A 288,358-nucleotide genomic window follows, 5' to 3' on the forward strand; every position below is an offset into this window, starting at 1 on the left:
TGTTTCTCTGTCGGCGCATGGAATTCTGTGCAAATTCCACTGAAACTCAAACCTGTAGGCTACTCCATGAAATTGATTGATTGATTGAAGAATTTATTAGAAGTTTGCAATAGAAAAAAGTACAGTTTCATGACAGTACAAATCACTGGTACAAGGTCAACTAAAAGGAGATCCTAGAAAGCCGAGGCTTATTTCCACAGGAACCACACTTTAAGTATCTCATATAACATTGAAAGACAGACGGATAGAACATAGTACTTTATCTAGGATAATATCAGTTTCAAAAGCATAACATCAAATACAAAAGGCAGGATACAAAGAAAAAGGGGGGGGGGAGCATGGGGGCTTAGTCTATTTACAAGTCACGGGTAGCTGCTGTCTGAAGGTGACTTTTCATACCAATTTTGAAGGAGGCTAGGGATTTGCTCTCCTTTAGGGCTTGTGGAAGGGCGTTCCACATGTTGATGGTATAGCAGGAGAACGAGTTAGCGCCTTGTTTAGTGTTAAATCTACGCTGATGATGATTAGTGGAGCTGCCTCTGGTGTTATGATCGTGAACATCCTTGACCTTTAAGAAGTAGTTTGTCAGGTACATGGGAATCTTGGAGGTGTAGTGTATCTTGTACACCAGGCCCATTGCAAGATGCTGTACTCTGTCAGCTACTTTGAGCCACCCCACGCTTTCGTGGTGATGCTCGGTAAGGTGGGTCAGAGGAGGGAGACCAAGCACAACCCTAATTAGTTTGTTTTGGGCTGTTTGGAGCTTTAGCTTTAAGGCAGCTGGGGCGTCGCGATACCAGACAAGGACTCCGTAATCAATGAGGGGCCCAATAAGAGCACCTCCTAGTGTCTTTCGGGATTTAATATTGATCAGTGGGGCAACTCTTTGCAAGAAGCGAATTCGTTGATTGACTTTATTGATTACCTTGGTGGTCATTTTTTCACTGGATAGGTTAGCCTCCAGGATGCAACCCAGGTAGCAGATGTGGTTTTTTCTTTCTATCACAGTGTCACCTACTTTAATTGTGAAGTTCTCAACTAGGCTAAGTTTCTGACTAGATCCAAAGAGGATACATTCAGTTTTGCCTAGGTGAATTGAGAGTCTGTTATCATTGAGCCAGGTGCAGATCTTGTTAAGTTCACAGTTAAGGGCCTTTTCAACCTGCAAAATGTCTCTGCCTGAGACTAGGAGAGCCGAGTCATCCGCGAACAGAAACAGATTGCAGTCACAAGCAGATGACATGTCGTTTACGTATATTAAGAACAACAGTGGTCCTAGTATACTCCCTTGAGGTACTCCACAGTTTACTGGGAGGGGGGGGGACAGGGTTCCGTTGACTTCCACCATCTGTTCCCTCCCCACCAAGTAAGAGTGCATCCATCTCACTGCTGTGCTATCAAGACCAATAGCTTTGAGTTTTTCGATCAGAATAGAATGATCGACGGTGTCAAATGCCTTCTGGAGGTCCAGCATGACCATGCCACAATATTTGCCATCGTGAATTTCACGTTTGATGTAATCATTCAAATATATGAGGCATGTATCTGTGGAATGGGACTCTCTGAAGCCAGACTGGAACTCGTAGATCAGTTTATTCTCTTCAAGATATTTAGCCACCTGTTCATAGACAATTTTTTCCATTACCTTAGAGATGGAACTAAGGATTGAGATTGGCCTGTAGTTGCCAGGGTCAAGTTTACTGCCTTTTTTGTGCAGGGGGGTTACCTTGGCTAATTTGAAGTCCTGGGGGACATAACCCTGCTTGATAGATAGATTAATAATATGGGTAATGATTGGGGCAATGGTGGCAGCTGAGTCTATGAGAAATTTGGGGGCAATTTTATCATGGCCAGCGGCCTTGAATTGAGGTAGGGTGCGCAGTTTTTTAAACACTTCATCAGTTGACACCGTGGCAAGTTTAAAGTTGTCTTTGCATACCCCAAGGTTCCTGTAGAATTTCAAGATGTGCCTAACACCAAACAGCCCAGATGGAGCGGGCAGTTTATTGACCAGATTTTTGGCCATGGAGGTGAAGTAGATGTTGAGATTTTCTGATACATCAAGACTATCCGTGAGGAGGGTTATGGGAGTTTGGATGGATATGTTGCTGGCTATGGATCTGAGTTTAGCACCACAGCCTAGCTGGGTTTTAAATAGCTTCCATAGGTCTCGTGGTTTGTGGATGTTTTCCTCAACTTTCTCATCCAAGTAGTTTTTTTTGGCAGAAAGGATTAAGGAGGTTGTCCGATTTCTCAGTTTATTAGCCTCTAAACTGACTATTTCTAATTTGACTTTAAGGTGTTTATTGGGGCCTTTTTTGAGTTTGTGATTATATTTGCGTTTCTCAGAGTATTTTTTGTCTCTGAGTTTCATTGATTCACAGATTTCCGAATTCCACCATGGCTGTGAGCGGGCTTTAACCCTGACCCTACGCAAAGGAGCCACTTCGTCTAGGGTAGTGTTGAAAATGGATTTAAAGCCTAGCCAGGCTTTAACATCCCAGGAAAGGAATGAATACCATAAACCTTTGGATAATGTTATTCTTGTCACCATCTAGGACGTCATGCTGTCTTCTTGACTCCTTCTGGCTGGACCAGCAGGCCAGCCCTGTAGAACAGTGGGCCGCGACCCATTTGTGGGTAACAGACCAATTTTTATGGGTCACGACTCAAGTAACAAATACCATTTTACTTTCTTACAAAAATTATGTAGCCTATATATACAGTCCAAGAGATATATTGCTAACCTAGAACTCTGACCTTCCATCAGAGCAGAGAGTGAAAAGGGGAGAAAACGTATTTGCTTCTGTTTTGGTGATATAGAACTTCCAGGAAAAAGGCTCACCTTGATCTTTGAACCACCCTGTCATTTTCTTAAATGGATTTACAGAGAAGAACTATTAGGCTACTAAATCATCTCCTCTACCATTGACTATATCTCCCAGAGTTCGATATCCTGCACTGGGCCACTGCCATATTTACATTTAAGAACATTAGGCTTAGTGTTGAGTCATCCACCTCATCTTATAACAGCCACAATTCTATTTTTTTAAGGTTTTGAAATTGTACCCAAAATAGTGAGAGTTAATGTAGGCTAGTTAAAAGGTGCTGTGTTGAAAAACATCTAGACTCATTTGAGACCCTACACACGTTTTGGGCTGCTGGGGTCTTTGTCAGGTGACCGCAAAAAATTATCATCAGTGGATTTGTATTTGATTTTTGTATTTAAACTTTATTTAACCAGTCCAGGCAAGGCTAGATTAAGAACACATTCTTATTTAAATCTGCAAAGAGAACAACAATCATGTTAAAACAATTCAAAGAACATAACATAATAATTAAAAAGGCAACCAAAAAAACGAATGTATTACTGCAGAGCCTAAAAACCAACATTGGCGTTGGTTGAAATTAACCACTTGGGCCGAAAATAGCTGCGACTCGTTGTGAGCTTGTAGATCAGCTATTTTTGGCGAAGAGATTTGGGTGTAGAAGTTTGGGTGTAAGTAGTTCATTACTATGCCCCCCCAAACATCGTTGTGTTCTCCCCCTTGCCTTCCCTGTGAGAGCAGCTGCCATTCCAAAGAGCAAAGCTGTGACCACAACCGACCTTCACGCCTGCCACTATTAATTTGGGGGTCTTTGATTTGAAAATGCTTGAGAACCACTTGTTTAAACAACATTAAAAACATGCCCAAAAAAAGCAACCCGCAACTACCAATGTTTACAAATAACTTTACAGAAAAACAAGCCCAACTAGAAGCAGTGCTCTTCCTTGCACAGGCCTCTGCCAGGTCAGGTAGGTTATTGTGGCCTCCTGGTGGCACTTTTCGGCCTTTCACAGCAATTGGGCACTGCATTGATGATTTGAAGCATTTTGTTCCAAAAATGTGTTTAGCAAAAGTCAACCTGCTGGTGGCGCTATAACAGGTCAAAGGGGTGTTCCTCGACCGAGTGGGAATGTGTGTGCAACATTTCACGGAAATCGCACGCTGCGTTCATGATTTGAGGCATTTTGTTCATTGTTCAGAACCGATCAATGCTGCAAAGTTTGGAAGAAATGTGTATTGAACAGATCACATACATGACTACAGTATTTTCTGGACTATAAGGCGCACCTGACTATAAGGCGCACTGTCAATGAATGGTCTATTTTCAAACTGTTTTCATATATAAGGCGCACCTGACTATAAGGCGCACATAATAGACGCTACTGTTGCATTATGCATCCAACAGATGGAGCTGTGCTAAAGGGAATGTCAATGTTAATGAATGATCCATATATAAGGTGCACTGGACTATAAGGCGCACTGTAGTTTTTTGAGAAAGGCTTTTAAGTGCGCCTTATAGTCCGGAAAATACGGTAATCTCTATCTGTACCAATAGCTGGGGGTACTGTAAAAAAATGTTTTGTAAAAATCGGCCTCAATGTGGCGCTAGAACAGGCCTATGTGGAAAATGGACGCATGCCATGGACGGACGGATGGACATAGCTTTCTGTCGGTCATACCTTTCGGCCTGGCAGAGTCAATAATAAGCAGACTTGGCAACTATCTTTCTACTGAAGGGCAGAGTACTCACTGCCATTGGAACAACATCCAATTATCAAACAAGCAGGTACTGCAAACATCATAGACATAAAAAGGTAGACGCTTCCTCCAGCTCTGGGGCGTTGGTAAAAGAGGACTGGCAAGCTTCTGGAATTCTGAAGGACGCTTCCTTGTGCGTCACAGAATGGGATGCTTGGTAGGCCAATCAGATGCGGGACTCCCTCTTTCCCACAGGCGAACCCGGGGTCCATGGATTGGAATCATAGAGACGCATCCACTAAGGCAAGCCACGGAGGCAGGTGCTGGGAACGGCATTCAGTCTGTATTAGTAGGGGAGGAAAAGCCTCACGTAGGGGAGGGACCTCGCAAGGCTGCCATTCAAATGACGCCTGGCCAATTACAGCGCGTCATTTCTGGGACTTGCCCGCTTGCCGTTACATTTAGATATCAGGCCAGGGAGCAGAGTGCCTTCCACAGTTCCGCACTTCCGCCAGTCCTGTTTTACCAGTCACGCCAATGAACTGCAGTGGCAGATGAGGTATCGAGCTTTTTATATCTGTGGCAAACATACACAAACAAGAACGAAGCAATTCTTGCTTTAGATCCCAGTTTCAGAGAAATTACTGCAAGATGAGACAGGTTTTCATAATTTACCATATCAATGCTTTGAGGATTATAGTCATATGATAGCCATTTTGTTCTTATATAATACTCTGGGGTGGTGGAGTGTGATGTAAGGGTAAAATGGCTGCCATGTGACTATGGACTGATATTTTCACTGAATATATCAGTTGACCAGGCCAATTATGTTTCTTTACAATTTCCCAGCATGAACTCTGCTAGATACATCCTCTGCTTTCTGTTTAAAACACACTTTTGTGTGTTCACAGCAGTTTTTATTGATCAGCTTGCTGTGTGCTGAGAGCCTTAGACACAGATGGAGAACCCTTGGACACGGTGATAACACAGAGCTCTATGATGAACCATGATGGCGCTCATTGATCCCTCTAACTGATTGATGAGTCACTTCCATCACTCTAGACAGCAAGGAGCTTGGTGGCCTGGCCAAGCTTGCACGTAATGTAGTTAACTAGAAAGGTGCGCTCCTCTGAGTGTAGATCTCTGACAGGTTGGGTTGACTACCTACTGTAGGGCTGTGTCAGTCATGGGGTGCAGCTGTCAGGACATGTTAAAACTGCAGGGGAAATAGGAGTTTAATTTACAGCCAGTGCAGGTTTTCGCGTTTGTGACGCTCCCTGTGAACAGAATAGAAGTGAAAGCGCGTTTGGCATTTTTGTTAGAAATAGGCCCTGCCTACAATTTTGTGAAGGCAATTGCAGGCAATTACCGTACAGAGTATGGAATATGACAAATCTGAACGATACATGTTCATCACATGACTCCAGAGATAATGTGTTCTGATTTGTGTGAATTCTGGACATGCAATGTGGTGAAAAATATAGTTAATAGGCGGAAATGGGCGTAGCCTATGGTGAGTTGCATCATGACCCAAGGAATCCATTGACATTTTTCTTCCAGTGTAATAATTCAAGAGTTATGGGCCAAAACAGGAAGCGGCCTGTTATAGTGCCGCTAAATTCAAGGGGGTGGAGTTTGTTTTCTTTAATGCCTACTGGGAGTGTGCATACGAAGCTTAATGCTGATCTGTCCAGTAGTGTCCGAGATCAGGTTAACCGTCCACAGACAGACAAACGCACAGATACGGACAGGGTGAAAACATGATCTCATTTAGAAACAAAATGACATTATTTGCCTGAAGGTGTCCTTCAAATAGTCAGACGAGCTTGTCAGGTCTGTCTTACAGTTACAGCAGCCTACCAAGAGACCAGAGAGCATACTGAAGGAGAATGGGATTGAGCACCCATCCCACCTGGCATAATGACCTTGGAGAAAGTCATCCATTGCTCCAACAGCCACTGAGAACCAAATTACATCTGCATCTGCTCTTTGCAGGGAGGTATCCATGGCCTCGTCATCTTCTCAGGATAGTTTTCAATTAGAAATATACATAATGTTTTTTAAAGATAATATTACTGACACTAGCCAGTCATGGATTAACATTCAATCACTATGCATGCAGGCATTTGGTGAGAAAGAAATAGTTTGAACAAATGTATACTGTTTATAAAAGTCACCTCTATCACATATACAAAGTCCTAAGAGATCCAAGTAGTGGAAAGTATTTTTCCCAAGGTGTACTTAACCTGTAGCCTGGTACCACGTGTTTGCATCTAAAAATAATATTTTAAAATGTAAAGTATACTTCTATACAAGGCAACATAAATTGGCACTAAACAACACAAATGTTGACACTAATGAACATCAACTTAAATGTTTTATGTAAAACATGAACATTGCTGATCACATGGACGGATTAACCCCCGCGAGGGCCCCTGGCCGATAATCTTTTAGGGCCCCCCCATCCCCCCCAATAACCCCTCCTCCCTCCCGATGCGCACTATCCAGCTAGGATTTTAAGCCATGATGATCATCTGTAGACCAAGAAAGCTCCTGTAGTCAACAGAGGAGTGGCCCACAAATTTGATTTTTGATTAAAATATACATTTAATTTTTGTAAATTGTCAATGACCACGCGGGCCAGTTCCCCCAAGGGCCCCTGAGAGCCAAGGGCCCCTGGCAATGGCCCCACCAGCCCAATGGTTAATACAGCCCTGGCTGATCATCTGTTGAAGATAGTTGTGAAATTAGGGGGATTAGGCAGACAGAGACACAGTCTGCATTTGATATTCACCATTGTTCCACCTCCTCATCACTGGTTCCCTCCCAGATGTCATTACAAGACGTTTTGGTCCATTGACTGAGGCATCCTGCATCAGGCATACTGATTAATAAAATATTGACAGTTTATTTTTCAAGTTCCCCCTTATCCCAATTATATCTCTGTAGTCTGTATCAAGGACAAGCTGCAGCTATACACAAGCAAGCTTGGTGAAATCAGTGTTGACCCATTTCTTCAATCACCTCATAATTACGTAATTATTTCAACAATTGTGTCTGTTGACATTTCAACAGACCCTCTTTAGAAATCAAATAAACAGAAACATCACCTGAGTTGACTTGAATGTAACTAAAACTATAGGGGACATGCAAAGGTGTTTATTGCTTTCTTGATTTTATTCCAATTAATTAGTAGAGGAATATTTATAGCAATTTTGGAAATTGTGGCATTTTCAGTACTTTTCGATACCTTCCACCACTTGGACACTTCTGATTTGTTACGGCATATTTATAAGACTAGAAGAGTCAGAAGAGTTTCTGCTATTTGTGTGGGGAGTGGGGGAATATTGCATAATCGTTGTGCATATAATTGAAAGCCATGCAGTCTTTGAGGGGAGGTACAACCATGGCCTCATCTAACTTGTTCATTTTAACATGTTAATTTACAATTATAGGCTAAATGTAAAACGATTTATTATTGCTGCATGCATAACTGCCTCAAGAAGAATCAGTAGTCTATTCATACATTTCAAAGTTGTGTTAATTGTAGGATCAACATAAATATTTGTTTGAATTGGTTCACTTTCATGTGATGTGATTGATGGATTGCTTGATTGAATAGGCTACTTTATTAGAAGTTTGCCTAGGAAAAGCTACAGGACAGTGACCGTAGGCCTACAGTTCACTGATACAAGGTCAACTAAAGGATAAAGATCACAAGAAAGCCGTTGGGCTTGTTTGTGAACTTGTTGTGAACTTTCAATATGTCAGAAGTAGGCTAACATAAAAAAAAAGTAATACTTTCAGAACATTTAACTTGAATCATGAGACATTTTACAGTTCAGATTTAAGCTTTAGAGCCGAGAGAGACTTTGAAGAACAGAGAACCGAGTCCATTGTCTACTCTAGCCATGTATGGATGGACATACTGTCAATCACAGTATCACACTAGTGTATAGTGGGGTCAGCAAAGGTCCCAGCTGTCGTGTATGCACAGCTCACGCAACAAGCTGGCGAGCACGAGGAGCATGATGGCACTTGTAGTCCCAGCGCCAGCCCGGTGAAATGATTCTTGTTATTTAACGTTTCTGTATCATTTAATGCAGTGTGGTTCCCAAACCTTTTTTGCTCATGAGTCATGACAGTCATGAACCAAAAGGGAAATTAGACATTTGCACAACTTGTCACTTCTTCTCGCCGTACGAGCTTGTAGAACTTTTCACTACTTAAACATTTGTTTTCAAAATGATGGAATTTCTTAGATTTATTTTATTTCTTCATGAAATTACTGAAAAAGTCATTGAATTTGTATTTTAATTGAGGAAAAAATAAAGCTTTTTTGGGGGTAATGTTTTTTTTTTTTTTTTTCTTTTTTACATAATAATAATTAAAAACAAGATGTACGAAACACTGACACAAAATAAAGGGACCCATAAAACTGTATGCACAAGTCGTGACCCAGGCCACAATGTTTGGGAACCAGCCAGTGGTTAATGTGTCTCATTCGTTTGCAAGCATTATTATTTCCAATCCACACCACACGTTGTTAGAACGCGAGTCTCAGACTCGGGAGCATTCGGGGAAGGTCGGAAGGACTACAAATCCCAGTAATTCGCGTGAAAAAAGGCTTCGCCCCCCCACCACCAACCATCAACCCGCATCCCACCAGCTCATTCACTGAGTGGCCGCTCCACAGACAACAACAGGCTACCTCCCTCCGTCCTGCGTGAGTATTACAGCCTTCAGAAAAACATAGCGTTCCTCCCGGAGGTTTTGTCTCGCCGCTGCGCTAGAAGTTATGTGAAATAACGGCGGAGATTTCAACAGAGCCCGGGCAAGCGTGTTTTTTGTCAGAAATGTCCCGTCTTTCTTTATACGTGTTTCAATTATTTTACAAAGTCACGCCTGAAACGTTTGTGGAGAGAGAGAGAGCGTGGTCTTTTCATTGTTCTCTATCGTTTCTCGTTTGACAAAGAGGGGCTGTATCGTTATTATTTTTGCTCTAATGTTCAGTTTGACAGTGATGCGGTTGTTTTGTTTGTGTAGACGGTGCTTTGTATTGTGTGTCAGATATCTCGCTGCTCGTTAGTTCATGTAGAGATGTCATTATGTGTGTGTTATTCTAAATGGGGGGGGGTTTGTTCTGCCCCGGAGTGTCAACGGGTGTGAGATGGGTTTAGCCTATATTTTGCATATAAACTATCCGTTGATAATAATTGACACATTGTGTGTCATTTTCTTGTTTCTGTTATAGGTTGCTTGCTGCATAGCCATTGGGACAAAAAGGAACAGAAATGCTATGAAGACCTCTAACAAAGAGCCATAAAATCATGACAACAGTCACAACACTGAACATGAACAAGAGGGACAGTACAAATTAGGCATTGTTTATCATTGACAACTAGCTCTAGGCTTGTAATTAGTCCCCCCCACCCCTTTCAGTCTATTTCTTACAGATCATATCCGAGATATCATTTTTAGATGCCCAATGGACGTGAGTAATGTTTTTGTCTGTTAAGTCAAGATAGACTATCAGAATTTGTTAGCTCGCCAGAAATCTTTAGCCCAGATGTTGTGCTTGGCGAGAGGCATTCTGTGCTAAAGCAACCCTGCTGCGAATGGCAGTATGGAAAAAACATGCCCATAGCAAGAGGGGATCAGTCCTCAACATTTCTACTGTCAGGGCAGAAGCTTTGCTCCAAGCGCCAAGCCTTGCAGTGACTCCAGCAGTGTCCTCATGTGGTAGCAGCTACTGAGTGACTTTACTTGTCAACATATAGCCTGGAGCTCAGCAAACACACTGTGCCATGGCGTCGTCGGACAACGACGAGACGGGGAGTGACCTGTCCGAGTCCCTGGACGTCCACGACCTCCAGGGCCACCGGTACGTCGACCCGGGCAACTGCTACAAGTCCAAGAGCTTGCCCATCCTGAATGGGCCCTGCCGGCACGAGTGCGAGGACCTCGACACTCGGCTGGTCAAGACCGCCCACGCCTCTGTGGCCGTGGACGAGAGCAGCGAGCTGCAGCCCAAGACGCCGGACTCCAGCCAGGCGGAGTCGCCGTGCTCCAGGACTGACTTCTCTCCCTCCGCCTCCAGCATGGTGGGGCTGAGCAGCTCCACGCGCGTGGAGGGCCACCGGTCGGCGGGCAACCGGGGCAAGAAGCTCGGCTTCTCTCTCACCCGCTTCATCCGCATCCCGGTCAGGAAGTACGTGCGCGCGATCCTGAGGGACTCCCGCTGCTTCCTGTTCTGCATGTGCTACCTGACCTTCATCCAGTCGCTGATGGTGTCGGGCTACCTGAGCAGCGTCATCACCACCATCGAGAAGCGCTACAGCCTGCGGAGCTCCGAGTCGGGCCTGCTGGTGAGCTGCTTCGACATCGGCAGCCTGCTGGTGGTGGTCTTCATCTCCTACTTTGGGGGCAGGGGTCAGAGGCCGCGCTGGCTAGCCGTCGGCGGAGTCTTCATCGCCTTGGGGGCGGGGCTGTTCTCCCTGCCCCACTTCATCTCCCCGCCCTATCAGATCCAGGAGTTGAACTCGTCGGCGGGCCGCGAAGGCCTCTGCCTCAGCAGCAACGCCAGCGGACGCGAGCTGCTGGACGTGGCATCGTGCCCCCGCGACCAGGAGGGCAACGAACACAACCTGTACGTGACGCTGTTCATCTGTGCCCAGATTCTAGTGGGCATGGGGTCGACGCCGATCTACACCCTGGGGCCCACCTACCTCGATGACAATGTGAAGAAGGAGAACGCTTCACTCTACCTGGGTAAGCCCTCTCTCTGCAGCTCCAGTTACCAGACACTGTCTGTACGATACATTAAGGGCAATTGTAGGTCATCTCAGCGAGAGATTTTCAGTTACGGTAAAACATTGTTTATACTGGCCTGGAAGACAAAATTTTAACATTGCATGATTATTACTCACTATACAAAAGTACTAGTAATAGTTTGGTCATGTTGGGACTTGGGTCTTGACTCTTTCTTGTTCCTTACCGATACTTACAGACTAATGAAATTATGCAGGTTTGATGTGTGACTGGGAGGAGACAGACCTCTGGGGGTATGGAATTAGTGGTTGCCAACATAATTAGTGTCAATTATTGGCCAAGCTGATGGAGTTAGAGAACGGATGCCGGCTTGAGGGTGTCCTGCAGCTGCGTTCCAGGAGAGCATGCGTATTATGTACAGTGCACAGACCAGAGATGATCTTGTCCCTCATCTCCCCAGTCCCTTTGATTTAATCTCCCTAGGTAGGTATGCAACCCTTGTTGGGTAAATACAGACAGAGCCTACAAAGTCAACCTTGGCTCTGAAGCACATGTAAGAGGAGTTGACGGGGAGACGGGGAGCTGAGTTGCTTGTGATTAATGATTCCAGATTCCAGCTGTGTGTGTGTGCGTGTGCGTGCATGTGTGCGTGCGTGTGCTTGTGCTTGTGCGGTACTAGGGCAGTGTGAGTAAGTGAATACGAGCGTCTATATGGACATGTTTTCTCTTTAGTGTGTATGACTGTTATCATTAAAGCATCAGTCCTGTGCAGGAAAGCTCAGAGTCCACACATTATTATCAGAGCTCTATTCCTCCTTAAAAATGTTTTGTTTAAGCTCTCGTTACATTTTCTTACTTTTAACAGATTAGAGTGTATTAGAAACTGAGGGCAGAGAGGGAAGACATGCGAGACACCCAGGGAGACGTATTCGAACTTGGGACCTAGCAACTCACAACGGGCACGTGCACACATAGACATCAAAGGGGGCTTGAGCCCCTGCCCTTATATATGTCTGTAGAAAGTGCCCTCTCCAGACCATGAATGCAGTTTTTACTATGGTGAAAGAAATGCAAATGCCCTCTTTCCATGCCATACCTGAAGGCAGCATTCAAGATCCTCGTCCAAACTCTCCTGAACTTGAATGCAGCATCTTATGTTGTAAGAATTGCCCTCGGTGTAGAAATCCATGCCGTACGCCACATCTCCAGAATTCACTTGATTATACTTAGTTTAATGTGGTTTCAAGTATCGAAAATAGCAGACCTCCAAGCTCACAACATGTCACGCTACGACGCGTTGTGAGCTTGGAGGTATGCTATTTTCGATATTTCCACCTAAAGGCCCTTTTAGAAATTTCAACCCCTGCCTCTCTAACATTCTCTGCACGTCCCTGACTCACATTGAGCATGTGGCACTCTCTTACTGTAAGTGGTTGAGCCACTAGGCATCCGCCAGGATGTTTTCACAGTGGCAGCCCGTCATTTTCCTGGTATGCAAGGCCTATCAGGATAATCTTTCTAATGGTTTTTGCTCAGAGCAGTTGGCAGTTCATAGCAGATACAGTGAATACCTCATGGATATGGTCATAATGTAAAGGGCAATCGGCCTGCCCATCTGTATCTCTTGGTTGGTTAATGCAGGACTAGTTGCACCTCTCAATCTGATCTCATAACGGTTCAATGTATGTGCTCACACACTGTGTGTTGATTTGTGTTTGTGTGTTGCTTGGCTGCATGTCTGGATTTGTAGCCTAGGACTTAATGGCAGTGGCAGTCTGCTGCTTGAAGAAATGCTGTTAACATGTTGTAGACAGTACGTTCTGGTCATCATGCTTCATACAGAATTTGCACTTTGTATATAGATTTTGTTTTAAATCTAACCATGCAAAAGCTTTTGGAGAAGTATCATGTTGGTTGGTTGTCAGAACTTGTCACGTCCTACATTCCGGGAAACGTAGAATTCAATAGATTCCAAAATGGAACAACGCTAGCTGATTGGCGGCTTCCTGCATATAGAAAAACGACCCATTATCACGCTCAGTGGGGCTGCACAGGATTTGTGCTGGTGATTGTGTACATGGTGAGCCCTCTCCACCATATGTGTTCTTTTGAGAATGGCTGCCCAGTATGAGGGAGGCAGGGTGGTGACACTGGTCGTTCATCACATTACACAGCCCTATGGAGGAGGCCATATATTGGCCATTGAGCCCACTTACACTGCCTGCTCCGCTGCCCTCAAGAACAAGTATTGATCACAAGCAGCCTGCGTCGCAAGGAGCCAATGCAGCATAGCCATCGAGCCAGACTGGAAAAGCAAGGAGGGGAAAGAAATCTCTACCTCCAATATCAGCTTGCACTTTGCCCTCGTCCATGTAACAAATTCAATAAGGAACGCATCACCCCTGTAAAAGGTCATTGCGTTGTGACAGACAAAGCATCGGTTCCTCTAGGTGTCTGTCAAAGCATTAATGAGCATTCTCTTGCCACTTGCTCCTATGACCTTGTAGGTTATTTTCAGTTGGCTCACGGAGGGAAGTTGGTGTGTAGAAACTGCGACTTTCTCCCACGGATGTTGTGATTTATGTGGTGTGTCAAACAGCTTTGGCCTAAAGGTGGCCTAAATTATAGCTGTCTTATATGTTCATACTGTCCAAGAAAACCCTGAGTAAGGTTTACTTGATGATTCCTAGTCATGTCTGTTCATATAGTTATAATAATGATTTGTTATAAATAATAACTTGTTTACATGTTGCTGAAATGTCGACTGTGTTTCTCACTGAAACTTTCCATCCTCCACGACTGTATAGGGCTGTAAAAAGTTACTTTGTGTCCAGTTTGTGAACTGCCGCACAAATTGCAATGCAGTGTCCAGTGACATCATCCCCACAGTGACAAACTGACTGCTTGCGGCCGCATGTCAACTAGTTTTGTGATGCTCTACGTCACTGTTTCCCTAGCCTCGGAAACCCAGGCTTCATCCCCAATCTGGCTAGAGAAAGGGGAAAAACAGCGCCCCCTCTGTTTTGTTTCTTCAGCATTAGAGAAGTCTGTTCTTGAGAGATTACTGTTTCCCAAAAACCTTTGTGGGTCGGGGACACATTTCTATGGGTCCCTTAATTCTTTTGTTTCCTTAATTTTGTTTTTTAATTATTATTTAAAAAAATTAAACCTCGGTTCGAAGTGGAGCTGTGTGTGTGTGTGTGTGTGTGTGTGTGTGTGTGTGTGTGTGTGTGTGTGTGTGTGTGTGTGTGTGTGTGTGTGTGTGTGTGTGTGTGTGTGTGTGTGTGTGTGTGTGTGTGTGTGTGTGTGTGTGTGTGTGTGTGTGTGTGTGTGTGTGTGTGTGTGTGTGTGTGTCGTGCGTGCGGTCGCGCATGCGCAGATCCTGTTCAAACTCAACGGGTCAGTTCTCACTTGACGGTGAGTTCTCACTTGACGGTGAGGACACACATTGCTGCCTATGGGGAGCTCTGTTCCACACAGCTCCAAAAAAAGTTTGGGAACCACTGCTCCATGTGTCCGTAGCCAAATGGAATTACCACAATTTACCAGTCTTTAATAAATACAATAGTACTTCACAAGAACAATGAGAGATTCATGGAAGAAAAATTAGAACCCCTTTAAAATGCATACCGGTAGATTATCAATATGATTTACATTTTAAACTCTTCACGAGGTTTCACCTTAACTTAACCGGGCATATCCTGGTTGTGTCGAGTGTTCGTGCCACATGTATTTATTGCTGGAGGCAGTTTCTATTTTGTGACATCATGCACATAATAATGGCATGAGCTGTGATTGGTTTACTTTTAAGGGGACACACACGCATACAGCCATACAGATAAATCCTGCTCTAGACTGCTTGGCCTCCAGCCACGCTATTAAAAAGAAAAAGAGGTCAGGAAGATTTGGACCCAGCCTGTGCTTGGCAGAAGAGGACAACATGGGTTGCCAATTCTCTAAAGGGACAAAACGATGTGTCCATATAGACTACTAGAAGATAGCCTTTGATTCCCTATGAATTGCTGCAGTATAATTTCCTGTTAAGGTAGCAGTTTCTGTTGACACAAACAACAACCTTCTCTTTATTTACAACTTGTACTTATGTTGGTAGCTGTCGTAATGGTCAAGCAACTTGCTTGACTATCTATCATGTAGTAGCAACCACTGCACAAACATAGCCAAAAACCTCGGTCACTGCTATAATGTCTGCAGAGCCGTCATAGTGAACGACTCAAGAAAATGAACGATTTTGCCAAAATTACGAAATTTGGTCTGAGTTGCTGCAGTATTTTACAGTGTGTGGTCTCCACAAGTGAGATCCGTCGGTATGCTTGTGTGGCGGCTTTACAGCCAGCTATTGTACTGGCTAATCACTTTCGCATTAGTTAATATTTTATTACGTTGCTGTCGGGCAGAAACCTACGTATCTCCATATTTTGACTTTTTGTGTAAATTTTTCGAATGAACTAATGCCGGACTTGATCATATCACACTCACAGCATCGCACAAAACTATAAAAATCAGATCTGCAAGCTCGGAACACGGTAGAGTTCTCAAATTCTGCCCGAACCCGACCATACCCGAACCCGACCCGACATTTAGGGTAGGGTAGGGCCTAAAATGTATGCTAATTAGTCGGGCCGGGTAGGGCCTCGGGCTCAATGAAAAAAGAAAATATATATTTTTATTATTTTATTACTTTTACTCTGTGATAGAGTTCTCAAATTCTTCCCAAACCCGACCATATCCGAACCCGACCCGACATTTAGGGTAGGGTAGGGCGTCAAATGTATGCTTACTAGTAGGGCCGGGCTGGAAATGTTATTTGTCACATGCAACAATACAGCAGCCGGCAGGTAGCAACATTGCAGGTAGTGAAATTCTTGTACTCCATGCTTGCCCAAACTATGTGGAAAAGTAATAGATGTGGGAAAATAACACTATTATTCTACCAAGTTAATTTTGCGGAGCAGTAGGCCAGCCACGTCTAGAGGTGCTTAATAGTTACCCATTGCATTAGCGTGTAAACCCCCATCTCAATTTGCACTGACACAGAATGGAGGTGTCATTGTTTTTGCAGGACAGTGAGGTTGACTCTGAGGTATAGCCATGGTGCCCCTAATGTGTGAGTGTAGTTAACTACTTGTCTGTGTGTATGCATGCGTACACGGCAGGGGCAAATCCCTCTTCTGTACACCCCCTGTTTCTAGGGAAGGCCTCCCATCATTCTGGTAATGATGGGGGGTATGGATGGAGTGTGAGTTTAAACCTCCTTTACTTTGCAAATTCAGGAATTGATTAAATACTGTCCGTATTGTTCCTTGTGGGCATGTCTCCATCTTTCTCCCTTTCTTTAATTAATCATGTTCTAACTTCTGCTCTCTCTCTCTCTCTCTCTCTCTCTCTCTCTCTCTCTCTCTCTTTTTCTTCAGTATTTTCAGAGTTGTGTGGTTTAGCAGTATTAGCCCTCCGGGGAGCTGAAAGGCATTTTTTACCAGCAGCTGGAAGCGCTAGTCTCGAGAACTGCCAGTATATGCAAATCTGCACCTCTCCCTCGCTCCTTGGACAGATTTACTACATACCATTCCTGGCGTTACTATGGTGGGCGTTTGTCTGTGTCCGTCTCTTAGAAGCCACTCTACCTTGTGTGAGGCCGCCTAGTCTTATTAGATGATTAGTTTGTCTGTCGAGCAACGGTCCTTATCCAAAGACAAACTGGACTTGTTAAAACCTTACATTGAATGACTTTAATCTCTCCACATGTCTTATCTCTCGTGGCAAATTTTGACTTCTCAAGGGAAGGGAGTTCATGAAAGGGCAGTGATGTCTCCAACAGTGTTTCTCCTTATACGCCGCACAATCAAAAGGTGCAGACATATGCCTAGATCTAGAGTCTAGACGATCAATAATCCTGTTTCTTGACATTAGAATGAAGCTTTAGAGAGCGGCAGCCATCAACAGTGAGGTCATGGTAGGGCGCAAGGTTGTCCACTGGTGCCCTCTGTGATTTGCAAGCTAATGATGCCGAGAAGCTCTTATTAACTGGGGGGGGTGGATGTGTGTCCAGGCGTCCTGATTAGATTGCTGTGTGCATGACCACCATGAGGACCACCACTCACTCACAGGATCATCCTGCGTGACGTATTCTTGCAGGCCTACAGAGCCTCCTTTCACTTGACCCTAGCATTGACAATTTGATAATCAAATAGACCTTTTATTATGCTTTTGCATAGATAATGTTTCCATACTAGTGCAGAGTAAATGGTGCATTTATATAGCGCTTTTATCCAAAGCTCTTTACATAGATTAGATTGTGCATTACATTCACCCATTCACACAGCCATTCATACACCGACGATGGCGGAGGAAGCCATGCAATTAGGGGTTCAGAGTCTTGCTCAAGGACACTTCAACACTAAAGGCCCATTTCCACTGGGCCAGATAAAGAGATACAAAATATCTGTCTCCATTCAAAAAATATATCTGTGACAGATATTTTTTTTATCTTTTTATGTGGCCCAGTGGGAATGGGCCTTAACTCTGGGGGAACCCAGGAACGAACTGGGAACCTTGCGGTTCCCCTCCGGCGGCTCTACCGGCCACTCTCGCCCCTGCCATAGCCGACATTTATGTGGTGACAGGCCAGGCGTTAAACCAATCCCAAGACATAAAATGCAGAATAAGGTTGGCTCTGTAATCCCTGCTGTTTTCACTAGTCTTTAGTTTCTCTTACTGGTGGAGGTGGTTCTGGAGGCTAGTGGGACACCACTGTGTGCTATTGGTGCTTCTGCATTATTAATGTTTTAATAGAGGCTCTTAGAACACGACCACGGGCGCCTGACTGAGCCTCGGCTTTACACAGTGGGGCCGTAGGAGACTGTTTATTTACTGGAGAGGAGGGAGACAGGGAATGCTCAGCTGAGGGGAAAAAAAGAGGCCGTTCAACCACACCCCCAGAGACTGCTTGAACACCGGCCGGCTTGTTTGCACATACACACACACACACACACACACACACACGCACTCACACACACACACACACACACACACACACACACACACACACACACACACACACATGCACGACACTTGCACCATGTGTGCTCTGCTCTGATAAATTTAGAAAGGGAACAGCTGCTCTCCTGCTTCCAGAAGTACTGTCTAATTCATATGCGTTACCTAGTATCTACCCTGTAGATTGCTCGTTCAGATAAAGATGTGTTTTGCGAAGTTACGTGGTTGTACCTTCCAATTATGCGTTCGTGACCTTGTGCATTGCTGGCTCTGCTCACGCAAGCAATTCTGTTACATTGTGTTCTGTGCCCGGTGTTCAGCCTAGCAACAGTCAAAGCGATTGTGAACTGTCCTGCACACGTGTGCGTGCGTGCGCGCGCACAACGCGCACACACACAGACACACACGTCCCTTGCGATCCTGCCTTCCTCCCACTGCACTCTGGCCCTCTAGGTTGACAGATCACGTTTCAGGAGGAGACAGGGTGCGTGTTTGCCCTTCTCAGAGGCTGGCACAGATAGAGCCTGCTTCGTCACTGCCATCACTTTCTATTGACTAGTCATGCCATGGAGACTTGAGAGTTCAATAATTCTTTTTTATTTGTCGCATTCCTAAGACAAAAAATGGATTATAGTACATTTACCCCCATTGATTCTGGATGGGGCCCAAATGCATGTGGGTCCCCATCTGGAATCAATGGGGGTACATTTTTTGAAAGCAAATTATTGTTTTAGGAATGCGACAAAAAAACTAAAAATATTTTTGAACTCAAGTCTCAATGGCCTGAGTAATCAATAGAAAAAAAGTCATTTTGGGGGTGAAGTACTCCTTTAAATCAGGGGTGGGCAACTTTGATGATGGAGAGGGCCACTACATGTTCACACTCACTCCAGAGGGCCACAATTTGAGCTTGTAGATCTGCTATTTTTGCCATTTCTGAATTGGAATCCTGAAAAGTAACTTTTATTTTATTTTTTAATTTCAAATGCATTTATATGTTCTTATGTTAACTTTATGAACTTACAATACAAATACATTGGACATAAAAAATACAATAACATTTTAATACTAGTCATTAAGCTACTAATTAAAGCGGGTAATTTTTCCATGTTTGGAATTGTAACAGCTGAAATCAATAACATATCAGTACTCCCAATATCAACCAGCGGGCCGCATTAAGTGAAGGTGGGGGCCGCCAGTTGCCCATGTTGTATGCGTTAAATATATCCCTGCCCTCTCCATCCTGGCGTAGGCCTGCTGGCTACAGTGCCTCGTAGGGTTACTCAGCAGTAGCCGACCTTTCTGAGCAGCAGACTGCGTGGCTGCCAGCTATGTAATCCACAGCTGATGCTTCAGCTGATGTCCAGACGTGCCATCCGCCCCCCAACTAACGATGCTTCTCCTATACGTGGGCGTTTACAGTATAGTGTGCTTTCTGTACGGCTGCTGTGCTGATGATTCAGAGACAAAAAAATTGGATTGCATTGTCCAGCCAGTGGTGAGAACATGTGGTGCCCCTAGGGCTGTCACGATTATGACATTTTACATGACGATTAATTTTCTCTCAAATAATTGCGATTAACGATTTAATTGTGTTTTTGTCGTTGTTACAATTACGTTTCTGTTTGGCTTTTAGGCTTTGAAGTTACACATGGTAGATATGACACATAAGCTAAATATACAAAGAAATTACTGACATATTTGACAACTTTATACTTAAAAAAGAACATTGATAGTGGAAATAGCCGATCTACAAGCTCACAACGCGTCGCATCGCGACACGTTGTGAGCTTGTAGATCGGCTATTTCCACTATTTTTTACTTAAAAAATATATATATGAACATTTTTTAACATGTAAACAATTATGAAAAATAATCACGATTATGTCAAATAATCACGATTAGACGATTATGTAATAATTGTGACAGACCTAGGTGCCCCCCCCCCCCCCCCCCCCCACTACAACAGGTCTTAGCAGAGCAAATACTTTGTGGCATGAACCTCACTGACCAATGACCGCCAAGCGTCCTTAGTACCATTAGCTAACCTCAAGGCCACTGGTTCCAAAGCACTGGGTCATTTGAGGGTCACTGACCGATTTCTTTATGGGTCGCTTAGTTTTTTGTTTCATACATAGTTTTTTAATTATTATTATTATTATTTTTTTCTTCTCATGAATTCAAAACTAAATTCACTGATTCTTTCTCAGTAATTCCATGAGGAAATCAAAGAAATTCCATAAATTACAAAACAAGTGTCTTAGAACTAGAAGTAGTGAAAATACTAGCTGATATACAAGCTCACAACGCGGCGCGATGTCCCGGGCAAACGTCTCATTTCTCTTTTGGGTCTCGAGCTAAAACATTTGGGAACCACTGCTCCAGGCCTTGATCCTCAAGACAGTGTCGTGTTGATGATGGGGGGGGGGGGCACTCTGAAGGAAATGCCAAGAGACCTTTGCATGTGTGAAAGTCGGTCCGGCAGAGAAACCTTTTGTTTTCAGCACTGGGGGAAAAAAGAGGTCACATTCTTTCTTTGTTCTCGCTGCCTCTGTTCGTCATCGCCTCTCAAAGCCTCTTTGATGCTTTGGCTCCTGTTGCTCACATTAAAATTAAATATGTGACACTGGTACAGTAGCTTAACCCTGGTATGTTAGTTGAACTTGTCACTGTATCAGTAAATTCACACACTGTCTGGCACATTCTGAGAATGCGCCGAGTTTCAATGCATGGTCTGTTGAGACGAGCGCCCGACACTTTTCCCACAGTGTCTGGTCGCTGGACAGCTAAAAGCACCCTTTGACGCTTTTGGACTGAACAACAAACCCATCAGAGCACACTGTGCTCTGAAGTAGGCGTGCAGTAGTCATATACACTCAACACTAGAGAAAAAGACTTGCAAATATTGATCGCAAAACAGTCAAATAGAAGGTGTAGAATTGCAGGTGTGGAATTAATCAAGAATGAGCAACTACATGGCATATTTAATGCCTAAAATGTATAAATCCTTTTACAAGCAAGCTGCCAGAGATGAGCATCAAGCATTTCTAATTCTCTTCTGTCTGTGAGGTCCCCAATGCCCATCTGGGTGCATCCCATAAAAATGAATGGACTATGTTACGCCCCTATTCTCTACAGGCGGTAAATGAAGCATATTTGCCAAGCGTGTATAAAAACACTCTGGTCCCAGTTAAGACCCGCCCGCGGAAGCTTGTGATTGGCTGAACCGGAGGTAGAGAGCACTCCGTTGTGTTCACCTGGACCGGGCGGAGGTGCAGAAAGTCGGGGGGACGAAGATTTACAATTCTGTCCATAACGGCACATAACTCGGTAACGGCGCTGAGTCGGCTCATGCGACCTTCACAACGCTCGACGCGGCGACTCGCTCGCTGACGCTCACGTGGCTCATGGTCGCCTGAGACGGCACGCCTCTGTCATCTCCACTGAAAACAAGCGCTCCGCCCTTGGAACCGTAACGCTGTTTTGATTCACGCATTTGCCAAGCGTGTGCATGCCTCCATCTTTCTACATCCTCTCCTGAAATGAAAATGACATGAGAATTCTATTGGTTGAGATAGAGCGGGGGTGGGTCAATAAATGCTATTGGTTGAGATCTTGTCAATCAAGCTAGCCGCACCCCTCCTATGGCATGCACAATTTTATCATCAATTTTAAAATACCATAATTTAACAAAGCACATATCATGGAAAGAGAAGACTTTAAACTTGCGAAGCATAAACTATTTATGACAATGTTTATTAAGGTAATAAAATCAAGTGTAAAGTTTGGCAAAAACCCATCCCTGTGAATGGAGCATTATTCTTTCTGACACCAGCACTGGGGAAACAGCAAAACTAGCGGCCATTCATATGCTGGTGAATGCTAACCAGGTGAAATGCTAACCTGCCGATGCTGGTGAATGCTAACCTGGTGAATGTTAAACTGGTCGGACCAACGGTGCTTAACCCAGTTGCTTTTTTGATACACTCGGACTGAAAGACCTGCAAAAATGACTCTCCCCTCGGCTCACACTCTGAACCTCTTGAGATGGACAGAAACGGACTGCTGTATGGAAGTAGTGCATGTCAAAGTTTTAAACTAGCGGTTGTAGATGGATAGACAAACTAAACAACATACATAAACAATCTATCCTCAGTATTGGAAGTAGAGAGCAGGGATAGCTCTGGTGCTGCTGGTGTTCTGAGAAGCTCATGTCAGCTGCTCTGCCCAGCCAGCTGTCAGCGCGGAGGAGAAGTAGAGACAATCGTTGCTTGTCTCCTGCACCTTGTTTGTAAACAGCTTATTGATTTTAGGCAATGAATGTGTCATGTAGTTGCTCAATCTTGATTCATTTCAGATCTACAGCTGCTAGTTTAAAACTTAATCAAAATGTGCTACTTCCACTTTCATCACCGTGGTAGCAGGCACACACCTCGGAACATGGGTCGATGCTGCTGTTGTGAATTCAGCGTATAGGAATCACTTTAGAGCAGTGCAGCCGGTCCTTAACCAAAACCCTATCTACTCCGTTCCCTGGAGTGACCCGGAGTGACTCTCTCCTTCCACCCCCTGTACACCAAATAATCATTGTCAAAAATGGCCAATCTTCAAGCCCATGCTTTTTGATCTTGTAGATCGGCTAACGTTTGCACCCAGAATAGGGATGCTAGGGTTCATGTGGTTTTAATTGGCGATGGCTTACATCAAATTCGAGATGTTAGAAATCATCTGTGAGGTTGAACAAACTATGTTTGTGAGGTTGAACAAATTACACAGGTTAATAATTCAGAAATTACAGAGCCATTGAAGTGCCATTTAGCACTGATGGCTTTATGCTTTCTCTGTGTTATCTTTGCAGTCTCTGGTGCTATGTTAGTACTAATTAGGGTCCGGAGACTCCGGACAGCTATGCTGCTGATCCCTCTTGTATTTGCCATTCTTCTTCCAAGGAGGAAATCTGTCGTAATGCATTAATTGAAAATATTGCTCACAGGAACAGTCCAGCCCTCATGGTGGCACTACAGAAATTTTCATTTCATAACAAATCACTCATACATGCATGTAACTTCAGCCAAAATGTAATGCCAAAGTGTCAAATGAGACATGGCTTATGATTATGCTGGATGTGTGTGGGCAGGTAATTGCTATTTTCCAGGGCTATCTTGTAACAACAATCACAATGGAGTGTCCTGTGATGCCATCAGCGTCAGTGTGTCTGCCATTGAAGCCACCGAATGCTGCGTTTAAAAGAAAGGTAATGAATCTCTTGATTGAAACAGTCGTCTGAGTCACCTGCTCTTGCCAGCAGTGTCAGCACTTAAGTTTTCTTTTTCTTATCACAAAGCACCGGAGAAGTAAAGCCTTTTTTCTCACCGTGTTGGCTTAGGGACAGTTGTGTAGGTGAAGTAGAAGACATGTAGAATAGATTAGAATGACCCACACACCGTCTGCACTTGCACAATAAAGACAACTTGCGTATTATAAGGGCAAGTAGGCAATGTTTTAGCCATGGACCTTCTTCAAGCATCCTGTAGTGTAGAAAGTCCATGACAGAAACATTGCCTTTATAATACAAGTTGTCTTTATAGTGCAACTGCAGACAGTATCACAAAGCACAACAGCACATAACGCAGGACAGAGATGGCCTCTGCACAGTATCACTCTTCTCCTCAGTGCCAACACTGATCGGTTCAACTCGGCTCACCAAGTCGATTAATACCCCGGGTGTATTTTGCGGGTGTAACCTTAAGCCTATAAAAGCAGAAAATAACAGACTTTCATCAAGCAACACAAAGTATAATATCCAAGAAATTCAAGAATATATATCATCACTGAAATCTCCAAGTTTCAAATTTGTACGTTTTTTCGTAAAGTAAAGCCCTGCTTCATCATACAAGACTGTCGCACAAAACTAGTGAAAAGAGCAGATCTACAAGCGTAGCTTAATATTCAGCTTGATTAGTGCGTTGGAGAGAGTCTGACTCTTTGTTTTTCAGTAAAAGCACATGCAAACAGCGAACATACCGGTATGCAGAGAGGCATCTTTAATTACAGCCGAATAATAAAAACAAGTACTACTAATCTCTCATTGTGATTACCTGCCGGTCATTGAAGATAGTCCTTGTTTTACTGTAAAAGGGATGCTCAAAAATTATGCCATAAGAGATAAAATATTTGTCTCTACAAAATGTCGCGTCCAGACAGTGATTATAGTATTTTTGTGTCGTTTTAAGATTTTTTTTTATTATCACAAAAATATTGTTAACACATCTGGTGCCAACCCCGAGTTTCCTGAGTTTGTATTGGTACCACCCCTGTGCCAACCCCGAGTTTCCCGAGTTTGGGCCGTTTTTTTTTTTTTTTTTTTTTTCAAAAAAAAAATGTTGGACCTCCAGAAATGTATTGGGCATGATCGCGAAATTGCATGTTTAACCCCCATATCAACCCATTCTTTCAAACATGGCAGCCATGTTTGTTTACATCTGAAGAAAACATAATGGCTGCAAAATCATGAATGCCTGAATGGATTTCCAAGCAGATTTTTTTGTTTGAAAGCTGTGAACAGTGTGCACACACGTGGTGCATCATCTAGGCATGGGCGTGCACGATCCGCGCACTATAAATTACATGGAAGTCTATGGAGACCATGGCATCGCGGACCATTGAAGAGAAAAAATTATTGCAACATAAGTGTTAATTGCAGTTATTTGGGCCAAAACTATCCTGACATGAAAATGTTCATATCCACCATCCAGGGATGGGACAATAAGCGATATTATTATTTATCGTGATAAAGAACACTCACGATAATCGTATCGTGGAGTTTTAATTTATCGTGATATCGTCCTCCGTCATGCACTGGGATCTATTCACCTTTTATTTGCAAGGCTGCATATCCGGTGCCATTTAAACCCTCTATTGGTAAAACGTACTTAGAATATACGTACGTACTTTGATACAGTCTTTTTTTCACTCTCTACCAGGGCAGGAATTTCATGGAGGCCATGAAGGCCTTGGCCGCCGATGCCCCTCAGTTTGGCCTTGTGCCCCTCAAACCAATGGCATGACCTGAGGCCACAGTGGCCTTAATGCCCAAGCTGACTGTACCACTTTCTCCTCTGTTTCTTTCTGGTCAATATGTAAACAGTAGACACCAGTGTCTCTTTCTGGTCATGTAGACACCAGTGTTTCAGAATCTTGTTGAGATTCTGAAATCTTAACTCCCCTGAGTCCCCATCTTTAAACCAATCCAGTGACTTTGATTGTTGCTGGGCTGAGCATGGATCAGATTGTAAATACCATCATTTATCTATTTCACTGCAGAATAGGTTATCATCCCTAACCCTTAGATTCAACAAATTAATTAAAACTTTCATTTATTTGATGGCCTTCCTGCCCTGACATTATGAAATTCCAGGCCTGCTCTCTACCAAATCTCTTTCCTAAAAAATAGCCCATCTACAAGCTCAAACGCGAACGCCGATCTACAAGCTTATAGATCGGCAAATGTTCCACCCCAGGATAATGGAAGTTGGGGATGTTTTGATTATCGTGATATCGTAAATCGTGATTTCTTGGGCACAATAATCGTGATATGAAATTTTCATATCATACCATCCCTATCCAGTACCAGTAGTGACCTTCAGTAGTTGTTCTGCTGTGCTGGCTGTACGCGGCGCGGCAGTGAGTGCTCTGACTAGCCTCGTGTGGGCAGAGCTCCCTGGAGGGACAGCAGTCCACTCTGAAAGAGATGGATGACTCCAGAGATGCTCTCTCACCTCAGCCCGTGGGTTAGTCACCATGCACAGCACACAGGGGCGTCACAAGGGGGGGGGAGTGGGACTGAGTTACTAGGGCCCAAGGTGGAGGGCCCTTAATTATTTTATACGTTAGCTATTGAAAAATAGCAGATATACAAGGTCACAGTGCAGCACCGAGTGTCGCGCTGCGAGCTTGTAGATCTGCTATATTTTTTAAATGTGTGCAAATCTTTGAATATATGTATGTTTTAACTAAAATGTACTGAGTTTTACTAGGGCCCAAGGTAGAGGGCTCTTAATTATTTTATACGTTAGCTATTGAAAAATAGCAGATATACAAGGTCACAGCGCGGCACCGAGTGTCGCGCTGCGAGCTTGTAGATCTGCTATTTTTTTTAAATGTGTGCAAATCTTTGAATATATGTATTTTTTAACTAAAAATTTGCTTCTGGGGGTCCCTGGAACGAAATATTTTGAGATGGGGGTCCGTGGCCAAATACATATCCTTTTGGGGGTCCTTCACACGAAAAGGTTTGAGCACCACTGACATAGAAATTAAAATGTGATTAATTGCGATTAATTAATCAGAGCCTGTAATTAATTAGATTAAAATTTGTAATCGCATCCCAGCCCTAATATATATACTGTGTGTGTGTGTGTGTGTGTGTGTGTGTGTGTGTGTGTGTGTGTGTGTGTGTGTGTGTGTGTGTGTGTGTGTGTGTGTGTGTGTGTGTGTGTGTGTGTGTGTGTGTATTTTTTTCTTTTCTTTTTTTAAACCTTAGAAAGATTTGAAATATTAAAGACTTGCACAAATGTTCACGATTTTTCAAAAATAGCAGATCTACAAGCTCCAGATCTACGAGCTTGTATATCTGCTATTTTTCAATATTTTAAGCACAAAATAATGCGTAATAATGTGTTCCCACTTCCCAGTTTAAATGTGTTAAACCCCCTCCCACTATGAAGAACATACATGGGGGGCCCGCAGGGAATCCTTGTACCCAGGGCCCAGAATTTGGTGTTCACACCCCTGACAGCACACACACAGACATAAGTGCAAGTGTGCACATGCACACACACACACACACACACACACACACACACACACACACACCCCACAGGAAATTATGCAGCGAGACCAGAGATAAAGCCCCAGAAGGCGTGCAGAGTAGACCGGGGGCCGACTCTGCTGTGCAAACCTATCTGTTTGTGTCATAGTGTCCCTGCCATGGTCGGTTATGCCTGAAAATGTACAGTAAAGCCTGATTTATGCTTGGTAACTCGCACTCGGTGTGGTGCACTGAAATGAGCAAATCTGTATGCTCAGCGGTGAAACGTTGTGAGCTTGTAGATTAGCTATTTTTGGTGTGCAACACTGCGCGCAACCAAGTGTAAATGGGGGGGGGGGGGGTAAAGCTTGTGGCATGTTATGTAAACATAGGCTAATAGGCGAACATACAACCAGGATTTTGACGAGCGCCGTCAGCAGATGTTGGCTAACCCGAGAGTTTGCTCAGCACAGGGAAATGAAGAAATCGCAAACCTCTGCTCCTTCTTGAAATTGGTCAGCTAAAGTACATAGTTGATGAGTAGTTGAAACAACAGAAATACCTGCAATAAGCTTTTTTTTATGATTTTAATTAGTTTTCGGTCCAAACCTTCGTCCTTGTTTTTTCTCTATTCATCCTCTGCTCTCGCTGTGTCTTGGGGGCCGTATTGCTGGTGGATGGTTTATAAGGCCCCCAAGTGCAGAAAGCACAGCTGTAGCGGAATACTGACGGTGTGCTTGCACTTTCAGAGGGTGTGTGTGTGTGTGTGTTTGTGTACACTGTACAGTATGTGTGTGCACGCCCTGCGCCTGGGGCTGTGCATGTGTGAGAGAACCTTTGGGAGAGAGCTCTACTGTTTGTGTGTGAAAGATTGCAAGAGCAGAGATTCTGTGTTGCAGACCATAGCCTTGGTTTGCCTGCGAGCCAACACTGGTATTTGAGCATCAGTGCCTGTGTAGAGACTGCAGAGAAGCCTAGCTATGGACATGGACTTTGAGGACACACACACTGTTCCATAGATATTGGTTCATAGTTAATGTCACATAAGGATAGCATAGGTGGTCTTGTACAGTATGTGTCTGGAATCCGGATACCCTCGCCATCATTCATTCATATGAATAATACGCATAAAAAACACACATTTGCATATCCCAAGTAACTCTTACTGTACATGTTAATGCACACTTTCAAGAGAATTCCTTCACGCTTCCAAACGGCTCTGCAGACCTTTTCAGGCTGACTTACTTTTTTGTTTGCTGGTTTTCAAGTCCTGCAGTGGAGGTGCCCAGGGGTTGGGTAGTGGAGGATGTGCTTTTGAATGGAACTAATGCTTGGCACTGGGTGAAAGAGGCGTGGGGTGGGGGGGTGGGGGGGTGGGGGGGGGAGGGACAGATTGCTGTGCCATGTCTGTCAATGGCACAGCCTGAAAGCTGCAGGTGCAAGCTTGTGACTGAGAAAGTTAAGTACGAAACCACATACTCTGCTCTACCCGTTCCTCTGTGTCTGTCTCTCTCTCCCTCCGTCTCACGCACGCACGCACGCACGCACGCACGCACGCACGCACGCACGCACGCACACACACACACACACACACACACACACACACACACACACACTCACTCTCCAGCATAATGTGGGTTTGCCCATGATCCAGAAGCCCCCCAACCCCTGTGAGAGCAGCCAACACCATGGCCCCCTTGTCCAGCCACCAGATTATCTAACACCCTCTGAAATACTGGGCTATTATTCCCCTCCACACACACACAGACCCACTGGTTTTAGACTCCTTTTTGGTGTACATTTGGGTGCATATTTACAAGGATATGTCTAGGCATGTGTTAAGATCCAATGAACTCTCTACACAGGCACATTAGAAGGCAGCTTTGATCAGGACTGGTAATCATCGAAATGCAATGATAATGATTAATACAAATAATAATAATAAAAGCTTCTGAGATTCCGAGATTAGCTATACTAGTAAGACGCCTTAGGGCGACATGTGCCAATTCTTGGCCATCTGGCCAGGGATGTATATTGGACCAGTTACCCATGGAGACCCCTGCATGATGGTCAACAATGTTATGTCAAAACATGCCCATATATGGGCATTACCAAATATGGGCATTCCCAGATATGTCCTTAATATTGATGACATTGGGACAGGGATCTCCATATATGGGCATTAAATGTATGTTAACACTTTGATTGTTATAATTGGCCAAAAGATCCCTTAAGACGTCTGGACCTGTCTTATCTTTTTTTATTTGATTACAGGTGAAATAATAATAAATAAGCTTATGAGCTAAAACACTACATTACCCATAGGCATTAGCGGCCAAACCGACCTCACGCGTTTCCTGGTTTGCGTAACGTGCGCACGCATCCAAACACAGGCTCCATAGGGAATCAATGTAAAATGGCGGACGATGAAGTCAACACAGGCCGATTGCTGATGTTTTGCAATGGATTATACAGCGTGACGTTAACGTTATAATGCGGGACCATCACCAGAGCCGATGTATGCACGCACGTTGCGCACGCATGCGCCCTGATGAGTTCCATTAACCCTATGATGGCGTTCAAAATTAGTAAAGCCAAGCGGGACCTTAGGGCCTGTGTTTGATGCCTGGGGATCCCCATATATGAGCATAACAGGGCATCATGGACTTAATATTAACGTTTTCGGGGAAGGTAGGGTGTAAATCAGAGTAAAGCAGGCTCTTGAGCCAGTTAGGGCCTGGGATTGATGACATCACAAAATCTCCATATATGGACATCACAGGGATTTTGTTTCTAGGAGTGACCATATATTTTTATTTTATTTTTAATAATACTATATCCATATACATACAATATATGTTATGCCCATACATGGAGATCCCTATCTGTACCAGCCACACAGATATGGGCCATGACTTTGCCATCTGGCCAGTGATATACATCAGTGACATCAGGGATCTTCATATATGGGCATAAAAGGGCTACCCATATATGGACTTTTACATAGGTTATATGTCATCAACTGTGATGTCACAGTGACAGTATGTATATCCAGGGTTTGATCTTTGATGAGGTGATGTCACATGACATCACTTCCTTTACGGAAGGACGGAAGGAAGGACAAGCTATGACATTTCTCATGGTATACTGCGACCTTTGGTCGACAACAAAGACACGCACACACACGCACACGTTTCCATCTGTGTGTTGGTTATAATTATTGCTTCCCCAGCCAAGCTGAAAAGTCGATGTAATAATGCCCACTTGAAATACTGTGGATGAGTCATTTGGGACTAATTGCGACCATAGGTCGCAAGTTTACTATGACAACTGGCACATCTTGTCCACGTATCCGTGTATCTCTGAAGGTCATGCCTGACACTGTGGTTCCCCTGACACATCACTGTGACATCATCACAAAAGTCCATATATGGGTATTCCCCAGAATCCCTTTTATGCCCATATATGAAGATCCCTGATGTCATCAATATACATCACTGGCCAGATGGCCAAGACATGGCCCCTATCTGTGTGGCCGGTTCAGATGGGGGATCTCCATGTATGGGCATAAAAGGGATTGTATGTTATGATGTCATGGGAACCAGTCTAACAGAATCCCTTGTATGCCCATATATGGAGATCCCTAATGTCATCAACATTAAGCCCATATCTAACAGGACATATATGGGTACCAGGGGTCTCTCCATATATGGGTAACTGGTCCGATATACATCACTGGCTAGATTGCCAAGAATTGGCATGTTGCCCTGAGGCGTCTTAAGCCCCGTTTTCACTGAGTCAAACTTCTGGAAGTTTTTTCCAAAATGACGGCAATTTTGAAATTCACGCCATGTGAAAACGGCCACTTATTTTGTCTTCCGTGAGTTTTGGTGTCCCAAACGTGACGGGAAAATACCTAGTAATTTTTGCCTAAAGTCCCGGCAGAATAGAAATATCCCCACAGTGAAAACGGCATACCGTGATTTTTACTTTTTTCGGACAAGCAGGTGCACGCAAGGAGCCAATATTAACAGTTAAAGCATTGTAATTGGGATTGAAAGCTTCAGAATCCATATTGCATTCGAATGTTATGTAAGCCAGCCAAACACAGAAGACAGACTCGAGAAATGCAAGCTTAATGCTAGATCAATGCATGGTTCAAAATTATTCTATAGCCTATTTGTAATTAAGCTGTGTGGGTTTTTATACAAGTCCGCTCTGGAGACAGGAGCGCGATGCGCTCGTAATGTGATAAAAGCTGGAATCTTTACCAACTTTTTTTACGGTGCTATAGCCTATTTTTTGTCTGAGTGAGACACAATGCGCTCATTTGGCCTATGCTGTGATGAAAGTTGGAAGCTACCAACTCAAAGAGCGTAACTTGTTAAATCCATTGGTGAGAGAGAAAAGGAGAGACGAACAGACGTGACTCGCTGCTGCTTTAGCAAGCGATCAAGCGTCCAGACGCAGACGGTGTGGTAAGCACTGGTTGCCATGTTTGCTAATTATAAGCGACTATGGTCTTGATTTCCGTAAAGTTGCTTGTATGTATTGATCGTTTCTGGCTGCTTTTTATTTGTTGTGATCTTTTAGATCGGTAATTGTCAAGTAGCTGATGTGGCGATGCTTATAGTTTTAAATTGCTTTTGTGGCCTAGATAATATCACTTTTTGGGGCTTATTTTCGTACACCTGGTTGCTTATTTCTCTCGCAAAGTCTGGCAACACGGATTTTCATTCCGTGACGGTTTAGTAGTGAAAACGATGTATTTTATGGCGATGCCAGCATTTTTGCTCATGTGAAAACACCCAAAAAACAAAACTCCCGGCAAGTTGAAAATGATTATGCTAATTATTTTGCAGGAAAAATTCCGGAACTGTAGTGAAAACATGCCTTTACTTGTAAATACTACTCAAAGAGACTGTTTTTTTTTTTCTTTTTTTTGTAGATCAGATGTTTATTTCTTTACATTTACATAGTTGCAAACCAAACTTAGAAAAAGTGTTTTAAATCTATTCTAAAACATCAAATGTGGGGGGCGAATGGGGGCCATAAACTGGAGGGGAAAAACAATAAGGGTCTAGACATGGAGAAAGTCAAGAAGTGGTCCACTTTTTTTTTCTTCTTTTTTTTTAATTTGTTTTAGATATTTGCTTTAATGCCTTTATTGATAGGACAGTAGACTGACAGGAAATGGGGGGAGAGACAGGGAGTGACATGCGGCAAAGGTCGCTTGGATCGGGAATCGAAACCGGCGAAGCCGCCAGGCATCTATGCCTATGTGGCAATGCCTAAGTGCTATGCGCCCGGACCAGTATGCCAGCGGGCGGCCCGTCCACAGATTTTTGAGTTAGTGTCCATACTTCACAAACTCCCATTCCCTGTTGTCTAGAGGGCACACCTGTCTGGTCATCAACCAGCGAGAAATACAGTGGAAGTGGAAAGCGTGATTGCAGACACCCCAGGCAGCAGTGCACTCCTCAGTTGTGGCAGAGCCTTGGTTGGCCTGGCACTCTATACAAAGGTCCATGATGTGATTGCGGCAGATGGCACAGTTGTCCACAACAATATCCCAGGCCCACTTGGCCACAGCATTCCACTTCTTGACTTCAAAAGGTTTCTTTCTAGCTCCGCTTTTAGTGTCGTTTGGCCTATCCACATCCATAGCTGCTTAGGGACTGGTTTTCTTGGATTAGGATCCGCCGCAGTGGTGTCCGGTAAGAACTTCACCAAGATGTCTTGAATTGTACGGAAGGCTGTGAGGTCGCGCTAGGTGAACTAGCTGAAGGTCTTGAGATAGTTTGATGTGATGGTAAGCTATAAGCTTGAATGGAGCTAGAGTAAGAGTCGAGAGTCACTTCTGTCCGTTCGGTGGGTCTTTTATATAGGGCTTGTTTAGTATGACATCAGAACCCGTCATCAGCTGTGTACTGTGTGATGTCATCCTGATGTCATCAGCTAGATGTCTCCTTATATGGGCCGAACCCGTCATCAGCTGCATACTGTGTGATGTCTCCATATATGGGCCGTCTCCCTATATGGAGTAGGTAGGTCGTCCGTGCCCAAATATGGAGCTTGTAAGGTCAGGCTTAGTGAGATATCTCCATGTATGGGGTTTCCAGATTCAATGCAACCTGTCAACTGCCTGTATGACGTGAGAGCCTTCATTACAGGGACCTTGTGGCAGAAAAACATGATTTTTTTCCCCTTTTCTTTTCGTTCATAGATTTTCACATGTCTTTTCAATTTGACCAGAAAGTGGGTGGGGGTGGGGGGCGGGGGTGAGCAAGGCAAACAGAGAGGCTCTATGGAGGTTTGAGCAGCATGTTCTGTACAACGGCAAGAACACGCTGACCAGGGTTTCACTCTCCCTGTGAACCTCGCTGTCTGAAAGGCATCCTTCACAGCTACCAAGTACTGCAATTAGATCACTGCTTCCCAAACACTGGGTCAGGAGTCAGGACCCATTTGTGTGGGTCCCTTCATTTTTTGTTTCCTACTATTATTATTTCAAAACATTTTCAAAAAACATTCCCCAAAAAGCTAAGATTTTCATGAAAAAACGCAATGAATGCAATTCGGTCTTGGCTTCAATTAATAGTCAGGATTCATAATGGTGCTATTAGAACTGTATTGCACAGAAGACTGTTAAGGCAGAGGAGACATTTAATTTATTTTACACCAACATTAAAGATAGTCCAACAGATAAGGGACAACTTCTAATATTTACTGTACTAGTCTGTTAAACAGTTTGTTTTTAAATATAGTTATATGGAAATGACTCAAGGAGAAGTTTAGAAAAGGTGACTGACTGTACAGGTAGCAGGATGGAATTTCTCAGCGATGACGTCATGAATGGAGAACATTTCTAGTTGTACATACATACTATATTGACTGTACATGGTGTAATATTGGCCTATATGTACAATATGAATGTTTAGCTTTCAAAAGCAGAAGTTGGAAGCCTTTCTACTGTTAACAATGACAATCGTTTTTTAAAGTCACAATTTCGGAATCAGTCTAGGCTATTTTGAGAATAAAGTTGAAATATTTAAAGAATAAAGGGGTATGTTTTGGGGGTTAATTCCACCAGGATAGATGGATTATAGTGTTATGGTCTATGAAGAGGCTGAAAGTCTTTCTGTCTTGGCCCTCATGACAAGACTGAAGGAGCCAATAGAGAGACGGAGTATGAGAGGGAGAGTGGTACAGAGGGATTAACACAATTCTCTTTGGCTGTGCCTTTTTTTTAATGGCATTCCATCACTAAGCCAGTTAAGAAGCGCTGTGTCACTTTGATCAGCTTGTCATGTGGAAAGATGGGAGAGAGAACAGAGGGAGATGGAGCCAGAAGAAAATGAGAGAAAGTAGAGAACACAACATAAGAGCCCAACTGATGGCCAGATTTCTGGGTCTGATCCCAATTTGGTAGAGTCCTAAACCACAGGTTACCAATCTTTTTACCGATATTTTGTGGAAAAGTCAAGTGCTACATATCAATTAGAAAGACGTAGATTTGTTTAAAGTTTCTATTTTGGAACATGAAAATTTAACTTCTAAGCAATTTTTTTTTTCTAATATCTTTTATGTAAACAAATAAATTAAACAGTGCGTCACAGGTTCGAGTCCTGATCCCGACAAGCTTTTGCTGCGTGTCACTCCCCATTTCCTACTATACTACTAGTAAGACTCCTCAGGGCGACTTACCAATTCTTTGCCATCTGGCCAGTGATGTATATCGGACCAGTTACCCATATACGGACACCCCTGGTACCCATATATGGAGATCCATGTACTGTATATGGAGATATGCTGTGAGATCCCAAACATGCTTACTCAGTCAGTTATCGTTATGTGAAAGTCCTATGATGTCTATGATACACATGGACATCCCTGTCTGTAGAACCAGCAACACAGATATGGGCTGCCTCGGCCATCTGTCTTGGCCATAAATGGATTATTTTAGTGTGGTATGTGGCCGATGTGGCCTCCATATATGGGCATTCCCATACGAAATCCTGTTTATGGGCAACCAAGGGATTATGTTAGTGTGCCTTCACAGTGAAGCCAGAGCATGATGTCAGAGCGGCAAACCCATTCTGTTAAGAGTGGGACATCACAGCAAACTCATAGACCTGTGATGTCATAGTGATGTGTCAGGGGAACCACAGTGTCAGGCGTGACCTACAGAGATACGCGGATACGTAAACAAGATGTGCCGGTTTTCATAGTTAACTGCGACCTATGGTCGCAATCAATAATGGTGTTAAAAGTCCAAAAAGAAAATTACAAAAGAAAAGAAAAAGGAAGACACATTTGCTGCATAATTGCTGATACCGATGTCGTCAACAAAATGGCAGATATATTGGTCAGACTGATATTGGGCTCTACACAAATGTTTTTAGAGAACAACTCACCCCTCATCACTTACTTGGTCTCAAGATGCACCCAGATGTAGGCATGATGAATATCACCACTTCTGAATGTGTTACCCCTGATGGATGGCTTCACCTGGATGTCAGTCAGTGTCCAGTGATGGACTGACTGACATCATTGTTTGTCAGTTCAACAGCATTCAGCATTTCTAGTGGAATTTCTGTGTGTGCGCGCGTGTGTGTGCGTGTGTGTGTGTTTCTCTCAATTCAGCTATATTTCTGTGTTTGCATCCTCAGTGGATCCTATTTAGACATCAGCAGTAGCACTTTTGAGTTCCTTTAGCTATTTGCATTGGAATCAGCAGAAAAAAAACCCTTTATGGGACCTCTTTGACCCCACTGACGCACACAAAGGCATTACTGCGCAGGATTTGGGAAGATCGAATCCCATGGGACTGCTTTCGACCAATAACTCCATTTGTATGCAAGACAACAAAATGGATTCAGCTCATAAAATGATGCTGCTAAACAAAATAGCTTTGCCAGGCATTTTTTTCTTTCTTTTTGAGGTCTACCTGTACTGTATGTATTGTATGACTGCCTATGAATGCCATGGGGGAAGGCCTCGGCGCACTCCCTTTAAATTGTCTTGTTGCTGTCACGCTTTGTTTCAGTGAATGCAGTGTTCTGTGAGAGCAGACTTGTTTCTCCCCAAACCGAATAAAACTTGTTCGCGGGCTGGCAGAGACAGTGTCAGACTACTGTACCGGGGGCCTCAACTCCAGACATCTGTGGATCTGCTAAATATAGAGAAACTCCCTCCATTCTCCTTTCTGTGGGTTTTTCTAAATATTTGATTTAGAGAATTCAGCTTGGGGACCCCCTGCATGGAATGGAACGCTGCTGGCAATGAAACATTCATTGCAATACACAGTTTGTTTTTTTCCCTTGGGCTTGGCTGAAATTAAATGGGCAGTAGGGATTTGGGCTTTCCGTTGTCATGCATTCGTATAGTTCAAAATAACAACTTGTAGTATTTATATATTATATAATATTTAAAAAATATGCGCCATTTTATTGTTATGACAATTTGTATTAAAGTGGTGTTTATGTACAATGACATAACAGGATAAATGGCTTACCGTTTTTGATCTTTGCTTTGAGATGGAATGTAATGGTCTTTTCTCCCTCTCTTTTTTCTCTTCAAAGATCAACAGTATTTACGATCACTCTTGGTGGAGCATGTACAATTTTATTCCCATATTTATTTCTCATGTTCTCTGAATTGGATCTGGGTCTCTCTTGCCTGTTTGAAGGCGCCATCAATCATCCACTTGATCACCATCACATGACTTGTATCTGGGGTATAGAAGGAGTGGCTCGCTGGGTCACGGGGTGGTGGATGGCTGAGGAGGAGGAGTGGGGGTCTGAGGAGGAGTGGGTGTGTGAGAGGGGTGAGTGGTAGACTTCACATGAGGATCAGTTCTCTGGGTGCCTTGTGGTGCGACTTTACTTAAGGGGCTTTAGAAGGTAAAGGGGTATAAGGCTGATGGAGCCAGACTGTGTTGACTTCCAAGACACAAAGCGCTTTGTTGTTGTCTGTGCTTCTAAGGACATGGTTCAGACTTGTTCAGGCAGGTTCGTGGCTATTAAAGACAGTACTTATCCCACACAGTAAAATCCTCAGTGTTTGATTAACCACATGAACCCTATTCTGGGGGCAAGCATTTGGCAGAAATAGCGGATCTACAAGCTCACAGTGTGCTGCGAAGTGGGGTGAGCTTGTACTTGCAGACCAAGTATAGAGCCCTGGGGGACCCCGTCAACTATAGGGTTTTAGCGGTGGTTAACTTTATGTATGCCATATGCAGTATTTAGTGTTTAGTGTTTCACCACATGCCTTTCTGCATAGTACAATCTATATAATTTTATTCAGTGGAGTCATTGCTGTCACATGGGTATAGCAGGCCTGTTTCTCACAGAATGTCTCACAGAATATCTGTCTGTCTGTGACATGTATCAGAGGTGAAGGTGAGCTGGTGACATGTCCCCAAATAATGACTCGCACACACACACACACACACACACACACACACACACACACACACACACACACACACACACACACACACACACACACACACACACACACACACACACACACTCGCACACACACACACACACACACACACACACACACACACACACACACACACACACACACACACACACACACACACACACACACACAGATCTGATGCCTGGGATCAGTCATTGGCAGTGCTGCATTTGGAAATGCCTGTGCCAAACAAGGTGATGCTAAATGAGCTTTCTGGGGCCACTGTTTACGTTTTATGAGGTCTACAAAACAAGTTTTGTGAGTGTATTACCTTTTGGGCATACAGTAGTATCTGTGAGTCATGTGTGTTCTTAGTTTGTACGTCTGTGAATTAGTTTGTGCAATCTGCATGTCGTCACTGTTGGGCAGAAACCTTGTATCTCCAAGTTTCAAATGTATATGTTTTTTCCTAAAGTAAAGCCCTGCTTCATCATACAAGACTGTTGCACAAAACTAGTGAAAATAGCAATCACGAAACACAGCGCAATGCACTGTGTGCTTGTAGATGATAAATGAAAAATACAAAACGAACGGTTGTGCTCCGCTGCCTGTTAAGGGGGTCAATGAGCAGCCTGTTCCAAATGCAAGACCCTGATCCACACCGCCAATCCTCTGCCTCCCCACAACATGGTCATAATAATCGTTGTGGGTGTGGGTTGATTGGGCAAAAGCGCTGCCTGTCTCCAGACTGGGTCGCGCCCACTGTAGAGAAAAGAATCACCAGTTCAGCAAACGTTAGAGACGGAGTCAGAAGCGTAAGCTATCATGACTCTCTCGAGAGAATGCTGACACTGTGGTTCCCTTGACACATCACTGTGACATCACAGGTGACATCACAGTGATGTCAGATACTCAGAGCAAGGATCTCCATATGGACATAAACAGGTGACATCACAGTGGTGTGGCTGGTTCAGACAGGGATCTCCATGTATGGGCATAAAAAGGATTGTATGTTGTGATGTCATGGGAACCACTCTAACAGAATATATGCCCATATATGGAGATGTCATCAATATTAAGTCCATATCTAACTCTATGGGAATGCCCATATATGGAGGAAGACAGCCCATATCTGTGTGGCTGGTTCAGACAGGGATCTCCATGTATGGGCATAAAAGGGATTGTATGTATGATGTCAGATGTGATAGACGCCATAGGATTTTCACGTAACGAATAACTGAGTAAGCATGTTTGGTGTCTCACAGCATATCTCCATATACAGTACATGGATCTCCATATATGGGTAACAGGAGTCTCCATGTATGGGTAACCAAGACATGGTCGCTTGTCGCCCTGAGGTGTCTTACTAGTAACTAAAGTGTTCAAATAAATATAGTGGAGTAAAAGTACAATATTTGAATCCCGGATGTACAGTAGTGGAGTAGAAGTAAAAGTATTGGAAATTGGAAATACTCAAATAAAGTAAATACCTCAAAATTGTGACACCACTGTTGGATGCTGTGTAAAGTCTGGTCATTTTGGTTAAGGGTATCTGAGTTCAGCTTCATCATGTTCCAGAACCTGGAAGCGTTCACTAATAATTATGCAAGGAATAATTGCCGGGTCGCTCCCAAAATAACAACAACACATATTTCAACAAGTATTTCCTTAGCACAACACCCCTGTTGAAATGTTGATCAAATAAAATAAAAATGTGGTTACGGCATCGTCTATTTCTCGCCTCAAATGTTTTCAAAAACATTCTTGAGTGCAACGTTTAGTTTTAAATGACATTGTGTTTGTTTACATGGCTGTCATGTTGGATACTGCATGAAATTCAAACCGTGAAGCCAGGTGCTCTGAGCCTTTGATTAGAGAGCGGTCTGTTATTGAGCTGAGCGGCCATTATCCAGAAATAACACACAGCTGAATTTGGCGATCAGAATCAAGCATTCAACTGTTGTTGTGTACGTTGTCCACCACAGTACGCACTACCATACCCCTCCCACCTAGTTTGACAGCCTCTTACTGACCCCAGTCTCTTAATATTCCCTTCTGATCAATATCCACCAGATACATTATGTGAAGAAAAAAACAAAAAACATGTCCCCTCCCCATATCCAATACTCACAAGCCACCAGAACTAAGTAAGAAGTCACACTTATATAATGACAATGACACACTTCAACACTGTTCCTAAAGCGAACCTGTGTGTCGAGCACTGAGCAGCAAGACCCAACATGAAAGACCCTCTGATCAGCTGTGCACGGTGGTGCAGGTACTTGTCTCGACAACTCGTCATAACATAAGACGACACAACGCCTTCCTGACGCACCCGTTTTTGTCTCTCTCTTTGCCATAACGATGTTTGATTTTCCGTGCTAAGTGTGGGTGGGCTTACATATGCGGTGTAATGTCAGTCGACATTCCCCGTGCGTGCCCTCTGGGTAAAAAAACTGTAAGCTTAGGACTTGTAAGAAGACACTGCTGTATCAGCACGTTGCCATGACAATGCCGTCATTCCCCCCCTATTTCATTGTCTTTTGCCTTCTCTTGTCCCGGGTGGGGGGGAGGTCACATGGTCGAATTGATTCCCAGTGCACAGGGGGATGTATAGAGCTCTCTCTCTCTCTCTCTCTCTCTCTCTCTCTCTCTCTCTCTCTCTCTCTCTCTCTCTCTCTCTCTCTCTCTTTTTCTCTCTCTCTCTCTTTCTCTTTGTGAAAGTGGCAGCCGCATAGATCATCTATCATACAGCCGTCACCTGCGGCAGTCGTTTCCAAATAGCTCTAGGCGTTGCAATGGACGTTACAGTAATACCAGCGTGGGTTCTCAAAGTCGGGTCCGGGGATCCGAGGGGGGGGGGGGGGGGGGGGGCAGTGGGTCCCCAGTTAAATTAGTTTAATATAGCATCACAATCTTTTTTGAAGCGGTGAAAGCCGCTTCCAATGAGTGGCTTTGTGTGTCCCATGTCCATATATGGTCATTTCAGTCCAGAATAAACAGGTTTTTTCAAAAACAAAATGTGTGTTTCATGTCCATATATGGTCATTTCAGTCCAGAATAAACAGGTTTTTTCAAAAACAAAATGTGTGTTTCATGTCCATATATGGTCATTTCAGTCCAGAATTAACAGGTTTTATCTGTCCCGTACGTCCAGAATATCAGTCCAGAATGAATAGGTTTTTTCAAAAACAAAATGTGTGTCCCATGTCCATATATGGTCATTTCAGTCCAGAATGAACAGGTTTTATCTGTCCCGTACGTCCAGAATATGTGTGTAGTGTCCGTCCCGGTCTGATGATTGGATACTTTGAGGATTGGTCAAGCTTCACATGACAATTCGGCCCTCCAGATAAAATCATTCATTCATTCAGAATATAAAGAATGTACAGATCACAGAGTTCATAACTCTAGAACACATAGAATAAAAGTTCACCGCTTCACTTCGAACCGAGGTTTGATTTTTTAAAACACTTTATCCATTCATATCATTGTTGTCGGGTGGAAACCTTGAATGTCCAAAACCTTTTTTTGTTGGCATTATTTTAAAAACGATAACTAGATCTGCTATTTTCACTTTTGTATGATGAAGCACGGCTTTCATTTTGAAACCACATACATTTGAAACTTGGAGATATTTTTTGCATGATTTACATTTTCTTTTTTAACATACATCTTTTCTCCTGGGGGTCCCTGACACAAAACCTTTTCAGATGGGGGGGGGGGGGGATCCCTGGATGTTTGAGAACCACTGCAGTACAGTTAACCGTACAATACAGACCGATGCAGCAGCAGTGGCTGAAAAAAAATGCAGCACTGTATGAATGTAGGTTTTCAATGCTGCAGTGCAACGGTTGCGGCTGGCTGAGGCTGACAGGTCTAATTACATTGGAGCGGCCCAGTGTTTTCATAGCCTCAAAACCAGATACAGTAGCTCACTCTGTGCCCGTTCTGTGGGTGCCGCTGCCGCTCTTGTAGGAATTGGAACAATTATGCCCAGTCAGAGTGAAGAGGCATTAATACACGTCCTCCTGTGTTGATGTTTTGCGTGTGACGCTACGCGAATCAGTTTGACTCGGCGTACAAGCAATACAGGAAGACGACAAAGTCTGTGGCGAGGAGAGCTCGTAACGCTCCCATGATATTTAACATGTTACCTTAACGTAATACACCAGGGGTCTTCAACAGGGGGCCCGGGACCCCTAGGCGGTCCTCAGAGTTACTACAGGGGGGCCTCCAAATCTGTGTGATAGAACCTTTTTATCTCCTTTTCTATATTAACCACTTGAACCCTAGTGTCTATATTCTGAGAACTTTAGCAAATCTACAAGCTCACAGCTGCGAGGCGTTGTGAACTTGTAGATCGGCTATTTTCGGCAAAGACGTTTGGTGTAGAGGGGAAAAAGAGCAGACTAAGTACAGCGTGATTGGTCAAGTTTATTAAAGGTGATACACAATGAAATTTCACTTTTCCTATTTTAAAACCTTTTTTTGGGGTCCCACTAGCACCTTCTATCCTCACAAAGTCCCATTTCTGACCGTTGTGTCTTTCTCTGGTTTTGAGAAGGCGAAGGTTAAAAGTATCCCACGGGTTCTCAAAACAGGCTATCCAGATTTGCTGCCGATTGTGACGTCATCTGCCGATTGTGACGTCATCATAAAAAATAAATAAAAAAAAAAGTTCAGGCCAAAGGTGGTACTGCAGCTGAAATGCTCTGAGAGCCATTCAAAAATGAGAGCGGCTCTCTATTCAGGAGTGGTAATTTAGCCTCAAACCTTTTGAAAAACGTTTTTGGGACATAAACAATATGACATAAATACTTTTTAAATGCATGGTGTATCACCTTTAAGTATTGACAGTTCAAGTGGTTACATATCTGGAAACACAAATTTACATGAAACCAAAATACACTGATGATTGTGCTGTAAAATATGACACTATATGATATCTATCTATGGGTTTTGGGGTCCCTGCTTCAGCTCTCAACTAAGGGTTACGATGCTATACGTGGCGAGTTGTTGAAATGGGGGCTTAAGTGGTTAATGAGACTTGCTAAACACAGATGCTGCGTATATGTGTGCAATCACATACACACGTGCCGCGTTTCATCTTGGGTTCAGTAGCAGATGGGATGTAATCGTGGCCTTAGACTGCTAATTCTAATAAACGTGAGTTTTTAGACTAACTAATCCCGTGGTGGGCTGACAAGGCGTGAAAGTCCCATCTTTTGCTTTGCATGCATAATTAAATCAATCAATTAATCTGTAGTAATTATTTCGGCCACTGGAGGGTAACTTCATTAGGTCCAAGGTTGTCCCAAGGCTCTGGGCTTGTTCCTCACCTCTCATTCAGTCCCAAGGCTCTGGGCTTGTTCCTCACCTCTCATTCGCGCTCTCAGCTGGACTCAAAGGTTCCCATGGGTTGCTCGCTGGGGGGGGTTGAGGAAAGAGCGTTGAGCAAGGCAAAAATCTTTTTCTCATTATGTCCAAAGCTACGTTCACACTCAAGGTCACTTTGTAAGAAGGTGCTGTTTGTCCTTGGTTGGCATGTATCGAGCTGTCGAGCAATGATATTGCGTTTTTGTGCTGAAGGCGTTCTTTTGACTCATAAAAATGTGACAGCCACATGAAATGGCAGGCGATGTGAGGATCAGATGGCCTGTCAGACGAATCCACCGAGCGGCAATCATAACTGCGGTGTCAGGGCACTGGCTCCGCTTCGCTCCGCAACTACACGGAAATGATCTGTGGATTCGTCTATAGCTTAGAACTATTATGCATTTTGCAGCTACTGCGATTTATTTTGTGATTAAAAAAATGACTACCTCTACGTAAACCCTGTTCAGTGCTCGCAAACAGCACTGTTGTTTACACACATCCTCTCCTCTCAGCATTGGGCTGGTTGTTTGGCTTGTGGCCTGAATCAGTGGTTTGTGACAGAGACAACAGAAGGAGCAGGCTGGAGGAGTCGGAGGCTCCGTTGAGGAGGAGATGGTCCTGAAAGGTGGCATAATGAGCGGGATGTTGCTGAGCCAGCCGTATCCCTACTCCATTACACAGCACACTGCAGCTCTCTGATGTTTCCGCCACTGCTATTCTTCCCCTCTTAATATCAATTCTGTCTGCATTTATTTCCCCCTACTTTCTTTTAGTCAACGTATAATCTTTCTCATCCTCCGCCCCACTGCTTCTACTTTGTTTTATGTCCTCTTCCCTCCAAACCCCCCATCCCTGCGTTGCCATCTTCATCCAGTAAATCTCCTCTTCCTCTGTGCCCTTGTATGGCTGAGGCGTGCCGCCTGACACCCGCGTGTCCATCCATCATCAACATGGCGATTGAGGAGTTAAGCGGGGGTCAACGACACACGTTAAATTTTCTCCAACCTTCTCTGATCCTCCTCCACTCGCAACTGGCGCCCTTGACCTAGTCCCCCCCCCCCCCCCCACACACACACACACACACAGTGGCGTCACAAAAAGTGGGACTGAGTTACTAGGGCCCACGGTAATTATTTTATACTTTAGCTATTGAAAATTAGCAGATATACAAACTCACAGCACGGCTCCGAGTGCCACGCTACAAGCTTATAGATTTGCTATTTTTGAAAAGTCGTCGTGAATCTTTGAATATATGTATATTTTTTTAAGTTTGTAACTAAAATTTTGCTTTTGGGGGGTCCCTGGAACGAAATATTTTGACATGGGGGGGGCCAAATACATATAATTTTGGAGGTCCTTCACATGAAAAAGTTTGAGTACCACTGACATAGAAACATAGGTTTTTCACGATTTTTTTAAATAGCAAGCTCGCAGCGTGGCCCTCGGTGCCACGCTGCGAGCTTGTTTATCTGCTATTTTTCAATATTTAAAGCACAAAACTACGCGTAATAATGCGTTCCCAGTCTAAATGGGTAAAACCCCGTCCCCCTATGAAGAACATTCATGGGGGCCCCGCAGTGAATCCTTGTACCCAGGGCCCAGAATTTGGTGCAACACCCCTGCGCGCACACACACATAACTGCACATAACGCTCAGCATGGCGGTGGTCTTGACTTTGAGGACACTGAATGTAAAAAGGCTGTTTGATCCAGGTAGATGCAGTTTTTTTGTGTGTCTGAGCGTGGTACAGGAGCTCTCACGAATAAACGTGTTTTCTGCCTTGAACCTCATTAATCTCTCGCCGCCGACATTCATTTTTGTTTGTAATATTGTTAACTTCCACGCTCCCTGACTTCACCCTCGATTCGTTTCCTTTCATGCGTGTCGTTGTGGCGTTCCAGGAAAGAGTCAGCACAAGGCTATAGCACAACATCAACATAAAATCCTGAATGTTTATTTAACTCTTGAGTGTAAAAATCCACCCTTGGGGTCCATCTTTACAGTTAACGGAGTTAAATGAACGCTCAGGATTTCACTGTGTACTTGCTGACTCTGTATAATAGAAGAGGGGGGGGGGAAGCCAATAACTGCAATGGAGGGCTCCTAATCCATTACCTACTCACGTGTGAGTGTGTGTGTGTGTGTGTGTGTGTGTGTGTGGGGGGGGGGCTATATGAAAGCTATAATGTATCGTCCTTCACGTGCCGCCGGTGAAGGTCTATTGCGTAATTGAGTAAAGTGAGCCTGCGGTGCAGACTTCCTCATTGGCATGCACCCTCTGGTCTCCATTGATGTCTGCCCTACCAGTGCATGTGTGTGTATGTGATGGAGAGCTGTTGCCGAGCCAGCATATTCCTCAACTGGATGACCATGCCCTTCAGTGTAGGGACAACCCTCATATTCCCTTCCATCCCACCCCGGGGCACTTTGGCTTGGTGCCGAACAGGGCGTGGGGTGCGCAGTTTACAACCCTTCTTCACCCTCCGATCAGGCAGAACACCGTTAATGTGATTGATGGTATGGCATCATGACGGGTGCTTACACAACAGCGGCGGAGCGTGAGATATGGCTGTCGCCTTGCCTTCGGGGACTGAGAGAGAGGGACCTCGGCTAGCTGGGGTCCAGCTCACCTGGCTGAAGCCATATGGAGCGGGTGAATTGATGGTGCGAGCACAGCCAGAGTCATCGGTCCACAAGAGGACGTGATGATAGCGATTCTTTTCATGTTGTACGGGCGGGGGCTATGACTCGGATTCCAATCTTCTGCCAGATCATGTTGGTTGACTCCATTCATTCCTTGACTACTAACTACTAACACTACATGCGTAAATATAACCCGTACATACACATACCCCTAACCCCTCAGCCCTGAACTTAAATTATCTTCTTGATCTTTTCGGATGGCAAGCTCGCTCCATGGAGGATGAACTATATCGATTTTAGTTGCCTTTCCTTAGGCCACTTTGTAGCTTTATTTACCTTTTTATTTAATTTCTTTGTTACTTCAATATAAAGTTTAGATGTTGTTCACACAATACCTGTTTGTGCTGTTACCTTTTTTAGTGAGAGCATGGGATTCTTAGGATGGCTACATTGATCGGTTGAAATCACCACCGCTTCTGGGGGCGGCCGTAGCTGAGTGGTTGGGGAGCCAGAGCTCCTGGTTGTTGCAGGTACAATTCCCGGTCAGGCAGCTATGGGTCGATGTTTCCTTGAGCAAGACCCTTAACCCCTAATTGCTCCCCGAACGCCACATATGGCTGCTCACTGCTCCTAGTCGTTATAGGATGGGTAAAATGCAGTGGTCAAATTTCACGTATGTGCAAATGTACTGTGACAAACAACTCCCCAAGGCGTGGAGCCTAGGGATGAGGCCGAATATTCGGCACCGAAAATTTTCGGCCGAAAATGGCTAAAAATGCATTTTCGGTTTTCGGCTGGATAGCTTTTAAAACCGAATAGTTGAGCACCGAATAGTGTGAAGGACAGGGGTCTAGTACAGGGGTCCTCAATAGGCGACATGGACCGCGGAGCACCTCCGTCCGGACCGCAGCACATTTCTGAGAAATCTCCTCACAGTTGTATCTGACGATCGGACTGACTGTGTGTGTGATGTGTGCTTGTGTGTGTGTGCGTGGGTGTGTATGTGCTCATTCGCTCAAACACATACACAGGCTCACAAGACACACCCCGCCCTACGCCAATTTGCAAGCCCACAAAGCGTCGCGGGTGCAACGTGCTGTGGGCTTGTAGATCAAAGGTTTTCCTTCCCTACGACGCAATCTGCTCTCCATGCTGCTCCATGCTGCTCTCCCCCTCCCCTCCTCTTCACACACTCATGCCGCTCGCTGCCTTAAAAAAAGTTGCTAAAACCTCTTGGAAACCATTGCTCCCACTGGATTAATAACTTAGAGATCTTCTACCTTTGGCTGTTCAATGGAGAGGACAACAGCAACACATTAATATCCACGATGTAAGGCTCCAACTGCTTGCATTAGACGAGAAATGGTCGCGAAACTCGCGATGCGTGATCATGCGTCTTTAACAATGTGATGTGTCGTCGCATATTATTGCCAGCTATCCTAGGCTGTGTTAGGTTAATAACTATGACTCGTTGACCCTGATTTGACTGGTCATTTGACATAGTCAATCAGCACAGTCTGTCTTGTGCAGTACGTGACTACGTGTGTCAACTAACTGAATGTCAAGTAATCCTCTCCCCGACTCCCCCTCACGCTAAGTTCCACTTTATTTTCCATTCTGAACGACAAGCCTAATATTGCATTTATGCTCTTTAGTTTCCAATAATTAAACTATAAGCCAGTGTTTTATTGCTACACAATAAATGTAAATAATGTAGCCTACTCTACATGCATAAATAATTATCCATTCATCCATCCATCCATCTTCAACCGCTTATCCAGCATCGGGTAGCAGGGGTAACAGTTCCAACTGAGATTTCCAAAGTTCCAAATAATAATAATAATAATTAAAATAAACAATTCTAATGATTATAATAAACATACATACATACAGTACATACTGTATAAATGTATCCTCCTTATTTCGCCTTCGCCTTTTTTTCGGACCCGGACCTGTTTCAAAAAAATATTTCTGGACCTTCAAGATTTGTATTTGAGGACCCCTGGGCCCTAGATCATTTTGCAACATACAGTATGTGCATTTGTTGTTGAAGGCCTGGCTGTTACAGCCCTTGTGTTTACAATATTATTTTGTTGTAGGCCTAGATCATTCTGCAGTTTTAAGCATCTTGTTCTGATGCACTTTTATCTCTGTAGGATACTACAGAAATAGTTGCACTATTTTGACTTTGTTTTATGCTAACATTGCAAAGAGAAAATATTTTATTTTGTTATGTGTGCATTCAAAAGTGAGAAATAAATGTGTTATGGAACCATATGGTGATTATTATTTAAGTTCAGGTATAATCAGGTAGCTTTACAACAAAGGTACAGGTATAATATTATTTAAGTTCAGGTATAATCAGGTAGCTTTACAACAAAGGTACAGCAATGGTACAAACATTTATTATACAAAATAAATTATATACATGTATTATTCGGCTATTCGGTATTCGGTATTCGGCGGAATGTTTCCAGTATTCGGTATTCGGTTTCGGCCAAGAATTTTGTATTCGGCACATCCCTAGTGGAGCCTATATTATTATTATTATTCTGTGAAGCTAGCAAAGCTTTCTCAATCTGTCCTTCTCTCTCAGCACCACGCACGCACATAACCTTTTCAGTGAGCTAATCACAGCCTGGCTGGTTGCAAGTATCTCATAATCCCACTAACATTAACAGGCAGCTTTTATTGGTCACATTTCCTCACCCAGCAAAATTAATTTGCAGCGCTGCCTCAGGAACATGATCCGCTAGCTCGCCTTTCAGAGATGGAGCCTTTTAATCAGGATCCAGTTCATAAAATTAGTCCTCACTGTCCTTGCCATGTCTGATTGATTGTCTCATGTCTATTCATTGTCTCTGGGTGGTAACGTCCTGTAATGTCAATAATGCTGTAGGCTACCAGGCAGTTTAACGATTACGAATACTATGAATTGACCTTTTTAAGCTGCAATGTAGAATGGTGCAGAGGAAGACGTTTACACAGGGAGACCATCAGTCTATGTCACATTCAGAGTCTCTCATGTAAATGTGTAGTCATAACTGTCTAACACCCTCAGGCTCAAACAAAGAACATGTGTGTGCAGGCCTTCTTAAAGGTATGTGGTTACTTTGTGCAGTGTGCACATCGCTTTCCATTCCTCCAGACCTCCACACAGGGAGTCATTGGGATTGGACCTTTGACGTAAAATACAGAATGGATTTCTTAAATAGCTGTTGGTGTCTATTATTAATTATTATTACTGTACAATATATCTCATTGTGACCATGGATATGCTCTAGGAGTGTGAAAAAGGTGTGTTGTAGAACAAACAACGAAAACTAAAAAGACGCAATTCTGGGAAATTGCGTGGTGTGGTGGTTGCCGTGACGTGAGTCACGCTTAAATAAATTCCGGCATCTAACCATTTGAATTTTCCCCATTCAAGTCAATAGGGAAAACTTATTCACTAATAAATTAATGGCCATATACTGTATGGAGATCTCTGTTTCAGTCCTTGTCCCTTTTATGCCCATATATGGAGATCCCTGATGTCATCAATATTAAGCCCATATCTTGGAATGCCCATATACTGTGTCAGTCTCATGTGGTCTATGACATCAGACATCTATGATTCAAATTGATTTTGCGGATTAAACGCTACCAGACTACTATTTAGAAAAATACAGTAGGATAAAATGTAATAACATTTGAGGAATATTTGCACAAATTAGACATGCCAGGGTTACTGGAGGTGAGGGGACAAAAAAAAAAACGCTTGGATAAATATCTATCACAGGGTATCTATTGCACACACATAATGTGTAAGTTTGCATCTGCGTGCACTGGCAAATGAATTATCTGTTTGAACACGTGCACAGCTGTGTGTGTCTGTGTGCACGCTCCATGAGTGCTGGTGCGCCTGCCAGAGGCTGATAAGAGGATTTGTGGAAAGGGCCCTTTTTTTGTTTAAAGAATGATTTCCTCTCTTCCTCATCCTCCCCTGTGGTCCTGTTGAAGAAGGCTTTGATGTAATTAGTCTGAGATAAGGATTTGGGCGGCAGGCCGCAGCTGAACCTCCCTCCTGGATCACACACAGGCGTGTTCCTAATGTATTGACTTGGGAAGAGGGCTGTCCTTTTTCTTAATTTATGTTGCCCTTTTTCTCCCTAATTTTGCCATTATCCCAATTGATTCCTCGCCACACACATTGGTGTGTTGTCACTGCTGTTGTATCCTACTGGCTCACCTGCCAGTGAGGAGCCCCCACCGGGAGGACGCCTTCATCCTACTTCTCCCTGGTGCCACCCCTAGACTGTAGGAATATTTTGCAGTGACAAATATCATCCTCCCACGAACCCGGGGCAATTGTGTTCGTGTAGACACCCGGCAGATTCAAACCCCCAGGCTCAGCCGTGGCGGGCAGGTACTTCACCGCTGTTCCACCTGAGCTCCAAGAGGGCTTTCGTATAAAGTGACGGCCTCATCACCACGCTCGTCAAGTCACAGTACAGTTGAGGGTGAAACAGTGACTAACGGACTAGCGGATTTACAAGGCATTCTTTTAGGAATGCCTTGTAATCCCGTCCCCAGAGGAGTAGACTGACATGTTCACCATGTTACCGTTGACATGAAAAGATTTGGAGCTTTTACTTTCTGACCAAAACCACATTTTGTTAAGAGAGATCAAGGATTAGAGAGCATTGGTCTGGGCACATAACACACCTGCTACACAATCACAAAGAGACACGCATGCAAACAAACAGACACATTTTGACTAGTCTGGAAAAAATGGCATTTGACTTGAAATTAGGATTTAGGGATGTTGTAACTTGTGTGTTTCGTGTGTGTGTGTGAGAGTGAGTGTAATGGAAATTCAGCTTTTTTTATAAGTGAGAATTCTGCCATTCTCACAGATGTGTAAATATATACACACACACAACCTGTGAAAGAGATAAACACGCGCACGCAACACCAGACACACACACACACACACACACACACACACACACACACACACACACACACACACACACACACACACACACACACACACACACACACACACACACACACACGCGCGCGCGCACAGCATGTTCCTGTTCCTGGTGTAATTAAAGTATGTGTGCCCTCTGACTTCGACTGGTAAAATGCATTTGACTTGACTTTCCTCTCCGCTGGATGCCTGAGGGAGGTTATCTAACTTTAATTCGTTTTTCCCCTCCCGTGGCAAAGTGACTGTGCATATTTGCCTCACCATCTGCAGTGGTTCATGTGCCCCCCCCCCCCTCCCACCCCACCCCTGTAAATGGTTAGCGCCAACTTGGACTTAAAGTGAGTTGTCATTGCCGTGCTGCAGGCATGCCCTGAAGCATACCGGAATGCCAAACCCCTGCAGCGCTAGGGGTCGGTCCTTTTAGACACCTCATAAGCCATAACCCTCTCACCCCGGGGCTGGCCAGGGGCCCCCGCTGGTCTGAGTGCACTTGTTATGAATGTAGAGGCACACACTTCAGGGCTAATGAACCGTTCCCGCTGGTCCCTGGAGAAATACGGTGTGTGTGTGCGTGTGCGTGTGCGTGTGCGTGTGTGTGTGTGTGTGTGTGTGTGTGTGTGTGTGTGTGTGTGTGTGAAATAAAGAACAGCTTTCCACTTTTTTCAAAGACTGTTAAAGATCGGGTCATTTGGGGGCGCCCGCTGGTCTACTGGTCCAGGCGCATACCATATACGCATTGATGCCTGACGGCGTCGCCGGTTCGGTTCCCGATCCGGACGACCTTTGCCGCATGTCACTCCCTGTCTCTCCACCCATTTACTGTCAGTTTACTGTCCTATCCAATGAAGCCATAAAATCCCAAAAAAACAAATCTAAAAAAAATTAAGATCAGGTCATTTGGATTGAGCAACCTTTACCAATGTTTTGTAATGAAACGATGCATTTGTGTCTGCATGCATTTACACACAGCTACATGTACAGTACATACAGTAAACGCTACATGTGTAGTATATGTAATTATTAGTCCAACTTAAGTGCCACACTATCTCCTGATTTATACTTAGTTGCGCGCATGTGTCTCACAACAAAAATAGATGATCTGGTTCCAAAATACAGATGTACTGTATCATTCATACCTAGTTGTGACTGGTTATTCCTGTCTCTCTTCCAGCTGTCATGTATGTAATGGGAGCGCTGGGACCAGCAGCTGGCTACCTCCTGGGAGGAGTTCTCATCGGCTTCTACGTCGACCCCAAAACGGTAGTCAACATAGACCAGAGCGATCCCCGCTTTGTTGGCAACTGGTAAGTGTGTGTGCGTGTCCTGTGCATGTATCAACATCAACACTTAAGGCTGGGCAATATATTCAATCCTCCAATATGATATGTTATATATTTCAAGGAATGTAAAAAAATATTGTTCCTATAGATATTTATTGTGAGGGTAGTTCAATCGATAGAACACTTGCCTTTGGACCGCAAGCCAAGGTTCTGGGTTAGATCCCAGGCAACACTAACTTAGTGTATGCTGTATGAGTAGCACGGCTTGGGTGTAACTAAGTCATGTAAGTACTGGGAGCTGACAGTAGGTGTGGCACTCCACCTCAGCAACCCATCTCCCAGGGGTCTAGTGCATAGAAAATGGGACACCATCGTTGGGCTTATACCGATAATAAGCCACTCTGATCTACTTACTTACTTATTTGTGTTCATGGCATCTTGTAAGTGAATGGGAAATAATTCACCAAACTTCTTCTCTCCGTTTCCAATAGGGGTTTACAGTGCATAAACATTTATAAAAAATTACTGACTGATCATAATGTTTATCTCCCCCGGCTGTGAAATATTGTTGTGGTAAATGTCCAGCAGACTGTTGTATATAATAAAATCAAAAGTATAACAAAAAATAATGGTACAAGTTGGTACATTAATATGGCAATTTAAAAAAAATGGACGGTTGATTGTTTAATTTGAAGTAAAATGTATTAAATTGTTATAGTCAATTGATTGTTAACATACGTACATTGAATACATACTTGGAACTTGCCCCGCATCGGTACTTCAAGTTCCAAGGGATGGGATGAACACATTGACCTTAGCCTCGTAAACCAGTCTCTTCCTGCCTTCGAACAGAAGATGGGAGGAGTCAGTTTACTAGGCTACATTGACCTGGCTCTGATAAACAGTATAATATAAACTAATAATTCGTTTTCGTTGAAGTTTGTTTGTTTGTTTGAATTGCATTCAGTTTTTAGCAGTGCACCTTTATGGGGCTCAAAGATCCAAAACTACTTTGGCAACCTTTTTGCATTCAAATTATTAATATTAGTTCATGCCTCATTCATTCAACTGGTTCAAAGTGTGCGTGATTCTCTGCCTGCTGTGCCACATTTGTCCCTGTACGTGCCGCGCTCTGAGCTTGTAGATCTGCTATTTTTCTTATCATGAAAATGTGTCCAAATCTTTATATATATATATATATTTTCTTTTTTTAAAGCAAACAGTTGCAACTCAAATTCTTTCTTTCTCGGGGTCCCTGGAACGAACATTCAAATGCATATAATCCTGTGGGGTCCTTGACATGAAAAGGTTTGGGCATCACTGATATTGAAACATACATTTTTTCAGAAAACGGAATCTGGTCCTCAAGTCTTAATGCTGTTTGCACTGCACAATGCTGCCTTTTTTTTGCGTTTTGGAAAAAAGGTTTTTTCAGGCCAAGGAGAGAGAGAGCAGGGATCCAGTTTGGACAGCTGAAAAAAAAATCAACGCTGGGCTGAAAATAAATACGAAGCGGCAGTGTGCAAACGGGATTGACATAATGTGAGAGGTCGACTTTTGTTTATTTACATGCTCCGAAATTCGCCCCGATATTCGGCCCGAAAAAAAAAAAACGCAGCAGTGTGCAAAGACATTAAAGGGTAGATCCTTAACTAAACCGCTGTGTTTTTTTTCCTCTCATAGGTGGAGTGGCTTCCTCCTGTGTGCCATTGCCATGCTCCTCGTCATCTTCCCCATGTTCGCCTTCCCCAAGAAGCTTCCGCCGCGCCACAAGAAGAAGAGGAAAAAGATCAGCTCGTCCAGCGACGTGTCTAGCGACGACGAGGTCATGAAGGAGAAGTCCAACAGCAAGGGCCAGAACGTCTCATCTTCCATGGGCTTTGGAAAGGACATCAAAGGTGAGGATGACAATGATAATGTAAAACCCGCAATTTGGACTGTGGTTATAGGTCCAGGTTTCATTCTTTAGTCCAGGCGTCTTCAACGTTTTCAGGCCAAGGACCCCTTAGTTGAGAGAGAGATGAAGCAGGGACCCCCACAACCTTTTCAGAGATTCCATATAGTTTCCTTGTTTGACAGCACAATCATCAGTGTATTTTGGATTCATGTCAATTTGTGTTTTCAGATATTTAACCACTTGAACCGTCAATACTTAATAAACTTGACCTTCCACTCTGTACTCTTTTTCTCCTCTACACCAAACCTCTTTGCCGAAAATAGCCGATCTACAAGCTCACAACGCCTCGCAGCTGTGAGCTTGTAGATCTGCTATTTTTGGCTAAAGTTCTCAGAATATGGACGCTAGGGTTCAAGTGGTTAATATCACACAAAGATTTGGAGGACCCCCTGTAGTAACTCTGAGGACCCCCTGTTGAAGACCCTTGCTTTAGTAGTAACTCTGAGGACCCCCTGTTGAAGACCCTTGCTTTAGTCATTATTCTTTATTAGGGATCCCCATTGGCTTCCACAAAGTGGTCGCTAGTCATGCATGAACAACAATATTTTAATTGATCCTCTACGGTTAACCACGATAATTGTTTGTGTCTCACTTACATTGGCACAGAAAAAACAATGATCTAATCTGGCTGCTCTATTCTGAGTGATTAGCAGCACTTGACCAAATAACAGGGCAATACAGGGCAATATTCGAGGGACGTTAGTCAAGCACCTGTCGTTGATTTCTCTGATATCTTTATTCGTGAGTTCCCAGAATTGCATCTTTCCCTTTTCACCCAACAGTAAATTGATTTCGATGGACAGTATTGTTCTGTTCCACGTTGATTGAGGTGAGGTATACAGATCCATCTAAATAAATTAGAATATTGTTTGAAAGTAATTCTTCTTGAAACTTTCATATATTTTTTGAAACTTTCATATATTCTAGATACATTCCACATTCAGTGAATTATTCCAAACCTTTTTTTTTTTGATGGATCTGTAGAACCTTATAGGAACATAAGCATTTCCTTGAAATTGCAATGCCCCTTCTCATTATTGAAACAATGTGATCAATCTGATCAGACCAAGACAATAAATCCCAATACAAATAAAAATAAAATCTCTTGGCCTAAAACTTTCCCTTGTTAACTCAACCTCTGCCAAAAAAATACCCCTTTGTACCCCTTCCCTGCCATGCCCGAGGAACCCGAAGATTTAATAAGCTTTAATTAAAAAATATATTTTTATCGAGGCGGAACTAAAATAGGCCGGAACTAATGCTCCGTGATCGGTTTCTACACGGACACATTATTGAGCGGACCAGTTAACATTGAGACCGTGAACCGGAAGCTGATGGTCCGTCCTCTATTTTGGCCCGTTGGCTTTCTGTGTAAACACGGCAGCTTACAGACGGAGAACTTATGGATCAATTGAAAAAAAATAAAAGGATTTGAGAAGCTGATGGAATACGCGAACACACCATGCATAGCAGTGTTCGATCACGCACGATGGGAACTGGATTAGCGGCCGCTTTAACAGGTAGGAGAAGCCAGCAGTGAAAGACATAGAAAAAACTTCGGGCTCCTTGGCCGTTAACTACGAATGAGTTAAATGTGAGTTAAATGGAAATGCGGCTCTACAATACTAATTTCTCCCCATATGAGTGTGAATCAATAGACTTGATGCGTTCATTTACTAGTCTCTTCCTTCAACTTCTGGAATCCTATACATTGTAAAGGCCGTTCATGCGGGAACCATGTGGTATTGATGTGTAAATGGGCCATAATTCAATCAATGTTCCAGGATTAGTCTTCTTATCTTTTTAGTGGACGGTCTATTGAGACCTCATGTAAGGACTCTATTGATTTGTGAATGGAGGACGTTGTCCGAGTTGCTTAATGATGCAAGCACTTTATTCTAAATGACCGACTAGGACGTTGAGTTAAACAATAATTGTATTAATTTATGTGACAATAAACGTGGTGAAGGTAATTGGTAGCAACCCATATAACCATAGTTTTATTGATAATTTTTCTCCAGACGTCCACACCTTAAAGTCCTGTAGAACTGGATCTATGGAATGCTTTAAGCTACTGTAGAAGATCATTGTTCATGTGCTGCTCTAGATAAATCATACATGTCCTTATTTTCCTTGGAAGAGAGAGTTCCCTGGCTCCGTGCTGCAGTGGTTTCCCCATCTCTCTTCTGCCTTTTATTAAGTATTTTCTTTCTGTCAGTCAGCTCCCTTCTCCTTAAATGAGCTGTCAGGGGAATGCAGTCACGTTTCCACAGTAGCTGACAACCCTAGCAGCGTGCACACACTCTCTCTCTCACACACACACACACACACACATCCATACACACACACACACACACACACACACACACACACACACACACACACACACACTCTTTAATGAACATAATCGTGGTAATATGAATGCGAACAGATTGCATGGGCACATGAACACACATGCATGGACCCAGGCCCATTATTCATCCACCACACCCATTGCAAACCAGATGCTTTAAGCAGAGCCAACACATTGTGTGCATAGGATTCCGTAGCTTTTGATGCAAATTTGGTTTGGGCCATTGTTGGACTGTATATAATCTATTTTAGAAGTGGAAGCGATTAAACAAAACAAATAATCAGACAGAATTAGATTAGGAAAGGCAATTGAAACTGATTCTGTTCTCTACTGATTGGATGAAATTGGTGATGAACACCTTATATTTGACCTTGGATCACATCCTGGCTACCAGTGTTGATTTTGTTGACTAAAACTATGACAAAAAATGTTTGTCGACTGCGTTTTTTCACAAACGAAAACTAAATAAAAACTAAGCTGTGATGACTAAAACTAAGACTAAATATATTGACAATTTCGTCAACAAAATAAAAACTAGACTAAAACGTTAAAGGTATATTCAGTGATTGTATTTCATTCAAATAAAAATATAATTGGTACATTTTCCAATCATTCTCCTCACTAGAATGTGTGTTAACCATATAAGGACTTCCACCATGGCCCGTGTTACGAGCATAGATAGATTCGGGTTTCAGAGGTGGCCAGCCAGTCCTCGACCAATCAGGGTAGAGTATGGCTGTAGTTATGTTATGATGTTTAGTTATGATGGTCAAAATAAAAGTTTTGAGAACCACAGTCGCTCTGAATTAAGAACGTCTTCTAAATGCCTAGATTGTAAACTACTGAACTCATAAAATGCCATACAGTCTCGTAGTAAATCAGTATCATACATATCCTGAAGCTGGAGATGTAGGCCTACCGATATTCAGTGATTGGGCTAATGATCAAAACGAGAACATTATAATGGTGTAAAAAATCTATAAAAAACTACACATTTCCACGCTGTAAGGCCAGTAAGGGACAATTTGACCCCCGGCCACTTTCATTATCACTGAATACACCTTTAAGGGAGGGACTAGTGGAGAAGAGAGTCATTTTATGTTTGGTTGCTCTCAGGTGTTGCATGCTGAAAATAGCAGATCTACAAGCTCACAACGCGTCGCAGCACGCCACGTTGTGAGCTTGTAGATCTGCTATTTTCAGCACACAACCAAATGTAAAATCAGTCATTACGATTCCATCAAGGCCTGCCAAAATACATTTCAGTTGACTAAATCAACTGTAGATTTAGTCACCTAAAATTAGACTAAAACTACACTGGTGGCTACCACCACAAGAGTTTACATTTTCATCATAGATGGGTTTTACCCAATAGCACCAGAAACATTTGACAGCCACAAGAAAGGCAGAAAGCACATCTAGTACATCATTCTTTTATGATAGCAGCAGGCAGTTACCGTTTAGATTCAACCACAGTGCTCCAAGACTCCTTGCTGGTGGGCTCCTTTTTAGCTATTTGTTATCTGTTGACTTGTTTTGGTTGGAAGTTAGAAGAACATTTGCAACATGAATCCATCAACAGGATTAGATGTGACATGCAGAATTAGCAGTCAGTATTTGTGATATATCATGCATCATATTAATTGTGATTATAAATTAGCTATTGGTTATTTATAAACATTGCGAATATGAAACTACTGGATACACAGTATACACAGCTATACAACTATTGCAGCCATTGACTTATCCTTTCCCTGGAAAAGGCTTGGTAGAGAAAATGTTTTGATTTGAAATTTTGAAAAAGTTTTGATTGAATCGTCAAACAATTTCTGCAGACAGGCCAAGGTGCAAAAAGCGTAAGGTGAACAACTATTGATTTAAAAAGTTTTGATTTGACTCATCAAAATAATTTGTACATTAGGCAAGTCCGACAACTACTGCAGCAGTGCACCACTCCGTTCTGTTACATAGTTGTGTGAACAGATTGCAGTGGTGCGGGAATCAGAAGTGGGATCTCCCCTCGAAAAACTTGAGTCACGTCAATAGGGATGGGCCGATATGCGATATTATCATTTATCGTGATAAAAAAACACTCACAATAATCGTATTGTGGAGATTTAATTTATCGTGATATCGTCCTCCGTCATGCACTGGGATCAATTCACCTTTTATTTGCCGAGCTGCATATCCGGTACAAACACTCTATAATTGGTGAAAGGTACTTATGATATACGTAGTTGATGCAGTCTTTTTTTCACTCTCTATCATATGTCTTTGCTAAAAAACAGCCAATCTACAGAGAAATTGCTGTGGATTTGGAAATGTATTGCTCTCTCCTCTGATGTCTGGCAGTAGTAAATATTCAGACATGCATGTATGTGTTAACTCTCAGAGTGCTTTCCCGCCGCACTCCAATAATTGAATACCTACATTTAGCCCTCCTATGAGATTGATTTGGCTGCGCTGAGCGCGGTTACGCAACAACCACGCTGACTGCCAACTGGGCACAGTTTAAAGCATTCCACGCCAAACGGTGCCAAACTGTGTGCAAATGTAAATGCAATAGGAACGGTTGTTAGCTGTTAACTCAGAACCGTTCTATGGTGCAGTGGAAAAAGGCTTTAGACATCAACAGGCCTCACCATCTGTCCCCCTCCATACCAGATTACTGTACGGTCAAGCCCCACCATGACTGAAATAATTAGCATCACCGTGCTATTCCTACCTCTGATCCCAGCTAACACTGACGGATGCTAGCACTTTCTCCGCCCAGAACAAGATTAGCTGAATTAGCACTGAGGAGCTATCCCCAGAACAAACCGCTATGCCACCCAGCGAGGAAACGGTTATCCGCATAACCAACACTTTGAACAGTGCTTTTAAATATGGAACTACCAACCTAATTCCGGCCCTTTGTTAGTTGCTTCTTTTTCTGTGAGACATCTGAGTGAGGAGGACATGAGTTAGAAGAAAAATCATCAGTCATGTATAATTGACAAAAGTACTATACACTCAAATGACGCGTGTGCGCGCGCGCGCACACACACACACACACACACACACACACACACACACACACACACACACACACACACGCGAACACAAAGGCACACACACAAAGGCGAACACAAAGGCACACACTAAACTACAGTGAGAAAGTCGGGTGTTTCAGAGTAAAATTTAAATGATTGGCTGATTATATTTGTCAAATATGTTAATCATATACTTATGGTGCTCATACAAAATATGGTTCTCTCTCATTCTCTATTTCTTGCTTTGTAGATCATAAAGATCAGACAGACTTATTACTGGAGAGTGATAAAAAGCACACAAACCAATCTTTCAATTTCAATTCTCTCTCTCCTGCACATTTTGGTCAAAGGACTTTCAGAGAATTTTGAGGTATCCTTGAAAGTACCACACAATAAAATTGTCTGGTCGTCCAGAACCGCCGATCTGACTGCTATGCATATATGGGCATATCGGCCGGATCTGCGGTTCTGGCCAACTGGATCTCCATATATGCCTATATATGGGCATATGGGTTGGTTTGTTGTTGTTGTCATACAGAGGATGTTGACTCTAAACTTTAGAGCCTAAAGCCTTATTCATAGTACGCATGACAGCTTATGTGTGTTTGTGAGCGAGACAGAGATGCAGCAGCTCAGTGGTGGAAAAAAGTACTAAACATTTTTACTTAAGTAAGTACGAGTAAAAGTACAAAATGAATGGCATCAAAATAAAAAAAAGTACCAAAAATAAAAGTGCTTGTTTTGCAGAATATCCTGTTTCAGAAGGTGTCATATGTTTTAAAATGTATTAAAATAGCAGATCTACACTTTCACAATGCGTCTCGTTGTGAGGTTGTAGATTGGATAGTTTCAAGAGCTTAATGTATGTAATAATAATTAGAATCTACAAGGTGACTAGTGACTCAGGTTTTCAAATATTTGTAGTGGAGTAAAAAGTACAATAATATTTGCCTCTGAGATGTAGGGAGTAGAAGTAAAAGTATTGAAAACTGGAAATCATCCGGTAAAGTAAAATTACCTCAAAATTGTACTTGAGTACAGTACTTGAGTAAATGTACCAATTTACTTAACACCCATTTGGGCCTAGAATTATTGTATGCTTAACTATTGAAAAATAGCAGATATACAAGCGGCACCTATTTTTGAAAAATCTTGTTTTTGTTTTTTTTGTGCTAGTCTTTGGATATACAGTATCTTTTTTAAAAGCGAACATTTGTAACTAAAATATTTGCTTCTGGGTGGTCCCTAGAATATTTTGAGATGGGGGTCCGCAGCTGAATACATTTAATTTTGGGGGACCTTGACATGAAAAAGTTTGAGAACCACTGAAAAATAGCAGATCTACAAGCTCGCAGCCGCGCTGTGAGCTTGTATATCTGATGTTTTTTAATATTTAAAGCATAAAATAATGGTCGAAGTGGTTCAAATCTAAAGTGACACAGATTTGCGTAGAGGCCTACAACGGATTGAGTTTCCACCACTGCAGCAGCCCAGTAACGGTGCCCCTCCCTCTGCTCTTTGTCCATAGACCTGCCCAAGGCCGCAGTGAGGATCCTGAGTAACATGACCTTCCTCTTCGTCAGCCTGTCCTACACGGCGGAGTGCGCCATCGTCACCGCCTTCATCACCTTCATCCCAAAGTTCATCGAGTCCCAGTTCGGCATCCCCGCCTCCAATGCCAGCATATACACAGGTAAGGATACGGCTCGCACCGGTACCTCGCCCCCCTTTGCATGCCTGCCAACCAGGGCAGGAATTTCACGGCGGCCACGACGGCCATGGCCGCCGTTGCCCCTCTCTTTGGCCGTGTGCCCCTCGAAAAATGACATGCCCAAACGGCCACAGTGGCCGTGGTGCCCCGGCGCCCACAGCAGTCCGTTAACTGCTTTTTACCGTTTTTTCCTCTGCGCGATTTTCCAGTCATTACGGTAACAGCAGTGCATGGTTGGTTGAGCTGCTCACATGACCAGTAGTAGATTCCATTTACGCTCGTAGTAGCAGCATAGCAGCCACCGCATAGTGGAGCCGCCGACACAGTGATTATACAACACAAAAACATCACGGGCTAAACGGGAGTTACATCTAATGCAGCCTGTTGAATAAATCCGAATGTGCGAATGAATGCCTTCAAACGGAGCTCTGCTGAGCTCAGGACAACAACCGAAATGCAGCGCTAAGGGAACCAAAAGCTATTCTTTCCCCAAGAGGCTGAGCTGTCAGAAAGTACATTATTGTTGAGAAAGGATCACTTCACTCCGCGAACGGGAGGGAGGAGTTTGTGTGCGTGTGTGCGTGCGTGCACAACACATGGCCAGTGGTGGAAAAAGTACTCAAATGTTTTACTCAAGTAAAAGTATCAATAGCCTACTGCAATGTAGAAATACTCCGGTTGCAAGTAAAAGTCCTCAAATTCAAAATATACTTGAGTAAAAGTACAAAAGTATTGGTATCAAAAATGTACTTAAAGTACCAAAAGTAAAAGTACAAAATGTTAATTGAAAATAGCAGATCTACAAGCTCACAAGTCACAACACATAGTTATGCGACATCTTGAGCTTGTAGATCTGCTATTTTTTCTACAAGCTTGGTTATTTTCAAATAGCCTAAATAGGGCTAAAGTGGTTCATGTATGTTTAATAATATTATAATTTATATATGCAAAGTAACTGTTAACTAAAGGTTTCAAATAATTGTAGTGGAGTAAAAGTACAATATTTGGATCCGAGATGTAGTGGAGTAGAAGTAAGTGTTAGAAATACTCAAAATTACAATAAACAATTAAGTACAATACTTAAGTAAATGTACTTAGTTACTTTACACCACTGCACATGGCAAAACAGAAATAAACATTTTCTTGATATTTATTTAATTGAAAGGTATTACATTAAACCTTAACGTTTAAGCTAAATTAATTATGACTGTGGCGTGGACTTAAAATCATTGTTTTAATGATGGCCTTCCTGCCCTGGCACTTGGCCTTTGTGCCCTCAAAAATTTTACAACACCAAAGGCCAATTGGCCTTGCCCCTAAACTGATTCCAGGCCTGCTGCCAACACTCCTGAATTTAGCAGGAGACTCCAGAATGTCTGCCCTTTTCTTCTCCTGGTGTACTTCTGAATTAACACACTACAGCAGGGTTCCCCAATTAGTTTTCCCCAAGGGCCGAATTATGTCTAGGGTACCAAGCCGAGGGCTACAACATTGCGGGGGGCAACGGCGGCGTTCCCGCTACTCCAGCGACAGTTCAGATCTACTACTAATGTTGTTGCTGCTCTTATACCACCATTATTATAATTATTATGAGAAATGCACTCCTTACAGTTGAAACAAAATGAGTTAAGAACCAACCGGTCTGCTTCAAAAGTATGCATCTGTATAACAGCAGCCAGTTGATAGTGCAGACTGCAGAGACATGATTGCCTTCCTTCGATCCATTAACGAGGGGCGGTCAACTACTTACTACTCTGAGCTAACGCGGACAGTTTCTGTTGGCAGATGGGCAGACCCGGCAAATCTCTCCGGGAGTCTCCGGCCAATAGCATGTGTTCTCCTCCCCCCACCCCCCTCTGCTCCTCTGCTCAGCGCAGAGAACGCTGCTGAATCATGACGTCAAATAATTCGGTGCGACGCCCCTCTACACTCTGATTGGTTAGGGAAATTCTACACTTCCTCCAACAGTGATTTTAATGCGATCGCCCAGGCTTATTTTTCTTCCGATCGCCAAAATAAGCCTGGGTGGTTAACTACTTACTGGCTGGACGCAGACACACACACACACACACACACACACCTTCACTCTGCTCTAAAAGTGGCTGGAGTCTTTCTCATTTCTCTCCAAAAGCACTTGAATATGATTGAAAATGATTAAGGATTACTGTGATTATGGTAAGCTTACGATTCATATCGCACTTACCATACACCTAACTTTCACTTGTCCCCCAAAATACTTTTTTTGCACTATAGTATGTCCAACTTTGTGACCAAGTGACCAAAAGTTTGGCGCGCTACTCCCCCCACAGTTTTCAACTCAACCCAGTCTCTATGTGTGTTACGTATATACTGTACATCCCACTGATATACAGCCAGGGTCATAATATTAATACTAAGTGTATACTTACTAAGTATTAACTGTATGTGTATAATTGAATACTAAGTCAGTGAATAACAAGGGAATAATACGTTGGTGAATACTAAGTGAATGTATGGCATTTTCATTCACTCACTCCCCCACCTCCCTCCGTCTCTGCTTCGCCTCTTGTTCTTCACCACATGCACAGACACGCGTAAGCACAGACGCCCGCAGACAGAGCACACACGTAAGCACAGACGCCCGCAGACAGAGAGCAACTCTCTGACTCATTGTGACCCTCTGGCTTTCATTCAGAGAGCTACTGCAACGCTACAGTACTAGTCTGTGTTGACGGTAGGGCTGTCACCATCGTGAAATTGCACTTGACGATTAATTGTCATACCAAAAAAAAGAAGCAATTTAATTTCTGGCTTTGACAATTTGTATACATTAATAATTTTAATACTTAAATAGTGGAAATGGACGATCTACGTTTGAAAAATATTCAACGATTAATGACGATTATGCAAAACCTCTCAAATAATTGCGATCAGGCGATTATGTAATAATAATTGTGACAGTTGTCAGTAAGCATCCGCCAACACACACATAAGGACACATTCCTGGCAGTTTCATGTTGTAATACGTGTTCAGTCCATCCAGTACATTGCACAAGGGACGGCTCTATTTCATCAATCAGTCTAGTGATGATAATCTGTACGGATAATGTGCGGCTAATCTGGCATCAGGGTTATGGAAGCGAGTTGAGGATTGATTTGAAAGCTCAATTGACTTGAATGGCTGTGAAATAGCTGTGCGTGGACACACACGCACACACTGGCATTGCCTCAATCTCATCTGCCTGTTGCCAGGATACAAGGGGGAAAGACAAGCGGGTGTTACAGTTGCCATGGCTACCCAAACGATGCCAGGCTGAGTGTAAGTAATTAAAGGGAGGAGAGAGGGCAACTCCTGTGGATGTCACCTCGGTGGATCTCTGGGACAACTGTTACTTTCTCCCTGACCAGCACCAAGACAGAGATTCACTGTACAGCTCATGCTTTTTAAAATGGTCGGGCAGTTTGTGTGTGTGTGTGTGTGTGTGTGTGTGTGTGTGTGTGTGTGTGTGTGTGTGTGTGTGTGTGTGTGTGTGTGTGTGTGTGTGTGTGTGTGTGTGTGTGTGTGTGTGTGTGTGTGTGTGTGTGTGTGTGTGTGTGTGTGTGTGTGCCAGCATAACCATTCAGGTGTATTTAAGTGTGTTTAAGCATACAGTATGTGTACAACAGTTTGTGTTTGCTTGCTTGCATGCGTGCCTGCCTGCGCTTGTGTTAAGTTTAGACTTTATCTAGCAAGAGATGTCACCGCACCATGCTCATTAGTGGCTGCTACAGAAATAGACCTAACACACACACACACACACACACACACACACACACACACACACACACACACACACACCTTAGCTGCCTGAGAGTTCCCTGTGTCTCTTGTTTTGTCTTTCTCTTCCAGGGCAATGCATCCTCTTCTTTTACCAACCCTTTTTTTTGTACCTAGTTCACACCTCTGCTCCCCACAGTCATGTTTTGCTTTTACTCTAACATATATATCGTCACTGTCGGGCAGAAACCTTTTATCTACAAGTTTCAAATTTGTATGTTTTTTTTTGGAAAGTAATGCCCTGCTTCATCATACAAGGCCTTCTCACAAAAGTAGTGAAAACAGCAGATCTACAACAGCGTTGTGTGCTTCTAGATTGGCTGTTTTTACTAGTTTAAATCATTTTTTACGGTTTTGGACATACAAGGTTTGCACCCGACAACGACAAGCTACACTTCAGAAAGGTCACACTAGTCATGACTTTTCTGCTGTAGAAAAAGTCATGAAACACACATACATCATACGCATAGTATACAGTAGTGCAGTGGTTCCCAAACCTTTCAGGTCGAGACCCAAAAGAGAGATTAGACGTTTGCCCAAACTAGTGAAAATAGAAGATCACAAGCGCACAACACTTCGCTTTTCACTACTTTTCACTTACTTAATTAATAGTATATTTTATTTATGGAATTTCTTAGAATTGTTTGTTTTAAAATGTATAAAAGTACAATATTAACTCATACAGTGCCGCCGGCCACAAGGGGCGCTAGAGTGCCAGAAATTTCTCCATAGACCTTCGCTCTAGCTTCCGTCGACACTGTCCCAAGTGCCTTGGGATTTCACTCCAGCCAATGCTATGGGTGACGAGAGGAGGAAGCTAGCTGACACGTAGCCAAAATGCTAACCCATTTAGAAGCCCGATCTAAAGCTATTTCAGTCACAAAAAACTTTTTCTTTGGGTCTGGGAACACAATCCGGAGAAAATCCTGTCTAAAGATGTGATTTATTATTGGAGTGGGCGGCGCGATGCGGCCGTTAGCGCGACTACGGCCCGTGGATGGCCGAGTAAGTCCCGGCCATGGATGGAAATTTAGACCGGGGCTTCGTTGAGGCCTCCGATTAAATAATTCATTTTATTAAATGGAAATACCTGGAATACGTCGCGCCGCCGACAGTATATATTGAGGTTTTTTTGGGGGGCTCTAAACTTTATTTTAAACCATTTTCAATGGAATAAATCGTCGGACCATCTAGCATCTCTCGTTGGCTAGCGCTGGACGAGCAAGGACCACCCACGTTGCTCCAAGCAGCTCGGGGTAAGTAAAATAGCAAATAAAATATTGTATTGGATTGAAATAAAGCCGAACTTGTTCGGGATAGGCACTGTAAGAGTTAAAAAAATATATATTTTGAAATATATATATATTATTTTAAATATTGGAAAAGTAAGCAATCTTACAAATATTAGACCACACTGCCACTTGCAAGTTTGAGAGAATCATTTATTAAATAAAGGGCAACGTTTCAGTAGTGAGACCTTCCTCAGGCCTGAGGAAGTTCTCACGACCGAAACGTTCCTCAATTGTTGAATTGTGAAACGTAACAGTTTTGGGTGTACAAGGTTTCCACCCGACAGCACAGGATTTTTGCTGTTTGGTTGAGCTCTGGAACTCTTTGGAAGCGTCAGCGTTTTGTACATCGTGTGAGATGGTTAATGTACGACTGCATGTTGCAGCTATCAAGCGTTCGGCAACCTCGGCGAGGTAGTCTGCATGAATCACTGTGATATGAATGTGCATATAGGCTATGCGTGCATGCACACTGACGTCTGTTTTAATCCTGGGCGAAAGCATGAGCTTGTACCACACAAACACATGTACTTATAGGATAATCACAAGCTACAGCTGTGTGATAGCTGGCCCCCACTGAGAGTGCTCCAGGAGATGAAGTGAATGGAGTGTGAGTGTGTGCGTAGGCGTATGTATGTTTTATGTGCAAGTGTGTGTGTGTGTGTGTGTGTGTGTGTGCACAAGTGGATGGACACTTAGTTATTACAGTATACCCTGCATCATATCTCGGGGACATCTCCATGCCGGCTGCCTGGATCTGGTTGTGTCGTTATCCAGCCGTGAGAGGCTGTGACTGGGATGTACAGGGACAGGCAGCCTGACGGAGGCTTTTGCCCCCTCCTCTGGTGGATGTGCACACTGACCATGTCCACACTGTCCGGCCGTCAGCTCAGCTTTGACTTTGATGCCGTTGTCAATAGAGGGTATGCGCGTGACATCACTGTTGCTGGAAGTTATGTAGGAACACGCCTACTGAGTGGCAACAAACTAATTTCTGCCATTGACAGCCCATACATCCAAACAGAAAAGTCCTATCTGATTGTATTAAACAAAGTTAACTCACCAACATTGCGGCTGTACTGATAGCTTGAATTGGCCTCTTTCTATCTGCAAAGTTTTTGTTTCATAAAAATCCACCATAGGCATGTTATGAGCTACTTTCTGTCAAGACATTCTGTGCAGGTTTTTATTTTTCCAAGTGTCAGAGTTTGGAAGCACTCGTTTTCAACAACACAACATCCTGCTGCCTCCTGCATTATGTGCAAATTAGAAACAGGTGGTATGCAGGGCCGTTGAGTGATTTGCAACTAGCACTTCCAAACTCCAATGCTCCATGCTGCTCAATGTTTTGCCACTCAGTCTAGATTAGGGGGGCGGGTCCCAGTGGACGTGCATACCCTCTATTCAGCTAGCTCTAGCACAGCTCACTGCTAGAAAAAAGTACTCAACTTACAGACAACATAAGTGTCCATTTGCCCCCCAGCATTTGAGAACCAGCGTTCTGAATCAGTGATTCTCCAACCTCTTGATTTCAAGGACCCCCAATTTGAATATGCATGGGCCAAGTATCACTACTGCGATCTACCTGTAGAAACACTCCGTTACAAGTAAAAGTCCAACATTCAAAATGTATTTGAGTAAAAGTCAGGCCAGGATTACCACCTCTGAGGGCCCCTGGGCACTGAAGCTCCAAGGGCCCCCCTCTGCGTACGTGCTACAAGGCTCCAGACTAACCGCATTCAATATTTTAAAAAGTAACTTAACGATATCAGCAGCCAGTGAACACACTTAAGACAATAACAGTCTGAGGTAAGAAACAGTGGCAGTGTGGCCAGACTGGCCACTGACAATCAAAATAAATAACAATGTACTATTATTGCGACCGTAAGGTCGCAGTTTAGTATCAAAACCTCCACCGGCCGGCCGTCCGTCGGTCGGTCGGTCGGTCGGTCGGTCGGTCGGTCACACGTCACACGTCACACCTTTGCCCTGCTCATATCTCCGCATCAGTATGACATCACACCACATGTGTACACACACCTTTGTGTACGTTGCTGTGGCAACAGTCTGTTGTTGCTGGTCTGTTAGTGTACGTTAGCAACCACCTTAGCAACCATGGTTTTACCCTAGCAACCAACTGTTTACCATAGCAACCAACTGTTTACCATAGCAACCATGTTTTTTTACCCTAGTCTCAATATATTGAATCCACTTTCACGATGTAAAGTCCAGTTCAACATTTCAAACACCAAAAATGGTAAAATACCAAACAATACAGGTTCTCAGGGTTCTTGAAGATCAAGAGTCTTGGTCAAATACTTCTGTTGGTTTCTGCACTGATCATTTATACAATTCAGCTGTGTTTGCTCGTGTCATCATGATGAGGTCATAAATCAGCCATGCCCAAATATAGATTTTACGGGTTTACATGCTTACTCAGTTATTCGTTATGTGAAAGTCCTATGACGTCTATGATATCTGACATCATCATACATACATTCCCTTTTATGCCCATAAATGGAGATCCCCTCTGTAGAACCAGCCACTGACATCACTGTAATGTCAGGGGAACCAAATCCCTTTTATGCCCATATATGGAGATCCCTGTGATGCCAGGGGAACCAAATCCCTTTTATGCCCATATATGGAGATATGGAGATCCCCGTGTTGCCAGGGTAACCAAATCCATTTTATGCCCATATATGGAGATCCCTGTGATGCCAGGGGAACCAAATCCCTTTTACGCCCATATATGGAGATCCCTTATGTCATCAATATTAGGCCCATATCTGTGAATATCTATGGGTACCAGATGCCTCCATATATGGTTAAATGGTCCGATATACATCACTGGCCAGAAGACCAAGAAATGGTGCAACCTCGCCCTTTGCTTTTCTCCCTTAGGCATCTTACTGGTAGGTAGTTTAATGAGGAATGCAGTATGGTGGTAGGTAGGTAGTTATGGCCTTTGATGTAAGATTTTCACTTTCTAGGATAACTATATTTGCTATTCCCAGATGATGCCCTTTTAGGGTACCCCTCATGCCCATATATGGAGATCCCCAGGCTTTACTAATTAACAGAAGTTAATGGAGATCATTGTCCCAATGTCATCAGATATATGGGCATAAATGGACACAGGCAAACTAGATGGGCTGTATGGATATCCAGATGTGTGATGTAAGTGTTTTATTCCAAATGTGGCACCCCACAGACATATTTCCAGAAACAAAATCCCTTTCATGCCCATATATGGAGATTTCTGATGTCATCAATCCCAGGCCCTGTAAAAAAACATGGTTGCTATGGTAAACAGTTGGTTGCTAGGGTAAACAGTTGGTTGCTAGGGTAAGAAAACATGGTTGCTATGGTAAACAATTGGTTGCTAGGGTAAACAGTTGGTTGCTAGGGTAAAAAAAACATGGTTGCTGTGGTAAACAGTTGGTTGCTAGGGTAAACAGTTGGTTGCTAAGGTAAAAAACATGGTTGCTATGGTAAACAGTTGGTTAGTAGGGTAAACCTTCAATGATTTTGACATCTTGTTACTAATCTGTCGGTTGATAATGCCGGTCTTATATAAGGGTCATTTGTGTACGGTGTGATGTCATACTGATGTCAGCAGTGTGACCCGATCAGGGAGTCTTACTGGTAGTACTACTATATGGTCAAAACAAGACATATCCTTCCCCCAAAAAATTACAAAATACCATTTGTGACCACCAAATTGGGGGTCTTGGGGGCATAATTTAATTAATTTCATTTGGATTAGATAACAACTAAATGGCTGGGGGTTTTCTTTCTTTCTTTCTTTCTTTTTTTTCCTAAACCATTTTCTTTCTTTTTTTCTTTTTTTTTGAGGGCCCCCTGGTGCCAAGGGCCCCTGGGCACGTGCCCAAAGTGCCCATATTGTAGATCCGGCCCTGGTAAAAGTACAAAAGTATTGGTATCAAAATGTACTTAAAGTAAAAGTACAAAATGTTTGAAAATAGCAGATCTACAAGCTCACAACGCGTTGCGATGCGACGCGTTGTGAGCTCGTAGATCAGCTATTTTCAAATAGTCTGGGTATGAAATAAGGCTAAAGTGGTTCATGTAGGTTTTATAGTATTAAAATGTATATCTGCCAAGTAACTAGTAACTAAAGGTTTCAAATGATTGTAGTGGAGTAAAGGTACAATATTTGGATCCGAAATGTAGTGGAGTAGAAGTAAAAGTATTGGAAATTGGAAAAGTACAGTACTTAAGTAAATTTACTTGGTTACTTTACACCACTGCTGCTAGGCCATGTCCCATACAACGCAACATGTCATGGTGAAGTTTGTTTAACTGGGTTAGTCACATTGAGATTGATCGATGTCACGTTGTGAGCTTGTAGATTTGCTATTTTAAATTTAAATATTTAAATATTGTTTTAAATTTTGTGGAAAAATATTAGGACTGTACAGTATTAATGAAATATTGACAAGCAATATTATCGTTTATCGTGATGAAAAACACTTGCGATAATCGTATTCGGAGATTTAATTTAACGTGATACCGTCCTCCATCATGCACTGGGATCAATTCACCTTTTATTTGCCAAGCTGCATATCCGGTACCACTTAAACCCTCTATAATTGGTAAAAGGAACTTATAATATACGTACTTGATACAGTCTTTTTTCCACTCTCTATCAAATGTCTTTGCCAAAGAATAGCCGATCTACAAGCTCTGCTATTTTTTTGGCAAATGTTCCGCCCCAGGATAATGGATGTTGATTATCGCGATAATATCGTAAATCGCAATTTCTTTGGTCACAATAATCGTAATATGAAATGTTCTTATCGTCCCATCCCTGATAATAACCCGAGTCCACCTGGGTCCTTTCCCCCTCCTCCAGGTGTGATCATCGTGCCCAGTGCGGGCGTGGGCATCGTGCTGGGTGGGTACATCATCAAGAAGCTGAAGCTGGGTGCCAGGGAGTCTGCCAAGCTGGCCATGATCTGCAGCGGCGTGTCGCTGCTCTGCTTCTCAACGCTCTTCATCGTGGGCTGTGAGAGCATCAACCTGGGAGGCATCAACATACCCTACACTACCGGGTGAGGACCCTTCCTTTAACCGTGTTAACCCGAGCACCAGGGGGGTCCCCAAATTATTTTAGGGGGGTCCCCAGATGATTAACTTAATGTGCAACGTTGTTTTCTCACTCAGCAGTAAACAAACAAATAAAGTTTATAGAGGGTATCTGAACATTTCTAAAGTGACAATTTAAGTACTTTTTAATACATCCAAAATTACAAATTAAACATTGGTCAAATAGTCAAATATTAGAGGCTGCCAGCACACAAGGAAATCCTTTTCACATGATTTATTTACCTCACTGGACAGAACAACGTACGCTTTTCGACCTGGTTCGGGAAACTCGGCCCAAAACTCGGGAAACTCGGGCGTGGCGGCATCAGAGTACGGGAATAGACCCTATTCACAGCCTGCCCACGCATGCGCACTCAGCGAATTTCTCAGCAACTTCCTGGTGCTGACGTCAGCTTTGGAGGGTAAAATAACATAGAAATAGCTGGACTTAAAGCCAACAAATCATTATTTCGAACGGTAAAGTAAATTATACCGCTTTGTGCCTTTTACTATCTTGTGTTCTTGATCATGCTAGCCGTATTTTATACATTACTATTCGGAAATTGCATTAATTTTGCAATTTCTGTGTTAACTCTATGGGATATTGTAGTTTTTCCCCTTCTACCGTGACGTCAGCGCCAGGAAGTTGCGTAACGTGAATTCGGTCAATAACTCGGGAAACTCGGGAGAGGTCAGCAAATGAGTTAAGAGCAGTGTCTCAAAGTGCTTATCAGACAAAATCGCAAAACATGACATACAACAATAAGGCATGACGAGGATGGGAGAACTTTCGCCGTAGATGGCACATCTACAAGCTCACAATATATCATGAGCTTGTAGATTGGCTATTTTCAAAGATTCGTTGTACAGGGGAGAAAAGGAGATGTGGAAGTATAGTCTTCAGTATCCCCTGGGGGACCCCGCCCCGGTCAATATAGGGTTGAAGAGGTTTAATGGACTTTAACTTAACACAGATAATAAGAGCAGGAGTTGAGGCGAGTCTCACAGACAGATGTTGTGGGATGTAATACAGGCCTGTGTTGTGCTTGATGATTGTTGATGAGTTGGAAGTCCTTGAATCAGAATCAGAATCACAGACTAGAATCACATCACATCACAGGTTTACAGGTGTAAAACAGTGGGTGATTTAATTTTTTTGTGCAAACTCCGTCGTTTTGGATTGTTTCCAAAACATTTAAGTACATCAGTGGTTCTCAACCTGTGGGTCGGGACCCCCAGGGTCGTCCCCAAATTATTTTGGGAGGTCCCCAGATGATTAGTATGCAACATTGTTTTCTCTCTCAACATAAAGTTTACCGTAAGTTTAAAGAGGGTATCTGCACACTTCTAAAGTGACAATTTAAGGACTTTTTAATATCTCTAAAATGACAAATTAAACATTGGCCAAATTGTCAAATATTCGAGGGCGGAAATTGTGAAAATTGCCGATCTGTATTCTGTATGCTCACAATGCCTCGCAACACGAGGCGTTGTGAGCATGTAGATCGTCTATTTTCACAATAGGACCGTGTTATACAAAATGTAATGCCTCAACTCTTAACGCTGGTCGGGGGGGGGGGGGGGGGGGGTCCGTCCATATGATCATTCTGGGGGCCACGGCCTGAAAAGGTTGAGAACCACTGAAGTACATGAGATTTTGAAATAACTTGGCTGCTTTGACATAGCAGCTGGTATGTGTTCCTAGACGTTAGTGCATGCATAGTAACTGTAGATTACCAATCGCACTGCAACGTATAGTATGTTGTATTTTTGCACGTGTTCTGAGTTACATGTGAAACACACAGTATCTGAAGCTAAATGAAAACTAAATGTAAACTCACTGTGGTGGAAGGCTTGAGTCCAGGGATTCTGTCACCGTTCACATCAACATCATCCAGTGTGGCGTCTCTGTGTGGAGTGTGAGTCATTCATTAGCATCTGTTCTAGTGGATGCAATGAATCACGCTGCCACCGCTATTTCTGAAGCCCGTCATCAACACCACAAATCATATGCGGAGGAGGCGTGTGCCACGTGCACATAGACACCAGCCATCATCCAGTGTATCACCGCCGTGCACTGAGACATGTCATGTTTGTGAATTTACAGACACATGAGGAGCAATGCTATGTGTGATGCTTGATGACACCTGAGGTGTGACAAGTGGTTGAAGAAGCTGTGCCAATGACTATTTATGTTCTGTAGTTGCACACATTACATTCCATGGTGTTTTTATACCCCCAATTTATCAGTAAAACATTTAATTGGCTCATCTTAAAGGCATATTCACAAGTAATTAAGCTGCGCTAGGTATTTTACTCCCTTTAGATGTGGTGAACCAATTAATTTCTTTTACAGGGTAGATGAACTGACAGCTCAATCGTCCCCCGGGAATAGGATTTTACTAGCCTACTAACCCACGAAGATGCTGTTTAGCCCAGACAAATGTGTCTATGTGCAGAAATTTGAATTGGTATATCAATTTAAATCCTGCAGAGACATCTCTAGTTCGCTAGTGATTTAGGGTGGCTTTTAGCTTGATCTATACGATGGCTTTGGTTCGGTTCCCTCTGGAAGTGGATATAAAAACAACACGTTTTATGGTTGCACATCTATTCTACAAGACTTTAGGCTACAGCTTGTTTCTCTAGGCGACTGATGGAGTTCTCCCAGGCTGCAGCTTGTGCCCGTGCTGCCTGTAGAAGAGTTTAAGGTCTGTCTCTCAAATTGTGCCACCGTGACTTATTAATGACCACAGTGTTTGTCGAGAATTCAGCAGCATCCTGTGAAGTGGAAGCCGTCCTTATGGCCGGGTCCTGCCACTGCTATCGCCCACATGAGGAATTTGTGTATCGTCTTCTCTTTGTTCTACTTATCTGTACTCAGGACGCACAGTGAGCAGTGCTTCTCTGAACACTTTCATGTCAGGAACCTCCAAATTGATATGTATATTTGGTCGCGGACCCCATCTGAAAAGATCTAATGCCGGTACCCCCAGAAGAGAAGATTTGTGTTTTAAAATTGTCCAATTTAAGGATTTGTCTAAAATAGCAGCTCTGCAAGCTCAGTGTATTACAATGCGAGTCATGCGACGCATTGTTAGCTTGTTGACTCTCTATTTTTGAATATAAAGTACTCTATAAAATCGTTTAAAGCCCCTAGCGGCCCCTCACCTCCTGGAGAACCACTAGTCTAGACTGCTGCTGTATATTCATCTTTCATCTCCACATCACGTCATGCAGAAAATGTTGATTTCGGCATCATATTTTGGTGCTATTCATTTATTTATAATATATTTCTTTGCTTAATGATTTGGTTTGTCGGTTTGTAAACAGCCAAGCCACACATTGGCAAAAAACATTCACCAAGGCCTAGATATTGGTCAAATATAGCCGGGGGTGCCTGGTGGCTCAGCCAGACCATATGCTCCTTGTGAGCACCGCGACCCGTGTTCCAATCTGACGCGTGTCTTTCTCGTGTCTCTCTCGTCTCTGCCCTTGATTTCCTGTCTCTACACTGAATCATCTAAAATAATGCAAAAGAAAAAAGATAACACATCAGTCTATGATCCCAAAAGCCATGAACCTGTATGCGCCGGGGCAATTCGATATCTCAAGAAAATAACAATGTACATTCTGTGAGTTTACTGCACCCGTGCCTCAGACAAAGCCTGATCCTTTCATCAAGTGCAGAACAGCATGCACTGTCCTGCAGCGTTAAAGCAGATTAAGCTCTTTCTTTTGTCTCTTGGTCCCAGCTTTTGGGATTTTGAAGCGATGCAGTCTTCATCAGGACACACCACAGCATCTGGATGGCTCTGTGAGGGGTGGGGCTTTGATTGGGGAGGGGGTAAAAAGAAGGTCACGTGCACTGCAGTCAGTGCAGCACGTCTGGGTCTGTGTTGAAATAGATTCCATTTCACATGCACGTGTGCACCTGCACGCACGCACACAGACACATTGTCCCGGAATGTGGCTATGTTGTGTCAGCAGGAGTCCAGCTATTGTTTGCAGAGTAATGCTGCTCTTAACCTGAACTGACCCGATGACTGAACTCGTTCCTCCTGTGACCGCTGTGATGACATTTAGGACCGGTACCACCATTAGGGATGGGACGATAAGCGATATTATCGTTTATCGTGATAAAAAAACACTCACAATAATCATATCGTGGAGATTTTATTTTATTGTGATATCGTCCTCCGTCATGCACTGGGATCAATTCACCTTTTATTTGCCGAGCTGCATATACAGTACGGTACCAGTTAAACCCTCTATAATTGGTAAAAGGTACTTAGGGTACTATACTATATATTTTTCACTCTCTATCAAATTTCTTTGCCCAAAAATTGCCGATCTACAAGCTCACAACGGGTCGCGACACGTTGTGAGCTTGTAGATCTGCAATTTTTTTGGCAAACGTTCTGCCCCAGGATAATGGATTTTGATTATCGCGATGATATCATAAATCGCGATTTCTTTTGTCACAATAATCGTGATATGTCATTTTCATATCGTCAAATCCCTAATCACCATACAGGCTTTTAGTACACGACGGCCCACCGACTGAAGTTTGTAGTCAAATAAAATATATTGGTGTAATCTCTTCAGAGCATCTCGATTACAAACCTTCCTCACCTTGTGTTTTGTATGTGTGTATGCACTGTATGTGTGAGTACAGTATGTGTGTTTACCGAGTAAACTATATCCTTGGGAGCAGCTATTTGGTGTGCGGACTATTTTATCTCTTATATGTATAGTGTTTTTTATTCCAGCACCTAGCCTATACGGCCTCGGATGTGCGTGCCCTTTTGGCTATGTTTCAGCCTCTTATTTCTACTGAGTGTGTATATGTGTCAGAATGTGTGTTTAAGTGCCTGCAATAGAAGTGTGTCCAGTGGTGTAAAGTAGATTTACTTAAGTATTCTAGTTAAGTACTGTACTTAAGTATGATTTTGAGGTATTTTATACCTAGGCTATTTGAAAATAGCCGATTTACGGTAGATCTGTTATTTTCAAACATTTTGTACTGTTACTTTTGGTACTTTTAAGAATATTTTGATGCCCATACTTTCATACTTTTTCTCAAGTACATTTTGAATTCCAGGCTTTTACTTGTAACTGAGTATTCCTATGTTGCAGTATTGATACTTTTACTTAAATAAAATATTTGAGCACTTTTTGTTGTGCTGTTTTAGCGTCTATCTTCGCTTCACCAGGGTACAGATAAGACCCGCTGCGGAAGCTTCTGATTGGCTGAACCGGAGGTAGGGAGCACTCCGTTGTGTTCACCTGGACCACGCGGAGGTTCCGAATGTCGGGGGGATGAAGATTTACTATTCTGTCTATATCGGCAGTTTCGGCACATAACTCGGTAACGGCGCTGAGTTGGCTCATGAGACCTTCGCAACGCTCGACATGGCTCAAGGTTGCCTGAGACGGTGCGGTGCGGTGGTACAAGAACCTAACTGATACCTGGTCCATCCAGGAATCAGATGCTGTTTTAGTGTGCCGCTGGTGGTACTGCTGGGCCTTATTGCAGGGCCTCACAGAGACAAGTTGTTGGCCAGTGAGGCACGGCCTTCTCATTGGCCAACTGGCCCCCATGTAGACAGAACAGCAGAGCTGTTGGCTTTAGAGAGCTGGTTCCCACACCGCCTGTTGACCCAGAGCACCTCTCACTTTCACTCCCTTCCTCGTCTCTCTCTCTCTCTCTCTCTCTCTCTCTCTCTCTCTCTCTCTCTCTCCTCTTCTGTCTCTCTCTCTCTATCTCTCTCTCTCTCTTCTGTCTCTCTCTTTCCCTCTTCTGTCTCTCTCTATCTCTCTCTCTCTCTTCTGTCTCTCTCTCTCTCTCTCTTTTTGTACTCTATTCCAGTGGTGGAAAAAGTAATCAAATGTTTTACTTAAGTAAAAGTATCAATACTGCAATGTAGAAATACTCTGTTTACAAGTAAAAGTCTGGAATTCAAAATGAACTTGAGTAAAAGTATGAAAGTGTTGGCATCAAAATGTACTTAACTCATTGAATGCCCTTTTCAAGATGGCCGCCAAGTACCAGGATGCCACGTTCCTAGATTTCTAGTGCACGGATCAATTTTTAGTGCACGGATCGTGCACGCCCATGCACCATATATGCATCATATGTGTAGTACTTTTTAACAGCCTTCAAACCGTTCAGGCATTCATGAGATAGAAGCCTTCAAAGTCAGACAAAACAAACACTGCCACCTTCCTAAATTTCTAGTGCACGGATCAATTCTTTGTGCACGGATCGTGCACGCCCATGCACCATATATGCACCATATGTGTAGTACTTTTTAACAGCTTTCAAACAAAGAAATCCGCTTGGAAATCCGTTCAGGCATTCATGAGATAGAAGCCTTCAAAGTCAGACAAAACAGCCATTTTTGCCATTTTGAAAGATGTGTTTGTTATGGGGCTAACCATGCAATTTCGCGATTGCGATCATGCCTAATACATTTTAGGCATTTTTAGAATTTTTTTTATAAATTTCTTTTTTGAAAAAAAAAAAAAAAAAAATGTTTTTTTTTTTTTTTTTTTTTCAAAATGGCTTCCAACTCGGGAAACTCGGGCTGTGGCAGCCTGGGACTACTGTAATAACTCGGGAAACTCGGGCCTTGGCAGTCAATGAGTTAAAAAGCTCCCCTTTAAGTGTAACCAAGCTCAGTCACTCAGTTCCCATGATGCATCATACCGCCAGTTCCGGAGCCGCTACCATATTACACTGTGTTGTGCATCCTGGGGGCCTACAGTAGTAGCCTACATTATACCATTTCATAACGCATTTTGTTCTAGCCTGTAATGTCAAAGTGATATGAATATCCTCTGTCTCTGTCTTTCTCTCTCTCTGCAGCCCGACTCTGACAATGACTCACAGGAACCTGACAGGCAGTTGCAACGTCAACTGTGGCTGTAAGATCCATGAGTACGCGCCGGTGTGTGGCTCTGACGGCATCACCTATTTCAACCCTTGCCTGGCAGGCTGCAGCACCGTGGGCAATGACAGCACGGGGGTGAGTGTGCGCACGCGTGCATGGCATGCACACACACACACACACACACACACACACACACACTTGAATTCTGCCGGGTATGTAAAAACAAAAAAAAACACATACTCTCGCACAGGGGTGTTGCACCAAATTCTGGGCCCTGGGTACAAGGATTCACTTCGGCCCGCCATGAGTGTTCTTCATAGGGGGAGGGGGTTTAACCCATTTAGACTGGGAACGCATTATTTTAGCAGATGTACAAGCTCACAGCGCGCTGCGAGCTTGTAGATGTGCTATTTTAAAAAAATCGTGAAAGAGTCTTTGAATAATTCAAATCCTTATAAGGTTTTTGGAGCTGTGTGAAGCACAGGCTCCCTATACGTGGCTGTGTGGGTCTGTCTGTCTGTCTGTCTGTGTGTGTGTCTGTGTGTATGTAGCCTGAACTTCCTAAACTTCGGCACGCCACTAGTCCCACAGTTTTGCCACCACACACTCGCGCCATATGTCAAATCGACCGGCTTACTCGGGAATCGTGGGCTATTACTTTTCTAAGAGAAAGGTTCTATAGTTTAATTGATATTAATTTATTAGTGAATTAATTTTCCCCATTGACTTATAATGGGAATTGCAAAAACTCACATTCAATTATTTGTCTCTCGCAAACCATAGGGGCTAGAGTTTCAAGACTTGGAGAGGAGGTTCATAATGATTTCAAGGATTAAATAAAAAATAATTGTGTCATTTGGCCACATGGTGGCGCCATAACACCCCACTTTACGTTTTGGCCTGTAACTCTTGAACCGTAGGTCGGAAAATTAAAAATATTTTTTCCCTGGATTCCTTGGGTCATGACGCATCTCCCCATATAGGCCACGCCCATTTGCGCCATGATAGATTTTCCGCCATCTTGAATTTTCTCCAAAACACACTTTTTGCTCCTTCTCCTACATATTTTCTTCAAATGTCACAAAAATTGGTACACATGATCCACACACACACACACACACACACACACACACACACACACACACACACACACACACACACACACACACACACAGCTCCACTTCACACGGGTGTGATTTTTTTAAATACCTATGTTTCTAAATCAGTGGTTCTCAAACTTTTTCTTATGAAGGACCCCCAAAATGATATGTATTTGGCCATGGACCCCCATCTCAAAATATTTAGTTCCTGGGTCCCCCCCAGAAGGTGCAGTGCTGTGAGCTTGTATATCTGCTATTTTTCAAAAGCTAAAAGTATAAAATAAGTAAGGCCCCTACACCTTCGGCCTTAGTAACTCAGTCCCACTTTTTCCCCCCTTGTGACGCCCCTGCTCTCAGGACCATGTATAATTCAGATGTGTGACGCAGGCTTCACTGGGTTTCTTTAAAATGCATTTACATGTTATTTTTCTGTGAACCCTCTGAGAGCAAAGCTCAGTGCTTCGGGGCTTACATTAAAGAACTGAGCTAATATTGTGGCGTACAGTATATGGTCTGCCCTGAAGCCAGAGTGTCTCCAACTATTATGGGATGTGAACTCACTGTCTGGCCTCCAGGCGACAGTCTTTACAATAATATACCGTATACGTGCCCCGCCCATATCCCTGCAAGGGCCTTTTTGCACAGGAAATGTTTAGATCCGAAACAATGTTGGACGGGAAATCAAAACAAAATGACCCAAGTAAATGTTTAGACTCTTTGGTTAGATCACTTGACTGATTGAACTACACTCGTGGTACCGCCCTCTGTGTGTGTGTGTGTGTGTGTGTGTGTGTGTGTGTGTGTGTGTGTGTGTGTGTGTGTGTGTGTGTGTGTGTGTGTGTGTGTGTGTGTGTGTGTGTGTGGTTTTGGGTGTTTCTGTGTAATTAAAAAGCAATGTCGGGCGCCCACTGGCCTTAGTGGTCAAGGCGCATACCACGTAGCCTGACCGCGTTTCACGGGTTCGAGTCCCGATCCCGACGACCTTTGCTGCGTGTCACTCCCCCATCTCTCTCTCCCTGTTTCCTGTCACTCTACGCCAGTGTTTCTCAATCTTTTTTGGCCTACCCCCTTTCCATGATTTCTGGTATATGATGCATGATAATAACCCAATATATTCAAGAATATAAAATCATAATAATAATAATAATAAATGTCATTTATAAATCAGAATCATCTTTATTGTCACAAGTTTACAGTGGGTGAAACTATTTTTATTTGTATTTAATTTGTGTGTGTGTGTGTGTGTGTGTGTGTGTGTGTGTGTGTGTGTGTGTGTGTGTGTGTGTGTGTGTGTGTTATGTACATACGTTATCCATCCATAACGTATGTACATAAGGTTTAGACACATGAGCATAGCAGCTGGTGTACTGATCACGATAGAGACAGGAACAGGGTGAACCTGGGTGATGTACTGAAATATGAGGCTTCGTAATAAAATTCAATACTGTACACATGTACAGTATTGAATTACTTCCGCCATCGGTGTATGAATGTGTGTGTGAATGGGCGAATGTAATGCACAATCTATGTAAAGCACCTTGGATTAAAAAGTGCTGTATAAATGCACCATTTAAATGACCATTTACCATTGGATTACCTGCCCACAGATCAGGAACTACACAGACTGCGGCTGCGTGCAGAGCAGGCAGGTCATCACTCCCAACTCGGGCGGCCAGGTCAACCAGCTGCAGCTGGTCATCGTCAAGACCTACCTGAACGAGAACGGCTTTGCCGTGTCTGGGAAGTGCGACCGCACCTGTAACACCCTCATCCCCTTCCTCATCTTCCTCTTCATCGTCACCCTCATCACCGCCTGCGCCCAGCCCTCTGCCATCATCGTCACGCTCAGGTAAGGCCCAGACACACCAGAGTTTATCCCTCCTTTATAGCGGTGCAACCAGGGGTGTCGCACCAAATTCTGGGCCCTGAGTACAAGGATTCACTGCGGGGCCCCCCATGAATGTTCTTATAGGGGGAGGGGGTTTAACCCATTTAGACTGGACGCATTATTACGCATTATTTTGTGATTTAACTATTGAAAATAGCAGATATACAAGCTCACAGTGCGGCGAGCTTGTAGATCTGCATTTTTTTGTCTTTGAATATTTCAAATATTTCTATGTCAGTGGTGCTCAAACCTTTTCATGTGAAGGACTCCCGAAATGATATGTTTGGCCACGGACCCCCATCTCAAAATATTTCGTTCCAGGGACCCCCCAGAAGCATGAAGTTTGAGTTGCAAAGATATAATGAGCTTGTATATCTGCTATTTTTCAATAGCTAAAGTATAAAATAATTAAGGCCCTCCACCTTGGGCCCTGGTAACTCAGTCCCACTTTTGTGAGCCCCCTGGGTGCAACTGTTAAAGCTGACATACTGTACTGTATGTACTTTTCTGCTTTTATCATCAGGTTTTTGGTGAAAATGTATTTTATTATATTCGGACGGCTAACAATGCTCCCTAAAATGAATCTAGTCTCTGTAACACTTCTAGGGGCTGCGGTCTGCCTCCAAAACTATTGTTATCTGTAAGAAGCACTGAGTTGCAGCTCATTGGTGCATGAACTGGCCGACCCGGGGCTAAAATGATTGACTGACAGGTATAACCAATCCGAACAAGAGGCGACCCTGATTGATTAGTAATTTCAGGCCTGAATTCTCTGGACAAATGACAGAGCTTCTCACAAGAAGAAGATAAAAGAATAGTTTTGGAGCTTGGAGGCAGACTGCAGCCCCTAGAAGTGTCACAGAGACTATATTTCTATAGGGAGCATTTTGTTAGCCGTCTGAATATAATAAAATTATATTTAAAAATAAAAATAAGCAATTGCCAAAAAATCTGCTTATGTCAGCAGAAGGTTTTAGGCATAGGGATGCTTGGGTTCAATTGGTTAATCTAAAAAACTTTCCTATCACACAAAGATTTGGCAGATTTGGTAGTAACTCTGAGAACCCCCTTGGGGTCCCGGACACACTGTTGGAAGTCCCATCATGCCCTAGGCTAGACTAGAGCTGTCTGCCATCTCGTCAGCCTTATCTCTCTGTGCTGCCTAACTGGCACTTCCCCTCTGTCAGCGTGTCTTGTTCTAAATAGCCCCAGCCAGTGTAAATGTATCATTTGATTGCAGCGCAGGGTGGGCGGCAGGAGCTGCAGCGCTGTCTCCTAACCTGGGGGGGTCCCCAAATGACAATTTAAGGACTTTTTAATACCTCTAAAATGACAGATTAAACGCAAATAGAACCGTGTTATATAACATGCCTCAACTCTTAGTGCTCGACAGTTCAAATATGATTATTTTGGGGGTCGCGGCAAGAAAAGGTTGAGAACCACTGTCCTGTTTCCTAACACAATTCAATTCAATTCAAAAGAGCTTTATTGGCATGAGAAAACATACTTTTGCATTGCCAAAGCAAGTGTCACAAATAAAAATATAAACAGTTAAAAATGGGGAACATATATACAGTTGGAGGGGGTACAGTATTGTGTAAACAGAGCTATGTCGCATTGTGACATTTTATATATATATGTCGATCCATGGTTTGTAGTCCTTAGGGTGGTTGTGTTCTAGTCTCTAGCCCTCTTTTGTCACAACAGTTCACAAATCTTGCTGCTGTGTTCGCACATTGTTGTATTTCTCCAAGAACCACTGTCCTAACACACTGTGTTCTTCCTTCCGCAGGTCTGTGGATGAACAGGAGAGGCCTTTTGCTCTGGGGATGCAGTTTGTCCTGCTACGAACATTAGGTATGTTCCAAATGAGCGACGCCATCGCTTACCAGACCCATAGGCAGTGGTGTAAAGTAACTTAAGTACATTTATTTTTAAGTGCTGTACTTAAGTAAAATGTGTTGGTGTTTGTGCTTGAGTATTTCCAATTTCCAGTACTTTTACTTCTACTCCACTACATTTCAGATCCTAATATTGTACTTTTACTCCACTACATTTATTTGACATCTTTAGTTACTAGTTACTAGTAAATTATAATATTATAAAACATACATCACCCACTTAAGTCCAATTTTATACCTAGGCTTTTTGAACTTTTGGTACTTAAAGTAAAAGTACAAAATGTTTGAAAACAAGCTTCAAATAAATGTAGTGGAGTAAACATACAATATTTGGATCCGAAATGTATTAGTGGAGTAGAAGTAAAAGTATTGGAAATTGGAAATACTCAAGTAAAGTACAAATACCTCAAAACTGTACTTAACCCTCTAAGGCCCGCATTAAGAAATACTTGAAATAAAAAATTGAAAAAAATCAGATGGTGTTGTAGGAGTCCTATTAAGAGGAAAATGTAATGTTTTTTTTCAAAAAAATGTTTTTGTAAGATTTTATAGCCATAAATCATAAATCATGCTCTAATTTACATATGGGGGATATTTTTCAAAATAATAACATATGTACATGTTCTAGACATTCTAATGATCACCAAAAAGAATAGTACAGGCATTTTACTTATGTTTTTTTGAGGTATAGCTTCCATGAAAAAGTGAGATGTTGTTCGTCAAAACTCTGGAATTTCAGCGGGTGTGGCGGGTGTGAATGTCAGCCCCTGTGGGGGGTATTTATATGCAAATATTGTGGCCAATGGCATTGTAATACTAAACAATAGAATCCAATGGTGGTGTTTAGGTGGTAGGGGGAGCTAAAATAAAATGATTTAAACCTTTTTTTGGATAAAATACAAACGTTGTAATATTACAACCGTGGGCCTTAGAGGGTTAAGTACAGTACTTTAGTAAAAGTACTTAGTTACTTTACACCACTGCACTTAGTGTAGCTGCAGATGGATGCGGGAGAGCTTCAAGCCTTGAATCTTGTGATGTGGAAAAGAGTCTGTGATATTAGGGTGGAGGAGTTCCTAAAAATGTCAAGGACATCTCAAGTGTAGCTGTCAAAGTGTAGAAAAGTGTTGCTTATTCATTTGCCTCCCTTTTTATTTTGCCATGATGCCATCTGCTTTGGGGACGTGACTCCTGTCGAAGGCCCACTTCTGTTAACGTTTAACTTTTAAGGCTGTTGTAATCCCCTGTCTTCTCAGCCCTCTCAGTTCTCTATCCTCTCTTCAACCACTTTCAGTCCAGAAATGGAATTATAGCAGAGAAGTGGATTTCTACTGGATTTATGTGAGATGGGTGTAGAGCAGGCGTAAAGGTTACATGCAGCTTTGCCCCAACAGGCCTATGACCTTCTTGGTTGGTTCATGTGAGCAGAGAGTACACACAGTCTGAGTCTAACCATCATATCGTCACTGTCGGTTGGAAACCTTGTATGTCCAAAACCCTTACTTTTAAGCAAATGGAAAAAATCACCTAACAAGTAAGGAGATTTCTGCACGCTTCAGCCAACAGTCGGTAGAAGGACTCGTCGGTGCTCAACAAGGACAAACTATATCAAAAAGCATACTATCTGGGCACTTCATAAATGACTACCCAAAATAAAATAATGGAGCACTCGACTGGTCTGCACGTTCAAGTGCTCCATTATTTTATTTTGGGTAGTCATTTATGAAGTGCCCAGAAAGTATGCTTTTTGGAATAAATAACCTGTTTTCCATTGGATCCAGTGTAGTTTTTGTTTAGTCACGAACTCTTCATTATTAGTACTTTTCAATGGTTCAATATTTTATGAAACCCACAGACACCCTTAACCACTTCCACATAGAAAATCCGTCAAAAATAGCAGAAATGTCGATCTACAAGCACACAACGCGTCTCTATGAAACACGTTGTGAGCTTGCAGATCTTTATTTTCTCTACTTTAGCTTGACACTCTTATACAGCAAAGTAGGGCATTAATGAAAAAATTAAATGATACAAGGTTTCTGCCCGACAGCGACGATATCACCTTTCCCATCAAACCTCAGGATCTGCATGCCTCTGCTCGTGGTTGTGCTTGCTTAGCAGTGCATGTTGAATTGAGGTCGTTCTAAATCATTCATTGCGAACATGTGTAACCAGGTGTTAAAGTCAGCTGTACAGCTGCATAAATGTCAAGCTTTGTTTCCTGCCTCCATGGCAGTGCTGGCTCCTTTCCAGTTCTGGATGTGTGGCGCCACCCAGTGGTGGTGCACTCATGGTTCAGATGTGTTCTGCTAGGAAATGTTCCTGATGATAAAAGTCAGAAAATCAAAGACCAATAAAAGACCAGTAAAATCATTTTATGTGCTGTGATTCATATGTTTGCTCTCAGAGTCCTTGAAATTAAAGTTGGAAAACCACTGGCCTAATAATCGGGGGATATCTTTAGAAATAGTGTCAAATCAGACGGGGGCATGGGGCTTCCTGACTTCCGTCATTACTATTGGGCTGCCATCATCCGCTGTGTAGCCTTCTGGAACCACTACTGCTTTTGCCGTGACCGTCCAGAGTGGACTTCCTTAGAGCTAGAATCGAGTGGAGATTTATCACTCCCAGCCCTCCTGGGTGCACCGTTGGGCGGGCCTTTGCCCGAACGTATAGTCAATCCGGTTGTACGTCACACACTGAGAGTGTGGACTCAGTTTAGGAGAACCTATAACTATGGAGATATCTCCTTGCTGACACCTGTAGCCTCTAACCACTTTTTCGCTCCGTCATTAGTCGACATAACCTTTCGTAACTGGCGCGGAAAAGGCATAAAAAGTTTTAAGAACCTGTTTATAGATGGTGGATTTGCCTCTTTCGAACAATTGGCGAGGAAGTACGGCCTGCCTAGAACGGACCTTTTTAGGTTCTTCCAAGTTAGACACTATGTAGAATCTGTTATACCTGACTTCCCAAACAAACCTAATAACAATCCCATAAATACATTTTTATCTTTCGACCCAATGACGAAAGGCGCTATATCAATCCTGTATGACACCATCAAGGGCTGACTGGGAAAGGGATCTGGGGCTCACTTTATCGGAAGAAAAGTGGGAATCAATCTTTTCCTCTATACATAAATCTTCCCTCTGTGCCCGTCACTGTTTAATACAATCCATACTATAATTAGAGAGGTCAGTCAGTCAGTCAGTCAGTAGGTCAGTCAGTCAGTAGGTCAGTCACAATGCATTTCCACCTTTATCTCTCCAGCAACTGATCCCAAATTTCACATGGCATTGGCCATTAGCATTATACAGACGGTGATGGAGCCCGATTTCCATTTTTCACAAATTCAAGCTATTTATTAGCGTTTCTTTACCACTTCTGTTCAACACTTCACCCTGTTGTCAGGGTTACGGTCTGTTCCTCCAGGCTATGGGATCTGTAGCCCCACACACACACCCACCAATCTCACAGTTAGGAATGTTGCAGTGTCTCTCTCTCTCTCTCTCTCTCTCTCTCTCTCTCTCTCTCTCTCTCTCTCTCTCTCTCTCTCATGTGGTTTGCCTGCATGCACGGGTCACTCATGCACCGGGTGCATTTGATGTGTGTCTTATCTTCCGACGGGTATGGCAAAATTATGTAGAGCAAGCGCATACATCCCCATACTTCTATTCACCTAATTTAGCTGTTAAATTATTTGTATCCATCAAAAAATATACACTCCTCCATGGGTTGCTCCTTACATTATGATGCTCCCACATATTCTCACGCACGCACCAGTTACAGTTACTTTTTCCATAACCCACACTCTGCACATATATTGGAGCACATATCTTCAAACGGGTAAGTTCTAGTTCAAAATAGTTCATAGGGCCCACATCTCTAAAGCTAAACTTGCAAGTATATACCCCGACGTTAGCTCCAGCTGTGATAAATGTAATGGTGAGGCCACGCTTATACACCAATACTGGACGTGTCCACGGCTACAGCGGTTCTGGAGTGGCGTATTTGACACCCTATCTACCCTCTACCCTCTACTGGCTCTGTTTGGTACAGTTGGAGGCGAGGGCCTTCCTTTAACAAATACAGAGGGTCGTATGGTTGACTTTGCTTTATTGATCGCTAGACGCGCCATTCTGCTCAAGTGGAAGGATGCTGCCCCGCCTGTGCTCAAACAATGGCTCCACACTGTAATGTCCTGTCTGGAACTCGAGATGCTGAGGTTCTCAATTGCTGGCTCTGAAAAGAAATTCTACAAGACTTGGGGCCCTTTTATGATGTTCTACCATAACACTCAAACGGCGTAGTGTGGCGCTTACCTGCCCTGACTAACCCAATACGCAACAAACTTTAATCTTTCTACTCTGCTTCCTTCTTACTTCCTTCCTCCCTTTCTGTAATAATCTTTATTTAAATTTTTGTTTCATTGGAATCTGATGTGGAACCGTCCTGGGGATTGTGGGTGGGGGGAGGGGGAATGGGGGGATAGGGGTTGGGGCTTTTCACTCTCTTAATAATGTACATTGATATCTACTGATGATGTATTCACTGTTTGAGATTGTCTACCCGCCTCTGGGTTATTGCTATTTGAAAAATGTAATAAAAAGATTTGAAAAGAAATAGTGTCAAATCCTGGAATAAATTCCTTACCAAAACAAATCTTCACTAATGTGTTTGTAAAGGTGTCTAGTAACACATCTCACAAAGACTGAAATTCAGTTTCCCTAGGAAAATCTTTGACAGCTAGGGTAATTCTGGGTCTCATTCACTCACTATACAGTATACACTATACTATAGGGGATAAAATCACTCCCAAATAATATGCTTTAAGTGGGATGTGAGGTGTCTAACTAGGTGTTTTAAATTATTCCGAATCCATTGCAAGCATTTGTTTTGCACCAAAAACATTCCTTGGGCTAGAAATGGACCCCCATACCACTGTGAAAAGTGATGACTTGTCACTAAACCATCATTTTATGGGCTGTTTTTAACACTTATGTTGCAATGATTTTTACTCTTCAATGTCTCGCGTTGCCATGGTTACCATAGACTTCCATGTAATTGTGCAAGTGTGTAAAAAGTGCACGCCCATGCCTAGATGATGCACCACGTGTGTAGATGCTGTTCACAGCTTTCAAACAAAAAAAATCCGCTTGGAAATCCGTTCAGGCATTCATGATTTATCAGCCATTATGTTTTCTTCAGATGTAAACAAACATGGCTGCCATGTTTGAAAGAATGGGTTGGTATGGGGGTTAAACATGCAATTTCGCGATCGCGATCATGCCTAATACATTTCTGGAGGTCCAAAAAAATGTTTTGAAAAACATTTTTTTTAACGGCCCAAACTCGGGAAACTCGGGGTTGGCACAGCACTAGTACCAATACAAACTCGGGAAACTCGGGGTTGGCACCATATGTGTTAACCCAATGAATGTTTTTTTGTGCAAAACAAATGCTTGCAATGGATTCAGAATAATTAAAAACACCTAGTTAGACCCCTCACATCCCACTTAAAGCATATTTTTTGGGAGTGATTTTTTCCCTTATAGTATAGTGTATAGTGAGTGAATGAGACCCAGAATTACCCTAGCTGTCAAAGATGTTCCTAGGGAAACTGAATTTCAGTCTTTGTTAGATATGTTACTAGACACCTTTACAAACACATTGGTGAAGAAATGTTTTGGTAAGGAATTTATTCCAGGACTTTTTAAGATATCCCCCGATTATAATGCAGTGGTTCCCCAATCTGGCTAGCCATTGTCAAAGAAAAGGGAACGCCCACTCGGTCTGTCCCTCTTCCTTCCTGCTCCAGCTACTAGAGAATGGTGGTTCCCAAACACCAAATATCCCCCTTTTTTCTTTTTCGTTCCCTACTTTTTGTTTTTAGTTAACACATTTTTTATTGAGATTTTTCAGAGAATTTCTGAAAATCTAAAGAACATTTGAAAATAGCCGATCTACAAGCTCACAATGCGTCACAATGCGACACAGATCTGCTTTTTTCAAAAGATGTTTTATACATTTCATACAAGTGAGAACTTGTGAAACTTGGACATTCTGCATAACGTGTGCTTTCTACTTTTGTTACTTTAAGTACATTTTGATACCAATACTTTTGTACTTTTACTCAAGTAAATTTCCAGACTTTTACTTGTAACAGAGTATTTCTACATTGCAGTATTGACATTTTACACCACTTTTCAACCTATCTTCATATAATTGTTCATGATAAAATAGCATAATTTTCTCTGTCTGTATCTCAGAGGAGGGCTGTGGGCAGGTCAGAAACCCATGGTCTTGTGACATCATCGATGGAGAATGCAGGCTTTCTATTCCTGAAAAGTTGCAGTGTTAAAGTGGAAGCCATTGTTCTCGTGATAATAAAAATCAAAATATTTTTTCCAAAAATCTGTCAAACAATGATGTCACAAGATTATGGATTTCTGAACTTCCCACGGCTCTCCTAAGAAACTAGATTTTTTTTTCTTGCTATTTTATTATGAACATTAGTGAGGACCTATTATATGAAGATAGGTTGAAAAGTGACAAAGTCGTCCTTTAACTCTTTTTGTGCCTATCCCGAACTAGTTCGGCTTTATTTCGGCCTTTTGATCGGCCGGTGTGCCGATCCCGAACTAGTCCGGCTTTTTATAAAAAAAAAAAAAAACATCCAGAGGCCTTACCGAAGCACCGGGCTAAATTTTCGAGTCGACCCCCGGCCGCGGTCTGTTTACATCGGCCCGCGAGAGCGTCGCGCCGCCGATATTTGCCGTCCACTCCAATGCAATCCATGATCTTTAGAGCTCATTTTCTCTGTTCCATGCATATCCATGAGGTGCACAAGGTTTAATCACGGCTAAATCGCCGAAAATAGGGCTTCTAAAATGCTTGGTAGCCAATAGCTAACTTCAAGCTAACTTCATCCTGTTCCTGTTCATGACACAAAGGAAAGTGTTCAGGCGCGTCATGGCTGCGCACGGCTTGTGCATATACAGCGTATGTCTATGGTGGATTCTCTGGCCATTGGGCGCCCTCATGTGGTGATTCTGGACACTGTATGAGTTAAGTGCAAAATGTGAGTACTTTTCCCACCACTGGTAATAACGGCGTCTCTCCCTCCTCTCCTCCCCAGCCTACATCCCCACGCCCATCTACTTTGGCGCCGTCATCGACACCACGTGCATGCTGTGGCAGCAGGACTGCGGCGTGCACGGCTCCTGCTGGGAGTACGACGTCACCTCCTTCCGCTTCGTCTACTTCGGCCTGGCCGCCAGCCTCAAGTTCGTGGGCTTCATCTTCATTTTCCTCACCTGGTACTCCATCAAGCACAAGGAGGACCGCGCCGAGATCTGGCGCCAGCGGCTGCCGCCACCGCTGGGCACCGTCAGCGAGCTCATATGCCACGTGGGCGGCATCAAGACGCACGCCCGCACGCGCTCCTGCCCCGTGTTCATCCCGCCGCGTGCCGAGCCCCCGCCCCCCGCCGCCCTGCTGCTGAACCGCGGGCACAGCAGCCTCAGTTGCCCCGGCAACGGCCTCAAAGCAATAACCCCGCCCCTCCTCTTGCCACACCAACACAGAGGCTCCGCCCACGTCTAAGCGAAAGCCCCCCCCCCCCCAGTGACAACGTGCCTTCCTGCACCCTGTTTCAGCACCACGCCGCCACACAGTGTGTGCTTTTATCACACGAAGAAAAAAAACAACCAGACGCGCTTTCAGAGCAGCAGTCTGAAGCTCTTGACCTGAGGGGCTGCGAGGCCGACACACTCACAAGCACGTCCGCCATACTTTTAAAAAAAAGGGCTGGCCGTCATGGTCAATGAGGAGGGGGAACTATCAGATGCTCCGGCAGACTTGTTTTTAAGTTTGGTTTTGATCTGCATATCATGATGCGCCGCAGCCACAGAAGGTCAGCTCTGCGTTTCAAAGTGTGTGAACGTTACATGGTGCTACTGTAAAAGAGATGGGGCATTATAATCTCTACAACTGACCAGTGGGAAAAAGACAAAATGACTTCCATCAACACTGCGTCTAAAGCACAATTGACCAACCTGTACTATGCAAGATCCAGTGTACAGCTCCTCTGTCCTCCTCAGTACAGTACAGCTCACTGTATGTATTCCGTATGTACCCTTACTGTACCCATGTTCATTCACGATAAGCCCGACCACGATCACGGTCGGGCACACCAACCTCATTGAATGTTAATAGCTACAAATATTACTTTACCATGCGGTTGGAGAGGTGTGAACATGGCTGCCCTAAGTTGTACTTTATGAGCCGTTCCACCCGTTCTTTGTGACGTACCTGTCGGTGTAGGTCTCTGGCTAAGATCTTGTGTTGTTTGTATATATTCAAAATGGACAAAAGTGCATTTGTTTTGGTCCTGCGAACCTCCTCTTAATCCTTTTTTCTTAACAGTGCCTCTCAGGCCATCTTGGCCAGTCCAGTATATAGCTAGCTACCCAATAGCCAATCGCTGTCCGCTCATTTGAGGGACAAACTTCTTCTTAGTTGCCCTGCTCTTCTCTTTTTGGGAACAGCTTACACCAATCTTGAAGCCTCCTATTGGTGATAGGGTATTGTACAAAAAAGAAATCGGTTTAGTCAAGAAATCTGTTTCTCAGTATGCTGTGCACCAGAATTAGCCAAGCAGTGAGGCGTCTTGTCCGAGTCTGCACTCAAACTACTATTACTGTTTGAAGTATACACTTATGAAGTATATACTGTACAGTCCTAAAAAGTTGTCGGCACACACCTGAAACGGGAACGACCAAGGAGACGCAAGAAAAGTCCATCTTAACTCTTGGACACAAGAAGTACTGTAATGTTTGAACACTGCTGTATTCTAACAAATGTGGCAACATTTGTTGTTTCTTTAGATTTCTTGAAAGTAAAGTGATTTGATCTGACCCATTACATTAATCAACCGGTCAAAGCACGCATCATTTTGGCTTTGTGTTGTAATGGCTTCTACATTCTATTGGTCATCAGATGTACATATTACTTATAATGATAGGCATTTAGGCTTTTAAGAATTAGTGCGGCGAGCATGTAAATGATGAAACCCATTTTATCAAGAGAGTAATACATTTTGATTATTCGTTTTATGGGTGTTTGAGGGCCTCTAGTGGACACAAGCTGTAATTGTGAGAAGGCCAGTGAATGTTGTGGTAAGCAGACCTACAGTACTATGGAGCTGTTGGTTAAAGGTTAATTATTAAACTTAATCACTGCTATGAATTCAAGTCTACTGCTAGATGTAATCATATTTACAAAATCATCAAAACAAAGCACAAGTTATCATTACATTGTAGACCAATAGGTAAAAAGAAAAAAACTTTGCCATTGTGATAGTCTGGAATTTCTACTCTGCCCATATAGAAGTGTGTTATTACTGTTGGCGTGACCATCACATGATAGAGAGCAAGGTTTGTAAAATAGTGGAGGAAATTCGGCAGAATTAAAGCTTGTTTAAATGATGTTCAAGCCTTGAGGTCTGACTTCATTCAAGTTTTGTTTACCAATTTTGGGTACACGAAAAAATGGAGCTGAAATGTCTCTGAGGTGCCAGGGGCTTTCTGTGTTGTGTACCACATAATGGCAAGAGTCTTATACCACAGTTATTGATGTCTTCTGCTGGCCTATAGATACATTAACTTTGACTACTTTATTTTGCGGAATGGTATTTATCTGTGATGAAGTGAGACAGGATCATGGAATGATTCCCAGACTTGGACTTGGAATATTGAAAGAACTGGGCTGGGCTATCAAAATGATGCACATGACATTCCGACGGCCATTGTTTTAAGAAATGTACATTTGCATGCAGTGATTAAGTTTCGATGATATACCTCTTTGTCAATAGCTTTCACAGTATCATGCCAGATAAAGATTACCATATGGCGTTTGGGTGAATAATGCCAAATCATGGGATTCAATCTTAGTATTATCTCGAGTACCTCGAATTACATATTCCTAAATGATCGTGTAAATAATGACAAAGAAACTGAAGCATATTATAGAGCTCACACTTAGTTAGAAGCCTATTTATGAATTAACCAGTAACATTGTAATCAACAAGAGAATAAATAGAAATCAAGATTTAAAACAAAAAAAATCAAGGAAACTGTATATTTCTTTTCTCTGTGCCTGAACAGTATTTGCATTGGAGGGGTTGTGCTCAACTCATGAAATGGGGGAGTTGTTTTTACTGATTTTTTTCTTCTTTTTTTTTGAAGAGGACTACATTTGAGTTGATCAATCTAGTAATGCTACACAGAATGCCCTTATCTCAATTTGTCATGATTCTCTACCCTTGCTCCATATTTAAACAAGTTAGCACTGATCAGGGACTGCTTAAATCCTGACTGGAAAGCCTAATGCCTAATTTATGCTTCAGCGACAGTGTCAGGTATTTTCAACTGCAGGAGGCTAGTTGACTCGACACTTTGTTTTTGTCGACAAAGCATAAATCAGGCAAAGTACTCAAAGAAGCATTCACTGCACCTCATGGAAACTTGTGTACTACAGCAAGGGAATGGACTTCTGCAGCACCACAGAGCAGCTAAACAGTGATTTAAAATGAACTGGACAAAAAAAAGTGCACATTTGGTAGCGAAGGGGTAGAGAACCATAAACATTTAACAGCACATGGATTATGTGACCGTGAAGGGCTTGATGTACTTTGTAGCGCCTGGTGTCGCACACAGAAAATGTCGTATCTAAATATTCTCGTTGCGCGATACCGGCGGATAACCAAGTTTAATTCCGGCTTGAGGGTGATTGACTTTGAGTGTGTGCCCGGGAACGGATACACGAGGGGCAGGGGTTGATGTGTTCCTAGGGTTAAGGGTTCCTATTCCCTTGTACTGTATTCACACCGGGACTTAAATGCCCCACTATCCAAATGCCTGGACTACTATTGCTCTGATGCAGACGACTGCAGGTAGACCGTAGATTTGCTTTAACGTCATCTTCTTGTAACTTTGAACTGAAAGTGTATTCATTTCATGGACTGAAGCTGTATTCTGAAGGTCGAGCTCTACTTTGCTTTGTGTTCCTCAGGAGCGGAAGTCTCAACAATGTTTGTGAACACTTGGTTTACAAACGCCTTGAATACTTGATATTTGTCATTAAAAATGGAAAAAACTATTCTGTCTGACTTGTTTTTTTTCCCCCTGAAGAATTTACAGACATTACTGGCAGAGTCCACTGAGTTGGACCTGGTGCTCTATCCTTTTATGCAACATACTCTGTAGTCTGTACTGTATGACACACTATTGACAGAGATGATGCTGTCGAGTCGACAGGTTCCTATGAGGGATGAAAGTCAATGTGATTTTTATTGAGACCAGTATAATTCACACTTGATAACCCTTGTGCACGTTCATCCATCTATCTATCTAACTATTAATTTACATAATGTCTGTCCGTCTGATGTCCGTCTACTCTGAAGTCATAGTACTTCACAGACTGGCCTGGACATACATGGAACACCATATATGGACATAAAAGAGAGCCAGACAGACAGGGCCATATATGGAGATTACTGATGTCTGACATCATAGATGTCTGAAGTCATAGACCACATCAGACTGACACAATATGTCCATGTATGGGCATGTGACATCATTGATGTCTGACGTCATAGACCACATGATGCTTAATGTTGATGACATCAGGGATCTCCATATATGGGAATAAAAGGGATTGTATTTGTGTCGCTGCCCTACCAGGGCATCATCTGGGAATGCCCTATATGGACATATTGTGTCAGTCTCATGTGGTCTATGGGAATGCCCATATATGGACATATTTACTGACCAACATATTGAGGACTAGTAACCATTAATTTGCGGAATGTCTGTCTACAGTACTCTTGACGTCATAGTACTGATGTCACATACTGGCCTGGACACGGAACACCATATATGGGCATAGCACACGGAACACCAGTATATATACACTATGGGCATAAACGGGTGAAACGGGTGAAACCCTAACCCTAACCCTAACCCTAACCCTAACCCAAATTTCTGACATCACTGATATTGCCGCCTGTACTGCGCATGTGTCCCCGCCATGGTAACATCCGCATGCAGAAACAATGCCCAAATTTGGAGATGTCTGACATCACTGGGTGATGGGTGAGTCTGGATTCTCCAACATTACTTCTGAGACTCCTACATTCAATCCCTCATACTGTGCACACCCCCGGGCAAGGTCCTAGTTCTATCTTACAATAAATGGGATGATCAGTATCACCTAAGCCAGATGAAATTCCAACTATGATTGCCCTGTCGCACCACCCCTACAAGCAAAAAACAGGCCTATAGGCCTACATACTGTATGTAATATTGTTAGCATGTAGAATTGCTAGGTTTGTTTTTGTATACATTTTCAGTTGGATGCAGAGTTCCTTACACAATTGGCATATTGAGAGGTAGGACAATCAAAAAAGAGGCATCTTGCAAAATGACTAATTCTTTGTGGAAAAAGGACTTTTTTTTTAACTTAAAGATCCTATGACACGGCTCGAAGTTATCATGTATGATACAATAAGTCACGTGGTCTCTCTGAAAACAGTTTGAAATGGCGCACATGTATGACCAGTAAGACTCCCTAATCGGGAGATAAGCGACCGTAGGTGGCTTATCTCCACAAATAGGGCAAAAATGTGTTTTTCCAAAATCTTCCTGATCCATGTTGATGACATGAGTGTAGACATGCTGTGTAGTGATATTCGTGATTTTAGGGCAAAAACTGTAGGAGCAGTGTCCAAAAATGTGTTTTAAAAATCGTCCTGAAGGTGGCGCTACAATAGGGCCATGTGAGAAATGAGGGGTGGGGTCTCCGCGTTGCCTTGGCAGACGAATAGGTACCGGCCCCGGCTCTCCCGGACGCTCCTAGCCCGAGTTACGGCATTTTATGTGCGCTGCAGTGGCAGGGGGTCCTCCACTGGGGGCGCCACCACTTTTGCATCCGTTCTGGAGCACCAGGAGTCGGTGGTCCCCGGGAATTCCCCGTGAGCAGCCCCGGGTGGTCATTTGGTCATTTTTGCACATTTGGTCATTTTTTACATCTGGGGGTCCCCCTGGGGCTCCGGGGGTCCTTGGAGGTTGTAGTTTGGCAGGCAAGGAGTGTGTGTGTGTAAAATCTGGCATGGATCGGGTCAACGGGTGCGGAGATATAAGCAGGGAAAAAGTGTGACGTGTGACGTGTGAGCACATTTGGTCATTTTTTACATCTGGGGTCCCTGGGGCTCCGGGGGTCCTTGGAGGTTGTAGTTTGGCAGTCAAGGAGTGTGTGTGCAAAATTTGGCATGGATGGGGGCAACGGTTGTGGAGATATGAGCAGGGCAAAAGTGTGACGGACGGACTGACTGACTGACTGACCCACGGACAGCCGGTGGAGGTTTCTACAGTAAGTAGCTCCCTACAGTCGCAACTATGGTCTTCCTGTCTTCCTGACCGGGAAAAATGCATGTTGTGAGCTTGTAGCTCAGCTATTTTCTGTCACCAACACACACACGCACGCACACACACACACACACGCACACGCACGCACACACACACACACACACACACACACACACACACGCACACACTGTGTTTGTATGAGTGGGGGGAGACGTCATACATACATACAGACAGTCAACATTAGAAGAACTCAAAACCACAGCACCTGCAGAAATCTAGAGTGCCAGAGTGGTATACAGGGCTGCCAACATTTGACTGTCAGAATCCAGGAGATTAAAATTTTAACTGACGGCTAAGATAAAACGACACATTTGCAAAGTATTCTAGTGATGGTGTGGTGGTCTAAGACATACGGGCAGTTGACAGTTTGCCATGGTTACTCATTGAAGTTGAATCTCCATATATGGAGATAACCTACGCATCACACTAAGTCTGACCTCACCAGCCCATATTTGGGCATGAGCAACTTATGTCTCCATATATGGAGATATGATGACATCACACAGTCCTCAGCCGATGATGTGGCGTGATGTCATACAATACACAAACGAGCCCTACAGTATAAAGGGGCAATTCTTGCCAGGAAAGAAGCATTTCTTCGACTCAGACCTTATCGCCAGGGTTGGCTTATAGCAGCTGTCGGTAGGACCATATATGGATTCTGTTAGTGTGGATCTCCTAACAGGGCATCATCTGGGATACAATCCCTTTTATGCCCATATATGGAGATCCCTAACATAATCCCTTTCATGCCCATATATGGAGATCCCTAACAGAATCCCTTTTATGCCCATATATGGAGATCCCTAACAGCATCCCTTTATGCCCATATGGAGATCACTAACAGCTAACAGAATCCCTTTTATGCCCATATATGGAGATCCCTAACAGAATCCCTTTTATGCCCATATATGGAGATCCCTAACAGAATCCCTTTTATGCCCATATATGGAGATCCCTAACAGAATCCCTTTTATGCCCAGTTGGTTGCTAGGGTAAAAAAGCATGGTTGCTATGGTAAACAGTTGGTTGCTAGGGTAAACAGTTGGTTGCTAGGGTAAAACCATGGTTGCTAAGGTGGTTGCTAACGTACACTAACAGACCAGCAACAACAGACTGTTGCCACAGCAACGTACACAAAGGTTTGTGTACACATGTGGTGTGATGTCATACTGAAGATATTAGGGCTGTCCTCGACGCAGGATTTATCAAGTCGATTCGAGTCGCGGGGGTTAATCCGACGCGTCGACGAATCGTTTATGTAAAAAAAAAGAAAAAAAAAAGTGGTGCTTTAAGCTTTTAAACCACGTCAACGTAATACAATAAAACAGCAATATGTTTTAAGCCTTTAAAGTGAATTAGATCCATGAACTACCGTGCATATTGAGACATGATAGCGGTGGACACTGGACATTAATGACGATAAGATTGCGTCCAGCCGTGCGTAATTTGCCGTGCGTAATTGTGAATTGTGGAGCAGAGTAGAACAACGGAGGAGAGAATAATGCATCTCTTTGACAGTATGTCGTGTATTATTTCCACAAGTTGTATTTTCTCAGAGCACCGCTGCTGTATCAAAAGAGCTATGTTGCCGATCTGGTGCGAGATAATAAAAAGAAAACAGTTCGCCCGTCGCTATTCCTCAGCCTGAGTCCAACCACCACACACCCACGGCAGTGAAAGTGAAAGCGCATCGCGCTGGCTCTGCTGCTTCTTTGGCCAGCTCTCAAGTAGAATAACAACTCGTCGACGCATTTCCTTTCCAAGCGGTTAACTTCAAAATAAGAGCTCCCTGTTATATGATCAAGGCAACTTTCAAGTCACGTGAACTGATTTTATTTTTAAGTCTAGTAGTAGGAAGTATGGACTCAATAAGAATTACATGACAGTCACAGTCCAGCGCTCTCATACCGCACCACAGTATACTGGTGTGATAAAAACAATTATATATTTTTGACGGCTCGACTCAAACAATTGGCGTCGATTCCGGGGGCTTAAAACGACGCGTCGATTCGTCGATTTTTAGAGGACAGGCCTAGAAGATATATGACATCACACCGTACACAAACAAAGGTGTGACGTGTGACGTGTGACCGACGGCCGGACGGCCGGTGGAGGTTTTGGTAGTAAACTGCTCCCTAACGGTCGCAATCATCAGACTCTATGCCCAGAGATTCCATGTTCAAATCCAGTCTTCCTAGAGTTCACTGCTGGAGTCTTTCAACTTAAGTTTAATAATTGAAGTGTAAGATACAAAAGAACTCTTCAACAACACTAAAGCCCAAACCACACCAATGCTTTGTCATGCAACTCCTTGCAACAAAACTATTTTGAGGTCAACAGCACTTGATCTATTATCAGACTCTCAGAGATGTTCAAATCCCTGTTCTCCTATAGTTCAATGTTTTCAAGTCTAAAAAAACAACAACTATAGAACGCTTCAACAGTACAGTACAGATTCACAGCAAGGGGAAAGCAGGCTGTTCTTCCTAAGAAGACTGAGATCGTTTGGTGTGTGCAATAGGATGCTACAGATGTTCTACCAGTCTGTCATGGCAAGTGTCATCTTTTTTGGAATAACCTGCTGGGGTGGCAACAACAGAGCAGGTGACACCTTTAACCCTAACAGACTGGTGAGGAAAGCGGGCTCTGTCGTTGGGTCTTCTCTGCAGGGGGTGGAGGAAGTAGCCAGGGTGCGAACAGCTAGGAAGCTGGACTCCATCTTGAAGAACTCCTAGTCCCACCCCCTCCATCTGGAGATCTTCAGTTATTGGAGTAAGAGAGGAAACAACCGTTTTGTCTACCCAGGACGGAGATGCGAGAGACTTGGAAAGTCTTTTGTACCGGCTGCTCTTAAACTGTACAATGAAACTCACAATGGTCGACTGAGGAGGACTACCTTCCTAAACTATAATGACGGAACTATAGTTGTACTGACTCTGACCTCTAAGGACCTTCCAGGGAGGGTGCTCATGTGCGTCGGGCTGTGACACCATTTCTAGTTTCTTTTCCTTTCGAGTTTTTTTTTTCGCACTGACTTTTTTGACACTGCACTATTAGGTTGTGTTGGTAGTTTTGGGGTATTTTTGCTTGTGTTTGACATGACAGTGAGATACTTGTTGCACTAACTAGCATTGACTGCTATGGTCACTTTTGATTTGGACACTGTACTATTTTGATAGTTGTGCTTAAGGACACTTTATGTATATATATACCAGTAAGACAGACTCCCGGGGGACTGACTCACTCACCCATGGACAGCCTGTGGAGGTTTTGGTAGTAAATGCGACCTACGGTCGCAATTATTTGTTCCCTCTCTTGATGTACCTTGCTCTTTACTGTACTCTGTTCTTGTTTTTCTTTTATCTTTTTTCTTATACTTCTCTGTAACTTTGTAAATAACCTTATACTGCTGTGCTGCCTCTGGGCAACTGATTTCCCCCCTTGGGATAATAAAGGTATCTATCTATCTATCTATCTATCTATCTATCTATCTATCTATCTATCTATCTATCTATCTACTAAGACAGATATGAACCAACAGTAACTGAGGCATAGTATGGTGGCCTAATCATTGGACTCTCAGCCTTGAGGCATGAGTTCAAGTCCCAGTTGATCTGTGGGTCAATGCTGGGGTGTTTAACTTTACCAGAGCTAACATACCAAAGAGCACTTCAACATTTCTAAGAGATTTGTGACTGAATGGTGTAGTAGTCTAATTGTCACACTCACAGCAAATATATTCCATTTTTAAATCAGCAGTTTAATTTAATTTTAATAATTGAAGACCAACATACAAATGAATAGCACCAAAACTAATCGGAAGAATGTCTCTGAGTGGTGGTGTAATGGTCTAAGAATCTGATCTGATTTATGTGCAACCAGTCCTTGTTCAAATCTCACGCCTCTGTTATTCAATGCTGGAGTTTCAACTTAACTGTACTTTCTGAAGGCAATTATATAAAATAACTCTTGAATAGTAAGAGACGACTGCATTGAACAAACTGAGTTATAGGCCTAGTGTAGATGTCTAATTCTCAGAGATTCCATGATCAAATCCCAGGCATCATGGTAATTAATTGCTATTTTTGGCATAATATAGAGAAGACAATATCACTGGTTTTCATGAGTTACTTAGGCTACAGCCATCTAAACACTTCAATTTCAATTCAAAAGCCATAATTCAATGTTGCACAAAGACGTTGTTATGATGTATTTTCTTTTATTTAGCATTCCTCTCTGTCAAATCGATGTATGTACACGAATGTACGGCGTATGTATTCTGTCCTCTGCCCACCAGGGGGCGACCGTCGCCGTCCAATCCTCATGCAAATGAAGTTGAAAGAGCTATTTTCCGTGGTATTTTCTTCAACTTTCAACTTCATTTGCATGAGGATTGGACGCGACGGTCGCCACCTGGTGGGCAGAGGACAGAATACATACATACTTCTGTCCTCTGCCCACCAGGTGGCGACCAACGCCGTACATTCGTGTCATGTATACCAACGTGTACATACATCGATTTGATGACTGAACTAAAAAAAAACAGCCGCTACCATGCCAACGGATGGACACCGTTGGCGAAACACCTGGAAAAAGTCTCAAAATGAAATACCCAAGCAACCAGCACACTCCTTCACAATATTTCAAGAATATCATGTCATTTATCCATGGTCCCAATTTACCAGGATTTGTTCCGCTTTCTGTTCTTCTTTTAAGTTATTCTTCTGGTAGGCCTATTTATTCTGCAAAGGAAAGATTCCCCATTAAAGCATAAGGTGGTGTTTGGCTACCAACCTCTGGGTCTCACTCTCATGCACAGTACAGCATCTCAACGTATTGAGCTATCTGCTAGTTGCTGTCTGCTGTGTCATAGTTGAATCACCGTCCGCCCTGAAAAGAAAACCCCAAAGCACCACTGGATGTAGGTCTATTATCTACAGTAGTAGCCTCGGAAACCCAGGCTTTTATTTAGCATTCCTCTGTGTCCACTGGGGGTCGCACACAATCAGCGTATGGTCAGCCGCCCATTCCCACCCACCTCTGTCAGTTTTGAACGCAGCATCCTCGACTCCTCGTTCAAACTGGCCAAGTTGAAAAAATCCACCAATTTTGCCTCCTCAGAGGAAATGGCACAGGCTTTCCACCGAGGAGGAATGGAGGAATCGAGGAAAGAAGCGGCAAATCAGCGTCGATGTTGTCCGCAGACACGTAAATGTTTTGGGTATTTGATTTTGGGACTTTTTTCCAGGTGTTTCGCCTTGATTCTGACGTGACATAAATTTTGACCGGTGCATGCTAGAGCTGTTGTGTTCTATACGTCTGTCTTTCAATGTTATATGGCGGCCCGCACACAGCCATCACTGACGTAACAACAATCTATCCGCTCCACCACTACCATAGCCATGCTAATGTAGATTTTAATTCTTCTTATGGATGTTGGTCTTTTAAGTAAAGCTTCAGCATAAATAGCAGAGTGGGATTCAAACACACAACCTCTGGATCACAGGAATAGTGTGTTAACATAGTGAGCTACCACCCTCTGTGTTTGGATGTTTCCCTGCTGTTTTATCTCACCAACATTCATGCTAACACTAAAAAGCACTTACAGTGAGTTATTGTAAATACACTTCTGCTCTGATGGAACAGAAAACACAGTTAAGACGCTGATCTGTTCTGTACATGATCCCAAGGCCCCTTTTGAAGAGTGACAACCGGAAGAACAAATTACAACAGAAGAGAAACTTCAGAGAGCTTCATGGTGGCACCCTGTCCCTGAGTTAAAATGCCAAATGTAAGCCAGAGTTCCTTGGTTCAAATCCGGGCAAGGTCATCCTGCTCTTCAGGTTAAGACACTGTGTATGTGAGCAAGAGGTTGTGGGTTCAAACAGAGAGCATGGTGACTCCCTGGGTTAAGACACTGCATGTGTATGTGAGCAAGAGGTTGTGGGTTCAAACAGAGAGCGTGGTGACTCCCTGGGTTAAGACACTGCATGTGTATGTGAGCAAGAGGTTGTGGGTTCAAACAGAGAGCATGGTGACTCCCTGGGTTAAGACACTGCATGTGTATGTGAGCAAGAGGTTGTGGGTTCAAACAGAGAGCGTGGTGACTCCCTGGGTTAAGACACTGTGTATGTGAGCAAGAGGTTGTGGGTTCAAATCCTCCTAAGGACATTCTCTCTGAACTTGAGGCATGTTTAGAGGGTTGAAATATAATCCTTCAAAAACTGACTCTGTTAATAAACTGTCATCTCCAAACTGTGATTTAACATCAAGAGACACTAGTTCTCCCTGGTCCAGAGATCCTGGGTTCTTTTGAAGACTAACGCGGACATAAGTCTTCACAATGCAGGATTTGAACCTAGGACCTTGGGAACATGACGTCTTTACACTGTGAGCCACCATGTCCGCTATCTATCTTCCACCATGATTGCATCGACTGCCCACACCCCCTAAGTGGTGGTCCCCCTGAAAAATGTAAACATATCATTTCCTGTTTTCTGGTGAATTTGACATTGAGTTTAAAACTGAACTGTACTGTCCTGTACTTTTCCAATGCGAACTTCTAATAAAGTATCCAATCAATCAAACCTGAATAGTCAAGACAATAAATAGGCTACTCCTTTTAAAGTTCAGAAATGTATAATGGAGGTCAATGGCAAAACATTAAAATAAAAACACTTGAACTTGAACAGCTTGAGCGTTTTTAGTTTGAAATGCTTTGTCGCTTTTGAGATATTTAACTTTTACCCCTTCCAGTGCCAGCCCCTAGAGGGTGCCAAAGAATGCCAGGGTATCTCCCATAGGCGAGTGCATTAGCATCCGGGGACTCACGTTGCAGTGACGCGCGTGCTCACGTTCGTGCACGTCATGAAAAGGTCCCGGATGAAAATGGCTACAAAATAGCTATTAGCTTTTTCTCATTTAAAAGATCATTTTTCGGCGATTTCGCCGTAAATAAACCTCGCGCCGCCTCCCTAAAAACACAATCCAGAGAAAATGACCTTCAAAGATGTGGGTTTGCATTGGATTCGGCGGCGATTCGCGGCGGCGTTACTCGTTTACGGCCGGCCGGGGGGCGGCCGGATCTCGGTCACTGGATGAAAAATTTAGGCCGGGGCTTCAGTAGGCCTCGGATCATTTTATTCATTTCATTAAAAAAGCCGCATTAATTCGGGATCGGCACACTGGACGTCGTACCGCCGGCGGCGCCGAACATTCGGTGAACATTGGGGGGCTCAAAAATGTATTTTAAACCATTTTTAATGGAATATATCGCCGGACCATGTAAAATGGCTCGCTGGAAAGCGTAGGACGAGCCAGGACCACCCACGGCAAATAATAAAAAAAAAATTGTATTGGATTGAAATAAAGCCGAACTTGTTCGGGATCGGCACAATAAGAGTTAAAACGTACATCTGAAAACTTTGGCACTTAGGTGTTCCTTCATACTTTAACCTACTGTCGAAACATTCCTTTCTAACATCTACAGGGGTTAAAAACAAGTGTGCGTGCGTGCGTGTGTGCGCGCGCGCTGTTTACATGATCCAGAAGCTTTCCTTTGCAGACTGACTTTCAGAAGAACAACTTAAAAGCACCCCATTTTGCCACTGACCCCTAAAGGTATTAAAAAACTTAGCCGACTAATAGATGTTCTAATGTCCGGCCATTTGGCTGGCAGCTGGTGGAACATCTTGGACGAAGTGGGACGTTATATTTGATCAGTGATCATAGTGTGGCAAAAGAACAATCAGTGAATGAGTGATCCGAAATGTAAAAATAACTTTGAAATGCTCACTGTAAATGTTGGACAAATTTATTCTTGACAGCTTTGTGGCTTTCCTGACCTTCTACTTCAGCCAGGAAACGGGCTGACTCGCACAAACACAACCATGTGGACAAAGGGAGTTGTAGCACTTCTACACACAAATGATCTACTACCAGGACTGAAGGCAGATAGTAGATGAATGTTGTCAATGATGACTTTGAACAATGGCCTTTATTTTGTTTCATGCAATACCCACTGTGTCTATACTGTAGTTGCTATATTGTAATAGACAAAGCTGTACATGTTTATGCAACTATACTGTACCTTTACATTCAAAGTGAATTGGCCATGTGCAACAACAACATACCTTTGATTATAAAAACAACATACAGCAAAAGACTGATAATTTAAAAAAGTTACACAATATATCTTGGTGGTTGTGTAGGCAGTTGCATAGGTCTGCTAATCTGCTAATTTGTTCAAATGAAATATAACTGATGGAAACCTACAGAACAAGAGAAGGTGCATTCACACACCTTTTTTTGTGCTTGAAGAATTTGGACAGGGGGGCTGCCAATCAAATTGTACATTAAGATGACGCATACTTCTATGAGTGTCTGAAATTATTCAAAGCAGATTAGAAGAAAAGCTAAGAATGACTATTTGCAGATACTAGTTCAGCCAGGAAACAGGCTGACCGCACAAACAAAACCAAGGTGGCCAAAGGAAAATGTGTATTGCAGGGGTCTAGCTGAGAGAGAAATACAGCAGGGACCCCTACTCCATACGTTGTATGAAATTGTGTTGCAGATTTCCATCTTTTTCATAGATAGATCCATAGACTTGTTTGACAGCACGGTCATCAGTCCATGTTGGATTCATGTTAATGTGTTTTTTCAGACATTTAACTACTTAAGTCTGCTCTTTTTTACCTCTACCTAAGCTCTCAACGCCTCGCAGCGTGAGGCGTTGAGAGCTTGTAGATCAGCTATTTTTGGCTAAAGTTCTCCTCAGAATAGGGATGCGAGGGTTCAAGTTGTTAATTTAAAACAATTATCCTATCCCCTGTAGTAACTCTGAGGACCCCCTAGGGGTCCCGGACCCCCTGTTGAAGACCTCTGGTGTATTGTATTAATTAATCATAAATGCTCCACATTTCTGTGCATTTTGTAACTTTTTTTCAAACTGTCCAGTTTTCCTCTTAGTGTTAAAAGTAATTATAATAATCCCAACAAATCTGTGTACACCTTTATTAATTTAATAAGCCACAGTGGAAGGGGCAGTGTTACCGTGGAAAGCCAAAATGTTCAAAAGTGCATTTGGGGGCCAACTGCTGGCATCTGAATGGTGAGTGGTTACATTTATATAATTTATGAATAGTCTGTTCCAAGGCTACATGTACCTGACATAGGCTAATGCTATCCATTCAGATGCTGAAATGGTTTCACCATTCTAATATACAGTGTGTGTGTGTGTGTGTGTGTGTGTGTGTGTGTGTGTGTGTGTGTGTGTGTGTACTATATATATATATATATATATATATATATATATATATATATATATATATATATATATATATATATATATATATATCCCAAACACACACACTGTATATTTTTATATACAGTATATACACATATACATTGTATATATCATGGCATACATATATAACAGACATACTGTACACAGTATATTATACAGTAACTGCCGTTATCCATCTGGAATTAAAATCACTTCCAATATTTAATCTTACTGTAGCTGCGTTAAGGCTTTTGTCTTTTCTAAATATATATATATATATATATTTGGAAGAAAAAACATAACACTGTTCTTTTTACTAATGAATGAAAGCACCTGTAAAAAAATAAACAATAATAACTTTAATACTCATTATACAGCTCTGACTTTTTTTGACCGAGCGACATCACTCGCCGTCACTTTTGGCGAGCTCGTCTCCCAATCCCTGTCTCTCTCTGTGTCTCTGTGACGAGCAGCCGTACAATGGCTGCCGTGCGTCTACCTCACAGGGTCTGATTGGAGGGCTGAGGCAGGGAGCCACTGCCCTCATAGTCCAGGGTGGAGGGCAGCGCAGCCCCTGCGCTCTGTGGGGTTCTAGTCTGTGTGTGGGCGTTGGCGCTGGCGTGCACCTCGGGCCTGAGTGTCTGTGGGGAGAGAGGGAGGTAGCCTTGGGACTGGAATATGTCTTCTTCATCCTCAGCCTCCAGGCTATGATGGGAGCCGGGCTCCGCTAGCAGCAGCTGCTCGCGCAGGCCGCTGTGAGCGGCGCGCAGCACGCCGCCGTGCCGCGTCTCCAGCTCCGTCATCCCGTTCCCACTGAAATCTCCTTCCTCTCCGTCCATCTCCTCCAGCTGCTGGGGCCACGTGTCGCCGCGAGCGACGACGGCCCCTGCCCTCCTGGGTGCCGACGATGCCGCGGACGCTCCGAGTCTGACTATCGGCTTCTCGGGGAGGTCGTTCACGGCGGATTCCAGTCTCCTCTCTGACGTGGGTGTGGGCCTCGGTGTGGCTGGCCGTGGCGTGCTGGGAGCGGGGGTGGTGCGGCCAGCTTCGGCGCTCGCCTGGTTTGGTCTGACCGGCCCTGGCCATGCGTCCTTCACCGTGGTCCACTCCTCTCCTCCGCTGCCGTCCTCCAGGCCCCCACCCCCGGCCCCGGAGCCCAGTTCTGCCAGGGAGGGGTCGTTGACAAGCGTATGGGTTCGGTTGAGTTTGTTTAAAATGTGTCGCAGTGCAAACATATGATCTATATCCTTCTGGAAGTTGACCCAGTCATCCGGGCTGGGGCCGTAGTCGGGCCTGTACTCGTATAGGCTCTCGTTGATGCTATACAGATCCTCCAGTCCCTGCCAATCCACCTCCTCCTCTGTCAAGTTAGGCAGCTTAACCCTGTCGTCCGTCCCAAATTGGCTGGGTGCTGGGGAGAGAGGGAGACAGCAGAGAACCAGTTAGGGTTAGGGAGAGTACACCAGTAGACAACAGGGAACTGCTTTTAAAGTCTGCTCAGATGGCATGCAGTCATGTTCAGCTCCTGGCGTTTACTATGGTAGCCAGCTTCCAATGCATGCATGCGCACGCACGCGCGCGCACATACACACACACACACACACACACACACACACACACACACACACACACACACACACACACACACACACACACACACACACACACACACACACACACACACACACACACACACGTTAACACAATACTTGCACATTTTGAAGCAGCGTTGCTAGTTAAACACAGCACCCACACTATGGCAAAGCCGAGAGTAGTGCAACAAACGCATGCTGCCTTAGAAACATCAAGCCTGACAGATGTTTCCATTTCCCATCAAGTTATTTTGTGTTGCTGCATGATTTAAAAATAATCATATTGAAATCATATTCAGAACAGAGCAAGTAATGGCATGAGTAACAATTATCGGCCTGAGTTGGAATGAAATAAACATCTAGGCAACCTGAAATTAAAGAATCAAAAAAGCAGTAAAGGGGGGAAACATGATGAACTTCTGCAAAAAAAAGGAGAATTTTCAGGAGAAATAAGAGAATGTCGGCTGCTGAGTGGTTCATCCCAAGAACAAAAGACAAAACACTAAATTATATTGAGGGAGGCAAATTATAACAAAATTAAAGCAAAAGGCTAAATTAGAGTCACATTGGATGTCAATAGATTAGCAGCCAAAATTAAATAAAACTGATCACAGAGAGAAAGAATCAATACTGATGTTGACTCTTGGCTGATCAATGTTCTTGTAACTAGTGCAACTACTGTAGTGTCTAATGCAGTGGTTCTCAAAGTGGGGTCCGGGGACCCCCAGGTTACGTTGAGGGGGTTCTAGAGTGCACAAATATGTACACACTCTCAGAGTTATGCATATCCTTGAAATGAAAACGTTTGAGGACCACTGGTCTGGTGCAGTGGTTCTCAAAGTGGATTCCAGGGACTCTCTAGGTTCCTTTAGGGCGGTCTAAATTGACCCTTACAAGTCTGTAACTCTGACAGTATACATATGGAACCAAATGGACCCTAACAGGTTCATTTGGTTCCATTTGTACACTGTCAGAGTTAAAGGAAGACTTTGAAATATAAAAGTTTGAGAACCACTGATCTAGTGTAAAACGAAGAGGAGTGAAGAGGGTTTGACATAGACTCAGAGACTCACAGATAGGAGAAGCTCGGTCTCCTCTTTGACCATTTTCGATGCTGCTGTTGCCTGGTAAGCAGGTGCCAGAAACAAAGGTCAAAAGGGCAAAGGTCAGCGGTGGGACTACAGAGAGGTCACAGCAACTCAAGTGTCCATACTACCACTAGCTGATGCCATGAGTAAAAAAAAAATGAAGGGTCATTCTGATGGTGATGGCCATGTATGTTCTGTGGATATGTCTGGCGTTAAGGGTGATGTTAAAGACTAATATGTGAATTGTGGAATGATGCGGAGATGGTGACGGAGATGATGCCATGATTCCATGCATTTGCATTCGCGTGCATTTTAGGTTTAGGGTGGTGCTCAGGTGAAAGCCCATTTTCAGAGCAACTTTATCTGGATATTATATACAGTACATATTATTTTTTCAGTCATGCCATACAGAAATTAGCCAAAACAATATTAAACAGGCCCAACTGAGTCCACACTAGGCTCGCTTGAGCCGCGATGCAATTAATAAATAAACAAAAAGCAGTAGTGAATGAGTTTACTGTACAAATGAACCAGCTGATATGAGCATACTGCCTGTTGCAGTGGCCACAAGACAGCAGACATAAGATGCCTGTAGAAATGGCAACAACGGAAGCTGCTTCAATCAGAAGAGGAAAAACAGAATCAAAACAGGTCAGGTTTATGATTTGTTAGCGGTGCGTCCCCAGCATGCAGCCACAGAAAGCACTGGCAACTCCAACGGATGGATATTAGTGGGAATATGAGGCAGGCTTGGCCCATGCATGTGTTAAAGAAAGCCACTGAAGAGAGATATAAAAGGTTTGGATACCTGTGTGGCTCATAGCTTCCTCCATCTTTACCTCCTGATCAGGAAAATAAAAGCAATTGAATGTTAATGCTTTGAATCGAGAGAGATAGTGGGGCGGTCAGGTGGGGGAGGGGGGGGGGGGCGGGCAGGTATAGGATACGACATTCACATGGATTCCTTCATGCACAGCTGCGACTCCCTACGGAGAAATGCCATTATTGGATGAAGAGAGTGCATGAGACGGGAATAAGGATGCGGGGGGGGTGGGGAGGAAACGATGAGGTCTCATTTGATTGGGTGGGACAGAAAGATGAGGTCGTATCCTACGGGAGTGATTGGAGCAGTGGGGGGTTCAACGGGGTGGTGGGGTGTGGGGGTGGGTGGGTAGGGGGGGGGGGGGTTCCCTTGGGGGCAGAATGCTCAGGGTTATTCAATCAGGTGACGGTGATGTCCAGTTGCGCGAAGGCCGTGAGTCACGCGCCACAAATAGATGGAAGTTATTGCTGGATCCAGTTCACCAGACCGTTTCACTTTCTGACAATCTCCCCTTCCAATGAAAACACCGCTCTGCGTAACCACAATAACAATTTCATGGGTTCGAGGGGGAGAGTTGGCAGGTCACCCAGGCAAAGACGCAGCCAGTGTGCTGGTAACAGATTTCAGGGCTGCCGCGTGCGAGTCGCTGCTGGCAGCGTTTTGGAAAACTACGTGCCAGCGTTTCAAACACACGCCGTCTCTCTGAGAGACATGCTTGGCCACTACGATTGTCCACTCATCCAACTCGTAATTACTGACATGGAGGGGTTTTACGGACATAAACAAGACCACCAGCTCTTGCAATATATATACACACACACACACACACACACAACACGCACACAGCAGCCATACAGGCTGAGATCACCAAGGCAACGTTACGTATTAACAGGTCTGCCGGCTGTTGGCGTGTGATGATTTTTTCCCCCACGGCGGTTAGCGAAACAAATAGTAACAGGGCCGATCGACGCGCCGATGTTCATGTGAAATGACAGCCTCCATAGCCGTGTGGACAGCGACCTCCAAATGACATCACATAACACTTGTGAGTCATAGCGTGAGGGGAAGGGGTTGGGGGGGATGGGCTACCAGGACACACAATGGTATAATAAGAGCTAAGTATGCGCTTGTTTTTATAACTGTGTACCAGTACACTTGAAGTTGTCTCAGGTGATTCTGTGTGTGTGTGTGTGTGTGTGTGTGTGTGTGTGTGTGTGTGTGTGTGTGTGTGCGTGTGTGTGTGTGTGTGTGTGTGTGTGTGTGTGTGTGTGTGTGTGGTGCAGCCAGGCAACAGGTCACAGGAGCTAGGAAGAGAGCTGAGAAAGTAAAATCATGAGTTTGTGTGTGTTGAGTGTGTTTCTATTGTGTGTGTGTGTGTGTGTGTGTGTGTGTGTGTGTGTGTGTGTGTGTGTGTGTGTGTGTGTGTGTGTGTGTGTTGGGTCAAACACATGGACACGCCGCGGAAACACACGGTCTCAATGATGACCCCTTGACCTTCACCTGAAACGTCAGCGTACATCATCTGAGTGGACACACCCCCATTCACATGCAGCATGCAAACACATACTGCTCAGACTGAACCAGATTGGAAACATACCACCAAACCACACTGAAGTTACACAAGTCAATATCACATGCCCAATGTGTAAACCAATACACATTATATGTATGACGTTCATATTACTGCAGAGCATGTATCCTTTTTTCTTTTTTTACCAGAATTCCTTTGTAATTACATAGCACTTGAATTAGTTGTTTCTTAAACCCGTTTCAGTCTTTGCTCCCTTTACAACAACCACAGTAATCAGGCCACTAAGTCCAGCCATCTGGGTGTATATTTGAGGGCAGGTACAGGTATAGCAGAGAAGTCAAGAGGTGTTCATGTTGTACCTGTGTCCAGGCCTTTAGGACGAGGGTTGCACTGCTTGTGGCCTTGGCAACTTCTCATCTCCATCAGCTGAGAATGAAGGCTGTTGAGGACGTCCCGATCGACTGCGTACACAGCGTTGGTCAGCTGCACATGTACAACGCACACACAAAAACATGCACAGAACACACACACACACACACACACACACACACACACACACACACACACACACACACACACACACACACACACACACACACACACACACACACACACACACACACACACACACACACACACGACACATAATAGATGTTTGATTAGGCTCACACATTTCACACCTGTACAGCATTGTCCACCAATACCCAAACGGGATGGAGGTGGCCCACCGCTGCCATCTCTTGCCAACAAACTTCACATAAATGTTCCTCACTAGTACTCGTTATAAGATGGTACGGTTTCTGTCTGTTCAGTCTTTGTCTTCAGAAACTGTCTGAAACTAAACATCTTTAGGCTGGTTTGGTCATTTCAAACAAGATTTCAAAAATACCTTTTTTCTTGAAAAATATTCAAAAATAGCAAATTGCGGGGCGGCGCGACGCAACGTGCTGTGAGCTTGAATATCTGCTATTTTTGAATAGCCAATGCAAAAATAAAGAAATAAAGATGCTTTCGAGGTTTTAATGGGGGAGACAGAGACAGAGATACAGACAGACAGAATCAGCGGGTTGCCTCACCTGGTAGGGGTCATTGTTGAGGTCAAAGTACTCCAGGAAGCCGGTGGCGAACTCGCAGAAGAGTGTGTTGTGAGTCTCGTTGATGGTTCTCAAGCACCAGTAGGTGTTGTTGTTAGAGCTGGTGCACGCACAGAACCCTCCCACTGCAGGACAAACAAAGGTCAGCCACTGCTCTCAAATCCTACTGCTCATTGCATTTTAATTATTATTTATATAGTAAATCATTTTTTGGTCGAGACACAAAAGAGAAATTAGACGTTTGCCCGGGACCCTAACTAATGACAACAGCAGATCCACAAGCTCACAATGTGTCACTTTGCACCGTGTTGTGAGCTTGTAGATCGGCTTTTTTCAGTACGTCTTGTTTTCTAAATATTGGTGTTTCTTAGATTTTTCTTTTATTTATTAATGAAATGACTTAAAGGGACCCATAAAAATGTGTCCGCGACCCACAAATGGGTCCCGACGGACTGTTTGGGAAACAGTGATATAGTATACTACTAATACATTCAAAACAGCATCAGACAGTGTGCAGTGCAGTTACGTACAGTTCCAGAAGGGTGCAGTCTGCCAGTGGTCATTGTTGTGGGTGAAGCAAGTGAGGCCGGGCAGACTGCAGTCGTCGCCCTTCCTCTGCCTCTTCCTCTCCTTCCTCTCTTTCTTCCTCCTGCGGATCTCGTTGTACAGCTGGGCCTTCCCGTCTACTTCCTGCGCCGCCTCCCTGCTGGACAGAAAGGAGGACCGATCAGCAAACATGTCAACATCATTTCCTCGTGCCCCGCGCCGCCAGCAACCACAGCCACAGACAGACCTTGCGGAGGGAACTTCCAGAAGGCAGAAGTGTGTGCCAGTACATGACAGCCGTGTTTACTTCATGTTTAAGCTCTTACTAATGTCCAATGTTCTCTGGGTTGACATTCGAGCCACTGTCCCCTCTTCCCCGCTGCCTGAACACACCAGAGACAGCATTTGAACAGCTGCTTTGTATTGGCATAATCCGTTCCCAATGTTTCACAGTGCAAGCTGATCACTATGTTTGAGGGCTTGACTGACTTCCCCTCCGCTGAATCACTCTGTCTTTTCCATGCGGCTCGGCCCGATCATTTCCAGACATGCACACGTCATGTTGTGCACAACACACAAATACAAAGGTTAGGTAAACAAGGACGTTATGTGGTTGCTTTGGCATTTATGTCCCACTGGAGGACACAGGCGCTCATGGTAAACTTGTGGGCGACGTGTGCGTTTCGGAAATTAGTTTTATTACCCAAGAGCACATTACCTCATACATCAACACACACACACCCACACACACACACACACACACACACACACACACACACACACACACACACACACACACACACACACACACACACACACACACACACACACACACACACGCTACACCAGTCAGGTAAAATGGGATATGCTAAGTCATCCAAACCAAAGTGAGGTTTAGTTACAACATTTACAAGATGACAGGAGAATAAATCAGCATACGCTGACCATGCAAATGTATGACTAGCATCAAAAGTTACCTCGTTAACATAATGTTACAACAAGTCAAACGCAGTTAGAATATTAGACGGGTGTGTGACATGTGTTTACTATGCGTGGTTAAAATGGAAAGGGAACAACCATGAACGGGGGCAAACCAACACTTGTAGGGGAAAAGGAACTCACTTAAAGGGATGGAGTTGGTGATTCTTGCTCTTCAATCTCTCTCCCTTGTTTCTCTCTCCTTTGCTATAGTAGCTGGTTTTAATAAACAGAGAAAGACACTAAGGTCCCGAGAGAAAAACCTTCATCTGTCATGTACTCTAAAAAAGGGTCTGGCGTAAGGCCTGAATACGCTATAGATGGAAATACGTTGGAAAATCACATAGGAAGAAAAGGGGGATGTACTGTATGTCTGAGGTCAAATGTAGATGACTGACCTTTTCTTGTCACAGTTACAATCGTCTGGTCTTCTTCTCTTTAAGTGGCCTCTTACTTCACGGAGGTTTTTGATTTTGTCCTGAAGTGCTTCAATCTGGAATTGAGTATGAAACAAACAGGATAATTATACATGTAGGAGTCAGAAGGAGGACAGATTTTTCTACTTATTTCTCTCCCTGTCCTCTTTGATTCGATTTATTCTGTTTGAAGTTCTTGTAAAAGTACCCTTGTTTGAATTATATTGTTCCGTTCGTTCAATGTAATCAGATCTTTTGTAATCATAATGACAGCTTGACATTTTAAGCATTTAGCGGATGCTCTTTGAAGAGAAAGTGGAGGGAATGTAAGGCCAAATCCATCCGAAAATCCTAACGTAAATTAGGAAAGTACAAGCAACCAATGGTAAGGCGTGCGTGGGCTAAAACCACCGGTGCCCAGCCAGAGGCGGTGTATCTTTCCGTGATGTTACAGCAGAAAGTGGGTTTGCTTCACTCACCTCTTGGTCTACGTAGCTCTTATGGTCTTTCCAGGCTTTGGAGGACTGGTAGATCTCTCTTTCACAATGAACCGTGTCATTCATCAGTATGTAGCACCTGCGATGGAGACATGCATACCTGTTAATACAGTGGTTCTCAACCTTTTCAGACCGCAACCCCCAAAGTAATCGTATTTTAACTGGGGACCCCCAAATCTGACGAGCACTAAGAGTTGAGGCATAACATTTCGTATAACACGGTTCTATTGTGAAAATAGCAGATCTACATGCTCACGCGTTCTGCCTCTAATATTTGACAATTTGGCCAATGTTTAATTTGTCATTTTAGAGGTATTAAAAAGTCCTTAAATTGTCACTTTAGAAATGTGCAGATACCTTGTATACACTTAAACTTTATGTTGGTTTGTTTACTGTTGAGTGAGAAAACAATGTTTCACATTAAGTTAATCATTTGGGGACCCCCCAAAATAATTTGGGGACCCCCCTGGGGGTTCCGACCCACAGGTTGAGAACCACTATGTTAATACATGGCTCTTTGGACAGAATCAAGCTATATTTAATCACTACTGAATGCAGTTGAGGTAAAAGGAATATATATCTATATATATATCTCGAGGAGTTAAACAAAGACGGAGATCTTACTTGTGGGTGACCTTGACGGAGTTGGTGTATCCCACAGCATTGGTGTCATCTGCCAGCATCTCCTCTGAGCCGTCATCTGTCCCCAGGCCAAATTCGGGGTCCTCTGGCTCATAGTGGCGCTTTGTGATGACACGGCGCCGGACGGCCGTCTGGTCATCCGCCTGCAGGTCGATATCATATATCTGACCTTCAAACTCCACGGACAAGGACCGGGCGGGCCTGGTATGGACAAAACGTGGCCGATAACCTGTAAGAGAAGGTTAACAAATGTATACAGATTAAGCATTCATTGTTTGGTGCAAGATGGGACATACTTTAGGCAATTTACAACAAGAGCCATGAGCCATGTTGAAACAAGTTGTTTGATTACAAATGTGGTGCACTTCTCGTTTGCACTTAATCCCTATGTTGATCAGAGTCCCCAAAATAGCCAATCCACAAGCTCACAATGCCTTGTGTTGTGACGTGTTGCGAGCTTGCAGATCTGCTATTTTTTCAGAATGTTCACTCCCAGAATGGGGACCCTAGGGATCATGTGATTAATTACTTTTCTGACACCATTTCTAATGTCCTGATGGACTAAACCCTTGTTCCTGTCCTTATCCAACTGAAGTTCCATAGAGAAAAATCTTTCTCAGTTCAAATTCAGTCAGATACTTCAGTTGCAACACTTAAAAGCTACACTAGATGGCGTCAAAGCATCGATCACACCAAAATGCACACAGCTTGAAGACACACAAACATACACAAAAGAGAAGAATGCATTTATTTCCCCCCTGCAGCTGTTGTCAATGCAATACAATGCTATGCCCATAAATAATGGGCATAGCTAATGCACATAAATAAAGAATGAATATGTCAATCACGTTTGCACACTGCCGCCCGTTTCGTATTTATTTTCGGACCACTGGGTCCCTTGCGCTCTCTATCTCTCTCTCTCTCTCTCCTTGCCCTGAACAATTTCGCAACGAAAAACACAGCAGTGTGCAACCAGCTTTACTATAATATGGCATTAAAGGCAACATCTTCAAACAAGTATCATACTACCGTAATGTTGTCAAAAAGCACTATAATAAACTCTCAGTCATCAATAAGTAAAAAGAAAAAAATATATATATTATGTCATCAAAAATGTCTATTTGTCGTCTGAAAATGGTAAAAAAGTAAAATGTTCCATATAAAAATTGCATACTATACTGGGTTGTCACAAAATATAATAATAAAAGCACACAAAATAGTAAAAACAAGAAAAGTCACACATTGGGTAAACACATTCAGTCTTCTGCATGTCGGCTTTATTTAAACGTATTTTAAGTTCAGCCAAGGAGTCTGGACTGGTTTAGGCACCGAGTGTAATAAAAACTATTCCGATTCTTTTCATCACCGATCATCTTAAAAATATTTGATAAGGGATTTGAAAGCATTTGGATTCGAATGGTTGATTTAAGCGTTTGAGACGGGATTGAGTGCTTCCTAAGCCCCTTGGCCTGTGCAGTACCTTTGAACCAAAAACCACAGGCTTTATTCTTCATTCCACACCTGTGTTCCCGCAGCCCTTGCATTGACGTCAGGGGACTTTATTTGCTAAAGGCAGCCAACAAAAGATCAAGATTTCAGCAAGCACAGAGACCAATCATCCCCACACATTTCTGTCTGCAGCGCGAGAGCTTTCTGTGTTGCACTTACGCTGGCCGCCGGAAGAAGGCGCGAACTGGCGGTGGCCGCGGCGACCGGCCCTGGCAGGCTTGTAGAGGGCGTCCCCGCAGTCGCAGTCCCCGTCCCCGTCCCGGCTGTTGTAGCTGCTGCGGGGCCTCAGGCTGCGGACACGTTTCCTGGAGCTCTCCTTCAGGCCACTGCCCTTACACTTCTGGATCCTCCACTTCCCTGTGATCTCCTCTATGCAGTGCCACTTCTGTCAAAACACAAACGAGAAAGCATTGATGCACAGTGAATGGGAACACGGGCGTGTGTGGTGTGTGTGTGTGTGTGTGTGTGTGTGTGTGTGTGTGTGTGTGTGTGTGTGTGTGTGTGTGTGTGTGTGTGTGTGTGTGTGTGTGTTGGAAAAACATTTGGAATTGAAATTGAGTCATTACCAACGTGAACCATAGTTCACGCATCACGTTTATTAGGTTGCCTATTTTTGGTTAAGAGATTTGGTGTAGAAGGGAAAAAGAGAGAGGGCCGAGTACAGGGTGTACAGATCAACGAAAGGGTTTAAGTCATTAAATCGGTGGTCCTTCTGAGAAATGTATTCTCCTAGTTTGGTCATGAAAAATATTTTGACGAGTCAGTAAAGCACTATGAATGTGACTCATATAGAGGAAAAACAATCTAAGGTTTCCAAATCACATGCCCTCTGTTTTGCACGGAATCTGATTTGACTCCACAAAGACAAAAGGGCTTTTGACAGACACATCAGGCTAGTCCCAGACGGGGCTGTGGGAAAGAATGGCCTCCAAGAGTGGTGAGAAAGATAAACCAAAACCACCGCATGAGATGAATTGGATCTGTCTGGTGTCTGTAAACAACGTGGAACCCCCGTACACACGCACACCCCCCCTCTCACTCTCACTGATCTGCTGGATGCGTCCATGCCAAGTGCGTCACCAGCGTTAACTCTGCACATGCACATCCGTGCACTGTTGTAACATTCTTCCTCTGCCCCTCTCTCACTGTGCATTCCCATCCAACACGAAAAAAGAAAAACTCACTGGAGCTTAATTACTGTGAGCAGCGCTGCTAGTTTTAAACGGACCAGATGCATCTGCAGAGCATAGCGCAGATGATCACTGAGTTGAGTGTGGGAACAGGGCTCCAAACAAAAGGCCGTGAGGCAGATCGGGTTTCCTGTGTAACTCTCTCTCTCTCTCACACACACACACACACACACACACACACACACACAGACAAACGACTTGTGGATCCAACAGAGCTGTTATATCAACACGGGTCAGGGTTGCATGGAGGGAGGTAAGACATGGAGAGAGATAGGGAGAGAAATGAGCAAAACAGGCAAAGAGATGTACTGGCAAAGATTCGAGCACACGTGCGCATGCACACATGCAAACACACACACATGCAAACACACACACACACACACACACACACACACACACACACACACACACACACACACACACACACACACACACACACACACACACACACACACACACACACTGCTAGTGGTGCAGGCCAGAAAAGAGGGATGGGGATGTCAGAGAGGTGTGACCCCCATTTAATGGTATTTCTATCTCTGGGACCCCAATTTATATTGTAAAATAAATGTTAATTTAACTCTGAGAGTATACAAATGGAGCCAAATGGCTCCATTTGGTTCCATGTGTAGACTCTGAGTTATACATACCCATAAGGGTCCATCTGGTTCCTAACTATCATTTAGCTGGGGACCCCCTGGAACTCCCTCAATGACCCCCTGGTGGTCCCCGGGCCCCACTTTGAGAACCAATGTTGTAAGGAAGGAACACTTGACTGCAGTTCAGGCCTGCTCACTAGGAGGTTCTGTTAAATCATGCCAGAAAGACCTTTTATGACCAAATCCCCACCCCCATGTTAATGCAGCCACACGTTAATGTGTGTACTGTACACAAATACACTGCCGTATTTATAGTACACACACACACACACACACACACACACACACACACACACACACACACACACACACACACACACACACACACACACACACAGAGAGAGAGAGAGCTTGAAATGCCGCTTTAGTAGCATTTAATAAGTGATTGAGTGTTATGTACACACACGCACGTGGCAATAAAAGGGATCTGGTTCGCATTAGTTAGACCCTCAAACACCCTCTGTGTGCCGTTTAATGCTACCTGAAAATTGTAACAATTTGTATTGTTCAGGTCTGCCTGCCGCCGGGCCACATACCACTTAATGCTGGTTCAACATTAATGGGCAAAGATGAAAGGAAGCCCCAACAAATTAGTCTACAACACAACAGTCCCAACAAAATGCCCCAATTATGGACCAATTGATGTAAGTGGCTATTTGACTTGTGGTTCTGTGTGGACCGCTGGTCCGCCATGGCTGCTAACATGCCAACATTTGGGGATGATTGATTTGCAGCGCCTCTGCCATCGCGGAAAAGAAAGCAAGGAAATTTGACTTGGTGGATATGAAGGCAACTCCCTTCTCTTCACAAAAGGGTACCAAAGGTTTTAGGAAATAGGTGTGTGTGTGTGTGTGTGTGTGTGTGTGTGTGTGTGCGTGCGTGTGCGTGTGCGTGTGTGTGTGTGTGTGTGTGTGTGTGTGTGTGTGTGTATGTGTGTGTGTGTGTGTTTGTGAGAGAGAGAGAGAGAGAGAGAGAGAGAGAGAGAGAAACAGAGAGTTTGTCTGTTTGTTTTACCTGTCCTGGCTGCTCACAGGGCGTCTGGAATTCAGCCTGTTGGCAGGTTTCTTTGACCTTCTTGTATTTGGGAAGACTGTTGGTGTGCTGGGTGTTCATCGAGTCATCCTTCTTCCTCAAGATCTTTCTGCACAACACAACAGTGAAAAATAGAAAATCAGCGATGACACTATGGACTTATTCAGGGGCTTGTATGTTACATATTACACAACATGGAGCAGTGTACTCTAAGGCAGTGGTTCCCAAACGTTTTAGGTTGAGACCCAAAATTTGACGTTTGGCCGGGACCCAAACTAGTGAAAACAGCAGACCTGCAAGCTCACAACGTGTCGCGTTATGAGCTTGTAGATCTGCTATTTTCAATACTTCTTAAACATGTTTTTTCTAATTTATGGAATTTCTTAGATTTTATTTATTCATGAAATTACTTACAGAATACCATGAAAAATTAATAATAAATGAACAAAATGTAGGAAACTAAAAATAAAGAGGTATTCATTCACCAGCGACCCATAAAAATTGGTCCGCGACGCGCAAATGTTTTGTGACGGTAGGGTGTGTGTGTGTGTGTGTGTGTGTGTGTGTGTGTGTGTGTGTGTGTGCGCGCGTCTCATGATAATAGCCTGTGAGTGGCTACGCAGTGCCTGTGTGTGCCAGCTCCTAGGCCGGGAGCCCAGCTCAGCCTCTCACCGGTGCTAAGTCCAAGGCCAAGCTGTTTGACCTCGCCTTGGCACCACATTGGCCCCCTTCACCACCGGGTCCAGCCAAGTCCATGGCAAATCCCATGCCAACTCCCCACCACACACACACACACACACACACACACACACACACACACACACACACACACACACACACACACACACACACACACACACACACACACACACACACACACACACACACACGACACACACACACACACAGAGACTTGCCAGCTCTCTGCCAAAGTGTCCTGGCTGTTCGAGACCCACAGACAGAGCGACGACCACGACAAGAACAAGCTGTCCCCTTCAAGAGTAGAGCCGCTGTCCTGTCCTATCCTGTCTGGCACGCTGGGCCAAAGGGAAACCAGCCAGTGTTCACACACTGGCTGGTTGTTTTCTCTAGCTTCCAGCCAAGGGTGATTAAACAGCTAACAGTTGTTTTCTGTGTAACTCCCCGACGGCTGCATTAAGACGGCTGCGCGACTGCATTAACTCGCCACTTCTCTCCCCCCCCCCTTCTCGCTTTCTTTCTGCGCGCAAATATGATTGGTTTCTCAAATAGCAGTGCAAGGCAAGGCCCCAGCTGTCAGTCAGTGCCTGATTGAGACTGCGAGGTGCTGGAAGGTAACCGGAGGCCATTAAAAACAGATTCCGTCAAGCACGTGGCCGATGACAGAGTGATAAAATAATACTTTAGCTACCGCATGTGACGCAGGGCGCCGCACGCTGCTGTTAACCTATGCGTCTGTAAGTAACAGAGTGGAAGGTCCGCGGAGGCTAATCTCAGCGCTTGGAGGATGGAGCGGTGGCGGACAGCCTTCATAAACACGGTGGATTAATGGAGGGTTGGATTAAAGCGAGCTAAAGCCCCGGCAGGTCACGGGTCGTGGGCTTTTCATTTCGTACGCAGCAGTCCACGGGGCCGGATATTTCCTCTGTCACACAAACATTAAGCCCGCCAGGGAGACTGATCACCCAATAGCAGCAGCAGCAGAGCTAACCGCTTCTCCACTTGACCTCCCGGACACGTGTCTGGAGATGTTGACGCTCAGTGGTGTAAAGTAACTAAGTACATCTACTAAAGTACTGTACTTAGGTAGAATTTGGAGGTATTTGTACTTTACTTGAGTATTTCCAATTTCCAATACTTTTACTTCTACTCCACTACATCTCGGAACCAAATATTGTAGTTTTACCCCGCTACATTTATTTGAAAACTTTATAGTTACTTGCTACTTTGAAGATTTTGATTATTATTACAAAACATTCAACCCTATACATGTTGGCCATTTGAAAATAGCAGATCTACAAGCTCACAATGCGTCGCCTCGCGACGCATTGTGAGCTTGTAGTTCGGCTATTTAAAAAAAATATATTATACATTTGAAAACTTGAAATGGGACATTCTGCATTATAAGTACTTTTGGGTCCCTGGGGGACCCCCAGATGTAAAAAATGACCACATGTGCTCACACGTCACACGTCACACTTTTTCCCTGCTTATATCTCCGCACCCGTTGACCCGATCCATGCCAGATTTTGCACACACACTCCTTGACTGCCAAACTACAACCTCCAAGGACCCCCGGAGCCCCAGGGACCCCCAGGTCCCTGGGGCACCCCCAGATGTAAAAAATGACCAAATGTGCAAAAATGACCAAATGACCACCGCAACGGGGCTGCTCGCTGTGAATTCCCGGGGACCACCGACTCCTGGTGCTCCAGAACGGATGCAAAAGTGGTGGCGCCCCCAGTGGAGGACCCCCTGCCACTGCAGCGCACATAAAATGCTGTAACTCGGGCTAGGAGCGTCCGGGAGAGCCGGGGCCGGTACCTATTCGGCCGTCAAGGCAACGCGGACACCCCACCCCTCATTTCTCACATGGCCCTATTCTAGCGCCACCTTCAGGCCGAATTTTAAAACACATTTTTGGACACTGCTCCTACAGTTTTTGCCCTAAAATCACGAATATCAATACACAGCATGTCTACACTCATGTCATCAACATGGATCAGGAAGATTTTGGAAAAACAAATGTTTGCCCTATTTGTGGAGATAATCCACCTACGGTCGCTTATCTCCCGATTAGGGAGTCTTACTGGTTATTATTTTTACTTGTAACAGAGTATTTCTATATTGCAGTATTGATACTTTTACTTAAGCAAAAGGTTTGGAGTACTTTTTCCACCACTGGTTGACGCATTCACCAGTACATGAGCAAAAGAAGAAAAGAGAAAAAAAAAACAGTGGGAAGGGAGAAGGGAATTATGGCTGAGCATCAAGCAAGCAAAGTGGCTTAGCGAGGAAAGGAGGGTATGGGAAAACAGGAGCTATCTGGGTGTTTCTCTTTAAGACGTAATATACGGTATCATTACGCCCATTGCCAGTACATCCTGGGACTTAACCGATGATAGGAGACATGCCCTCCTATGCCCTCTCTTTCCATCGCAATGACCCAGATGAGGAAGTTAACTTCTTTGTGCAGCCAGGTTTTTTACACATTTCACTCCTAGAGTTAGCGCAGCTTACCGTGTTGAGTGAACAAAAAGAGGCGGCTGAAATGTGATACCTGATGTGCTATAGAGAGAGAGAGAGAGAGAGAGCCATGATCTATGTGAGGAGACAGGCAGGTGTCGCTGATAGCTGGGCTGATGCATTCCTCACCGGGGGTGGGGGGTTGGGGGGAGGGGAGCAGGGACGGTGACACGTCCTGTGAGCGGATCGAGTGTGAGCCTTCCTGCCATTCCTCAGGTAACATCATCCTGAGCCTGGCCAGCCCTTGTTTATTTTCTGCGTGTCTAGCTCCACAGTGTTGCTGTAATGTATCCTCTGGCTGTCTGCGGCAGAGCAAGGACAGCAGGCTATGTCAAGTTTTAGCGTCTCGGTGGCGTGCTGAATATGCAGCGAAGGGGGCCCCCGCGGAGGACAAAGGCACGGCTTGTTTTCCCCCCCACAAACCGGCAGAATGCCCTGTTACACATTGTGTCAGCGCCTCTTGCGTGAACTGTCACAGTGTGCCAGCTGCTTATAGCTCCACTGAAAAGAGCGAAAAACCGGGGATATTTCTAACCGCCCCTATATGCCGTCGCTGCCTTCCAAGCCGACTGTGGTCAGGAAATGGTCTGTCAGATAACAAATAGCTGGGGGAAGACAGGCTGGGATTCTGGGTGAGGGAGCACCCACGGGGGCCTTGCACGTCTCGGGTTCGGTCTAATGTTCTGTCGGGCCTGTGTGACAGACACAGCCGCCTTTCTGAAGTGACATAGATGTGTGCCTTGAGGGGAGGAAAGGGAATAAAGAATGGTAGTTTACCCTCGCTCCACAAGGAATGTGTCCCTCCAGACTTTGGGTTTCCGGTTGGGTTTGAATCTGGGAAAACAAAAAACGCACAAGGTTTATAGAATTCATATGGCCTGTTGCACTCACCGACAGAAACACGAGTCAGCATCATGCAAGTTGATCACAGTGAGCTTTGCAGGGTCAAGTATGGCTATGGACCAGAGGGGAACAAAATGTGTTGAAAACTCTTGCTTATGGAGCTTGAAAAGTCAATATCTCTGTCCTTTCTGTTGCTCTCAGTCTCTTCCAATACGATCTAACATTTTGCTATTTGTGTTATGATGGTACCGATCTAATGCTTATGGTCAGGAACATTGGAGAGTATCTGTCTAAGGGAATGTCCCAAAACAGTTACATTGTTTTAAGTTATTCTGGTGTGATGTATTATATCACGGAATGCATTATACTTTAATCCATAGTGGATCACTAATGGCACATGAATAATGGTCTGACATTCTAATAACACCTTCCATTGCGTTGCTCTGGGGAAATGATTCAACATAGTTCATCTAACCACAGGAAACTTCATTGGAGCCTATAAGTTATAAGTATCTCGGTCAAAGTCTCAAAGCTGAAAGCAATCCGTTCAAGTTTGCATTTTGAAACATTCCCCACAAAGCTGGACCTGAAGCAGTCACCTGGCTGAAATACTTTGCATTCACTAAACAACAAGGGCTTATAAAAGGTATTGTTACATAATGGTACACAATGAGCTCTTATTGTATATGTTTTGGATTATAAAATGGTATTCTGGGCCCATAGACAAACCTGTTGCCAGTCTTCTCCTGTTCCAGCAGCTTAAGGATGGACTTTCCATCCATGTCTGGGGGTGTGTCCAGTCCAGCAATGTGGAGAATAGTGGGAGCAAGGTCAATGTTCAGCACCAGATGAGGGTTCCTAAAGACACACACACACACACACACACACACACACACACACACACACACACACACACACACACACACACACACACACACACACACACACACACACACACACACACACACACACCAAATTAAACTAAACATCTCTGAATAGCACATGATGTAGTGTGGCAAAAAGCTATTTAAAACAAGTATACTGACAGCACACCATGTGGGATTAATCAGAATCATTGACTGAGCCGCTCTAATGAGTGCTGTAGGAATATTGACAGTGTCCTGGAATAAACCTTGTAACTCCCAACAAAGCTCCAGGTTTTCATAAACGGACACATCTGCTCTATGGAAACAAAGTCACCTGCTGTGACTACACGAACATAATATGACTGGATGGTCTTACACTGCTCCTGGTTCCACGTTGGGGCCTCTCAGGAAGAATGGCACTCGGATGTCAAAGTCGTACGGCATGGACTTGCCCTTCACAAGCCCAAACTGACCGATGTGGTAGCCGTGGTCCGCAGTGTACACGATGTAAGTGTTGTCCAGCTCTCCGGTTTCCACCAGCATGTCATAGACCTGGGGAATAACAAAGAAGCATGCCTGAGAAAGCCTGAGGTACCAGTGGTGGAAAGTAACTAAGTACAGTAGGTATTTTTGAGGTATTCTTCGTTAACTTGAGTGACTACTTTTGCTTTCGCTAATTTGAATATATTTGATGCCAAAACTTTTGTACTTTCACTCAAGTAGATTTTGGATACAGGACTTTTACTTGTGTTATTCAGAGGAAGGACATGCTTTAACTAGACGGCACTGTCGAGGTGACAACTTGGGCCTTGGGCACTCATGACCATATATGGCCTACTTGTACGCCAGCAGAGTGCACAAGTACCGCAATTAGTGCTGTTCGGTGCTCTCTGTATGTATGTGGGTGGGCAAGTTGGCACTCTGCCGAGGTGCCAATTTGCACCTTGTATATCAGGTCGCACTTGTTGGTGGTGACGTCACCAAGAACGCTGCTCCCTCATTGGCTAAAGGCCCTGCCTTTGTACTGTCGGCCAGAAAACAGACAGCACCGAAAATACAGTACTTGCGCGCTCTGCTACAGTACTTAGGCACCGCTGATAGCTCATGACCTCTCATCCAAAATCACTGATGGAGTGTTGTGTGAGGCTGCTATCGACAGACACACGGATAGCCCTGCCAAGGTGAAGCCAAAGGCACATAGTGTGGGCAAGATTCTAATCTATTCTATTCCACTGAAAACTATTTACCTTCTGCACTGAGTCATCCACGGACATGAGCGTCTGCAGCCGTTTCCTGTGGAGGAAGTTGGTAAACTCCATGTGTATGGGTCTCATCGGCCCCGTGTACTGCATGATCCAGTGTTTGTCCATGTTGGGGGCGTAGTTGTAGCTAGGGGTGCTAGGGAGAAACGACACAGACGGGAGAGATATTAGAATGTACAAATTGGCTTCATTCCAACTTTCACCCAGGGAAAACATGCTAGCTAGAGGCATGTTTGCATGGGTAGAATGTGTGCCGTCATGGCGCCAGTGTAGGAACTGACGGAGCACGTACCATGTGCCCGACAATCACATGCAGGCAAGAAAAAAAAACTATCTCACTGGAACGCTCTCAAAAACATGGGTGCCATCGTGCCACGTAAGTGACGTAACAGACATAAAGAACCCATTTAAACATGTCAACAGGCACCTGTCTGCCATTTTTCAGTAACAGGTGCCTGTGGGCTCTTCTAACCTGCTGTCTGGTGTGTTTGACAAGCATCAATAACCGGGCCTGTTTGCTGAGGGAAATGTCCTAATGCTCGGACAGGCGGCCGGCACGCTAGCTGTTTTTCCGTGCGCCTCCCTCCGGTCATCTCTCAGCTCACACAGAGACGAGAGTCTCCCCGCTCCGCTGCGCTGCGCTCTTGGCATGGACGAGTCGTTTGAGGGTTGGCACATGCTTAAGAAAATAATAGGCCCCCAAAGTCAAGTTTGCAACAACCCCTGGACCGAAAACTCAATAAGTCATGGTCATTTGAAGTGAGGGAATAAAAAAGGCTGGGTAAACAGCGAGTGGGAGGGAGAGAGGGTGTTGTTTGTGGAGTTGTGGCTGAGAGACGCTGTTCACCTGTCTGCTGTGGTACTGGATGTCAGGACCAGAAGGGCCACATAGACCAGAAAAAGATGGCATGAGTATAATTTGCCTTTTGTGCCTGTAAGTGCTCTGCAGTTCCCGGGTCATGAAATACAATGATGAATAGTGCATGTTGCAAAGTCCAAATCTAGATTAGACCCACAGAGCTTTCTTAAGTGTTCCTAGAATGCTACAATTATTCACATCAGGTTTTATTATTAATATTATTATTATTTAGAAACACAGCCACAATGCATGAATTAAAAGAAAGGAGTGGGCTCTTTAGATTCCACCCCTGTAGTGGCAGACCTCTAGACAGCATACCCAGGCTTAGGTACTTAATGAAGACTTGCTATGGGAGCTGCTCTGATCTGATTGAGTGAGCTGCCTCCTACCCTCCGCTGCTCAGGCCTTCATTGTGCAAAGGGGTGAACTCTTCACCCAGCCAACCGGGCGGTCTAATAAGCCCCACAAAGGGACCCGTCTCTGGGCACTGGGCCACCAAGGTATGGAGTCCTGGGCACCAGGGAACCAGGAATGCAGGGGTCACTGGAACGAAGCCAGTCCGTATAGGGGAGGTCACACCTGCCACCTGTCGCATATAGGTTGGTGTTTTGTGGAATTAGGCATGGATTTCTACCCTCGAGGGCCCTGTGTTCACTTCACAATGTCCCCTGACTACTTTGAGCGATAGGCAGAGCTGTGGTTACGTTCTCCGCTCAACATGGCTCACTGCCTTTCCCAAAAGCTACACATTCAGCGGTATCCAGAATAATTTAGATTCAGTGTCTTTGCACTGAAAGCCTGACCAAGCAAAACTGTGGCGCAGCTAACCGTCGTGTCTGAGAGGCCTGGTAGAAAACCTTTGGGGCGAGGAATGTTAATGACATTAACATCAAACCCTCCCCTGCTATTGCTCCCGTCAAAAGTACAGACGCCTTTTTGATTTACAAGCTGGCTCCCGTTTTACAGCCACACAGCCTCCTCCCAAATACATGCATTACAGATTAGTTGTATTATAGCTTCTACAGCCAAGAGGAAAAGTGACAGAGCACACACAAAGCTTCCATCGTAATTTTCCATTACCTGGGGGTTAGGTCGCGGATGACCTTATCTGGCACACGGTTGGCTTCTGTAGGGTGTTACCAAGCCTCCCTGGACCAGCGTTAACTCAAAATGGAACAGTGCCCCGAAATAGAATGGTGCTTAAAACAGAAACTGTGCTCCAATTACATCTCTCCGCGAAAAGAGTTTTGCACCATATTTGGTTATAAACTGCACGGTCAGCAACTATGCCCGTACACCCGCGAGCAGCAATGCCATGCCATCTGACCTTGCCACTCTGGTATGGCACCACATTTTACAGACCCCTCACTGCACCTACAAAGCAATACGTGGGGGCAGCCCTCCATTTACCCCAAGGCCCCCGGCTTCACCCCCGGAGGCTTGCGCTAAAAATAAATTAATAATGTCACAAAGGGTGTTCCAGAGCACACAATGCATTCCTCACATCCCGGGAGCCGCAGGGAGAGACCACTGATTGATATGTACAGGGTCAGGAAGTCCTCTGGGAATTACACAGGAGGACGAGGGGAGGGGGGGGGGGGGGGTTGTGGGGGGAGAACGGGAGGAGGAAGGGGGAAGAGGAGATGGAGGGAAAAGGATGGAGGAGAAGAAGGGGTGAATAGATACGGAAGGAGAGGATAGAGAGGAAGAGGAAGACACTCCGAAAGATAAGCAAAGCGGAGAGAGACACGTGGAGAGGAGCGGTGAGAGCATACCCACCCCCCAGGGGTGTCGCACCAAATTCTGGGCCCTGGGTACAAGGATTCACTGTGGGGCCCCAAATAGCAGATATACAAGCTCACAGCGCGGCACCAAGTGCTGCACTGCGAGCTTGTAGATCTCCTATTCTTTTTTTTTTTTATCGTGAAAATCTTTGAATATTTCAAATCCTTCTAAGGTTTTTTTTTTTGTTGAAAAGCCTATGTTTCTATGTCAGTGGTGCTGGTGCTCAAACCTTTTCATGTGAAAAATGATATGTATTTGGCCCGGGGGCCCCCATCTCAAAATATTTAGTTCCAGGGACCCCCCAGAAGCAAAATTTGAGTTACAAATGTTTGCTTAAAAATACATATATCCAAAGATTTGCACACATTTTCACGACTTTTAAAAAATAGCAGATCTACAAGCTCGCAGCCGCGGTGAGCACCTCCACCTTGGGCCCTAGTAACTCAGTCCCACTTTCCCACCCACCCACCCATCCCCTAGCTGGTGGCCTCAGGGATCCCAGGGGGATGGGGACGGGGGGAGAGGTGCCGACGTAGGGATGGGCTTAAAGGAGTAGTTCAAAGTCATTTTGGGGGTGAACTACTCCTTTAAGGTGCGCTGCCATGGAGCGGCCCACAGTATGGGAACGCCGCCACAGCTTGGCGTTGAGAGATGTGGGAGGCCACTTGTGGGCTTGGCATGGGAGCATCACTCCATAAAAAATAAAACACACACACACAAAAAAAAAACATCCGTGATGGTCTCCCTGGTGTGCTTGCCCTCGCTATTCTTAGAAGATAAATCGTTTTGATTTCACGCTCGCCGAGTCGTCTTCCCCAGCGGCGCCTCTTGCAAACGTGTCATCTCCGAGGCTGGGGGGGCTTTCACGCAGTAACGGTCCTTTTAAAAAAATATGGAGAAATGATGGTGCAGCGCAACCGAAATCATAAAAGTAGGCAAATTGGCATTTAAGTGAGAAAAATTCCCCAACAGCGACAGACATAACCGTTGCCAGACAGATTCTGCATAATGTCTGGTCGAACGGGTATTTCTGTGTGTATAATTTGCAGGCCCACGTTTCCGCATTGTGTCATGGGGTTAAATGTAGTTCTGCACTGTAACACACATGAAGGAATGAGAGGAACATGGCCTACGCACTGCAACCGAAAATGACTCTACAAGAAATCAAAAAATATGTTGTATGAGTACAGCTGTCAACATTAAAACCCATGTATACAGTATCATGATGAAACCACATGTTTTGTGCAATTGATAACTTTTTCAAGACCATACAGTATAATCTATTAACCCAGGGGTCTTCAATGTTTTCAGGCCAAGGACCCCCTAGTTGAGAGCAAGCTGAAGCAGGGACCCCCACAACCTTTTCATAGATGCCAAGTTGTTTCATTGTTTGACAGCACGATCATCAGTGTATATTTGGACTCATGTAAATTTGTGTTTTCAGATATTTAACCACTTGAACCGTCAATACTTAAAAAGCTTGACCTTTCACTCTGTACTTGCCGGAAATAGCCGATCTACAAGCTTTTGAGCTTGTAGATCTGCTATCTTTGGCTAAAGTTCTCAAAATATGGACACTAGGGTTCAAGTGGTTAATATAAAAAAATCAAACCTCGGTTCGAAGTGGAGCGGTGAATTTGAGCAGCTGTACCCTATGTGAGTGAGTGAGTGAGTGTAAACTGTGCCTGTGAGTGAGTGGTGAGTGTGCCTGGCCTGCACAAAACAGCGCCCCTCCTTTAACTAGTGTTTTGTGTGTGGCCACTCAAGGTATTGCCAGGCTACGGACATGGCCAGCCAGCCACCGAGCCACCCAGCCAGCCAGCCAGCCAGCCAGCCACCCACCCACATACCCACGGACATACCTGTTCATTGGGAGCGCTTTCACCGCTCCAAAAAGGAGACCCCCTGTTGAAGACCTCTGGTATAATCTATTAACCCTGATGTGTGCATTTAAGTGTTTGTGCGTAACTTACATGTGTTGTGAAGCATTTGGGAAGAATTCGGAGTACTGTGGCGCCGAGTCCTCCGGGCCATGTGGGGCAGCGTGGCTGATGACCATCATCACAGGACGGTGCGGGTACATCCTCTTGGACATGCGGAAGTAGTTGATGCTGTCGTTGGTGATCAGATCTGTGAAATAGTCCTGGAAGGACAAAAAGAGCTACATCAACAGCTACATAGAACAGCTTAGCTTAAAAGATTAGTAAGGACGAGGGGGCTAGTAAGAATATGAGGGACCACTGAGTACACAACAGCACCGACCTACCGTGTATGTGTGCGAGTGAGTGCAGGGGCGTCACAGGGGGGGGGGGGGGGGGCTAGTGGGACTGAGTTACTAGGGCGGTGGAGGGGCCTGGAATTAATTTATACTTTAGCTATTTTTTAAAAGTTGTGAAAATGTGTGCAAATCTTTGAATATATGTATTTTTTAAGCAAACATTTTTAAATCAAATTTTGCTTCTGGGGGTACCTTGAACTAAATATTTTGAGATGGGGGTCCGTGGACAAATACATCATTTTGGGGGTCCTTCACATGAAAAGTTTGAGCACCACTGACATAGAAACATAGGTTTTTCATAGACCCTTTCAAAGACTTTTTCACGATTTTTCAAAAATAGCAGATCTACAAGCTCGCAATAATGCGTATTAATGCGTTCGTTCCCAGTCTAAATTGGTTAAACCTGTGAAGAACATAGATGGGGGGCCCCCAGTGAATCCTTGTAACCAGGGCCCAGAATTTGGTGCGACACCCCTGAGTGTGTGCATGCGCTGTGCTTACTTGTGTGCGTGCGTGCATGTGTATGTGCATGAGCAAACTGCTGCCTCATCAGTGACTGTGCAGGATTGGATGTGACACCATTCGATGGTGAGGGGGAGTCTGGTGCTCTTTCAACTGGTATGCTGTTATGACAACAATCTCTCCCTCCACTTCTCTCCATCTATGCTGTCCATTCCCCTCATCTCCCTTCTCTCTCTCTCTCTCTCTCTCTCTCTCTCTCTCTCTCTCTCTCTCTCTCTCTCTCTATTTCTCATATGCACCAGCATGGGAGATTAAGGAATGTATTAATTAGAATAGCCTCAGTGTTTACCAGTGGGTATAGAGAGTAGGAGAGCAGATGATGGGAAAGGCATGCAGTCCCAGTGACCCTGCAGTTGGACTTCTATTGACCACATTCCCATGGCTGCCACTTTGCTCTTACGTGGCACTCGGTAGTGCGGGTGAGAACCACCCGACCCCACCGTATGATGTAAATACCAGGGGTAAAATGACCATGCCCACACTACGGCCATTTTGAAGAAACAAAGAAGACCACATTTGGGGATTACATTACATTTGTTTGTGTATGATCTGGATATTATGGCCAACTCTGGAGAGCTTAGACTCAGGAAGTTTGGCATTGTCTTATGACTGCCTTCCTATCAAAGCCTGATGCCAGGAGCACTGGAGTGTTTTACTTGCACGGGGGGGGGGGGGGGGGGGGTGGGGGGGGGGGGGGTTTACACCCTCGGCTAAAATCACCGCAGCGTTTGCCAAGATTCCACCAGCTGATTAGGCGTTCTACCTGCACGTTGGCACACAGCTGAGACCGACAATGGGGAGGGAGGGTGATTTCCCTGAAATGTCAGGAGTGGGTTTGGATGATTTAGCCTGTGTCTATTAATAATCTTTTTTTATGACCATCTTTAATGGCCTGACTGTACACATGCACACACGCACACATGCACACACACACACACACACACACAGGCTGGTGTATCGCATGCACATGGCAAAGAAGAATTGCCATACTGGTTTCCTGTGGAGTGCCAAAGCTCCATGATCTGACTCATTGCCGCTAAGGGCTCTGGCAGGGCAAATGGAAGTGAGAGTGAGGAGAAACAATGGCTGGCCAAGAAAAACATGCGTCATTTGTAGATGATTGGTAGTGCTGTAAGTGATACTTATGGCGAGCACGTAGCAACTCATCACTTCCAGTTTAACCTTCTGAGTCTGATTTATGCTGCAAACATTTATCTAAATGTTTGACCATCTGCATTCATCATTCAGATTGTGCTTTTACATTCTATTATTTATTGTCTTGTCTTCTTATACCAAGCATATGACATGGATTTAAAATCGATTAGAATAAATTGCTATCGCTGCCATTGATAATGCCAGCATACTAGATTTTCGTTTCAGCTCCCTGCTGTCATGGAATGAGAGGAATGCTTCAGAAGCGGAGAGAGGCTGCTAAACCATTACAGATCACAGTCTGAAACACAGTGCGTTATGGCGAGGACCCCAACCTATATCTCAGCCTCCTCACAGGTGGAACACTAGATGGAGCTGGATGAAATCATCTCATCGGGTGAGCAGCCGCATCAAATCACAATGACCTGGTGAGCCAACTGCACTCACCGTGACACACTGAACTCCTCACCCTGTGGAGAAGGGGAGCCATCTTTCTAGTGGTAGGTTAATGGGGTCTGGCAGGTGAGTGCCCATAGTAGGTCCATTTGGTCTCAAACCACACGTATTGGGCCCACGTCTCGTAAACACCTTGCCCTCAGCTTGTGGGTAACTTTACACCTCGGTCTAACTCAACAAGCAAGTCATTTGGCACGGGAGTACCAGTCCAAACATTTGTTTGCCCGTCCTTCAGGCAGACCATTTAAAAACTCGACTTGACATGTGCCCAAAACCATGAAACCCCACCTCGCGCATTCCTCATGCCCCCAGGACTACGCTACCTGGGAGGACATTGGCACGGGGCTGGGAAAATAACCTGACAGCTCCTCCAAAAACATTGCGGGAAGATGGATGCCCGATGCCATGCGAAGCCCCGCAGTGCAAACACGTAGCCATCCCATCGCTCATACCCGGACTCTGACACTGGAATGGCAAAATGAACTTTTCCTCCGACATCTTCCTGCCATGGCAGCACAAAATCGCTCTGCCACTCTCACAGTGCAGAGGAGAGTCAGAGAGACAGTGGAAAGAGAGAGAGAGAGAGACACGGTGCAAGGTGGTAATTTCCACATGCAGCTCGGGTCCCCTATAAACATACAGTAAAGGTGTCTAAATGTTGCGGTAAGCCACACCGTAATAAAGAGACACTTTAATGCACTGCAGAACAAGTAGACGCCACTTCATATCAACACCTCCCCTTTCATCCTCCCCTGAGAATTCCAGTCTGGATCATAACACTCTCATGAGCCAAGCGGCTGTGATTTCTATTTTTATAAGTGTAGGGGAGTGGGGGGGGGGGGCCCTGCAATTAGTCAGGAGAAGACCTGACACTGGGTCATAAAGGTAAGAAACAAAACAAGGTGATTGAGTTAATGGCTCCTTTTGTAAGGGTTGTACTGGGAACACACCGGCGGGCACATACCTTGGCATAATCGGCACCGTGCTTCTCCTTGAAGCCGTTTCGACAGACAGTGTAATTATAGAAGCGAGAATTTTTGATCAGTCCGACCCACTCGCGCCACCCGGGCGGGATGTAGCTGCCATTGTATTCGTTGAGATACTTGCCGAAGAACGCTGCAGAAGGAGAAGAGGAAAGTTTTTAACACAGAGCTTCGAGATGGGTCAACAACATTGATGTGCACTGGGTTTTTGCCCGCATTGAGCCGTCCATCCATACAATCACTTTTTATTTTATGGTGCTTGTGTGCATGAGTATAATGTGTGCTCCCGCCTGGTCTTTACTAGGGGTGCAGGAAAAAAATGATTTGAACTCGAATCGCGTTTCTAACATGGTACGTTGCAGAATCGATTCTCATTTTCCAAAAATCGATCGAAATTTTATTTTAAGATTTCTATTTTATGATTTATTTCTTTATTATTATTTTATTAGATATTATGTTGTGTTTGTACAAGTTAAAAGAATGTGTGCAAGCATGGATAAATCAGACATGTTGTCTTGGATTTACCTTTTACATTATTGCAATAAGTTGATAAAACCTTTACAATTATAAAATCTACATAAATGTACTGTGCTTTCATGCCAGCAGACTGGAGTAGATCCTGATATCCTATGAATTGAATAGAGAATCGTTTTGAATCGAGAATCGTTTTGAATCGAGAATTGTTTTGAATAGAGAATCGTTTTTAAATCGGAACATAATCGTTTCTGAATCGAATCGTTTGGATTTGAAAGAATCGGAAAAGAAAATTGAATCGTGACCCCAAGAATCGATTCTGAATCGAATCGTGGGATACCCAAAGATTCGCAGCCCTAGTCTTTACTACACAACCCTTCCCAGTACACTGGGCTCCAAGCCAGCCAGTCCAGGAGAAGGCTAATTGTAGACTAACACATCAGCTCGAAAACCGCAGGCCACGCTACAACCCACAGCACCCCACTGAGCTGCCCAGTCCAGCGCTTGCCCATCACTCATGCAGACACTGGCTGATGAGCCACGACAGGGACCTGGCACCCTGGTCGTGTTTGCATTTCTCACAGCAGACAGGCGGGCATGGGGCTGAACAGGGCAGGGCAGGCAGGACAGACTCTGTCTAGCTTCCCGTAAAAATCAGCATTGACTAATAGTCCTGTTGGTCTAAGCCTCTCCGACCTACTTACTTATGTATATAAGTGGGACAAGCAGGCCGTTTGAGCTACTGTAGCGTTGACTGATTAGCTGGCAGGAAAAGTGAACGTGGGGCTCAACCTGGGATGACCTGTTTTAACCTGAAAATTCATCTTTTCAAGGGTCTCCCTCCCTACTCTCGCTTCCTTCTCAGTCACATATTGTATCTTCTCTACTGGCACTTGCATTTGTCTATCCTTACATTAGGATTATTGTCCTGTCAAAATATGGGGCTTTTGTCTTCCCACTGTGTGTGTCTACCTACCCGTCCTGTAGCCGGTGTTGTTGAGGTACACGGCGAACGAGCGTGGCTCGTGTTGGGCCTGCCAGGATGGGGACGAGCAGTTCTCGTTGTTGGTGTAGGTGTTGTGGTTGTGGACGTACTTCCCCGTCAGCATGGAAGAGCGCGACGGGCAGCACATGGGCGTTGTGACGAAAGCGTTGGTGAAACTGGTGCCCCCGTCCTCCATGATCTTGCGAGTTTTGTTCATCACCTGAAGAGAACCTGCGTTTTGGCGAGAGAGAGAGAGAGAAAGAGAGTGGAGACTGAGAGTGAGAGAAACGCTGGAAACGCTTTGAATGTTCTGCAGAATTCTGTTTTGAGTTTCGCCACACAGCTGTGAATAATACCGCAAGATTTAACCAGATAATATGCCAACACGTAGCACCCAGTGCCAAATATTGGCTAGTGGGAGTCCACTAGGAAAGAATTCTTCTAAAAATGAACAAACATTTATTTTATTCTCCTGGAAAAACACTGACTAGGTGGGCGTTTTCTCAAAGCATCTTTAAATAGACAGCTGTAAACATAATCACAATCCATTATGAATGAAGTAAACACGGATGCTAAGGCTATGCTAAGGCCCAGATGGTCCTCCTGCTCTGGCTTATGGTTTCCATTTAATATTTCATGTGCAGAGGGAGGCTACAACACGTTCATAAATCTTGGAGTGAATCCCACATAGATAATGAGAGAGAGAGAGAGAGAGAGAGAGAGAGAGAAAGAGAGGAGAGAGAGAGGAAAAAAAAGAGAGAGAGAGAGAGAGAGAGAGAGAGAGAGAGAGAGAGAGAGAGAGAGAGAGAGAGAGAAACATGAGTGAGAAAATTAAGGCGAGGCAAGAATGTAAAGATGTAAGATTTATAAACCAGTTCCAGGCAGATGGGCAGAGAGGTGACCCTTACCCAGCTCAACATCTTGGTCGTCAGTCATGATGAGAATGATGTTGGGCCGTATGTTCCGCCGGTCCCTCTGAATGCGCCCCCTCAGGCCCTGGGCTCTGGTGGTGGTGAAGGCCGAACTGCCTGGGGCCCAGTCCAGGGACAGGAGGACCAGCCAGGCCAGACACTGCACCAGCATGGTGGCCTAAGACCGAGGGCGGGACACAGGCAGATGGTAAGATGGAGCGGAGAGGAGGACTGGACAGAGGGTTGCTTCGCTCACGCCGGTGGAGCTCTCACGGCCACGTCTGAGGAGACAGAAGAAAGGAATCGGGGGTGGAGGGGGTGAGTACGGGTCAGAACCAGAGATCCAGAACAGAGCTCTGCAGCTGAGAGGTTTGCGTGAGATGGAGGCACATACAAAGAGGAAATAAAGAGCAAGAAAGGAAACATCAAACTATAAGTGGGAGTAAAAAGAAAAAGGCTGAGTGTCAATGGAGTTCCCAGATTCCCTCCAAGAGAATGTCAGCGTATTTACTTCAATGACAATAACAACGTCTTCTCACAAATCACCCTCAAACTCAACTATATCAATCAGCAGAGAAACCAAAGGGAGGGTTTCCCCCTCGAGTTATGAGACCCTTAAAAAGTCCACCAAGAAATATGTCTCTTAACATATCCAACATGTGTACATGTTGACTGAATTACACTCAAAGAACTATCTCTCTTCTTCAACTCTCCTGTCCTGGTCTGAACTAACAAGTAGACCACAGCAGACCACGAAAACCCACTTCCACACAATAAAGCAGAGCGCAATGAAGGTCTAGAAAGAAATAGAACTCACCCTGGAGGATTCCACGGGTCTCATGTTGCAACTTTTCCTGTGTTATTATTCCTCTATGAGCATGCATTCACCCCAGACAGGCAAGAGTCTGACTCTCTCGTCCCGTGCGAGATAACAGAGACACACACAAACACACACATACACACACACACACACAACCAACAGCAGCGCACGTCAACTCCAACTAACCATCACATCAACCGGAGAGCTCTTGTTCGGGGGCTTACTTGTGCTGAGACCACGCCATTGGCTGGCCACGCTCAAAACACCCGCGAGAGAGCCAATCGTGGTCCGCCCACCACCTGTCACTCAAACATCACCCCCTGGTGAGTCAAGCGTGACAGAGGGCCTGTGGGGAGGATGGGACCACAGTTGGGGGACAAGGGAGATGGGCGTCCCAGGGGAGGGAGGGTTCCGCTACATTAACCCTGTGCCACTGTCGCCAATCACAGGTTTACACTGAGTCATCCTAGCCCTTCGCGGCCCCTCTCCTCACTTAGTCTTGCGCACGCACGCACGCACGCACGCACGCACGCACGCACGCACGCACGCACGCACGCACGCACGCACGCACGCACGCACGCACGCACGCACACACACACACACACACACACACACACACACACACACACACACACACACACACACACACACACACACACACACACACACACACACACACACACACACACACACACACGCGCGCACACGCACACGCACACGCACACGCACACACAGCCAGCCCAGGACAGTGGACAGCATCTCAATGTCATGGCTTGTCATAAAAAAAAAGTCTAAATAACCCAAGGCTCAACACACAGCTTACTATAGAAAGAGGAGTCTCTTTTTAGAGTGATCCCAAGACAGAGTCCTCCAAGCCATATTTTTTTTTCTTTTTCGTATTTAACCTAATTTAGCCAATTTACAATTTGCGAGATGGAATTAAACAGCCTGACCTCTGGAAAACCAGCAACAGGGTAAGTGGCCATGTAAATAGAATGCCAAAAAAACAACGAGTGCTACAAAGCAACTATGATAGCAGGCAGACATCAAATCTAGCATGTACTTAGCATCTACTGTATGAACGAGTAAACAACATACATCTGGATATGAAAACTAGCATCTATCTAAATAGGCAACAAGAGCTGAGGAAATAAGGAGTGGGGATGCTTGGGTGATGCTAGGGGGTAACCCTAGTCTCACATAGCCAGACAACTATTCATCAACACCTCCTGAACGACGAGTAATGGAAGTTGGCATTTCTGTTCATGAAAATATATTTTACAAATGCCATTTCTGCTAAGCAGCAAGCTAAATATGCTAGATGATTTTTATTTATTTTAGGATAACAGTCTGGCCAGGCGAGACTAGGGTAACCCCCATATTGCTCGATACACGTATCAAATGTTTTCTGACGATCTATTGGCCGGGGTGAAATATGACAAGTAATTACATGCAATATTAAAAGTTGACGACATTATTGAGTATCTCAGAGCGTGGCTTGTGGGTGGATGATGAACCATGGCACTTGTTTTAATGACTACTGTGCCTTATGGGCCGTGGTCTCCCTCAGTGGCACCATGCCGCTCTCCATTGTGAGTTAATGGCATGGAAAACGACCACCTGAGCCTGGCCTCCGCCCTTCCTTTCCGTCCAAGTTGAGCTCACGAGGGATATGGCACCCGACTGATTTGTTGGCAAATGCAAAATGAGAATACACCCATCAGGTTGCATTTTAAACAAATAAAAGATATCGTCACTGTCGGGCAAAAACCACGTATCTCCAAGTTTCAAATGGCCCATGGGTATGTTTTTTTTCGTAAAGTAAAGCCCTGCTTCATCATACAAGAATGTCGCACAAAAGTAGTGAAAACAGCCGATCTGCAAGCACACAACGCCTCGCAATGCGAGGCGTTGTGTGCTTGCAGATCGGCTGTTTTCACTATCTTAAATCGTTTTGAAATCATGAATACAAAACAAACGGTTTTGGAAACGACAATATGCTCTTACATAACACCATACTGGTGTCTATGCAAACTCTGTGACAAATGTCCAAGACATTCTGGAAAAGAGCATCAGCTGAGGTAAAAAAAACATCACACCCAGGGTGAAGTGAGCGGTGCGCTTTATTGAGTTAATTTCATTAAGCGCCCTGTGTAGCTTGGCCAATGCCAAGCTCTGTGGGACGGTCAAACGGTCATACGGACGGACATACACACAAAGCCAGATGTAGGAGAGGGTTGGTTAGTATTAAAACAAGTATAACATTCATATCATTGTCATGTCATTTGTCAATCACTCTATAATTTAAATATAGTATAATCGATATCTGACCCGGTTGATTGTCTTGAAAGGAGGTCGTTTCAAACAAGCTGCTGAGGAAGACACGTAAAGATGGATGAGGTCGCGGGTAATTTGCTACGGCCAATGAAACTGTTAGGTATAGGACGGTGCAGAAGGCAAAGGGCAGTGAGATCATGACCAGGGGGCTGGTCCTGGCGTATCGACATGTCCACCGTCTGTCCCGACACACACGCACGCACGCACGCACGCACGCACGCACGCACGCACGCACGCACACACACACACACACACACAAAACAGACGCAGCCCACATCGGCAAACCCTGGCAACACCTGCTCTCAATGATGTGTCTAACAGATGGACCTGTCAAGAGATGACAGGTGAGAACACCCAAACTTATGGCACCCTTCCAGAACAAATATAAAATGAGAATTAGGTGAGAAAATCATGTTTAAGATATAAGACTTTTACAATTTAAAAATCCCCAATTCTTATCATTACCCTTTCCACTAGTTTGATGGTTCCTATGATAAGCTTTAGCTTCAAATGGAAGCTTTAAGAGCTTTTTTGGAGAGAGTTTTTCAGACAGGCAGTGTCCGGGCCAGCCTGCCCAGTCATCCTGACAGCCCAGTGCAAACACTGGCGCTGTTTGGACAACCCCCCCCCCCCCCCCCTCCTCCCCCCCCCACCCCCCTGACCCCCTCCCTTCCAGCACAGGGTGGCAGAGTGCACAGGACCTTCACACCGGATAACACACACCCTACATACACCCATCCTACACAACCTACTGTACAAACACACCCGAGACAGACACACACACACACACACACACACACACACACACACACACACACACACACACACACACACACACACACACACACACACACACACACACACACACACACACACACACACACACACACACACACACACATTCACACACACACAGGCTGTACCTCCACCCTCTCCCAAAAAAACACGCACTCCCGCTGTGAGCCAGCGAGCCGTTGCCGGCTCCTCCTACATAACTCGGAACAATTCCCACTCGCTGAAACCAAAAGTTCATAATCTGACTCGCTCTGTCTCGCTCTGAAGCAGGGACCCCCACAATCTGTTCATATTCCATATAGTTTCATCGTTTGACAGCACGATTATCAGTGTATTTTGGATTCATGTCAATTTGTGTTTTCAGATATTTAACCACTTGAACTGTCGTCTGTCAATACTTAATAAACTTGACATTTCACTCTGTACAGCTCTTTTTCACCTCTACACCAAAGCTCTTTGACGAAAATAGCCGATTTACAAGCTCACAAAGCCTCGCAGTGCGAGGTGTTGTGAGTTTGTAGAGCTGCTATTTCTGGCTATGGACACTAGGGTTCAAGTGGTTAATATAAAAAAGGAGAAAATAGTTTCTATCGCACAATGATTTGGAGGCCCCCCTGCAGTAACTCTGAGGACCCCCTAGGGGTCCCGGATCCCCTGTTGAAGACCCCCCACCTTAAAACCAATGGAAAGCCGGTCGGGCCAGGCGGCCTGTGTAACATTAGCACCCAGCACACATTCAATTTGACATGCCAATGATTCCCAGCAATGGCCTTTTCATGTGACTTGTTGGAATCGAGAAAACAGACAAGGCGTCTCATTGTGCCATTTGATACAAACCTTGTGGTGCTAATGGGGTTAGCCTCAGTGATATCAATAGTGACCACTGTCTTAAATGACTTGGATAGCTGGGTTAATAAAATACCATAAGGAGTGACCCCATGTGATATGGGCCCAGAAGTGACCAAGGCAAAGTGATACAGCTGTGGCTTCCCTGTCCTCTAGGTCGTCTCCCAGTTCTAATTCAATTTGACCTGATCCTCTTCCACTTTCCCCTCTGGGTCGCCTAAAGTTCGTTGTTGACCCAAACTCTCTCTGACAAGAATAGAACCTGAAAAGGTACACCTACATTGTTAACAGCTATCAAGTATGCTATTATACACAACAAGACGGTGGCACTACTTATTCACCGTTAACATCTTTAGCTTACTTTTACAACATGGGTAATGGCTGATTTACAATGCACACAATGTGTCGCAACACATGGTGAGCTTGTAGATCTGCTATTCCAGTGGTTTCCAAACATTTTAGCCTGTGACCCAAAAGAGTAAAGACATTTGCTCGAGACACAAACTAGTGAAAATAGCAGATCTACAAGCTCACAATGCATTGTGAGTTTGTAGATTGGCTATTTTCACTACTTCTTAAACGTTTGTTTTCTAGTTTATGGAATTTCTTTGATTTGTATTTTATTTATTCATTAAATTACTAATCATTGCATTTCCTTTTTATGAATTTTTTAGCTTTTTGGGGGATTTTTTTTTATGTTTTGAAATATTAAAAACAAAATGTAGGAAACAAAAATAATTAAGGGACCCGTAAAAATCTGTCCGCGACCCACAAACGGTATAGATACAAATTATACTATTATAACCACTTTTATACCTAGGCTATTTGAATAGCTGATCTACCCCTTGTAGATCTGCTATTTTTAAACTTTTACTTTTGGTACCTAAAGTACACTTTGATACCAATACTTTCCTACTTTTACTCAAGTACATTTTGAATGTTGTTTTGTATGTCTCTTTAAAAAATGAAAAACAAAAATAAACATATTGTTTAAAAAAAAAAGTACATTTTGAATTCCAGACTTTTACTTGTAACAGAGTATTTCTATATTGCAGTATTGATACTTTTACTTAAAGGAGCTTTTTCATTGCAGGGCCGACACTTTGTTTACATCCTAGTCTATAGACTAGAATGTAAACAAAGTGTCGGTCTGACAATGGCCAAAAATGATTATTTTATCATTATTTTACGCTTTTTGTGGTCATTTTTGAATAGAAACACATATATGAAGCTTATATTTTTTATAAAATATTTTCGAAACATTATTTTTATTTTAGCATCCGTTTTTCAAGAAAAAGTTGACTATAGGTCCTTTAAGTAAAACATTTGAGTACTTCTTCCACCACTGCAAAAATATCTTGGCCAGCATCCTACTGGCTGGAGAGTTGGTGTAGAATGTGTCAGTCAGGAGTTCTACGGCAGTGGTTCCCAAACCTTTTAGGCTGTGACCCAATAGAGAAGTTAAACATTTGCCCGGGACCCAAGCTAGTGAAAACAGCAGATCTACAAGCTTACAAAGCGTCGCTTCGTGCCGCGTTTTACATTTGTTTTCTAATTCATGGAATGGAGATTTTTTTATCATGAAAAATATTGCTTTTTTTGCGTATGTTTTTTAAAAATGTTTTGAAATAAATAATAATGGAAAAACTAAATGTAGGAAACCAAAAATAAAGGGTCCCATAAAAATGTGTCCGCGACCCACAAATGTGTCCCAACCCACTGTTTGGGAACCAGTGTTCTACGGTCCGTGGTATTCTGGAGCTCTACACAACTTCAGGGATAACAACACAGTCTCTTCACACAAAACCAGAAGCCATAGCATATCTGGTATGGATGAAATATCACAATCAGACTGTGACCGCTTTATAGTAGACAAGACGTCTACCGGCGTTTGGCTCAAATCCTTTTGAGGAAGGGCTGTATAACAGTCTACATGACATAATATCATGAACTATGAAGATTAGGCAACAGATTTTCCTCAAATCTACTTTTTTTTAGATCAGCATTTTCTGACAATATGATTAACAGAGTGACATTGATTTGATTTAAGTAGATGTCATAGTTAAAAGAAAAGTACGTATTTTCACAGAAAAGAAAATGTTAATGATAAAAACACAATAAAGTCAAAGACCTCTAGCATCTCGCATTTGGGCTCAGTCTGGGACATCAGACACGCGCACACACACACACACACACACACACACACACACACACACACACACACACACACACACACCACACACACACACACACACACACACACACACACACACACACACACACACACACACACACACACACACACACACACTATTGTTGCTTTTCTGTGTATACCGTATACAGTATATACAGCATATGACCGTATAGTATATGACTACCATGCATCTTTATGTACATATCTGTCATTACATCTGTAATTTTTGACTGCCTCATCCCGGTTACACGTCGGCACTCCGACACATCGCTATTCCGACCACCTAAACCTAACCCTAACCCTAACCTCAGTAAAACTAACACTGGTGAATGTTAACCGGTGAGTAGCTAACCTGCCGACGCTGGTGAATGCTAACCTGGTGAGTAGCTAACCTGCCGACGCTGGTGAATGCTAACCTGGTGAGTAGCTAACCTGCCGACGCTGGTGAATGCTAACCTGGTGAGTAGCTAACCTGCCGACGCTGGTGAATGCTAACCTGGTGAGTAGCTAACCTGCCGACGCTGGTGAATGCTAACCTGGTGAGTAGCTAACCTGCCGATGCTGGTAAATGCTAACCTGGTGAGTAGCTAACCTGCCGACGCTGGTGAATGCTAACCTGGTGAGTAGCTAACCTGCCGACGCTGGTGAATGCTAACCTGGTGAGTAGCTAACCTGCCGACGCTGGTGAATGCTAACCTGGTGATCGGAATGGGGATGTGTCGGAATGGAGACCCGTCCCCCCCTCGTCCCACTGTTATTTTGTGACAAGCATCTTATGTATCATGCACCTTATATTTTATTTCACACTGCCATGTTGATATCGGATCAGTTTTCCGCTTTCCACTTTTCTTGAAACTGCAATGGTGAAGCTTCTACCCACTTTTTTTTTTTTACATCTGTAACATGATGTGATGCAACAATACAGATTTAATAGTAAAATAGAGCTCAAAAAATGTTTTTATGAAAATAACAGACAGATAATTTGCCATCTGTAGGGGTTATTCTCTTTAGCTGAATTTACTCATAGCGTCCAGCTTGATAGCAGCAGAACAGCCCTCTATACAGTACATCTGGAGAACAGACAAGAGGCCTTTATGCCAGGCCAGAGTCAGAGGACTAGGGTGCACATTGTTTCTCGTTCCTCATTGTTTCGGAGGATTAGCACTAATGACCCTTTAAATGAGCTCTTACTGTACTCATCAGGCTTAAGCTGGGGGAAGAACATTGGGGACGGACGAGAGAGGAAAGAAAAGGGCTCGGGTGGTTCAAAGGAACCAAACAAAAAGTCCACTATGGACTTTTCAGTCTGACACACAGCTGCCAGAGAGGTAAAAAATGTGCAATTTTCAGATTAATGGCCATCAAAAACAAGCGACCTTTAGCGCACCTCAACACCCCTGTAATCTTTACAGTACTTTCATGGGTTCTCTCTCTCTCTAAGCCCATTCGCTGGCTCCCTCGCAGCACGTGACAGCGGGGCTCAAAGTCGTTTGGTGTGGCCATGCTGACAGCTGTGCCTTGCTTGTACTGCAACATCAAACATGCTGGAGTCAGGAGGAGTTGCTGTTGGTGTAACCCACTCAGAACAGGGCTGGTTGGCGGTTGTGCCCTGCGGTCAGGGCCTCCAACCACACACCCTTCTGCACCCTGACCGTCCTCTGACCCGCGTGGTAATGTGGCTTTGATGGTGGCTAGCTTAGCCTAACCTCAGCCACCTGGGGATACCCACACACAGGGGTTAAGAGGGGGAGAGGGGGGGGCTACAGGGGTAGAAAAATAGTGGGGGATCAGAGAGAGAGAGAGAGAGAGAGAGAGAGAGAGAGAGAGAGCGAGAGAGAGAGAGAGAGAGAGAGGGTAACAATTAAAAGCACGGTGGGTAATCTTTACAGAAGCGTCCTTCGCGATTATCAATCATAATTCAAGTACAATAGAGACATGCTGTAAAAAGGGATGACACCAGAGGAATTCTTCTGTAAAACAACACTGACTGATGGCCAACGTGTCTACGTGTAAAAAAAAAAAGAAAACTGCGGTGGAAGTGGAATTCCTCAACCTTACATGTACATCGTTCTGGCCTTCGGATATTGGTTCTCGTTAAGGTTTGGTATGTGAGAGGGTTTCACATTCCCAAAATAAGATGCTAGTCAAAACCCAAAAGAGAATATGGTCAATGGACCTCTAAAGTAAATGAGTCATACATAAAGACCCTCGCCATTAAGGACAATGGCCATTTCAAAGCACCTCAAATCCCCTCTCTTTTCTTTCCCCCTCGTTCTCTCTCTCGCTCCCACTGTTTGTTCGGTCCATCTACGGGGCGGCCAAGTCACAGAGGAACAATGGCGATGAGAGGGGTATTAAAGCCTGATGGCATAGTTCAAATTCTATTGGCTGGTGTGAGTCTATAGTTCACCAGACCACCAGTAACAGCAAAGATATTTTTGTCATGCGAGAAAGAGAGTCAAAAGCGGCAAAGGTAAACGAGGGGTAGATGCATGGATGTAAAATGAGAGACAAAGAAAACACTGTTGGAAGAGGTAGAGGTATGCGATCAGCGGGGGAAAACAAGGGCAGGTATCCTGATTTAGCCTCAAACCAGTGCTAAAGGCAAGTGAAGCTTAAGGCCTGATTGCTCTCGTTCGATTTTTTTTAAGGGGAAAAAATGATTACGAAGCGGCCTTAGATTAATATTGAGGTTAGTCCAAATGTTTCTCTAATCCGAGGGAATTTGGCCTCTCTGCCGCCACGGGACCTGATGAGGGCCCTTTACACTGAGGAGAGCCTGTTGTAGCGACCCGCCGTGCCCGGCAGGCCAGGGGCAGAACGTTGTGCCCGCCAAGACCCGCCTGTCAGCCTCGCCGCGCTCACTGAAGGAGAGCACTGTCCCGATACACTCACTTGCCCATGTGTACACACTGGGAACGGTCTCATGCCTTGGTGTTTTCAGGCTCTTAAGGTCGTTGATTTGTTTGACCAAAAAAATGGCCAAATTGGTGTAGGCACTCTGACTAAATTCCAGCAAGAAATTCAAGCGTGAGCGCGGAGTGGTGGGAGGGAGAGATCAATGAGTCTTTGTTTTCGGGGATGTTTACGAAAGAAGAAAAAAAAAAACATAGCAACACACACACACACTGCTCTTCAATTTGACGGCCATATATCTGAGTCTTGACCTTAAGCTTTTGCATGTCTCAAACAAGCAACCTCAGAAATTAAAACGTCGCGGCAATCATGATCCCATGACCTGTGGTTCTGTGATTCGGGTGGTTACCAGTGGTCACTCCGCAAGCAGAAGAATGGCGCCGATTCAGCGAAACGTGAACCTGGCCCGGGGGCACGCCTTGCCCTGAGTTAAACCCCTTGTCCATCTCCCTGAGTTAAACCCCTTGTCCATCTCCCTGAGTTAAACCCCTTGTCCATCTCCCTGAGCGGGCAAGAAACCCTTTGTAGTGCCAATGGCTGCCAGGCCACGCCATCATTAATTATGAATGCATGTAAATATATAATTAAATGAATCCTGGTCCCACAGACTTCAAAGTTAAAGAGTGGCTTTTGGGTTACCAGGTGGTCTGCTGGGAGTCATGAGGGGCTTCTGGGAACGCTAAGAGGGAAATAATTAAAACACACATGCACACGCATTTCAGAAAGGGTGTGTGTGTGTGTGTGTGTGTGTGTGTGTGTGTGACTGTGTGTGTGTGTGTGTGTGTGTGTGTGTGTGTGTGTGTGTGTGTGTGTGTGTGTGTGTGTGTGTGTGTGTGTGTGTGTGTGTGTTTTACATGGTACCTCCAACCACAAGCCTTCACGATTGCATCTTTTACCAATGGGGATTAATGCTTAATCGTGTGTTGGTAAAGTAAAAGCAGTATGTATTATGTATTGTATAACGTTTGCGGCTCATTGCTTCACCATCACCTTTCATATCTCTTTATTTATCTCTGTGTCCTCTTCCTGTTCTATGATAGAGTAGATAGAGACTGGTAGACTTATTCAAGGTGTATTGACGTGTTAAACAAATGTATCACATCAAAGGATGAACGAGAAGGAAACCCAACCAACGATATGACCTTTAATTCACTGTGTGATACCACAAGAATAACTGGAATCACTGTCTGAGGAACAGCAGCTATGGAAAAACGGTATGAACCTACAGCTCAGCGTTTCTATTCTATTCTGAGCCATGAATGGAAACGATTAGAGATAGGGGACCTGAGATGAATAAAATACAGGGCATTAATATTCCTGCTGCTCCACTCTTGTCAAAACCCACACTCCCATCAGAAAACACTCTATCAGGGCAAGAAAGAGAGAGGGGGGAGAGAGAGAGAGCGAGTGAGAGAGAGAGAGAAAGAACTACTTGCTCACGGGTGGCTTTCTCGTCTCTCTGCCACATGTCAAATATGGTGCGGATAAATTATTCTTTTAGCCACAAAAGAGAACTATGGCAAATTGCTTCAATGGGTTTCCACTGAGGTAATTGTCAAGAATAAAGAGATTGACTTTTTCTTTTTTTTCCATGAAATCAGCGGCACAGCGGCACAGAGAGCAAGCGAGTGCAACGGGTTTCGGGGGATTTGCTTTATTTATTTATTTATTTTCGGTTCAGGGCTCAGTGTTCTAACCCACTTCAATGGTCCTGGAATGTTTTCATACCAACTACCGACTTGAAAAGAGTGGCAGAGGGGTATTGCGTCAACATTTCGTTCCCCTTTCATGTACAACATGACGTTCTCCCTCTTGGCAGCGGAGGGGGTCTGCGTTTTGCAGTTAAGGCCTAAAACCGTAATGAGCCATTAGTAAGAAAAAGGGTCCCCGCATGCCTATAGGCCCAGGTTACTCATTGACAATGAACACAAGAGAAGACTCGATCTGTATTAGTTTAGAGAATTAATGGCCAACACGGATGGTGCAATGATTAATGTGGCCTTCTTTTGAGGCCACTTGTTGAACAGATTTGTCAGAGGCAGGGCAATTGTTTTCATGTACAATGCAGGACATTTGGTTTCTTCCAGTGTGTCAAGAGGGAGGGTGAGTGAGTGAGTGAGTGAGTGAGTGAGTGAGTGAGAGAAAGAAAGAAAAAGGAGAGGGAGATTGAGAATGGTGTGTGTGCATCCGTGCGTGCATGCATGCGTGCATGCGTGCATGCGTGCGTGTGTGCGTGCGTGTGTGTATGTGAAAGTGAGGAGTCTTTAACAGACAACCCGATCTAGTTACATTTTTAAAAGTATTATACTGGAAGCATGTTTACATACACCTGACTACACCACAAATACCACAAAAATGAAGTTCAACTGGGTTCACTTGTAACTCTAACATGGTGCTTAAGGCAAAAAAGCTTTTAGAGACCAAGTCAAACACAAAGGGGACAATTTTAACCTAAAGACTGAAAAAAACAATTCATATTCCAGAGAGAAGCTTTGCGCTAGTTTGTAATGCGCTCTTGACAGACATAAGTCGACCACCATAAGCACCTGAAACACACACAACAGATCAGACTGAAACACCTCCCAATAAAAAAATAAAAAAAGAGTTGAGAACTTTCGTGCAACGATGTGCATTTTCAGACGCCGGGGCTAAAGACGACAGCAGTTCAGTCAGCAAAAACCCCAGGCGAGAGTAGTGCCGCAGCTGGAGCGTGAAATGCTACACCAACGCAATGTAGAGCATGTGCAGGCCTATTCTCTGGAAACCATAGACATACATGGAGCATGAGAACTTAGGCTGTGTGACCCTGGATGCCATAAACAAACTCTTCCATGAGTGGGACATACACCAACACATGATACCACTCATAAAACGCGCCCAACCGATTGCACCTGCCCTCCTCGTGTACTGTATGTCGTACTCGTACACGCTAGCCTATAGGAGAGTCTTTCATTCTCTCTGGCAAACAAGCAAGTGAGTAAGACACACGCACACGCGCACGCACACACACACACACACACACACACACACACACACACACACACACACACAGTCAGACAGACATGGATAACCTGTAATTTGTACTCAAGGGGGCTCTCATTCCATTGCCCTCGGCTCCATGTGTGTGGCTTTCCAAAGCGTGCAATAACGTAATTTGTAATTCAATTAACTTTATCTTTCCTGGCAAAAAGTGCTGGCTCCTTCCTATAGCTTAACTGATGACTACTAGAGGGCACCCATATATTACACAAGGCATCAAATATGCAGCTTAGCTTACCTCTCCAAAATGCTGCCATTCCAATGCAAAGCTTGAAGGAATGCGGTCAATATAGCACCGCTGTATATTCAAGAGGCACCAGAAAGCACAAGTGTAACTCAGCTGAGCTAACCGCGGGCATTTCAAGGCAAACAAAGCAGAGATAACGTGTCAAGCTGGACCTTGGCAGGATAAACAAACTGCCTTGAGAGTTGCTCAGTGACTAGTAAACAACCGGTCAAAGATACGATTATGCTGCATCCACGCAGCACAAGAGAAAGAGACCACGCTCTGGTCAAGAAGAAGAAAAAACAGAACCAGAGGCTACTAGTTCCTATAGTTCTTAGTAGTTCTTAGTACCACATGGCCACAGACACACACACACACACACACACACACATGCGCACACAGAGAGACAGACAGTGGAGGGGAGAGCTGGCAGAGATTGAATGTGTTTGCCCGCTCCGGGGGAGAGGTGGAAGAAAAGGCGCAGAGGAGCTGAAACAAACGCATGCTGGCTTCTATTAGCGGAGCCGCGGAGCAGGGGATGGACGGGGTGAGGAAGAAAACGTATTCATTCCTCCCCAACCCTCCCCTTCTAAACCCTTTTCTATCCCTCCATCCCTCCCTATACCCATTATCTCCATTCTGGAGGGGCGGCAGATGAAAGGGTGGAGGACCCCCCTCCATTCCCCCCCAGGGGCAGCACTTCTCCCTCAAACCTCGGGACGATGCATTCTGACGGCTGCTTAATTGTACGTGATCCAGGCAGGGCTCCTTTCTCTTTCAAATCTAAAACAGATTGCTTCTCCCCGGGGAGCGGATTATTGGACAAGAGGGATGACAAAGCAGGGACAGTGCAGCCCTCCGGGGTGGGGAGGGCGTGAGGGGATACTTGTGTGTGTGTGTGTGTGTGTGTGTGTGTGTGTGTGTGTGTGTGTGTGTGTGTGTGTGTGTGTGTGTGTGTGTGTGTGTGTGTGTGTGTGTGTGTGCGCGCGCGTGTGTGTGTACACACACGTTTGGCTGCGTTGCTCTCTCGCATGCATGCCTGCGCCGCGAGGAAGATTATAATATACTAAGATTGCATGTGCTTCAAGCGTGCACACACACGTGTTCCTGTGTGTGTGTGTGTGTGTGTGTGTGTGTGTGTGTGTGTGTGTGTGTGTGTGTGTGTGTGTGTGGAGACATGCGTGTGTGACGGGACAGTATGTGTGCAAAGTAAAGCCTGCTTGTTCTCCGAGTCACAACCACTTGGGTATGGGTAAGCAATTGCAATCCAATGTCTCTCTCTCTCTCCCTCCCTCTCCATACCACCAGTCGTGTAAAGTAACTAAGTATACTTACTCAAGTACTTTACTACTTAAGTACAATTTTGAGGTATTTCTACTTTACTTGAGTATTTCCAATTTCCAATACTTACTACTCCACTCCACCTCGGATCCAAGTATTGTACTTTTACTCCACTACATTTATTTGAAAACCTCAGTTACTAGTTACTTTGTAGATATACATTATACATACATAAACCACTTTAGCCATATTTTATACAGTGGCTATTTGAAAATAGCCGATCTACAAGCTCACAACGAGTTGCATCGCAAAAGTAAAAGTAGCTACAAAATGTTTGAAAATAGCCGATCTACAAGCTCAATGCAACTGGTTGTGAGCTTGTAGATCAAAAACAAGATCAAAACAGTAGAAATGTAATACTTTTTCCACCACTGCCCCCATCTATCTCTCCCTTTCTCTCCCTCTGCCACCACTCCCTCCCACCCCCCACCCCCCGCAGCCCATGCTGCATCCACGTGCAGTGATATCTGAATGAGTGCTGCTTCGGACACTGTGAAAATAAGACGGATGCTCTCTCTCGCTTTGTTTTCTTCTTTGATTTCATACACTCCCACCCACTCCCCTGCACTTTCTCCACTCCATTCATTTATAATGTTGTTGAAAAATAAATAAAATAAGAATAATAGGAAGGGTTCGAGGGGGGTGCATGTTCGGAAAAGAAGGTTGCTGGTTCCTTCGTAGGTTGAGCTACCATACAGACTTCCAGAAAACAGGCGTGTGCGTCTTAACCGGCCATGATCTGATGCTGAAGAAAAGAGAGCAAATGCTGGCACAGGAGAACGCAGTGGTCGTGTGCTCACTTCGCTCCGTTTTAGTTCAGGCGTGAAGGTGTGTTGGAGGATTAGCAAATTCCTCCCAGCGATGAGGTGGATGTGATGTTTGCCTGCCCTGACCTCCACCACATCCAACAGAGACTGAACAAACACTTGGGGGTGCTATTGTGAGCTCTCAAACACCCCCAAAATAGGTCCCTGCAGTGCGAGCTTGCCCGTGTGTGTGTGTGTGTGTGTGTGTGTGTGTGTGTGTGTGTGTGTGTGTGTGTGTGTGTGTGTGTGTGTGTGTGTGTGTGTGTGTGTGTGTGTGTGTGTGTGTGTGCCTTTGTGGGTAAATGTGTGCATGCACATGCGTAAAGAACAGGCTCGTGGGCATTCATGCGTGCAAGGTAGATTTCCCTTGAGCCGTGCCGGTAAAAGCAGAGGACGCTTGTCTCTATGTCAGCCTGTGTTTGGAAGCATATCTTAACTCTGTATCACCGTTTGAACAGCGAGGCACGGTGAGGCAACCGAGAAAGTGGCTGCTGACTCATCTAAAGATAGCCTCTCCGGATCCCACATAAATAAAGCATGCCATGAGCTCAGTGTTCAAAATACTGGTCATTTGCAGTGATAGGACTGTGTATTCTGCCTGAGTGCTGCTACCATGCAATCAGTCCTGTGCGAGCAACACTATCATTAAGCCCTTGAGATAAACAAGAGCTTTGAGCAGAGGGTGGTTGAGCAGAGGGTGGTTTAGGAAACCTTTTCTTAACACACTCTTCCATGCATGAGGTGAGAGTGACACACACACGCACACATGCACACACACGCGCGCACGCACACACACACACACACACACACACACACACACACACACACACACACACACACACACACACACACACACACACACACACACACACACACACACACACACACACACACACACACACACACACACACACACACACACACACTCTACTGGTGGTTAAAAGATAAACAGAATTATGTTTGGATTTGCACAAGGCTTTGCTTAATTCATTTTCTCTTGCATCAACTGATGTCAAGTAAGAAACGAAATAAAAAACAAAGCTTTCTCAAAACCAAAAAAAGTAAGAGAGAGAGGTGGAAAAGATAATTAGAAAACTAAGTTTTGACATCGCATATACATCAGTGCCCGTTTTTCAACATTCTGCAACACATCCCCAGACTCTCTTCTTCTGCTTTTTATAGACCACCACTTTCCCTCCATTCTCCCAGGAATACGGAAAGTCATTTGAAAGACTTCCCATTACACTGCATCCAACCGAGACTCTGGAGCGATCAGATCCTAGATATGTGGCATCTCTCTCACAGCAGAGCCACTTAAACCCTGTATACTCCATTACCTGGAGTCCCCCAAGACTCTATATTTGGTCCCCCCCCTTTTTCCCTCTTCACCAAAAATATCGGATCTACGGACTCACAATGTGCCAGGTTACAGTGCATTGAGCTCCCCCAGAATAGGGGCGCTTGAGTTCATGTGGTGAAGAGCATGAAGGATGTACCGTCAGCCATTTCCTTGACATAAGGTAGGTAGCTAGGTGCAAAAATACCAAGTGGAGGCTAATGGGCATTATGTAGAGATCAAATTGTGACTTGAAGAAGCAGAAGAAGAAGAAGAAAACCTTATGGAAAAGAGGGCAGTGCCGTGTCAAACATGTTCCTGATTTGGAGTTCATAAAGGAGAAAGATGTGGGGAGGTAAAATACTTTACATATGTGCCTCCTAAGCCTGCTCTGAAGTAAACTGCGCCGCTAGCCAGTTCATGCATACACTCTTAGTGCTCAATCAATCTACCGTAGTAGTCCTGACAGTTATACACATTATAACTCAGGCATTGACATAATGCAGACTTATAGACTCTTTTGTGTTTTATGTAGCTCTCAGAGAGGTTATTTAGTCTGACTATTTTGAGATGCATTTCTTTGCTCTTGTTCATCAGTCAGCACCTATGAGGTCATGCAGGATGTCTGAGAAGTCTGATTCACTGTGGTTGGCATTCACATGCACACACGTACACACACGCACGCGCTAGCGCGCTCCCACAAGCGCGCTCCCACAAGCGCGCGCACACACACACACACACACACACACACACACACACACACACACACACTTTTCCATTTGTAGGAATAACACTTAGCATTGCACAACGCGGCTGCAAATTCCACCTCTTCCCTCATGCCATATCTATCAGAACAATGTCTTACGCCAGCCTTTGCGTTCAGACACACGGTTGCATGCACACAGACACACACACACAGCTCGGTAGATTCGAATGACGGCAAAGCAGCTACTGGGAAAACGTTTGTCTTGGCAAGCCTCTGCCCCCTGGACCCTCACGTTATTTGCACCAGCTGCTCACGTTGTTTGCAGCACAGGGACGCTTTAAAGGACCTCCCTTCCCTCTAAGACCAGTTGGCGCTGTTCTTAAAGCTGATGCCCTCCTAGAGTATGGCCAGCTGAGGAGGGGGGGGGGGGGGAGTTCACCGGTACAGAACAGTAAAGATTGACATCAGTCCAGGTCTTAAAGCGCACAGTGTCGTTCCTCTGCAAACCTTTGCTAAGTCAGGGCTGGCAATGCATGGAAATCTGAGCCATTCCCATTCCGCTTTACGCTAATTGTGCCCGGTACAACCAATTGGCGGCAGCCTTTGAACACGACCACAGCATAAGCTCGCCATTTAGGAGGGAAACTAGGTCAGGGGGAGAGATTGTGCAGTTCGTATGGGCCGGTAGGTACGCACAGAGAGCCCATACAACACATGCGGAACAGTGAGAAGTCACTCGCATGGATCTCCATAACAGCAGGACTTTAACAACTGAGGCTGAACTCAGTGACTCCTGCAACAAACACTGGTCGCATTTCAAGTGGAGGTGAAACTTTTTCCAGCTGAAGTGCTGGGACGAGACGGGTCTAGCATCGCTTGAAAGGATCATTATTACTATCCATTATCAGCTAAATTATAATTAACTTATCATTATCATGCTCATGCAAACCATTACCCACACACACACACACACACACACACACACACACACACACACACACACACACACACACACACACACACACACACACACACACACACACACACACACACACACACACACACACACACACACACACACACACACACACACACACACACACACACACACACACACACACACATATACACACATCTAAAGAGCACCAGCTATCACAATCCACCAGTGGTTTCGTTAAATACTTCAAGTAACAGGCAGGAAGTGTAGCTATGGCTGATTTACTAAGGTAAACACATATTCACACAACAGCAGCTTTCACCCATACAACCTCCTCACTCCTCAGCCCCGCTGCTGTTCAGTCACAGTCTCTCACAGCTGCACAATCTCCATTCGCAAACACCTTATACACGCACGCACGCACGCGCACGCACGCACGCACGCACAGGTTCACATACATGCATGCACACACACACACACACGCGCGCGCACACACACACACACACACACACACACACACACACACACACACAGTCTACACACACACACACACACACAGTCTACACACACACACACACACACACACACACACACACACACACACACACACACACACACACACACACACACACACACACACACACACACACACACACACACACACACACACACACACACAGGTTCACATACATGCATGCACAGTCTACACACAGTGCCTGGAGCTGGGTATAAATACTATACATCATATTCCCACTCCATTGGCAAGTTTCCCTTCTCACTTGAGTTGAGCTAAATGGCTGAAGTGAGGCGTACTGTACATTTGCTGCGACTCTCTCTCTCTCTCTCTCTCTCTCTCTCTCTCTCTCTCTCTCTCTCTGACTCTCTCTCTCTCTCTGACTCTCTCTCTCTCTCTCTCTCTCTCTCTGACTCTCTCTCTCTCTCTCTCTCTCTGACTCTCTCTCTCTCTCTCTCTCTCTCTCTCTCTCTCTCTCTCTCTCTCTCTCTCTCTCTCTCTCTCTCTCTCTCTCTGGTGCAGCTCTGACAGTTTGTGCGGAAAATGCTCTTCAACAGCCCATCCATTTAGGCTACTCTGACACCGTCTGCCAAGAGTGCACTCTGAATTAGATTTATGAAAAGTCTTAACTGGCCTGATGTGAAGGGGTGTTAAATGCTACACTGAGTTTGGGGAATGGACATTAACCAAACCAGTGGTTTTTGGTTTTCTATTTTAGGCACCGGGCGAAAGAAACGAATACAAAATGAATGAGGAGAAGCCTGAAATCGTTTTCTTCGGGTCGTGTTTGAAAAAAAGTGATTTTTAAGTCTGAAAACTGACGAAAAACATTTACACCACAAATGTCCACTTCTTGGTGAACTGTATATATGATATAAGTCACATGCAGATGGCCTCTCATTGAGTGACACCACAGTCGCTCCATGTACTTAACTTTTCAGAGAGGTCCACAGCACGGCTCTCTCTGATGCCATTAGTGTTGGATTCCAAAAATCATCCAATAACAAAAACAAAATGACAAAAGACCAGATAAATTCAGCGGTTGCTTATGGGCAGAGGAGGCAAAACAAAATGAGATTAATGGAATGTACTGCCTTCTAATCCCCGGAGACAGAGGAATTTGTGACGGGGAGAATTCCTGTCATTCAAGGGGGTAAAACTTCTGCACACAGAGGGCTGCTGTGCTGTGTACAGGCAGCACACACACATAAATACGCACACACACATAAATACGCACACACACACACACACACACGCACACACACACACACACACACACACACACACACACACACACTCAGTTGGAACAGTGCAGCAACACAGCAACACCACAAATCACTGCTGAGAGAAACTCCACAGCACTCTTATCTCCACGCTGTCAAAACCACACTCTTAATGCTGTAACGCCACACCAGGCAGACGTGTAAGAGGCAAAAAAAAAAAAAGAGCAGAAGAACAGTTCACAGTGACGCAAGAAAAAAGCACAGAAAACAGTGAAAAAGAATAGGAAAGTTGCACACACAAAAAAAGTACCTGGAGGGCAGGGGAGCAGAGCGCTGGCAGGGTGAGAGGAAAGGCTAGGATTCCTCTCTCTCTCTCTCTCTCTCTCTCTCTCTCTTGGAGTTTGACTCTTCTCTTCTGCAGCAAGTCTTCTGCCTCCACTCATGGAGAGGGGGGGTTGAGTGAGTGCGTCTTCTTCTTCGGCGTGAGGGTTTCTTTGGGATTGAAGAGTATGGAGAGGGGGGTCTATAGGCTGGGACCACACAGCTCCTGGAAGACAACCTCTCTCCTCTAATCCTCTCCCCGATGTGATGACACTCTCTAACCTCGACCATCTGTTGAAACACGTCCCCGGGAGCGGTGTGTGCGAGTAGTCGGCACCGTAGAGCTGTGTCAAGAAAGCCCACTCCCCCTGCCCAATCACAGCCCGGCTGCTGGGTGGCTCCTTTGCTGCCAGGAGGCAGGGACAAGGACACGGCACAGCGCAGGGGGACACACACACACACACACACACACACACACACACACACACACACACACACACACACACACACACACACACACACACACACACACACACACACACACACACACACACACACACACACACACACAGCAGTCACACACACACACACAAGACACTCTATAGGATGCAAGCAAGAAAACCCCCAGTCCAACGTAACTTGAGAGCCAGAGAGGGAGAAAGGGAGAGAGGGGGGAGAGAGGAGGGGAAAGAGAGGGAATGGGAGGAGAAAGAGAGAAGGAGAGAGCAAGAGAGTGCATAACTGAGAGGCTGGGTGGGGAGGGCACAGAAAGAAAGTACACAGACAGAGAGAGCGAGAGAGATAGATAGAGAGAATGAGGGGACAGACTATGCCAACATTGACCAGTAATGCTACTTAACACACAGGTTTACAGAGTATTTTCCCTTATTTCTCTGACCCCCCTCCCCGCCATCCCTGTAACAGTGGCCACAGAATAATGTGGTCTACAGAATCAAACTAATAAAGCAATAAACCTCTGTAATGGCTACACAGTAGGAGTGCCTTTGCCACTAAACTGTTACATCTACAGGGCCAGCAGCGCAGGCAGCAGCCCTCACACCTCAGTGTGATAAATCCTTGCAATCCAACACAGCTGCATTCCTGCCCTTCGACCATCTATTGCCTTAAGTTAATAAAGGAGGGCAGTGCAGCAGACACTAAAATCAAACCTCGGTTCGAAGTGGAGCGGTGAATCTGAGCAGCTATACCGTGTGTGTGTGTGTGTGTGTGTGTGTGTGTGTGTGTGTGTGTGTGTGCGTGTGCTGCAGAACAGCGCCCCTCCTTTAACTTGTGTGTTGTGTGTGGCCACTCAAGGTATTGCCAGGCTACAGACACGGCCAGCCAGCCAGCCACATACATACATACATACATACATACCCACGGACATACCTGTCTATTGGGAGCGCTTTCACCGCTCCAAAAATTGCATAGCTAAAGGGAAGAGGAAGCAAGAAAGAGAGTCAGAAATAAAGCTTTAGATGAATACAAACGGTTGCTATCAGCAAGACTTGTTCTGACATGAACACTTCTAATGGGCCATTTCCTATTTAATCAATGCAATGAAATGACACAATTGATGTGAGAGCAAATGTACAAATTCACTCATTCACACCACAACACTGCATGGGACAATTAGGTGACAAAGCCTGCCCCATTAATCAAGAAACTGTCCCCATCCACTGAACCATTAAAAATGGATTACAGGACCTTGATGATATTCAACTCACCAACTTCAAAAGGCCCCGTGCAACGTGTGAATACACATCTTACAGTATCAGTGTATTCACCAGAGGTGTGAAACACCAGTGAAAGGCCTCTAAATGTGCGCATTTGCATTTTGTAAACAGATTTTCACACCATGGTCACCTGTCTCAAGTTGTCTCATTTGATACTCAGTGCCTTGTGTAGATTGTCTCATTAGATTGCCTTCACCCAGCAAATAAGTAGAGTCCATGTGGTATATGGATATATAAACAAGATAGCACAAAAGGTTGCTGCAGGAGCCCGCCATTTGGAAGTTAAAGTTTCTTTTCCATTGCCATTTCACTCTAATCCTGCTAAATAATAATCAAGGTTGCGTTGCATTCAAGCTTTATTTACAGAGCAGCAGAAGTGCCACACTTCCTGTGAAGTGCTAAATATGTTTATTTGAGTGTATCCCTCTAATCTCTGCTGTGTGTCAGCTTTCCAATCTAATGATCAGATCTGAGTTCCCCGAGCAAAAGGAGACATCCACCTTTTCATCAGGCTTTCCCGTTTTTTTTATCCACCCCAGGTTTACTGCATAAGGATATTGGATTAAACAAAACAAAGCTTATTTTCACCAGGACAACGTACGTGAAACTTTTGCCTGCTTGGGGTTGAGGTCTGAACAGGGGCAGGGGCCAGGGAACGAGAGAGCCTTCGGGGGAAAAGCTCAAATTAGATTAACTAAATTCACAAAGACTGTCCCCTCCTGCATGGCTACGCACACACCCCAGCCCACACCTCCGTCCCCCAAGCCCCCATTCTCACGGGCGAGAGATTTCCAAAGGGCCGTCAGGCAGGCCAGGGGCGACCAAATCCCCCTGCTCTTTACCGGATTAAAGATGGCCGCCCCCGGTAGGGGAGAGGGACTGTTTTTTTTCCCAGGAGCTGAGCACATCTGTAAACATCATACACCCATGCAGACAGAACGGGTTATCAGGCTCTGCGTTTCTTCGAGGGAAAAGGACGGCAGTCTTATCAAGCGAGGAGCCCGTAGAAGGCCTTTGAGAACTTAACCCCCAAATCTTTTCAAAGATAGCTACTGGGTACCTCCCCTCGGCTGACAGACACCTCATTCATTTCCCATGACGAGACTTATCTTCTGATTTCCAAATTCTCTTCCGCTGATGGGGAGAATAGCAACAAAGGCAGGGAAGAAGGAGCTCTATAAAATGGCCTCATCCTATGAATGACTGAATGACCTGCAGGGGGTCAGTGGTGGTAACCCCATTCACTCTCTCATACGCTCTCTTTCTTGATGTCTCCCCACGTCCTTCCCACCCCCCTTCTCCTTCAGAAATTAATAACCTACCATAACGGACGTCTAATCAGTTTCCTCAAACACCTCGCCCGCAACAACCCCTCACACTTCAACACACTTGCCCCAAGTCCGAGCTTTATCCTTTAAATAAGGATCTTCAGAACCCATTCTCCCCTTCCTCTCTCGCTACTCATCAGCAGGGCTCGCAGGTGCAGGCAGGGGCCAGTGTTGGGGGGCTACTCGGTTCACTAGTCCCATTCTCTCTGTCTGAATGAGATACAGAGAGGTGTCATAGCTGTGATCCTGCCTCTGGGTCAGTGGAGAGAGCAGGAGCTGGAGAATGCTGCTGCGATGGGGGGGGAATGCAGACCTTGGGGTGACATTGGCCTGACTCGTCCTACACCACAGGCTGAATACTAACCACATGGCTAATGCCATGCTAACCCCCTCCATGCCCTCGCTCTCTCCCTGACGGGCGCTGGCTGCCCAGTGTCAGATGATCAAAGCTTTGAAGGTGCCAGCTGCCAGGGGGCTCCTTGAGTTGTGACATCACACACAGCATTACCGCCACCATGGGCGTCACAAGGGGGGAAAGTGGGACTGAGTTACTAGAGCCCAAGGTGGAGGCTATACAAGCTCACAGCGTGGCACCGAGTGCCGCGCTGTGAGCTTAGAGATCTGCTATTTTTGAAAAGTTGTGAAAATGTGTGCAAATCGAAATATTTTGAGATTGTGGTCCGTGGCCAAATACATATCATTTTGGGGGAGTTTGACTTGCACAAACTTTCACGATATTCTAAAATAGCAGATCTACAAGCTTGGTGAGCTTGTATATCTTCTATTGTTCAATAGTTAAAGCACAAAATAATGTTCCCAGTCTAGGTTAAACCCCCTCCCTCTATGAAGAACATGTATGGGGGGCCCGCAGTGAATCCATGTACCCAGGGCCCAGAATTTGGTGCGACACCCCGTATGAGTAAAATGGCTGCCCTGTGAATTATGGTGAAATTCTGCAGCTAAGCCCATGTGTCATTGACAGTATAGCAGCCAGAAGGGACCCTTACTGGTCACTATATTTATCAAGCCTCTGCCTCTCTCTGCTGCTGGGTTCCCAGGACCCTTCAGACACCAGGGGGCCAAACCCACCAACATCTCAAGTTCATGCCAGGCAGGCACAGCTGAAAGAAATGGGGCAGGGACTGGGATGGGTGGAGAGGGCGATGGGAGTGGAAGGAAGGAGTGTGGGGGAGTTGGTTAGGAGTGTACCGCACAGAAAAGGTCAGAGAGCAGGAGGAGAAATGAATGGGAGGAGAAGGGAGGAAAATGGGATGACAGGGATGAGGGACAAAAAGAATATATAGACAATATAGAAGGAAGGGGGAGATGTGGGTGGAGGAGGAGAGAGAGAGATAGAGAGAGAGAGAGAGAGAGAGAGGGGGGGGGGGGGGGGGTGTCATGAAATTCCTGGCGTCCCCTGGTGGCTCTGTGACAGCTGAACGCGTAGAACACGCATGTGGAGGGAGCTCTGCTCACGCCATACCTCCCGCTGTGGCACGCATGTGCCCTCGCTTTTCTTGCGCCACACCACACACGCACGTGGCTTTGGCACGCAATGATCGACGTGCGCGGCAGACGCGCACGGCAGCATCTGCCACAATAGGCTGAATGGGGCCAATTCGCCATGCCTGTGCTCTAAAGTGTGGATCCTTTCAAATGACAGTACAGGACACACAAAGGAACACAAAATAAAAATCCCAAGTGTCAATACGACTCTGACCCGTAACGGTCCATTTTCACACTCTCAGAGTAAAAAATAAATGAACACTGGGGTTTTTACTGTGCAGTATATCATCGTTGTCGGGTGGAAACCTTGTATCTCCAAGTTTCAAATGTGTACGTTCTTTCGCAAAGTAAAGCCCTGCTTCATCATACAAGGCCGTCGCACAAAAGTAGGGAAAACAGCAGATCTACAAGCACACAACGCCTTGCGCAAGGTTCTCACCCGACAACGACGACATGCCAGCATGTATTTGTGCTTTTTCTCCCATACAAGTTGACATTTGTTCACTGATTGAAAAATGATGGCTGAGAAGGATTGTGGAAACCCCTCTGTTTTCTAAGCTAACAGGCAGTACACAAAGCAAATGAAATACACTAACACATAATGGACCCATCAATGGGAAAATAGAGACAACATGTTAGACAGCGATGATAGGATTAGAGCGTTGTAGTTAATGACATCCATCAATGGCCTTCAGTCAAAAGCCAGAGGTGTTAACCCTGGGAAAGGAGCGCTGGTGGATGTTTACCACTATCAGCTTTGTTTATCTGCAGAAAAGGGAAACTATTTCCATTAGCAGTCCTAGATGATACTGAACTAATTTAATCTCAGGCCATTAAAGCAAGTGTTAACGTGTTAACAAAGGTTATCAAAGTGATATCAACGTGTCATTACTGCAGTGGCAATCTGCATATCTCCCTCTTTCCGTTTCATTAAAGCGCAACAGGGGATGTGCTTCATTGAATGCAAATTGGTTCCATAAGTGACCCTGTCACTGTGTGGAAATAACAGATGTCTTCCTGTAGACACACCCCACTCTAGTGTCAACTAAATCCTTTTATTTTGCTGGTCACTGTTGTTGGTCAGAGGAAATACTGAACTGATTTCCACACAAATATCAGATGACAATGTGTTGTACAGCGTCTGTAATTCTACACAGGTGCAAATGAGGAACTCACTTGCACACATCAAGCCGGGGAAGAATGCGGCCTGGAGAGAATGATTATTGGCACGGAAAAAATATAAGTGCATCCAGATTTGCCAAATAACAACAACAACTGTCACAGCACTGTGATCCACTGGCCCTTTGTGACTGCCAGAGGCAGCAAACAAAGAACACACACTGACACCCTTATTGATCAAAAACTTCAAACACTGTCTGTATTGCAGTGTAACTGTGGGCCCAATATCCAGTACTGCCTTCAAATGGATCAAGGGACCCATTTCTCAAGTCTATCGCTCCTCCCATTATTCCACTATTTCCGCTATTCCAATTCCTCCGCGACGTCCAGTCATCACCACGGCAATGCGTCAACGTCAAGCGCCTGAAAACAAAATGTTAGGTTCCAAATGAAAAGAATACATCTACTCGTCTTGGAATCCTTTAGACCCCCCCAAAGGGGAGCCGTTATAAGGCAATATTGACATGTTCCAAGCGGGATTTCTAATGAAGCCAGTTATAAATAGCGCGAGAAATGAATATTATCGTTCGGCTGATCTCGCAAGTCACAGGATGCCGGAAATTATCTAAAGCGTAGCCTTGAGGTTCGGTAAAGACCTGGGAAGCACTGCTGTAAGCCATGGAGATAGAGTCTGATGGACAGATAGAATATTCTAGGGTTGAGGCAAGGAGATGAAAGACATTCTGCCTGCCAGGATGGTGATAGTGAAGTACTGACCAGAAATCCCCGAGCCAAGCCCCAGGGATTTCTGAAACTACAAGTGGGGGATGATCTGTGTTTTTGCTGAGTTTACTAAAATGTGTTGAAGTGTGTTGTTACTTTGAGAATTCCAAAGGAGCCTTAAAATAATTGATTGTTCCTTTAAAGATGCAGTGCCATGATTTATTTCTACCCTAAAACATGATTATCAGGTATTATGATTATACTAGGAGAAGGATTTTTTTTCTCCAAAAGAGTGTACAGAAAGAGTTAAAATTAGGTTTTATGTGACCACACCCACCAGTTCATTAAGTATGCCTGGTTGTCATGGTGGGTGGTGACCCAGCTGAAGTTAGCCACACCAACAGTGTTGGGTGAATGGTAAAAGGGGAGGGGAAGATTATATGCTGTCATTTAATCACTGTTTTTGGATCTGCAGTTCTGCACTTTTGACCCACAAGGTGTCAGCCTCCAGGAAGAAATCCAAAATACAAAGGGAATACATCATTGCACATAACATCCACACCAGTTGGTCTAATGAAGTACGGTCAACCTCCTAGATACACGAAACACAGAAAAAGTACAAAACTATGGCACTGCCTCTTTAAACACAAAGAAACTGAAAATTATTTTGAAAATAGTTTATCAATGGCAGATCTACAAGCTCTCGAGCTGTGACACATTGTGAGCTTACAGATCTGCAATTTGTGCCATCCAAAATTGGGATGCCAGGGCTAAAGTGGTTAATGGAGAAAGTATTTTTAAAGGAGTTAGTTGGTCTACAAGTCACTTGTGGATACATGTAAATAACTCTGGAGTAGCATAGTACCATGAATGACCTCTTTGAAGCTGTACTTCTGAGTTCATTCCAGGTACCTTCTCTTCATCATGTGTGTGTATGTTAGGACTCACAGGGGAAGTCAAACACGGCGGACAGCATGTTTGACAGCACTTTTGGGACTTACAAACTTTAGTTTTGAAAATGCTGCTAAGTTATTGTACCTGTCCAAGACAAGACCTATACGTAATATATTCTTCATTGTGCATTATTATTATTATTATTACATTCTTAATTTTTTTGCTTTAATATACAGTATTATGTAATAGATTGTAGCAAAATTTGCAGAACAACTCCCCTCAACATTTTTACTGCTTGTACTTGTATAAGTTAGTGACAAATACATTTGAATCTTGCCTCTCGCATCAAAGCCAGAACTGAGTGAGAAATGGAGGGGGAAAAGTATACAGTATGCATGTGTGATGGGGACAGTCAGATAGATTTGGGGAGAAGGAGAGGCCTTGCATGAATCTTTTGTTACCCCATGACGTGATATTCAAAAAGGGTGGGGGTTGGGGGGGGGGGGGGGGGGGGTCAACTCAACATGCCAATAATGGACTAGGAGCTGGTGGCCCATAATTCCCCACAGGCTTTGTGAGGAGCAGGGGCGTCACAAGGGGTAGGAAAGTGGGACTGAGTTACCAGGGCCCAAGGTGGAGGGGCCCTAGTAACTTTAGCTATTGAAAAATAGCAGATATACAAGCTCACAGCGCGGCACCGAGTGCCGCGCTGCGAGCTTGTAGATCTGCTATTTTTGAAAAGTCATGAAAATGTGCGCAAATCTTTGAATAATATGTATTTTTTAAGTGAACATTTGTAACTCAAATTTTGCTTCTGGGGGTTCCCTGGAACTAAATATTTTGAGATGGGGGGGGGTCCTTCACATGGAAAAGTTTGAGCATCACTGACATTTTCACGATTTTTCAAAAATAGCAGATCTACAAGCTCGCAGCGCGGCACTCGGTGCCGCGCTGTGAGCTTGTATATCTGCTATTTTTCAATAGTTAATATTCATGGGGGGCCCACAGTGAATCCTTGTACCCAGGGCCCAGAATTTGGTGTGACGCCCCTGGTGAGGAGTCCCCTCTGCTGCTGACACACAGCGCCTCAGTCATGACCCTTGACCCCCGTACCCCAACTCCGGCAGAAGCTGGCACAAAAAAACAAGTTGCCTTTGTGTGCACGAAAACCTCAAAGAATTCAAGACAATGCAATATGTTGCACAAGGCTACTACACTCCTTCGTGGGTCTTCATGCACAGACACGTGTAGGAGATACATTTCATTACCTGTCCCAAAAGGGGCAAAGTGAAAAAGGGGCTGAAACTGGGTGAATTTGCATGTTTCTGTACAGAATGCTACCATACAGGCCAGAGGTACTGTACAGTAAGGGTCATTTCAAGCTGTAGGCATTAGGTTGATAAACACATCAACCTGAAGAATATTTTCTTGCTAAAGCAAAAACTAAACAAAAAGTATGCAATGAACACAGATTATTTTTCAATCAATCAATCAATCATCCAACCAAGATTATCTCAGTTACAACTTGAATTAGGTGGATTGAACAAATTCAACTTGACCCGGGTTTGAACTGGAGCTGTTGATGTGTCCAATTTAATCTTTTTACGATGTTTTGCTTACAAAAAATAAAAGATTTACAAAGATGGAACAAAGATGACATTGGTCGAGCATGCCATTGACCTTGGAGCAGAGTTCCGTCAGAGCCACAAATAAACTCGGCCTCCACACCACTAAACAATAATACAATTCAATAAATAGCCATTTCACTTCGTAGACTCTCGCCCCGCAGACTCCACTCTGTCTCTTGGGTAGAGCCGAGCAATCTGCACACAAGGTTTTCTTGTTTATACTCACATTCTCTGTGAAAAATAGGTTGGCTCTTTGTCAACGTTGAAAGAAAGTCTTGACCCCAGAACGCACTGAGAGAAAGCAGCAATTGTTGCCGTGACGCCAGAGTCCAAGTCCATTCCCGTCTCCCGGGGACCTTTCAAACGTCTCATCCTCGCCATGCGGCGCTCCATATCCGGAAGCCTGACTTAATCCCCTAAGGCGAGAAGGTGAAAGGCAGGAACAAGGAGAAAGGGTTACATGCTGTATTCAAGGAGGAAGGTCTATCTGTGCTACAACATCCTAAATGCCTGGTTGCATATAATCCCATAAAGCATGCCGCCAGGGGTCTGTTGAGAGAGAGAATTAGGATTTAACATGGGGCAGATAGGCCATTCAATTACCCCCTCCCCCAGAGGTCTTTAACTGGTACAAGGCTGTGATATGAACACAATTCATGTCAGCGTTGAACGGATAGAGCCAAAGTTTGATCCAGAGCACAGAGCAGATGATAACAACATGATGTATTAAGATAAATTGTTCCACCACATTAGCTTTCTGAGGATTGTTGTGTGCATACTACAGTAAAGCTGTATGAACAATCACAGTTTGCACCCACTCACAAACGGTAGCTCTGTGTCTAACTGCCTAATTACTAGGAGTTTTGCTTGCAGATTGCACAGACTCTGGAATTAAAAGAGATGGCTAAAAGAAAGTGTACAGTATAGAATTCACTGTAGCAGTGACTTCCACATGTCAACGTTGGCACACAGGCTTGTTTAATTAAAATACAAACTGGGCTTTCCGTGCCCAGCAAGATGAAAACCCAGGGCTGTGGCTGTGGCTTTTTCTAACTGAGTGTTTGTTGGGTTCCTGGGCAGAGGAAGCACTGTGGCTCTGTGTGATTTGTGATTCGCACGCGGGTGGGAGGAGAGGCCTTTAATCTGAGCCCTGGACCGGCTCCCCTCACCCTGAAAGGAAAATCAGTAACATGCAGCAGGGTCCCGCCACTAAACAACAACTGCACAGGCGCTGGGTCGTTTATGATGCGGGCATGCCGAGTGGCCACACAGTGTACAAGCACATTATAGGCATGAAAATAGGCTAAGTATATTTGGTATCACCTGTAAACCTGTGGCTGTGATGCTGACAATAAAGTGGATTCTGATTCTGATCACCTACAAATACAACTGCAATGATGCTTTGCCACAAACATTCTCATTACTATCCTCGTAACTCTTCAGTCAATTGAAACAAAACTATTTCTCTCATTTTCAGAGGACGCACCCTGTTCACATATTTTAACTCATTACCTCTCTCCCCACTTTCTGCGCTATACGTCATAAAGGAATGCAAATCTACGCAGATATGGTCGGCGAGGTCCGTCTCTCCGTGGGGTAGGCCGATCACAGGAGCCAGGTCTCAGGCAGGTGCAAATTCCAGTGATGCCTGTGTGCTTGGACACCCATTGTGTCTGTATTAACCGTGGCCACGTTCAAGTTGATGGCCGAGCGCAGATCTCTGACCGCCTAGACCAGCTTTCATGCCCAACACGACAAGCTAAAAAAAGAAAAAGATTCAAACCATTATCTCTGAGAAAGAGTGAGAAAGGAGAGGGGGAGAGAGTGAGCACATACAGGGCCAGTTTGAGCATCATCGTTACCTTGGTGTGAATGCTGTTCAAACAGACAGTAATCCTGTAAATGAACAGTTAAAGGGATCTGTCAACATCAGGCCCAATATCAAAGAGCCTCAAACACACACCCGCTTCACTGTTCTTCACATACCCAGTGGACTGCAGAACTAGCATCTACTGGACAATTCGGTGTCTGGGCCCTGTGTGCGTGTGTGCGTGTGTGCGTGCGTGCGTGCGTGCGTGCGTGAGCACTGAAGCCATTTAAAAGAAAACTCCTAATAATCCAATTAAGCACATAATTTCCTTCGGTAGGCCTACACACAAGGGCTTTGAATCCGCTGTCAGAAAGCAGCCGAGTCAGAGAATGTGAAAAGTGAAAGGAACGAGGAACAGAAAGCGGGGGATAAAAGAAAAGGGCTTTTACTGTGTACCTTTCAGCTGGTGCAGTGAATAAAATGCAAACAGCTTAGAGAGAGAGAGAGAGACAGCGAGAGAGGGTGAGAGAGAGAGAGATAGAGAGAGAGAGAAAGAGAGAAGAAGGGAGGGAGGGGGGGGGGGGGAGAGAGAGAGAGAGAGAGAGAGAGAGAGAGAGAGAGAGAGAGAGAGAGAGAGAAAGAGAGAAGAAGGGAGGGGGGGGAGAGAGAGAGAGAGAGAGAGAGAGAGAGAGAGAGAGAGAGAGAGAGAGAGAAGAAGGGAGGGGGGAGAGAGAGAGAGAGAGAGAGAGAGAGAGAGAGAGAGAGAGAGAGAGAGAGAGACATGGCGGGCCACCCTTGCTCCACTTTGTATCTGTCCTGCAGTGGTGGAAAAAGTACTCACATATTTTACTCAAGTAAAAGTATCAATACCGCAATAATATAGAAATACTCTGGTCCAAGTACAAGTCCGGAATTCAAAATGAACTTGAGTAAAAGTATGAAAGTGTTGTCCTCAAAATGTACTTTAAGTACCAAAATTAAAAGTACAAAATATAGCCGACCTAAAAGCTCACACCACGTTGTGACGTGTTGCGAGCTTGTAGATCGGCCATTTTCAAACAGCCAAGGTATAAAAAAGTTGTTTATTGCAACCGAAGTTTGCAGTTTACCATGAGAAACGTCACAGCTTGTCCACGTGTAGACGGTCTATGGGCAAACCCATAGATCATCATCATGATGTCATCATGCTCTGATGTCAATGTGATGTCAGGGGAACCACTCTACCAGAATGGGTTTGCCGCTCTGACATCACGCTCTGGCTTCACTGTGATGTCACACTAACAGAATCCCTTTTATGCCCATATATGGAGTTCCCTGAAGTATTTATGATGCCCTGTTAGAGAGATCCCTGTGATGCCAAGGGGAACAAACGCTTTTATGCCCATATATGGAGATATGGAGATCCCAGTGATGCCAGGGGAACAAATCCCTTTTATGCCCATATATGGAGATCCCTGATGTCCACATCCCTTATGTCCACATCACTGTAGGGCGAGGTCACTTGTCGCCCTGAGGCGTCTTACTACTGTATGTTTTATAATAATATTATACTTTATATATCTGCAAAGTAACTAGAAACTAAAGCTCTCAATAAATGTAGTGATCCGAGATGTAGAAGTAAAAGTATTGGAAATACTCCAGTAAAGTAAAAGTACCTCAAAATTGTACTTAAGTAATGTACTTGAGTAAATGAAATGAGTTACTTTACACCACTGGTTGCTTGGCCAGCTCTCCAGTCTTTAGCGGGGATCTCCTGTTGGCCGTGTGTGCGTGTGTGTGTGTGTGCGTGCGCGTGTGCATGTGTGCGCGTGCACTTGAATATGCATGAAAGAGGATGAGGGTCCTGCCTCCTGCCTTTCTCTTCCAAGTAACTGCCCCCCCCCCCCCCCATACACACACACACACACACACACACACACACACACTGCCTCAGAAAGACACCACAGGAAAGAGAAGGAATAATAACTGAGAGGGGAAGAAAAACAAAAAACAAGACGGTTTAATAACAGCGTGGTCTCCCCATGTCCAATCTTTAGCTATCGATATACATACTGTAGGTTGGCTGCTTGTGTGTATGTCATAGTCTGGTGACGGTCTATGCCTCGTTTGACCAAACGGAAACAGTCAGTAATATCAACACTTCACGGTCTTCACCATTAAGAACCACAAGAACACACAAGAACAATGTGGGTACATTATTGTCTCGGCGTCGTGGCAGAGACCATGTCCATCTGTACTATGTGTCAGTGTGTCAGTGTGTCTGTCTGTCTGTCTGTCTGTGAGCAGCTAATCTCTGGCACTGTTGGAGTTTCGGTGTGAAACTTTGCAAGCACACTCCCTAGAGCAGGGGTCTTCAACGTTTTAAGGCCAGGGACCACCAAACTGATGGGGAGATGGAGCAGGGACCCCCTACCTCGAAGGGTGCGGGTGGGGCAGCAACATATATTGTATATTTTTGTATAAAATTGTGCGTATAAACACGTTATTGTGCATTCAATACTATGCTATTAAAATAATAGATTAATATATTCATGCTTTTATTTTAAGCATGCATGTACAAGTGGCCGTACCACTGCCATGTATAAACATATTAACTGAGAACCAATGTCAATACTATCAATCTATCACTAACAATCTGTCAATTCAAAAGAGATAGAATCAGGTTTTCTTTTTATATTTAAAGACAAATTTACATTTCTTTCTAAAACCTTTTTTTTTTTTTCCCAACAATTTCGGGGACCCCCTGCAGTATCCCGTCGCGGACCCCCTGTTGAAGACCCCTGCCCTAGAAGCAAAGGAAAAACCTTTGCCCCACATTTTTCACATCAGCCTTTTATCCGATCGCCACCAGGATGTCGTTTTTTCCCAAACAATTTTTTATATTGGTCCAACAGGTTTTGTCCAAACATCACGCATTTCAGTACACATCATCTCTATAGTCATGTGATCAAGACAGATCTGTCCGATTATTCATAATTCCATCCCGATTGATTGGCATGAAGTTTGCAGGAGTGTAGTGTACGTGGCCCATTTTGAAGAAAATGCCTCAAATCATAAACATAGCACTCGATTTCAGTAAAACTTGCATGCACATCCCCACTAGGCTGAGGAAGAAATGCAACCCTTTTCACATTGGCCTATTATAACACCACCAGTTGGCAGATATTTGCAATTTCCTTTTATATTACTCCTACATATTTTGTCCAAACATTGCGCAAATCGGTACACATTATCTAGTGACACGTTGTGAGCTTGTAGATCTCCTGTTTTCACTAGTTTGGGTCCCGGGCAAACATCTAATCTCTCTTTTGGGTCTAGAGCTAAAATGTTTGGGAACCACTGCTGTAGGCTATACGAGAGACAGAGATAATTTGATGGCCCGGGGACCTATCAACGTCACACGTCACAACCTATTAACGGCATTGTGACTATACAACCTCCTCCCCACACACACTTTCAAAACAGAGTTTTAACAAACAAACGTATCATTGCATACACATCGTTGCAGACATTGTGACATTACAACGCCCTCACACACACACACACACACACACACACACACACACACACACACACACACACACACACACACACACACACACACACACACACACACACACACACACACACACACACACACACACATCTTCAAAACTGAGTTTAAACAAACAGATTTGACAATCCTTTCTCTTGATGTCATTCATGTCTCTTTCTTGATACACAGATTGTCACGGAGGTGGATATAATCTAGTTCTACTTCCTTCCCTCATATTGTTGCCACCATCATACATCCACAATCTCTCCCTTGCTCTGTCTATCTCATTGTCCACAGATATTGTGATATTGCTGCGTGTTAGGGCACAGTGTCTGGGTGAAAGAGAGTAACTAGATGGGAAGATGTAGAAAAAGAGAGCGAGAGAGATCTCACAGCCGTGATAAAGCAGTTTCAGTGAATATGCACTGGCGAGCTGAAGGGGAGAGTATAGGAGAGGAATTCTGAATATCCTTCTAAAGGACGGTTATCTTCTCTCCCTAGGCGAGGCATGGAATCTCTACCACATGATGAGATGGAAGAGTGAGAGCAATAGAAAAAAGAGGGGCTTTAAGAACATTTCAAGTCAATAATACTTAAGTCAATAGTACTACAAGGTCTGGTCTGGTGCTTCCTTGGTCTGCTTTCATTATCATCCATGCACTGGACCATGTCTCCATGAATAACAGCATGAAGTTGTTTTGTTGTTAATGAATTTATTTTTGGGGGAGGAGGGGGTCTATTAGATGAGGCATGTGGCTTAATATAACCACACTATGACGTTGGAAAAATGCAAGTCTTAGTCCAGGTTTCATTAGTCCTAAATGGTAATTCAATCAGAGAATTGAGAAGAATACAAAAAAGTGGTCTATTTAGCCCTGGCGCAGACGTTGAATCTGAAGTCCTCTCTGTTCCCCCTGAGGCTGGGAGGATGAAAAGCCTCTCTGTTCCCCCGCTGTTCATGAGCCTGTTGAACTCCCACAATCCACTGACACTGAATCTGATAAGGCTGCTGTGGATCCATTGTAACACTAGGGGCAACACTGGCACGCTCTGTGTGTCCCGTGGGTGGGTGACGCGCTCGTCCAGCGTGAACGTTCTGCATCGGAAAAGTGACAAGCCTCACTCTGACCGAGGAAAGAATGAAAGAGGGGAACAAGAAAGGAGATGAATAAAAAAAATCACACCCGTGTGAACTGAGCGGTGGTTTACCCACCTCATAGATCATGTGTACCGATTTTTGTGACATTTGAAGAAAATATGTAGGAAAAGGAGCAAAAAGTGTGTTTTGGAGAAAATTCAAGATGGCGGAAAATCTATCCTGGCGCAAATGGGCGTGGCCTATATGGGGAGATGCGTCTCGACCCAAGGAATCTAGGGAAAAAAGAATTTAAATTTTCCGATCTACGGTTCAAGAGTTACGGGGCAAAACGTGAAGTGGGCTGTTATAGCGCCACCATGAGGCCGAAGGATGTAATTATTTTTCGATACATTCTTAAAATCATTATGAATCTCCTCTCTGAGGTTTGAAACTGTAGCTCCTATGCTTTGCGAGAGAAAAATACTTGAAAGTGATTTCTTGCATTGTCCCATTATAAGTCAATGGGGACAATTCAGCGTCGTTTTTTGCCGATTACGTCAGCATGGTAAGGCGGATCGGAAAGAAAGTTACTAGCACACCATTCCCGACCGAGCCGCACGTTTTGATGTATATATTGCGGGGGTGGCGTAAATGGTGCGGGACTAGTAGCGTGCCGAAGTTTAGGCTACATACAGACACGGACGGACGGAAACCCACACACACGGCCACGTATAGGAGCGTTGTGACCACCGCTCAAAAATGGTGAGGGAAATATGGAAGGGTGGGGAGGGAAGGAAGAATGGATGGATGGAAGGAAAGAAGGAAGGCAAAAGAGGCAAGGCAGGCATGCAGGCAGGCAGGCAGGCAGGGGGCCGTCCACACATTACTGCACGCAAATGTGTGAGGGGCCCCCATGACGGGCAGACGGATGGACAGATGGACGTACACCATGTCGTTTGAAAGTGGAAGCTCCTGTTTTCTTTCTTTTAGGCTTTCATCTATCTTATACTGTATAAAATTGGCTAATAGGACGGGGGGACCTCTGATGTCACTCTGACACTGCCATAACCATATAAGGAGTGCAGCGGCAAGGACTCGGGGAGTGCGGTGCTCGCCATCGAGTAGTTCAAATGTCCAGATGTCCAGAACCGCCGATCCAAACAATATAACCATATATGGGCATTCCAATATATCGGCATATATACTGATGACATCAGGGATCTCCATATATGGGCATAAAAGGGACAAGGACTGACAGATACATATCATATATGGTCACAAAAGGGGCACAGGTAGACAGACAGAAACAGACATCTCCATACAGTATGGGCACAAAAGAGACACAGACTGATGGGTACAATGGGGACAAAGCCCCCCAACACTGATTCAGACATATTGGTCGGATCGCCAGTGCGAAGTGAGTGTGTAGTATCCTAAAACAACACACTGTGTATTTCATTGTTATTCATTTCCCATTCCTCTCTACTGTACATCCATAACGGATCAGTAGAAGACTTTCATTACTGAACTGCAGCCCAGCAGGAAAAAGCTGGCTACTTCTCACAAAGTAGTTTTGTCCAATAAATCATTTTTGTGTAATTTTCCCTTTGTTTGCATGCAATGCTGTACCGTCAAAACTTTACCGTGGGACCTTTATCAATTCAAAAAAAGAAAGAAAAAAGGAAAGGGTCATGTATGAAAAAAGAAAAAGTTAGTACTCAGTAGACATAGTAAATGTACACTTTTGGACTTTGACAGTACAGATTTCACTACAGATTACTTAATTAAAGCCAGAGTTTGGTGTGGACAGCATGCTGTGATAGACAGTATGGTTACAATCTAGTACTTTCACGACAAGCAACAAGTAAACAATTTTGCAGCTGAACTCTGTATGAGGGTTCATTTTGAATTCTTCAAAGTAGGGAAAATGATGTCTCATTTTACACTGTGATGAATGTGTTTAGCTTGGTGTTGGACGTGCTGAAACTGTACACTCACGAGAGAGTGAGAGAGAGATAAAAATATGTTGAAGGCTTTATGAATCCCTTGCTGCATAATGTGCACAGCTCAAGCTGATGGCGAAATCAAAACTGGATGCTGAATGAATTAAAACCAATCATAAAATGCTACAGCCTAGATAAACATTCCCAGGGAAAGCTGAGCACCTCAGCTGTTGTCAAGGCCGGTTCCAACCCCATGGAACCGTCTTTTTTACACTTGTCCTCCATCAGTCAGGTCATGTCAATTAAATGGGACTAAGCAACAGTTTTTCAACTGGCAATAAATGTAAACAATTCTTATGATCTGATAGTTTAACCTAAAGGAACTCAGTGGGGGCACATTGACATCATCACCAGTCAACAGTAGTCAGTAAGAGAAAGTATATGTGGTAGGTATGTCATGTTGACATTAGGATACCAATTTGTTTTATTATTGTTTTATTTCTCTCCAGTTACCACCAATCCTCCAACGCCCTCCGATGTGTACTGTGGAGTCCCTGTTGCTGACAAACATCATTGTTGACCTGGGGTTGGTGTGGAGACAACCACATGCCTCCTCCGATACACAAGGAGTCGCCTTCCTTTAACTGGACAGCAGTGACCTGACCAAACAGCAGGAGTCGCTAATGCAGTCAATCGTCTGTCGTCGTATTTTGTTTGTTGAAGCGCCCGGACAAACTCTAGGCACCACTGCCAGAGAGCAGACCCTGGTCTCTGTGACATTAATCTGAGTTCCCAGATATATCTCTGGGCCGGAAGTCAGCCCAGCTCAGATTCTGAGTAGCAGGAAGTTGCACAAGTATGGGTAACCAGAGGCAAAGATGGAGGAGGTTACCTATGTCTCAAAAAGCCCACGTATCAAGGCAAATCCTCCAAGACTACTGTGACATGTGTTGACTGTTCTACCTCCACGCCATCCAGTCAGGCACCCCCATAACTACGCTATGCTAGTAGATCTTACCCGTCAGCTCTATCCATTATTCTATAGTCAAGTATTTTAGTTTCTTTGTGCCCTACCTCGGCTGGGTTTTAGGTGAGCCTGGCTTCCTGGGGGAAGGGATTCACAGGTCTCCACTTATAGTAAAGTACCACAAACCCATAATTCACTCCAGTTTCCCACATTTTTTGTAGTTGTCGGGTGGAAACCTTGTATGTCCAAAAGCGTTCGTTTTGTATTTGTCATTTAAAAAGTGAACTAAATTAGTGAAAACAGCCGATCTACAAGCACACACATTGTGTGCTTGACTTGTAGATCTGCTGTTTTCACTAGTTTTGTGCGACGACCTTATATGATGAAGCAGGGCTTTACTTACTACACATTTTAAACCTGGAGATACAAGGTTTCTGCCCGACAGTGACGACATGCAATCAGTTTAGCTGATCCTAAGCCACAGATGGTGGGAGACCTATCTAGGTGACTTATTCGTGGTGCATTGCGTTAGCCACTACTCAGTGAAAAGCAAAAAGGATGAACTGAGGAGAAAGCCTAGCTTACATGGTAACATCAGGTGTTTAACCCCTTAACAAGCCATTGTTCGATTGTCCATATCTTGTCAAAGTTATTCCAGAACTTGGTCCTGCATCCTATTTTAAGAAACGGTTTAAAGAGGTGCAGCAAGAAAGGCAACAGAAACACTGTGTGCTTTTCATATCACACCAAGTTTACCATATGAACCCGATGCTCTTTAAAAAAAAACAGGAATTTGGCTTCTTCTGCACTGACATTACACAATGGTGTCCCATGTCAAACATCTGTCTGTCTCCGCTACTATTACGAGCCAAATGGAAATCAGAAACTTGTTTTGAAATCTAAGACAAAGCTAACTAAAGCTGCTGGACGTAACCACAAATATATGACTATGAATCAACAGGAAGTCAGAGGGCTTTAACATCAATGTATGACTACAACACCCAGCCTATATAAATAGATGCCAGAACATGGGACGCTTAAGACTGAGCAGTGTGTAGCACTGAGTTTGATTGACAAGGCCGATACACTCCAAATCTCTCGCAGGCACAGAGCAGAGAGCAGAGAGCAGAGCGTGTGCGTGTGTGTGTGTGTGTGTGTGTGTGTGTGTGTGTGTGTGTGTGTGTGTGTGTGCGCGTGTACACACGTGTGCGTGTGTGTGGTGCCACGGTGCTGTGCAAAAGCTAAACTTGTGGCGTCAACTGTCAAGGGCGTGCACCCTAGTCTCAGCCATAGGAGCCATCTGGGAAGCAGCAGACACGACAATTACTTAAAGCTAAAAATAGAACAAATAAGATGATAATAATCCCATGAAGCAATATGGTGGTTTTGTGGGCGTTGCTTAATGTTCCACGCTAAGACCCTGAAAACGCTTGCCATTCCACGTAAAAGCGTCACATTGTTTCTCTCAGACGCTCTGACCCCCAGCGACATGCGCACGTTAGGAACTGTGGGAAGAGCAGATGACCTCTGACCTGGCTTTGAGGAGTCAGTGCGATTGGGGGATTAGTAGAGTATGACACTTTAGCCCAGCCGCTCTGACCAAATCCCTCTCGTCATAAAGCATCCTCTTCAGTCCGAATGGAGTCGAGGCAAACACTAGCAGTTGGGTTCACCGGAATCTAGGAGTGCAAAGAACATGAGGGGCTTCAGGGTCAAGTTCCAAACATCTCTCTTAATCTGAGCCTAGGGCCGCAGACAGAAACTCTTACCATCAGGTGCGTTTAAATAATCTGTGTGCGAGTTGTGAAGGGCATAGGCCAAAAGCATTACCCGAGCATCAGAGTGGAAATATATAGTCATACTTGACGCAGAGACGTAGTGATTCTGCTCCCTACTGCAGATGTTCATTCATTCAGTTTCGCCATTATAGAAGAATAGAGTGTGGGTTGTGAGTTGTCTAACCTGGCAACCTGACAGCCTCTAATATCCAGCTCTGCATTCACCAATACATGGCAGTAATTCTCCTCACTTCCTGGAGAGAAGAGACGACTCTCATGACCAAAACGCTTTTCTACCCATGGTATTTGTGTTTGCTCCTTCTTGCCTGACGTTGGGGGCAATATATTAAAATGGATGAGCCTTTAGCCTGCCCAGTTCAAACAGAGCCAAGCTGGGTTTGCCCAGACCACAAAAACACACACATACACAAACACATACACACAAAGAAGAGGGTCGACCCCCTCAGAGTCTGTCATTGTTTATCATTGGGAGGGCTAAATGCTGGCAGCGTATATGGGATAAAGTAGAGCACAGAGAGTGGCCATAACTTTATTAGCAGCATGGGAGAGAGAAACCTAGCCTCTAAACCACTAGAACAACTATACCAAAGCCAAATAACACGCAGTTTAAGAGGAAATACCATGTCTGAATGACAATGCAGTATTCCTGCATGACCGATTAAAAGTTTGAATACAAATATTTTTCGTAGCTTTGTTTATTTTTTGTAGCTTTGTTTATCTTCTCTCCTAACACAAGATCTATCACGACACAGACGCCAGTTCCCCATCTCACCACCCGTGGTTATATTATACTGTAGTGTCTCCAACGGATTGCCTTTATCTCATGTACATGCCAAAGCGGAAGGCTGGAAAAAAAATAAAACTGAGGCAGCTCTCGAAGGATATCTGCAAACATATTCACCTCCCAGGGGGGGGGGGCAAATATGCACAGGCTAAGAGACTTAATGCAAAACATATTAAGATATTAAAAGCCTTACACACAGGCCTCCATAATGTTAACAGAACCCCACAACATTGATCCTCATAACTTTCCCACAATCCCTTATAAAATGGACATCATCAATCGAAACTAACAGTATGTTAGCTGTAATCTTTACACACACACGTAAAAGTGCTGCCTGCCTGGACACGGCTGTGTTGGACCTCATCATGTGGTCTGGGCTTTAGTCTAAAACACATACCTATCAGTACACGTCGACAAGTTTGCTCTGGCCATCCGTTGGCTACAGGGAAGGTTATCAAGATGTGAGCCCTAATAAGTCTGGGACCTGTGTGAACCCAACCCCAAGGCACTGCGGGCTACAAGGCAAACGTCTTGTTCTTGGGAAGAAGCAGGGAAAAGACTTTATCTATCATTATGTGTCATGGGTTTATACACAGCCCGGGGCCACGACTGACTGTGCTGATAAAGATAACTCATTCCTGTATGCAGAGTATGTTTTTAGATAGCTTCACTGATCGGCAGAAAACCTTGTATCTCCATATTTTCTTTTATGTAGTTTTATTTTTCAAATAAATACCCATTTTATACAAGCCCGAAATAAGGACGCAAGGTTGAATGTAGTCAAGTCTGTCTGTCTGTTTTTTTTAAATATATTTAATCAATGTTTTCATTGATTAAATATTGAAAACAATATTATAATAGAAGTATTAACAAGACACATGTGACTACTACTAAATACTATTTGCACTGAAAGGCAGGTTCTTTTTGATAATTTCCTGAAAAGTAACGTTTTGTACATACCGAAAGCAAAGCTATGCATTGCTTCATTGCATGGTGAATATACAGTAGTGCCGATCGGTTCAAAAATGCGTCCAGAGTTATGTTGCTAACTTGCTACTAATCTGTATTTCTCTTGGCGTTAACCTATATTGGCCACTGTTACCAACAAAAAGGTTACTGTTTTTTTATGTTAAACATTTAATGGTGAAAACTAAAGAGTTCATAACGCTCAAATTCCTTAAACACTAAGAATCCATTAACCTAGGAACACAACATAACTAGTGTCTGGGTTACCTTAGAAATGTGTTGATATTTCTTAATGGCGTGATATTTACAATCATGTGGTACATTACATTGGATGGAAAGCCTATTTCGACCAATCAAACTGCTCTGCCAAAGCTACCCCTTGTGGAGCAATAAATGTCTAACAGTCAAACATGACTATCATCATAGTCCAAAACAAAAACTACAAAAACAATTTTGCTCATGCATGGGTTTCTCCTTATATTGCCTTGTCTTCATGCATATTTGTTCCAATTATCTACAGCGGTTGCGCTTTAGGCTGTCAGGTAGAACAGAATTTAAAGTCTTTCTCCTGGCCGTTTTCCAAGGTCAGTCCTCCCTGCAGCTCAATCTATAGGAGTCAGAGATCTAGGGGTAAAGGAAGCTCAGTGTCAGACGCCTGGGATGGGAGAGGGAGAAAGGCGAGCTCAGCTTACCCCAGAGGCTCCAGATAAATCACCTTCTTCTCCTCCGCTACCTCGCTCCCCGTGTCCTCCAAGACCTCCCGGCATCAACAGCCACAGCTGAGACAAAATACGGCCTGATTCATTAAGACAATACTAAATCATCTTTGTTGCTGGCCCAGAAAACCACCTTGTGCAAGGACATGAGGACAGAAGTTATCAACTAGCGTATGATAAAAGCCCCCAAAGACGACAGAAAGGCAAGGATATTGATATAAGAGTGATAGTTTGGGGGCGCCCGCTGGCCTACTGGTCCAGGTGCATACCACTTAGGCATTGCCACACAGGCATGGATGCCTGGCGGCGGCACCAGTTCGATTCCCGATCCGGACGACCTTTGCCGCGTGTCACTCCCCATCTCTCCCCCCATTTCCTGTCAGTCTAATGTCCTATCAATAAAGGCATGAAAGCCCATAAAAACACATCTTTAAAAAGAGTGATAGTTTGTCCTCCTTTTATTAAAATGTTTTGCTGTTAGCGTAATGCATTAAAAGGACATTCATGGTCCCTGGTTACCACATATGGACTTTCCAGTGCACTCACAAATCTCTACAGATGATATGATGCATATTGCCCATAATTACGAAGCACTGTTTCATTGAAGATAAGAAAAAAAGCAGCCTAGTGATTAATGTAAAATGTGTTGCTGAACCACTAGCGGTACGATATAATTTTATTTGATGGGCTCTGTGTTTAGTCACTTACCAGATTCATTTTCCACAATATTTTCCACGCCCCAGACTGTAGGTGGTCTCTAGTGAGAGAGAGGGAGACTGATTCCAAACTGCACACACACGCGCACACGCACACGCACACGCACACACACACACACACACACACACACACACACACACACACACACACACACACACACAGTCACTCTTAGTGTGTCATGCAAAGCAAAATCATCTCTAAAATGGATAGTATATGTGACACTGCACTACTTACTCTACAGCACAGATTTTATGGGTCAGGACCAAATAAATGGTTTGCGGCCCTTTTTCTGGTGGGTCTCCCTCCACATGGTACAAATTATAAAACATTTTCATGGGTCTGGGTCACGGAGTAACAGACCAAATTTCATAGTTGGATCCTGGCATGGCGCAACATAAAGATTCTTGCTGAATGTTATTTACACTACGCAGCATTGCAAAATATCCACTACATAATTTTGACAAGTGATAAGCAGCCAGCGTATATACAAGGCTAACACCTCCCCCACAATGTTTACTCTCAACTTTAACAACCTCCTCTTCAAGTGGCCCCATGAACCATAGGCCACTTACAATCTTAGATAAGCAAAGACATGCAGCCTTGTTCCTGCCCAACACCCCCAAACGCACGCACGCACACACACACACACACACACACACACACACACACACACACACACACACACACACACACACACACACACACACACACACACACACACACACACACACACACACACACACACACACACACACACACACAATTACAGTATGACCGCATACCCATTAAGAGAACACCAATGACTGAAGTATTTACAGTTTCACAGAGATAACGCTGACATCTCTTCTTGAGAGCTGCCTCCATAGTGGTCCTCTTATATCAACAGAGGTTTTTTTTTTTCACTCTCTCATCCAGGCCAATGGACACCTTGTTGATCACCCAGGTCTCCCACATCTCCAGGGGAAAGAGAAAGAGAGAGAGATTATAGGTTTGTAATGGACGGTTGTATCGATCTCCTGAACATGCCCCAGCGAAAACAAAAGCCCTGTCATCAGCTACTTTACAACAGTGCTGAATAACAGGTCTGTTACAATCCACACACACATAAAGACATAATAAACACGCACGCGCGCGCGCGCGCGTCCACACACACACACACACACACACACACACACACACACACACACACACACACACACACACACACACACACACACACACACACACACACACACACACACACACACACACACACACACACACACACACACACACACACACACACACACACACACACACACACACACACGTATCAATTAGACTGACCTTTATCTGCTTGACCCAGTTAAATGTGTTGAATCACTCTCATCTGCATAAGCACATACAGTACTGATGTGATACACTTAACGTTAATGCCATGACCTAGCCAGGCATGGCGAGACTAGTAACACTGTGTAAATATTGGTCTGGAATCTCTCTCTGTGGAACCTGCATTGGAGCACTGAGCCACCGATCTGAATGAGGAAATGCATCCTTTCAGATCGGCCGCTAAGCTTGATGGGAAATGTAGTGTTTTTGCTCACCTGGTGCCAAAACCATAGATATAAAAAGCTAGATACCTCTTCCACCGCTGGATTTCATTGGATCGACCCGTCAAACAGGATAGGAGGAATGAAAAAGGATTCTCGCATCTGATTGGCCTACCGGCTACCGAATTTCCCCTTCTGTGACGCGCGCGTGGAAGCTTGCCTTAAGAAATTCCTATCACCAAGACGGACGCCCCAGAGCCGAAGGAGGCGTCTACCTTTTTATGTCTATGGCCAAAACAGCCCCCATTTGGCACCTGTTTACCCGGTAACCATGGCAACCAGGTGAGAGTCTTAAGGATTTTATGGCACCCATTGTGTAACAAGTACAATTTTGAGGTATTTGTACTTAACTTGAGTGTTTCCAATTTCCAATACTATTACTTCTACTGATTCAAACATTGTACGTTTACTCCACTACAATTATTTGAAAACTTTTAGTTACTAGTCACTTTGTAGATTTTGATTATTACAAAACATACATTAACCACTTCAGCCCTATACATTTCAGCCATTTGAAAATAGCCGATCTACAAGCTCACATTGTGAGCTTATAGATCTGCTATTTTCAAAAGATTTGTATGCATTTGAAAACTTGAAATGGGCACTCTGCATAAAGAGTATTTTTACTTTTGGTACTTTAAGTACATTTTGAGGCCAATACTCGTATAGCCTATAACTCTATGGTTCTAGCATGCACTGTTCCGTGCCGTTCCTGCGCGTGCATGTGGGAAATATATTGGCCTGACGGTGTCCGGTCACGTCCGGCCTCGAAAGCACTACTGCTACTACTGGAAATAGAAGCAGCAGCCACCAGGCTACTTAAATATTTTCTCATCTGCCTTTGCATATCTGACGCCCGTTGTTGTCTCCACCAGCCGAAGGCTGAGGGAGAGTATGTTTTCCCCTCCGTCCGTCCGTCCGTCCGTCCGTCCGTCCGTCCGTGCGTCCGTCCGTGCGTGCGTGCGTCCGTGCGTCCTCGCAGTTTGTGAGCAGCTAATCTCAGTCACCGTTGGCCCGATCGCTGCCAAACTGAGCACACACACTCCCTGGATGCCAATCTAGAACCTCTGCCCCACATTTTTCAAATCAGCCTCATGGTGGCGCTATAACAGGCCGATTTGTGTGGCCTGGTTGTTACCAGCTAATCTCCGGCGCCGTTGGCCCGATCGCTGCCAAACTGAGCACACACACTCCCTGGATGCTAATTCAGAACCTCTGCCCCACATTTTTTAAATCAGCCTCATGGTGGCGCTATAACAGGCCGATTTGTGTGGCCTGGTGGAGACCTGTGCTCGGAAGAGCACTGCTTCTAGTTTTTTCTTCTTCTTCTTCCTTCATTAATGGGCCCCCTGCGTGTCTAGGCCCCGGTGCAGCGCACTGGCTGCACATACCATATTTACGCCTGTGGCCCTACCACCAGTCCACCAGCCAACAAAAAGTGTGACTCCTTACCTTCCTTCAAACCCGCCATAAAAGAGCACCTGTCTGCAATTTGCAACTGGACCTAGTCAAGTCTTCTAGCTTGCCAAAAGAAATGACCCCCCCCCCCCCCCCCACTGTTTTTCTGTAAATAAACCTTTATTGCTCCAAGTATTGATGATTTATTGCACAGTATTTTATTTGCATATATGCATTGTATGTCTTGATGATTGAATACATTGAAAACAAGCCCTCAGGGCTTTTAGAGTTTCCTTTTTAGCTTTATTGCTATTGTACAACTGTAACTTTTCGTATTTTTTGCAAACTGTTAATTAGGTGTTCATTCAATCAACCAAACAACCCCCACCCCTGGGGCACAAAACAACACATGGGCCACACAAGGGGACGAATTACTCAAGACACAAAATGATCAGGAACATTAATAATACTTATGGTTGCAAAAGGCAAAACAACATGGCGTGACATGAAAAGTGGATTCTTACATCTCATCATTTCTATTGTCCCTTTGGGTAATTTGTTTGGGCTGAGTGTGTGTGTGTGTGTGTGTGTGTGTGTGTGTGTGTGTGTGTGTGTGTGTGTGTGTGTGTGTGTGTGTGGAGGAGGGTTGAAGGGGTGTTTATGTGTTTCGCCTGACCATTCTTTGAGGGGCAAAGCACCAATGTGGGATTGATTGTTTTCACCACTGAGCTCCATCCCAGTAAACCCGCTCACTTACCCAAGATCTCTCGCAATGAGAAGCAGACCTGACCAGGCATCAGTTGTGGTGTAACGACTTCCAGTGATTTTGCTCTTAACCCCGGAGCTTGTTTTGAAACCCCCGGGGGGCATCGGAAAATGAAATTCAAGTGCTTTGGAAATCTTTTCTTTTTTCTCTCTTCTCCCGTTACTCTGGTAAAGAGACATTTGTGTTTCTAGAGGGAGAGAGAGAGAGAGAGAGAGAAAAAGACAGATGTGATGAGCCTGGGTGGGGCTTGAACGAGAGGTAGCTGTTCCTTAATGGAGAATCGTGTCTCGCTTAGCTAAATTGACCGTGTCTCATCCCTCAATACCTACTGTTCTCATGGGAAGAAATTACCCACTCACTCCAGGTGCTTTTGTAGTAACCTCAGAATCTCAGGAATCTCCTGAGCTTTTCCACACGTTGCATTCCTGCCGTAGGAGTGGAGTGGCCGTGCACGCCTGGATAGTCTTGTCCAACAGCCTGGCAGCAACCAACCATGCCTCAGACTCCCATTGTGTTTTTCACACACCCTGAGCTGGGCAGCTATATTTCATGAGTCGGAAAGGAAAAGTCATACAATACACAGCTGCAACAAGCCTGCTTGCAAAGCACAGGTCACAATGTTATGATACTGTGAGTGTCTGTGATATACAGCAGTATATTTCTCAATGTTGTAAACAGAGACCCCCAGGGGTCCTTGAGGGGGTTCCAGGGGTCCCCAGAAAAGTTATCTGAGGCCCAAGCTCAGTGTAAATGCATGGAGGCCCAAGGCTCTCAATTGAAACAAAGGCTTTTGCAGGGCCCGATCACTCTTGAGTTTACATATCGTTGCCGTCTGGCAGAAATCTTGCTGAAACCGTTATTTTCAGAGAAGAATAGTGAATCCAATATAGTTTTTGAGGCACAATCTCTTAATCTTTAATACATTTTATTGATTAAATATTTATAAAACCCACCGACAGACTTAACGACTGTCAACCTGGTGTCCCTACTTTGGGACCACTTAAACCCTATTTCATACTTCAGCTATTCAAAACTTATAAGATCACAGCGCGGTGCATCACAACGCATTGTGAGCTTGAAAAAAATTATCACACACACACACACACACACACACACACACACACACACACACACACACACACACACACACACACACACACACACACACACACACACACACACACACACACACACACACACACACACACACACACACACACACACACACACACACACACACACACACACACACACACACACTAAATTTAACAACACAGATATCATTCATATATCAATACATATCAATTGGGGGGTCCTTGACGTACATTTTTTTGAGAACCACTAACATACATTACCTACTACTTGTAAGCATCACATTTTGATTGAATGACGCCATGGTGACTGATTTGGACGGCGGGCACAATAGCCAGATGGCCTCAACTCAGCAATAGCCATGTTTCCTCTATAATGTCCTAGCTCAGTCCTGAATTAGCGTTTACCTGGGGCAGCAGGGCACTTCCCTTTTGATTCCTGCACAGTTGCTCTGATCTGTCAGGCAGAAAAAGAACCAGAGGCCACTTCAAAGGCCAGGTCTCCACACAGGGGCCGGGGCCAAGATGCTACTGCCTTCATCCTAGGAGCCAAAGTTAAAAGACCCTTTTATATGAAAATTGGTTTCATTAAGATGATTGGAATCCTTTGAGAAAAAAGAAACACATGTTGACAAGCACAAACGTCTGCACCTTATTATAAACGTCAACCGCTGCACTTTCATTTCACAACACATTTCCATTTTGTTAGAGCAGAAATTATTTACTTAAAAATAGTCCTTGTGCAGGAATGGCGTGTTGGTTTGTGTGTTATTGAAAGCATTAGTTATGCCCAAATAAATTATCTTTGGAGGTGTCTTTCTACTGTATGTAGGCAGGGAATGCACATTGAAATAATAGACAATGATGCACCCCAAATAAATAAATAAATAAATACTGTGTGTGTGTGTGTGTGTGTGTGTGTGTGTGTGTGTGTGTGTGTGTGTGTGTGTGTGTGTGTGTGTGTGTGTGTGTGTGTGTGTGTGTGTGTGTGTGTGTGTGTATGTTTGTGTGTGCTTATACTTTATTACTTATTCATAAACCTATCTTTTTTCTAATATATATGTACCAGTAAGACGCCTAAAGCTGGCCGCACACTAGCCGATAATCGGGGCATTTAACAACCCTTCTGAGTATCGGGCTGGCTGTGTCTGAAACGGGGCCGATTCTCGGTCATAAATGTGGTCTAGTGTGAGGGTTCAGGTTCACAGATCCAATCTGAATCCTGCCGAGTTGCTCACAGGATGATCGGGGCCAGCCCGACTCTTTTCAAAAAGGTTTGATATTTTTCTGGATCGCTACTGATATGGAACAGCAGCGGGGGGACTGAGAGAAAAGACAGACGCTGTTCGGATGCAAGAAACAGGGACTAGTGGTGGCGACAGCCGCTGTTCTGACTGAGTCTGACCATAGTATCTGAGCGACAGATCTCTCTCACTCTCTCTTTCTCTCTCCATCTCTCTCTCTCTCTCACAGACACACACACACAGACACACTTTTCATACCATCTGTCCATCCATTGAAAAGTCAACGGTTGCGGACGGGAGCAGGTTTGTTTTATATCAAACAGAAACGGCAGAAATAAACGCTGCAGTCACAGGGTACAGGACAGGTCTCACTTTTGCACTTGCAAGTCAAAGACAAAGTAGGCGTACTCGCCTATTTCCTACAAAACCCTGATCTACAAGTCCTATAACGTGGCACGGATGGGACACAGTTATATGACTAATCATAAATCAGGCATCATGAGGAGCAGACGCAGCAGCAGTGTTGACTAGTTTAGCAGTCGAGAGAGGGGAAAAGTCAGAGTTGAACAGATCCATGGATGGATATGAAACATCTGTCAAAGTGAACTCACATTATCATCAACATGTTCATATCCATATTGAAGTGTTTTTTAGTTTTTTGTTGCGCGAGGCGATGGTAACATTAATGTGTTTGTGTGTGCGTGCGTGTGTGTGTGCTACAAGGCACCGCTCTCAGAAGGGCAGCCCCTGTGACATTTTGTATCCATTATATTATTTATTAAGTGCCTGGCATGCAATGGCAAAACACTTATTGTAATCCGCCATACTTATATAATAATGATCCCACACATTTCGGCACGTAATAACTGCCGCACAATTTATGCCACCTCCGCAATATATACATCAAAACGTGCGGCTCGGCCGGGAATAGGTTGCTATTACTTTTCTTTCCAATCTGCGTTACCATGGCGACGTAATTTGCAAAAAACATGTCCCAAAAACCCCATTGACTTTGAATGGGGGACTCAAAAACAGAAACTTGGCGCCACATTACTCTGGCATAGGCTACTTTTGCCTAGCAACATGATTTAAACTTTAAACACAAGACTTTGGACTTTTTCTGGCCAATAGGGACAAGCTGTAATTGATTAAGCCCCGCCCTCTCTGTATTCCTATTGGCTGGGCTATAAAACATCCATAACTCCAGTTCACAACATGGTACCGTCTTGAAACTTGCTGTCTGGACTTAAACAGCCAATAGGGACTTATTACTTAAGTCCCAACCCCTCTTAAGCCCCGCCCCTATCTTCCTATTGGCTGAGCTTTAAACAGCTATAACTTCTCAAATTTGGTGGGTGGTCCCACAGTCCCAATGGCTAACCGCTAATGTTAACCACTACTTCCGCTAATGCTAATGTTAAAAATGCTAATGCTAACAAATGCTAATGCTAACAAATGCTAATGTAAAAAATCTAATAGTAATGTTGATGTTAATGTTAATGATTAAAATGCTAATGCTAATACCAACTGTTACACAAGGTTGCACACACTTGGCAAGCTGCAGGCACACTTCAAATTTTGTAGAAGTTTTCTTTTCTAGTTATTGCTGTGTTCGGCCCGACTCAATCTGGGTAGAATCCGGTAGTGTGCGGAGTCCCCGACTTTTTAAATCGGCCAGCTTAAGGGCGAAAAGCGACCTCGCCCTAAAGGACAATGTAATGTCACAACGATGTGATGTCACAACAGGTCAGCAGCTATAGACACTCAGGCGTTACTCACTCACGGACGGACAAGATGTGACGGTTTTCATATATATGTATATATATATATATATACACACACACACACACACACACACACACACACACACACACACACACACACACACACAGCAAAAAAAAAAACGTATTCAAACATCCATCTTTTTTCTATTGCTTTTTTTTTGCTTCAACATTTCACTAAATCTCAACTGTAAGGCTAACTTCTCTGCGGAGCGTAGCCTTGACTTTCAATGTAGAAAGAAACGTGTATACCTCAGTATCTAAGCAGGGGAAGAGAAACAGATCAAAGGAACAAAAAGACAGATTCAAAACCCCTTCATTTCAGGTCGGGGGTGGGGGGCTAATTTCAAAAGCCTTAAAGCTGGAATGTGAAATTGTGGGTCAGCGGCTCATTCACACCCTTCAGGTTGGACTGGAAAAAGCGTTCCAGCTGTAACTCGGCTGCAATAACACACCCATCCCGTCAAGTCAACCCGATACGGGAGCATGGAAATTATTAAGACGGCATACAGCGGAGGAGGTGGAAGAGCCAGAGAGGGGCCCGTTTTATCACAGTGGAAGCTCGGGGACCTGCCGTGGAACCTCTCTTCCAGGTCCGGGTTTTTGTTAGCGGTGTGCGTGTGTGTGAGTGTGTGTGTGTGTGTGTGTGTGTGTGTGTGTGTGTGTGTGTGTGTGTGTGTGTGTGTGTGTGTGTGTGTGTGAAGGGGGGTAACCCCAAACCCATCAAGTGGGCTTCTTATCTGGCCAGGGATCAAACCCTCAGGACCATGCTGTAATTTCTTCCCCTGACTTTGACAAGAAACACAGCTTTTGGTGTGGTTAGATCCGACCCGAGAAAGTGGTGAAAACTCCCACACTTTGTGGAATGTCTTTTCTGGGCTGGCCGCAGCTACTAGAAAGGTAGCTGGTAGCGAGCGAGGACTAATGGGTGTTTACACCGCATGGCAGCTTCAGGTAATCCGACCACTGTCATGTTTCCAGCTCTGCTCCGCAGGCGGCTCCGTCAAACGCTCTGTCATCAAAAAGCGCATGGCAAGAGGGATTCAAGCCCTATACGGCATGGCAGCTCTTGGAGATAATGGGTTTCAGTTTGACTAAGCCCTCATTCATCAGTCTCTGAGCTTCCTGAGACCACGCTTGCAGGAGAAAATTACATTAAAGTCATTTATCTGGGTCTCGGTGGATGCATGTTGGGGAAGCGGAGGTCGAGCTTGGAGGGAGGTTATGAATTTGGCTGGTGTTACCCGACTCTGCTGGGGCTGACCTGAGACGGACCTGCAGATTAAGGAACCATCTGGGAACTGCAACCTGAGTCCTGGAGGGGAGGTTGTGACAGGACCTAGCCACAACTTTCACTTTTGCGTGCGTACACACGCATATTACACACACAGGAATAGGAATACAAACACAAGCTCACACAGACGCACACACGCATTTTGCACACACAAAGATGCAGTAAAAATGTGACTCTCAAAAATCTAGAAATCACAGAGTTATTTGTCATCAATATGGACAAAGTGCTTCATTGATCTGATCTAAACCATAAACAATTTTCACAGCCAATCTTTATCTTTTCCAATGAATTCTCATTGAAGCAGAACATTGGTATGACCTCAGATGAGGTAGAAAACCTCTCTAATTTCAAATTACTAGAGGACAGCAGATTGTTCACCGACACAAAGTGAGCTATTTTTGCACATTCAATGCCATTTACCTTTAAAGGAAGACATCACAACCTGATGAAGATAAATAAGACGTTCATCTTTCAAATTAATGGCAGGATTTAGTCCACCAGAGGATTTGGCTCTCCGCTGACTCATTTCCTTCAAGCTGAGGCCCAATCCATTTTTCATTTTAAAAGAATACTGACCTAGGCCACTGTAAATTGTACAGAGAAGCAACTCTATACCACAGCGCTTCATTTTCAGAACAGTGCAATGACTACAGTACAGTACCTCATCCATCGATGTTACAATCCAAAAGGGTCAGTACAAGTGCAGGAAGTGAAATCCAGAGATTTGTAAAACGAACCCAGTTTAGGAAAATGTATCTACCCCTAACCACATCTAACATATAATTTAGCGAATGTCTGTCTGAGTGTCTGAGTGTCTGTCTGTCTGTCTGTCACAGCGTTTCTCCTCAGTGGCTGGAGCAATTGATCTGAAATCGCATCACCATTAGCATATGAACACACCTGACACAACTGTGAAGCCCTTTTTTCACTTTCACAAATCGTTTAATTGATATTAATTTATTAGTGAATTAATTTTTCCCATTGACTTATAATGGGAATCGCAAAAACTCACATTCAATATTTTTTTTCTCGCAAACCATAGGGGCTACAGTTACAAAACTCTGAGAGGAGATTTATAATGATATCAAGGATTAAATAAAAAATAACTTTGTCAGTTGGCCTCATGGTGGCGCTATAACAGTCCACTTTACGTTTCGGCCTGTAACTCTTGAACCGTAGGTCGGAAAATTAAAATTATTTTTTCCCTGGATTCCGTGGGTCGAGACGCATCTCCCGATATAGGCCACGCCCATTTGCGCCAGGCTAGATTTTCCGCCATCTTGAATTTTCTCCAAAACACACTTTTTGCTCCTTTTCCTACATATTTTCTTCAAATGTCGCAAAAAGCGGTATACATGATCTATGAACCCATGCAATGAATATACTCAAGGGATATGTCGATAGTCTGTACCGTTCGTTCGTAACGGGCTTCCAAAGTTATTAGCAGGATGGGACCGCAAACAATAGCCGTAAAGCACAAACAAATTGTCGAGTCAACACTGAATTTTAACCAAGGGTCGCGGGTGGCATACTCAACGAATCCCCAAAAGCATTTCCACTCTGCCTCATGGTGGCGCTATAACGGCCTACTTGCCTTGTAACTCTTGAACCGTAGGTCGAAAAATTAAAATTCTTTTTTCCCTGGATTCCTTGGGTCAATACGCACCTCCCCATATAGGCCCCGCCCATTTGCGTCAGGATAGATTTTCCGCCATTTTGAATTTTCTCCAAAACACACTTTTTGCTCCTTTTCCTACATATTTTCTTCAAATGTCACGAAAATGGGTACACATGATCTCTGAACCCATGCAATGAACATAGTCAAGGGATATTTTGATAGTCCATACCGTTCGTTCGTACCGGGCTTCCAAAGTTAGCGGGAGGGGCCCGTTTTGCAAACAATAGCCATAAATCACAAACAAAACGTCGAGTCAACACTGAATTTCTGCCACAGGTTGCGGGTGGCTTACTCAACGAATCCCCAGAAGCATTTCCAATTCCACCCGTAGAGGGCGTCACAAACGCGCAAAACGTAACCGGTTCGTTCCAAAACGCGTTTTTCAGGCAGACCGACCCTCTCAAAAAGAAACACAGACTACTCTGCGGATGGTCTCACGGTCCAAACCGCTGCACACACACACACACACACACACACACACACACACACACACACACACACACACACACACACACACACACACACACACATAGCCATTAAACGAAACGGGTATTTCTTACATTGATGCTCCTACATATTATCATGCAAGAACCAGTTAAAGTTACTTTCCATCCCTCATATACCGTGTGCACAGTGCACATCCCATAACCCACACACTGCACATCATTTCGGAGCTCATATCTTTGAACGGGTAAGGACTAGTTAACTGTAATTCACAAAAGCAAACTTGTAATGAAGAATGATTGGCTGAATCTACTAAATTATGACAAGTGGCCAGAAATGACTGACAGTTCTAGGTCCAGATGTGGAGTACAGTAGGCATGACGTTGCTGTGCTTATTTCCTGGCCCTTTGATCAATAAGACGGAGCGCATCTGCTTGGAATTTCGGCAAGACATTATGTCCCGTACAGTCCACCGAGAATCAAAGCCAAACGTTGGCCAGCTTTGTTTATGTTGTGTCAAAATTTAGGCGGTGGTTGGTCTGTACTTGTTGAACCAATACATGCTCATGTCAAAACTCTCATTCCCTACAGCTCTTTCACCTCCGATATGAGCACCATCAGCCGGCTTGTGTTTGACTTTGCCTTAGCGATGTTCTTCAGAAGCCACGCGGTTCACCTCCACTGCGGTGAGTGCCATCTGAGAGTTCCATGGGTCTAATTCTCAAAAGGATCTTTTGGATTCGTGTTGTGGCATTTCTAATCAGCGTGCAGTGTTTGCAGCACCCGGGCCTAAGGCAGGGCCTGGTTTCCATCTATTTGGGAACAACAATGGCTCCCCATTGCTATTCTCCAGAACCTCCTACCATCAGATCACACACGCACACACACACACACACACACACACACACACACACACACACACACAGATAGTTCAATCTATAGGAATGCCTTTGTCATTTTCAAGTAGGGGCTTTCATGTATCCCTTACAAAAGGCCCCCTTCCTTGCAGTGCATGTCAGACCTAATAACCACTTGTTGTAAGATCATATAGAATATAATAATGTGTTCCCTGCATGGTGAATACTGTACCTCCCGATATGAAAGCATAAGAGCAATTACACACAATGAAGGGACACAATGGGCTTTAACCACACTGAAAGCCTTACAGTATGTCTTTTTAATAGTTCAATAGTCATACTTTCCCTTCATGCCATCATACATAAGACCACATAACCACACACTGCGAATGCATATTGAGGGAGGGCAAAGAATTAAAGAGAGACAGTACGGCATACTATGCTGTCTCTCAATCTCTTCAACAGCCAAGCAGAGAGTGGCTTTCGTCAAATCTCTGGCCAGTCTACAGTACCATCCCCTGGATATTTTTGTATCTTCATATTTCATCTTTTTAAGTTTTTTCATAAATGAATGCCTTATTTTATACTATACTGTTGTATGGCAGTGTCACGCAAAAGTAGTGAAAGTAGCCGATCTACAAGCTCACAATGTGTCGCAATGGGAAGCGTGAAGATCTGCTATTTTCGCTGAAAAGACGCTGAAAGTCCTTTGAAAACATTTGCCTATAATGACACATAGTTACACCAGGTTGACAGTATTTAAGTCTGTCTGTGGGTTTTATAAATATTTAATCAATGAAAGTTATTAATTAAGCACAGGAACCACTTTTTGTGTTTTTACCCTTCAGGACGGGAACACATTTTTGTGTTGTTGTTGCAGTAATGTGTCACATAATTGTTTTTCTGAAAACTTAGGTCAGGACCTAAAATAATCGGCCTGATGGTGAAGCTAAATGGGAGAGATCCATGTTGATGACATGACTCTAGACATACTGTGTAGTGTGTACCGCTTTGCGTGATTTTAGGGCAAAATCTGTAGGAGCGGTGTCCAAAAATATGTTTGAAAAAATGGGCCTGAAGGTGGCGCTAAATGGGACAGATCCATGTTGATGACATGACTGTAGACATACTGTGTACCGCTTTGCGTACTTTTAGGGCAAAATCTGTAGGAGCAGTGTCTGGACCTAGAAGGCACTTCCAGAATCGGCCTCAGGTCTAAATGGGTTAACAAAAGATTGAGATTCAACAATAACTACATTGGATTCACTCTTGTTTCATCTTATCATCTTATATATAAGATTTCCACCAGACGGCGACGATATGCAAACTGTATTCAGTCACTCCAGAGTGATTGGGCCCTCCTGCAAAAGCCCTCGTTTCAATTGAGAGCCGTGGTGCCTGCATGCATTTTACACTGAGCTTGGGCCACAGAGCTGCTGCGCCGCTCTACAACACACTAACCAAAAGACATGAGATCAGCATACCATCTGCCAGCTGTGTCTGTGCTGCGACCATTAATCAAAGCCCCTCACCGCCGCAGCGATGCTGTAGAAGATATCGCTCCCACCGCATCATTAGGACTACAGAGGCCCACATTGTCTTACACATGACATCATCGTGTGACAGCCATTAAACGCTCGCGCGTGTGATGCGGTGAGCGCTAATTCTGTCTCTCTTCAAAAGAGCAGATAGGCTAGACAGATTTTTAAGATTACGACGACTTATCACCACTCGCGTACCTTCTCCGGCATTGAAGGTTTTATGAAAACAAAAGAACAAACACTTAGTGAACAAGGGTGAAAACTACTAACAAACATGTGATATTAATTTCACCCACAGAAAAACATTTTTTTCATCCATCCAGTTTCAACCACATGGAGAACGCGCAAAATCCCCTCCCAAGCCAAGACAGAAAAGAAAATACACTAAAAAACTCCCCCTCCGCCTGCAAGGAGCTTGGTTTGGTGGTGTGTGCTGGAACCAATGTGGCCGGCGCCAGACAAACCATCTTCACGATGCCACGCCAGAACACCAACATGCCAACTCCCGAAGCGATGAATGTCACTCCTACACCCATGCCATGCCATCCCAGAACAAACCCACCGACCGCAACCCTCCTCACTTGAGGTTAACGATAGGAATTCAACACCAGACGAGACGTGTGCTCTTGCTGTCAAAGCCTTTACTATTATTTTGACACTTCAACAGCCATGGTGTAAAATTGGATCCAGCGCAGCAATTTCTGTCATTAAAATGCTAAAAGATGTAAAGGTGTAAGATCATCATTTGTCACCTGAAGACATTTACAGTAAAAAGAAAAAATGGAAACGCATGAATATGGATACATTTATCAGACACATGCAAGTGTTCACATACAGAGAAAATTGCATCCATATTATTTAAATTATAAAGATGTATGTTTGCAAGTTTGAGTGTGGCTTAGATATGGACCACCAGCGTATATACAACACCAAAACATAATACAGTGCATATTGGTACACACACACTAAAGACCCTTGGATGTCAATTGCTCCAAGTTAATGACAAACTCATGTCCATCTGCCTCTTTGAAAAATATCCTTAAAGGAGTGCTATGCGTGACCACCCAGCAACTCGTGGAAAAGTCTCCTTTAAGCCATAGAGAGAATTCAGAGATCTACCCAGCGTGTAAACTTGTTAGTGGTATATATTTTCTTGCCGAGCCAGGCTACGCATCTTTCCTGTAATCTCCTGGAGGTTCAATTGATGCCAAACATATTGAACTGAGAGCAATACTGTTTTTAAGGCATTATGTTGTACGTTTGTCGATGGCTTTATGTCAGATTCCAAATCCAGGTTGCCTATTGAATTACAATGCTGGGATGCAAGGATAAGCAACTGCCTTGTTCTAACCCTGCAGCTGAATAGAAGGGGCCTATATGGGCCTCAACCGAGGGTCTGAATGTTGAAAACACTGTCTGCCCTCCCCGCCACCCATGCAAAAACATCCCCTAGGTTTGGAAGTGTCTATGTGTGAGTAATGGAGGGTAAAATGAAGAAAGCCAGTATTGTTCCAAAAACAAAAAAACATTCGTCCCACCACCATTTGGGATTCCTCTGTGTGATTTACTATCTGGTTGGTGGTTATTAATTGTCCATCACAGGAATTCTTTGAAAAGTAACAGGGACCACTTCCACTGAACAATGTCTCAGTTCGGCTTCTGCAAAATGGTCCCCTCTCGTTACATTAAATACGGGTAACCTTTCACCTGTGCTTACAATAACAACGCCCACCAAAACATTTAGTCCATGGGCCATACGAGTTGTCGGTATCAAAAAGGTGGCAAAGGTTACCATGCATTTTATAAAAGCTCTATATCTGTAGATTATATTTTGGTATGATAACCCTTTCTTAGACACAGCTAAATTGGTGTTATCAGCCGCTAGATTTGTTGTCCCATTAACTTTACATTACATGAAAAAAAAGCAAAAAATGTATCTGCTTTACGTAGCATATGAGGGGTCAAACTAGGGGGTTTTCATGATGCTGAATCCATTGCAAGCATCTGTTTTGCACAAAAAACATTCCTCTGGCTAAAAACTGTCCCACAAGACTATGGTTTAGTGATGAAAAGTGATGAGTCATTACTTTTCACACTTTTGTGGGGGCCGTTTTAGCCCCAGGAATGTTTTTCGTGCAAAACAGATGCTTGCAATGGATTCAGCATCATGAAAACCCCCTAGTTTGACACCTCTTATGCTACTTAAAGCAGATGAATTTTTAGCTTTTTTTTCCTGTAATGTAAAGTTAATGGGACACCAACTCTAGCGGCTGATAACACCAATTTAGCTGTGTCTAAGAAAGGGTTATCATACCAAAATATAATCTACAGATATAGAGCTTTTCAAAAATGCATGGCAACCTTTGCCACCTTTTTGATACCGACAACTCATATGGCCCATGGACTAATTATCTGGAAACAAAAAGCATGACTCCACATAAGCTATTATGACCTGACCACATGCTGAAAAATACCATTATTCCTAAAAGGATTATTCTCAACCGTGCTCAGAGGACTTTGTGAAGCACTCTCTCTCCCTATGGAAAGTGGTCTGGTGAGGTGATGTTGAGTTTGAGCGATATAGTTCTGTGTGTCTTCCCGGCTCCACGCGGCTTTATGAGAGCCTACATGCTGCTGTCTTGTTCTACTCTCTTTAAGCAGTCTCCCAAACATCTAACACCATGTTTTTACTGTGGCGCTCTAGCAAAATCTTTGAAAGTAGGGGCCAGGCTCTCCCAGGGGAGAGGGTACATCTCGGGTCCAGACAACCCCAGAAGGGGGGCAGCGGGGTATGTCTTATCGCAACTTTCACAGCTGTGTAGTATATGCGATGGCTCAAATCTTCCTTGTAAAAGACGACAGGTTCAATTCTACAGTGTAGTTTTTTGCTGCGCAATCACCAGAGACTGAATAAACATGGAATCTGGTTAGACACAAGAAGTGCTTCCACCGACCACTGATACAACAAACACAATTAAAAATAATGACCAAGAATTATAAACAGAGCAGCTGGCCTTACGATGATATTCTTCATGCTACCTCTATGCTGCAGCCACACTCACATGTGTCTTGTCTGCAAATAGAAAGATAAAAGCGTTGAGTGCGAAGATAGACGTTTTCAGCAAACACATCCCAGACGGGCCGTTCCCAGAAGCAGGACATTACGGTGGGGTGTTAAAATAAAGGACTGCGTTAAGAACAGCATCAATGAAAACCACCTGTTGTTACAGGTATGAAACAAGACCGCAACAGCAGAACAAAGTGCTGTGGCGGGGCTTGAGGTTCTTTGTAGGGAGGGTTGGGGGGGAGCTTCTTGAAAGTCTGGTGTACACTAAAAAAGGACACCCCCAGTGCCATCTGAAAAGATCATTTTCTCCCTCCTTACAGCGCACAGAATTTATGGCAGCTATGACAATATGCTTACTGTTTAATAAGGACTCTAAGAACATCTGGATTCACTGCCAGTAACACAGCCTTTGTGAAGACAACGAGACTTAACTCTATTTGAATTTGTGGATGCTGTGCACATATTGCCACACAGTAAACACCTTATTTTAGTGTGTAAAAATGTACCCAAATGGACACTTACATGTACAAATGGACAATCTTTACACTCTCAGAATTAAATGAACACGTACTGTACTGTAGGACCTCACTGTGTAAGGCTAATGTATATGCTGGCTTTCTCGCTTATAAATATTTCTCTCTAGATTTTCCATAACCCCCCTGAACGGGTTGCATGCTAGGACTCATTTTCTAGATTGCCTCTAAAGTGGATAAGTTGCAGTGATCATATAAACTTTGCAAATGATTGCAAACAAAGGCAGATTTAAATACAGCCCAGAAACAGCATTGTGTGGAAATGAACATGAATGGTAACAGAAGGCCAAATGTCTTGGGGAGATATTTATATGCTGCAATCCCTTCTACTCTTTATGATCTGTATGTTATTATTTACAGCCTTGATGAATGTGCCTTATTTTGAAGTGAACTTAATATTGTTGGACAGAAGCGAGTGAACCTATCAACACAGTATTATTTTAAACTACATCTCCCAAATTAAACACAGTATAGAACTCGGATACAATTTCAAGTTTAGTATAAATAAAAAAAAACTGACACTTTGGAATAATTACATTAGAGAGACAAAATATGACTGATGACCTCCATGTGATAGTCCACATGTGGTTACCAAAGCAAAACTAAAACGTGAGTGAAGATAACGAGAGGTGACATCGTAAAACTGGTCATAATTTACTACAATTGGAGCCTGTCAGAAGCCTATGGCTCAACCTTGAGGTTTTTCATAGAGCCTCAAACCCCAAAAATCAAACAAGCAGAGCAAACATTCAGACGAGTCTGACGATTAATTGGCTAAATTGAAAACAAACCCCAACGTGCAGGGCAGAACATTTCAGTCGGTTCCTGTATTTATTTGGACCCCATTGGACCAGAAGAACCATGATAATTTTACAAATAAATACAAAAGGTCTGGCAATTGGACACACCTGCTAATACGTTTCCCCAGTGACAGCTAATGTGTCTCAGCCTCAAATATCCCATGCATAATTGCTGCGTAAGAGAGAACAGACGCGGGCGTTTGCACGTTTGAAGTGTTTATTTTTGTAGCCTTGGGATACTAAGAGGCTGCTAGTAAAAAGGCTGCCTGGCTAGGGTACCGCTTTACACATTGAGCGAGATGGAGATGGAGAGAGAGACTTGAGGAATGGGAGCAGGGAGTTGAGGGTTTGTATGTGCCACCTCGTCTGAAGTGATCTTAACAGCCTCTGTGCTGACGTCAGAACCGCAGCTCTCACAGCTTGTCCAACCAAACCCAATCCCTTCCTGTGTCAATCTTTCACACTGAGATGTTTGTTGGTTTTAAAGAACTAGAGGTTCGGGCCGCTACGAGGCCCTCACACTGCTGATCCGACCAATAATATTATGTCCGAGTCATAGTGTTGGGCATGGGTACCCATTGTATCCATCTGTCTGTGTTCATATATGGAGATGTCTGTTTCTGTCTGTCTATCCTTTATGCCCATATATGGACATGCAATGACTTATTTTAAATACCACACATCTTGTGTTGTGTTTATAGCGAACTAAAGACAGTTGCTTTCCCTCTCAAAAGCACTTGCCCGTCGGGCAACCTGAAAGCAAACGCCAACTGTCAACCCCTGCAGACACTGTCACAACTCATAGTACAGTAGATACACAAACACACATGCACGCACACGATGTGAGGGTGCGGACTAGCCGATATCAACTCAGGACTCCTGCATAACTGCTCTCCACTCCTTCCTATCTGGCATCAGTGTCCCAGCTCTGTAGTCTTGCTAGCTGCGCTATCATGCCGCAGTGTGTCTACGTGGTGTGACTCCTTCCCCTCCGTGCTGTGCCTTAGGTTGGCAACCACAGTGTCAGATCGCTTACCATCAGTTCCAGGTGCCTGACACAGTGCCCAGCCAGCCTCATCCTTCTCTCTCTGACCTTGTCCGTGACCTGCGGGAGGCCCTGTAGAGGTCCACATTTCTGATGTAATTAGCCCATTAAATCAAGTACCATTTGTACCAGTCTTCTGTAGCCTTTTCCTGCTGTAATGTGAGCATCCAATTCTAAACCCTTTACAGAAGTACTCGTTCTATTGTCGCCATGAGCAGCTACGTCTTGAGGTCATCTCCCATCTCAGATTTCCACTCTCTCCTCATCCCGTAAAAGTTATTCCAGGCAAGAGTCCTCCGGAACTTCATGTCCTGTTCTGTCAAGGCAATCCAGGCCCTAGATAGTTGACTATTATCGGCAGTGTTGAGCCTGAACGCGCTCAATGAACGATCGTGCATGAACTCGTTCATATTTTGGGGCGAACGTGAAATGAACGTACTGTATTTCCTGCTTGATGAACGTTATTTCTGGCATTGTGAACAGCTCTCGTTCGGCTTGTTTGCACTGTGCCCGTCGTCTCCTCTTTCTTTGCAGTCACTTTGAAGTGCTGTGTGTGCGGCGCCTCCTCGTCCAACAGTAACACATGCCTCGTCCTCGTCCAACAGTAACACACGTCGGCCAAGTAAAGCCTGATTATTATACTTTGCCATACGACGTATTGCATGCCGAAAATAGCTGATCTTTAAGCTCACAAGGTGCTGCATCTACGACACGTTGTGAGCTTGTAGATCAGCTATTCTCACCACTGGCGTAGCTACCCCGCCTTATGTCCCACTTGGGACGAAGAGGATTAAGTAAGTAAGTAGCTACCCCCTGCCAAGCCGGGCGAGCCCCAATGCGAGGTTTTCACCACACCGCCCCCCATCCACCGATCCTTCAAAATTGGTTCAGAAAAAAACACCTTCAGTCAGCTGCTACTCGAAACTGGTAAAAGACCAAACTCATACTCCCCCCCCCCCCTTCACTGTAAATATCTTCTATTTTTTGTATTAATTTTTTCACTTTCTGTTATTGATGATATCCTATACAAAGTACTTTGAAAGTAGCCTACTGTGTTTTATCCGCCTGTCTTTACATGTTATGAGATACATAAAGCGATTCCTGTGTAAATAAGCTGAGTGTTAAGCTTACTAGGATCTCATTTTAGTTGACCATGTACCAGTGAATTCATGTCATGAAACCTTTCCTATGCAACCTTATAATAAATTCTTCAATCAATCAATCCAACTATCAAGACCAAAGTTTTTTCGTGTTTCTACGGTTTACTTTTGACCTCAGGAACAACACTTTGACTATAGCAGCAGTTGGCAGCACAGCGGCCGGCCGTCAAAACACTCAACACAATAAAATACAGTAGGCACAGCGGCCATCAGAACACAGTAGGTACAGTATAAATGCTATTAATTACCTTAGTTGAGTGGAAATTCTGTTCCTCCTCCTCCTCCAAGTCACGGACTGATCAACATCCTACTTGCTTCTGTAGCCTACAACCTTTTCTTTTTTAATTGCGCAGCGGGGGAAAAAAAATCAGATATTAGTTTCAGAGCCATGCTGTAAAAAAACTACCGATAAACAGCCTGAAGGCAGGTCTCACTCAAAGCTGAAGAGAGAAGATTCTTCATGCCTACCGCTAAATATAAACAGGAAACAGCAGGCCTCAAGCAACTGACCTGATTGGGCAATCACTTAGCACTTAGTCTCGCGTAGCCAGACAACTATGCCACAATCTCTGAATGCTATATAGAGTCTGGAATAGCAGCTCCCGAACGGCGAGTATCGAAAACGGGCATTAACGTTCAAAAAAATATTTTAAAATGTCATTTCTGCTAAGCAGCAAGCTAAACACGCTTATATGATTTTTATCTATCTATCTATAAATGCGAGAAGTCTCTGCGTGTCTGTCTGTCTGTCTGTGTGTCTGTAATCCGCGTATCTCGAGAACCGTTCGTCCCACCGGCTTCAGATTCGGCACGCGCGTTCCCCGCCGCGGCACGGAGTGCAGTGCCGGGTCTCGACCCGACCCGACGCGCGGTTTTCCCGAACCGGCGCGAAACGTTCGGAATCTCCTTATGCGGGGTTGATTGTTGACATCAGGCTGTTCCGGAGGAAATCGGCGAAAGCTCTGACTCATTGTGACATCACTTCATAAAAGGCTCTGACATCACGTACGCCACATGAGTCAACAAAAAATCTCTGTGAGTGTGTATGTATGTATGTAATCCGCGTATCTCGAGAACCGTTCGTCCCACGGGCACGCGCGTTCTCCATATATGGGCATAAAATGAATGCCCCCATATATGGGCATAAAATGGATTGCAGACAGACAGATACAGATATCTCCATATATGGACATAAATGGACAGAGGCAAACAGATGGTCAAAGATCTCCATATATGGGCATAAAATGGACGCAGACAGACAGATACAGATATCTCCATATATGGGCATAAATGGACACAGGCAAACAGATGTTCAAAACGGGTCCTATGACAACAGGTGTGAGGTTTGCATTAAAGGGGGAACCGGCACTGTGTCTGCAACACAGTTGGAGGCACAGACAGATACTCCATATATGGGCATAAAATGGACGCAGATAGACAGATATCTCCATATCTGGGCATAAAATGGACCCAGAACTATAACTGCAGTGATCTCCATATATGGACATAAAATGGACGCCGACAGACAGACAGACAGATACAGATATCTCCATATATGGGCATAAATGGACACAGGCAGACAGATGGTCAAAACGGGTCCTAAAGGGCGGGGCATTCATTCCCTATTTACATTGTTCCGAGTTGGCCAGGTCGCCGACTAGACGCTGGGCCGCCCGACCAGCTTCTAGTTTATATAATGATAAATGTGTGTGATGTGAGACGGAAACGGAAGTGACGTGGGGGCTTCACTTCCGCTTCATCTTCGCACTCATCATTTCTTCCCCGGTCTGCCAGACTGTATGCTGGGAGCATTTGACCAAATCGCGGAGGCAACCGTCTGGCCACGCGAGACTACTTAGCACTCGTCAAGAGGGGCAATAGAGTGTCCTCTCAATCCGGTGTGCATTTCAAAATAAAAGTTTTATTTCTTCTTGTTTAGTTTTTTTTGTTTGATGTTAGTAACTTTTGCCTTCACAATAAAAGCTAATAAGCTTTATGACAAGATAGACAGAAACGTGGGAAAGGATTACGGAATTGGTGACATTTCAAATTGCAAACATTGTGGGCACCTCAATGTTAAATTGGATGAAATAATTGCTGTGTGCGGTTAAATGGGCTGTCAATAATTTTGACAAATAATAGCTTGCAGCAACGTATTGAAAAAAACTAAAATAGTTCAGTTTGCGAACCATGAACTTTAAAAGAAAAATAATAATAATAATAATTATGAACTATGAACTGAACTAGTTAAATTTGTGAACTGAACTTTGAACTAGTTCATGTAGAAAGTGAACTTTCCCAACACGGATTATCGGCCCAGCACTAGCTGGCTGGTCACCAATTGGGCTCCTAATGCGGCTCCACTTTAACAATAAAGGCAAAAAGCCAAAAAAATATCTATAAAGTTTGACTATTAGCTTGCTGCTATCTTCTCAGGAACACCATAGGCCCGAGAATGTTCATGAGTTTCCCCCGTTGGTGTCAAAAGCTTCTTGGAGGTGAAGCTCAGAACTAGAACTGCACTCTGTCGAGGTGCCAACTTAAGGCCTGTGCACAAGTAGGCCATGTATGGCCTAAGCCAGAAGAGCACGCCATGAGGTGTGCTCACCCCTGGCATCACCACTGGCGTGACATCACCACTGGCATCACCAGGAATGCTGGTCCCTCATTGGCTGTTAATGATGACATTGCCAGAAATGCTGGTCCCTGATTGGGCTACAGGCTTAAACAAACACAGACACGACATACGTACATACTCAGCAGAATGCAGTACTTGCGCGCTCTGCTGGCGCAAGTAATGAGCGCTCTCTGCTCGACTGGTGTGCGCACAGGGTGAATTCTGTGAGTTTCTCAGCAGAGGGTCTAAGACGGTTGAGGATCATCCGTTTAGCCGTCTCTGGATGTATGTGCACATACATACTTTAGAAGCTTAGGTGTCACTCTATCCTCCCCACAGCTCTTGCCACACTTAATGGTAGCTTTTTCCCTCAGGCAACTGATTGGCCCATCAAGTATAGGTAGGTCGAGAATTTCTCAAGACTCATTTTGAACTGTTCCATCATACAAACACTGGGTCGGGACCCATTTGTAGGTCACGGACCAGTTTCTATGGGTCACAGCTCGAGTAAAAATCCCATTTTCTTCTCCTACATTTAAAAAATATTAATATTTCAAAGATCTTTTAAAAATATAAAAGTACAAATACATACGTCTAATCTTTCTTTTGGGTCTCAACCTGAAAAGTTTGGAAACCACTGGTCCACAGCATACAGTATGCTGTATATACCATGGGGCCTGACCAAAACAAAAAACCTCCATATATGGCCGGAAACTGCTCAGACTCCTGAGAATTACATCCATACACACAGCATTTCATTTAAGGCTCCTTTGTTCAATTTAGGAGCTAGACTTTCCACCAATCATAAATCCTGTCTGCACCGGATGGTTCACAGAACATATACAAGGCCCGACTTAAGAAATAAGTACTGAGCTCAGCACTTCTCCAGTGCAACCCCACCCCGTCCTCCCATCACACTCCCATAAGTCTTCAGCCACACGTACACACCTGTCTGTAGAAATAAACACACACTCCCGCTTGATGAGCTCATATCTGCCGAGCCAACTGAGACTCCTCTCTCTCAGGTGTCTGAACACACGCAGCATCACTTCCCACCTTCTCTGTTCACCATCACCCACTCTCTCCGTCCCAATGTCTCGCAGCCAGGCTGCCAGGGGCGTCACAAGGGGGGACTGGGACTGGGTTACTAGGGCCCAAGGTGCATGGAGGGGCCTTAATTATTTTATACTTTAGCTATTGAAAAATAGCATATAAGCTCACAGCACGCTGCAAGCTTGTAGATCTGCTATTTTTGAAAAGTCGTGAAAATGTGTGCATATCTTTGAATATATGTATTTTTTAAGCGAACATTTGTAACTCAAATGTTGCTTCTGGGGGGTCCCTGGAACTAAATATTTTGAGATGGGGGTCCGTAGCCAAATACATATCATTTTGGGGGTCATTCACATGAAAAGGTTTGAGCACCACTGACATACGTAGAAACATAGGTTTAAAAAAAAAAACATAGAAGGATTTGAAATTGTCACAATGAAAAAAAGAAATAGCAGATCTACAAGCTCGCTTGTGCCGCACTGCGAGCTTGTATATCTGCTATTTTTCAATAGTTAAAGCACAAGGGCCCCACAGTGAATCCTTGTACCCAGGGCCCAGAATTTGGCGCGACACCCCTGCTCGCAGCCCTCTGCCTCCCTTCCTCTCTTCCTTCTCATGCCATCGCTCCAGATGTTCTCCGGGAGTCACAGGGGCTCCATTAATCCTTCTCTCCTGTCAGACATCACTCTCATCAGTCTCCGCCACTACCTCTTTTCTCCCGCTCTCCCTCAACTGAGCAAGTAGAGCCTTCCTTGCCCACAGGTATCTCCATATGAGCACTTGCCCCGAGAGAGACACCATGTTTTCTTTAGGAAATGACTCATAAATTAGAGGAGCTCCCTGGCTGGCAGTGGAAGAGCGGCGCACGCACGCACGCACGCACGCACACACGCACACACACACGCGCACACACACACACACAAACAGTATCATGATATCCAAAATCCCAAGTGATATCAAGATTCATATCACAATATCAATATTGTCCAGTACTCTCACACACACACACACACACACACACACACACACACACACACACACACACACGGGCTGCAGGACCATTCTGGATGTCACGGAACTGACGGGAGAAGGCAAGGAAACCAGATGGATCATATATGCCACAGTGCATAGGTTAGACTCAACAGGTGGGAAAGACATCTTTTATTATTCATCGGTCAGTGTCAAGCTTAAGATGGGTTAAACCTAAAAGAAAAATCAAGCACCAGGAGTCCTCAAACTTGCTCTACAGAACTTTGATGTTTCTGAGGATTAGAAAGGGTCAAGTGGGAGTCACACGGTGAACCGTGAAGATGTATCGTAAAAAAAAGCCATAATACTGAAGCCAGTGCTGGAAGCTATGTATATGATCAGGGTCACACACACAGACACACACACACAAATCAAACAAGAAACAGGGAAGACCGATTGAGATGAATGGGACATCAACTACTTTTCCGTGGTGAGATTGTCCACTGTTTAAGTACTGTAAGCGTTGCCAATAGCATGAGGAGGGGAAAGGCCAAGGGGTCAGGAGGAGATGGGGTGTGATTACAGGCCGCTCACAACTGGAGAGAGACAAGAGGGGGAAAAATCTCTCTACAATTACATTCCTCCAACTGAGACTTTATGGCCATGTGTGCTCCTCTCCGTGCTCTCAGGCTCTAGGATGGCTTTAAAAGACAGGAAAGGAAAAATCTTCAGCTTTAACTAGTGAGAGTTAAAGTCACTCCCCCCTACAACCCCCACCCCACGCACTGCCGTGAGATTTCCTCCCTGATTTATTGATGATGGGAATTTTTAACGTGTTGCGTGGGTTTGTCTTCAAAGATGACAAACAAACAGGGACAGAGGGAAGAATCCATGTGCAGTAAACTACATGCCAGAAATGTCTTAATTTAAGTAAAGCTGTAAAAACAAAGTCTGTTGATGAGTTATACAAGCTCTAAAGCCCTGGACCAGTTCCATTGTTAAAGTAAGGTTGTCCATGATGAAAACCAGGATGATGCTAGCAGCACTTATCTAGTGCTTTCTCATCATAGTTTATTTAGGGATGATAGCATCACATTTTGAAGCAACAGTCATTTTGCATCAAAGACTGGCAACATTTCTGGCATTCTTTTGACTATAAACATGGGGGTATATTTTGTGTGATTGCATATATGCTGAAAAGCTCTTTTGTTTAAATGCGAGGTGTCACCGTTACAAAATGGCAGCGGAAAACAGATCACAACTGCGCAGACACGCACAAACGTGTGCTCGTTCACGCAGCAACACAAAAGGCCCCTTCTCAAGCCCTCTTCAAGAAGTAATTTTTCGAGCAGCCCCTGGGGCTTGGCTGGCCACTGTTAGCAACCTCCATTGTTTGGAGTTTATTATGGTACTGGCAAACGCTGGGCTTAATAATGGTGGCGATGGCGTCTTCCACTAAACAAGGACCACTGAGTCCAGCTCACGCCCTCCAACCACTGGACTCTACACTGTGGCTCGGAAAACAACAGTTGACAGTACAGACAACAATGAGGTGCTGGAGTTCCACTCCCATGTAGCTGCCAAACACTTAAGTATGGCCTCAACAAAACTGCTTTACTCCATAAGAGACAGGTTTTGGCGCTTGACTTTGATTTAAGACGTGGGAAGATGGAATGTTCCCATTCCAACTGGTTGGCTGCCCTCTGGCTCTTCTAGCCTACATTACAGTATGTCCGCTGGTCCCAGGGTATAGTGTCCCCATTTAATATTCATTTATTTTGACACGTAGAAAGGCAATCTGTGTGTAATGAACGTACATCATCAACTGTACAGGTACATTAAAAGCTAGTCTATGAATTTTACTTCTTGACAGTAACCTATTCATCACACTTGTCTCAGCAGAGCAGCTCCTGCAGAGCGCATTGGGAAACACGGCTTGTTTAGGTTGGGTACTAACAGGCCAATAAAGGTTATTCTATTACATCTTTAAACGGAGACATGTAAAAGAGGAAATGACAGCCTGAAAGGTGAGACTCCAATAACTCCAGGCATCTCCTGATCTTATCAGCAGGTCTCCCGTCGCAGCTCCTAGCCAGCATCTCCAGCCTCAGAGACAATACACGTTGGCTAGACACACTTGCTCAACGTGTACATGCTTGCACATAAACCCACACACACCCACACACACACTTGCACATACACTCCTAAATTGTAGATGCATATCCAAGAGTTTTAGAGAGACATTGCCAATTGCCAGTGCCGCTCATTTCTCTTACCGATTAATCTGAAAACACACATGAATCATACATTGTGTGGATGAACTGAATGCTCTCTTTCAGTTGTTTTTCCACAGCAGCTGTGATTGTGGTTCCCCTGACCATCACAGTGATGTCAGCGTGATGTCAGAGCAGCAAACCCGTAGAACATAAAAAGGTGTACACGTTCAGACGGAGACATGATGTGCCGTTTCACATAACATACCAGTCAGATGCCTAAGGGCGAAAAGCAGGGTGAGGTCGCGCCATCTGTCTTATCTGTCTTGGCCATATATAGATTAAGTTAGTGTGGTTCTCCTAACAGGGCATCATCTGGGATACAATCCCTTTTATGCCCATATACTGTATGGAGATCTCTGAGCTCTGAGTATCTGACATCACTGTGATGTCACCCAGGGACGTGCTGGGCCCCTGATTCAGCCCGGGAAAAAGAGTTGGAGAGGCCCTCATTGTGCGCTATAGAGAGATCTCTCTCTATAGCGCTGCTGCTACTCAAAGATTTGTGACAAAGTGACAAGCCAGTGGACCAATTACAAGAGTTATATTTCGTTGTTGTCGGGTGGAAACTTTGTATGTCCAAAACCGTTTGTTTTGTATTTATCATTTTAAAAATGATTTAAACTAGTGAAAACAGCCGTTCGGGAGTTGTCCCGCTTTTCCCAATGGCCAGCACGTCCCTGATGTCACCAGTATCTGACATCACTGTGATGTCACCTGTAATGTCACAGTGATGTGTCAGGGGAACCACAGTGTCAGGCGTAACCCGGACGGACGGACGTCTGGACAGACACGGACAAGCTGTATCTGATAGTAAACTGAGAGAATAAATAAGAGAGGGTGCAATATGTTTCAGTGCAATACAATATATTGCAATATAATGGCAATGTGATGTTTGATTGTGTTATGTTATGTGTAATTTAATACTTATATAATGCTTCTGTTCTGTCTTTCCCAGGGTGTTCGGCAAAAGAGTCCCCAGGGTGACCGAGCACCATAGTTCTGGGCTGGACTACAGAAGAATAGTACAGAATGTTTACCGTATATTCACATACATTCATAATACATTCAATTACAGCAAAGAATTATTGAATTGTGTTTTGTCCTCTCTCCCAATCTTGACAAATACAATTTTACACAAAAAAGCTCCTTCAGCCAAACATCCAATATCACAAGTTTTTACTCACACCTCTAGACTAATTAGCTTAATGGGGCCAAATTAGTCAACGTCAAAATAAGATCTAACCAATATACAGCCTAAAGCTGAGCAGACAGCATTCTCAGTCAGTAACAATGTGAGAAAGTCTCAAGACCAAACAAAAACAATCCTTATGTGGTTGGTCAATGCCCTGCAATTTTTCATTCACGTCTCTCCAGGACGTAAAGGGGGGTGGGGTGGGGTGGGGTGCATGGGTACAAAGGGATTTCAGTTGTGAGTGGAATTTGGGGTTTATGGGCAATCCTCAAGGGTCTGTACGAGCAAAACAGCTTATTTTAGCAGTTTCTCTAGGGAGTGACCTCTAACCCGCTGCTCATAACAACATAAATCCATTTTAAGTGCCTACTGAACTATCAGAAAACACAAACCGCAGATTTACAGTGAGACAACTTGTATACGCGACACACGTCAGTGGGTCAATCGGCTCCACAGGATGCCATCCGTCTTCACACTCGAGCTTTACACAGGGAATAAAAACATGCTCATTCAAACATTCCTTGGTCGTTCAACTGGGCATTGTAAACGTCCAATCAAGCGTGTTTCTCACGTCGTTACTTAAAGCTGCAACTTTTGCCAGAATTGGATTACGAGCGGGGCGGTAAAAATAAAAAAAACTAATTTCTGCACCCTTAAAAACAAACACACCACATACAGTGTTAAACTTTTAGGATTCCGCCAGGCTCGAACGACCCTGAACCGTCTGGCCTTTGGGAGTATTTCTTTCAAAAAGACAGACAACAGCCAGGACTCTGTGTGTGCTGAGGCTGCACTATGAAGTCTGAAAGGCCATGCGTTGTGGCCCCAGCAGGACAAAACCAAGGAGGAGAAGAGTAAAGCCCCGAGGAGAGTCCTGTGATAGCCATTTTCTCACACAGGAAAGTGGGTTGGAGAGCATCTGCCCCTCTCCTACCACTGACTGGGAGAGCCTGGTCGAGTGTGCTTTCAAGTGCGGAAAAAAAAACTCGACCCGGGGACAATTGCAAATTAGCATTTTATAGGTAGGGGCTGCAGGGACGTGCAGAGAATGTTAGAGAGGCAGGGACTGACATTTCTAAAAGGGCCTTTTGGTGAAAATATTGATATAACAGACCTCCAAGCTATATAATATAACAGACCTCCAAGCTCACAACGCTATCAGCTTGGAGGTCGGCTATTTTCGGTACTTGATACCACACTAAACTAAGCATATTCAAGTCAATACTGGAGATGTGGCGTAACGGCATGGATTTTCACACAGAGAGGGCAATTCTTTCAACATAAGATGCTGCATTCAAATTCAGGAGAGTTTGGACAAGGCACTTCTCTTGAATGCTGCCTTCAGGTATGGCATGAAAGTGGACATTTGCATTTCTTTCACCATAGTGAAAACTGCATGCATGGTCTGGGGAGGGCACTTTTTTACGGACGGATAAAAGGGCAGGGGCTCAAGCCCCCTTTGATGTCTATGTGTGCACGTGCCTGCTCCTACCACTGACTGGGAGAGCCTGGTCGAGTGTGCTTTCAAGTGCGAAAAAAAAAACTCGACCCGGGGACAATTGCAAATTAGCATTTTATAGGTAGGGGCTGTAAGGAAGGCAGAGCAGAGGCCGAGGGAGGGGTGAGAGGAAGTGATGGGTATAACCTGAGATAGAGCAATGACAGTGATTATCATTGATGTTGTTGTAAAAGCATAGGCAATATTATTCACAAAGGAAATTCCTAATGTCCATGAGCCTGAAAAGTAGATAACAGTCAAGATAGAATATACTCTATATACAGTGTAGGCTCAACAGTGATTATCATTGATGTTGTTGGAAAAGCACAGGCAACATTATTCACAAAAGGAAATTCCTAACTGAAAAGTACATCAGTCAAGATAGAATATACTCAATGTAAGTGTGTAATTTATTTCAAACCCCAACAAACCAAAGATAAGAAAGACATCTGAACTTAATTCCAGGATGCACGCTCTTTAAAGACTTGCACATCATGAATACGTTCTCATCACAGTTGACCTATTGCTTTCCCACTCTCCGACAGGAAGCAATAGCAACAATGTGCCACGTGAGTGTCAAAGTCATCAGGGCAGATGTCATCATCATTATGCACCTTACTGTTAAGTAGCCAAGCAGAGACATCATCGCCCCAACAAAACAATAATGTCTCACATTCACTGGAACCCGAAGGTCGAATTCATGACAACTAACTATGGTTGGCTGAACCTATTCATGATGGGTTGTTGCATTAACAGTGGAAGGATGAAGCTGGAAGTCGCGATAATGACAGGTAATTGAATTAACTGTGGAGGAATGAACAGTAAACAAAGACAGCGTGTGAACTCTCAAACTTTTGCGGCATTCCCTTCCACACAGAAAAAACACTTGTAACAGTCCATTTCGCTTCACCATTTTTCGAAACAATAGTAATATTTAAGAATGCATTTACATTATTATCGTTTCCAAGCCAAATTTCTGAAACAAAGCAGTGCTGTCAAATGTACCACTCCAATGGCTGTGTTGCAATTAATTTAAATGGGTGTGAAGTGTTTGAGCAAGCCTTTCGGGTTTATTCAGAGCCTTAGGTTTGGATTGAAACCAAATGGCAAGCCAGTATTCTGCCAACACCTCCCATCATCATGAACTGAAAGTATTGCTTTAGCGTTTAAACGGGACCCGTCCCTTTTGTAAAGTTTCTCATTGTTTTGAAATAGGTTGATGTTTGTCACTTTTTCACTAGTGGGTGACAATGACATGTGACATGGCAAATGTAAACAAGATACTGAGTTCTTATGGGACACAAACATCCAATGAAGGGCGACTGGGCCCAAAATCTCACGAGTTTATTATATTAAGGAGTGTATATATTATTAAATGGAACAAATGTTGACGGTTAACCTCCACAGAAAATTGGCAGCACCATGCCATTGGTAAATGAAAGATCATGATAATGATTATACAACTTACTGAATTTATGCTAGAGAAAATGGCCCAATGGAAATTCACTGATCATTCCAATTGAAATGACGTAGTTATTAAACACCATGACTCAGTGCAGTGGTTCTGTCAACAACGCCATTGAGAGAATGTTTCTTCAGGTGCTTTTGACCTTGCAACTTTAATGAAAACCATTTAAGCGCGTCAGCGGCCTTTGGGTAATAAAATCATAAATCCATTACATTCAAAATATTTTGATAATATCTAACTGCTGCCTTAAAAAAAATCCCCACACCCAAAGCTGATGTAATTGATTTTATTTGGAAGGGTATGAACAATAAACACAGAAAAGGTTGTTAATCAGATACCATATCAATCAACACATTATAGTGTTTACACAACTTAATGAACTTATCGAATATCATGCTACAATATGGCTCTCCAATCCAAAAGTCAACAAAGACGGCAATAAAACTAAGACCTGACTTCCTTTTCCAATACCCTTTTTTGGCACCTGTACATACAGGGCAACGTCTAAACTCGTCTTATACTGCCTGTTCAAGGTGGGAAAGTTGCCCCATCTCGCCATATCACTGTTCTTTGTATAAGAGAAACTAAATTGGGTGGGGGCGGGGGGTATTCAGAATCAACGTCTGCCAGCTGTCTGTGCACGGATTCAAGATTGCATTATTAGTCATTTGTTATCCAAGCAGCTTTGGAAAAAGACAAGAGCAAAAATTCATAAAATAAAATAACTATCAATCTAAATAAATACATCCCAAAAACTAGAGGAATTCATGTACAGGTAATAAAGAACAAGCATAACCAGATAGAAACAGTATAAAACTGAATGAATTGAATGAAAGTCATCTATAGAGTTCATCTCATCTAGTGCATAGGAATGCATACCTCCCAAGTTCATATATCTAGGAAGTATAGGGAGATTGGAGTTCAAAGAAGTTTTGTTTTGCATCCTTTCCATCCTCGCACTGATGCTCCTGTATCGTTACACAGCTGGCATGGCGGTACAGAGGTGTATTATGATCTGCACATCTTTCTGCCTTGAAATGCTACCTGCTTCTCTTCAATATTTCTCCTCCATTGAATTTCTGATCACACAAACGCATTGTTCGCACAAAGCCACCATTACAACATTATACATCTCTCACCACACACTAGTGATGTATGTGACAAAATTGTTGAAACAAGTCATTTATAATGGCAGCAACAACAACTGATTTAAGTAAATCACCGAAAGGAATAGGGCTAGTCTAAATAAACAATACATAAATATTTTGAGTATTTTGGGAAATAAATGTGCAGTCTACCATCGTAAATGTAGGCTATATAATTTTGGGTTTACCGACAACTATCACAGAGAAAGAAAGGAAAAATAGTTGAGAGACAGTTTTGTACACAACGTTTTACAACTAGCATTGGATAAACAGCCTTTATGTCGCTCAGCGAAGGAAAATGCAAAAATGTCGCTCAGTGAAGGAAAATGCTTCACAACACAGTGGTTCCCAAACTTTTTAGCTCATGACCCAAAAGAGAAATTAGACTTTTGCCCGGGACCCAAACTAGTGAAAACAGCAGACCTACAAGCTAACAACGCGACGCTTCACTAGTAAGAGACCTCACAACTGAATAAAGTTTAATAGGTATACGGAACGATAGGGGGCGGACGTGCTTGTGTACTATGAGGAAGGGGTGGATGTGATTGTGAACTATGAGGAACCCCTCTACATGCGAGGCGTTGTGAGCATGTAGATCGGCTATTTTCACAATAGAACCATGTTATACAAAATGTAATGCCTCAACTTTTAGTGCTCGTCTGGGTGTGTGTGTGTGTGGGGGGGGGGGGGGGGGGGGGGGGGGGATTATTTTGGGGGGTCCCCAGTTAAAATATGATTATTTTGGGGGGGTCCCCAGTTAAAATATGATTATTTTGGAGATTGCGGCCTGAACCACTGTATCTACACAGCCGCACACATATTCTCCTACAGACTGAGCTGTCAGCTGATGTGGGGGTGGTGTTCTGTTCTGTTTGGATAAATGGAGCAGAGTGAGTCTCTGTTGATCCACACATCACCACACCCTCTGGTTTCCTCTCTAGAAGGTAAATAACAGCAGGACAGAGAGCTGCACCACTGCACTGCTCCCTGACCACGCATGTGTGTACACTAGGGGTGTAACGATTTAATCGAAGAATCTATTTTAATTTGCAATGATCGAATATATCGATGTGCAAAAGCATATATTTTTTCATATAGTTTTGGCTTTGTATCGTATCGGTATCGTTTTACAATGCAGATAATCGGCATCGAATCGTTTTGCCGTGCAAATAATTGATTGTATGGAAACTAAGTATTTGTGCCTTGTATTTAGCCATTTTAAGAGTAGGGTTGGGGACGGTAACCGCCGTACCGCCGTACCGCCGTATACCGAGGTCTACCGCGGTGTCAGTGTGCTTACCGCGGTAAAAAAGACAAAAAAAAAGTCTATTTTTTATTGGAAAACAGGCGAGTTTTAAAACGGGGGAGAATCGAGGACCGCATGCGCTCCATGCCGCTCTGCTCTGGGCCGTGTACCACATGTTTGGAAGCCACATACGTCACTCGGAGACACAGACCTGCAAAGCCTGGGCAGGCAGCAGCGTCGTAGGAGTACAGAGCAGAGCAGCGTAAACTTTCTGTAATCCACACGACACAAGGATGTTAATACATACCTTGTGTTGTAGCAGTTTCTTTTTTATTCATACGGATTACTGGCGGAGCGCGGGCCGCGTGGACTAAAACCGAAAATGAAACTATTTTACTTTTTCCACCGCGTCGCGCGTTGTGCCCCGTCCGGCGGCGCGTCGGCGATTTTATAACCTTTTCTGTCAAGTCTTGTAACTAAAACCTGTATATAGCTGCACTCAATCACTGCGATTTGAGAGTTGAGACGTTACGTGAGTTTACAGAATCACTGTACATGATCTGACTACCCATCCTTCTGGTTTGTTCACACACAGCTGTTTGTCTGAAAAGCCCAAGTAGCTAGCCTACGTCACTATGGTAACCCGACAGTGCACAGATCTAAAAAGTGTTGTGAGCTTGTAGATCTGCTCCTTTCAAAGCCAGACCCGCTGTGCTGTACGGAGAAGTATAACTCGGGCAGTCAGGCTGTGGAGAGGCGACTTTTGGGAAGATGATTGCAATATTTTGGCTTATCGCCGAACCTTAATTAATAGATACGGGGGTGCGGTAATTACCGAAATACCGGCGGTAAATGGGAAGACGGTAATCGCGGTAACAAAATGTCGATAGCGCCCCAGCCCTATTTAAGAGGCAAAATTAAAAAGAGGGGTTTAATTACTTTTCCATTCTATATAGCTACTCTTGCATGCACTATCATGACACATTCATTTCTTTGCTAAATAATTACTATATCGATTTAAAATCATTGAATCGAATCGTATCGCGATGAATTAACCAATATCGTGATGCGTATCGTATCATTGTTAAAATGTATCGTTACCCCTAGTACACACACACACACACACACACACACACACACACACACACACACACACACACACACACACACACACACACACACACACACACACACACACACACACACACACACACACACACACACACACACACACACACACACACACACACACACACACACACACACACACACACACACACACACACACACACACACAGGCTGTGCCCATTTCCCCACCAGGTCTGTTTCAAATCCAGTGACATTCCCATCTCTTCTCTTTCCCCACAAAATGTGCCTTCCTCCCTTTCACAAGCACTGTCAACACAACACAGAGTAACATTGCATAATCCATTCCGGAGCGCAAACCCATCAGATCACACCTGTCTAGAACAGTGGTTCTCAAACTTTTCAGGCCACAACCCCCAAAATAATCATATTTTAACTGGGGACCCCCCCACCCCCCTGACGAGCACTAAGAGTTGAGCCATTACATTTTGTATAACACGGTTCTATTGTGAAAATAGCAGATCTACATGCTCAGTGAGCATGTATCAGCTATTTTCACAATTTCTCCTTTTAATATTTGATAATTTGGCCAATGTTTAATTTGTCATTTTAGAGGTATTACAAAGTCCTTAAATTTTCACTTTAGAAATGTGCAGATACCCTCAATACACTTATACTGTATGTTGGTTTGTTTACTGTTGAGTGGGATAACAACGTTGCACATAAAGTTAATCATCTGGGGACCCCCCAAAATAATTTGGGGACCTTCCTGAGGGTCCCGACCCACAGGTTGAGAACCACTGGTCTAGAGCAAGGGGAGAACAAATGCTGGAAAACCACTCCACTCTCTGATCCAGGTGTCAGCCATTTTTTTTTTGCATCGTCATTCAAACGACTGACTCACGATGACTGTCTTGTCAAATGCCGTTTTTCCTCCACTGCGCTCCTCTCCCTCAATCCCTTTCCCTCCTTCGCATTTTTTGGCCAACAGGTCCTTCCATCTGTTGGCCAGCTGGTGGAGAGGTGGAGGATGGGATGGGGGTGGGGGTGAGGAATGGAGAGAGGGAACGGAGGAAGGCCCACAGTGTAACTTTCACCCTCCGCCCAGCGCCTCTAATGACCGTGCGGCGGGTCTCATTAGGGCCTGACCCGGCGCTGGGGTTCATCTCCTGGCATGATGTCACCGCCAGGCGTGAGGACAATCCCACATCGCACACAATGGTGGTCATGCATTACGCACACAGGAGTGACTTGAGGCCACGCACTCTGTGAATACCGGTCCGACGCAGCAGCTGCGTCAGGAACTATGAAAATAATCTCCAAATTATATTGCCGAATAAGGTATGCAGGGAACCCTGTTTGACTGCACTCCAGTCTGACAATTCACATTTGAGCTTGTGACCCAAAAGAGAAATGAGACTCAAACTAGTGAAAACAGCAGATCTACAAGCTCACAAAGCGTCGCTTCACGCCGCGTTGTAAGCTTGTAGATCGGCTATTTTCATTAATTCATTTTATTTATTAATGAAATGACTCATAAAATCATTTTTTTTTTTTTTAATTAGTCAATCTATTTGGGGAATGTTTTTTTTCAATGTTTTGAGATAATAATTAACTTTTTCAGTGCCAGATGTTGTTATTTATTATTGGGTTTTGTGCCAGCAAAAGCACCTTACCTTTGCGATGTTATAGACAAAGATGTATTATTTTTTTTTCATCATTATTATTTTATTTTCTCCTTAAATAGGTGTACCGTGGCTCTACCAGCAGTAGAGGGCAGCCTCATGCAAGAATCAATGTGAAAATGGCCGCAGTAGGCTGCCGTCTGTCAAGGCAGCTCAGTCGCTACAGAGCAATAGATCCAGAGAAAATAACATGGAAGTGTTTTGTTACTCCATTGATGCTAACGTCCAGTGGGTTTTTGAGAGTACTTTTACGGGAGCTGTCTCTACGGTACACACCCGCGCGACCCCTCATCAGTTTACAGACATCAAACCAAGGTACAAAAGAACGAGCCAAAGAACGTACAATTGGCATTGCGCCGCCGTCAAAAATGGGGCGAACGGGAACGTCCAAAGCGTGGATAGAGTTAAAAGCAAAATTAAGGTAAAAATAAAATAAAAATGTGTCTGCGACCCACAAATGGGTCCCAACCCACCGTTTGGGCACCAGTGCTCTAGCATTACTTATTTCTTTGGATCTGAACATTGTCTATTTAGATAGATACTTGTTGTATCATTATAATCTTTCGATGTAATCTTTATCCCACGATTTTGTAACCCATTTTCACCCAGTGCCAATTGCCTAAGCTGTAATCCTGGGCTCTGCTCTCCCTCTGCCAACCTGGGGAGAGCCCCGAACTGAGCTCACACTTCCTTCAGTGCATGAGGAGTGAGCAGGCCACTTCTGGCTTCTGAGAGCTTCCCCAGTTGGATGTAGCGCGTGGAAGGACCACATTATTCCAACCAGTTCCTTTACCCTCCATCATTATAGAGACCAGGATTACTGCATGTTTTTGTGAGGGTATACCCTAGGAGACACAGGGAGAACATGCAAACTCCACACAGAAAGGCCCTTTCGCCAACCCCACCTAGGGTGTGGGCGCTGATGACGCGGAGAGAGAACACGCCACAGTGCCCAGGCACAGCGCAGGAATCAAACCCGGGACCTTCTAGCTGTGAGGCGAGTCAGGCGACAGCACTACCAACTGCGCCACCGTGCCCCCCACTTGTTATATTATTCAGATATGTTGTGCACAAAAAATCTATAAAGTTATTATGTAGCCCAGGTTGAACCCCTATGTGATTGGTTTTTGATGTGTGTGATTCGATCAGGAATCGTTGTGCTCAATCAGGGTGCCAAAGTGAGTGACAGCAGCGAGCTGAATAGAGGCTATTGAGACAAGGCCTTGTCTGAATGTCACTCAACAGTCTTGCTCCTCCTCCTCCTCCTCCTACTACTCTCTCCTGTCTCTCTCCTGACAGGACAATGTTTGGGGGGCCGGGGGGGGGGGGGGGTCTGGGGTCGGCCACTTGTAACCTGACCCCATACCAAGTGCCCTTTCTCTCCTAATCGCATCTCTCCCCCATTCCCACTGTTGGTTTAACCCCATGTTAATGTGCCTCTAGTGAAACAAGGTTCTGTTCCAGCGGGCCCATGCGTACAGCCTACGTCGCCTCTGCTGTCATATGCAATTTACAGGCGCCGCAATGCTAACTGAGAAAGAATTTGCTTTCATGTCGGCAATCAAAGCGGTTTGTATGTACAGTATGTATATGTGTGTTTGCATGTAAATATAGATGCCAGAAGGGGAGTTTTAGCCTGCCACACATGGTTTGTCATGTGGACCAAGCTGGCAGTTGGCTCTTCAGGAGCATAATAAATCCCAACAAACACGGTCAGAACCTGGACCAATCAGTGACGTCTCGATTGGGGCCAGATCAAGTCAAACCATGACAGATCGTCAGATCTGCCTAGAATATCACCCGATTTCAACCAACATAAATCCTGACCAAGAAAACAGACATCCTGGATTAATCAGAGAAGGTCCAATCCAGGCCAGATAAATATCATAACTAGTCATATATGTCCCAGAATATAACCTTACATGCTCATATTTCTACTAACATTACAAACAATAACTATAATCCTATAGACCATATGACGTCCTGGTAATGACGTCAAGATCATCCCCATATGGGCTGTGACCTGGCCTAGTTCTGAACATCACCGGAGTCACCGGAGGACGTTATCATAACGTCATCATGACGTAATTTGGCTTGCAGGGATGTGATTATAATATCGCTTAGTTTTTCCTGGTTAGCGATCTGTCACTGAAGTCTGTAAAAAAAAAGAGAAAAACTCTTAAAGTGATCCCTGACTAATACGACAAATATGTCTTAATCTATCTATAAATGCGACAAATCTCTGTCTGTCTGTTTGTTTGTTTGTTTGTAATCCACGTATCTCGAGAACCGTTCATCCCACCGGCTTCAGATTCGGCACGCGCGTTCCCCGCCGCCGCGCGGAGTGCAGTGCAGGGCCTCGACCCGACCCGACTCGCGGTTTTCCGAAACCGGCGCAAAACGTTCGGAATCTCCTTATGCGGAGCTGATTGTTGACATCAGGCTGTTCCGGAGGAAATCGGTGCAAGCGCTGACTCATTGTGACATCACTTCATAAAAGGCTGTGACATCACGTACGCCACATGAGTCAACAAAAAAATCTCTGTGAATGTGTATGTATGTATGTGAATCTCGAGAACCGTTCTTCCCACCGGCACACGCTTTCTCCAGATATAGGCATAAAATGAATCCCCGAATGCGGAGCTGATGTCTGACATCAGAGTTTTCCGCAACCGGTACTGTGTGTGCAGAGATCTCCATATATGGGCATAAGGGGACAAAGGCAAACAGATGGTCAAAACGGGTCCTATGACAACAGGTATATTGGGGTTTGCATTAAAGGGTGGGGACAAAGGCTAACAGATGGTCAAAACGGGTCCTATGACAACAGGTATATTGGGGTTTGCATTAAAGGATGGGGCATTCATGGGGTCCGCTCCAAAAAAGAAAATAAAAGAGACAAAAACATAAGACAAGCGACAAAGCGTGGGACTGGGAGGATGACTTGAATGATGCAGATTTAAGCAGGCTGTGTATTCTGCTTAAAGAAGAAACAAACAAAAAGCGACAGAGATCTCATATATGGGCATAAAATGGACGCAGATAAACAGATATCTCCATATACGGGCATAAAGGGACACAGACGGACAGATACAGAGATCTCCATATATGGGCATAAAATGGACACAAATAGACAGATATCTCCATATATGGGCATAAAATGGACCCAGAACTATATCTGCAGTGATCTCCATATATGGACATAAAATGGACGCCGACAGACAGACAGATACAGATATCTCCATATATGGGCATAAATGGACACAGGCAAACAGATGGTCAAAACGGGTTCTGTCTGTTTGTTTGTTTGTTTGTTTGTAATCCGCGTATCTCGAGAACCGTTCGTCCCACCGGCTTCAGATTCGGCACGCGCGTTCCCCGCTGCGGCGCGGAGTGCAGTGCCGGGCCTCGGCCCGACTCGGCATGCGGTTTTCCCGAAGCGGCGCGAAACGTTCGGAATCTCCTTACGCGGAGCTGATTGTTAACATCAGGCTGTTCCTGAGGAAATCGGCACAATCGCTGACTCATTGTGACATCACTTCATAAAAGGCTCTGACATCACGTACGCCAGGAGTCAACAAAAAATCTCTGTGAATGTGTATGTATGTATGTGAATCTCGAGAACCGTTCTTCCCACCGGCACGCGCGTTCTCCAGATATGGGCATAAAATGAATCCCCGAATGCGGAGCTGATGTCTGACATCAGAGTTTTCCGCAACCGGTACTGTGTGTGCAGAGATCTCCATATATTGGGGTTTGCATTAAAGGGTGGGGACAAAGGCTAACAGAAGGCAAACAGATGGTCAAAACGGGTCCTATGACAACATGACAACAGGTATATTGGGGTTTGCATTAAAGGGTGGGGACAAAGGCTAACAGAAGGCAAACAGATGGTCAAAACGGGTCCTATGACAACAGGTATATTGGGGTTTGCATTAAAGGGTGGGGACAAAGGCTAACAGATGGTCAAAACGGGTCCTATGACAACAGGTATATTGGGGTTTGCATTAAAGGGTGGGGCAGGCATAAAATGGACGCAAATAGACAGATATCTCCATATATGGGCATATGGGCATAAAATGGACCCAGAACTATATCTGCAGTGATCTCCATATATGGACATAAAATGGACGCAGACAGACAGACAGATACAGATATCTCCATATATGGGCATAAATGGACACAGGCAAACAGATGGTCAAAACAGGTCCTATGACAACAGGTATAATGGGGTTTGCATTAAAGGGCGGGGCATTCATTCTCTATTTACATCGTTCCCGAGTTGGCCAGGTCGCCGACTAGACGCTGGGCCGCCCAAAGGGCGGCCCAGCTTCTAGTACATTATAATTGTCCTCTATAACTACAATGTAAAATTAAAAACACCTTAAATATTTTATTTCTTCTAGAAATAGCTCATCTTTCACTCAGTAGGGGAAATGCCTGTCGCAAGTTGATGATGTCATAAATGTCATGTGTAATTTTTATGGCATGCATTTGCAAAAAAACAAAACACAAACACATTTGAAATATTGATTTGATGCTCATATTAACCATAGGAAGTATTAAGTTCGTTTTTATTTTCACATGCATGCCATACATTCCATAGGGATAGATCACACTTGACATTTATGACATCATCAACTTGCGACGGGCATTTCCCCTATTGAGTGAAAGATTAGCTATTTCTAGAATAAATAAAATAATTGAGGTGTTTTTAATTTTACATTGTAGTTATAGAGGACAATTATAATGTATTAAGGCATATTTGTCGTATTAGTCAGGGATCACTTTAAAACCAATAAACTGAAGCATCAAGATTACAAAGGACCTGGTGAGTAAATGTGTATTCTTATTTACTGATCTCTTGTGCAAAGGTTTTTGGAGTCACACACCGCATTTAGCTTAGAATGTTTCCGTGGCCGCACTTGTGGTTGCAGTTATCTGGTGCTGTCAACTTGATGGATTGGTTGCTGTCACAAGGGGTTGACAAACAACCAGTCGATGCAGTCATGTTAAGTTTGGAAATTTTGTTGATTGATTTGTGCAGTAATTTGACAAGTAAAGTAATGCGACATACAGGAAATGTCAAAAACACACAATTTGTGTGTGTGTGTGTGTGTGTGTGTCATGCATTTTTGAGCAGTGCAAACCAACCGCTTGACCGACAGACTCCAGTGAGTGTGATAGATTAGTCCAATAAGGGGTACTGTGCCAACTAGGCTACTCAAGAATCTATGTATCCGACTGTGTGGGTCTGTCTCTCCATATGCCCCAACATGGAGATGACTAACATCATGGTACTGTATCATAGTACTAACAAAACTCCCTGAATGCCCCACCCCATTATGCAATACCAATTTCTCTCTTTTTTAAAGATAATTTCTTGGCTTCTTCTGCCTTCATTTACTATCAAAACCTCCACCAGCTGTCCGTCCGTCCGTCCGTCCGTCCGTCTGTCATACTTTTGCCCTGCTCATATCTCCACAACCGTTGCCCCGATCCATGCCAAATTTTGCACACATACTCCTTGCCTGCCAAATCACAACATCAATTCACACATGACTCTCTTCTAGCGCCACCATGAGGCAGATTCTTGCACAACACATTTTTGGACACAGCTCCTACAATTTTTGCCCTAAAATCACGCAAATCGGTACACAGTATGTCTACACTCATGTCATCAACATGGATCTGTCCCATATAGCGCCACCTTCAGGCCGATTTTTTAAAACACATTTTTGGACACTGCTCCTACAGATTTTGCCCTAAAATCACGCAAATCGGTACACAGTATGTCTACACTCATGTCATCAACATGCATCTGTCTCATATAGCGCCACCATCAGGCCGATTTTTTCAAACACATTTTTGGACACTGCTCCTACACATTTTGCCCTAAAATCACGCAAATCGGTACACAGTATGTCTACACTCATCTCATCAATGTGAATCTGTCCCATATAGCGCCACCAACAGGCCAATTTCTTCAAACACATTTTTGGACACTACTCCTACACATTTTGCCCTAAAATCACGCTGTGACCTGACGGTCGCTTATCTCCCTATCAGGGAGTCTTACTGGTTAGATAGTAGAGGTTTACGCCCGCCCCGCCCTTTTTATAGTCAGATGTTAGGTTATGTCACGTGAAAGTTGACCAATCATGGAGATTGGACCATTTTTAGTCTGGTTGGCCGAAATATCATGTGAAGCTCACCAATCCACCAATCCTCAAGCTTATCAGATATATGCCCATTTATGCCCATCTGATTGGCTATACGGGCACAGACGGCCCCTATCGTGGCCCTTGTATATGCCCGATGTTATGACGTCGCCCTTTGCCCCCATCTGATTGGCTACAGGCATAAACACAGACACACAGACATAGATTTGGCTAATTTATAGATAATAATAAAATAATATAAATAGATAGTATACATAGTCTGACAGGAAATGGGGAGAGTGAGAGGTGACACGCAGCAAAGGTTGTTGCGATCGGGAGTCGCAACTGTTAGCCTAGGTACCCAGATCGCCACGCCAGCTGTCCGGGGCCTGCAATACCCGTTTTACCCGTCTGACAGACATTTGTCAGTCTGTCATTCTGTCTGTCTGCGGATCAGCCGATTTGACCAACTTCACGCCAGGCACCGCACTACCTCGGGTCCTCACAATATGCAAGCCGAGTTTGAAGCCAATCGGTCGGGCGATTCTCAAGAAGAGCAGCGGACAGACCACACAGAGATTGTGAATTTATGGAAAAGGATGATGCATTTGTGAATTTATAGAAGGATGACACCATCATCCTTACAACCATGTAATTCAGTCTGGCTAGTGGCTACCCCCGTTGTACATAAGCAATTTGTGTATTGGCCGCTCTCGTCTATCTGAGCACTGCGCCTCTCTGCCGTTAGCTCTGTCCCTGACTGTGTGAATATCCTACACGTTCTCACCCACATGCGTCATATGTATGACTTGCGGCTGATGCCCCCAATTGCGTCTAACCCATGACACATCTGACAAGATAAATGCGTCCACGCTAGACACATTTGGTTGTTCGCTTGCTCCCTCTAGCTGTCATGTATAGAATCACCAGAAAGCAGAATGCAGGTGCGCTTGTTTTTGGCGGAGATGACGGAGCCTCGCCGTCTCAGGCGACCTTGAGCTACGGGAGACACCGCCGAGCGAGCGGTAGCGAGCGAGTATCCGAGTAGACCATTGCGAAGGTCGCATAAGCCGACTCAATGCCGTCCCAGTTCTGGCACCTCCACGCGGTTCAAGTGTACACAATGGAGCGATCCCTACAGTAGCACCAGGTAATCAAACTAACGTGCTTGATGTAGGCTATATGATATCAACACCCACAGATGGTTAATGCCCAAGATGTTCTGCCCAAGTTCCAGAGGCAAGGGAGGGCCGTTCAGCCTCTGTCTTGGGGAAGATCATGTACACAGTACAGTATATACATGGATGATGACACGTTGGACACCACCACAATGTTCTGGTCTTTAATAAACACCACCAGAGGCACTCCACCAACTGTTTCATCATGGCACTCGCCACTCTGCCACCATCATCAAAAAAAAAAAAAAAAAAAAAAGATTTGGATTGACTGAAGACAAAATGTTCTCCCTGTGTCTCCAACATTTTTTGCCTTTAATCTAAAAAATATTGAACTACTCTACTATTCTTACACTGTGATTTTCTGCAGCCGATTCAATTTTTGATTTTAACTCCAGGATGAACTGATCATAAGACGTCTGGAGAACGTCACGCTACTTCTACTGTTTGACGAATCAGCCACTGAGCAGTTTCAAAGCACAGCGGTTGACAGTGACTGCAGCTGTCAATCAGTGTTGATGACGGCTGATCAAACACGATGCACAAAATAAGATCTCTTATTTCAAAGAATATTGTTCATACAGCATTATCATGAGCTGTCACCCTTCAGAGTAATCTCCACCATGTGACATGCAATTAATTGTGAATTGTATTTGTATTGTATTCAGAGTTGATCGAGTTCTGCTTTAAAAAAAAATATGTATTGCTGGAATGTCATCAAATCCTCCAAAATCGTTCATTCATTCCACCATTTTCACACAACTACTGGTTTCTCCTAAACCTTATATTCAAGCGCTTTTGTGGGTACAACTCGTATTGATGTTACATTTGATCAGCTTAATGTTTTGTCTATTCTCAACCACCAATCAAATGCTTTCACTCACTGGTGGCCTGAAGCTAGATTTTATGGATTCAATTAACTACTAGCAAACCTAAATGAGATGGAATGTGCTTTCATGTGTGAATTCCATACTGCATGTTTTGTATGAATGTATACAGTACATCTGTAGTCAAGCCTACAATAGACTATAAGAAAATAAAGCCTGGAAGAAGCCTATGTCGTAGCAAGAGCTTTGGTGCTCATTCTATACAGCTTGCATGTTACAAGGAGCAGTTCCAGACCTGTATTGCCATGGTAACCTTCTCGACCTTTCACCCTGGGTCTTCGTACACCTGTCAGCAAGTCACAACTGCTCCCTGGGAACCCTGCCCCCTTACTCCATGACCTATGGAGAAACCTTTTATGCCACAGCACTTAAAAATGGCAGGATGCAAAAGTAGCATCTTCTTTTTACGAGAATACCTTCACATGGGTGTCTTAGCTGGCGTGTAATGCAAACAAATGTATTCGTATGGCTTCAAAAAGTACACACTTTCTGCATGCATATCAAGACTGTACACACAAATGTAAATGTACAGTATACTATACACACATGGATAACATTAAGTTGGAACCATGCACACAGCTCAAAGTGTGCTATGACCAATGTATGATCTATGTACATATTTGTGCTGTTACCAAAGTACGTAAAAAACAAATAATGTTACTCTTTTGTAAACAAGATAAAAATCGTAAAAAACAAATAATTTTACTCTTTTGTAAACAAGATAAAAATCTTGTATCTTGTCCTTCAATTCAAAGGAGCTTTATTGGCATGAGAAAACAAACATTTACTTATCACACTGTGCAATGAAATAACCTACGTGAGTCAGCTTACGCCGGGGCAATGTTGCTGCTAGGAGACACTGGCTGCTAAGGGTAGCAACAAGATGCTAATAGTAATGATAAAGTTACAAAATAAGGGTACGGTATCAATACTGGGAGAACAGAATAAAACTTGTGTTGTTGCCTTTAGCATTCCAATCACAAGAAGCCTGCTGCTTTAAAAGTTACAAATTGTTCTCTGGAACAGCATATTCATGCCAACTTGCAGATATCTATGGGGCACGATGTACAAACATCAGGGCCAATTGACAATGTGTTATTTTTTCTGTTTTTCTTAGGGATGCACTTCCTCGACTCCCCTCTGATAATATGCCATTACCCACCCCCCTGGTTCCAGAGAGAAGGACAAAGGGGAACTCTGAAGAACTCATCGCCTGCAGAAATGAATCCAGGAGATTTTTTTTCCCTCTTCCGTCCAGCTTTTGAAGTTTTATAGTCCTGCAGCTCTAGTGCGAATCAGAGGGCAAGGCCCAAAAACACATGGGTTACATCAGACAACTATAGGATCATATCAGTCTACAATATACCTTGTGCACGCGCGCGCACACACACACACACACACACACACACACACACACACACACACACACACACACACACACACACACACACACACACACACACACACACACACACACACACACACACACACACACACACACACACACACACACACACACACACACACACACACACACACACACACACACACACACACACACACACACACACACACATATTAATCCCATTTTTCAAGGATGTTGCCTCATCACATTCACTAGTACAATTTCAATCTATATATCATGTTTAATATCCAAGAACATGTGTTTTCAGGCCCGGGGCCAGGAAATAAACACTTGGTGACAGCGAGGGCCATTCACATTGCGACTCCACAAAGCCCCCCGCCCGGCCCCCAGCTGCCTACACTCACACATTGCCCTGCATGCTATTCAGGCCCGTTGGGCGAATGCCCTAAAGGTTCTCTCCTCGTTGAATAAGATTCCTGTCCATTCCAGCCAGGGTTTCCATGTCTCTCCAAACACAGAGGGACCAAGCCAAAAGAAAAGTCCACCAGAGAGAACTCCCATCTGCATCCCCATCCATTCTCAGGGCCTGGACATGAGCAAACAGCTTGCTTTCACCACCCTGGCAACCCGTTTCACCTCGCAATGACAGCCCCCTTTGAGTCAGTCTACACTGGATCACATCTCTGACTGCACACCCAATATCTTCTCATGAATCGAGGGAGATAAACGTTTTGGTGGCCGCACACAGAGAGAGACTTCCTAGCTCTTTGTGACGCTGGCATCCTAAACCCTATGAGAAGCTAGGCGATACTGACAGGAGGAAGCCCCTCTTGTCTGAAAAGCGGACTGATCTATGGGCCACAGTGGCTTGGAAAACAAGGCATTTAAATGGCATGCACTGAACCAGGGGGCGGTGAGGATATATTTAGTGTTTGCATATGGTAATCATTGGCCAGAAAAAAGGAAAAATGTCTGGCCCATTTAAAAAGGTCAATAGCCCTTTATGTGGCCTGTTAAAATAACATCTTTAAGATCTTGAGATAAACATGCATACAAATAAGTGCGGTCTAAAACCAATATCTTTTTATCATCAATATATTCTTCCCATAACTTTTAATGTTTTCTTAAGAGGCAGTTTTTGAAAATACTGCCAAGTAATTGTTTTTTCTGTTCCTCATTTCATCATTGTAAAACCAAATATATTTCCATGTTCCATTCCACTTTTAATCAGGGCCAAAACAGAAAATAATTGTATAATTTGGCAAAGCTAATTACACATACAAAAAAAAGGCTCTCTTTTTAGATGCTGCCTCCTGCTCGGTTCAAAGTGTCATTCCTCCTTCAATTACATGTCACCCAAACACAGAGCAAAGCGATGGGAAAGTTCACTCCTCAATTGGGGAGTTTGCTTGGATAGATTGGACAAATATTTCCTTTGTGTGGTTGTCTCCTCGCCTCTGTTCGGCTCTGACAACCACAGAAGAGGGACTAACAATCCAGACTGCATTGCATGGTGGGGTGGGTGGCTGATCCATCCAAGAGACATGGCTGCCTGACCAGCTGCCTCCATGTTTACCCTCCAACTCTTTGCTTAGGTATCAATTAGATAGGGTTACAGGGGAAAGGAGGCCATTAGATTGGTACAGACAGCATTCAGAGCTCTAATTTGAAAGATTGCATGCCGTGTTTAGTGTAAAGATTACAGGAGAGGGTTTCCATCACTTGACCTACAGTATTAGAGATTTTCTTGCAAAAAAAAAAGTAAAGAAAAAAAAAAGAATAAATAGAAAAGATAAGTATTTGGCTAAAGAGTGTGACAACAAAAGAGCAAGCTATGTTTGACCATTTACCCTTGACCAGCAGTCCATTCTTGGCCCTGTAATGTTTTCCTTCTAAACAAAAACTCTCCTGTGAAAATAACCAATCTACAAGTTCAAAAGTCATTGCAACGTGGTGCATTGTGACCTTTACAGTAATACGGACACTAGCGTTCCCGCGGTTAAAATAAAATGTAAACTTTTACCACAACCCAAAAAAAAAAGAGGCCCCACAGGGTTTTATCCATGTTTCACTCATGACAACATTCATGGGACAGATCTGTTTGGCACCATATGGAGCCATGTGCGGAGCAGTGTAACTACACACCAACTGCAAGGACAACAGCAGCCCAGACCACATGCTCCTGTAAATCAAACCCTGACTACTCTTCCACCTCAACTTCTGACCCTTGGGGGCCAAAGGCTAGGAGATACCACAGAGCAACGAATGATCTCTTCATATAGTCCCGTTTCTCAACGCGTTCCGTGGCTTAAGCGTCGGTAAAGCACCGGGATAAAGCAGGGGATGTTTTTTTCTAAGTAGGCTAAAATAAATAAACCAAAAAAATAACCCTTTTACAGATGCAGAACATTAGTTACGTTGAATTGCATGGGTTTTGCTGTTCACCCTGAAATTACTGTGGGCAGCTTTTGTCAACAGCCAAGAAAGTAACTGTGACCATAATATATCATAAGTGATATAGGCCTACTGTATATTGTACTGTAGGGGGATCGTTCAATCTACTGTCATTAGCATGCTTAGAGAACGGAAAGAAAGAAATACGAGAGCACTTGCCTACTTATTGTCAAATCAAATTATGGGCTTCATAAACTATAATATGGGAGCTAAGCAACATGCATTGTTTTACTGACATGGTGCTGAAAACACCCCCTACAAGGAAGCTGCTATGATGATTTATTCACCACTGCAAACGTATAAAATGTTTCCAGTTTGTAAGTTAAGTATTACGGCACGATAAATCATTCAGATTATTTTAGAGGGAAAAGAGGGGTTGGAAGGACAAATCTGTTCATCTTTACTAATGTGTCTAAATCAGCTCCAGCAACTCTGCTCACAGCACAGGGGTGTCACGCCAAATTCTGGGCCCTGGGTACAAGGATTCACTGCGTTATTTAATGCTTTAACTATTGAACAATAGCAGATATACAGTACAAGCTCACAGCTGCGAGCTTGTAGATCTGCTATTTTTGAAAAATTGTGGAGAAAAAAAGTCTTTTATGTAAAAAAAAAAAACCTGTTTCCATGTCAGTGGTGCTCAAACTTTTTCATCCAAAATGATATGTATTTGGCCACTGATCCCCATCTCAAAATATTTAGTTCCAGGGACCCCCCAGAAGCAAAAGTTTGAGTTACAAATGTTCGCTTAAAAAATACATATATTCAAAGATTTGAACACATTTTCACAACTTTTCAAAAATAGCAGATCTACCGCGCTGTGAGCTTGTATATCTGCTATTTTTCAATATCTAAAGTATAAAATAATTTCAGGCCCCTCCACCTTGGGCACTAGTAACTCAGTCCCACTCACCCCCCCCCCCCCCCCCCCTTGTGACGCCTCTGCTCACAGCACAAGCACAGTAAACCTCTGCAGGCTTTAGAATACTGTTTCATTCTATTGCAAATGCAAGAAATAAACAGGTATTACACCACCAGCCTTGAAGCTAATGAAGCTTTAATGCAATGCAGACACCCCTGACGGGGACGGGCCTCCATTCCGAAACACCACCCTTCCGAAACCCCACCATTCCGAAACACCACCATTCCGAAACACCACCATTCCGAAACACCACCATTCCGAAATTTAAATTATTTTAACTTTCACCCACCTCCACCCACTTTACCTCACCCACTTCACCCCCCACCCACCTCCAACCACTTTCCCCCTCCTCCACTCACTTCCTCCCACCTCCACCCACTTTCACTCACCTCCACCCACCCACCTCCACCAACTTTAACCCAGCCACCTCTACCCAATTTCACACACCTCCACCCACTTTTACCTTTTTATGGAGGCGAGTGAAATTGAGCGGAGGTAGGTGGGGGTGGCTGAAACTGGTTGGATGTGGGTGAAAATGTGTGGATGTGGGTGAAAATGTGTGGAGGTGGGTGGGGTTGGGTGAAAATGGTTGGAGGTGGGGAAAATGGGTGGATGTGAGTGAAAGTAGGTGGAGGTGTGTGGAGGTGGGTGAAAGCGGGTGGAGATGGGTGGGGTGGGTGGAGGGATCTGGATGGAGGTAGGTGAAAGTTAGTGGAGGTGGGTGGGGCTGGGTGAAACTTGGTGGATGTGGGTACAGGTAGGGGTGGAGGTTGGTGGGGTGGATGGAGGTGGGTGGGTGGGGTAGGGTAGGTGAAAGTGGGTAGAGGTGGGTGGAACTGGGTGGAGATGGGTGGAGTTGGGTGAAATTGGGTGGAGGTTGAGAGTGGGTGGAGGTGGGTGAAAATGAAACTGCATATTCGGAATGGTGGTGTTTCTGATTTTCGGAATGGTGGGGTCTTATAGAACAATGGGAAACCCCACCATTCCGAATAATGGAAGTCAATCTTCGGAATGGTGGGGTTTCGGAATGGATGTGTTGGCAATCTGACGCTGAATTCATGATTCTAGTCGTTTTGTTACAAAAATGTGTTTTGCAAAAGTCGACACACACACACACACACACACACACACACACACACACACACACACACACACACACACACACACACACACACACACACACACACACACACACACACACACACACACACACACACACACACACACACACACACACACACACACACTTTTACATACGTCTGCCTCCTGGTGGCGCTATAAAAGGTAGATGTGAAAAATGCAGGGCAGGGCAAAGGTTTTTCCTTAGCCTCTAGGGAGTACGCATACATAGGTTTTAAACTGATCGGTGGAGTTATAGGTAAAAAAACACCATGAGGCAGATTTAAATTTTAAGTGGCATTTCTTCCTGTACATAGTGGGAATGTACGTGCAAAATGTCACGGAAATCGTAAACTTTGGAAGCCAATCTTAGCCAATCAGGAAGGAATATTAAATATCTGAAAGTCTTGTTTTGTTTAATGACTATAGAGATAAAATCTGAGGAGTACTGTCCAAAAAGGTACTGTCCAAATCCGCCTCCTGGTGGCGCTAGAACAGTTTCGGGCCAACAGTACCGGAGATGAGCTGTACACAGATGGACTGTGTTTAGTTTTTATCACAGTTACAGCTAACGTTATCGCAATCCACAGACAGGCTCAATAACCTAAATCTTATATTTTATATTTGATTTAAAATGTATTTTACAAGTGAAGGGCCAAATGCACGCACACGCACACGCACACACACACACACACACACACACACACACACACACACACACACACACACACACACACACACACACACACACACACACACACACGAAGGGTACATTTAGGTCTGATACTCATGTTAAAATCATGTATACTTTACAATATTACTGACCATTTTCCAAAGCATACATTTACACGTGATCTTTTTTTTCTTACATTTTGCCAAAAAACTTCCCAATTTCACATTGAGGTGCTGATGTTTGGCTTGAATCTGAATCTGAATCTGTCTTGGGTACAGGGGCGTTTCACATTAGCCTGGGGCCAGCCTAGATACTAATGCATCTAGCTAACCAACTGCAGTATCATTCCCTCCTTGTTTTAACATGGCTGGGATGTCTAGCTCAGCTAGGCTACTTTCACATAGGAATGGGCCAAATAGGAATAGGAATTTATATAGTTTTTCTAATATTCATTAATTAGTTGTCCCTAATGAACAAGACAACAATACACATACATTAGTGTCTAGAATGTTATTGTTTGCCCCCCACAAATAGATAAACAGTAGTTTGTTACATTGTCATTTCCATACTCAAAACACCAAGCAAAAAGAAGATCTGATTGATACATTTCACCAGATCCAATAGCTACAATTAGCTTTACAGGCATGGCACTGTACGTTTCAGTAGATGAGATATTGAGATATCACTGCAAAATGTTCTGTGTCTGCGGGTTTTGCAGTCTTTCAGCAGAGGCCAGACATACCATTTATTACCAAAAGCAGGAGATTAATGACCGGGGCTGGGCCAGGGCTCAACGTGAGGGGTTCTGCCAAATAGGCATGTCATCAGAAACATTACATGACTGGGCGTCAGCTCCACTCAGCCATGTTGTCTGTGCCCTCTTGTGGAAGGCTGGCACAGTTCAACCTCCGGCCACTTTCCCTTCCTCAGTCTGTCTCTCTGTTGGGTCTGGGGCACAGAGAGCACAGCTGCTGGCAGGCTACTGGTCTCAACAATTATTCTAACCTCTCATTTTTCCAGTCCCTCTTCTCTCTGTGCTCACTCAAAGCTTCTGGCAAGGCCCGGCCCGGACACCTCTCGATTCAACTTTATGGAAATGTATTAGAGAAAATAATATCAGCCCCAGAGCCCTCATTGTTTTTGAAAGAGCTTAAAAGACTCTTAAACTTCAGTGTGCTATGTCCATAAACCCATTTCCAACTGTGAGCTAACCCGCCACTGACATCATGGAGCAACCTTGAAAACATTCTGTTATCAACAAAAACCCTCCCCCACCCCTAAGCCTCCTTACAGTGAGGCAGGGTGTGACATTAATATCACAAAGTCATCTAGGGGGAATTTACAGGCAGCTTCTGTCCCATTGAGATGATGCAAGAGAAGCAGGATGATTCAAAGTGCCTGTCCCGTAATAGGAACCATTTGGTGGAAGGGGCGAGTGCAGAGCAGCCAATGCACAGAAGTCATCCACTTCAATCTTCAACAAATCTCTCTGCAATAAAACAGTTTATGGCTCATATTGAGTGCCAGGGCGGAATAACCCGATAATTGCCTCTTTTAGGTTGTTCTTGGAAACTTAAGAGTTCCCAACAGAATGGATTAACATGGTGTTATTAGTAAAGAGATACTGTAGACTTGTAGGACTGAAAACTGAATGTAAACAATATAATGGTAAGGCAACACAGAACTAGTTGCTATAAACAGTATAGTCTTTACGTCTAGGTTGGTATGACAGGCAACATTCTTTGCACCTTGGCAAAGGCTTTTGACAACAGGTAATAAAGAATATGCATGAATGATCACGCTATACCCCTTAGTGACAATGTTTTTACTAAACTGACGCACAAGTGAGGTAAGATGCCCGCATCGGATGCCAAAAAGAGGTGTCTCCCTCCTGTCTAATAAATCCACTTCATTATCATGTCCTCTCTTGCACTGGCGCTGATGAGGTCATGTACCATTATGCTTGCTTAGTTGCACACCTACAATACACAGTGAAATCTTCAATGTTAATTGGGTTGGGTCTGAAATGTGGGTTGGGTCTGAAAGAGTGAATATTTGAGTGGTGCTCCTGGAAGCGAGTTTCTAAATTCTAGGAGAGCGCAGGCAAGGAGCGCTCGTTTTTAACGACATTCAGTTATTGTCCACGACATTGCAAGCGGCGCGAAGGCCAGCGGACCTTGGTCCGGCGGAGCGCCGCGCGAGTTACGAAGCCGTGGTGAATGCAATCGTTATATTTATGCCCAGGCCGTAAGGCCTGGGCAAGCGCACGATAAACGCAATGTTTGGTGCACCTCGCGCAGTCCAAGTGACTACAACGGAGCGCTCCCTACGTCCGGTTCAGCCAATCACAAGCTTCAAAAATCAGTCCGGGGCGTGGTTTTGCCTTTGCTCTCCTAGAATTTAGAAACTCGCCTCCTGGAAGGAGCTTAGCTCACCAACATCTATCCGGGCTCTGAAGCATGGCCTACATCTGGCCTACATCTTGGCACAAAGGGCTCAAAGTTTGTTGTCCGGGGCTCCGGGCTCTGAAGCGTGGCCTACATCTGAGTCCATTTCTCCATTCCGACATGTCTCCTTTCCGACAGACACTAACCATATCTCTTACCCTAACCCTAACCTCTATGGAAGTGTTGCCACTCCGACAATAAGAAGTTACTGTCGGAGTGGCGACATGTCGGGATGGAGAGCGCCCCCCCCCCCCCCCCCCCTACATCTTGGCACAAAGCGCTCACAGTTTGTTGTACGCCCAGGGTCACATTGGCCAAGCTTCGCGTGACGCATAATGAAATTTACTCATAAATAGCTCCGCTCACTTCACACTAGGTGTGATTTTTACACTCTAGGAACTACACTCACAATTGGGCTTGCAAAGCTGGTGTCATACTGAGATGCCCCTCCCTCGGCAGCCATTTTGGGAGGGTCGGGGGATATATAATAGCTATAGTAGCAGGGCTTGACATTAACTTTTTGAGGTACAGTGTCATCTGGACAAGTACATTTCCCATTCACTTGTCCAGGCACAAAAGTAACTGGTCAATTTGCCATTTCAGTCTTTTTTATTCTTTTTTTTCTCTCTTTTTTCTTTTTTGGACAAATAAATAAGACCTCCTTCGCCCCCTCCACTCCAGTCCATAGTCTGCATACAGCACAAAGCTGCTAGGAGCATCACAGAAAAAGTTAAACCAAAAGCAACAAGTATATTTAATTATTTTTCCTTAAATCTTTATTCCACGATTTTGTAACCCATTTTTCACGGTCAAGTACATTTTTAATTAACTTGTTCATAAGGATTTACAGTTGTCCCGGACAACAGGACAAGCCAAATGTCTATGAGCCTTTCTGCAGCGCAAAAAAAATCAAATAAAAAATAAAGTTGAGCCTCAATGCATGCATGCAGCGTACTAGCTCTGAGGAACATTTTTAAATGTACTTGTGGCTTTTGGTTTCACTTTTTCTGTGACTCTCCTAGCAGCTTTGTGCTGGATAGACTATGGCGTGTGGAGTGGAGGGGGCCAAGGGGGTCTTATTTATTTGTCCAAAGAAATAAAATTAAAAAGACTGTGAGATGGCAAATTAACAAAGTGACTTTTGGGCCTGGACAAGTGAAAGAGAAATGTACTTGTCCAGAGGACACTCTACCTCAAAAAGTTCATGTCAAGCCCTGCTACTATAGCTGTGGCTGTTGGTTTCACTTTTTCTGTGATGCTCCTAGCAGCTTTGTGCTGTATGCAGACTATGGACTGTCGAGTGGAGGGGGCCAAGGGGGTCTTATTTATTTGTCCAAAAAAAGAGGAAAAAAAGAATAAAAAGACTGTCCAGATGACACTGCGCCTCAAAAAGTTAAAGGGATATTCCACTTTCAACAGGGAAACACCTTATGGCTTTTCTCCACATACACACCCATTGTAACTTCTAACTCTATTTTAACCATGATAGATTCATTAAAAACACTCATTATTTTTCTGGTGACTCATATACTACACTCCTAATACGTGAGCAGGCCGTGTTTCTTCGATACTTTTTTCATTTATTTTTAATAATTATTTGGGGAAAATAATTATTAAAAATAGATGAACAAAGTTATCGAAAAAACACCGCCTGCTCATGTATTAAATATTGGGTGTTTTTAATGAATCTATCATGGTTAAAAAGAAGTTTAAAGTTACAATGGGTGTGTGTGGGTAGAGGCCCTGGGCCTGGAGGGCCTGGTAACATTTACATCAAATATCTAAATATTGAATCAAGCAAATTAAAAACTGTTCAGGGTGTTCATAAAAGCCTGATTAGACGATAAAATTACCAAAAGTTTTTTTGAAAGTGAAATATCCCTTTAATGTCAAGCCCTGCTACTATAGCTAGTATATATCCCCCGACCCTCTCAAAATGGCTGCCGGGGGAGGGGCATCCCAGTATGACACCAGCTTTGCAAGCCCAATTCTTCGTTGTACAGCTTGTGTGCTACTTTGGAGGATTACAGCAGTTTTTTTTGATTGATTGATTGATTATTTTATTAGACAAAAAAGGAGAACAGTACACGTATAGTCAATACAATTGAAATGTAGTACAGTACAAGTACAGTTAAACACCCTGAAAGGAAAACAAAGAAAACATTCAATAATATGCACACAAGCTGTACAACACTCACAATTCTTCGTGCTCACTTCTTGCCTGTCTGTGAGAAGCTTGTGTGCTACTTTGGAGGATTACAGCACTTTGAGATTTGCCTCAAATATAAAGTGTGTTACAAATAAAATGTATTATTATTATTGCAGCAGCGTTACAGTATATGAGGTTTTCGGCCCTTGCTCTCCAGGTCTTCGTGGTCCTCATGATAAAGGACAGAACAAACTGTGTGGTTGTATTGTGGTTCAGGGATCAGGGAGTTGGGGTTAACCTACCTGCTGTGTTGCTTCTCAGCAGAGCGGTTTCTTCTATTAAAGTCAATGTTTTGCTCCTGTGGCTCCGATGTGACCTGTTGAAGTTTTCAGAGGTAGTCAATTTGTGAATAAAACATTACATTTACAACCTTTCATACAGTGCAGATTGAAAGGAGTCTAAATCTGGGAAGATATTTAAGATTTCCTAAGGGTGGCTACAGTAAAACAAATAAAGTTAAGACAGCTGTTATAGACCTTTCAGGCCCATTCCTTGTTCAAGGAAATAAAACAGAAAACCAGAAACCGGAAAACATTTCTACAGCCAGTTAAAAAAAAAAACTCACTGACTCACTCAAAGAAATTCATTCTAGAACTTAAAAGTACTGTCAAGAGGAAGGGGCATACAAACCCGACTGGAGTCCCACTGCACAGATACTCTAAACATCTTAAGCATGGGATGACATCCTAACTCACAACCATAAATGTGACTTGTTGAAGTTCGGGTCCATCCATCACAACTCCACATAAGGCAGAGCTACAGCTAATCTACCGCGAGGCCCGATTAATTCCGCTTCCCCAACGCGTTGCTGGGAAATTGACATCAGACTTTTGGCAGCGTTTCTCATCATCTCCAATGAGGAGAAACAGCGTCATCTTAGTGATTTGCGGAGGCAGAGGACCAAACACTTCCAATGTTTCTCACATAGCGGTAATTAATCTGTCCTCCCTCATTTCCCCTCTGACGACCCCAAAAGTGGCCCAGAACCATGATCAAGTGACAATGAAGCTGGGGTTAATTATGGGTATGTATGGGTAAAAAGGCCCCCCATAAAGTCGCAACATGACAAGGCCAAAGATACGCAATGTCACCAGCACGAGAGAGAGAGAGAGCCGCAGGTGTGAAGCAGCTGAGAGCCTCCCAAGCGGTCTCTGGTGTTAATACACACAACATTCTCTGGTTTCATCATGAGATCCATTGGAGGCTATTAAACAAGAGCAGATCGGTCAGCTCCTCCCCTCCCTGTTGGCTAGTAACTGTATCACAGTTCAGCTCAACTCCACCCTTCATCTCCATGCTGTCATTGGAACGAAGATGGAACAACAGAACTCTGTAAATGGCCGTCCCCAGCCAAATCAAATGTTTAAACAGTCCCTGCAATGTATCCCTACTTTGTGTGTTACGACTACAAGGTGTTTGTGCAAACTACAGATAACCTTTTGAAGAGACAAGTTGTTGTGAAAGAATACAATGAGGCTGATCAGACTCTAGCAAACGTTCAAAACCGTTCTTATTATGCACAGGCACAGCTGACAGAGTTGTAATAAAGGCTTAAAGGGTCGCTACATGAAGCTGACATAAATTGTCAGTAAAGAAGTAATATTATCTATAAGACAAGGCTATCCCCTTAACAATGACCTAGACCAGTGTGATATGCGATTTGATGGGTTGCAAATAAAAACTTGTAAAAAATGTTCTAAAACATAACTTTGGTTGATTATTTCTCCCCTTCAATAATACCAATTGGTAATTGATTAGTCACCTTTCCAACGAGGTATAACTTGTAAGGATCATACAATCGTGGAATATATGAGCAACACAGCCAAATGTGATGAAGAACCACAAGCTTTCTGACAGAGATTTTCAGATGAGATTTGCACAATGGTACCACCGACAGCGCTCTACCCAGGTACATGCATATGAGTCCTGTTCTGTCTGCCATGCATTTCTATGATAAAGAAATGTCAAGGTGCCCAATTTGTTTTGATGCCTAGATTTCCTGGTGCCTGTTTGCTGCCTAGTCTTCCGGGTAAGAGTAGTGCCCACTCTTCCTGCATCCAAACTGGAAGTTTACCAACTATAGCATGGCTATGTTGAGGCAAGATGGAGTGCAAGTGATTGACAATCACTTAAGTAAATCATTCTCTTGTTACAAAAGGTCTGTATGTAATCACAAGTTCCTGGCATCCCACACCTGACCACAAACGTTTCATCTGGAAAACTTGGCCATCTAACATCCCTCAAGTATTCATCTGCAGAAGGAGACGAGTGGCAGCATATTGATGCATTCACTGTGAGGTGATTCCAATTACCATGTGCCAGAGTATTTATGATTCGACTCCTCTCTCAGAAGAGTGTCTGCTTTGTTGTAGTGAATAAGGATAGAAACCATGACTTTGTGTAGCATCTGGATTTTGAAGAATACCCACTGGAGACGTGATGTGCTGGGATCCAAGGCTTCCTGTTCTTCTTCTCCTATCGCAGACACCTGTTTTTTCCTCATCATTCTGATCCACAAATGCAAACTGCGTGCATGCTTTTTGCTCTGTGCTTAACCACTTAAGCCCTATACACTTTGACGTTCGACAAACAGCGAAAGCCGCCATCTACGAGCTCACAACACATCTGCTGTATTTTTTAACGTTCTCTCTGGAAACCTTTTTTTCTATGATGACATGCCCAACATAGGGCATGTCAAATAGCCATGCCAGGTTTAAAGTGGTTAACTGATGAAAAAAGAAATCTGACTAGAAAATGACTCTATCAAAGATATAACATTACAATAAGAGGCAAAGCAAAAACACTTTCAGCCTCCAAAGCAAAATCCTACCCAGTCTTTCAGCAGCCGCTTTTGGCAGAAGTCTGTGATAAACGGGTGAAGGCACACAAACGACTGGTGGGCTGGCAAGCAAATTAGAATAGAGCAGTGAGTGAGCGAGAGAGTAATAAATCCCAGCTTGAATAAAAAGCCATATGCAGACTCAATAAATTCAGTGCAACTTTATATGTAAATGAAAAATAAAAAAATAAAAAAGAGCCACAATCTGGAGGATTCATTGGAGTTTTTGGGCAAGCAGGACAGTGAAAACCACCAGCTCTGAAGGTGAAACGCAAGCCCAGAGTTGCTGCCGCGGTGGAGGTCTCCCCGTGACCCTGAGGGGTCTTTAAGTGCATGTGGGAGAGTTAAGAAGCTCTCACCATTTTTACAATAGGTATAAATATCATTATGTTAACCATGCCTTTGTCCGCTTGCCATAATATTTTCTTTCAATCCACTCCAGACAGGGATAAAACACACACACACACACACACACACACACACACACACACACACACACACACACACACACACACACACACACACACACACACACACACACACACACACACACACACACACACACACACACACACACACACACACACACACACACACACACACACACACACACATTTCCATGAGACGGTGCACCACAGGACCAAGCTTAGATCCTTGCATTTGAAAGAATAATAAGGCTAATATGAGACCAATGATTCCCTGGGCCTGAGAGAGGCGCAGAGTTTGGGTGAGTCATATGACCCAGGTCTGAGCCTCACCCACCCACCACAACGTCTGCCAGGGTGCGTAACACGCACGCCGCACACACACACACACACACACACACACACACACACACACACACACACACACACACACACACACACACACACACACACACACACACACACACACACACACACACACACACACACACACACACACACACACACACACACACACACACACACACACACACACACACACACACACACACACACACACAGCCCTTGAAAAAGAGAAAGACGTGTCTGGAGTCTCTGACCACATCATGGTCAATGAGGGGAACCATAAATGTGTCTGTGAAAGAGGGAGAAGGAGAGAGAAATACAAGGAAGACAGCTCAGCCTACCGTTCTCACTTAACGCTTGTCTCACATCAGCCTTGAGCTTTAACAAAGTACAGGCTATGTAGACACTCCAGAGACTAGGGGGCTTTCTATCAACTTAACACTGATCTGACAGGGAAACCTCACAATTAGGCAGAGATCACAACACTATCTTAAAATATCCATCCACACAATGTAACCCTTCTGGATGAACAACACTAAAACAAAATTGATGATGTTCCAGGGGGGATTGTTCAGACATAGCTGTCGGACCCAGTATTTTATCTGGGTGTGAGAGAAGTTTCTCTCAAAGGACTCAGCAATGTTCGTGTCATTTATCATCTATCAAAGACAGAATCCATGGGCCTTCGGGGAGGCCCAATTACCTAAACTGCTGGTTCTCAACATGGGGTCCGGGGACCCCAAGGGGTCCTTGAGGGGGTTCCAGAGAGTCGACAGCTAAATGATTGATAGTTAGAATAGGAACCAAAAGGGCCCATGGGTCTGTAACTCCGCCCTCAGAGATGAAGAGAGAGTGAGTCATTTTACAGTGTGGGGTCTAGTACCGTCCCAGAGATAAATATGCGGTCTGGTGTGATGGGAGAGTGTTTTTTGCAGGTCTTTCAGTCCGAGTGCATCAAAAAGCCAACTGGTTTAAGGCAGCAGAAGCTTGTCATTGGCTGCGCGGAGCTGCCGAAAGTCGGGGGGACAGGAATACACCTAAACCTAACCTTAACCCCTAACCTCAGTAAAACTAACGCTGGTGAAATGCTAACCTGATGAAACCTGCCGACGCTGGTGAATGCTAACCTGGTGAAATGCTAACCTGATGAAACCTGCCGACGCTGGTGAATGCTAACCTGGTGAAATGCTAACCTGGTGAAACCTGCCGACGCTGGTGAATGCTAACCTGGTGAAATGTTAACCTGCCGACGCTGGTGAATGCTAACCTGGTGAATGTTAAACTGGTTGGACCAACGGTGCTTAACCCAGTTGCCTTCACTCGGATTGAAAGACCTGCAAAAACACTCTCCCCTGGGGTGATGTGGTGGCTTAATGCTTATCAAATTGTAAGTCCTTCAAATTAAAAAGTAATGAAAATTGGGGCGCCCACTGGCCTACCGGTCCAGGTGCATACCACATAAGCTTGGTGTAGCCTGACAGCGTGTCGATTCCCGATCCCGACCAGCTTTGCTGCGTGTCACTCCCCATCTCTCTCCCCATTTCCTGTCAGTCTACTGTCCTATCAATAAAGGCATAAAATCCCCAAACCATATAAAAAAAAAGTAATGAAAATTACTGACCTAAATGAATGTTTCTGCAAGCCGTGGACTGGGTAGGGTATGCCTATATTCCTTTGTTAAAAAGGGTTAGGGTTAGGGAAGCAAAACACCTACACCTTTTTAAGACACTACTTAACCAATAATACACATATGCATAGAGCGCCCCCTTGACCTCCAAGACTCCAACATGCCACATTTAAGTAAAGGCTGGTCGCCTAGCCTAATATTAATAACACATGATGGCGTAGCTTCCTATAGGCCTATGTATAATGTGTGGCCCAAATAATGACAGGCCCAAAAATAGGGACAGCTAGTGTATATATTACTTTGAGCCTGTCATTATAGGCGAAGATCTTGATTAAATACCATAAAATAAAATGGAAAAATAGCATATAGCTTACTAGAAGGACCCCAATTGAAGCTTTCTTTTGGTACCTTTTAGTTGACCTTGTAGACTACCAGTGAACTGAAATGTCATGACACTTACCTTCTAATAAAGTCCTCAATCAATCAATCAGTACTTAAATGAATGAGGTATTTTTACTGAATTATACAATTTACTTCTGCTACTCCATACAGCAAAGATTGTAGACTACTTTTACTCCACTACAATTATTTGAAAACTGTAGTTAGTTACTTTTTGTACGTTTTGATTATTACAAATATAGCCTCGCCTAATTAACCCTGCACATTTCGTCCATTTGAAAATAGCTGGACTTTTACGTGTAAAAGAGTAGTAGCCTACTTATTAGGCCTACAGTATGCGAGTATTCCGCTGGCCTTCGCGCCGCTTGCAATGTCGTGGACAATAAGACATCTAAGCATAAAACGAGCGCTCCTTCAAAGCCCTACAGTATGAATGATACTTTTACTTAGACTATACGTAAAAATGTGAGCCTACTTTTTCCAACACTGATGCTCATGCATGCTCAAAGCATTGAAATTAATGTCGCGTTATGATGTAGGCCTACCTGCTATTTTCGAATAGCCGAAGTCTACCAAGTAGCCTGTATGGTATTAGTTTGTCATTGTCAGGCCCACAAGAATCTAGTGTTTTCATACACCTTGCGAAAATGCACAAAACATATTTATTCAGACTTAAAGAATAGCCTACCTCATGTTTCACCGAAATTCATACCGTTTTCTTTTGCCAAGTTCAGTCATGTCTTCCTCCCGAGGTGATTAATTTATTTTAACACCATTCAGCTGTTGGCAGAGAGGTGAATTATGACAGATTTATTTGGCATCTCTCCGCGTGTTGTTGCCATAGAGTTAGTTGTTGCACGGTCATTATCTAACGTAACACTGCTGATGTAATGATGCATTCTATTAGAAATAATTAGAGAACCACGCCCACTTCGCGTGCGGCTCATTAAAGCCAGAGTGTATATAAGAGAGTTACGTCACGCTTTGAACTCGCCGCAGACCGGAAGTGGCGTCGCATGGAAGCCTGTTCTCATTCTTATCGAGGCTCTGCTGCTCTCCTGCCCGTCCGCCCCCACTATAGCCGAGGTATTTTCAATCACTGGTAAGTAGACGAAATCACGTCTTTTTCACCCTTTTAACGCATTCACGGGCCTCTCGTGAATGTGTGAATGCGTGAATGCGTTAAAAGGGTGAAAAAGACGTGATTTCGTCTACTTACCAGTGATTGAAAATACCTCGGCTATAGTGGGGGCGGACGGGCTGAAGAGCAGCAGAGGCTAGCTAGGAATGAGAACAGGCTCCATGCGTGCGCAAGTGCGCATGCGTAAGCTTCCCACCATAGAGTAAATAGGCTTTCCACGCTTACTATGGGAGTCGACGTAAGTGACGTAACTCTCTTATATACACTCTGATTAAAGCGCGTCATTTAATATCAATTCAATTCAATTCAAAGGAGCTTTATTGGCATGAGAAAACATACGTTTACATTGCCAAAGCAAGTGTCACAAATAAAAATAAAAACAGACTCAAACTCAAAATATCTTTGAGTAAATGTAGCCTACCCTGTAGGCTATTAATTTCAGACTAAAATCACGTTCATTTCAAATTGCTTTAATATCTTAAATAGTTTTTATAGGCCTGGTCCCTGGTGGTCTAAGTTAGTGGTTCTCAAATGGGGGTCCGGGGACCCCAAGGGGTCCTTGAGGTGTTGGTTTGTAGGGGGTCCCCATGAAAATGATTGATATTTAGGAACCAAATGGACCCTACCTGTCTGTCTGTGTGTACAAATAGAATCAATAATGGTTCCATTTGTACACTCTCAGATGTTTCTCAAAAATGGGGGTACATGTACCCCTAGGTGTGTACGCAGCCAGGGGTACTGCCGTTATTGCGACCGTAGGTCGCACTTACTACAGAAAGCTGCTCGAGGTGTCCGTCTGTCCGTCCGTCCGTCCGTCACACACGTCACACGTCACACTTTTGCCCTGCTCATATCTCCGCAACCGTTGCCCCGATCCATGCCAGATTTTGCACACACACTCCTTACCTGCCAAACTACAACCTCCAAGGACCCCCGGAGCTCCAGGGACCCCCAGCTCCCTCGGGGACCCCCAAGTGTAAAAAATGAGCACATGTGCAAAAATTACCAAATGACCACCCCAACGGGGCTGCTCACGGGGCATTCCCGGGGACCACCCACTCCTGGTGCTCCAGAACGGATGCAAAAGTGGTGGCGCCCCCAGTGGAGGACCCCCTGCCACTGCAGCTCACATAAAATGCCGTAACTCGGGCTAGGAGCGACCGGGAGAGCCGGGGCCGGTACCTATTCGTCCGCCTTGGCGGCGCGGAGACCCCACCCCACATTTCTCACATGGCCCTCTAGCGCCACCATGAGGCCGATTCAGATTTTGCCCGAAAATCACGAAAATCACTACACAGTATGTCTACACTCATGTCATCAACATGGATCAGGAAGATTTTGGAAAAACACATTTTTGCTCTATTTGTGGAGATAAGTGACCTACGGTCACTTATCTCCCGATTAGGGAGTCTTACTGGTATATAACTCTATGGGTACTGCAGGGGGTACATTAGGAAAACTAGAAAATGGGAATATGATTGTATTTTACTATTATGGTTAATGATAAAACATTGACAGAGTTTATGTGAACCTTCTCATCTGTACATTTAAACCAAATTACATCACTAACTTGACTAGTAGTATCAGTTATTGAATAGAAAGCAAAGTTTATTTGCCATTATGCTGGTTTCTTTTTTTACATATTGGCATTTTGATGTCAATGTTGCTGTAGTCAGGGGAATGGGGTACTTGGCTTTGGAAATCAGTATAACGGGGTAGCCTACTCCAGCCAAAAAGATTGAGAACCACTGGCCTAGACTAGAGCCTACACCAAACCAGGGTCCTTGAAATTGAAAAGTTTGAGAACCACTGAAGTTAAAAACAAAAGGTATACAATTAAACTTACATTTTGAGTTTAAGTATTATTTTAAAAATAATATAGGCATAGGGTAGGGCCTATATCAAATTGTTATAACAAAATCCACACTGTTGATTTCAGCCAAAACAGTCACTAGGCTATCATATCATACCTGCAGATACACAATGAATGGGACAGACTTTGTGAACTCAAAGTTTATTTTAATGTTTAGGCTACTTTAATGACCCAGAGTGAGCTTAATTATAATGTGCTGCTAGCTGTGAACCAGAAAATGAACCCATTTCCCCAGAAAATACCCAGGGTGGTTACAGAAACAAGTTTTTTCCGTTTTTGTCCAATTCATTCTCGGTGGAGCTTTGCGTCAGTGTGACATCATACTGCAGATAGTGTGTGTGTGTGTGTGTGTGTGTGTGTGTGTGTGTGTGTGTGTGTGTGTGTGTGTGTGTGTGTGTGTGTGTGTGTGTGTGTGTGTGTGTGTGTGTGTGTGTGTGTGTGTGTGTGTGTGCAACGTGCGTGCAACGTGCGTGCATGCTGCAGCCAGGGGTGGGGGAACTCTCTGGTTTCTGGCTAAAGTAGAGAGTGGAGAAGCCCAATGAAAATATATTTCCAAAGTTCAGTCAGTGTTTTTCTTGTACTTCTGGGACATTTGTTTTGACATGAACAATAGAAACAAAGATATTGCGATAGAGCAAATGCACTAAGGAAACCATCATGAAAGACAGCACAGATCATAGGGAGCTAAAGTTCAAATGCCTAATTTAGTAACTTAGTAGGTCAACATAATTTAAAGTTATCAAAGGTCACTAAGGTCAGTGATTCTTAAAGTGAGGTTCGGGGACCACATGGGGCCCTTGAGAGGGTTCCTGGGGGTCCCAGCAAAATAATTTCAATATAACAGATCTACTATTTTCAAAACATTTGGAAGATTCTCAAAAAACCCTCGACCTTGCACAAAATTATTCCAGATGGGGGTCCGCAGTTATGGAGGTCCTTGACATGAAAACATCTGGGAACCACTGGTGTAGTTGCATGCACTGAGCTGGCATTTTTGCTTTTCTGCCCATTGGCTTGAAGTCTCATAGTTTCTCCACCCAATTCCAGAAGCACATCAGGATTTATTTCCCTTCCATCTCACTATAACCAGCCTGTAAAGGAGGGTGTCTGTGGGCGGAGTTCTCATCCCATTTAAGATGAGGTTGTAGTATAATGGTATCTTAAACCTGATTTATACGTAGATCGTATGACACTCACTGTTGCATGATGAAAATAGCTTCTATTTTTGTCATCTGTAGGCGCATAAATTAAGCTATATTCTATATGTTTTCCAAATAGCGTAGTTTCCAAATAGCATAACATTTTTATAATGCTGTACACACAAACATGCACACATAAACAAGGCTAAGTATTCCATTACATATCGTTGTTGTCGGGTTGTTTGTTTTGTATTTATCATTTAAAAAATGATTTAAATTATAGTGAAAATAGCTGATCTACAAGCACAATCACGAGGCGTTGTGTGCTTGTAGATCTGCTATTTTTTACTAGTTTTGTCCAGTCTTGTATGATGAAGCAGGGTTTTTCTTATAAAAACTACAAATTTAAAACTTGGAGATACGAGGTTTCTGCCTGACAGTGACGATATTCTTCTCACTGCAGTAGGGAGAGAACGTTTAATACTGAACTTCATATGGCTTCAAAGCATACCTCTGCTCCAGCAGAGATTTATTTGTGCTGTACGTCAGGTTAAATCCCACTATGTTCATGTCGTAAATTAAGACCCTGGGTCAGTTCGCTGACCACTGACGGTGGTCCGGATCTCCCAGTAAGCGAAGTGGTGTCGCCCTTCTGTTCCTGGGTGGCCCTTGCAGCAGCTTTGAATGAGCCCGGCTCATAAAGCCAGCACAGTAAACACACTGTATGGGACTGGAAGCTTCCAACTCCAGGGATATGATATTATGGATACAGTAGGGTGAAACTGAATCTCTTTGATTCCCGTGTGGCTGTGAGATTTCACAGTATTCCCTGCACTGTATAATGAAAACCTATATTAGAGTTAAATGTCAGTGGGAAAAACCTTCATCATGGAAGTTCACAGTAAAATCCGGGTGTGTTCATTTAACTCTTCAGAGATCATCTGTGTGATCATTTATCATTGGTGAGAAAATGGATTAAATGAAGATCCCTAAAGATTTCTTCTTCATGTGCTCTGAAGGATCACGACATTCACTGTTCCTGATAATGGTGGAATTGAAAAGAAACACTATTTTGTTAGACATCTGTGTTGCAGTACCTTCAGTCTTCAGCTAACTCAATGTTTCTGCTATACTGCTGGACACCTGATTCTTGATAGTTTGCCGACATACCGAATGAAGGAAAAGAGAAGACATGAACTCAAAGAAAATATTGACGGTAAAAATGCATGCTGGCGATCTGTGAAATAGGAACAGATGGAAATGTGTTGCTCCAACAAAGACATTTATCTCCTCCAGTGAATAAGAATGTGTGTAAATTACAACATGTAATGCAAAAGGTTTCATTCTCTGACAGGAAAACATTGTTTATAGTGACATGAAGACTATATCAACACAGCGCGCTGCAGCGTTGATTAAGCCATATCATTACATTCTTCCACACATCCTTACAAAACCACATCCCTTTCCACTGAACACGAGTACATGTTGTGTGGAAATACCTGGGATATTAGTCCACATGCTGTGTTTTATAAGAGGGGTTTCTGACATGGGAAAGCAGCTGATTAGTGTTCTGACACATCCCTTTACAGGAATCAAACCAGGCTGGGGCTCAGGGCATTCACTCAACCACATCCCGTCTGCAGAAACGGGCATGACTTGGTATATGCCATACCACAACGCGGTAGTTTGAATAGAGTGATCAGACAGTGCCGGGGAGAAGGGTGCAGTCTACTGTGTGTGTGTGTGTGTGTGTGTGTGTGCGTGCGTGCGTGCGTGCGTGCGTGCGTGCGTGCGTGCGTGCGTGCGTGTGTGTGTGTGTGTTCACATGGAAAACTGAATCTAGGACTGACGTCTGCCATGTAACCGTCAGACGACCACAGTTTAACCAACGCGTGCCCAGGCAAACACCGCACGGTTAGAAGAAACGTAGCCATGGTCAGAACATATTTCTCTTTTTCCTGTCATCACCTAAACAAGTGTCAGAGGCACAAGACACAGACATGTCATCCGCCCTCAGTTGATGGATGGAACCTAGGTACGATATGAAAATTTCATGTCACGATTATTGTGACCAAAACAATTGCGATGTACGATATTATCGCGATAATCAAAATATCTCCAACATCCATTATGCTGGGGCGGAACGTTTGCCAAAAATAGCAGATCTACAAGCTCACAATGCATCGCAACGCAACGAGTTGTGAGCTTGTAGATCGGCTATTTTTGACAAAGAGATTTAGTAGCGTGAAAAAAGGATGTATCAAGTACGTTATTTCCAGGTCCGTTTTACGAATTATAGAGGGTTTAAGTGCATTGCATCGGTTTAAGTGCAGTGCATGACAGAGGTTAATTTCACGATACATCTCTGCGATACGATTATTGTGAGTGTTTTTTAATAACGATTATCGTCCCAACCCTAATGGAACCGATTCTGCGCTCCACAATACCAGTTGTAATAACTCAAAAACATGATATTGATATTGAAGTTATTTTAATCGCCATAAAAAGACAATATTTTCCATTGTGACTTACAAGCTCCTCTTTAAATCGTCAACATCAACAGAAAAGTCATACCTAGGTAACTCAAGGTGACTGTTGGGTTGAACCAAATCATTTTAATTAATATCATAGAATTCCCTTATATTCCCACCATAGTTATTACTTTCTATTTCAAGAATGCTACATCTGGACAGTGCATGTAAAGAAATTGCTTCTATACATTGGTGTGCTACCCTCACAAAGTGAATATGCGTTACTCTTAGGAAACTGGTTGTCAACAACAAAATGCATCTTTTTTTTTCTCGACTCCTCAAGGAGATTCAAATGCATGCTTAAAAGCAAACAAACTATTTCTTAATATTCCATAGTTAGAAGTGATACTATCACATTGGTGCGTACAGTTTTCGAGGGCTACATTGTCTAGGAAATATCAGCATCTGTGGAAAAAGTATACAATCTCTTTTTGTTTTTTAATTCATGTGAGTTATAAAAATAATAGTCTCTGTACACATTATTCAAAATGTCCAGTGGTTTGCATAATTGTTTGATTGGATCAATGTCTCTGTCTTCACCATTATAGGCCTGTGAAAAATGAAACACAAAGACAAAAACATCAGTCTCCTAGAAACCGGAAAATCAGACGCTTTCAACCGCTAATAAGCATAATAACTAGGGCAATTACTATAAAACAGCCCTTTAATATTTGAACATGTCAAAGATAAACACGAGGTGGAAAAGTAGGCCTGCTGCTACCCGATGGAGGTTCCAGGGGCCATATTTCATGCAGTGAATTCTGGGGGATTTGAGTGACTGGGGTGACTTCATACATCAGCTTTGGGTTTGGTTGCCATGGCAGTGCATGGCCTCTCTGATAGCCAAGCGGCCGCGTCCCTGCTCTCAGATGTGTCTCCAGACTGGCACCCTCACACTGGGAGCTGTGGGCACCAGTAGAGCCACAAGAAGGAGAACCGCAGACAACCTCGATCCAGACAGACTTTCTCCCTCTCCCAAAATGTTGATGCTGAGAGTTGACGCTGTCTGCTGAGCGTAAACTCACAACCCAAAGTGACTTAATGGAACCGGGCAGCAGGGAGCCTCACTTCCCGCAACATGGGCCCTCTCCACCAATCACATATCAGAGCGGCTACATCTTCCATTTAACCCGCGTGTGTAATTGGCTTGACTTTAAATGAAGGCAGAGGCTTCTAAATCACTCATTGGTGGTTATTGGGGTAACATGTTATGGCTCTACCGATGAGGTCATTGACAGACAGACATGGAGGCTCTGTCAAGTTCCGACATGCGCTCAATAAAACACTTGTCTCAATGCCATTCCACACACAAACGCTAATGAGAAACATGCATGAGCTGTTGGATAGTGGCGATCCAGATAATAAGCCATATTATATGGTAAATCTATCTACTTTGATTTCAGGATAACATGCATGCAGAAAGTTTCTCAGAGTCTCACCTGAAAACACTGATCTCTTACTGGCATCTCGAACTCCACCTGTGAATGAATTAGGAAAGAATGAGAACCACATTATTCTACAAAACATTTAGTAGTGGATAAGCATGTGTGTATGTCTGAATGATGATTGCAGTTTAAGCAAAATAAGGTCACCGATCCTGTGATTGCTCTATCCTTTTTTGACAGTAAGGAAGTTTTGAAACAGCTGTGTGTAAAATTTGCACCATCACTTTCCATTTCTCACAGTTTCTTTTTTTAAGGTCATTTTCTTTAATGGCAACCACATTATCAGTGAATGCTGTACAGATAGTAGTGTGCTGTTGATAGGTATTTTGTTATGGTTCATATCATCTTTTTATCAATACATATTGATGACCACCTGAAGTTGAAGGCACAGTGACTGTGTCATAAAATGTCATGTACAGTACAACACAAGGTCTCCGTCTGGTTGAAATCAGACCTTATCAACTGCCTGGAGCCTGTACCGAAAACAATGAGAATTGTTTTGGTTTATAAGGCTCAGTGTCATCCAGACACGAGCAAGGACATCTCTCCTCCCAGGAACCCTGTATGTGGACTCTTTGTCTTGTGTTGAAACGTCATCCATTGACTGATGAAATGACCATACTTATACTCATGTCAAAACATAATTTGTCAGAGAGAGCACGAACCATTGATTATTCTGTACTGTACCTGTCTTGAATACTCTCTCTCCATAGTAAACATACCATTCTCACTCTGATCACTCTCCTGTCTTATTTCTGTGTGATGGATTATTGTATCTCATATGGGAATAAGAAGGTGTTGTTGTTTAATAATAATATATCGATCAAAATGGTCCTACGTCGCCGCATACAGATGTAATCTTGACCGACCGATGGATGGACAAGTGACCGTGGGTGCACTTTCTCTCCCCCGGTGGGTCGGTGTTACAACACGTATAAAAGAACCAGCTGTGAGTTTGGAAGTTTACTGTGTTTTCAGACAAGGTTATTATTTTGACAACAGTACAATTTATTTTATAACATTCCCTGCTTGGACATCCGCCACTGGACCGCTGGACACATGGTTTTCTGATTGCATGCTCCACGGTCCGAGGACGGATCTTTATGCACCACTGGTGACCGGAATAATATTTTAAGATAAGTATACTGTTTTCTTCAGTTATCTGTGCGCGATGAGTCGCTTCTCAGTTTGAATTATTGTTTTGATTTTTGATATTTCAGGGAGTCGGACAAGGCTAAATAATGTTTTAGTATCGCTCAGTCTATTTTACCTTCACTTGTTTTAACACATAAATTGCTCGGACACATCCTATCATAGGCTATTGTCCCCGCCAGCCCAACATAGGGGAAATACAGTAGGACAGGAGACACCATTCATTATAACATTCTTTTAAATTATAACATTTGCAATTACTTATTAATCCTTTATAGTTTACGGTTGGCCCCTGTAACATTATGTGTCGTGTCTTTGAATTTTGAATTAATGATGAATTATTGTTCTCCCTCCATCGAGGAGCCGGAAATCTCCTAATTATGTTCTGGTTTGACACGCGTCGTAAATTAACCCTTATCTGATAACAGTAGATGGTCATTTTATCGGTCGTTATTTCTGTGATTTTCAAACTTCACAGAAACTATTTTTTTCTCTCGGTACCTTTTTGTTGCTTTTTGTTGCACATTGTTTACCAGAATCAGAGGGTTTGCCTGGTTCTAAAGAATTTGGACATAGCCGCCGGTGGTCACGGTTGATGTTATTTTTATCAATAATTGTCCAGTATTATTTTGTTATCTGTCTGTTTTGGTACCGAATTCGCTCCGTTTACTCTGCGCCTCTCACCCCCTCGCTTGCCGTCGCGAAGCAGAGTGAGAAGCTATATGTTATTTTTTAGACCGTATTTTGACCATTTCTGTTCTGGTAAAATAATTGGCATGAAGGCCTCTAATAATATTCAAATGTTTAAAATGTATCTGACAATTTAAGTTAAGACAGAACTAAAATGTCTCCTTCTCCACTTTCTCAAGGAGTGGACCGATTGGACGATTGGACCTGCTGTCGGTGGAACCCCCAGGATTTTTTTTTCTCCCCACCATGGCACGTGAGCTCACTGTTTTATCATACATGTCACTCAAATTGGCAAAGGGGCAAGCCGACAGCAGAGCCAACAAGATTCACCACCCAGGTACCCTAATACAACTCACACACTGCTCAGAGACAAAAACTTGTATAAATGTTGAATTTATACAATTCAACATTTATACTCTTCTCTTTCTCTAATATGCTCTCTGTCTCTCAATTAACCTAAAATAAATCAATATTGTTACTTCCTGTCTTTCTCTATCTCCCTCTCTCTCGCCATGTGAAAGAAAATAGCAGCTCTACAAGCTCATATAATGTAGTCTCAAAGTCTAATAATTTAGTGGAAATAACAGCCGGTGAACTATACTAGATTATTATACATTATTGATTATCACAATAATAAAGACACTAAATCAATTTACAAGGAACCCCAATTCACACACTTTGTCTAGAATATTTTCAAAATAATCCAACTTGCTACAGAACAGATTGCCTTGAGTAGCCTGAATCTATCTCTTATCAGTCTCTCTGCTCTCACTACTACTACAGGCCTTTGTCCACTAAAGAAAACCTGTATGTCTCTCATTACACTCATAACCCTTCCTTCGATAGTTATGAGACAAAAACTTGCTTAAGTTGTTATAAATCGTATTTTTTATCCATGATTTAACCTTGTCCATAAGGCCCCTGTGTCCTAAATAATGTGTTCCAAATTCCGTTGTTTCGTCGTTCCGGTTTGCCTTACAAATTACTTTTTATCTGCGGCCCTGTTAAAAACAGACATTAAATCGGTCGCGTTATTCTTCTTAAGTCTTTGAAGTTGGTTTTGTACACCTTAACTTTCTAAATCTATTTCTCAGTTTTCATTGTAGGCTATTCATGCCTTTTTGGACTGTAAATCACAGAGGTGTCCAGTACTTAAAGATTTATACCTGCTGTCTTAAGAGTCTAGCTAGCTCTTAACACAGCTGCGTTTTTATTGTTTAATGTTTTGTAGTCTATTGTTTTATCGCTTTTCGTTGCACGTTTGAGTAACAGAATAGGGACTGCGGTTTCCTGTTCTGAGGACATAGCAGACTGTTGGTCACAGATTCATGCTTGTCCATATTATTAGTTGGTGTTATTTAGCACGAGACTCCAGTTTAGTGTTGCCAGGACGAAAGTTATTTCTGTCCTGAAGGAAATCTTTACAAGATTTCGTTTAGTGTACCCAGAACAAAAGCAATTGTTCTGAAGGGAGAATCTCTTGGCCAGTGCATAACCCAGCCACTTAATCACATAACAAATCGCGTGGTTATTTTATTAATAATAGCTGTTTCCAGCTACTTAATCACATAAGAAATAGCGTGGTTATTTTAATTGGTAGATTTCCTTTATGTTCCAGAACAGAACGTTCTGACGGAAATCTTCATGCTTTATGCTTACATGTCTTTGTTTTAGTCTTATTATTATTTTTAATTCCATCTCAGGCCAGCTGAGGTGTTGAGAACTAAGAAGCCCCCTTCTGAATGATGACCTCTAAACTGACTGACCCATGTGTGTAAATGTATGAGAAATTGTCTACATGGATACATGTACTGTATGTATGTGTGTTTTAATCCTATTTTTCTCCCCTGGTGATAACCTTGTGAAAGAAAAGGGAAAAATCAAACCCAGTATGAACATGAGCAGTGGTGCATGTGTGTTTGTCCGGCCGTGCAGTACTGTACGGTATGTGTGAGTCGCTGGCTCGCATTTAGGCTTGCTGCTTAACGCTTGCTGCTTGCGCTAGCTCTGCCTATGTTTTATTTTATTTGGAGAAACTGTGGGGATCGTTATAAACTTCAAGTGACTTGTTACATACTGTTTCTCTCAAAATGGGTCTTATTGTGTGAATCTGTTTCTATGTGTTTCTCCTAAAAGGGATGTTTGCCACTCTATGTTCCTTAATAACACATCCTGGTATTCTAACATTGTGATTCCGACAGCCTTGACACTGCAACAAGTGTCTGATATTTCACTGGTAAACCATATTTCAGTAAACAATCTTTATCCTCATGGGGTGACGGCAAGAGCTGTCAACAACAAGATTCACCATCATGTCAACAACTCAGTTGTGTTCTGTCCACTGATTAAGGTCAACCCAGCCCATGAGGTGACCACTTGACATGATATTACATCATGTCTTACAGTAACTATATAAATTCATGTCAACTGATCATTTAATTTTGTTTTGTTTTTCCAGGTTTATGACAGGTTTATTTATTTTGGTTGGACTGGACGGATTTGACCTCATGTTTTATTTACATTTGATTTTGTCCGTTTTTCTCTGTCCTCCTGTCTTGTTGAAAAAGGGGCACCATGTCCGGTGGAGCCGTTCATTTTGTTTTTTGCTTCCCTAGGGGCTGGTGTCCATTTAATTATATTTTATTTATTTTGTTATTATTATCTTTTATTTGTATTTAAACCTTCTGTCTGTGTTCTGATGTCAAAGGGGCCCTGTTCATACAGTGCCTATGTTACAGAAGAGGCTCGGACACTTTACTCCCTCTCTGCCTCTGCGTGCGTGAGCGTGCGTGTGACTGTGTGCCATGGCCATGGCGGGTATGTGTGAGAAAGTGTTAGATATGTTTTGTCTTCCTTTCTACTGATTTCATCAACATTCTGATTGTGGAACTTCCTGTTCCCAGGTCCTCTTTGGGTGACTTACTGGTAGGCCTATTAAGAAACATTTGACACTGATTTAACTATTTTATGATTTTAAGTCATTTTTAATTTGTTTTGAAAGTTTTGAATAATTGAAGAACTGTGAACAGATTATAAATCTGTGGTCTGAAAATGTATTTTTATTTTTATTATTTTAACCATTTAGCCCCAAACATCAACAACATCATTTTTGCCACACCTTGTGTCAAGAGGGGGGAGTATGCTTGATTGTTTGGATTAGGCTTTGATTTTCATTGTTTAACGTTTAATTTTGATTTTGAAACTTTTGATTTTAAAACTTTGTATGTTTTGAGTATGTTTGTGTTGTGTGCATTAATCCTTCTGCCCAACACAAACAGACTATCAGAACGGCTTACAGCCACTCAACACCTATAAGGGCTAACCATGACAACACCACAGCGGAGGAAAAAATACAGAGGGCGGAGAGTGAAAAGGGGCACCACCAACAGACGATGGGTCACCAGTGCACGAGCCAATCAACCGCAGGACCAGAGCTATGCTCTGGTTGTCGGTGGGTAACGGAAATGCACTGTGAAGAAAAACATTTAGGTGGAGAAATTATGATTGTAAATTGTTGAAATACAAGTGATCTGCCGCCAAGCACTGTCATCCTCTAGGCCCGATGGACGCCAGGCGGTGCCAAGGAACCACCAGAGGCCAGAGGGCAGTGCGAACGCGCCATCATCACAGCGGGGGGCTATTGCAGCCTCCCGGGCCTGTGAGTATTCTGAAATCGCACTGTCGAAGAATTAAGCCGCTATAATTATGACTGAAGAATCCATTGTATCGATATTAGTGAACTGCCGCAAGCTTCTGTCCATAGGAGCTGTCTGAAACCCACCTAAAGAACCCTCTTCCACTCTTCGACCCGTCTCCGCCCATCTCCGACCCGTCTCCGCCCTTCTACAACCCATCTCCGACCCGTCTCCGCCCATCTACAACCCATCTCCAACAAAACCTCAACTCGATCCCTGGACTTTGCTCTGTCTCTAGCCCTCATCATATCGAGGACTTATGGACTTATGGACCCCTTTTTATTTTTATTCTGTCCTGACAGGTTGCAGGGGAAGACTGATCAACTAATCTTGACGTATCAATCTGTCATTAATGTCATGTCAACTCTAACCCTAACGATAATTACAGTCCTTTTACTATTGAAGAAATGTTTTAACCCTAACCCTAACCCTAACCATTTTTCATCCCACTGTGTGCCTATTTTGTTTTCTTTTGTTGATCTATTTGATAAAAAGATCAATATTAACCAGCCGGTGGAATTGATAGGTATTTTGTTATGGTTCATATCATCTTTTTATCAATACATATTGATGACCACCTGAAGTTGAAGGCACAGTGACTGTGTCATAAAATGTCATGTACAGTACAACACAAGGTCTCCGTCTGGTTGAAATCAGACCTTATCAACTGCCTGGAGCCTGTACCGAAAACAATGAGAATTGTTTTGGTTTATAAGGCTCAGTGTCATCCAGACACGAGCAAGGACATCTCTCCTCCCAGGAACCCTGTATGTGGACTCTTTGTCTTGTGTTGAAACGTCATCCATTGACTGATGAAATGACCATACTTATACTCATGTCAAAACATAATTTGTCAGAGAGAGCACGAACCATTGATTATTCTGTACTGTACCTGTCTTGAATACTCTCTCTCCATAGTAAACATACCATTCTCACTCTGATCACTCTCCTGTCTTATTTCTGTGTGATGGATTATTGTATCTCATATGGGAATAAGAAGGTGTTGTTGTTTAATAATAATATATCGATCAGCTGTACTGGCATAAGTCCATAATACATGTACGGTATGTATAATTTGTGATTAGACAGAGAGGTTTAGGCACAGACATGAACAGAACAGAGGGTTTGGGAGAAGGAAAAAGGACAGACTTCTTTTCATCTCCATTGGGGTATGTGCGGTTACCCCATTGTGGAAGTCTCTAGAATAACAGGAAATAGCTATGGATTTTTTCGCCATTATTTAGCACTCACCATAGAGTTGGCGCCAGCACAGACACATGCACTGGCATGAAGCTTGGAAGAGGGTGTCACTGTACTAATGAAGCGAGCTCCATATCAAGCGGGTGAACACACACACACACACACACACACACACACACACACACATGCACGCGCGTGCATGCACACGCACACACACAGTACGTACGAGCCAGAAATTCAATCATCAGCCTTAGCGCCCTATGAGTTCTCTCTCACGCCAACAAGTGCTTTGTCACGTCTTGCGGCTACAGGGTTTCTCTTTCTGTATCTATCTCACTCTTCCACCTCTCATATCCTCCCTGGACATATCATCACCATCGCCACACCCCCCCTGGGACTATTAAAAAAATACATTCACTCATTCTGCCATTCTTTTAGCAAGAACATTCCCCGCAGGGGAGCGTGTCACATGCGGTTACATTTCCATTTGACAACCTTTTTTTTGCATGCTTCAACCACTTGAACACTCGCGTCCCTTTTCTGGGCATGCCATTCAGACAAAATAGCCGATCTACAAGCTCGCGATCTGTTGTAGACCGTCTATTTTTTGGCGAAGAGATTTAGTGTAGAGAGGGAACAAAGGAGGGGGCCAAGTTCAGACCCCTGGGGGACACTGGTCAACAAAGTACCGGTACTGTGTATAGGGTTTAATGGTTAAGTCTCATCTGACCACAATTCTTGTTTCATGAGGCCTGCAAAAGTTGTGACTTTAATTCCCTCATGCTCTTGAGTTTCTGTTTGAGTAGAGTTAACTGAGAACACAGGACAGTATTAATTGGAGAACATTTCAGATGTTATGACATTTTGTCTTGACTTGTTAGTTGATACATAAATGAATTGCAGATCTATTTGCTCTCAACGACACAGCAAGCCTTACTGTAAAAAGATATGTTAAATGGCGTCCAGTTAGTTTTCATGATTGAAGGCATCTATTCCAAAATGAAAATAAATGTTACAAGAAATGTATCTATCCGCGGCGATTCCAGGATGCGGTGCATCCAGCTTTGCCGGGCGCCCTAACAAACATCAGTTCACAGTTGGGAAGCGGGCAGGAGCTTGTGTCCTTGTCACTGCACTAGCAGCTCCAATTGGTCTTGGGTAGTCTAGACTACTGCACAATATATCGTTATCGTATCACTATCACGGTATGACCATGCACAATATCAGTATCGCAAAAGGCCCAGGGCGATATATCGCCAATATCGTTGCCTTTTGTGATCACAAGTTCAATTTCCTCCCATATATTTTTATTCATAAAAATTATAGGGGCCAAATTGAACTCAGTGGTTTGCCGTGACTTTGACTAAGCATGTTCGTGTTAAGTCAAACGAGAGTATAGACTTCAAAATAAGAGTGTGAGTCCTAGGAAAAGTATGTGTTTTACTTTTGCTGAGAAATTCAAAATAAGAGTGAAACTGACTTTTTTTTGAAGAAGAAGAATGCAAAGTTATTATGCAGTTTTTTGAATAATGCTTAGTTTTTTTAAATATTGAATTTCACATTTGTACAGTAATATCGTAACAATATCAAAATATTTGACATAAATACAGATATATGACATTTTGTCTATATCGTGCAGCCCTACTCTAGAGCAGTGTTTCTCAAACTTTCAAATTTCAAGGTCTCCCCTGGAATCCACTTTGAGAACCACTGGTCTAGACAGAGTCAGTTCAGCCACACACTCTTTCAGTTCTCCCAATGAAACTCCTCGCTGTCAGGTAAGAACGGTGGCTGGTGACTCCATGTATACCAGGGAATGCATATGGAAGTCTATACCCTCTCAGTAGGAGTTGGCTATAAAACGTAGTATATCTACTACCCCATATTACCCAATATTTCAGATTAGGATAAAAAATATATTATAGATGACTGATTCAACAGATGAATTTCTAAATGTATTTAGCATTTTGTAGGTTATATGGTGTATAACTGAAATGTTTTTGCACAATGAGAGTTCTATCTAGAAATTAAACTTTCTGCTTAGTTAATCGACAATCATTTTCTGACAAACTCTTTGAGCGGTCCGAGAGACACATTATTCTCACCGTAAATGTTAAGAGAGCGTGAATTTGATGGTCCTCAGCGTATTGAAACCAATTCTCATTTTCATCTTGGCAAGGAGTAGTATCAGCCCATATTACCAAATGCATTTGTGTGATTTATGGGCTGGAACCTCAAAGGGAGGTCTGATCTAATCCTGTCATGTTCAAAGCCAAGGCAATGCACTGCACTATGTCCAAGCCAGACCACTATAATGATAGGATTTATGACTTACAAGTAAGAGTCGTTCATGTCCATTGACTAGATCTTAATGGAGACGAATCTCTTCAATGACGCCAGGAAATAAAACGTAGTCAACCTCAACAGCATATTTCACCTCTGAACCTCACAAGATATCACCCAACTGTGGAATATGGAAAAGAAAATGTGTTGCCTTAGCTATTGACTTACTTCATAATTTGGTAGGGAATACTTACAGGTAGTCCTAAAATTTCCACTTTTTATTAGATGGATTGCCTTTCAAATGCATTAGTCACATCTGAGAAGTGACATTAATGAAACAAACTTTCATAATGCACAAAGGAAATGACTGTGGGTAAGCATAAGGCATTAAGGAGGGCAATTTGTCAGACTTTGGAACTGTTGATTACCAGTGAATTTAAATGGCAAGCCAAAGTTTAGAAGAGGAGATTAATTGTGAACTTTTGTTCCCCAAAGAAAGAGAATGTGAACAAAATACACAAAGAAAACTAGAAGCAGTGCTCTTCCGAGCACAGGTCTCCACCAGGTCAGGCATGTAATGTGTTTTACATAAGTCGGCCTCCTGATGGCGCTATAAAAGGCTGATGTAAAAAATGCAGGGAAAAGGTTTTACCTTGGCCTCTAAGGAGTGCGCATACAAAGTTTGACACTAATCGGTGGAGTTATAGGTGAAAACATGAATCGGCCTGTTATAGCGCCACCATGAGGCTGATTTGATTTTTCTTAAGTGGCATTTATTCCTCTGCCTATTGGGAATGTGCATGCACAATTTCACCAAAATCGCACACTGCGTTCAGGATTTCAGGCATTATTTTCAAAACTGACCAATCCTGCAAACTTTGAAAGCCAGTTTTAGCCAATCAGGATGGAATATGGAAAATCTGACACATCCATGTCGATCACATGACTGTAGAGATACTGTCTACTGATTTACGTGATTTTTGGACAAAATCTGTAGGAGTACTGGCAAAAGTTAGTTTTGCAAAAGTCGGCCTCCTGGTGGCGCTAGAACAGGCCCATGTGAAATATTTGGGGCAGAGGTTCTGAATTGGTGTCGAGGGAGTGTGTGTGCACAGTTTGGCAGCGACCGGGCGAACGGCGCCGGAGATTAGCTGGTAACGGACGGACGGACGGACGCACGCACGGACGGACGGACGGAGGGGAAAACATACTCTCCCTCAGCCTTCGGCTGGTGGAGACAATGAAGGTTGAAAAGACAAAAGGACCAAAAAGAGAAGGGCCAAAAGGCGAAAGGGAGAGTTGTAGAGGTCACTCACTCTTGTCTTGCTCAGGTGGTTCCAGGATATCACTTTCTGTGTCACTGGGGATGTGCCAAGGCTGCCTGATGGCCTGTAACTGCTGGTAGAACTCATCCTAAAAGGAGAGGAGAGGATATTGGACAAAGAGAGAGAAAAGCTGGTGAGGTGACAAATCTTTAGCTTTAGATCCACACTCCAGCCAAGATATACTTTTTGCCTTCATCAGAACAAAATTAAAGGAGTAGTTCACCCCCAAAATGACTTTTTTTCCCCTATTGATTACTGTACTCATGCCATGGAGAGTAGAGTTCAATAATATTTTTAGTTTTTTGTCACATTCCTAAGACAAAAATGTGATAACAATAAATTTACCCCCATTCGTTCCGGATGGGGACCCGTTTCGAAACGGGTCCCCATCCGGAATCAATGGGGGTAGATGTACTCGAATCAAATTTTTGTCTTAGGAATGTGACAAAAAACTAAAAATATTATTGAACTCTACTCTCCATGGCATGGGTAATCAATAGAAGAAAAAGTCATTTTGGGGGTGAACTACTCCTTTAACTAAGAGTGATGAAGACATGAATCATTGGGATGAAATATATGTTTTTGTATGAAGGCTGGAGCATTCTACTATAGTTTTTGTTCTTTTTATAAGCCCACACTACCTACCTTGGTCAGCGTCTAATTAAACCAAAAGAAAACAACGCATGGGTATCCAAGGCTAGCATCTAAGTAACGTTTTAAGTGTGTCTTATTTTTAAGAAGTAAATCCATCTCAATGAGACCACCTGTTTGCTTATCAATCCGTTCAGCCATCTAGATACACACGTTCCCATCCTCCCAGAACATTTGCAGAATGAAAGAAAAACATCTGGAAACATGTCAGTCCAGCTGCAATATGTCATTTAGCAACTTTCTGGTATGTTCAAGCAGAGAAGCTAAACTAAACTAATTTAAAAATGTCTTGGCGATACAAACAGAGAAATCCTCTATATTAGCACTCCTGTTAAAACAGGCTCTAATGATATTGCAAGGAAAGCAGCACTGACCCAGTCTGAAAGGCAAAATGCAGGAAAATCCTCAGTGAACTCTAGAGACGTGTACGAGTTGGAACACGTGAACGTCAGTCAGACCCATTAGTGCTACAGCTGCTTTTATTTTCATTTACACCAACTACACCTATAATCCTTGGGGGCCAAACCTTAATATATAAATTGTCCCATGCTCCCTACTACAAGCTTTTATGTGTTCTTGTACAGTATTTCAGCAAGGTGATGGATGTTCTTAATTCCCCAGGAAGCACAGTGTCTAGAAAAAGTCAGGGAATTGGCAGAGGTTGCTGTACATCTACTAGCATGTTAAACAGGTCCAGAATCCTCTCTTAACCAGACCTCCTTCAGTGGGCTCAGCCCTTGCACACAGGGACCAGGTGGCCCCAATCAAATGTGAATCAGTGCTCTGGTGTTTTTGATAATCTCACTAGGCGTCAACCGACGTTAAGTGTCAAAAGAACACAGAGGGATTGCAAAATTCCTGCCCGCCATTAATAAAGCCCTCAAGAAAGCGTTTTGTATTTAACAGCGCTGCCGTGAAGCAGACCATGAAAAGGAACTTGAGAGAGAAATCCCATTGAAATTTCTCCTTTTAAGCCCGACACATTTTTCCACTGTGAAATGACATTCTACTAGTATTCTCCTTTAAACCCCACACAGCGTGTGTTTTGTGCATGCGTGCACATGCAGGTGTGTGTGTGTGCGCGCGTGTGTGTGTATGTGTGTGTGTGTGTGTGTGTGTGTGTGTGTGTGTGTGTGTGTGTGTGTGTGTGTGTGTGTGTGTGTGTGTGTGTGTGTGTGTGTGTGTGCATGCACGCACATTTCAATCTCTGTGTAAATGCTCTCATGTTCTACAGCCAACCTTAGTTGGGCATAGAGCCTATTTGACACTGATCGTACCGCAGTATTTCACTGTCACCACACTAACAGATTACTATAAACTGGGGTCGATTTTCAAGCTCATGACCCAAGGTTTATGGCCATTATGTGCTTATTATGCCAGGTTTATAAATGGTCTTGCACTTTGCATAGATAGCTATGCCTGTATTCTAACATGAGAAAACCCAGACAAAGGCGATATTAATTGATTTTACCTCAGACAGGTATGCTCGTAGGCTGGCCCCGAGGCTGTCAGTGGTACTTAGCCCAGGAGGTGTGAGCAACGGTCGGGGGAGAGTGGGTTGGCATGTGGGCGTCACCGGGCGGCTCCGTGACCTCCTGAACGTTACATGTACCTCCTTACGACCTCCAGGGGTCCCGGCTGAGCGTGACAGTAAGCTATTGGGGGTGAGCGGCCTGCTTGGGGTTCTTGGGGTCTGAGTCCTGCTGCTGGGGCTGCTGGGAGATTGAGTCCGACCCATGACCAGGGAGGTGGGCTTGGGGCTGAGCAGTGGGAGGCCCACGCCCGTGGGCTTGGCTGAGAGGCCACTGGCTGGGGACAGCGGTCTGGACAGCTTGGTGGGAAGAGGCAGGTTGTTGGGCAGAGGTCTGTGGAGCAAAGGGGAGAGGAGGAGGCTACTGTGGGGATTGTTGGTGGGCCTGGTGGTCATCTTCCCTGCCTCTGCCAGCTTGGCCAAGTCCTTCTCCACCTCTGAGATGATGAAAGCACAGTGGCACAAAGTCAGACAACAACACAAAAGTTTAGACCTAGAATGAACGAGAGGTCTCAGCGAAAAGAAAAGGCATTAAATACATTAAAACAAATTCCTGGACAGTTTCTGTCCAGTCTGGCTTCATCGGATCTGAAAGGGATATAGTTGACCCCATGGAGATAAATTCATGGATATTTATTTTTATTTTTGTAGCATTCCTCACTCAGCCAATAATTTGATGACCCCCAGTGGTTCCCTATGGAGACACAAAGAACCTGCTTTGATCCATATGGAGACACCAAGAGTCATCTTGAATTATTTGCTCAGGAATGCAACAAAAACGAGAAAAAAACAAACGATTAATTCAAGCCTCCATGTGGTAAGTAATCGATAGACAAAAGCATTTTGGGGCGTGAACTATCCCTTTAAGACTAGCATGATTTTGTATATCAATTTGATTTAGTTTTTATGAAGTGTGTGCCTCATTCAGCCTTTCCTGTATACAGTATGTGCTTATGTGAAGCAGCCTCCACTCACATATGTACATGTATACTGTACTTGTTTGGGCTACTACCACGCTATTCTTAAACCACCCTCTAGCCGAAAAGACTGATTTAATGGCAGGCTAGATCTTTTTTGGAGAAAGATAACTGCTCTGTGTATGTACACATCTCACAAGAGCATGGATAATTCACTGGCTGCCCTGAACACCAGAGTGAGAGAGACTGTTTTCATTGAATCCTTTTCTGGACGATGATGGCAATATTTAGAGACACAGTAAATTGTGGTGAATCCTGCTTCCGCCGACAGGGAAGCTTCCAAGTTGACATTAAGCTTGTGAGGTTTTTCTTCTTCTTTTTTCTCCCCTGTTCCTGAGAAAAACACTTTTGTTTGCTTCATTGGTAGTCTCAAAAACATTTCTGTTTGTGAAAGGAGAAGATACCGCCAACTCCTCTGATCAGCATCTGGGTACATTTTTCCACGTTTTTTATCATTTGGCGCTTTGGTAATTGGGATTCAACAACCCAGAGTGATACCTTCAGATGAGTCACCAACATCATGTGACTATTCCTGGAAGTGTGTACAGTATGTGCAACATTAAATAAATACCACATAAAGGCATGACAAACTAATTCACAAAACTTGACATGCTAGTAGTTTATGGGCAAATCGAGTTCTCCAAAACAAATCTTTTTCCCACACCAACAATCTGAAACACATGCCCCTCATCACACACCACTATCCATTACGTATGCAAAGCAAGAGATGCCTGCAACACAGCTCAAAGGGCATATTCATTTAAGATATTTTATGCTTTATTTCAACAGTGTAGAGAGACAAGAAATCAAGGGCAGAGATAGGACACGTGAGACAAGACAGAGGTCAGATTCGAACCCAGATATTCTCACAGGGAACGTAATTATCCTCTGTGCTCTAAGCACTGACTAGCATTGACTGTTAAGGCCTCTCCATACTTCGACCGAAATGTTCGGTGAGTTGTGTTTTCCGACGTGCAAATTTCCGAACTCTCGTTCGGTCCAATGCTTTTCAGAAGTCCCGGGGGATGTAATTTTATGGTAGAAAAGGACCTTTTGACCGAAAACGGCTGTTTCGGTCAAAGTATGGACAGGCCTTTATGGACACTTTTGTTTGGCACTGTATAGATAGTTGTGCTTAAGGATTGCTATTTTGCTTTTTTGTTTAAGTTGGCTGTTTCACTTATGAGCATTGACTGTTTTTGACACAATATGTATATATTCTTCGTTCCCTTTCTTTGATGTACCTTGCTCTTTACTGTACTCTGTTCTTTTTTTATTATTTTCATACTTCTCTGTAATTTTGTAAATATCCTTATACTGCTGTGCTGCCTCCGGGCGACTGATATTCCACCTTGGGATAATAAAGGTATCTATCTATCTATCTATCTATCTATCTAAGACCTGATTTATATTTAGTTTGCACGCCAATGTCGATGTCGCACACAAAATAGCAGATCTACAAGCTCACAACACATTGCATATGAATCAGGTCTAACTTGCTGAGCCACCAGGCACGCAGCCCTGACTGAGACCATGATTTCGTTTATTTGAAAACTATTCCAGATTGTTTTGCACAGCGATTCTTCCGGGACCTGAGGTATTCAGTTCTGTGACACGCAAAACGAGGTTTGGAGTCCCTGTGCTTAATCAGCTCTGATTGTTGGGAGGTCGGCCTGTACAGTACAGCGCCGTAACCTGCCCATGTGCACAATAACCTCCGTGTGCACCCAGTGACACTGTGCCTGTGTTGTTTTAACCCGGACCGATTGTACATGTGTTATTTCTCCAAAATCAGCAGAGGAGGAAATAACGTTAGCCGTATGGGCAGAGGAACTGGGGCAACGCATGGCCTTTCTTGGCCTGAATCACAGTGACAGCTGGGAAATGATTAACTCTGTGGGGTGTGTGTAGTGTATGGCATACCATGACATCACTCTGTGGCAGGGCTGCAGTGTACGGTATCGTCGCCGTTGGGCAGAAACCTTGTGTCTCGATATTTCATCTGTTTTATGTTTTTTCATAACTTAAATGAATGCCCCGTATGACAGTGTCGAACAAAGTAGCAAAGATTATTTTTTTTCCGCCTATAATGGCATGGTCAAAATAGGAATACCACTTTTAAAGTGGTTATACCGGCTGTCTGTGGGTTTTATAAATATTTAACCTATGAAAAGTATTAACAAGAGCTTGTGACTTTAGTGATATGTTTTGGTTAAAACAAAATGTTTTTTGTTAAAACAAAATGTTTTTTGTTAAAAGGTTAAATCACTACATTCTGATATATTGCTATAGAGTATATTTTTCAACAGGGGTCTCCCTATCAGCTTCAATTTTATATAGTGATTTGATATAGTGTTGCAATTTTGTCTGGTCACTTCCAAGTTCACATGCATGTTTATCTTGTTTCCTGTGTGAGTTCTCTGTTCTGATTGGATCAAATTGGTATCCCAAACTGGAAATGCATTTTCTGTTTAATAAAGGGCTGGAGACAGAGAGAACCTGTACAAAAACTGAACAAACAGACTTGAACTATCTAAGACTAAGCTGGTTACACACTGCTGCATTTTTTTGTTGCGTTTTGGAAATCCGAAATCCGCAAAAAAGGTTTTTCAGGCCAAGGAGAGAGAGAGGAGAGAGAGAGAGCAAGGGACCCAGTGGCGACAGTTGCGAAAATCGAAAGAAAAAAAAAATCCTGAAAAAATCAACCCTGGTCTGAAAATAAATCCGAAACGGGCGGCAGTGTGCAAACATAATTGACATAACGTGAGTTAAAAAAAAATATTTACGTGCTCCGAAATTCTTCAAAAAAAAACGCAGCAATGTGCAAATGCCTTTATTTGCATGAAAAAATATCAAATATGATGTTGCAAGGTTCTGGGTTGCATGTACATGTGCCTCATGGGGTAATTAATTAATCAACCATCTTAACCCTCCAAAAGACGTCATTTATGGTGAGAAAAAAGCTCTACATATGGATTGGAGTGTGGAGTAAATAAATACTATACATGTCCTGGTTGTGAAAGTGGATGTGTGTATAAATTGAGGTTTCTCTTCCATGAAGGCCCTTAACCACCCACGCCTGTCAAACCATGACCGTCACGATTGCTGTTTTAGTCTGTGGTAAACAGGATATGCTGATTAATAACGTGCTTCCCCATACAGTGGATATTTTAATCTTGACTTATTTACAGATGGAACGATAAACACAGCATTCTTCATTTGAAAATCATTCGCCTTTTCTGTAAATGGCCAGGAAGCCGCTAAAAGTCATGATTTTACTGTAAACCAGGAACTCCTGCTTATTTCCTTGTGTCAACGAACGGCCTATCACAACCAGCTGCATGTAGGGGTTCTATAGGGCAGTTGACAGTGTTTAACACCAAAATTACTGTAGGGCATTACACAGACACTGATATAAAACGACAGCTTCTGAAAATCAAAGAACCGGCATCATAAGCCACATGGTATAAAGCTTTGATAAAATTTGATCCAATCTCTCAGTAGTGGGGGAGAGTGAAGGGGGGGGGGGAGAAAGCAAGGAGAGAGTGACACAGATGCAGAGAGAGAGAGAGAGAGAGAGGGAAAGAGAGAGAGGGAGATGACAAGGCACGGAGAAAGAGAAACAGATCTAATCTATAACATAGGCTTTGATCAAGTAGCAGTTCCACTTGGTGAGAGTGTACGGGCCCACAGCACGCAATGCAACCATTCAGAACCCATGCATGTCTTTATTGGGTCCATCCTCTGGAACTAAATAAGAGCTGCTAATGACTGTTTAGATTAAAATCTGCCAAAAATAAGATTCACTGCTGTATGTAAAAATCGCTTTAATCACTTGACCCTTAGATTCCCTATTCTGGGCATGTCACAGTTGGTGTAGAGGGGAAAAAGGTTGTCAAGGATAGACCACTGGGGAACCCCGCCCAACAAAGTATCAAAGTATATATTGGTTAAAAAGTAGAACTGATTGACTGACTTGCCACAAGCTAAACGGCATCACCCAGACTAAAGGTTGTATCTACAATCAATTCATTACTAACTTCTGTGTAACCTCATTTTAATTAAACTGTACTCACTAGCCTCCTCCGGGACCTATTAGGAAATAATGCGAATTCATTTTTATCACAGTGGACAAAGAAAAGCTGCCCAACCGCATAATTGGGGTACGAAGATGAGATAAAAGCAGAGTCTCTAGCTGTAAATGTGGAACACATTAGCAGCTAATAAAGGCATGAAAGGGCCGAATTAGCTTGTTCGACCGCCTCATTCAAACGCCTGGCGGGAGCCCGCCGTCTGAATAATATACAGTAACTCGGCGTAAAACAACTAGAAATGAATGCCATCTGAGGACCGCCGGCCCACTGGAGAGCAACGCACGAGTGTGTTGTTAACAGGCACAGTGCTGGGTCCATGCCCCGAAAGAGGCAGTTTTAGTATTTGTTCTCTGACAGAGAGAGAAAGAGAGAGAGAGAGAGATGTGCCATGCAGACAGTGTCCTCAGTGCCAATGTACAGAGGAGCTGAGAGGACTTAAACAGCTGGGACTGCTGCTGGGCGACGTTAAAAGTTTCACTAAAGCGGAGGCCAATGTGCTTCACATAACCGTGGAATGCATAAGGCGTGTATGAGGCGTACAGCGGCATGGCCCAATGGAGAGAAGGGACACGCGTAAACAAACAAGTGTGCATCACACATGTCTTAGATATGATGCCGGCGGTGTGGTTGGTGACATTGCCTTTGGTCTACTCTCCACACTTTCATCTGCTTTCATAAATTAGCCCTTACATACTTGATCACCATGACAATAAAGACGGTTTCTGGAGTAACCCAGACGTCATTAGTACAATATCAAAGAGCAGAGATGAAACTTAAGCATTCTCAGGAGTCGTAACTCCAGCTTACAGCAGGCTTAATGCTTCGCACACACATAGAGAATGACTCAGCAAAGATTCCGGGTTATGTGATTAAACTTTAATTAATGCAATTAATTTAAGATGTCAAAAGTGAAATGAAGTCCTGCTGCGAGGTAATTGTTTGACTCAGTCCTTTCATTTAGTCACATAATGTACTAGTGTATTAGCAGAAGCACCAGGTTTTAATTAGCCCAGAATCTCATCATGTACAAAATGTGGCTTATTGTTTCGCTTGACTCATTCTACATAACCTGTCTCCTGACATCCACCGACCCCTTTCTATTGCTTCAAAATGTGTGTGTGTGTGTGTGTGTGTGTGTGTGTGTGTGTGTGTGTGTGTGTGTGTGTGTGTGTGTGTGTGTGTGTGTGTGTGTGTGTGTGTGTGTGTGTGTACACATTATCTATACCAGGGGTCTTCAGTGTTTTCAGGGACCCCTTAACTGAGAGAGCGATGAAGCAGGGACCCCCAGATTCCATAGAGTTTCATCGTTTGATAGCACAATCATCAGTGTATTTTGGATTCATGTCAATTTGTGTCATATGTAACCACTTGAATCGTTAATACTTAATAAACTTGACCTTTCACTCTGTATTTAGTGTGCTCTTTTTTCCCCTCTACACCAAACCTCTTTGCCGAGAATAGCCCATCTACAAGCTTTTTGGCTAAAGTTCTCAGAATGTGGACGTTAGGGTTCAAATGGTTAATATAAAAAAAGGAGAAAAAAGGTTTCTATCAAAAAAAGATTTGAAGGACCCCCTGTAGTAACTCTGAGGACCCCCTAGGGGTCCCGGACCCCCTGTTGAAGACCCCTGATCTATACTATGTATGTGCATATGTGGAGCCTATGTTTTTTATTCCCATGCAAGCTTTTGATCTGGGTTATAACCACATTATTCATCATTAAAGTCAAAGAGACAGACACACACACAGACACACAGACACACAGACACACAGACACACACACACACACGCACACACGCACACACGTACACACGCACACACGTTGCCTACCGGCGAGGTGCTTGCCCATGTTCTCCAGTTCCTTGGAGAACAGCGAGTCGCCCAGTAGCAGACCTGTGTGGCCGATGGAGCTCCCTCCTCTCCCTGCCTTCAGATCAGCCTCCCAGACAGGCTGACGCTAGTTAGCAGTGAGGGGGGGAGAGAGAAAGTCACATTAGAAGAAAGACTCTTCAATTAAACCTTCATATAATACCCAGCTATATGTCTGAGCCATATCAGTCAAAACAAGAGCCAATTATTATTTTAATGGCAGTTAGAAAAACATTCGAAACCACGGCGGGGGCAAGAGATGAAAGCACGTGGTGTGGAGTTCACTCCGGTTTTGGTGAAAGTGGAGCACCAGACCAGACTGTCAGTAGTGGTGGAGGACCGTGGATAAATCTATAGGAGCTCTCTGCATGCCAGTCTGCTGGCAAAGAGCCTGACGGCAGCAAATCCCCGACTAGCAGTTAACGAACAATAAATAATGGATACAGATTCATAAGCTCACGTTAGGCCTACTGTACGGGTTACCATGCAAAAATGAAATCAATCATCGTCCAAGCAAAAGACGAAGCAGATGGGATTGCTAATGGCTGCCAGTTTGGGCTACATCGCTGCACCTATTCCTGGCCACATACATCATTTGGAAAGGCGCTAGTTTAAAAGACTCGGGCTGCCAAGTCCTGTAATGAGAGCACACCTAATCCCCCCTGTTTATCCCTTTGATGGTGCACAAGTGTTCAGATGATCTGTTAAGCCAAAGGGGCACGTACACATGAGCCTCTGCTACAGGTGAGATACTGCACAGAATCTGCCTACATAATCCATCTCCTGTAATGTTGGCTCACATCTGATAAATCATGACACTGCCGATGCCAATGGTCAGGGTGTCACAAGGGGGGGAAACGTGGGACTGAGTTACTAGGGCCCAAGGTGGAGGGGCCTTGATTATTTTATACTTAAGCTATTGAAAAATAGCAGATACAAGCTCACAGCGCAGCACCGAGTGCAAAACACATTTTAGGACACTGCTCCAACAGTTTTTGCCCTTATATCATGCAAAGCGGTACACGGTATCTCTAAAGTCATGTCATCAACATGGATCTGTCCCATTTCCCATGATTGGCTACGATTACGAAGTTTGTATATGTGACCTGACGGTCGCTTATCTCCCGATTAGGGAGTCTTACTGGTGTATTTTTTATGCGAACATTTGTGACTAAAATTTCGCTTCTGGGGGGTCCCTGGAACTAAATATTTTGAGATGGGGGTCTGTAGCTAAATACATATCACTTTGGGGGTCACTGACATACAGTAGAAATATAGGTTTTTCAAAAAACCTTAGAAGGATTTGAGATATTCAAAGACTTTTTCAAGATTTTTCAAAAATAGCAGATCTACATGCTCGCAGCGCGGCACTCAGTGCCGCGCTGTGAGCTTGTATATCTGCTATTTTTCAATAGTTAAAACACAGAATAATGCGTAATTATGCGTTCCCGGTCTAAATGGGTTAGACCCCCTCTCCCCATGAAGAACATTCATGGGGGGCCCGCCAGTGAATCCTTGTACCCAGCCAGGGCCCAGAATGTGGTGCGACGCCCCTGCCAATGGTTACGTCATGTGTTGTGCTTAGCGCCGGCTGATATCCCGCCGCGACATGACAAATTGCCGAGACGGGCTGGAGAGAGTTTAGAGCTGACATATATGACGACAGACGCAAAGTCTTCCAACTGCAATTTATGGACTAACCAGGGATATGACAGCCTAATCATTTAGGGTTCTGGAATCTTTGGTCTCGAAAAACATATCTGTATATAGGAGGCATGGTGAAGAACAACAGCACAGCGATATACCGCAGATAAATGGCAGAACGTGATCCCCAGGGACTCTGGACTTGGTCTTGGTGCCTGCCAGCATTATGAGCCACTTTGTGGTGCTGGGACCACGGCACCACAGCCCTTGCTTATAATTGCAGCCCCCATAAAGCAGTCAAATGGGTGAAACATTGCAACTGATGTCCGCCCATCGATTTCTTTTTCTATGGTTGTGTCTTCGCCGATCCTGCTGTATGACATCATCTCTCGTACAGATCTCTCCGGTTCCACATGTCTGCGACGAAAATTCCAAGCGGAGCCGTTGACAGACCTCTGCGTTAAAGATGAATGCATTTTCATCATATTTGTTCCAGAATAAAGTCACTGGAGCACACAACACTGCTTTTTGGCTAAAAAGCCCTTTCAGAAGACCAAATATTGACAAGGTTTCCAAAACGTATCTTCACAGTATTACACCAGTCAATTGGCCAAATACTTTTTCTACCACTTTTTGTGGTCACATGTTCAGATACTGGATTCTGATTGGCTTAAAACAGTGGTAAATCAGGCAACAACCTTGAGTTGGCTCATGGACACCGCCCACTGAAACAATTAATGATTGTAACTAATATAAATATCCTTGCAAGTTACAGCTGTGTTTTCTTTCATTTATATGGTAGAAGTGGTAGAAAAGCAATTTACCATTCGAGGGTCGTGGGTTGTGTGGCACTCGGCTTCGCCTCGTGCCACAACCCTGAAACAGTGGTAAATCAGCCAACAACCCTCTCCCTCTCATGGTAAATGGCTTACATAGTCCCGTTAGGACCCTTACAGTCCAGTCCAGAATGAGAATCTCTTATCAGTGAAGCATACAGTGCTATCTGCACTTCTCCAGCCCTCCAGCACACGTGTCCAGTTAGCAGACTGTAATAAGGACCATACTGTATATCCTGGATCCTTGCTACAGCACTCCTGTGTCTTGACACACAGACAGGATGTAAAGAGTCTGCAGGCAATTCACCTCACCAGATAACATCCAAAAATAAACAGACATTATAATCAAAATATGACTTGTTGAACAACTGGTTGCTCTTGATTAGGAGGACACACTGCCTCTGCCGAGAGAGAGAACTGGGCTGGTTCATATCAACTTTTCTAAGACTAGAAGGGGAGACGAAGAGAATCCGCTCAGTCTACAAATCCTCAGTTCATTTAGAACAGTGCTGTGAAGACTGAAGTCTAAGATTAAAGGTGCTTCATGTGTAGGGCACTGGTTCTCAAAGTGGGGTCCGGGGACCCCCAGGGGTCTTTGAGGGGGTCCCCAGCTAAATGATAGTTAGGAACCAAATGGACCCTTATGGAATCTGAGAGTGTACAAATGGAAACAAATGGACCCATTTGTACACCCAATCAATTAAAATAGATTTTACAATATAAATTGGGCTCCCAGAAATAGAAATGCCACTAAATGGGGGGTCTGCAGCCTAATGCATGTCAATTTGGGGGTCGTGGTCCTCTGTGTGGGGAGGATTATGCTGTGTTTGATGATGTGAACAGGAGATCTTCAACATGTTGATTGTTGTTACTGTGCGAATCAGGTCTCTCTTGAGAATGTGACCTCAGGTCTAAATGAGATTACTGTACCTGTATAAATAAAACAAACAAAAGACACACATCGGTAGCACATCAGCTCTTCTCTCCCTTTCCTCACCTAATCTGTCTCACACACTAACTAATCAGATTTGACTGCACTCTAGCATTTCTGGGTGAGACTAAATAAATGCACGTAATGTGCTACTGCTACTCCCTTCACTGTGGTTTGAGGCAGCCATTGTCCTTATCGGAAATTATGTATGTGTTTAGACACGACCCCAAGTACTTCCAACTGTTTGTTTGTCGCTTTCCCTGGAATGCTTGAAAGAAAGCATTTAAGCTGCACAGAGGATGAAGAGACAAGAAGGAGGAAGGCCTTTTCATATCCATAATAAAAGGACTGCTATAATTTAGCAATGACTCATGGGGATATTAATCTCAGCGATGCAAAACCCAAGTTGTATAATACCCATCCCACTATGGCAATACCAAAAGACCGCCTGAAAAAAGAAAAGAAATAAAGAAAATAACAGAAAAGGAAGGGGGGAAAAGCCCTTTGGTGATACTTCTGCCCAAATAACAAACATGGATCTAGTTTCTCACAAAATTAAATCCATATTGAGAGTGAACATGACAGAGAGAGGGGATGGGAGTCCAGAGTAAAATCCTTTTAAAGCATGCATGTGTGCCGCTATGCGTGTGTGTGTGGTCAGCAGTAATGGCCAACAGGAACCAGGGCCAACTCCAATTTTGCCCTCCGTACAACACTGTTTGGGCCCTACGGTACTTGTACAGCCAGCAACCTCAAACATGGTCTGGGTGAAGAGGAGGTTGGAGAGTAGAACTGGCGTTTGTAATTGACAAAGCACCGTACCTCACATGGTGTGGTCTGGTCAGCGTAGGATAGGTTGGTGCTACCCTGACACAAACACACGCACAGGCAGGCATATACTGTAGAGTACACACATTTCTGATCATTACGTTAGCCTTCAAGGCAATTTGTTCAATATGTGTTCTTAAAAGAATGTGTGGCATATGTTCGTACAAAGGCCTGGCATGTGTTCTGCCAGAGGATCTGATCCTCTGTGTTCACTACTTTAACATACTTGACTCCTGTCCTGCCAAATGCTCGTTGAGGAAGGGGGGGGGGGGGGGCGCCACTTCTGTCACAAAAGGCCTCGGTCACACAAGGCTTTAGTCCGCCCTCCACAGATTCTCTGTGGATGTTGTCATGTTATGTGCGATGGAAAGAGAGAGAGAGAGAGAGAGAGAGAGAGGGGAACATGAACTTCCCCAATGTTTCTCTATGTGCGTGCCTCTGAGTGATTTGACACTTTGGTAAGAAACAAATGGCTGATTTATTTGTAGATTCATGCGAGAGGCAGCTCAATTCACATCTGGTTTGTTTTCATCTTGTTTTTGCATAAAGTGATTTTATTGCATCGAATAGTTTGAAGTGTGTCTGGTAAAAGTATTGTGTACTGTTGTTGGAGGAACAGTCGCTGGGATGCAAGGATTAAAAACTTCTCCAGTAATTTGTGATGAGGACACGAGAACAAAAAAACAAACTCTGGACCATTTCTGTTGTCTAGATACAGTACTCTTTGAAGGCATAGCCGTAACCGAGTTTATCCAGGACATAACCACAACAAATATTGAATACAAATCCGGAGATGTTTTCCAAACGTCATGTTCAGCTGTTACATCCCACTCTAGCTAATGTTGCCTTGGGAGGATACGGGATATGAGGTGTAACGCTCCACTTTTAATGCATTCCTGTTTTCTTGGCTCGCAACACAATCACCTAATGGACCTGTAATGTACTGTTTAAGGCAGGGGTCTCAAACTGGCGGCCCGGGGGCCATTTGCGGCCCGCGAGACGATATTTTGTGGCCCCCACCTTAATATGAAAGTTTAATGTTAGTGCGGCCCAGGGACATGCTGGGCCCCTGATTCAGCCCGGGAAAAAGAGTTGGAGAGGCCCTCATTGCGCGCTATAGAGAGAGATCTCTCTCTATAGTGCTGCTGCTACTCAAAGATTTGCCATTTCAGATCATGACAAGTGACAAGCCAGTGGGCCAATTACATGAGTTATATTTCGTCGTTGTCGGGTGGAAACCTTGTATGTCTAAAACCGTTTGTTTTGTATTTATCATTTTAAAAATGATTTAAACTAGTGAAAACAGCCGATCTGCTGTTTTCACTACTTTTCACTACTTTTCACTTCACTACTTTTGCGGCCCAGCCTCAGCCAGACTCTGCCTCCGTGGTTTAAGGGCTCTTAGGCCCACTGGCCTACCAGTGAATCAGCACATCCAAAAGCAAGCAGGATATTGTCAATAACACAATTAGAATCCAATTCAAGCTCTCCTCCTGAGACGGTGCAAAGACAGGTCTTATGACACACTGTCTATGCCTAAGACACAAAGGAGAAGCAAACAATCCAAGAACGTTTGAAACTATCACGGAAATAGCTCATCATGTCATGAACATAGAAGCATGGACAACTAGCAGCAGGGAAATGTGATAGATGCTTGGAGGGAGACAAGGGATGTTTAATCAGCGAATAATCTGATCGTGGACATGGTTCACAACAAAATGCATGCAGTGTCTGAGCAGGTGAAATGGAATTAAAGGAAAACAAAGGATAAAGTTCATAAAGCCGGCATCAAGAATGGAATAATATAGTAAGGCTCTACATGCAGTAATCCCTTGCCAACCAACACACTCCCCCCCCCCCCCCCCTCTTAAATCCAGATTAACAGCCGTTTTTAATGGAGCCACGAATGTCATGGATTCCTCTGTTGTTTTGTTTTGACGCTTTGTTTCTTCGGTACAGTGAGGTTGAGTAATTTGCTTTTGTTTGTTTGAGGTTTTGTAAAATGGGTTTCTTATAAACAAAAAACTAAAAAAGACAATCGTGAATCTGATTCTTTCTTGTTTCCCCCGGTTAATCTGGTCGGTTCCTGGCAGGAGGGCCAGCCATGTTCATGCTTAGACACGCATGTTTATTTGGGTCACGGGTATCCCTGCAGAACCCACAACTGTACATTGGTCAGGTTTGAGTCTGACTGTGGCTGAGAGATTGTGGAGAGAGAGGATACAATGTCTTGTTGAGAGATCAAACGGGAAGAAAGCAATCACAACTGGCACCTCCATACCACTTCTTTCAACATTTGGTAATGAGTATCACAACACACAGTAGGTTGGAGTAAGTCAGTGAAGAAAAACTTAATTTGTTTCATGCTGACGAATAAGCCTTCAGAGTGGATGACTCTTTCACCAAACTGTACTTTAAGCTCACTTATTGAGTTAAGAAAATAATTCAAGGCACGGCACGCAGAGGCCACATTAAAGAAAACCACTAATAAGGAAAGTCTGGAAATCCTGAAGATACAAACCTTTACAGAAATAAAATGGCTCTAGAGTTACCTATGCTCTAAATCATGGTGATTTGCTCTGAAGATAATCATGTATGCATAGGCATAGAGGTGTGGGGAGCAGTCTGTTGATAGAATGGGGAGGATTGGTGCCAAATATGAAAAGGGCCCCTGCCATGTAGTATATCTCCTGAAACCTGGCCAAATTCCACTGGAAATATAAATAAACCTGCACAACGCTGCCTTGAATCATACACATTGCATCACTCTAATTATCTTCTTTTTTTTTCCTACCATAAAAATGAACAATTTTCCCCTGACTGACTTTATGACGGTAACACCCAGGCTGGGCCGAGTGAAGGTTTGATTAAAACATATCATTTGACAGGAAACTGTAGAAGGAATTCTCAGGGAAATGCTTCAGCGATTGCTTTAGGAAAGTATCTGCCTTTATTAGGCAATTATCACGTAGAGGCGCTGGCTGAGGCTTGTTAAACTAACGATAACCATTAACAGTGTTTACTTTCCAAAATTCACTGCCCAGTGCAGGGCAATCAACAGCACAAGGCATGCTCTACTAATGCCCTGCTCGAACAGAGCAACCGCAAATGTTTTACTTTTATTACAATATCCCTTTACTAACACTAATATTGCAACAATATAATTTAGGGATCTAACATGGAAAGAACAGTGACTGTCTTTAATTATGAATCTTCATAAATGAATTATTAAATACTGGAAATGGGATTGTGGTGTTGCTGAGACTATAGAGGCTTCTCCCACTGTATGACTTCAGCTATTGTTTGTCCAAAGAAATGAGTCAACTCTTGAAAGTGTTACATTTAGTTCCATGCCATTTAAAGCCTCTGGTCACAGGACCCCAGAGGACCAGTTAAACTAACAAGCTATTATAAAGACAAATTGCAATTGCCTTTCAAATCAGGTCCAACATAAAGCAATTAAACAGCAAACAACCACATTAGCTAATAGCTACAGTAGGGTGACAGGAGACGTTCACACTTTCTGTTTCCACATGGGACGAATTAGAACCTTGCTCTTTAGCTTGCCAGACAAGACTCAACCTATGTACTGTAGTGTGTGACAGAGAGAGAGAGAGCTTGGATCCATGTCATAGGGAAATCAAATGTGCCCCTAGAGGGAAACATTCCTAAACTGTTCTCTCCCACTATAAAAATGACAGAAGGATGTCATCCTTTCATTTCATGCATAGTTTCAGCTGATACACAACGTTTCTCTCCCATTTGGTAACAATGGTTACAGTTGCATTGGCCTAATGCGTTGAACTACAAGGCTTCTGACTGAACTGCAGTCGCTCAGGAACCTGATGCCAGTGAGTCTGGAGCCTTTCTCCATCTGCTGAACACACGGAGCAAATCCACAACTCCAAAGCCCCCTTTCTGTCTGTAAAACTGCAGTAAAGAAAAAAAAAAGGCCATTCCAACACTTGATTCTGGGTAATTATAAAAAGGTATCGACTGGTTTGAATAATTAAACAACGGTGCTGGCGTCTTGGCTGACCACTTTATTAATAGCATGTGAGTGTGTCTGTGCCAGTTTGTGTTTGAGTGTGTGTGTGTGTGTGTGTGTGTGTGTGTGTGTGTGTGTGTGTGTGTGTGTGTGTGTGTGTGTGTGTGTGTGTGTTACAGTACGTGTGAGCCAGCACGGCCCTGTAGGCTTCCTTGCTATACAGTTTGCCACCTCAACTTGGTGACCCTGTAGCATGTGAAGCTGTGCACGCTATCATCCACCCATAGAACAATGGCATGTGGACTCCTATTTTGTGCCTATTGTGTCCGCCATCTAAAATAGCCTCGTGTCTAATTGTGTTGTGAGATATTCTTTACGTTTATCCTTTTCAAACTGCACACAAAGTGCCCTAAGAGGACAGCAAAGTGATCCAGGAAGATCCCTCATTGGGTGTATCACTTGTTCGGTTCTATCAGCCGTTGTGTAAATGCTGAAATGCCCCCGTGGAGGAGGATCCGATCTGCTTGGGCCTTGTCCTAATAACAAGACGATTGAGGTGGTTTTTTATCTGTCTCCCTTTCTGACAATGGTGGCTGAGGAGGAGACAGCGACGTGGTAATTGATGTGGGTAAGGTGATCTAGATTGTCTGACGATGGATGCGGGCGAAAAGACACTTACTGGGCCTGTCACTTGAGACACGGCCTCGCATTCCTGCCCCCGTCCTCCCAGCATGTCCACCGCGGGCGATGGGTCTATACTCCAGAAGAGAGAGAGAGACACACACACACACACACACACACACACACACACACACACACACACACACACACACACACACACAGACACAGACACACACACACACACACACACACACACACACACACACACACACACACACACACACACACACACACACATCCCACACACAGACACAGACAGAGAGAGACAAAAAGACAATGGAAGTGTTCAGAATTAACAGTTTTGAATTTCTTATCTCATTATCACGGCACGTTCACAACGGTGTCAGTCAAGAGTGCTCGTGGGTTATACTGTTGTGTAACTCACAGGAGATGTCGGGAACGGCTTGCTCGGCGATGTGAGATCTGTGTCCCTCTTCAGACCTGGTATTCGATAGGCTGTCCCCCTGCAGCCTGGAGACATGTAACATAACACAACCCAGTGAGTTGTTAAGGGTGATTTATAGCGTAGTTTTCCGCGCCGATGTCGCAGCCTCCAAAAACTAGCTGATCTACAAGCTTGCAACGTGTCGCAGTGTGACGCATTGTGAGCGTGTAGTAGATCTGTTATTTTCAGCACGTGATACAAACAAAGTATATCGTCGTTGTCGGGTGGAAACCTTGTATGTCCAAAAGTGTTCGTTTTGTATTTATCATTTAAAAAATGAACTAAACAGTAGTGAAAACAGACGATCTACAAGCACACAACGCCTCACACCGCGAGGCGTTGTGTGCTTGTAGATCGTCTGTTTTCACTAGTTCTGTGCGACGGCCTTGTATGATGAAGCAGGGCTTTATTTATCGAAAAACATACAAATTTGAAACTTGGAGATACGAGGTTTCTGCCCGACAGTGACGATATCAAGCCCTTTAGAAACAGCAGCGCTATTGTTCGCAATGGGTGGTTAGTGGTTTAATTATCTCTGGAATCTACATTTCTCTCTGCCGGATAAACTTGTTATGTGTCTTCACTCCAAAATGTCAGATCACGGCGGAGACGGCGGGCCCTCTATCAGTCTGAGGTGATGAGACAAAGAGGAAGTGTACAGCGGGTTTATAATCTCTACCTCAGCCAATGGGGGCATGGGCAACTGGGGCAGTGCCGAGACAGGAAGAACATAGGGGACAACTTATGGGCAGAGATCATATCTCTTCCATCACCAACTTCTCATGCTTTTGAAATGAAACCTGAAGTGTACCTCCCTACAGCAGGATACATTAATGTGAGTGCATTACGTATACAAGAACAGAGCTACAGTGCTGTAGATCAAACTTTTCCACCAGCAATTACTGTACACTGTACTAACTAAGAAAATAATATATAATGGAAAATTGGCCCTTGAATTTAATTTCCTCTTGAATCACAACTGGTCTTTATCATTCGCTGTTCCAAGCCCCTATGGTCTTTTCAAAGCTATCTGCTTGGACTGAAATGGAAGCGGCTCCAAGAGATTTGGCTGTCTCTGCGACATAGTAAAAAGAAATTAATGTTCCCTGAGATGGGAACGCACACTGTGGGTTAAAGACAAACAGTCTGGGGAATGGTTCTTCACTGGCAATAATAACTGCCGATCTGTCATCCATCCCGAACTGTCGTTTATCTATGCTGTGGTCCGCAAAGAGATAGATAGTATAGAATGTGACTCTTTCACAGCGTTTCCACTCTCCTACAAACACATTCACTTACAGTGAGTGCTTAACGGCTGCAAATCAACAGTGCATAACACACTGTAATTACACAATGCTTTATGATCCATATTATTTTGCTGCATGCTATTTCCAAGTCATCAGTGGGACCATTAGCTCAAGGCAAAAGAAAGCAGTCAGTAGCCATTCATGGTGTGCTGCTTCCCCTTACCGCAAGCCCCTTGACTTTCTATCTCTGTGACTGCTGCGGCAGCACAAAAACAGAGGATTTGGAATATATAAATTATATAATTGTCACCCCCCCTCCCATTCTCCATGTCGCTCTCTGTCTCTTTGAGAGACCACTGAAACATCCCAGAGATTGTTATCTATAGCCCGTCCCACTCTCTAAATGAAAGCTGCCCCTAGCCTCAAGTCCTGTATACCGTTTCCACAGTGCATTCCAGAAATGAAAGCAATTAATTTAATGAGAAGGACAAATCCCACAGAAGTCTGCACAGAGGTATCTGTTTCCTGAAGGGCTGCGGCACCAACATCCTCGGGACTGCCCCTGAGTCTGGGATGCGTTTGCACACAGAACTCTTCGCAGCGTGAGCGAAAGCCCCGTTTAAAAAGAAAGAGACTGATGACGGTATATCCAGGAGGTGGGCGAGCGCTGGCGTAACCACAGTCGTAGCCCCAGAGACAAGGACATGCCCACAACACATAGGCCACACTGCTCTTTACACTTCAACTGGCCAGCACAGAGCCAGAGGAAGCAGCCTGTTTCCTGACCTGTCAATGTTGGTTAGGAGCCACGCACGCACGCACGCACGCACGCACGCGCACACACACACACACACACACACACACAGGAGAGCTGGGGCGGGCGGGTGGGTGGCATGGACACTGTCTGTCTTGTAGGAAAGGAGAGGAGGGGACAGGAGGTCGAGGAAGATGTCTGATGTCTGAATTGGTGTCAGTTGACTTTCAGTTCCATCTGATTTGAAATAGAAAGCTTGTTCAACTGTGGTTGATGTTCATGTTTATTTGCTGCATTCATGACAGAATCCGTTAAAGTTTTTTTTTGCTCATTTTGGGGAAATGTTTTAACAATGTGGCTTTTTATCGCATTTCCCCACCGCATTTTCTCTCCAATTCATGTGTTGCCAATTCCCCACGTGTTCTGTGGTCCTGGGGTGGGTGTGTAGACAACTATGTGCCACCCTCCACTGATACGCATGGAGTCACCAGCTGCGTGGAGTTTCACCGGGAAAGTATAACACGTGCAGACTGCAGAGGTTCCGTGACTCCGGCCAAACCCAATCCAACCTGGGTCTCTGTGGTGGTGGGGGAGTCAGAGGCGCCAGCTAGGGGGGAAAGTGGGGGAACATTAGTGTTGGGCGTGACCAGGCGGTGATGTCAGGAAGTTTACCGTCAAGTCCGTTTACATGACATTTGTACACTCTTCCTTCTGAGTTTAATTATTGCTCTGATAAAGACCAAGCATGCCTAGATCGTAAATATAAATTCAAGGGAAAACAAGTTTACTAGTTAGAACTCTGTTTATAAAATAACGCTTGAGAGAGAAGCTGCTTCAGGACTGCATAGTTAAAAAAGAGATGGTGATTTTGCCAATGCAGGAGTACAGAGTTGTAAAGATAGATACCGGTACGTCGATTCATTTGCCTTTGAAGAGCTAGGAAGAGCCTTTCTAGTCTAAACAACAGCACTCATTGTCACGGAAAAAGTAACGTTGTCACTTTGCAATGGTGCGTGTAAAATATAAAATTAAAACCATTCCATTCCCCTGACATCGTCGACATGGGCGACTAGGCTAGTGTCCACCACAATGAGAGAGAAAGTTTCTATTATTTTATATTCTGTAACGTTTGTGTAACATTTCAATAATAACATTTCAACTGCATGAAATATTGGGGCTACATTCTGTCCATTCCGATCCCCTTTCTGGCGCCTATGGTGAGTGCTTTATCTCTGCGCCACCCAGACACCCTGTGGCATAGTAGTATGTCTGTCGGTCTGGAACTACAGTACTACAGTGGCCTACTGCTGATATAAACAATATTGCTCACATGTAAATGGACTCCCGTCTCTTGTTAAAAGTCTGAACACTAGCAGGCGGATCATGACCACACCTCAGCCTCAGGTGTGATTAATGGCACACACACACACACACACACACACACACACACACACACACACACGCACGCACGCACGCACGCACGCACGCACGCACACACGCACACACACACACACACACACACACACACAGTAGCTTACGGTGGCGCTGCTGTAAATTAATAAACACCCTCTAAGGACGAACAGAGAGTTGTCGCCTTCACACTGTGGGTGTGAAAGTGAGCGTCACCTTTTCCTCAGCTCTGGGTGGTAGACCAGCATAATGGCGACAAATGTGTCTCAGTCCTATCGAACACAGTGTGCAGCTAATGAGGAACAAGCGTTAGAGACCACAGAGTCACCGTTTTAGCCACGGTGAACGCTCACATGCAAGCGAATGGGGGTTTTCAGTATAGAGGTGACAGGTACTGTATGTGAGGAATGCTTCTTTGAAACTGAGGCCGTGGCCACAGGTCCAGACAAGGGGCGATGCAGTCAGATGGGGCAGTACAAGAGTGGGTGTCATGTACAACTAGGCCTGTCACAATTATTACATAATCGTCTAAATTATTTGAAATAATCGCAATTATTTTTGCATAATCGCCAATCGTTTCCATGTGGAAAAGATTTCAGACATTTTCAAATATAAAAATATTATAAATAGCAGATCTACAAGCAACTTTGTCGTAAGCTTGTAGATAAACTATTTATAATATTTTTACATGTATAAAATCATTAAATGTCAATACTTTCTTGTATATTTAAGTTATTTGTCATATCTGCCCTACGCCATTTTTTATTACGAATCCTAAAAGGAAAACAGAAATTAAAAATGTACTCATATGTTCCAATGTTCAACGCCAAACACACAATTAAATCGTTAATCTAAATTATTTGAGTGACAATTATCAACAATCATCAATCATCAACTTATATTTGTAATCGTGACAGCAGGAACGAAGGTCGTCTGGATGTGCTGTAAAGACTCGAGTAGGGCTGTCACAATTATGACATTTTACATGACGATTAATTGTCACTCAAATAATTGCAATTAACAATTTAATAGTTTTTTTGTCATGGAACCTAAATATTATACAAAGAAACGACAAATTTATACTTAAAAAAGAACATTGATTGTGGAAATAGCCGATCTACAAGCTCACGACGCGTCGTGAGCTTGTAGATCTGCTATTTCCACTATTTTTTACTTTAAAAAAAATATATATATATATGAACATTTTTAAACATGGAAATGATTATGACGATTATGAAGAATAATCGCGATTATCTATCTATAAATGCGACAAATCTCTGTCTGTTTGTTTGTAATCCGCGTATCTCGAGAACCGTTCGTCCCACGGCTTCAGATTCGGCACGCGCGTTCCCCGCCGCCGCGCGGAGTGCAGTGCCGGGCCTCGACCCGACCCGACTCGCGGTTTTCCGAAACCGGCGCGAAACGTTCGGAATCTCCTTATGCGGAGCTGATTGTTGACATCAGGCTGTTCCGGAGGAAGCGCTGACTCATTGTGACATCACTTCATAAAAGGCTCTGACATCACGTACGCCACATGTTCTCCATATATGGGCATAAAATGAATGCCCGTATGCGGAACTGATGTCTGACATCAGAGTTTTCCGCAACCAGTACTGTGTGTGCAGAGATCTCCATATATGGGCATAAGGGGTATGGGCATAAAATGAATCCCCGAATGCGGAGCTGATGTCTGACATCAGAGTTTTCCGCAACCGGTACTGTGTGTGCAGAGATCTCCATATATGGGCATATGGGCATAAAATGAATGCCCGTATGCGGAACTGATGTCTGACATCAGAGTTTTCCGCAACCAGTACTGTGTGTGCAGAGATCTCCATATATGGGCATAAGGGGTATGGGCATAAAATGAATCCCCGAATGCGGAGCTGATGTCTGACATCAGAGTTTTCCGCAACCGGTACTGTGTGTGCAGAGATCTCCATATATGGGCATAAGGGGACAATGGCAAACAGATGGTCAAAACGGGTCCTATGACAACAGGTATATTGGGGTTTGCATTAAAGGGTGGGGACAAAGGCTAACAGAAGGCAAACAGATGGTCCAAACGGGTCCTATGACAACAGGTATATTGGGGTTTGCATTAAAGGGTGGGGACAAAGGCTAACAGATGGTCAAAACGGGTCCTATGACAACAGGTATATTGGGGTTTGCATTAAAGGGTGGGGCAGGCATAAAATGGACGCAAATAGACAGATATCTCCATATATGGGCATATGGGCATAAAATGGACCCAGAACTATATCTGCAGTGATCTCCATATATGGACATAAAATGGACGCCGACAGACAGACAGATACAGATATCTCCATATATGGGGAACTGATGTCTGACATCAGAGTTTTCCGCAACCAGTACTGTGTGTGCAGAGATCTCCATATATGGGCATAAGGGGTATGGGCATAAAATGAATCCCCGAATGCGGAGCTGATGTCTGACATTAGAGTTTTCCGCAACCGGTACTGTGTGTGCAGAGATCTCCATATATGGGCATAAGGGGACAATGGCAAACAGATGGTCAAAACGGGTCCTATGACAACAGGTATATTGGGGTTTGCATTAAAGGGTGGGGACAAAGGCTAACAGAAGGCAAACAGATGGTCCAAACGGGTCCTATGACAACAGGTATATTGGGGTTTGCATTAAAGGGTGGGGACAAAGGCTAACAGATGGTCAAAACGGGTCCTATGACAACAGGTATATTGGGGTTTGCATTAAAGGGTGGGGCAGGCATAAAATGGACGCAAATAGACAGATATCTCCATATATGGGCATATGGGCATAAAATGGACCCAGAACTATATCTGCAGTGATCTCCATATATGGACATAAAATGGACGCCGGCAGACAGACAGATACAGATATCTCCATATATGGGCATAAATGGACACAGGAAAACAGATGGTCAAAACGGGTCCTATGACAACAGGTATAATGGGGTTTGCATTAAAGGGCGGGGCATTCATTCTCTATTTACATCGTTCCCGAGTTGGCCAGGTCGCCGACTAGACGCTGGGCCGCCCGAAGGGCGGCCCAGCTTCTAGTGTTAAATAATTGCGATTAGACGATTATGTAATAATTGTGACAGCTCTAGACTCTCGAGTCTCCTTCTGCCACTCAACAGGGACTGAGTAACACCTCTGAGCTTCAGACCTTGGCTCGCAAAGAGACAAACAAAGAAAACTCTGGTGCAAGGTCACATCTGTACAGTATAGTAGTGCTGTCTGTACAGATGTGGAGCACACTGGGAAACAACTGTGCCTCGTATTCCAGTCTTCTGAGGAGCGACGGCTTTAAAGGCTGGCCCTAGCGAGGGACAGGTTTGATAGGCGCTTCTGGGAATTCCATCGAGGTGGAGTGTTAAAGCCCCTCTCCTTACAACTGCCTGACCTCTACTTTTACTGCCTTTCTACCTCACTGCTTGTGAGTGGGCATAGTGGGCACATTTAATTGTGTGCATGCATGTCGGTGTGTGCACTGCAGGGGCGTCACAAGGGGGGGGGGGGGGGGGAGTGGGACTGAGTTACTAGGGCCCAAGGTGGAGGGGCCTTAATTATTTTATACTTTAGCTATTTTTGAAAAGTCGTGAAAATGTGTGCACATCTTTGAATATACGTATGTATTTTTTAAGCGAACATTTGTAACTCAAATTTTGCTTCTGGGGGGTCCCTGGAACAAAATATTTTGAGATGTTTTTTTCAAAAAACCTTAGAAGGATTTGAAATATTCAAAGACTTGCACAAATGTTCACGATTTTTCAAAAATAGCAGATCTACAAGCTCGCAGCTTGTATATCTGAGCTTGTATATCTGCTATTTTTCAATAGTTAAAGCACAAAATAATATAATAATGCGTTCCCACGCACGTGTTAAACGCCCTCTCCCTATGAAGAACATTCATGGGGGGCCCACAGTGAATCCTTGTACCCGGGGCTCAGAATTTGGTGCGACACCCCTGGTGCACTGTATGCTGCTCGTGCATGTGTTAATGTGCCTGTATGCTTTCTTGCGTAATTTGTAGTACACGTGCGTGCATGGTTTGTGTGCCTGCATGCGTGCGTGCATTTGTTTTCGTACAACTCCTAATTTGAAATTCCCGTGCTTCTAGAATAGCACACAGGCATTCCATGTGTCCAACGTCTATTCCAGTTTAGTGATCTGTTTATGGCCCTTCCACTACTCACCAAACAGCAGTATGAAAAGGCCAGGGTTTCTTCACCAGTAAAACTTGGGGAGGATTTGGTGGTCAGGTTAAAGAGAACAGAAAAGGAATTTGGCTGGAACCATTGAAAGAGGGAAAGAGAGAGAGAGAGAGAGAGAGAGAGAGAGAGAGAGAGAGAGAGAGAGAGAGAGAGAGAGAAAGAGAGAGTAGAACAGATGTCTGACATTTCAGTCAAGAGACACACATGTGCCAAAGACCAGCTCCAGATACAGATGGGGGTTTACAGTGCCACTGATACAACCGGGGATAAGGCACAGATTTATAAACTATTAATCATCCAGTTGAGAAACACTCGCCCCGAAACCCTGCCGATGATAACATTCATTGTCCTGCAAAACCACAGCAACCGTCCATGTTTGATGTGCATAGCAGCGCACCAATAACCAGCGTGAATGAAACAAACAAACAAGTTCCAAACATGGTCCAAATCGGTGGAGGGCAGTGGTGGAAAGAGTACTCACATATTTTACTTATACCTATGAGAGTGGAATCCCCATTCCGGCAATGCATTTCAATGAGAGTGGATCGTTTTCATGCCAGCAGAGGATTTCTGCAAAAGAAAAGCGCTCCACTCTCATATGCATTGGCGGAATGTGGAATCCACTCTCATAGGTACTTTGGTGTGGGCGCAGCCTTAGGGTGCCCTCACACCAAAGTACCTATGAGAGTGGAATCCGCGTTCCGCCAATGCATTTCAATGAGAGTGAAGCGGTTTCATGCCAGCAGAGGATTTCTGCAAAAAACGCTCCCCTCTCATTGAAATGCATTGGCAGAACGCGGATTCCACTCTCATGTAGGTATTTTGGTGTGAGGGTGCCCTTACAAGTAAAAGTCAGAAATTCAAAATGTCTTGAGTAAAAGTATGAGAGTGTTGGCATCAAAATGTACTTAAACTACCAAGAGTAAAAGTACAAAATGTTTGAAAATAGCAGATTGTGTGCTTGTAGATCAGCTATTTTCAAATAGCCAAGGTATAAATTAGGGCTAAATTGGTTTATGTATGTTTTATAATGTTTTATTTATCTGCAAGGTAACTAGTAACTAATGTGCTCAAATAAGTGTAGAATTACTAAAAATACAATATTTGTATCCGAGATGTAGTGGAGTAGAAGTAAAAGTATTGGAAATTGAAAATACTCGAGTAAAGTAGAAATAACTCAACATTGTACAGTACTTAAGTAAATGTCCGCCACTGGGTGGAGGGCATGCAGGCAGACGTGTGCCTGGCGTCTGGCAGGGCTGATAGTGATGTTTATCTGGTCCTGGCATCGCGGCCCAGCTCCTGCCCGCGCCTGCCTTACGGTATCCACTCTGACACCCAGAAATCTGAGCGCTGCATTGTTGCCACGGATCAGCGGGGAACAGGAAACGTGTCGGAAGAGAAAAGGAGCGATAAAGGAAGAGAAAGAAGAGGGCGATAGCACGGGGACAGGTATCTGCACGAGGGGCCGCACCGTGAAAACAAACAGCGCCGGAATGCACTCAAGATACGATACAATTCCTGCGCTCGCCATCTTAAGGTATGCGCTCTGCTGATGAGCGTGGAGGATACCAAGGCGGAGAGAGAAAGGACAGTGATCTGGAGAAAGGGGGGGACTAAAGGGACAGTGATAACTACCACCACGCCAATCTTTGTTTGGATTTCACTTGAATTCCTTTCATTGTGAGGCACACATACAACATAAGCCTGATAAACGATACTGTGGCAGCTTGCCTCCAGCACACTGCAGGCTGACTGTGCAAGAGGAGCTCTCTCCGAACATCTCTTCCAGACACGAGGCAAAACAGGGTGTCAGAGAACGCTTGGCAGGACGATTGACAGGAGGCATCAGCGTTTACCTTGCACACCTGGAGCAGATGTTGAGCGTGACTCTGGCCTGTGGCTCGGCTTGATAGGAGCTCCGTCCCTGGCTGAACTTACTGCCGGACAGGGCCAAACCCGTCACGCCTTCCATCCGCAGGTCATCCAGGTCCTCTGGAGGAGAGAGAGAGAGAGAGAGAGAGAGAGAGAGGCGGGGGGTGGTGGTTAGAGGGAATGTCATTAATCATCCTCGGCCTCTGGCAGCATCACTGCCAGTGGTTATGATGGCCCCTTCAGAGCCAAGAGAGCAAGAAATGTCATCGCAGACGAATAAACAAACAACACTAAAACAACTGCTGCACTGCTCGCAAAACCCCAACCAATCCCGAACGCCCAGCCCACCCCCCCGGTCCAAACCGACCCCATCCGTTCCCTCGTTCCAAAGCGAAGTCAATAATTGAAAAGGAAAGAGGTATGGAATGGAAAAAATAAATCAACTAAATTCTCTGTGCTTCAACTATACCAAGGACAGGGGGTCCTCAGAGTTACTATAGGGGGTCCTCCAAATCTTTGTGTGATAGAAACTTTGGTGTAGAGGGGAAAAAGAGACGACTAATTACAGAGTGAAAGGTCATGTTTATGAAGTATTGACAGTTCAAGTGGTTAAATACTGTATCTGAAAACACACATTGACATGAATCCAAAATACACTGATGATTGTGCTATCAAACAATGAAACTATATGGAATCTATGAAAAGGTTGTGGGGGTCCCTGCTTCATCTCTCCCTCAACTAAGGGGTCCTTGGCCTGAAAACGTTGAAGACCCCTGAACTTAACACAAGTGTTTGTCATCAGGAGAGCGAGTCACAGGGACGATGACAGCTTCACGTCATGTGACGCGCGGTGAAAGGAAGGCGAAGCTAACAAGCTGGGAAAG

General features: G+C 44.0%; 4 protein-coding genes across 11 annotated transcripts in view; 1 reads left to right on the forward strand and 3 right to left on the reverse strand.

The window, feature by feature from the left end:
* Positions 1 to 10,333: 10,333 nt before the first annotated feature.
* Positions 10,334 to 90,474, forward strand: slco5a1 (solute carrier organic anion transporter family member 5A1; the record flags this gene model as incomplete). The annotated part of the gene is made up of 9 exons (XM_080752009.1): positions 10,334 to 11,297; positions 51,726 to 51,858; positions 53,518 to 53,732; positions 60,705 to 60,869; positions 70,852 to 71,050; positions 77,956 to 78,115; positions 80,688 to 80,929; positions 82,761 to 82,825; positions 90,008 to 90,474. 9 exons carry the CDS (start codon positions 10,334 to 10,336, stop codon positions 90,472 to 90,474), a joined length of 2,610 nt encoding a protein of 869 aa, XP_080608135.1.
* Positions 32,471 to 43,872, reverse strand: LOC308307184 (E3 ubiquitin-protein ligase RBX1-like; the record flags this gene model as incomplete). The annotated part of the gene is made up of 3 exons (XM_080752355.1): positions 32,471 to 32,787; positions 43,431 to 43,551; positions 43,795 to 43,872. 3 exons carry the CDS (start codon positions 43,870 to 43,872, stop codon positions 32,471 to 32,473), a joined length of 516 nt encoding a protein of 171 aa, XP_080608481.1.
* A 16,399-nt stretch (positions 90,475 to 106,873) lies between the features above and the next one.
* On the reverse strand, positions 106,874 to 156,272 carry sulf1 (sulfatase 1; the record flags this gene model as incomplete). Of its 8 annotated transcripts, none has more annotated exons than XM_080752075.1 (19): positions 156,190 to 156,272; positions 135,841 to 136,124; positions 134,924 to 135,163; positions 133,455 to 133,606; positions 130,056 to 130,225; positions 125,424 to 125,574; positions 124,553 to 124,728; positions 124,040 to 124,168; positions 123,245 to 123,301; positions 119,225 to 119,351; positions 116,521 to 116,746; positions 114,835 to 115,081; positions 114,193 to 114,289; positions 113,696 to 113,790; positions 112,304 to 112,479; positions 111,756 to 111,898; positions 111,039 to 111,162; positions 109,134 to 109,167; positions 106,874 to 107,056 (listed from the first exon to the last, which is right to left on the reverse strand). In XM_080752075.1, exons 2-19 carry the CDS (start codon positions 136,013 to 136,015, stop codon positions 107,023 to 107,025), a joined length of 2,553 nt encoding a protein of 850 aa, XP_080608201.1. In that variant the 5' UTR covers positions 136,016 to 136,124; positions 156,190 to 156,272. The 8 variants fall into 8 exon arrangements, with proteins under 8 accessions (XP_080608201.1, XP_080608203.1, XP_080608204.1 ...); XM_080752077.1 differs by having other exon boundaries at positions 135,841 to 136,021; positions 156,190 to 156,247; XM_080752078.1 differs by lacking the exon at positions 156,190 to 156,272 and adding an exon at positions 149,029 to 149,143 and having other exon boundaries at positions 112,304 to 112,476.
* Positions 156,273 to 247,137: 90,865 nt separating this feature from the next.
* Positions 247,138 to 288,358, reverse strand: part of cUnh8orf34 (chromosome Un C8orf34 homolog) — a gene marked incomplete at both ends in the record, with an annotated part of 117,758 nt that continues 76,537 nt past the window's right edge. The window contains 9 exons of the mRNA XM_080751732.1: positions 247,138 to 247,141; positions 248,500 to 248,617; positions 249,144 to 249,182; positions 259,486 to 259,582; positions 261,617 to 262,113; positions 268,578 to 268,704; positions 277,523 to 277,596; positions 277,910 to 277,995; positions 287,459 to 287,594. Coding sequence (XP_080607858.1) covers positions 247,138 to 247,141; positions 248,500 to 248,617; positions 249,144 to 249,182; positions 259,486 to 259,582; positions 261,617 to 262,113; positions 268,578 to 268,704; positions 277,523 to 277,596; positions 277,910 to 277,995; positions 287,459 to 287,594 — 1,178 coding nt within the window. The remainder of the gene's footprint in view (positions 247,142 to 248,499; positions 248,618 to 249,143; positions 249,183 to 259,485; positions 259,583 to 261,616; positions 262,114 to 268,577; positions 268,705 to 277,522; positions 277,597 to 277,909; positions 277,996 to 287,458; positions 287,595 to 288,358) is intronic.

Source organism: Nannobrachium achirus, assembly GCF_963921795.1.
Source record: "Nannobrachium achirus genome assembly, chromosome: 21".
Classification (NCBI taxonomy): domain Eukaryota; kingdom Metazoa; phylum Chordata; class Actinopteri; order Myctophiformes; family Myctophidae; genus Nannobrachium; species Nannobrachium achirus.